Source organism: Erinaceus europaeus, chromosome 16 (genome assembly GCF_950295315.1).
Source record: "Erinaceus europaeus chromosome 16, mEriEur2.1, whole genome shotgun sequence".
In the NCBI taxonomy this organism is placed as follows: Eukaryota; Metazoa; Chordata; class Mammalia; order Eulipotyphla; family Erinaceidae; genus Erinaceus; species Erinaceus europaeus.
Window position 1 is genome coordinate 39,740,860 of NC_080177.1, and position 288,358 is coordinate 40,029,217.

Consider the following 288,358-nt stretch of genomic DNA (forward strand, 5'->3'; position numbering starts at 1 on the left):
GGTTAATGGTTTATAATACACCGTTGATGACACATGGGTTAAAAAAATCTTTTTTTAAATCTTTATTTAGTGGATAGAGACAGCCAGAAATCAAGATGGAAGGAGGGGATAGAGACAGAGAGATATTTGCAGCCTTGCTTTCACCACGTGTAAAGCTTTCCCCCTGCAGGTGGGGACTGGGGACTGGAACCTGGGTCCTTGAGCATTGTAATACACGCACTCAGCCACCACCCGGCCCCTGGTAAAAATTTCTCATCTCCCTAAGATAGGTGTCTGTAGATCAGTCTCACCCCTAGCTTAGGTACCCCTTCACCATCATGCACCAGGACATCAAAGACTCCTCCCACTAACCCACCCACCTGCCCCACCACTCCCCAGAATCCTTTGCTTTGGTGCAATACACCCAGTCCAATTTTTACTTTGTGTTTTCCCATTAAGGTCATTCAATTTCTTGTGTTGAGGGGATCTGACTATTAAACTTCTGGGAACAAAATGGAGGAAGTTATATAATCAGCAATTCAGAGGTTTTCAGGATCTCTGGCTAAGCAGAAAGGGGGATGGGGAGAGTGTGTCTAGAAAAAGAGGTCATTGTGTTCTGGAACTGCATCAAAGACTGGGCATTGGATTATGGCCACAGAATAGATGTTAAAAATTATGCCTGGGTCATCAGGAACAACAAAATAGACCCCTTTGTGGGCCCCATAGGACCTTGCCCTCAGCCTGGATCAATAATGGCAGAGAATAATAATGCTGCATTCTCCAAAGAGAGGCTGGACAACATACACTATGCTATACCTGAGGAAGATGGGTCGAAACTAGGGCAGCATGGAATGTTCCTACTCATGATCACAGAATGTGAGCTCAGCTCTAGAGGGATGCAAAGGTCACACAGGCTCCTAAGTTAATTATGGGCCCCAGATCACATCAAATCGATGGGGTTTACAGTCAACAATATTTATACCCCTTTCCTGTATATTGGGGAGCTACTCTCTCCCCTGATCCAGCTTTCTGGTCCTTTTCCCAGCCATGACATCATCTCCCCAGACAATAACTTGGATCCACCTGCATATCAGATTTCAGGCTCAGGCAAAAAACAACACCACCAACAACAAAAACACTAGTATAGCTGCAGTTCCTTTGAAATATAACTAAAATATGCCTACTAGCTATCTACAAAATGGAGGACCCCCCAACACTTCATCTGCACTATTCCAGCCTTAGGTCCATGATTGTTCAACAATTTGTTTGGCTTTGTATGTTAACTCTCTTTTCAGCCACCAGGTTCCAGATGCTAGCAGGATGCGACCAGACTTCCCTGGACAGACAATCCCACCAATGTGTCCTGGAGCTCTGCTTTCCCAGAGCCAGGCTGGGAGTATGGACCCACCTGTCAATGCCCATGTTCAGTGGGTAAGCAATTACAGAATGATCTTGGGTCCATACTCCCAGAGGGTTAATAGGAAAGCTGGGAGTCGGGTGGTAGCGCAGCAGGTTAAGCGCACGTGTCGCAAAGCGCAAGAACCGGCTTAAGGACCCCAGTTTGAGCCCCGGGATCCCCACCTGCAGGGGAGTTGCTTCACAGGCGGTGAAGCAGGTCTGCAGATATCTCTTTCTCTTCCCGTCTCTGTCTTGCCCTCCTCTCCATTTCTCTCTGTCCTATCCTACAACGATGACATCAATAACAAAAAGGAAAACAACAAGGGCAACAAAAGGGAATAAATAATAAAAAATAAAATTATGCCTGGGCATCGGGCAGTAGTGCAGCAGGCTAAGCTCAGGTGGCACTAAGCGCAAGGACAGCCTCAAGGATCCCGGTTCGAGCCCCCGGCTCCCCATCTGCAGGGGAGGTCGCTTCACCTGCGCTTAACCCGCTGCACTACCACCCAACTCCCTAATAAATATATATTTTTAATTATGCCTAAATATCTGTTACTTTTACTGAGTGGGAAGATCTTACATGATTTTCCTTCGAAATCTATTTACCTTACATTGTCTTACCAATTTTTAAATATTCAGCTCTTCTTGTAAAAAAAAAAAGAAGCAAAGCTATTTCTAATTTTTGAGGAATTGGAACAAAAGCAAAAATAATAAATGATATTAATTTTAATGAAAAGAGATGAAATCTGATTTACCTGTTTACTGATGGTTCTTTGCTGTGAGTCATCTGACAGGAAACAGCTATGAACTGTTTCTTCTGTGAGGATATGATGGGCACTGCCTGCCAGGAACCTCAACCATCTGTGGTCTAGAGGGACAGAATTTTCATGTTACATGTTCCATGGGCTCAGCCCACCCTGTAGGGTGAAACACCTCCACTCCTGCTGGAAACACCTCCACTGAAACACCTCCACTCCTGGAATGGCCACACAGGCTGACTCCCCACACAGGAAGAAGCACAGGATGTCTGGCTACTAAAGCCAGAGTGAGACTGGGCCTCTGCCACAGCCACATTTGCTATGTTGCATTTGGCGAAAATATATATATATAGTCCTTTTTCATTTTACAGGGAAAAAAATGATAAGAACAATGCAAGGGACTCGTTTATAACACTTGATCCATTTTTGTTTGCATTTTGCTTTGGTTGCTTATCACACTATTTCTCAAGGGCCAGGGAGATCCCAGATGTTAGAGCACAGGATTTGCATGTCTGATGCAGGTTCAATCTCCACTACCACGATAAGCCAGAGTTGAATGGTGGTCTGGTATCTTTTTCTGTGTCTCTTGCTATACATATATATGTTCAAATCTTTCTTTCTTTCTCCCAGACTGGGAGATGATGCAGTAGATAAAGCACTGGAACCATAAGTATGAGGTTCTGAATTCAGTCCTTAGGATTCCGTCTACCAGAGTAATACTCTTGTTTTTGTCTCCCTCTCAATAATAATTAGCTTTAAAATTTTTTTTACTCTTCCTCTTCTATAAGTTAGAGATGTGATGCCTTTTAAAATTTAATGTGACTTAATAGTTGATTTTTTAATTTTTGTTTTTGACAAAGGTGCCCAAACTATTAAATAGGGAATAGAAAAAATGGGTAGAAACATGCAGAAGAATGAAACTGAACCACTACATTTCACCAAACACAAAAGTAAATTCCAAATGGATCAAGGACTTGGACGCTAGACCAGAAACTATCAAATACTTAGAGGAAGATATTGGCAGAACTCTTTTCCATCTAAATTTTATACGCATCTTCAACAATATGAATCCAATTGCAAGGAAGACTAAAACAAAAACAAACCAACAGGACTACGTTAAATCAAAAAGGTTCGATGCACGGGTGCGCGGGTGTGCAGGCTCAGTTGCAGGACTATGGACCTCGTTTTTCCAAAATGGCGGCAGCGAGGGATGTGGATATCCAAACCAGCACCAACAGCGGTGTGGGGAAAGAAACGCTTTGAAGTGAAAAAGTGGAATACAGTAGCCCTGTGGGCCTGGGATATTGTGGTTGATAACTGTGCCATTTGCAGGAATCACATTATGAATTTTTGTATAGAATGTCAAGCTAACCAGGCATCTGCTACTTCTAAAGAGTGCACTGTTGCTTGGAGAGTCTGTAACCATGCTTTTCACTTCCACTGCATTTCTCGCAGGCTCAAAACACAAGTGTGTCCACTGGACAACAGAGAGTGGGAATTCCAAAAGTACGGCTATTAGAGTAACAGAACTCTGCCATCAAGGTTAACTATTTTGTAATTCATTTAACAACTTGCCCATCTGATACTTACTCATAAATTGGCTAGAACAATGTCTTTCCCACTTTGTTTTCAGTTTGCTCCTCCTGTAACCCATATTGTATTGTGCCAAATAAAGTCCAGTTGGATTCTAAAAAAAAAAAAAAAAAAGCTTCTGCACAGCGCAAAAGACATCACCACATCAGACAAGAGGTTAATAACTAAAGTATATAAAGAGCTCACCAAACTCAGCAACAAGAAAACAAATGACCCCATCCAAAAATGGGGAGAGGATATGAACAAAATATTCACCAGTGAAGAAATCCAAAAGGCCAACAAATATGAAAAAAATGCTGCAAGTCACTGATTGTCAGAGAAATGCAAATAAAGACAATGAGATATCACTTAACTCCTGTGAGAATGTCATACATCAGAAAAGGTAGCATCAGCAAATGCTGAAGAGGTTGTGAGGACAGAGAAACCCTCCTACACTGCTGCTAAGAATGTCAGTTGGTCCAACTCCTGTGAAGAGCAATCTGGAGAACTCTCAGAAGGCTAGAAATGGACCTACCTGTCTACAGCCATACCACCCTGAACATGCCCAATCTCGTAAGCTAAGCAGGGTCAGGCCTGGTTAGTACTTGGATGGGAGAAGTGGACCTACCCTGTGATGCTGCAGTTCTTCTCCTGGGGATATATCCTAAGGAACCAAATATACCCATCCAAAAAGATTTGTGTATACCTATGTTCATAGCAGCACAATTTGTAATAGCCAAAACCTGGAAGCAATCCAGGTGTCCAACAACAGATGAGTGGCTGCAGAAGTTGTGTTAAATATGCACAATGGAATTCTACTCAGCTATCAAAAATGGTGAATTCACCTTCTTCACCTCATCTTGGATGGAACGTGAAGGAATCATGTCAAGTGAGATAAGCCAGAAAGAGGATGAATACGGGGTGATCCCACTCAGAGACAGAAGTGGAAAAATAATAACAGAAGGAAAAATGCAAAGCAGATCTTAGATTGGAGTTGGTATATTACAACAAAGTAAAAGACTCGGGGAAGAGGGGGTGTTCAGGTCCTGAATCATGATGGCAGAGGAGTACCTAGAAGGGATTTGATTGTTATTTGGAGAACTGAGAAATGTTACACTTGTACAAACTACTGTACTTAATTCTTAACTGTAAACCATTAATTTCCCAATAAATAAAAAACATTTTTTTCTGAGAAATGCTCTGGAAAAACAAACCAAAAAGAAGTTTTAAGGACAGGGATAGATAGCACAATGGTTATGAAAAGAAACTCTCATGCCTGAGGCTCTAAAGTCTCAGGTTCAATCCCCTGCACCACCATAAACCAGAGTTGAGCAGTGCTCTAGTTAAAAGAAAAAAAGAAAGTTTTTTATTTTTAATTTCAACAATGACATTTTAGACATAGACGTAAAAAATAGTGGGGTTTTTTTTGTGTGTTGTTGTGGTGGTGGTGGTTTTTTTGCTTGATAGGATAAAATGAAATTGAGAGGGAAGGGGGGAAGTAGGGAGAGAGACAGCCACCTGCAGCACTGCTTCATGCCTCATGAAGCTTCCCCTCTTCATTTCAGGGGGGCTTGAGCTTGCTGAGTCTTTGCAACATTTCTCCACAATTCTTTGAGCACCTCCTTACTTTTCAAATAGCAAGATGTTGTTCCAAGTTTATCTTCTATTTTTCCCTGTTTCAGTCCTGGAATAAACCATTATTGAGGATCCCTAGGTCCTTGGAGAGGACTGGTTCAGTACTAAGCTCCCTTCTACTGGTGTGTCATGCCTCCGGAGCCTCATAGCACACAGAATCAGGTAACTATATACACAAATAGAATATATATGTATATCCAAATTAGATACCACATGTATGCATTTATATAAAGATCAGACATAGATATATTTTCTGATAAATCTAATATAGCAGTCATCTTTCTATATTTATAACTCCCCCCCAAAAATATTGAGAAATCTGGCTCCCATTCTGAGCTTCCAGCTCAAGAATAACAGCTCGTAGTTTCCAAATTGCTCATCTGTCGCATTGCAAAAAGTAAACCTAACAACAGCCTGATTGATTTGTAGTATTTTTGGAAAACTTTACATATGTTAACATGCACAAACCCCAAGTACCCCATTCAGTGACTGTTAATAAATTGATGTATCTATGGAGTCTGAACTGCTTTCAAGATACAAGACATTCAATCTGTATCTTCTCAGTGTCCCTTCCTGTTTCTTCCCAGTCAGTCCCTTGCCAGCAGAGGCAGTCACTGTTCCAATATTTGTGTGCATGTGTGTTCTTTTGATTCTGACTTTAGTTTCCCCTCTATATTTTTCATTTAACATTGATCTATAATATTATAAGTTTTGTTTGTTTGTTATTGCTGGGATGAAGACTTTCAGATAGAGAAATAGAAAGGGGGATTGGTGGAGCTCAAGGACCCAGGTTCAAGCCCCCAGTCCCTGCCTGCAGGGGGAAATCTTTGCAAGTAGTGAAGCCACTGCAGGTATCTCTCTATTTCTCTCCCTTGCTGCCTCTCCCTTCCTCTCAATTTCTGGCTATCTCGATCCCATAAATAAATAAAGACAATAAAAAAATAGAGAGAGAGGCAGAGAGAGAGGAAGGAAAGAAACCACAGCATCTAAACTTCCTCCATTGCGAAGGGAGCCAGGCTTGAACCTGGGTCACATGCATGGCAAAATAAATGAACTATTTTGCCAACTCATATTACAAGATTTTAGGAGTATAGTTTCACACCTATGTATTGAGTTGTTGGAAAAGTTACAAGGGGGCCAGGTGGTGGCACACCTGGTTAAGTGCTCACATTACAATGCACAGGGACCCAGGTTCAAGCTCCTGTAGGGGGAAAGCTTCACAAGTGTTGAAACAGTGCAGCAGGTGTCTCTCTATCTCCCCCTACACTCTCAATTTCTCTCTATGCAATAATAAATATATATACTTTTTTATATTTATTTTATTTATTTATTCCCTTTTGTAGCCCTTGTTGTTTTATTGTTGTAGTTATTATTGTTGTTGTCGTTGTTGGATAGGACAGAGAGAAATGGAGAGAGGGAGGGGAAGACAGAGAGGAGGAGAGAAAGATAGACACTTGCAGACCTGCTTCACCGCCTGTGAAGCGACTCCCCTGCAGGTGGGGAGCCGGGGTTCGAACTGGGATCCTTATGCTGGTCTTTGTGCTTTGTGCCACCTGCGCTTAACCCGCTGCACTACAGCCCGACTCCCATATATATACTTTTTAAAAAAGAAAAGTTATGACACATTTTTCTATGTTTTTCCTGTGCAAAAATGCATTGAGACTTTTCTGACAACCCAATATGTATCTCTGTTCCAGTGTTTTGTAAAGTCTATAGACATCTGTTAGTTCCTCCCAACTTTGAACCCCCATCTTTGGGCAGGGTAGATATCATGATGTTTATGCAAAAAAACCCTTTCATATCTGAGGCTCTGAAGTCCCAGGTTCAATCCCCAGAACCACAATAAGCCAGAAGTGAGCAGTGCTCTGGGTTCTTTCTCCCACCCCCACCCCCCACCTGGCTAAACAAAAAATTAAGGACTGGGGAAATAGCATAGTGATTATGCAAAAATCATTTTTGTGGTACCAGAGGTCCCAGGTTCAATCCCCAGCACTACCATAAGTCAGAGCTTAGTGGTGTTTGGGAAATTAATTAATTAATTAATTAATTAAAAATAAAAATAAATAAATGTAAAATAAAAAATTTCAAGAGCCCCAATCTTTGCTGTATACCCTACTCTGCGCTCACCCCTTTCTCCTTCCCACACACACTACTACCACCAACACCAAGCTCGTTTCACAGCAGTGCTAGGCCTTTGGATGTATCTGTCTGCTCTTTCTTGAGTTCCGGTTCAGCTTCCAGCCTTCCTCATCCGTGGTGTCAACTGGAGCCTGCCCTTCTGGTGGTTACTAGTCTACTGTCTTCACTTCTCTTGTGCTTTTGATTCACCTCAGCAGAACATTTGATATGAAATATGCTTCCAGGGCAACACAATTTCCCAGTGACAGCTTTATACAAAGGCACAGTGTTCCCTGAGATTTGGCAATCTCTCCTGTCTGTCCCCGCATGATGCCTAGTTTCTGAGCTGTGCTGACTCCACCACCCCACACTCCTGCTTCCTCTCTCTGGCTGATGACTGGCTCATTTCTCCCTTGCCAGTGACAGCTGAGTCACAGCCGGGGAGGCTCTCCTCACAAGGACACCTTGTGAGCATGTCGGTGGTAGACAGAAAGCACACACCTTGTGGACATCTAGAAAATGTGAAACTGCTCAATCCCACATCTCAAATATGGCCTATGGCCAGGACTGTGGGTGCAGGCAGAGAAGATGAGTGAGTCCCTGTATGGTCTCTAAAGGTTAACTGAATAGCTCCCTTTCAGCAGTGTCCGCCTAACCAGCAAGGCATGGTGTTGGGTAGAAACTAAGGTGAGGTCTCAGAACCAGGTAGTCACACCCATGTTCGTATTTTAAAAACAGCAGGGTTATAATAGCTTATTCCAGGCTCCTGAATGAAAAAGACTAGTGTGACTCAATGAGAGCATCTGAAAAGGCTCTTTGACACGAAGGCACTTAGCATCACTTCATGTTGGCTCTTGATTATATGAGTAGTTTAATAAACTGTTGCTTGTTCTGTATCTATTGTGTACTTGGTGTGTGCGCCTGCACCCCCCCCCCCAATCAGGCTAAAGGCTCTTTGAGGGAGATGACAGTGTTATGCATTTTTCTGGTTTTCTCCTATCTTGGCACTAGCTAGTTTCCTGTTAGGTGCCTGGAAATATCCAGTAGACATGTCTGAACTGAACCATGTATTTTTAATTTAATGATTATTTATTAACAAGAGGGAGAGCATCACCATGGCATATTCTCTACTAGAGATCAGACTTGGAATCTCTTACTTTCAAGTTAAATACTTTATTCACTGGGCCACCTCCTGGACCTCATGAAATGAGGACAGGTTTTTATTGTTGTTGTTTTATTTGTTTATACCTATCATGCCACAGATCCATTAGGAATGGATTCCAGTAGCCCAGATTTTTTTCTGTTGGGTTTCACAAAGTACACATCTGTCAATGACCAAATACCTTTCTCTTAGGTTTCCTTTTTTAAAAAATTAATTATTTATTTCCTTTTGTTGCCCTTGTTTTTTATAGTTGTAGTTATTATTGTTGATGTTGTTGTTGGGTAGGACAGAGAGAAATGGAAAGAGAAGAGGAAGACAGAGAGGGAGATAGACAGATACCTACAGACCTGCTTCACCACTTGTGAAGTGACTCCCCTGCTGGTGGGGAGCAGGGGGCTAGAACCAGGATCCCTACACTGGTCCTTGCGCTTTGCACCACCTGTGCTTAACTCGCTGCACTACCGCCTGACTCCTCCAGGCTTCCTTTAGTGACCATTTTCCTTCACAGATGTGAGCCTGCTCAAGGCTTTTACATGCTTAATATGCTCAATAGGAACATTAGTGCTCTAATTCATTCATTCATTCATTCATTAATTCTAAGCTTGTCCTTTGTTTATGACAATGTCAACAGTACACTGGGTAACACTATAGACTCTTCCTTTGTTGTCATGGTAACATTTGCAGTGCATTCCTTTTTAAAGGATGTCAACAGTATCATTTTTCATGCAGAGCCACATATATGTGGCCAAAAGAAACAACCCTATGTTTTCTGATTACTACAATATATTGTTTTTGTTTGGTTTCTGCTAAACCAGTAACCCAAATACTGAGAAGATAGAGCCTACATGTGAGGAATGAGCTGGGCTAAAGAAAAAAAACATGCAGGTCAAAAGTTTAGATTACAGAGGTTTGTTTACCCACTTATTCCAGTAGGCTGTAAATTGCTAACATCACTAGCCACTAGGTTTCTATGAATAAAGTCTCAAGTCCCATGAATCATGAGTTTTCAAAGTCAATAGAAGAAGGATTCTAACTTCTTTTTTAATACTTTATTTATTTATTCCCTTTTGTTGCCCTTGTTGTTTTTTATTGTTGTTGTAGTTATTATTGATGTCATTGTCGGATAGGACAGAGAGAAATGGAGAGAGGAGGGGAAGACAAGAGAGGGAGAAAGAAAGACAGACACCTGCAGACCTGCTTAACCGCCTGTGAAGTGACGCCCCCGCAGGTGGGGAGCCGGGGATCAGCTGGGGATCCTTACACCAGTCCTTGAGTCTCGCGCCACATGCACTTTACCGGCTGCGCTACCACCTGACTCCCCCTAACTTCTTATAAATGATTCACTAGAAGGAATTTTAAAATATCCACATTACCAAGTTTTGCTTCCCGAATCAAAAACACTGTTGATAGAAATTTTTCCTTTTTGTTTTGTTTTTTTTTTAACGAACACACAATTGTAGATAAAGATAAGAATTTTTGATAGGATTGCTTTAAATGGTTCATTTTAAATTGTTCACATTATACTTAAAAGTATCCAATTACAAAATTATTTTTTCATTTGGAAATTAAGGCTTCAGGAAACATTTCAATTTAATTAAAAGTGATTTACTTAGCTCAAAAACGATGGCTTATTCATGGCTGCAAAATGCTGTTTTGTCTGGTGAAATGCTTAAACAAAACCATTTACACATTAATTTTTTTTTTGTAAGCACACATGAACAAAGAGAGGGTCTTTAGGCATGTGAGTTAAACACAAATCCCAACTGAGTAATGTTGTCCCCAACATTCAGAGAAAGTAATATGCTATGGTATCAAATGTCCTTTTCTGATAAAAGAAGCAACTACAGAAAGTTTTTATTTGTTCAAAGTAACCAGTGCTATAGATGCAAAACAAACAAAATCCTCCCCATACTATTTTAAAACATTTAACTTGATTTTCACTAGAATGTTGTCACAATAAATCAAAAAACAACCCCCCAAAACTGAGACCCAGATTTTATACATATATGTGTGTGTGTGTGTGTGTGTGTGTGTGTGTATACATATATAGGCAAAGCATACAATTATTGAGTTTCCTCTTCTGGACAAGAATGCCAAGTTAGTCTTTCTTCATCAAAAGCAATTACAATTTGAGGGCACTTCATATTTGACTCTTTTGCCAACACCAAATCTGCCTCATCTCAATCCTTCTATTTCATGAGAAACATTAATTCTCTGCTGCTATTGGTGGCACCAATTATTCCTTCAGGATCAAGACCTCTGGCAAAGCCTCTTGGTTTATCTGCAGCATCGCTTTTCTTCTTTGATTTGCTATCATCAGATTCACTGTCACATAAAGATTTTCTTTTTGTACCATCTTTTTCTTTACCGGCCTTTTGAGAATTAAGAAATGCTTCAATCAACTCTGGACAATCTAAATTTTCTTCAGGTTCCCACGTATTATCTGCATCTGTAAATCCCTTCCACTTCAGGAAATATTCCACCTTCAGTAGTCAGCATAGAGGAGGCACTCATGTTGGCTGAGTGTTTTTTTTTTCCCTAAATTGTTGCTGAATTGAAGTCCTCTTTTCTTTCTTTCTTTCTTTCTTTCTTTCTTTTTTTTTTTTTTTAAGATTTTATTTATTTATTAATGAGAAAGATAGGAGAGAGAGGGAAAGAACCAGACATCACTCTGGTACATGTGCTGCCAGGGATTGAACTCAGGACCTCATGCTTGAGTCTAGTGCCTTAGCCATTGCGCCACCTCCTGGACCACTGAAGTCCTCTTTTGAAGAATCTGTGTTTTAGAAGGAACTGTGAGTAACACTTTAGTAATCCAAGAAATATGATCTTAATAGTGGAATCATAGGCCACAGGGAACCTAGATGAGAAGGCACAGGTCATCTGCCTAGGGTCCTTCTCTTAGAGCTTCCCATAGTTAGAAATGGCTTAAAGAGAATCAAAAAACAAGGGGCTGGGTGGTGGTGCATGTTACAATATGCAAGGACCCGGGTTCAAGGCCCTGGTTCCCACCTGGCTTATGGTGGTGTGGGGGATTGAACCTGGGACCTGGGAGCCTCAAGTATGAGAGTTGGTTTGCATTATATTCTTGACATAGGGTCATAATATACCTGTTATTTTCTTGTTTTTCTCTACAACTACAATACTACAACAAGATTCTATATGTGTTTGTATTATTTTTGGATTTGGGTATTGACACTATCAGAAAACTCCTGGTGTTGGATTATATCTGCAGGACTCATTCAGACTCAGGAAGATTATGACCCTGGCTGGGCCTCTGCTCCTACCCTATTGTCCTGCTGTGGTGATCACAGCTAATTTATATCCCAGACTTCAGAGCTCCAACAATTCCAGCATATCATGGGAAGGTACAAAAAGCAGAGCTACTATTTCTCTGACCATGGAGAGGAAAGAGGTCAACTCCCCCAAGTGTGATCCAGGTAGAAAGAGTGTGAGAAAGAGTTTATGTCAAAGTGGTTTTCAAGAATCCCACCATTCTCTGTCCCCTGGGGTAGATGGTAAAACAACAGAAAATCACTGACATAAGAGAATCAAAGTTTGTCAATGCTTCCTTTTAATAAATAAAAAATAAAATAATAATAATATTAATAAAGAGAGTCAAAGAGCTGAAGTGGTGGTAGAAATAGATTCAAGCAGCAGAGGGAGCAAGGAAGTGGTGTGTGTGTGTGTGTGTGTGTGTGTGTGTGTGTGTGTGTGTGTGTGTGTGTGAGTTTAGCCCAGCACCAGATGTCCTCGGTCAATGGACAGAGTTAGCTAACTCTTATTCTGATGTTTTGTTGTAGTTTGTTTTTTAGATGTCTCAAGCATCCTGGTCTTGCAAGAAGCAATAAAGGCTAATGAGAAGCAGGCTGTATTCTGGGAAACAGGACATCTGGTTTCATTTACAACTTCAGCAGGGTCTGTGGTGGAATTCTGAGCAGATTCAGTTTGTTGGTGTGCTTTAAGTGTCTCATGTCTAGAAAGACTTCTTTGGGTTAGGTTTGTTTTCCTGAAAAAGTGCCATTAGCTATTTTATTTATTTATTTATTTATTTTTATTTAATAGGACAGAGAGAAATGGAGAGAGGAGGGTAAAACAGAGGGGGAGAGAAAGACACCTGCAGACCTGCTTCACCACTTGTGAAGCGACCTCCCTGCAGGTGGGGAACCGGGGCCTCAAACCAGGATCCTTATGCCAGTCCTTGCGCTTGCACCACCTGCACTTAACCCACTGTGTTACAGCCCGACTCCCTGCCATTAGCTATTAAAAAAAAAAAAAAGAAAGAAAAAGAAAGGATGGAGGCCAGCAATAGTGCACCTTGATTGAGAGTACATATTACCATGTGCAAGGACCTGGATTCAAGCCCAGTCTTCACCTGCAGGTGGGAGACTTCATGAATGGTGAATTACAGCTGCAGGTATTTATTTCTCTCTCTCTCTCTCTCTCTCTCTCTCTATTTCCCTCTCTCTTCTTAATTTCTGTTCTGTCAAATAAAAAGAAAGGTTAAAAAAAAAAAAAGGCCACAGGGGGCCAAGTGGTAGCACACCTGGTTAAGTGCTCACATTAATGTGCACAAGGACCAGGTTCAAGCCCCTGGTCCCTACCTGCAGGGGGGAAGCTTCACAAGTGGTGAAACAGGGCTGCAGGTGTGTCTCTGTCTCTCTGCCTCTATCTCCCCCTTTCCTCTCAATTTCTGTCTCTATCCAATAATAAATAAGTAAAAATATTTAAAAGAGAGAGAAAGAGAAACAGGGAGCTTTGTCATTTGGGTATCTGCTGTGTTTGGCTACCTTATTGAGAAGTTTCCTTCTTTGCTTTCTAGAAACACAGAAAGAACATTGCGGGGGCTATAATACCTGTGTGGCAGCCTTCCTATGATGTTCACCTGCAAGGGCAGGTGTTGACCTGCTCTCTCAACCCTTCGGAAACTCTCTGAGGAATAGTGGTGTGGTCATTGTCAGAGAATAATGGTAAACAAACCTGCTTTAATCAGGAATGCATGAGATTTGAGCAGTTCAAAAGTTTGCTCATGGAAAAGCCATTTGTTTAGATAAATCAAGATTTTAAAAAGTTTTTTTTCCTGAAGCATCATATATCACAGAAAAGTGCATAAATCATGAATGCATTGATTGATGAATTCTTACACAAAGAACACATTTATGCTATTACTCAGCTATTAAAAATGGTTTCACCTTCTTCACCCTATCTTGGATGGAGCTTGGAGTAATCGCGTTAAGTGAGATAAGTCAGAGACAGAAGGATGAATATGGGATGATCTCACTCTCAGGCAGAAGTTGAAAAACAAGATCAGAAGGGAAAACAGTAAGCAGAACTTGGACTGGAGTTAGTGTACTGCACCAAAGTAAAAGACTCTGGGGGGGGGGGGTTTGGTTCAGATCTTGGAACATGATGGCAGAGGAGGACTTAGTGGGGCTTGGATTGTTATGTGGAAAACTGAGAAATGTTATGCATGTACAAACTATTGTATTTTACTGTCAACTATAAACCATCAATCCCCTAATAAATAAATTTTTAAAAAACCACATTTATGCTACTACTAAAGCAGCCACAACCTAGGTCAAGAAGTGCAACAGTGGCCTGGGAAGTGGCGTTATAGGTAGAGCAATGAACCTGGACTTGTAAGCATGAGGTCCTAAACTCAATCTCTGGTACCATATATGCCAGAGTGAAGCTCTGATATTCTCTCTCTCTCTCTCTCTCTCTCTTTCTCTCTCTCCATATATATATAAAAGCACAGTAGCAGTTAGTCTATTGTTAGGTTGCCTGTGATTTGTCTGTGATTTATCTTCCCTGTAGGCTATGTGAACCTGAGCCAATCAGAGGGCTTTTTAACTATAAGTAGATTTTTTTTTAAGCTTAATCACTCACTCATGATTAAGAGGATAGATAGCACAATGGTTATGCAAAAAGAATCTCATGCCCAAGGTTCCAAAGTCCCAGGCCCAATCCATTCCCCCACTCTACTGCCAGCCAGAGCTGAGCAGTGCTCTGGCAAAATTAACTACTTAATTAGATATAACAGAGATAAGGTAAGAGAAGAGAAGAGTAATAAAAGAGATAGTAGAAACAGAAGGATGAATATGGGATCATCTCAATCTCAGGCAGAAGTTGAAAACAAGATCAGAAGAGAAAACACAAGTAGAACCTGAAATGGAATTGGTGTATTGCACCAAAGTAAAAGACTCTGGGGTGAGTGGGGGGAGAATACAGGTCCAAAAAGGATGACAGAGGACCTAGTGGGGCTTGTATTGTTATATGGAAAACTGGGAAATGTTATGCATGTACAAACTATTGTATTTACTGTCGAATGTAAAACATTAATTTCCCAATACAGAAATTTAAAAAGAGAGAGAGAGATAATAGAAATAAGAAAATTGAGACTCAGAAAGGGAAATATTTTGGTTACACAAATTGGGGTTGGACCTCAAATTTCTCCCCTAAATTCTTTTCAGGAAATCTAGATTCTGCGAAGCATTCTTAACTTCCAAGAATCTCTTTATCACTTCTTTTTTACCCACTGGCCACATTCTGTACTCACCTGTGGCTTAGTGATTTTCTTTCTTTTTTTTTTAAAGGCTTGCAGTTCTTTTTTTGTTTAATATATTTATTTATTATTGGATAGAGACAGAGAGAAATGGAGGGAGGAGGAGGAGATAGAGAGGGAGAGAGACAGAGAGACACCTATAGCCCTGCTTCACTGTTTGTGAAGCTTTCCCCCTGCAGATGGGGACCAGGGGCTTGAACCTGGTTTCTTGTGCACTGTATTGTGAGTATTTAACCAGGTGTGCCACTGCCTGGTCCCGGATTAGTAAGTTTCTAAAGAAGTCCTAGTTGGGAGACAGGGGCACAAGGTGCAAGAACCGGCACAATGATCCTGGTTCAAGCCCCCGGCTCCCCACCTGCAGGGGAGTCACTTCACAGATGGTGAAGCAGGTCTGAAGGTGTCTATCTTTGTCTCCCCCTCTCTATCTTCCCCTCTTCTCTCCATTTCTCTCTGTCCTATCCAACAACAATGACAACAATAACTACAACAATAAAACAATAAGGGCAACAAAAGGGAATAAATAAATATTTTTTAAAAAGAAGTCCTAGTTATATTTTGTTGAGTTTTTAGGTGATCTTTTTGTTGTTTTTCCTAGTTTATCAGGAAAGCTATGTGAAAAGGCTCCTACTTCATAGCCAAACCTCCGGACCACCAGGAGGATAGATTTTATCCTGAGTTACTGGCCAGTTCTGTGCCCTAGATGTCATAGAGAGATTCCCTTCTGCTGTTCCAGCTTCTGATGGAGCATCAGTAATGGAGACACAAGAACCTATAGTTGTGGAGTTTAATAACCAACATATATAAAGAGCTTGCCAGACTCAACAACAAGACAACAAATAACCCCATCCAAAAATGGGGGGAGGACTTGGACAGAATATTCACCACAGAAGAGATCCAAAAGGCCGAGAAACACATGAAAAAATGCTCCAAGTCTCTGATTGTCAGAGAAATGCAAATCAAGACAACAATGAGATATCACTTCACTCCTGTGAGAATGTCATACATCAGAAAAGGTAACAGCAGCAAATGCTGGAGAGGGGTGGGGTCAAAGGAACCCTCCTGCACTGCTGGTGGGAATGTAAATTGGTCCAACCTCTGTGGAGAACAGTCTGGAGAACTCTCAGAAAGCTAGAAATGGACCTACCCTATGACCCTGCAATTCCCCTCCTGGGGATATATCCTAAGGAACCCAACACATCCATCCAAAAAGATCTGTGTACACATATGTTCTTGGCAGCACAATTTGTAATAGCCAAAACCTGGAAGCAACCCAGGTGTCCAACAACAGATGAGTGGCTGAGCAAGTTGTGGTATATATACACAATGGAATACTACTCAGCTGTAAAAAATGGTGACTTCACCGTTTTCAGCCGATCTTGGATGGACCTTGAAAAAATCATGTTGAGTGAAATAAGTCAGAAACTGAAGGATGAATATGGGATGATCTCACTCTCAGGCCAAAGTTAAAAAACAAGATTAGAAAAGAAAACACAAGTCGAACCTGAAATGGAATTGGAGTATTACACCAAAGTAAAAGACTCTGGGGTGGGTGGGTTGGTGGGGAAAATACAGGTCCATGAAAGATGATGAATGACGTAGTGGGGGTTGTATTGTTAAACGGGAATCTGGGGAATGTTATGCATGTACAAACTATTGTATTTACTGTTGAATGTAAAGCATTAATTCCCCAATAAAGAAATAAATTATATATATATAAAAGAACCTATAGTTGTGAACTGGTGAGTTTTAAAGTTATTTTCTTTTTCTTCTTTAATAGTCTTTTTGTTACTAAAAACTCAGACTTGGAAGTGTGTGTCTCAGCTGGCAACTCCCGGACTGGCACTCGCTGTTCCTGAGTACGGTCTTTAGTCCAAGGAATCTCTCCCGCAGCCCTTTTTCTTCCACGAGCCACACGTGTCTATACTCACCTGTGGTTTGATGAGTTTTTGAAAAGATCTTGGCTGTAATTTGTTGAGTTTTCAGGTGATTTTTGTTTACTTTCTTCTTAGTTAGCCCTAAAGTTTTTTTTTTTTTAAAGAAGTAGAAGGGGCCAGGTGGGGGTGCACCAGGTTAAGTACACACATCACAATACATTAGGACCCAGGTTCAAGCCCCTGGTCCCCACATTCAGAAGGAAAGCTTCACGAGTGGTGAAGCAGGACTGCAGGTGTCTCTCTCTTTCTTTCCCTCTCCCATCTCAATTTCTCTCTATCTCTCTCTAATAGTAAACAAAATAAATATAAATTAAATTAAAAATATTAAAATTTTCTAAAGTAGAATGCTAGTGGTACCCCCTAAAGATGCCCAGTATCTCTCTCTCAATTATTAGTCCCTTGGGGTTAGTCACTAAATTGATTTTTAACAGTTTGTATTAACTGATTTTTAACAGTTTGCATCTGTTTTTGAAATTGGCATGTGTTTATAATATTTATTTACACTGTGTTTTGATCTTGTTCATTTGTTCTCATTACTACTGTGTGATAGACATCGCAGAAACAGAGCAGAGATAACAAGGGCAACAAAAGGGAAAATAAATAAATAAATAAAATTTAAAAAAAGAAATAGAACAGAGTTTATCAGACTGTTCTGTTAAAGGGATTTTGTGTTGTCTTTAGTTTGGAACTGGGTTTTTTTGTTTGTTTGTTTTAATGTTTTTTATTTTTACTTATTTATTTTTTTGCCTCCAGAGTTATTGCTGAAGCTCAGTGCCTGCACTACGAATCCACTGCTTCTGGAGGCCATCTTTGTTGCCCTTGTTGTTTATCCTTATTGTTATTATTGTTGTTATTGATGTTGGATAGGACAGAGAGAAATAGAGAGAGGAGGGGAAGACAGAGGTAGAAAGAAAGATAGACACCTGCAGACGTGTTTTACAGCCTGTGAAGCAACCCCCCCTGCAGGTGGGGAGCGGGGGGGGGGGGGGGGCTCCAACTGGGATCCTTACGCCAGTACTTGCGCTTCACACCATGTGAGCTTAACCCGCTGCGCTACCACCCGGCCCCCAGTTTGGGACTGTTTAAAATTATGCAGCTGTGACCAATTTTGCATCTATCTTTTGGTGCTCTTGTGCACGTATTTCTTTTCCTTCCTTCATCCCTTCCTTCCTTCGACAGAGAAATTGAAAGGGGAGAGGGTAAAGAGAGGGAGAAAGAGTCACCTGTTGCACTGATTCACCATTTGTGAAGCTTCCCCCTGTAGGTGGCAACCTTAGACCTTGAACCCAGGTGCTTATCCATGGTAACATGTGCACTCTACAGGCTATGCCACTGCCCAGCTCCTGTGCATGCACTTCTGTTGCTGTTCTGTTCCTCTGAGTGGAATTGCTGGACCACCATATTTGATTACATTCAGCTTTAATGGATATGGAAAGCAGCAGTATGCAGGAGTTAGTAATGCATGTTTGATAGGAGATAGAGTGCAGAGCTAAGATCAGACCCTAGACTTCTTTTTTAAAAAATATTTATTTATTTGTTTTCCCTTTTGTTGCCCTTTTTTTTTTATTGTTGTAGTTATTGTTGTCATTGCTGTTGTTGTTGTTGGATAGGACAGAGAGAAATGGAGAGAGGAGGGGAAGACAGAGAGGGGAAGAGAAAGATAGATACCTACAGACCTGCCTCACCACCTGTGAAATGACTCCCCTGCAGGTGGAGAGCCGGGGGCTCAAACCGGGATTCTTATGCAGGTCCTTGAGCTTTACGCCACGTGCACTTAACCTGCTGCGCTACCACTGGATTCCCAGACCTTAGATTTCTAGCTCTACCCAGGCTTGGGTCTCAGGGGAGTCAAAGCAAACCACTTAGTCTCTATGCTTCCTTGGCTGCAAACTAGAAATAACTAATAGTTGCTTTGTTATTTGCTGTTGCTGGGGAAATTCCTCTGCAGTCTCAAGCTGCACTAATGTCAAGATGCCATTTAAAACTGAAGCAAAGAAGAAAACTCTTTAATTATCAACAAGAACTAAGAAATAACTATACTTACGTGAATTTCTATTTCCAATTAAACATCAGCAATGATCATTGCCACTATGAAAGACACAGTTGAACTGCCAAAGGGGCTGTTTATTATTGCCTCAAACCCAGACACCATGAACAATCTCCAACGTCTGTCCTCTGTATCTTACTAGAAGAATCCTAACGGTTCACCCCACTCCTGGATGCTCCCAGTTTGTTCCCCCTCAATCACCAAAAGCCCCAGCTCCTTCTTCCCCTGCATCACTCTGAGTTGATCTAGAAAAGTTCTGCTTGGTAGGTTCAGTCCTAACACACCAGGAAATCCAAAGAACACAACCATCCATCCCATATCTTCTTGCATTATCAAGTAGATAAGTGAAGTGTTGGGTCTTATGGTGAAACTGAAAGTACAAGGGTATTTATTTCACCACCAGAGGTTGTGCTAAAGCAAATCAGGAGCTGTAAAATATAATACTTAGTGAAAGCAGTGTTAAAATCTCCTCCATCCTATTAGTTCCCATGCAGATAGTTACACTAGTGGAAGACAGTGCCCTCTTCTGGTCAATGTCCCACTTGCACATTTGGCGGCTGGGGGATTGTGAACCCATGGGATTATTTCTCACTTGGGTGCCTTCTCATCTTGGGGGAAATCATGAGTATATCACATCTGGGAATCTAACTTCCCTTTCCTCTCCAAAAAGGAAGAATTAGATCCATGGTAGTTCACTTTAAGTGTCAACATGGATGGGCTATGTTGCCCAGTTGCTTGGTCAAGCACAAGTCTAGGTGTTCCTGAGACAATTTTGATGTTGTTTTATTTTGGGTAGAGACAGAGTAACTGAAAGGTAAAGTAGAGTTAGAGAGAGGTTCCCAACAAGTAGGTGGGGACCAGGGGCTTGAATGCAGGCTCTTGAACATTATAACCAGTTTTTTTTTTTTTTAGACACAACTGGAGAAAAAAATGGAGGTTTCCTAAAGAAGAAAAAAATTCAGCTTCCAAGACTGCAACAGAGAAGCCATGCCTATGTTTCCAGCTTGCAGATGTCAAGCACATGACAGCAATAGCAGCACTTCGAAGAATTTCCACCCTGCAGGCCTGCTCTGTGAATTCTAGTCTTTGGGCTGGGGAGGCTGCTTGGTGATTAAGTGGTAGAGCACTTACCAAGTCCTGGGTTCGATCCCTAGCAGCATGTTTCACAGAGATGCTCTTGTTTCCCTCTCATAAAAAAATTTTTTTTTCCAAATTCCAGATTTAATTTCCCCTACAACCATGTGAGCAATCCCCTAAAATAAATCTGTGAGGGTAGAGTGGAGGGGTCAGGGGGAGATAGCATAATGGTTGTGCAAGACTCGTGCCTGAGACACCAGAGGTCCCAGGTTCAATCCCCTGAACCACCATAAACCAGAGTTTAGCAGTGCTGTGGTAAAGAAGGTTTGCTGTATAACCCAGGACAATGAACCTACTAGTCAGGTTCCTTTACAAAAATACTTAATATTGATAATGTGCACCTGGCTTCATTCCTAGGGTCCTGAGTTTTGGTTATGGCTGGTTGCATAACATACTGATGTCGGTCCTGAGAGTTAAACTGGTTCACACTGACAAGGACATTGCACAAATATTCCCAGTTACTGACTAGAAAAATAGTAAGAACCCTTTTTTAAAAATTATTTTATTGTGGCCAGGTGGTGACACACCCGGTGAATGAACATGTTACAGTACACAAGGGCCAAGGTTCGAGCCCCTGCTCCCCATCTGCAGTGCTAAAGTTTGATGAGCAGTGAAGCAATTCTGCAGGTGTCTCTCTTTCTCTTTCTCTCTCTATCATCCCAATACCTCTTGATTTCTCTCTGCTTCTACCTAACAACATATAATATATATTTAAAAACTATTTTATTGGAGTTATCACCTCCCAGGTGATCCATTTTTCCAGGCCTGTTTCTGGGTTCTATATGGCAACCATCCATTTCCTAAAGCAATTGAGGGCTGGGTAAATGGCATGTTGGTTATGCAGAGAAACTCTCATGCCTGACACACTAACGATTCTGTTTAATCCTCAACACTACCATAAGCCCGAGCCAGAGCCAGGCAGCGCTCTAGTTTAAAAAAAGAAAGAGGGAGTTGGGCGGTATGTAGCGGGTTAAGCGCAGGTGGCGCAAAGCGCAAGGACCAAGTAAAGACCCAGGTTTGAGCCCCCAGATCCCCACCTGTAGGGGAGTCACTTGACAAGTGGTGAAGCAGGTCTGCAGGTGTCTTTCTCTCCCTCTCTGTCTTCCCCTCTTCTCTCAATTTCTCTCTGTCCTGCCCAACAACGACATCAATAACAACAATAACTACAACAATAAAACAACAAGGGCAATAAAATGGAATATTTAAAAATAGGGAGTCGGTTGGTAGCACAGCAGGTTAAGCGCACGTGGCGCGAAGTGCAAGATGTAGGGAACCCGGTTGGAGCCCTGGGCGCCCCACTTGTAGGGGAATCACTTCACAAGCGGTGAAGCAGGTCTGCAGGTGTCTTATCTTTCTTTCCCCCTCTCTGTCTTCCCCTCCTCTCTCCATTTCTCTCTGTCCTATGCAACAACGACGGCATCAATAATAACTACTACTACAACAAGGGCAACAAAAGGGAATAAATAAAATTTAAAAATATATATTTAAAAAATAGAAAGGGGAGTCCGGCAGTAGTGCAGCGGGTTAAGCACAGGCGGCGCAAAGGGCAAGGACTGGCGTAAGGATCCCGGTTTGAGCCCCAGGCTACCCACTTGTAGGGGAGTTACTTCAGAGGCGGTGAAGCAGGTCTGCAGGTGTTTATCTTTCTCTCCCCCTCTCTGTCTTCCCTTCCTCTCTCCATTTCTCTCTGTCCTATCCAACAACGACATCAATAACAACAACAACAACAACAACTACAACAATAAAACAACAAGTACAAAAAAAGGGAATAAATATTTTTTAAAAATAGGAAGGAAGGAAGAAGGAAAGAAAGAGAAAGAAAGAAAGAAAGAAAGAAAGAAAGAAAGAAAGAAAGAAAGAAAGAAAGAAAGAAAGAAAGACTTTGGGAGTCGGGTGGTAGTGCAGCGGGTTAAGCGCAGGTGGCACAAAGCACAAGGACAGAATAATCCCGGTTCGAGCCCCCGGCTCCCCACCTGCAGGGCAGTTGCTTCACAGGCAGTGAAGCAGGTCTGCAGGTGTCTATCTTTCTCTCCCCCTCTCTGTCTTCCCCTCCTCTCTCCATTTCTCTCTGTCCTGTCCAACAATGACGACATCAGTAACAACAACAACTACAATAACTACAATAATAAAACAAGGGCAACAGTGATCCGAGAGGTGGCACAGGATTCTCAACCATTAGGTCCTGAGTTCGATGTCTGGTTCTTTCTCTCCTCCTGTCTTTCTCATAATTAATTAATTAATTGATTGATTTTTAAAAAAGGAATAAATATTTAAAATTTTTTTTTAAATCCTAACAAAGTCCCAAAACCTAGATATAAACCAGGTCCTGTGAGATAGAGCATATGTTCACATGTATCCATAAACTAGGGCAAAATATATACCTGAAAGCAAAATTACACAGTAGTCTGCAGTGAGTATCCCCCAACACTTCATCTGCACTATTCCAGCCCTTAGGTCCATGATTGTTCAGCAATTTGTTTGGCTTTGTATGTTAACTCTCTTTTCAGCCACCGGGTTCCAGAGCTAGCATGATGCCGACCAGATTTCCCTGGACAGATGACCCCACCAATGTGTCCTGGAGCTCTAATTCACCAGAGCCCTGTCCCACTAGGGAAAGAGAGAGATAGGCTGGGAGTATAGATTGACCTGTCAACGCCCATGTTCAGTGGGGAAGCAATTATAGAAGCCAGACCTTCAACCTTCTGCATCCCACAATGACCTTGGGTCCATACTCCCAGAGGGATAAAGAATAGGAAAACTATCAGGGGAGGGGATGGGATATGGAGATCTGGTGGTGGGAATTGTGAGGAGTTGTATCACTCTTATTCTATGGTTTTGATAATATCTCCTTTTTAAAATTATTTTTTTAATTAAAAAAAGAAAGAAAATAAAAGTCAACCCCAAATTAATTGAGCTCTTCAGTTATTAGCACTGGGGTAATTTCTGGTGTGTCTCCCTCTCTGTATCTGAAATAAAAAGTATGAAAAAGTTGGCTCAGAAGCACTGAAATTGCATCTGCTCCCCCCCAAAACAAACAAACAAACAAAAAACAATTAAGCTGAGCAGGCACTGCAATGAAAGTAGGATTCATACTGAAGGAGGGAAAGGGAAGTTGACTATGGAAGCAGCAGGGAAGAAAAATTTCCTGCACCATATAAGAACTTTGCCCTGTAACTATGTGCAAAAACTTGGTGATAGCAATAGGCATTTTACTCAAACAACTTGATGAATGTCAGTGTGATAACTCCTGAACTACCTTACAGTACAACCACAAATTCTAGTGTTAATGAAATGTGCCTCATGGTCCGAGAGGTGGTGCAGTGGATAAAGTGTTGGACTCTCAAGCATGAGTCCTGTTGTCCAATCCCTGGCGTTGCATGCACCAGAGTGATAGTCTGCTTCTCTCTCTATCATAAATAAATAACTAAATATTTATAGGAACCAAAAAATTGAACTATTACTTCAGTCAACAGATATGTCTGAAATAGTTTAACAAGCTTTATCCACTGCCACTATGAAGTAACAATTTCACTGTCCTCTCCACCCACCATTTTTTGTAAATTGGAAACACTTGTGTCAGCTCAGGGCTGGAAGATATGAAATGCAATTCTACCACAGATGGGGTAATGTTTGGATAGTAATATCCTAAAATAATGGACACTGTTTTTAGTATTACTCAATTTGTCAGAGGATCTAGTTGGGGGGAAAATTGGAGCTTTAAGGAAAAATTGCTTTCAGAACTGGGGGGTGGTGTTGGGAACACAAGTGAGACTAGGGAAAACTTTTGGAGAGAAGCCTAGAAAAGCAAGTTGTATTGTTGTTGTCGTTGTTAGACAGGACAGAGAGAAATTGAGAGAAGAGGGGAAGACAGAGAGGGGGAGAGAAAGATAGACACTTGTGAAGTGACTCCCCTGCAGGTGGAAAGCCAGGGCTAGAGCTGGGATCATTATGCCGGTCCTTGAGCTATGTGCCACTTGCAAAGCTTTCCCTCTGCAGTTGGGAACTGGGGGCTCTAACCTGGGGCCTTGCACATTGTAACATGTGCGCCACCACCTGGCCCCACTTTTTAAAAATATAATTTATTTATTCATAAGATAGGATGAGAGAAAGAACCAGACATCACTCTAGTATATATGCTGCCGGGGATCAAACTCAGGACCTCATGGTTGAGAATCCAATGCTTTATCCACGGTGCCACCTCCAGGACCTTAATGTACCTCCCTACCACTAGTGACTACTAGTGTAGATGACCATTTAAAATATGTGAGGTCTAAAATAAAGCATAATTATAGTAAATAACAAAATGTCCCATTTCCTTTTTATGTGGTAGTAACACAGTAATCATGGCTTTGAATTCTAGATAGTTTGCAGTTCCATCATACTTGTGCATCATTGGTTTTTGTTTGTTTGTAGAGAGGGAGAAAGGGACCACAGCACCAAAGCTTCCTTTTTATTTATTTATTTTAAATTTATTTTTACCAGAGCTGCTCAGCTCTGGCTTATGGTGGTGTGGGGGATTGAACCTGGGACTCTGGAGTCTCAGGCATGTGAGTTTCTTTCCATAACCATTATGCTATCTACCCCCACCCAGTTTCCTTCAGTGCAGTGGGAACTAGGCTTAGACTTGAGTCAAGCACATGGCAAAAGTAGTATGCTATCCAAGTGAGCTACTTTGCTGACCCTGTTTGTTTTGGATGAGCCCTGGATAATTTTTTTCCATTTAGACAGGCAGAGACTGCACATGAAAGCTGTCCGTGTAGCTATGGCACTGGACCCTGAGCCATATGCATGACAAGGCATGTGCCCTACTTGCTGAGTTAACCTTCAGTCCCTACAATAGTTCTTTTTTTGGGGGGAGGTTTAAACCCGCTTTTTAAATTATTTTCATTTATAAAATGGAAACACTGACAAGACCATAGGATAAAAGGGGGACAACTCCACATAATTCCCACCACCAGAACTCTGTATCCCATCCCCTCCCTTGATAGCTTTCCCATTCTTTAACTTTCTGGGAGCATGGACCCAGGGCCATTATGGGGTGCAGAAGGTGGGAGGTCTGGCTTCTGTAATTGCTTCCCCACTGAATTTGGGATCCATACTCCCACCTACAATAGTTCTTAATGTATAAAGATAGCAAACCTTTTTATATCTCCCTCAGCCCCAACAATTTGAGTGCCATGAACCAAATTGTCATCCCCAAAATTTGTGTTAGAAGTCCTAACCCCCAATGTGATATTTGGAGGCTAAGCATTTGAGGGTCCTCTTAAATGAGACCATGAAACCAAAGGATCTTATAAGATTATTGCCCATTTTAAAATATATATTCCCTTTTGTTGGCCTTGTTTTTATTGTAGTAGCTATTATTGTTATTTGCTGCCTTTGTTGCTGGATAGGACAGAGAGAAATGGAGAGAGGAAGGGAAGACAGAGAGGGGGAGAGACAGATAAGACACCTGCAGACCTGCTTCACCACTTGAAGCTGGGTCCTTACACATGGCATCCATGTGCATTCTACTGGGTACACTACCAATCTCTGGAATTAAGTTTTAAATGGCAGTTAAAAAAAAAAAGTACTAGGTGGTATGGGAGACAGGATAGTAGTCATGCAAAAAAAAAAAAAAACCTCATGCCTGAGGCCCCAGTGAACCTGACACCACCAAAAAGCACACACATAGTGTGCTGGTAAAACAAATCAACTACCCTGGTTCAGTAAGGGAGAATGTCTATAAAAGCACTGCCCAACAAGGGCAACAAAAGGGAATAAATATATATTTTTTTAGAACTTTTTTTTTTTTAACCAGAGCACCGCTCGGCTCTGGCTTACGGTGGTGTGGGGGATTGAACCTGGGACTTTGGAGCCTCAGGCACAAGAGTCTCTTTGCATAACCATTGTGCTGTCTACCCTCCACCCAGGGAATAAATATTTTTTTAAAAAAAGCACTGTTGCGCAAAGTGCAAGGACCAGTGTAAGGATCCTGGTTTGAATCCTCAGCTCCCCACCTGCAGGGGACTCACTTCGCAAGCAGTGAAGCAGGTCTGCAGGTATCTTTCTTTCCCCATCTTCCCCTCCTCTCTCCATTTCTCTCTGTCCTATCCAACAACGATGACATCAATAACCACAACAATGTTAAACAAGGGCAACAAAAGGGAAAATAAATAAATATAAAAAAATTAAAAAAACAAAGCACTGTCATTTCAAGATACGAAAAACTGTCGCTGCTCCAGAATAATCTTTTATTTCACCAGTGACACAGCTTTCCTTTAGGTGGGGGTACTTTTTTTAAACATATTTTTATTTATTATTGGATACAGAGAGAAATTGAGAAGGAGACAGAGAGACACCTGCAGCCCTGCTTCACCGCTCATGAAGCTGTTTCTCTGCAGGTGGGGACCAGGTGCTTGTGCACTGTAATGTGAGTGCTTAACCAGGTGCGCCACCTCTTGGCCCCAGGGTGTGGGTACTTTTCACGGGGTATGAAGTAAGATATCATATATAATTCAAAGCATTGCAGCTGCATTTCTTTTTTGTCTAACTGTAAGGCACAAAGCAGACAGTCCTTCTAAAAATATACCAGCCATTACACTTTCACAGTCCTAATCACAGGGGGATTCCCAGAGGCTAGTAACCCCCTGTAGAATGGGTAAGGTATACTTGGCTTCATAATATGACCTTCATTATGAATAGTAGTGATGGCAAGAGTAGAAGTACCTTTCATAAAAGATGGGGTGGTAGCAGCAGGGGCTGCTTTACTTACTAGATACAGAGAAATTGAGAGAGATAGAGAGGGAGAACATGAGATACCTGCAGCACTGCTTCACCACTTGTGAGGCTTTCCCCATGCAGGCTTGAACCCAGGCCCTTGCACACTATACCCTGTGCTCCACTGCCCAGCCCCGAGGGTCACCTTTTTGTAGACAGATAATCTGATGATGAAAACTAACTTAACCCTGAAGGGAAAAGAAATCCTCACTGTGAACACCATGTTTCTGAAAGAGGGTTTGTGGAGGAGGGACTGTGTCCAGCTGGTCCACTTAAATGTCTCAAGTGAATGCAGGTTACACACACAGGGTGTCTCAAGCCCCCCACACCCTGATTTTCTTTATGACAACAAATTTGCAGTTAATTAAGTTCTGGACTTGCCCTGGGAAGCCTAGAATTTGCTCTAAAGAATAAAATACATGGGAAAAAAAAAGATGAAATCATGGAAATACATTTTTTAAAAAACAATTTCAGGTATAATACATGAAAACAAAAACAAATTTATCTTAAAAATATCAAGTATTATCATATCCATAGACTATTCCTACTTATAATTACTTCTTAAAGCAACATTTCTGTTTACAAATACAGCAGCAGGTGATAAAACCTAACATCTCACACAGATTGCTCTATTTCATAATACAAACAAAAGTGTATATCTCAAATCACATTGTAGGCAGTTTAACTTAAAATGCATAGACAGTTGCATACATTACACTTGTCATTAAGTCAATAGAAAACAATCACAAGATAAAAAAAAAAAGACACCTCTTTCTGAGAGCACTCGTTAAGTCAAGTTAATGGTGACAAATCAGTATCTCAATCGGTGACAGGCAGTGTAATTTATCCAAGGAAAAAGCAAAGGGGAAAAAAAAACATTACTTTGCATGCTGGTGTAATTGTGATGACAAGTATCACAATCTTAAAAAACAAAATATTAATTTAGGTATAGCATATTTTGCTCCTTAAAATGCTCAAAGGTTGTTTTTCTACCAGCAGCAACACTAAAATGTACTTACTTGGCAAAACTAATAGTGGGTGTACTAATAAATTCTATGACACCATCCCTAAACTTCAAGGCACAGGAAAGCAGGATGTTTTTTTTCATTTCTGGCATGTGGCAGAGCAACCTGGATCTGAATGAATACACACACACACGTGTGTGTGTGTGTGTGTGTGTGTGTGTGTGTTCAATGAGCACATCTATTAACAAAGTTTTTTTCCCCCCAGGAAGAAGCTTGTATGGCACTTTAATACTGCATTTTCTTTCTTTCTTTCTTTCTTTTTTTTTTTTAAGATTTATTAATGAGAAACATAGGAGAGAGAACCAGACATAACTCTGGTCAATGTGCTGCCACAATACTGCATTTTCTTTTTGGCAATATTTGTTCTACTTGGCAGAATTCTGAAACTAAACTGAACTGTGTCTGTCTTCAATACTAAATATTGCTTCATTATGATTGGGAGTCTTCTCTGAAGATTAACATTTGATGCCTAGTACAGTTTCAGTATGACTCATTGGAATTTGGTCTTAGGAATTTCAGAAAAATCTTAACACTTGACTATAGTTAGGATTATTTTTAACAAGTATCTTTTAACTTTATTTAATAAATATGATAGGACAGAAATTAAGAAGAGGGATACAGAGGAAGAGAGATACAGAGAGATTTGCAGAACTGCTTTGCCACTCATGAAGCTTTCCCCCTTCAGGTGAGGACTGGGGGCTTGAACCCAGGTCTTTGAGCATGGCAGCATGTGCACTTAACCAGGTGCACCATCACCTGGCCCCTGTACTTGCATTTTAAAAAGATTTTATCAAATTGTTTGTTTTTATTGGATAGAGAAATGGTTGGGGGTTAGATAAATACCTGCAGCCCTGCTTTACCACTCATGAAGCTTTCCCCCTGCAGGTGGGGACTAGGGGCTTGACCCCAGGTTCTTGTGTATTATTAACATGTGCACTCAACACGGTGTGACCCCAGCTGGTCCCTGTGCTTAGGTTTAATGTCCAGGATTTGTAACTGACATTTTATAAAGCCAGAATCAGACTAGTCAGGGAGGGAGAGGAAGACACTGGCTCTAGTCATTGAGTGTAGGCAGCTGGCTGATATGCAAATTAGACACAATATTTTAATTGAAACTGAGAATCATGCTTAAATACATAAGTTCCAAAAGCTGTACATCTGAGTACTATAGGCAGCACTATTTTTTAGGTGAAACATGATGGGCAAAATTGACTACTTTCCTAGAAAACATTCCATTGTTCCACTGTAATGATGTGACCAACTAAGGTGAAAAAAAATAAATAAAAATCACATTTTTTTCTCTGCCCTGTTATTCTATACCAAAAAAGAGTATATAATAAGATTAAAAAATAAAAATAAACTATCAGAAATGGAGGCCTTCAGGTAATTTAAAAAATGTTATTTGTCTACTACTGATCAACATTATTACTCTACACAGAGCAGAGCTACAGTCAGAAAACTACCAACTACCTTCTTCAAAAGCAAGTGCAGGTATCAGCTGAGACATAAACCAAAGTATTCTCAAGTACTCCTGTAAGGAGTTTTGATTCTTGATAGCTGTGTGTATGAATGAGGACCTATGGTGTATATTTAATTTTAATTTTTTGTGGTCATCTCAGGTTCAGCATTTCAAAATTCTTGCTGACAGTTCAAATGCTGACACATTCAATTCTGTGCTCCCTTAAGAACAAATGCTTTTGCTCAATCTCTTCCATAAACAATGACCTGCTTTGAAAGTAACAGTATTTCCTTGAAAAGAGAAAAAAAAAAATAGAAGCAACTGCTTTACTTAACTGGAATCTGAACTTAAAAATGTTTTTATATCAGAGTACCCACAATAACTGAGACAGACCCTCTTCAACTTTGAGACATAATGCTCTCAAGAGTTAATAAGATCATAAAAGTAAATCCTATCCTGTTTGATTTCTAGTGTCATATATCTCACAAATACTAGCCACAAAGGCAACAATGGCAGTCTTATATAAAGTGCAGTGAACAGTAAGGGTCATCATCAGAGTTAATATACTTATTGGGAGTGGAAATTCCTACTCTTGTGTTTATCATGTTTTTGGTTACACTGGTATTCACTGCTCTCAAGATTTTCTGAGAAAGAGGAAGGGGGGAGGAAGTAAAAGAGAGAGAGAGAATACTATAGCACCAAAGGTTTTCTCCATTGCAGCCAGGCTGGAACTAGCCTGTGGGTATGTCAAAGCAAGCGCACTATCCAGGTGACCTATCATGCCAAGCCTGTGATTAGAATTCTTTAGAAAAATAACTAACTCCACAATGACAGATTCCCAAATTTGCTAACTTTTCTTGTAGTAACTGTTCTTTGTTAAACACTGCAACAAAAGCCAGAATAGTCAGTTTTTCCCAGTACAGGAAAACCAAATCATCATCACGGTAGGTATTTTTGCTGCCATCTAATTTTCCCCATCACCTAAATCTTTAGTCAGCTGATAAGATGTTAACTCATAATTTAAGCTATGACACTATTTAAAAATATTTATTTTTTTTATATTTTTATTCCCTTTTGTTGTCCTTGTTTATTGTTATAGTTATTGATGTCATTGTTAGATAGGGCAGAGAGAAATGGAGAGAGGAGGGGAAGACAGAGAGGGGGAAAGATAGATAACTGCTTCACTGCTTGTGAAGCGACTCCCCTGCAGGTGGGGAGCCAGGGGCTCGAACCAGGATTCTTATGCCGGTCCTTGCACTTTGTGCCACCTGCGCTTAACCCGCTGCACTACCGCCAGACTCCCCCAAAATATTTATTTTTACTGAGACAGCTGAATCAATTCATTTTAATTTCAAAAGCTTGCATGTTATGTTAAAAAAAAGAGGCTTAAAAATAGAATGTTCCTCAAAGGTGACCATCTTGCTTTCTTATTTTCTATTTATTTATTTGATATGGTAGAGAGAAACTGAGAGGAAAGGAGACCTGCAGCACTGCTTGTGAGGCTTCCCCCTCAGAAGGTAGGGACTGGGGGCTAGAACCCAGGACCTCATGTACATGTGCATGGAATCAGTGTGCAACCACCCAAGCCCTGACTATCTTGCATTCTAAAAGGAGGTAGCTTTCAAACCATTACATTGGCAGCATTTGGCATTTTAACTGAATATTTAATCTTTTTTTTTCTTTTAAATTTTCTTTTCCCTTTTGTTGCCCTTGTTTTTTATTGTTGTTATTGATGTCATTGTTAGATAGGACAAAGAGAAATGGAGAGAGGAGGGGAATTCAGAGAGGGGGAGAGAAAGACAGACACCTGCAGATCTGTTTCACTGCCTGTAAAGTGTCCCCCACCCCCACGTGGGGAGCCGGGTGCTTGAATTGGGATCCTTATGCCGGTCCTTGTGCTTTGTGCCAAATGTGCTTAACCCACTTCGCTACTGCCCCACTCCCTGAATATTTCATTTCTAAGTAAAAACAAGAGTTCCAGCAAAAATCTCTTCTATACTGGTCAAGGAATCCACAATATACTTCGGTCACCCAATAAATACTTCCAAAGTTCCATAATGTAGCTGATCCCCCCCCCCAAAGCTAAGGATCTGATTTAAAGATGAGAGCAAAAAGCTTTGGGGGCTATTTTGGTGGTTACAAACAATACTTACTTAGTAATAGAGTCACTGCTTTAAATTCAATTGCAGAGATCTACACTTCATTATTTTTAGTACTATGGCTAGAGGATACATTTTAAGGATGGTACTTTATCTTACTTATTTACCTACCAACAAATACAGAACTTAACTGTAGCCATAAGCACTTCAAATATAGACCCAGGAAACAATGCAGGAGACCTTGATGACATAGCTGAACTAGACGGAGATCCATACTTTGATCACATTTGTACAGAGAGAAATGTATGACTCAGGTTCTCTCAACATAATTGTTGTTTGTATTTAGGATAGACTCTTCAAGTGTGCCAGTTTTCCAGGGAGGATATGGAAATTCTCCTTCTAGAGAACTCAGGGAGAGGTTACAGGGAAATTTCTAGGTAGAAATATTTTGTGGGAAGGCAAATTATTAATCACTGTGTAATAATTCCTAGTTTCTTCTACTTTAAGGCTCAAGACAAAGGTGAAAATTATTCCCTTCTGTGAGTTCTTCCCAAAGTAATATGGACATGTCATAACCTACTACAAAGTAATTCCCTAAGAACATAAATTTACATGCATGTGGGCCTATGTTAAAAAGCAACAAAACAAAAACCAAAGTCAGTTTCCACAGATGACTGATTTTAGACCTGTAGAACTCATCTGGGTAAACAGAAAACAAATCAGGCAGAACTCAAAATGAAGAAATGGCTTCTAGTACAAGCTCAAGGGTAAGAACAAACACCGCCTGGCTAATGAACTCAACATCTGACAATGATTACTAGAAATTTAAAATTACAAATACGTTATCAAAAATATAACCTTAAGCAGAACAGGTTTATTTACCCAGTAGAGCAGCTCTAGCTGTTGAGAGGCATTATTTGTTTAAATTATGACAATGTGGTTGTTGATAAGTGTTTATTTAGAAGGGTGGAAGTGATAATAGAAAAATACTTAAAATAATTTCCCACTAAAGTTGCAGATTCTGACAATAATTCACATCACCTTAGATTTCTTAGTGTGTCATTTCATAATTTAAACAAGTCAAAATTATTTGAGACAAATTGTATCAAAGCGCCACTCAATATTCTTTATCACTTTTGCTTTCCATAAAAACCACATTTGAATGATTTACATTTCTTATGATTGGTATCCATGTGACGATGTACTGTGCAACCAAGTGAAGAGGCAGATATCTTCTGAGAGGTGCAAGAGTTGTTCTTTCATGAATGCCCTCTAAGAATAGTGAAACCAGCAACTTTTATGTACATTCATGTGCATATAAGACACTTCAAAAAGCTAAGCGCCATCTCTTCATCCACCGTTAACTTAATGGTAAGACTGCAATAGAGAAGAGAAAAAGTAAATTTTTTCCTTTTTGCCTCCATGGTTATAGCTGGGGGCTTGGTGCCTGCATGACAAAGACCACTGCACCTGTGGCCATCTTTACATTTTTTTTTGGGGGGGATAGGACAGAGAGAAATTGAGAGGGGAGGGGAAGATAGAGAGGGAGAAAGATATGACACCTGCAGACCTGCTTCACCACTTGTGAAGCGACCCCCCTGCAGGTGGGGAGCTGAGGGCTCAAACTGAGATCCTTACACTTCGTACTATGTGCGCTTAACCCAGTGTGCACAGCCCAGTCCACAAAAAGTAAAGTTCTAGATGTTGTAAATGGAGTTCGTTAAACTCCTTGTTGTGGTTAAAAATACATGTATAAATTCAGACAGCAGGTCACGTTACTTTGACTTACAATTCGCAAAAATAGTACTTGAGAAAATATAGATACTAAGAAGTTAGACAAATGAAACTTTGAGGGGCACTTTAAGATTTTTTTTTTTTTCCCTTTATAGTTGAGGTAAACGTTTGATTCACTACATACTTTATGAAGGGTAAAAAAAATTTTTTTCCACGAGGAGAAATTTAACTTTGTGTTTGGTTTACTTCATGCAGGAAGTGAAATGTTTTTCTACTTGGTCACACGCCAAGACAAGCTCAACTCAAATGTCAACCTTATTCCAGCCTGGCTGACAGGAAGGCACAAAGCATCATCTGTAACTGGCAATGCAGAACATGGGAAAATCTTGATCTCAGTGCTGCTCAAGATCTAATAAAATCTTGGCTGAGAAACATTAGTGAGAATTACAAAAAAGTAGGAAATCTTACTTACTCCTGAAATCTCAGAAAATCTACCTTTATATCAAATCAGATAGGCAGACATTATTTCTATTGAAAGGTGCTTTGGTGTTAAGACATAAAACATTATTAGGACATTATAAAAAATAGTCTAATGAAATGCATTTACTTTAAGGATGACTGAGAACAGCACTTACTATATAAAAGTCTTTGGGGGATTTTTGGGAAATTTGTCTATTTCTTAGAACTGGGTAGACTTAACTTGTACTTTTATCTTTTTAAACTCTTTACCTGCAGTGTGAGATTTACTTTTATTTCACATACATGACACCTTCCTTTAAAGACGTTTAAGGGAGTAAGGCTGCAGTGGGTTAAGCGCATGTAAGCGCACGTGGCGCGAAGCGCAAGGACCGGCATAAGGATCCTGGTTCAAGCCCCTGGCTCCCCACCTGCAGAAGAGTCACTTCACAGGCGGTGAAGCAGGTCTGCAAGTGTCTATCTTTCTCTCCCCCTCTGTCTTCCCCATCTCTCTCCATTTCTCTCTGTCCTATCCAACAACAACAACTACAATAACAATAAAAACCAAGGGCAACTAAAGGGAAAATAAATGAATGTAAAAAAAAAAATTTAAATTTATAAAGACATTTTAAAAGCCCAAACTGGAGACAGTCAGTCAGTTGGGCTGCTGTAATTGTTACTGCATGCTAAATAAGGAATTAAACACTCACATGCGGGGCACCAGGCATCGGTGCACCAGAAGGTCCTGAAGGCACTTGGAAAGGATTATTTGGAGTGGGATAAAGTCCTGGTGTGGGATACGACCCTGCAGGGGCAGGGTACGGTGCTGGTGGTCCCCAGGCTCCTGGTGGCACAGTGCCCCATGGAACAGGTGGTGCTGCCCCTGGTGCTTGGGGAGGAGGAGCGGGATATGGCCCTGGAGATGGATATGGCATATTAGGGGCAGGATACTGCCCTCCCATTCCTGGTGCCCAAGGCCCAGAAGACATGGATCCCCATGGACCTAAAGGACCAGCTGCAGCTGGATCTGCGGGTGTACCGTATGATCTCGGAAGCTCCGGAAAGGGCATATTTGGTGAAGGATATGGCCCAGCAGGACCAGGGCCTGGCACAGTTGGGGCTGGATAAGGACCACCAGGTGGAGGGCATGATGGTCCAGAAGGAGGAAAGGGTGCAGGGGGTCCTGGAGGCAGTCCAGTGGGAGGCACAGAGGGATACATTCCTGTTGGTGCTGGTCCAAAAGGCACAGTGGTGGGGGTTGCACTTGGTGGGAGTCCAGATGGCACAGATGGTGGAGCACTTGGGTTGTTCCAAGGGTTGGAGGCGGGCCAGCCTTGAGGAGGTTGGCCAGGTTTTGTATTGCTCACAGCAGAGGTTTTGGATGGGGACTGGTCAGGTAGTGCATCTGCCAACTACAAAACAGGCGCATCTTATCAGTCTTATTCAGGAATATGTCATGCCAAAAAGGACAGTCAGCTATAGAGCTGGGAATTAGAAATCTCTATCTAAACACTGTCAGTTTAAAATAAATCATTAAAAGCCATTCTTTAAATACAAAACTTGAGGGGTGACTTTGAAGATCAAGTTTACAATAGTGTTTAAAGCTTAAATGAAAAAATTTAAGTAGTATACTTAGCACTGTGTCTGTTATAATTCTCAACAAGGATCAGTCTGTTAACACTATTAGAAAGAACATGAGCAATACAAGCAACACATTCATTATTTTTACTGAAGTATTCATGAAGGAATAAATATGTGGCCACTACATTTATTACAATGGACTGGAGGAAGCTTTGGTGCTCTCTCTCTCAAAAAAAGAAAAAGGTTGTTCAGAGTGGTGAAGACAAAGTGGAAACAATAGAGAGGAGGAGGAGGAAGGGGAGAAGGGTAGGGCGATAGTATAACAACTGTACAAAAGGCTGCCATGCCTGAGGCTCTGAAGTCCCAAATTTAATCCTCAGCACCACTGTAAACCAGAGATGGATGAAATGTTCTGATCTCTCTCATTAAATAAACAAATACAATTAAAGAAGGACAGAAAAGAAGGAAAAAACAAAGACCAACTTCAGGATACATTTTAAATAATGACTAAGTAAATGAAGGCAAACCATTTGTCATCACCTTCTTACATCCAAGAGTCACACAAAAAAATCTCTTATAAGAGGTGGCCAGGGAGGTAGAATAGTGGTAGAGCACAGGACCCACAAGTATGAGGTACAGAGTTCAATCCCCAACACCAAATGTGCAGGAGTGATATTGTGGATCATTCAGTCTCTCAATAAATAAATTTTCAAACAATGAAAAAAAAAATTAATGCATCAACTTACCGAAAATTCTTCAGACATTTTCCTAAAAAAAAAAAAAAAAAAAAAAAAAAGAGTAAAATCAGTATTTATGATATAAGAAACTTTTTGGTCACACATGAACTTTTCTTTTTCTTTTTACCACTGCTCAGCTCTAGTTTATGGCAGTGTGGGGGGATTTAATCTGGGACCTCAGAGGCTCAGGCATGAGCGTCTCCTTGCATGACCATTATGTTATACTCCTGCCCAACATAAGAAACTTTTAGTGAAGATTTTTACTTAAATTATGGTCACTCATAAAATGTGCTTTCTTGGAAAATTTCCCACAATAGTTTATATACAGTTCTATCACTTTCACCCCCTTTTTACTGATTATACATCAAGTTGTTTATAATGTTGTTACAGTTTCATTTTGGTGGTAGTTTTGGCTGTCTGTATGCTACATCGGGGGCCAGACAGTGGTGTACCTGGTTAAGTGCTCAAGGCCCTGGGTTCAAGCCCCTGGTCCCTACCTGCAAGGGGGAAACTTCACAAGTGGTGAAGCAGATCTGCTGGTCTCTGTCTCTCTCCCTATCTCCCCTATCCCTCTCAATTTCTCTCTGACTCTATCCAATAATAAATAAAGTTAAAAAAATTTTTAAATGGTGTATTGCACGAAAGGACAGGAGTTAGGTGGGGGGAGAAGAAAGGTGTCCTTTCAGGTTCTCTGGGGAATGAGGGTAGAGAATAAGGGTAGAGTTATTTATTTATTTATTTTTCCCTTTCTTTAATAGTTTACAGTCAAGAGTAAAATACAATAGTTTGTACCTGCATAACATTTCCACATAACAATACAACTCCCACTAGGTCCTCCTCTGCCATTATGTTTCAGGACCTGAACCCTCCCCCTACCCCCAGAGTCTTTTACTTTGGTGCAATACATCAACTTCAGTCCAAGTTCTGCTTAGGTTTCCCTTCTGATCTTGTTTTTCAACTTTTATTTTTTAATATTTATTTATTTTTGTTGCCCTTGTTGTTTTATTGTTGTTGTTACTGATATTGATGTTGTTGGATAGGACAGAGAGAAATGGAGAGAGGAGGGGAAGACAGAGATGGGGAGGGAAAGATAAGACACCTGCAGACCTGCTTCACTGCCTGTGAATCGATTCCCCTGCAGGTGGGGACCTGGGGGCTGAACCTGGGATCCTTACACCGGTCCTTGGGCTTTGTGCCACCTGTGCTCAACCCGCTGCACTAGCACCCCACTCCTGTTTTTCAACTTCTGAGTGAGATCATCCTATATTCATCCTTTTGTTTCTGACATATCTCACTTAAAATGATGTCTTTGAGCTCCATCTAAGATGGGGTAAATAAGGTGAATTCACCATGAACCCGAGACCTTGGAGCCTCAGGAATAAGAGTCTCTTTGCATAACTAGCATGCCATCTACCCCTGTTCACATTTCTGTTTTCCACATAATAAATCAACCTGGGGTGGAGTTTTAGAGTATTCTGCAAAAAATTGTGAAATTTTAACACATGTATGAACAGCTGTGTTTACTGCTGATGGTAAACTATTACTCCCCCCCCAATTAAAAAAAAAAGATACAATGGACATCATACATTACTTAGTTGTGAGTATATCTCTCTTCCCCCTTCTCCCCCAACACACACACACACACACACACACACACACACACACACACAACAATAAATGAAATTTAAAGATTTAATAAGTAAGGCTATCTAAACTTCACCTCAAAAGTCCATACCAGAGTCTGGTAGAGGGCACAGCAGACCTCAAGCATGAGGTCCTGTGTTCCATACCTGGCATCATGTGTGTCACAATAATGCTCTGGTTCTCTTTCTCTCCTTCATTAAGAAAAATAGATGTATCTTCTTTTTCGGGGCAGTGGTGCACTGTACGAAAACTTGGGTTCAAGCCCCAGCTCCCCACCTTCAAAGGCGATGCTTCACAGGTGTCTCTCTCTCACTATACCTCTCCCTTCCCTTTGTTTTTCTCTTTCCTATCAAATAATAAATATTAAAAACATTTTAAAAATCTTTTTAAGTCCATGCAAATTTATAAAGTGCCATGCCAATTAACATTCTTTTTCTGTTAACTCTACCACTGGATATCACAAAATTTACAAATTGTTTTCGATTATGACAGACTCAATATTGGAATCTTGTTTTAACTCTCACATTTTTTTTTAATTTTAAAAAATATATTTATTTTCCCTTTTGTTGCCCTTTTAAAATAGTTTTTGTAGTTATTATTGTGTTGTTATTGATGTCGTTGTTAGATAAGACAGAGAGAAATGGAGAGAGGAGGGGAAGACAAAGAGGGGGAGAGACAGAGAGACACCTGCAGACCTGCTTCACCGCGTGTGAAGTGACTCCCCTGCAGGTTGGGAGCTGAGGGCTCCAATCAGGATCCTTAGGCCAGGTGCCTGCGCTTCATGCCACCTGCGCTTAACCCGCTGTACTACCGCCCAACTCCCTTAACTCACATTTCTTTAAATGGAAAGTAAAAGCTCTTAATTTTAAAAAAATACTTATTTATTCCCTTTTGTTGCCCTTGTTGTAGTTATTATTGTTGTAGTTATTGATGCCATCGTTGTTGGCCAGGACAGAGAGAAAATGGAGAAAGGAGGGGAAGACAGAGGGGGGGAGAGAAAGTTAAGACACCTGCAGACCTGCTTCGCCACCTGTGAAGCGACTCCCCTATAGGTAGGGAGTCGAGGGCTCAAACTGGGATCCTTGCACTTTGCACCACCTGTGCTTAACTGGCTGCACTACCGCCTGACTCCCAAAAGCTCTTAATTTAATACTACAGTCAAGTTTTTTCTCCCCGTAGATTTACTCTTGCTCTTGGACCATTTTGATCATTTAAAACACACACACACACAGTCCAGGACAGTGTTGTGGTTGAACACAAGACTTTGATTTCTAATCTCATGTGCCAGATTCCCTTGCTCACTTGTCAATAAACAGATAAATCTTTTTTATAGTACTTTTAAAATATTTATTTATTCCCTTTTGTTGCCTGTTTTATTGTAGTTATTATTATTGTTGTTGTTGTTGGCATTGTTGGATAGGACAGAGAGAAATGGAGAGAGGAGGGGAAGACAGAGAGGAGGAGAGAAAGAGAGACACCTGCAGACCTGCTTCACTGCCTGTGAAGCGACTCCCCTGCAGGTGGGGAGCCGGGGGCTCCAACCGGGATCCTTAGGCTGGTCCTTGCGCTCTGCGCCACCTGTGCTTAGCCCGCTGCGCTTTTCTTCTAGCATTTGCCCTTCTTCCGTAGCCAGTCAACAGCGTCAGGTTGAGCCTGATGTAAAGTTTCGAGACCTCCTTTGAATCTGGAGAGGTGGCAGTCGTTGACTATGTGGGTCATAGTCTGTCTGGAGCCGCAGGGGCAGTTCGGGTCGTCTCTGGCTCCCCAGCGAATGAACACAGCGGTGCACCGGCCATGGCCTGTTCGATGGCGACTGAGGAGGGCCCAATCATAACATGCTAGGTCAAAGCCGGGTTGACGCTTGCAGGGGTCTGTGAGGAGGTGTTTCGCTTAAACTGCTGCACTGCGGACTGAACCCCTAAATCTTCTTTTTCCCTTTCTTGTAAACCTATAGTATAATTAGCCCTTAACAAAATGCAGTTTTCGGGTCAACAAACTGACAATTATATATGCTTCTGTTATCATCCAAGATAGAGAACATTTCCAATCGATACCCTCTGACACTCAGCAGTCACTTTTTTAGTTTTTGCTTGGTTTTGACATCACATAATTTTAAAAAAATGTACTTTTCCTCTCCCCCCCCCCATCATTTTAGTGCTTGGTATGACATCTTAAAGATCTCTTAAGTAAATTAGCGGGGGGGGGGGGGGAGGAGAGGGTTGGTGGTGGAGTACTCAGTAGAATGCACATGGGGAACGCTTCACAAGTGCTGCAGGCATCTTTGCTTCTCTCTCCCTTCCCTCTCAACTTCTCTGTCCTATCAAATAGAACAAATAACAAAAACCAAGGGAGAAAACCTAAAAATGGCCACCAGGAGCAGTGGATCTGTCATGCAGACACTAAGTAATAACAGCAACCCTGGTGACAGCAAGTAAAAATAAAAAATGTAAAGAAAGAAAAAGAGAAAGAAGGGAGTCGGGCAGTAGCGCAGCAGGTTAAGCATAGATGGCGGGAAGCGCAAGGACCAGCTTAAGGATCCCGGTTCTAGCGACCCCCCCCCCACTTGCAGGGGAGTCGCTTCACAGGTGGTGAAGCAGGTGTCTCTCTTCCCCTCCTCTCCATTTCAACAATAATAACTACAACAATAATAAAACAGGGCAACAAAAAATAAAATAATAAAAGAGAGAGAAAACCATAGGTACAAAACCACAGGATCACTCTTTGGGCACTACTATTTTTTTTTTTTTTTTTTTCCTAATGAGAGATGAGACCAGAGCACAACTTGGTCATATGCAAGGGACTGAATCTGAGTTCTCACTCAAGCACACCGAGTACTTTAACTGAGTCACTTTCTGAGGGCATGAGATAAAAAGTTTTACTTGGGGACTAGGAAAACATAACGGTTATGCAAAAGATTTTCACACCTGAGGCTCGAAATCCCAGGTTCACTCCCCAGCGCCACCTCAAGCCATACACAGTTGAGCAGTACTCTGATCGCCCTGTATCTCTCTCATTAAAATAAAGTAAAATAAAAATAAAACAATTTTTCTTTTCCAGGACCAGACAGTGGTGCACCTGGCTGAGCAGATATGTTACAATGTGCAAGGACAATGTTCAAGCTCTTGGTCTCCACCTGCAGAGAGGAAGCTTCATGAGCAGTGAAGCAATGCTGCATGTCTCTCTCTCCCTTTCCTCTCAATTTTTGTTTCTATCTAACAAAAATAGTATTTTAAAATATTAAATGTATATACACATATATGTATATATATTTTAAACGTTCTAAAACAAGACTTATTTAACAAGAGAGAATCAACGCATCACTTTGACATTTGTGATGCCCTAGATCAAACTCAGGGTTTCATGCAGGCAAGTCCTGCATTCTATCATGGAGCTAACTCCTTGGCTGCTAAAAAGCTTCCTTGTTTTTGGTGATGATAAATTTAACCAGTCTCCAGAGATGTGCCTTCTGTATTTTATGATATCATCAGGCATAAAAAAAATTATCTAAGCTTCCTTACAGTATTTCTGCTCTTAAAATTTTTTTAAATTTTATATATATATATATATATATATATATATGCCTCCAGGGTTATTGCTGGGGCTCAGTGCTTACACTGTGAAGCCACTGCTCCTGGAGGCTATTTTTTCCCTTTTGTTGTCCTTGTTGTTTACCGTTGCTGTTACTATTGTTATTGCTGTCATTGTTGGATAGGACAGAGAGAAATGGAGAGAGGAGGGGAAGACAGCCAGGAGGAAAGACACTCGCAGACCTGTTTCACCGCTTGTGAAGTAACTCCCCTGCAGGTGGGGAGCCAAGGGGTCGAACCGGGATCCTTAAGCCTATTCTTGTGCTTGGTGCTATGGCATTTAACCCACTATGATACTGCCCAGCCCAGTATTTTAAAAAATATTATTATTGTTACTCTTTTGAGCAAGTCACTGAATAATCTCCCCCCCCCAACTGATCTTACTACTGTCACGCTCAGCAGATACTTACTGCCTATTTACCATGGATTAGAAATCACACTAAATACCACATGCCTTGGGTATTTAGTAGCCTCAGAGCCTTTAAGATGAAAATTCTACTATTCTCCTCAGTATATAGCTGGAGAAAGGAAACAACTTAACCCAGAAAGAGTCTAACTCTAAAGGTAATACTCTTTATTTGGCTGTTGTCACTGGAGCTTCACTGTTCTGAGCTAACATTTTCAGACAGACTTCCGGAGGCATGGCTATGGAGTAGCTGCAGCCGCGTTGTGTTTTGCTCTTCATTCAACTATGAAAAGCAATAAAAATCACCTGAAAACTCCACAATATACAATCAGGATCTCTTAAAAAACTCAACAAGCCACAGGTAAGTACAAATAAGTGTGGCTCGTAGACAGAAAAGGGGGTGAAGGAGTAGCCTGGGACTAAAAGGCTGTGCTTAGGGACAGCTGGCGCCAGACCAGGAGTTTGGCAGCTGAGGTGCACCACTTCTAGATCTTAAAAAACAACATTTTCAGATAGAGAGACAGAGGAAAAGATACCACAGCACTGAAGTGTGTGGCAGGACCCACTGTGGCAGGTCCTTGGACATGATAAAGTGTGTGTTCTACTGGGTGAGCCATCTCTGGTTCCCCGTCTTATTTTTATAAAATGATCTGGAAGGAAGCAATTCATGTCAGTATTCAGGAAAATATGAAACAAACAAAACAAAAAAGAACAGTAATTTCTTTTGACATTAATTTTCTAGTTATTTATTTGAGAGGAAAAGAGACCAGAACACTGCTTGGCTCTGGCATATGACAATACTGAAGACTGAATATGTTGACATTAATTTCTAATGTCAGGTGGCTCAGTGGCTAAAAGACTGAACTTACAAGCATGAGGTCCCAAATTCATTCCCTTACATTGCATGTTTCAGGGGCTGATGCTCTGGTTCTCTCCCCACATTTTATGTCAATAAATGAATTCTATATATATATATATATATATACCAACAGTTTCAAAATATCAGTTCTACACACCTATTTTTGTGAAATAGATTCAATTTTTTGTTGTATTGCAATGTAGCATTCTCTCCATTGTATTTTTTTTTTTCCTCCTCCAGGGTTATTGCTGGGCTCGGTGCCTGCACCATGAATCCACTGCTCCTGGAGGCCATTTTTTCCCCCCTTTTGTTGCCCTTGCTGTAGCTTCGTTGTGGTTATTATTATTGCCCTTGTTGATGCAATTCGTTGTTGGATAGGACAGAGAGAAATGGAGAGAGGAGGGGAAGATAGAGAAGGGGAGAGAAAGATAGACACCTGCAGACCTGCTTCACCACCTGTGAAGCGACTCCCCTGCAGGTGGGGAGCCGGGGGCTCGAACCGGGATCCTTATGCCGGTCCCTGCACTTTGCGCCACATGCGCTTAACCCACTGCGCCACCGCCCGACCCCCTCCATTGTATTTTCTAACTCCTAACATCCTAACTTCTAACTGTATTTTCTAACTCCTAATAACTTCTAACTTCTAACATTGTATTTTCTAACTCTTAACATAATGGGTTTTTTATTTTAGCATATTATTTCTGTAGGTAGTTATATTGCTGAATTATTTCATCTGAAAGTTTCCTAGTTGGTTCTCTGGAAATGCCAGGTAACAAATTATGCCACTTGCAAAAAGTACTATGCTATGGTCCGGGAGATGGCACAGTGGATAAAACATCAGACTTTCAAGCATGAGGTCCTGAGTTCAATCCCCGGCAGCACATGTACCAGAGTGATATCTGGCTCTTTCTCTCTCCTCCTATGTTTCTCATTAACAAATAAAAAAAATCTTTAAAAAAATTAAAAAAAAAAAGAACTATGCCTTGTCTTTCTGATATTTACACTTTCTTTCATTACATCAGTGAGATAATCTCGTTCCCAAAGCTTCTAATACCAAAGTGTAGTTCTTTTTCCAGACAAGAACAGAAAGAAGACAGGAAAAGCACCATGGCTTAACATTTTTGAAGCTCCCTCCATTAAAGGCTCTCCATGTGGAGCCAGGGGCTTGAACCAGGTCCTTGCATGTGGTAAAATGAGCACTCTACCAGCTGAGGTATGTCCAAACTCCTTAAGTATAATCTGAAATTATTATTACTATTAGTATTATTATTAATAGAGTGAAGCTTCACACATGTCTCTGACTCCAATGCTCCTGGACTACTTTTTCTTTCCAATAGACAGAGGAAGAGATACCACAACAGAGCTTCCCCTGGTCCTGTGGTAACTCCCATTTGGTGAACCTGGACAAGGAAATGTGCTCTGCCTGGTGAACTATTTCTCTAGCCCTCAGTTTGATAGTATATTAAAAAAAAAAAAAATCACATTAAGCCTCTACTTATACTAATTTTGATAAACCAAATAAACACTATGTTATAAGGTTTTTTAAAAAAAAAAAAAAAAAAAGGCTGGGGGGGGAGTCGGGCAGTAGCGCAGTGGGTTAAGCGCAGGTGGTGCAAAGCGCAAGGACCAGCGGAAGGATCCCGGTTCGAGTCCCCGGCTCCCCACCTGCAGGGGAGTCGCTTCACAGGTGGTGGAGCAGATCTGCATGTGTCTGTCTTTATCTCCCCCTCTCTGTCTTCCCCTCCTCTCTCCATTTCTCTCAGTCCTATCCAACAACAACAACAATAAAACAACAAGGGCAACAAAAGGGAATAAATAAATAAATATTTAAGAAAAAAAAAAGGCTGACAAAATAGATTAGTATGCTGCTTTGCCATATGTGCAACCCAGGTTCAAGCCTGACTTTTTTTTTTTTTTTTTTTCCTCCAGGGTTATTGCTGGGCTCAGTGCCTGCACCATGAATCCACCGCTCCTGGAGGCCATTTTTCCCCCCTTTTTGTTGCCCTAGTTGTTGCAGCCTTGTTGTGGTTATTATTCCATTGTTGATGTTGCTTTGTTGTTGGGATAGGACAGAGAGAAATGGAGAGAGGAGGGGAAGACAGAGAGTGAGGGGGAGAGAAAGATAGACACCTGCAGACCGCTTCACTGCCTGTGAAGCGACTCCCCTGCAGGTGGGAAGCCGGGGGCTCGAACCGGGATCCTTACCCCGGTCCCTGCGCTTTGCGCCACGTGCGCTTAACCCACTGCGCCACCGCCCGACCCCCCAAGCCTGACTTCTATCAGTGCAGGAAGTTTTAGTGCTGTGCCCCTCGTCCCCACCTGATTTATCTGTCTTATTCTATCAGAAGAAAAAAGTCACCTTAGAGTGGTGAAACCCTGAAGATGACAGGAAACAAAAAAGGAGCTGAACATTGTTTCAATACAAGAGCTATAGAATGTAAAGCATCTAGATTTTCTGAAAAGTGACCCTGAAAACTTGAACAAACATAGTACAAAATTTCCTTCTGGACAAGGCGGTGGCATACATGATTGAGGGTACACATTACAAAATCTCTTCTTTTCCTTTAGTGGAATCACCAAAGTAATATGTAGTTTTATCACTTGGGGCCACATTTTTCATTCAGAGAGGCAGAGGAGATAGGAGAGCACCAAAGTTTCCATCATTGCCATGGGGTACAGGGGCTCAAACTATGTCTCCTGCTTGGCAATGCAAGCATCCTATCTGGTTTGCTATCTTCCAGTCCTATAATACAAAATGTCCTTTGAGATACCCTAGAAAAGTAAAACATGCCTGTAATTCTGTAGCCTTCACAGTAAAAACAGTAGTTCAATCAGGAAGTTTAAGAAAGTTGAATTCCATAAATTACTAACTAATGAATTCTGGACAAGGAATATTTCTGAAGATCATCAAACTGTAGTGAAGTGGTAAAAATTATGTGACTATATTGTTATAAAAACTGATTATCAATCCTTTTGACTTCAGTCTTTTGATCAAGGCAGGTTTCCTCTTAGTTCACAGACAATTTAAAGGCACATATTTAATAATCCATAAAATGTTACAGACATGTTATATGTTTATTAAGAGAAACCAAGGGACAGGAATTTTGCACTGATTTTGTTTAGTACTGGGGGAAGGGTGGTAATGGACTAAAATATAAAATTATAGAAAATATAAATTCTGAACTAGAACATAAAGTCATATAAACTAGAACATAAAGTCATATAAATTCTGAACTAGAACATAAAGTATTGGCTCATTTTACCAAATACGATGTTTTACATTTGGAAACTCAAGATAATGGGAATTTCAAAGTTCTGTGCTGTTTAATTTTAAAATATGTAAAATCAGTAATGTAATTTTAAACAACCTCATGTTAGTTATACAGTCTACATTTATTCAGTATGTACTGGGATATAGTGCTGGGTTTTGGGGCAATGAGTCCTAAGGCAAGGAATAATTGCTTAAGGAGTTCACAATCTGGGGTAGAACCATTTAAACAGCAACCACCTACCTGGGTTAAAAGCAGGGCACTACTGGCCCAAGAGGTGGCACAATGGATAAAGCACTGCATGAGGTCCCAAGTTCAAACCCTAGCATCACCAGAGTGGCATTCTGGTTTCTCTCGCATCCAGGAAATCCAAAAGGAATCAAGTAACCTGGCATTAGGGGGAGGAATGCTGAGAACAGCAGCCTTTGTAGTGTAGAGAAACAATAAGAAAAGCTGTGAGTAGGGGCCAGTGGTCAGGGCCTTAAAAAGGACCACTGTTTGTGCAAAGGCTGAAAGGGTAGAAAGACAGCAAGAGAGAAACTGGGCAAGTATAAGCAGGTGGGACTGGTGGAATACAGAAAGGAAAGGAGCATGAGAGACTAAGCCTTTCCATCAAGGCTCGAAACATTTCAACCAGTCTGTTCACCCCAACAAAGGAAGCTGTTTCTTCAACTATAAAGAATGGTGTAAAATGAAACAGCACTCCTACATAATGTGCCTTTAAGCATTCATTAAAAAGCACAATTGCCTAGATAAAATTATAACTCTGGGCAAGCCAAATTCTAAATCTCAGTGGTTAAAAGAGACAGGAACAGTATCCACCCCAAAGACTTGCTATGAAAAACACAAAAGCAAATCTCTTAGTCACTGCCAGTAAAAAATTAATGTTAAGTCGTCACAGTCTACATTATAGCACCACATACTTTCTCAACTCAGAAACTTTTCTGAGTTTGGCATAAAACGTATTTGGTGGCAAAACACCACGTGAAGCAACTTATAATTTCCATTAATAGACATTTATCGATACACAAATACTCATGGTGCTACAGGGTTGTGTCGAGACGCTACTTCTGACCTATACTGAGTTTTTTAAAAAATCGAAAAGCCAAAACAATCTTTGAATTCCAAAACACATTGGCTCTCTCGGTTCAGTGATGGTCTCTGTTCCTCTTACAGAGAGAAAATGAACAGTCCAAACACACGCAACTCAAGTGTCTCAGGCAAACTAGTTTTGACCAGGAGGTTAGGAGTTAGGAGTAAGAAAAATCTCTGTCCTTTCTGCTGGGAGCACGTAGCACCGAGCACTGCCCAACAAAGGACCTCAGATTCCCTTTGCCTGAAAGGGGGGTTGCTACACGACAGCGCTTTCAGTCCACCAGGGGTATGAACACACACACACACACGCACACGCACACGCACACGCACACACACCCTCTTTCCACCCCGACAGTTGTTTGGTTGGATGCTTCCACTTTGAGAATCTATTAAAAGTACTTCTCTTGGTTTCCGAAATAAACAGAACGGCTCAGCTATTTCTGTGCTTCCCAGCACAACTACGAGCTCCCCGCCCCTACAGAGCCGGAGCCGCGGTCCTGCTCGAGTCTCCTCTGTCTGCAGCTCCTCTAGCAATGGCCCCAATGTGGCTACACTGCAGAGTCTCGCACTACTGTCAAAATGTCCTTCAAGAAGCGACTCGGGCCGCTCTCTGAACGGGACGAAGGTGGAGCGGGGACCCAAGGAACAAACGGAGCCTGGGATCAGCCGGAGCGAACCGGCCTCCGGCCTCCCGGTCGCCCGCCCGGGCAGGGTGGGGGAGGGGCCAAGCCCTCCGCCGCCCCGCCCCCCAGGGGCCTGACGTCACGCGCGGAGAAACCCGTCGGCCCCAGTCACCACCCTCCTCTCCCGGGAGCTGTCGGGGGCAGGCCGCGGCCCAGAGCAGGGTGAACCCGAGGGGCCCCGAGCCCGGGCCCCCAGACGGGCGAGTCGAGGCACCTCCGTTACTACACCCGCTTCCTGTCTGGACGCACTCTCTCTCCCCACTCCTCGGCCCCCGCCAGCAGCCTCACCCGGCAAAGTCCGAGCCCGCAGCGAGGCCTAGAAGCGGCGATGGGTCTGCAGGAAGACGGCACTGAAGACCGGAGTACAGCTGGACGGGCCGAGAGGAGGAAGTAGGAGCACCAGCACCAACAGTGCGCGGCTCCACTAGGCGCCGGAACAGGAAGCGCCCGCGCTCCGCCCGCCCCTGGGGGCCTGCTCGCGGGCGCTCTCGCCAGGCCGCTGGAGGCACTGCAGCCCTCCCGGCCCGAGCCGCGTCGGCTCTGCGCTGGCCGGGCGGGTTTGCTCCTAGTGGGCGGGATAAGCTCCGCGTTTTCCCGAGCTCTGAGCGCTGGCAGGGGAAACCTGTTCTGTGACGCCCTGAGCAGCACAACGGAAGTTGCCGGTCTGTTGCCTTGAGTGGTTTGAGGACAAACTCTGGGTTCCTTGTCCTCGCGGCTTTTATAGTCGGGCAACGAAACTGGATGGGTGTGGATGCTGCCCAACCCAGGGACTTTGGGCTCTCAGACCAAAACCTTCCTTTTTCTCCCTCTTTCACATTTTATTTGCTTATTGGATAGAGGTAGAAATTGAGTGGAAGAGGTAGAGAACAAAAGAGACACCTGACGCAGCACTGCTCGACCTCTCGTAAAGTTCCTTCCCCACACACCCCGCAGGTAGGGGCAGGGGCTTTGAACCCGGGTCCTTCTGTCCTGTAACGTGTTCACTCAATGGGTTGCGCCATCGGCTGGCTGACAGACCAAAACTTTTCTTTACAGATTTTTCCTGACCAAGGCCTCTTTTCATGTTCATCTAAAAAAAATTTTGTAGTATTTATTTACTTATTTTCCCTTTTGTTGCCCTTGTTTTTTATTGTTGTTGTAGTTATAATTGTTGTTGTTATTGATGTCGTTGTTGTTGGCTAGGACAGAGAGAAATGGAGAGAGGAGGGGAAGACAGAGAGGGGGAGAGAAAGACAGACACCTGCAGACCTGCTTCACCGCCTGTGAAGCGACTCCCCTGCAGGTGGGGAGCGGGGGCTCGAACTGGGATCCTTACCCTGGTCCTTGCGCTTCATGCCACCTGCACTTAACCAGCTTCGCTACCCCCGGCTCCCTTCACGTTCATGTTTAAAGTAGATCTGCTGAGTCAGATCTTAAAGGCATGGCCACTCCCCACGAAAGCTATTATGAAAATGTCACAATCATATGGTGTATGTACACACAGCATCTATACTAGCCATAAATACAAAAGGCTGATGAGATGGCCCAATGGTTATGCAAAATGGATTTCATGCCTAAGGCACTGAAGTCCCAGGTTCAGTCCCCAGTATATACTATATAATATATATACATATATATAATTACTTTTTTTAAATACCTTTCCTCAATCAGCAAGCGGATATTAAACCCCAGATTTTCTGGGGGCTGGACGGTGGTGCACCTGGCTAAGCTCACATAGTACTGTGTGCTAGGACCCAGGTTGCAGTCCCCGATCCCCACCTGGGACGCTTCACATGTTAAGTAGGTCTGCAGGTGTCTAAATTTCTCTTAAAAAATATTATTATTATTATTAATTTCCCTTTTGTTGCCCTTGTTGTTGAAGATGTCATTGTTGGATAGGACAGAGAAATGGAGAGAGGAAGGGAAGGTGGGGGGGGGGAGAGAAAGACAGACACCTGTAGACCTGCTTCACCACCTCTGAAGCGACTCCACTGCAGGTGGGGAGCCGGGGCTCGAGCCGGGATCGTTATGCCGATCCTTGAGCTTTGTGCCACCTGTGCTTAACCCGCTGCCCTACCGCCCGATCCCCAATTTCTCTATCTCCTCTTCTTCCCTTCTCAATTTCTCTGTACTATTGAATAAAGTGAAAAAAAAAAAAAAAAAAGGCCACCAGGAGCCGTGGTAGCTCTGGCACTAAGCCCCAGTAATAACCCTGGAGACAAAAAAATTTTTTTTTCCTGGGTATGTTTCACATAAGCACTACAGCAATTTAGAGAAATTCCTGGAACCCGGAGAGGGAAGAGGAAAAAAGGAGGAACATTTGGATGTAGTAATAGGTGTATGCGTGACTTAGAAAATGGGACCATTAGGGGCTGGGTGGTAGCGCAGCAGGTTAAGTGCACATGGCTTAAAGTGCAAGGACCAGCTTAAGGATCCCAGTTGGAGCCCCCAGCTCTCCACCGGCGGGGGGTGGGGGGGGAGGTGTCGCTGAAGCAGGTCTGCAGGTGTCTATCTTTCTCTCCTCCTGTCTTCCCCATCTCTCGATCCTATCCAACATCTACCCAACATCCTATCCAACATCATCTCTCTGTCCTATCCAACAGCAACAACGTCTATAACAACAATAACAACCACAACAAGGGCAATAAAATGGGAAAAATAGCCTCCAGGAACAGTGGATTCATAGTGTTGGCACTGAGCCCCAGGGATAATCCTGAAGGCAAAAAAAAAAGGGGGGGACCTTTAAAAAATGGGCAATTATATATAGACAATTAGTTGTAGAAAGAACAGTTAACCCATATCTGTAACCTTATGTAGCTTACAATGAAGGGATTGGTGATTCAGAACTCTGGTGGTGGGAACAGTGTGGAGTTGTACCCATTATCTCATAATTTTGTAACTCATTATTAAATCACTAATAAAAAATAGAGAAATCTCTGGGAAAGGCATGCCTATGGAAAATGACTAGCGTTAACCAGTTACCCTGCCCTGAGAAGGCTGTGAACAGAAAGCAGTTATCTGCTAGTGTCCTAAGCTCATTTATTAAATTTTTTTGCTTATTTTTTGCATCATTGCTTAGTTTAAATGTTATCCTCAGTTATTATTTTCAGTACTGGGCTTTGTGTGTGTGTATGTGTTTCTTGTGTGGAAAAAAAAAAATCGTGCCAGTGCCTTATTCAACTTAGGCTGATCTTGTCTTTGACAGCCTACAACTTTTCACTGTTACTGCAAGTGCTGGCAGTGATTATGCAGGTGAGTTCTAGAGCTGGGCCATTACTGTCCAGTATGGGCCTCTATACAGGTAACCTTTGCTTGGCGGAACTTCCTCTCTAGTTCTTTTTCTGATTTCCACTGCATTGTGAAGCCCACTCTACCAATACTTACATTTTTACATAGATGCCAGATTTGCAGTGTGTAATGACTTCCTCCTCCTATTCCACTCTACTTTATACTTGGTTAAATGTTCCCCCTTAAATAACTATTTTGTATATATTATCACTTTCTTGTATGTGCTTCATGAGATTCAACTGACAGTACTATAAAAGGTATGCGAGGACACTGATGAATTTTCTTTTCAGATTCTAAGTTAAATTTTTAAAATTTCTATTTATTCCCTTTTTTATTGTCGTAGTTATTATTGTCCTTGTTGGATAGGACAGAGAGAAATGGAAAGAGGAGGGGAAGACAGAGGGGGCCGAGAGACAGACACCTGCAGACCTGCTTCACCGCCTGTCAAGCGACTCCCCTGCAGGTGGGGAGCCCGGGGCTCGAACCAGGATCTTTATGCTGGTCCTTGCACTTTGCACCACCTGCGCTTAACCCGCTGCGCTACCACCCAACTCCCTCAAACGGGGATTCTTAGGCCCACCCTTGCCCTTTGCCTCACGTGTGCTTAACCCTCCACGTGACTGCTCCACTCCCCTTGTTTTATTGTTGTTATTGACGTCGTTGTTAGATAGGACAGAGAGAAATGGAGAGAAGACAGAGGAGAGAAAGGCAGAAACCTGCAGACCTGCTTCACCGCCTGTGAAGCGACTCCTCTGCAGGTGAGGAGCTGGGGGCTCGAACCGATCCTTAAGCCGGTCCATGTGCTTTGTGCCACCTGCACTTAACCTGCTGCACTACCGTCCTACTCCCCTCTAAGTTAAATTTGCATGTGAGGATAAACAATTTTAAAAAGAGGTGCAAGGTGGCACACCTGGTTGAGTGCACACATTACAGAGCAGAAGGACCCAGGTTCAAGCCCCTGGCCCCCACCTACAGAGGGTAAGTTTCACAAGGGGTGAAACAGGGCTGCAGGTGTCTCTCTGTCTCTCCTACCTCCCCTTGCCCTGCCAGTTTCTATCTCTATCTGATAATATTTATGTTGTATTGCACAAAAGTAAAAGACTCTGGGGTGGGTGGGGGAGAGGGTTCAGGTCCTGGAACATGATGGCAGAGGACCTAGTGTGGGTTGTATTGTTATATGGAAAACTGAAAAATGTTATGCATGTACAAACTACTGTTTTTACTGTCACTATAAAACATTAATCCCCCAATAAAGAAATAAAAATATTAAAAAAATTTTTAAATCAAAATACATAGCCTTTGGGTTTTATAAAATAAGTTTTAATTAAGAAGAAATGAAGCTTTAGAACAATTTATTTAAACTCCCATCCAAGAAAAACATTCAACTCTAGGATTAGAAATAAAAAGAGACAGTTTACTTTTTGGGTAAGTGGTGGATCATACAGCAAGAAATTAATAGCTTTGTGTAGTTACTACTTAACCTTTCGGTATTCAAGTATATATCAAGTTCATACTTGGCTTATTCAGAATTTATTCAACTCAAGCAAAGTCAGCGTAATTTAAGTAAATCTCCATGAGTTTTACAATCTCAAGTCTGAAAGCTGAAATTTGGTTATAGCAAAAGTGATTATCTTTACTTCCTGCAAATGTAATCAACTTTTAAAATAACTTAGGGAAACATCAATTTTACACAGACCTTATTAAGGGTAGGAAATTGCAACTGTTCATCTAATTGCAGAGTCTAAACCATAAATTCAAATTGAACAGTTATCTCTATTGTCAAATTAAGCCAAGAAAGCTTATTACAGACTAAGGGAAGTGAATGTGGATCTGCAGAGTTCACTAAGGGGGTGCTTTAAAGACATATCATTACATTAGTGCTTCACAACTATACAGCCATTATTTTCAAGTCTGCTCCAAGGGTCACCTATTCACTGAAGAACTAACCTCCAGGAAGTCAAGTGACAAGTATTATTATCTATATTTTATATGTTAGGAAGGAAGGCAAAGAAAGATTTAGGGTTATTCAAAAACTGAAAGTAAATAAAATGTAGACTTGTTTATCATACACTTCACATCCCTTAAATCCCTTTCCATCTAATTATAGCCAACAGGTTACATCTTTTTAGAAGTCAATGTATTTTAAGGTTATTTCTATTGTGTCCAATATCTGAATATATTATAGAATCAACTCTTGTGTTGTTCTATATCATTAAAAGTAAAAAAAAAAAAAACCAAACAAAACTTTGTGCTTTCAGTTCATTCTTTAGAAATAATTTTAAAAAAAGAATGTAAAGCTAGTTATAGTAAAACCGAAACTATAAAGATTATTTTTTCCAAAGTAGGAACTTTTAAAGCCTTTTATTTATTTGGGCATTAGATTACCTAACACATAGGCTATTTTTACATTTAAACACTGTTTTGCTTGTGTTGTATGCAGGAATGTCTTTTAATTAGGTTTGTATTTCTGTGAAATCTGCTCTACCAAAATGAATACGCAACCTATCTGACTCTGTTTATAGTTAAAAGTGATAAGATTTTTAGTGAAGGGAGTCGGCTGTAGCGCAGCGGGTCAAGCGCAGGTGGCGCAAAGCACAAGGACCGGCATAAGGATCCCGGTTCGAACCTCGGCTCCCCACCTGCAGGGGAGTCGCTTCACAGGTGGTGAAGCAGGTCTGCAGATGTCTATCTTTCTCTCCTCCTCTCTGTCTTCCCCTCCTCTCTCCATTTTTCTCTGTCCTATCCAACAACGACAACAACAATAATAACTACAACAATAAAACAACAAGGGCAACAAAAGGGAATAAAAAAAAAAGAAAAAAAAAGATTTTTAGTGAAAACTTATTAAAGAGTATATTCATTGTGGTCCGGGAGGTGGCACAGTGGATAAAGCACTGGACTCTCAAGCAGGAGGTCCCGAGTTCAATCTCCGGCAGCACGTGTACCAGAGTGATGTCTGGTTCTTTCTCTCTCTCTCCTCCTGTCTTCCTCATGAATAAATAAAATCTTTTAAAAAAAAAGAGTATATTCATAAGAGAGTTTGGTCTCAAGGTTTTTCATAGGAAGGAAGCTCTCTATTAGGTGGATCTATAAAATGATCCAAACTTCACAGAAACAGGAAGCTGATAACCTGATTTATCTTAATGGCTTTGGCTCATGAATAAATTATGACTTTTTCTTTAACAAAAAATGGACTTTGCATAATGATACAAATCTTATTTGCTACATCTATTCTACTTTTTAAAGAGTTTCTAATCACTAATATATTCTTTATATTATTTATGATAAGCAGAAACTTTAACTGAAAGTCATTCTTTGACCACAGTTTGCTGTTAGCTGAAATTCAGGAAAAGAACACAGGTCTGATCGCCAAATCAACAAATCTCGCCACAGCCTGACTAACAGCTTCCTTTAATCTATTAGGTCTTCCTTTGAATTAAACCATCCCCTCTATGAATTATTTAAGTAAATGGTATGATTATATAAAAGATCACATATGACTCTTCATATAAAAATGCTCACAGAGAAAATCCATTCAGCATATTGTAGTATGAATCAGGATGCTGTAGCTAAAAAAAAAATAAAAAAAAGAAAAAAGAAAAAAAGAAGGGGTATGTACTGAAAAGCATCAAAGAGAAATAAAAGTCAAGTTTATCTCTAGTGTTGGATGACTCCCAAAGCGCAGTTAAGTGTCTGGTCCAGACTAGCTATTAGCAATTATGTAGTTTCCTTTCACTGTCAAGGCTTTTCCCTGAGGTAATGCCTAACTTCTTAATTTAAATATTTTATCTTGTTTCTTCTAGAACCATCATCTCCCCCTCCCCCACCAATAAGGCTTAAGCATTTCCACCATGCTGACTGCTTTCTGAACTCTGAAGTTCACACTTTTCATATGCCCAGTGTCAAACTGTTACATCTTCCCATGTTATCAGAATTTATTCATTTTATTTATACATTCCAATAGACATTTTCAATATTTCTTAATGAGTTCGTTCCTGATTACTGAATGTTTTCCTAAATGTGTCCTCACAAAGTCACTGAGAAAGGGGTCAACCTTTCTAAATTCTAGCCCCTTAATATTCAATACTTTCAGAAAGTATTGAACACTTCTTTTCTTTCCTGGTACACAATTCTCTTCTCCAGTCTTTATATTTTTACTTTCCAGATTTCTTTTCACTGTAGGAAATACCAAAGGAAAAATATAAAACACTTCAGGTAAACGAGTCTATTCCCTGCTTTTATGTATTAGATCTCTACTTCAAGGATATATATGGCAGTATTTTGAAAATGTTAACAGCTACTAAATACCTTGAAGTTGAAAAAAATATGAAAACCAGAGAAAATATATCACAAGCAACCAGTTTGAATATATGAAAGGCTACTTAGATCTTGATTTTCATAGAAACACTAACTTTAACTATTACAAAAAGACACGATTATATTTTTTCTTTATAAAATTACACTTTAACAGAATAGTTAGCTAGTTATCCCTTAGGTTTTTTCTGTTCTAATAAAAAGTTATTTTTAAAAGAAAATATTTAAAATAATTGTTTCACAGAAACAAAAAAAATCCCATTATCAAATTCTGATAAAAACTATAATGACGGGTAGACTCTTACCATATTATTTCCTCTCATGAAAGGTGGACTATTTAGGAAGTGTTATACTGGTAGATAAGATAGGCTTCTCAGTGATCTACAAAAGCGCCACAATAAAGATGAGGTAGTATGAGACTTTCCTACATTTGTTAAGACGGAAATCTCATCTTTAGAAGAGATTATTTACCTGGACACTGGTGGGTGTGACAGTTTAAGCCTCATCACTGTTAAAAAGAGGTGCCACTTTGTAGCCACCCCTCATCAAGTTGAGATCACTGAGAAAAAAAAGCTAGAAGATAACTGTAACAAATTTTATTAATTTTTTAATTTTATAATTGATAGCTATTTGAAAAATGTCATTTTATGTTAACTGTGTATCTGCAGAAAAGAGAAACTTTATCTCAGTATAAAAACAGTAATACTTAAGAAACATCAGTTTTAACTTGGAAATTAAGAGTAAAAGTTCTTTCAATACAGAGAGAGGTGGCTCCCTACTAAAGCTAAACTAGCATCAAGAAATCAATGACTATGATATTTAAAATGCCAATTAATACAAAGGGGTAGACAGCATACCTGAAGAAACTGCCTCAAGAATTATTCTTTGAAAAAAAGGGAGTTGGATAACACTCCATTAATCTTTAGGATATTAGGTTAATGATGCTTCTAAAAATGTTTCCCTGTTCTTGGAATAGTAAATTTAAAATATTACCCCAGGGAATGGGTGGTGGCACACCTGGTTAAATGCACAAGTTACTATGTGCAAGGACCTGGGTTTAAGCCCCTACCCCCCACCTACAGGGAGAAAGCTTCACAAGCAGTAAAGCAATGCTTCAGGTGTCTCTGTCTCTCATCCTCTACCCTGCTTCCCCCTCATTTTCTCTCTGTCCTATCAAACTAAACAAATAAAAAAGTTTAAAAATAAAATAAGATACTATCCCAGGTGCCCACTATTCAGTATATACTTCTTAGATTTCAGATTTTCCTTTTTTTTTTTTGAAGCCACAATAAAATATGCTAACTTGGAAAATAAAAATAATTTAAAACTTGAAGATCTCAAACACTGAGATTACTAAAGACTGAGATTCAGGTTTACTTTTTGAATTTTTTGATTACTTACTAAAGGGAATATGTGGCTATTTATAAAGTATGGCATTTCCCAAAGTAACAAATTCAGTTTCTATAAAAGCTAATTAGAAGTAAAATTCATTCATAAATGAAGAAAAGTCCCCATTTGTTTTAGTACTTTTAATAAGTACTAGTTATTAATGTCACCATTATTTTTTAAGTTTCCAGTGAGAGAGCAATGTATTTATATTCTGAAAAATGCTAATTTTTCCTGACTAATTGATTCAAGGAATAATTACCTTGATGACACATTTTGTACTAGAATAAATTCACCTTCAAAATTTCATGTTCTCATTTGATTCTTACTAAACTGATTGATCAAATTTAGTAATGCTACATTATAGTTAATGTCTTAAAAAAAAACATCAAGTTTGATTTTAAGTCATTTTGTTTAACTTTAACACCCCTATTAGTAAATTACAAATGTCAATTACATTAATATGAATTGTGAGTTACAACAGACTTAGCTTCGCTAAGGAACTTTAAAACAAAGGGGGATGGGAAAACTATATTATCTATGTAGGAATGCTAAAAGCATGAATTAACATAGCAACAACAAAACAAAACAAAAAAAGGGAACAGTTTTATTTAGCTATGTTTGCAAAACCTACCAAACTATTGTAAACTATAATTAAGAAAATTTTTAAAAAAGCAACTGTAAAATATACATGGTAAAAACAAAAACTAAACACCTGTTAGAAATGTCCACTAACTCAGTGTATATAACCTTAAATAATTAGTGTATCCAAACAAACAAAAAAACTATTCTGGGAATAAAGTTTAGGGCAGAAGTTTATTTCAGATTCCCACTACCCTTGTAGGAAAATCCAAAGTGCTATACTAAGAAAAATAAAGTTCTAAATGAAAATTAATCATTTCAACATTCCTGCCCTTTCCTGGCACTGTTCTGGTGCATCAATCCTGAGTACTCTAACTTTTGATTTATAATGATATTCCTTCAGATATAATTTCATAGAAGGAGGAACTGGAAGGGCATCAATGCCATCATAAGTTGTACAGTTACAAATAACTGTTCTGCATATATGCTGCAGAGAAAAGGGAAAAGTCCGAATTAAAGGAGTAGATAAAAGTGGCTCAAAGAACATACAGGCACTTGGATCCTTATAATGTTCTAGGAGCCCAGTAATGTCAGGAGAATGGAAGACACAAGGATCATGTGCATCAAAACTAAAGTTGTGATTCCATTGTTCAATTCTAGCATGAAGAGAACGACTATAGCGTCTAAAACTGACAGAGAATAAATAGTCTTCCTGTGCTGAGTCTCGAAGTAAAAAGGTACCCTCTGGTTTTCCTTCTAGTAGAGCTTCAGCTGCATATTTATCCATAACTCCCCAGTAACATGGATTATTATTGATTTGAAGGAGGTCTGGCACAAGACAATGAACATAATCAATCTGGGTATGGTACTTAGGAGGTGTTTCCAACTGCAGGATTTCTTCATCCATTTCCCACTTGAGTTTGTTTCTCTTCCTGGAACTTGTGCAAAGTGTTATAATTTCATCATCTGAATCCGTATCACTGTCTTCCATGCTGTTACTTGAAACCAGGTTCATCACAGAATTAGCCACAGAACCACCTCTACACGAAGCACTGTTGGTGTTTATGACACAGGGCTGAGCATTGGCATGTGAGAAACAGCTTACATCTTCTTCCATATTCTCTCTTTGCTGTAGTTGACCATCTCTCAAGTCACTCTGAGATAAGTCTGTGCTTCCCCAGTCATCTGATCTGGGACTTATAGGAGCAGTGTGTTGTTTAATAAAATGCCACCTAAATGCTAAATCCGATCGAGGTGGGAAAGGACACTTATCTAACATGAGTTCACTGATATGGATTTTTCTTTTAGATGGAAGCCCTGAAGAATGCCGACTACTGCAATTCTTTATTGGGAAACATTGCCCCACTGCATCTTGCAGCTTCTGTTTGAGAGATCGGCCTAAAAATCTATGCCCACAGGAATGATCTAGATCCAACTCAATGGATGAACAGCTGTGCTTTCTTTCTTGACTCCTTAATGAGACTTCAGTTTTGTCTATAGCATTCACTGCTTCAGCATCTGAACAACTCTCACTCTTCTTCGACCATGATAACTTCTTTCCACTCCACACATAACCATCCTTTCTGTCAGCACTTCTACTCCGACTAGTTTTAGGTCTTACATCTACATTTTCACTATTACTTTCTGCCATTTTAACAAATTATCCACAAATTCCAGTATTATAAATGCTGCTTTTTCAGTTTTTCCGGCAGGCAGTTTCTTCTGGGCACTTTCTGGATATATCTAAGGGGGGGGGGGGGAAAGCATTAATCATTGGTTGCTCACATCGTAGTGTTTATATTAAGCCCCAAACCAGATACAAGATGAAAAAGCATACTTAGCAAAGGAAGAGTACTAGATAACTTGAAAGACAGTTCTAGAATACTCTGTTCTCCCTTAAACTGCTTTAGCAAAGACTAATCATTTCTTAATGCCATGTAGTTCCTTTTCGGTAACTAATTAATTTCCTTCCTCAACGTAATGTTAGGAAATGAACCCAGGGCCCTGTGCTTGTAAGCTCTGTCATCTTACACTGTATCAGCTTCCAGAGCATAAAAATTTCTTAAACAACCACCACCAAATATTAGGAATGCCAGCATTCATTCTCAATGCAATCCAGTTAACTCACTTAAATAACTGGTCAATTTTATTTTCAGTTAAGGAGTATTTTATTTATTTATTTTTTGCCTCCAGGGTTATCACTGAGGCTCAGTGCCTGCACTATAACTCCACTGCTCCTGGAGGCTGTCCCCCCCATTTTTGTTACCTATATTGCCATTATTATTGTTATTGGTGATGTTGGATAGGACAGAGAAATCGAGAGGGGAGGGGAAGCCAGATGAGGGGAGAGAAAGACAGACACCTGTAGACCTGCTTTACTGCCTGTGAAGTGACCCCTCTGCAGGTGGGGAACCGGAGGCTTGAACCCAGATCCTTAACGCTGGTTCTTGCGCTTTGTGCCATGTGTGCTTAACCCATTGCACTGTCTGAACCCCAGGAGTACTTTTTAGAAAAAAAAAAGGGGGGGGGAGGAGACTGGATAAACACTTGGTATCTTACTCATACATATTTCCTTATGACTTTTAAAAAGCAGATAAATTTCTTTTTTAAATATTTATTCCCTGCCCTTGCTATTTTATTGTTATAGTTATTATTGTTGTTATTGATGCTGTTGTTGGATAGGACAGAGAGAAATGGAGAGAGGAGGGGAAGACAGAGAGGGGGAGAGAAAGAAAGATACCTGCAGACCTACTTCATCACTTCTGAAGTGACCCCTCTGCAGGTGGGGAGCTGGGGGCTCGAACCAGGATCCTTATGCTGGTCCTTATGCTTTTCGCCACCTGCACTTAACCTGCTGTGCTACTGGCCAGGCTCCCAAGAACAAGCAGATAAATTTCTATTGGGTAATGTCTTCTCTATGACAAGAATTCACAATGCAAAATAACTAAGTTTTATGAAGGAAAAAAGTAATGATCAGCAGTCATATATGGAATTTTCCTAAAAATTCTTAAGACTAAGATTTAAATTCAAAACAGGAGGAGAGGTTCTATAATCTCAGGTTTTACAAATTAATTTACATTATGTGACCAAAAAAGCAGTTACATTGAACATTCTGATTACATTAGAGATTTAGTAACAATTCCAATAGTCAAAGTTCATGTCTAGAGATATTTGAGTCAGTTTTCAAAGCAGTAGGATTTTTGCAGTGGCAAATATGATTGATTGGCAGGTAAACACCAAAGTGTAAGCTTGTGGTCCGGGAGGTGGCGCAGTGGATAAGGCATTGGACTCTCAAGCATGAGGTCCTGAGTTCAATCCCCGGTAGCACATGTGCCAGAGTGATGTCTGGTTCTTTCTCCCTCTTCTATCATTTCTCATGAATCAATAAATAAAATTAAAAAAATGTTAAAAAAAAAGTATAAGCTAATGATGCAAACTTGCTATATAAAACACTCATTTCTAAAGAGTTTATCACATCTATTGATTATACTTATTTTGACGAAATGAACATGCTGATATATAATCATCTGAAATTCATAGGATAAAATATCTTTTAATCTAATTTTGAAACAGACATTACTTAGAACCCTCATTTTAAAAAATTTACCAAATCACTGCTCAGCTAGCTCTAGCTTATGATGGTGCTGGGGGTTGAACTTAGGACTTTTGGTGCCCAATAAATGAATTTTTTTTAAATATAGTTTTTTAAATATTTATTTATTTACTTACTTACTTATTCCCTTTTGGTGCCCTTGTTGTAGTTATTATTGTTGTTACTGATGTCGTCGTCGTTGTTGGATAGGGCAGAAAGAAATGGAAAGAGGAGGGGAAGACAGAGGGGGGAGAGAAAAATAGACACCTGCAGACCTGCTTCATCACTTGTGAAACGACTCCCCTGTAGGTGGGGAGCCAGGGGCTCAAATCGGGATCCTTAGGATGGTCCTTGCGCTTCGCACCACGTGCGCTTAACCCGCTGCGCTACTGCCTCACTCCCAGAAATGAAATTCTTTTTACACAGTATCGTGCTAGTTCCTCAGCCCACTACCCTTATATTATATTCAAAAATAGACTTTGGCTGTGGGATGACTATATCACTAGCAAAAACCAAACAGACTGCAGAGTATGACAACCATTGAATAGAAGAGACATTTATTTGTTACTAAGAGTTTGTATTTTAATTTTTCCAAGACAAAATACAGAAAACCCAAGCAGATAATTTTATAGTGGTATTAAGTTGTTCTTTAAATTCTGCACAACAGGGAGTCAGGCGGTAGTGCAGCGGGTTAAGCACACGTGGTGCAAAGTGCAAGGACCGGTGTTAGGATCCCAGTTTGAGCGGCCCCTCCCCACCTGCAGGGGGTCACTCCACAAGCTGTGAAGCATATCTGCAGGTGTCTATCTTTCTCTCCATTTCTCTCTGTCCTATCCAACAACGACCACAACAATAAAACAACAAGGGCAACAAAAGGGAATAAATAAGTATTAAAAAAATAAATAAAACAAGGACAACAAAAGGGAATAAATAAAATAAACATTAAAAAAAATTCTTGGGAGTCGGGCGGTATCGCAGCAGGTTAAGGACATGTGGCACAAAACACAAGGACCAGTGTAAGGATCCCAGTTCGAGTCCCAGGTTCCCCATCTTCATGGGAGTCGCTTCACAGGTGGTGAAGCAGGTCTGCAGGTGTCTATCTTTCTCTTCCCCTCTCTGTCTTACCCTCCTCTCTCCATTTCTCTGTCCTATCTAACAACGACGACATCAATAACAACAATAATAACTACAACAATAATAAAAAGATAACAAGGGCAACTAAAGGGAAAATAAGTAAGTAAAAATTTTTTTAAAATTCTGCACAATAGGGTGGAAAACATACCCTTTAAGGTTTGAAATGTCTGGTTCTTGTATTTATTAAAAATAAATAAAAAAATAGTAATTAGCTGTATGACCAACTTTATCTATTCATTTTGCCTTTTTGCTACCTCTAAATTGCATCACTTCTGTATTCTTTCTAAATCTGAATTAAGCTCTCTATGTAGGGCCCAAGGAGTATCTCACTGGGTAGGGCACCTGCCTTGCAATGCATGTAGCCCAGGTTTCAGTCTCTGTACCACATGGGAGTGTTATGACACTGAGAGTAGTTTTGGTGCTGTGGTGTTTCTCCCTCTATTTCACTCTCTATCTCTAAGTGTGGGTGAAGAAAGTGGCCTGGGAATGGTGAAATTATGCACATATGAGATCCTGGCTTGAAAAACAAAATAACAAAAAAGGTTTTAATTAATTTATCTATTTTATGAGGTAGAGACCAGAACACCTCTCCACTCTACCACATATGGTGCCTAGGATCAAAGTCAAGGTTTCCTGCATACAAAGAATGTACTCTAGCTACTAAGCTATCTGCCCAGCTATTCTTTAATTTTGAAGCGCCATGACTTACCCTAGAGCCCTGTGCATATAATCGGACATCAATCTGCCTCCCTGGCCCAATTTTTTTATAACTTTATGAGAGTGACACACACACACCCAAGGCAGTGCTCTATCATCTATGGAGTTCTACTACTTCTACCAGTACCTGTTCTATTTGCTGTCCTGTGCTGCTAGGGATCAAACACAGGGTCTCACGCAAGTAAGGAATAGGCTTTACCCACTGAACCACTCAACCACCTCCCCTGCCCTTCTACCTCTTTGATGACATTCCCATTTTTACCACAGGGCCTGCTTCAATTTCTCTCTCAAGTTCTGTCTTCAAAAATAATTAAGTTTCCTATAAATCTTTTGGTGATTCTAGTGCTTTCTTTAATTGTAGCTGCTGCTTTCCATGACTGAATTTCTTTTTTTAAATGTATTATTTATTTTCCCCTTGTTGCTTTATTGTTGGTTATTATTGTTGTTATAATTGATGTCGTTGTCATTGTTAGATAGGACAGAGAGAAATGGAGAGAGTAGGGGAAGACAGAGGGGGAGTGAAAGACAGACATCTGCAGACCTACTTCGCCACCTGTGAAGTGACACCCCTGCAGGTGGGGAGCCGGGGGCTCAAACCGGGATCCTTACGCCGGTTCTTGCGCTTTGTGCAATGTACGCTTAACCCGCTGCACAACCGCCCGACACCCATGACTAAATTTCTTAATGAGTAGTGTAACTTTATCTCCCCTTGACAGCTTGTTTGGAGGTTCTAGCAGGGAAGCGGAGCTACTCGTATACCCTTGACTGAAGACCGGTCGTCCGTCTCTATTCGGGGAAGACCGTCGACTGAACACGCAGCTTCGGGAGGGATGCACATGGAGTGGTGAGGGAGAAAGGGGACACCCGCCTAGCCAGCCAGATCAGCTGAATCAACCCTGGCGATCAATGGGGTGACAGATGTCGCAGCCAGATCACCTTCACATGCCATCTCCTCTTGAAATGAAGCTTTTTGTCCTGATGTAACTAAAGAAATAATTATTTGGTTTGAAAATAAGTGAAAAATCTTTCTGCTTTATCCTACCCTCAGAGATCAACCCAAACAAAAAAAAAAAAAAGAGAGAGAGAGAGAGACAGACAGACATGAAAACACAAACCAGGAACTCAATGCACACATCATGCTTGAGGAGTTTGAGTGTGTGTAGGCTTTATAATCAGTGAAGTAGTGCTGCAGGCATCTCTCCTCTCTCTCTCTTTCCCCTATAAATAAAACAACAAAGACCCCACAAATCTTGGGTTCAAATAACTCAGCTGGTAGGGCATGTACCTTGCCATAAACTTGGCTGAAGGTTGAGCCTATGCACTACATGGCAAGTGCTATATCCACCCAGGGAAACTAGGATACCAAGGCACTTCTCTTTCTCTGTCTCTCTCTCTCTGAAGGAAAAAGTGGCTGGAACAGTGAACTATGCACATGGGAGGCCCCCACCGCTAGGGGGGAAAAGAACCTTCAGTACCTTATAGCTTGAATCATAAAACATGAGGACAAATTACAAATGGTGAAATGTCAGCTAGGGGGCCGGGCGGTGGCACACTGAGTTAAGTGCACATAGTATGAAGCACAAGGACCCTCGCCTCGCAAGAATCCTGGTTCGAGCTTCCAGCTCCCCACCTGCAAGGAGGTCACCTCACAAGCAGTGACAGGTCTATCTTTCTTTCACCCTCTCTATTTCTCAATTTTTCTCTGTCCTATCCAAAAAGAAAAAATGGCCACAGGGGCAGTGGATTCATAGTGCAGGCACCGACACCGAGCCCCAGCAATAACCCTGGAGGCAAAAAAAAAAAAAAAGTGATACTGACTCAGCTGTCAATTACAGATGACACTAGCTAGGCACAGAGGCAACATAGATAAGAAGGAAGCCAATAGAGCAGGCAAAGTCCAAAACCCAGAGTCACTAAGGTACTACAGAACGTGTGTGTGTGTGTGGGGGGGGGGGGCAGTGTACTTGGTTGAGTGCACGTTACAATGCGCAAAGACCTAGGTTTGAGCCCCTGGTCCCCACCTGTAAGAGGAAAGCTTTGCAAGTGGTGATGCAGTGCTGTAGCTCTCCCTCCCTCTCCCTCTCTCTCTCCTTCTCTGTCTTCCCCCATCCTCTCAATTTCTGGCTGTCTCTATCCAATAAATAAAGATTTAAAAAAAAGAGCAAGAATATATAGGTGTAGAACAGGGTTAAAAATATATAGTCAGGCAGTTCCAAGATTTGCATAAAAGCTGTTAGTTATTTCCAGTTCTTAGTCTCACACCTCAAGGAGAGGGGATAGTTATTATTTGGAGAAAATGAACTGAGAGATCTGGATCTTGGAATAGTAAACACAGCCAAGGGCAGATGAAGAAAACTTAGGACTAAATTTAAGTTCCCAGCTGCTTCATTTTCCCATCCAGCTCCTAGAACTTCAGCAGCTAGACTTATACTCCCAGTAGGGGAAGGAAAAACACTGCTGTAGAAACAGAATGGCTAAGGAGAAAAAAAACCGAGATGTTCATATGTGGGAATCCTCTGACAAAAAGCTGGGGCCACCCCTGTATGCAGAGAAGCTCCTCAGCCCTTGCCTGGCAGCTTCCAGCTTCCAGAAGGCACTGCATTTCATTCACTCTACAATAGAAATGAGGACACGGAGACAGCTTGACTTGTTAAGAGTATAGGTTGTATACCAATTTCTGGTACCATGACAAGTCAGAGCTAAGCAGGGCCCTCTTTTCTCTCATAAAAGTAAAATAAATGGGTGCCGGGCGGTGGCACAGCGGGTTAAGCGCACATGGCATAAAGCGCAAGGACCAGCTTAAGGATCCCGGTTTGAGCCCTAGGCTCCCCACCTGCAGAGGGTTCGCTTCACAGGCAGTGAAGCAGGTCTGCAGGTGTCTATTTATCTTTCTCTTCCCCTCTCTGATTTCCCTTCCTCTCTCTATTTCTGTCTTATCCTACAATGGCGACAGCAACAACGACAACAACAACAAAGACAACAATGATAAGCAACAAGGGCAACAAAAGGGAAAAAATAAAATTAAATTTTTAAAAAATTGGAAAAAAAAGTAAAATAAATAACCTTATAAAACAGAGAAAGATATTTAAGGATCTGTGTGTCCCCCTCCCTGCAGGTGAGGATAGAGGGTTTGAACCCAAGTCTATGCACAGTGTAACATGTGCAAATCTTACTGGGTATGCCACCACCCTTGCCCCTGGCATGTTGGGGTTTTTTTTTTACATTTTATTTATTTATTGATTTTATATGCTGAGATACAGGAAAAGACCAGAACGCCACTCAGCTCTAGTTTATGTTGCTTCTGGAGAGTGAACTTGGGACCTCAAGGCCTCGGGCAGGAAAGTCTTTTGCACAACTATGATGTTCTCTCCAGAACTATGTTTTTTTTTGTCTCCAGGGCTATTGCTGCGGCTCGGTGCCAGCACTGCAAATGCACTGCTCCCGGAGGCCACTTTTCCCCATTTTACTGTATAGGGCAAAGAACTGAGAGAGGAAGGGGAGACAGAGACAGATACCTGCAGACCTGCTTCACCACTAGTGAAGCTGAAGCGACCACGCTGTAGGTGGGGAGCGGGAAGGGGGGGGCGCTTGAACCGGTATCCTTGCGCAGGTCCTTGCGCTTTGTACTATGTGCTGCTAACCAGGTAGGCTACCGCCAGGGCCTCACCCCACCCCCAAGTTGTTTTTATGGGAAGAGTGAGAGTTCCAAAAAGCAACCCTCTCCATTCTTTGTTTACTGTCAGTATAATTTAACTAATATGTTGCTGGCATAGGTTTCTGGGTTTTATTATCTTAAATAAGTGAGAATTTTATTTTACAGCACTTTGTAAACAGACACAGTTAAGGAGGTTTCATCACACACCAGGGCTTGTCAATTCACAGCAAAATACTAAAGTTGCTGGTTATTTGAGATGAATTACATACTTTGACAAAAATTTCATCTAAATGAGATGACCTTTGCTGGGATAACAAGTGGCTCTTAGAAGCTACTGAATAGATATATTAAGACAAAATATTTAATTGATAACTTCATGGTAATAGGTAACACCTTAACAAATGTTTTATCTTTTTTTTAAAAGTATGTATTTATTTAAGAGACAGAGACCAGAACACTGCTCAGCTCTGGCGTATGGTGGTGCTAAAGACAGATATGGGATCTCTGGGGCTTCAAATGTACAAATCAGGTATATTCCATTGTACATCTCCCTCATCTAAAGTAAAATTCATAAAAAAGCCAGACATGTGACTCTCAACAAAATTAACAAACGTTATGTGTGAACAAAAAAACCCTTTTGCTTTTTAAAGAAGAAGTTATTTATTTATATGAGAGACAGGTAAGTATCTCAGAGTAGTATGTGTTATCAGAGACTGAGTAAAGGCCTTATGCATTCCTGCATTCTACCCGCTGAATCATCTTCCCAGCTGTCCAAATTATTTCTGCTATATTTTTAAAAACTAACGTTAAGGGGGTGGGCAGTAGTGCGAAGCACAAGGACCAGCATAAGGATCCCAGTTCGAGCCCCTGGCTTCCCATCCACAGGTGGTTCACTTCACAGGTGGTGAACTCTTTTCTCTCCCCTATCTCTCTCCATTTCTCTCTGCCCTATCCAATAACAACAACATCATCAACAACAATAAAACAAGGGCAACAAATAATAAAAAAAAAACTAAAGTTTAAAAATATGATTTAGTGTCTCGCCTTTACTAGGACATGTGACTGTAAAACATGTAGGTTTGTAAATCCTTTCAAATAGCCTTAATGCTTAGAACCGTATACAAATGAGATAGACATAAATGATAAGAGGTGGGGAGAGGGAGTCGGGCTATAGCCCAGCGGGTTAAGCACAGGTGGCGCAAAGCACAAGGACCGGCATTAGGATCCCGGTTCGAGCTCCCGGCTCCCCACCTGCAGGGGAGTCGCTTCACAGGCGGTGAAGCAGGTCTGCAGGTGTCTATCTTTCTCTCCTCCTCTCTGTCTTCCCCTCCTCTCTCCATTTCTCTCTGTCCTATCCAACAACGACAACAACAATAACTACAACAATAAAACAACAAGGGCAACAAAAGGGAATAAATAAATAAAATAAATATTAAAAAATAAAATAAAAAAATGAAAAGGATACTTAAAAAAAAGAGGTAGGGAGATAGCACAGGTTCTAGTCCTAGGTTCAATTCCTGGATAAAAAAAGATAAGTTATTTAACTATCATTTTTTATCTTGTACAAAAATCAAAGATGACACTTCGAAAAGGTGCTGACAAATCAAAGAGCTTTGTTGACAGCTGAAAAAGATTCTTTTCCCCTTTTAGATAGAAAGGCAGATAGGGAGGGAGGGAGAGATAGAGACTCAGCACCAAAGCTTCCTTTAATGCAGTAGGGGCTTAAACCTGGGTCACACACCTGGCAAAGCAGCACACTATCCAAGTGAGCTGTCAATATTTCATCAATTCTGAAAAGCTAAAAAGAAGTATGAAAGAATCACTTGGGAAAAGACTGTTATGCTCTTGACTCAGTATTAATTTTTTATGAAGGCATACTGCCCCAGGGAGTACACAATGACAGTTATTGTTTATATAAAAGCCCTTTTCAAGAAAGCAAGTTGCCAGACTCAGTAGCCATTTGGTCTCATGTTCTACCACCAATCACAGTTAACAGTAATAACTGAACACCCAGGCAGAGGGCAGACTGCATAATGGTTATGCAAAGAGACTCTCATGCCTGAGGCTCCAGAGTCCTAGGCTCAACCCCCTATCTCCCCCCTATCCCCCACAAGCCAGAGCTGAGCAGTGAGTGCTCTGGTAAACAAACAAAAAATTGAACACCCAATGCAGTCACTGTACACTAATGAAAGATTTAAATAACATTTAGTTGGTCTTGTTAAATGAGGCCAGGAAGGTAACTTTTAATTGAGGATTTCTACATAGATCTGTTAAGCCAATGTAATTAGAAATAAACTTTGTCTATGGCCATACCACCCTGAACACGCCCCATCTCGTCTGATCTTGGATCAGACCCTAACCCTAACCCTAAGCTGTGTTGGGCCTGGTTAGTACTTGGATGGGAGAAATAAACTTTATTTATCTGGAAAACTCATTTACATTCTCTGTAATACTGGATAACAGAATATTACTGTATACACACATACACACACACACTGTTCCTTGGACAACTACTATAGCTACAAAGCTGATGCTAGAATTCATGGAAAAACCAAAATTAAAATCAGTTTGATTCTATACTAATAATTAACTGTACAAACAAGTCACAAATACATTACTTATTTTGAGAATTTCCTTAGTAAGTTCATTATCCCAAAGTTTACCTGCCATCATGTTGGGGCCAACAGACTTTGAAAGCATTCTGACCATGAAATGTGGTATTTGAATTGGATTTTGTGAGTTACAGTTCTTGAGATTTGATCATGGTCTGATATTTGAGTTGGATAGTGTGGAAATATTTAGGTTCTACAAATGAAATATTAATATACTGGACTGTAGAGGATAAAGGAATTTATTAAAATGTTAAGAGGAAAAAACAGATGATTTTTTTGTGGGAGAAAAATTCACAAACTACTCTTTTTTAAGCAATAAGGATTTATTTTCTGGTAAATAAATATTTTAAATTATTATTTTTTAAAAAATATTTTCTTTATTTTCCTTTTTGTTGCTCTTGCTTTTATCATTGTTGTGGTTATTATTATTGTTACTGATGTTGCTGGATAGGACAGAGAGAAATGGAGAGGGGAAGACAGGGGGAATGACAGACACCTGCAGACATGCTTTACCACCTATGAAGCGACCCCCTGTAGGTGGGGAGCTGGGGCTCAAACCGGGATCCTTGCACTTTGCACCATGTGTGCTTAATCCGCTGCGCTACCCCCAAATTATTATTTTTTCCATTCCAACCAACCAGGGCTCAAGGTACTTCACAAAAAATTTTTAAGTGCTTTTATTTATTTATTATTGGACAGAGACAGAGCTTGAGAGAGGATGGGGAGACAGAGAGGAAGAGAGACAGAGACACCTGCAGCCCTGCTTACCACTCATTAAGCTTTCCCCCTGTAGGTGGGGATCAGGCACTTGAACCTGGGTCCTTGTACACTATAATGTGAGTGCTTAACAAGGTGTGCCACTGCCTGGCCCCTTCAATAGGTTTTTTTAAAATAATTTTTTTATATTTATTTTCCCTTTTGTTGCCCTTGTTTTTTAATTGTTGTTGTAGTTATTACTATTGTTGTTATTGATGTCATTTTTGGATAGGACACAGAGAAATGGAGAGAGGAGGGGAAGACAGAGAGGGGGAGAGAAAGATAGACACCTGCAGACCTGCTTCACCGTCTGTGAAGCAACTCCCCTGCAGGTGGGGAGCCAGGGGCTCGAACTGGGATCCTTAGGCCAGTCCTTGCACTTTAATGCCATGTGTGCTTAACCTGCTGCACTACTGCCTGACTCCCTCACTAGAGTTTTTAAAAGAACTCACTGATCGGTACTGGCAGACCCTCATTTCTTCTCCCCACTTTTCCCACTTATTTTCCTAAATATAGTTGCTTATGCTAGTGTTATTCATTCTATACTGCTGTAGACATAAATTCTAAAAGATGTTAACAGATATTCTAAAGAAATAAGTTATTTTCTTTTCTTTAAAATTTAATTATCAATGAGAGAGGAAGGGGGAGGGGGAGAGAAGGGGAAGAGGGAGTAGGAGAATGAACAAACCAGAGCATCATGCTGACACATGCACTACTGGAGACTGAACTCTGGACCTTAATACTTGAGGGTCCAACACTTATACACTGTGCCACCTTCCAGGATGTGAAATGAGTATTTTCTTGTCAAGTAAGTTTGGGAACTGCTTTTCTTCTAAAAGATTGTAATATATATTTACCAAAAAATTCCATGAGGTCTTTCAGTTAAGAAACCTGCTTAATTAAGGACTGGGGAGACAAGACTTGCTTGTGAAAGGATCCGAGTGCAATCCCTGGCACCATCAACAGCTAGAGCTGAGTTTAAAGGGTGGTGGGGAGACAAAAAAAAAGAAAAAAGAAAAAAAAAACTAAATAAAAAATGAGACTTGAGCCAGCAAAATACTGGGCTGATGTTATTTTTTGTTGTTGTTGTAGTTATTATTGTTGTTCTCATTGTTAGGACAGAGAGAAATGGAGAGAAGAGAGGAAGACAGACAGGGGGAGAGAAAGACAGACACCTGCAGACCTACTTCACTGCCCGTGAAGTGACTCCCCTGCAGGTGAGAAGCCGGGGGCTTGAACCCGGATCATTGTGCTGGTCCTTGTGCTTTGCACCATGTGCGCTTAACCTGCTGTACTACCGCCCGACTACCTTTTTTTTTTTTTGATGTTATTTTTTAATGCAAAAATGTGCCATGACTGTTGGATAGTGTGGTGTTTTGATGTGTGCAAGGACTGAGCTGGTGCCATGATGTCTTCGTTTCTCTCTCTGCCTTGTCTCTAAATAAAACGAAAAAAGAAATCTGTGTCAGTTTTATATAACTCACACTTTTTAGTTTTCTGTATTTACAATATTCTATTATTTATATTATTTATTTACTTTGGATAGAGACCTATAAATTGAGAGCAGAGGGAGGCAGAGGAGAGACAGATGCCTACGGCACTGTTTCACCTCTTCTGAAGGTTCCTGACTGCAGGTGGAGACCAGGGACTTGAACCTGGTTGAGTCTTTGTACAAGGTGATATATACGCTCAACTGGGTGTGCCACCACTGGGTTCCTCCATAGTTATTATTAATATATATGCTTTTATTTATTATTTTATTATTGTTGTAGTTATTGATGTCATTGTTGTTAGATAGGGCAGAGAGAAATGGAGAGAGGAGGGGAAGACCGAGAGGGGGAGAGAAAGATAGACACCTGCAGACCTGCTTCACCGCCTGTGAAGCGACTCCCCTGCAGGTGGGGAGCTGGGGGATCGGGGGGCTTGAACCAGGATCCTTATGCCAGTCCTTGCACTTTGTGCCATGTGTACTTAACCCGCTGAGCTACCGCCCGACTCCCTATGCTTTTTTTTTTAATAGCACAGCTGAGCTCTGGCCAATGGTGGTATAGGGCATTGAACTTGGGACCTTAGAGCCTCAAATTCCAAGTTTATTGGCATAATCATTATGCTATCTCTCTTGTTCCATAATTGTTTTTAGTGGAACAAATTTGGGAAAAAATTAACTTGGGTTAATATGAAAATGACTGCATATTCCCTAAGTTTTTTTTTTTTTTAAGCTAAAATAAAGGTCCAGGAACTAATCACTGAAAAAGTTAATTTAGGGACCACGCGGTGACACACCTCATTAAGCGCACATGCTACAGTGTGCAATGACCCAGTTTCAAGCCCCTTGTCCCTACCTGTAGGGGGAAAGCTTCTGAAGTGGTGGAGAAGGGCTGCAGGTGTCTCTCTGTCTCTCTCCCTATTGCTCCCTCCCCTCTCGATTTCTGTCTCTATCCAATAATAAATAAAATTTATTATTATTATTATTTTGCCTCCAGGGTTATCACTGGGGCTTGGTGCCTGCACTACGAATCCACTGCTCCTGGAGGCTAGTTTTTCCCTTTTTGTTTATCATTATTGTTATTACTGCTGTCATTGTTGTTGGATAGGAGAGGAGGGAAAGATAGAGAGTGGGGAGAGAAAGATAGATACCTACAGACCTGCTTCACCACTTGTGAAGCGAACCCCCTGCAGGTGGGGAGCCAGGGGCTGGAACCAGGCTCCTTAACATAAGGACTAGAGTAAGGATCCTGGTTCCAGTCCCTGGCTCCCCACTTCACAAGCGATGAAGCAGGTCTACAGGTATTTATCTTTCTTTCTCCCCACTCTGTCTTCCCTTCTTCTCTGCATTTCTCTCTGTCCTATCCAACAACAATAGCAAGGGCAACAAAATGGAAAAAATGGCTTCCAGGAGCAGTGGATTCATAGTGCAGTCACTGAGCCTCAGTGATAATCCTGGAAGCTTAAAAAAAAAAAAATACGGGAGTCGGGTGGTAGCGCAGGGAGTCGGGTGGTAGCGCAGCGGGTTAAGCTCAAGTGGTTCAAAGTTCAAGGACCAGCATAATGATCCCAGTTCGAGCCCTCAGCTCCCCACCTGTAGGGGAGTTGCTTCACAGGTGGTGAAGCAGGTTTGCAGGTGTCTTTCTCTCCCCGTCTTTCTCTCTGTCCTATCCAACAACGACAACATCAATAAGAACAACAATAATAAATACAACAACAATGAAAAACAAGGGCAACAAAATGGAAAATAAATATAAAAAATTTTAAAAATTCATATATATAGTGGAAGGACTTTATATAATCTTAGAAATGAGAATGTTTCTGATAAATCATTCTATCTCTTTAGGAAATAAAGACTTGACAGTTGTATTTTTTCTTCCAATTTGTATTATTTTTACTATAAGAATATTTTTTCATGGTAAGATGTATGAAATAGAAAAGTTTAAAAAGAAGGAAAAAAAATACCCCTAATTCAGTCACCCAGGGATAATCAAATTAGACATTTTGGCATATAGCCCTGCAATCCTTTTATTCTTATTAGAGCAATGTAGCCTGAAAGAGAACTCAAAAAACTGTTAAAGGCCCATGAATCTAGTGAAGTAGCTTACTTGGACAGTGTGTTACTTTGCCATGTGCATGCACCAGGTTTGAGGCAGGCTCCCACTGTGTGTTAGACTACACTGGATCAGAAAGTAAGGACCCAGTTTCTGTTTCTAGCTCTGAAATTGGTAAAGGTGTGACCTTGAACAAAATCACAACTCTTATGGGTCTTGGATTTTTCACTGATAAGAGTGACTTTTTAGATCTGTCTTGTAAGGATTCCCTACAAGACAAGACAAAAATTAATACTGGCAGTATGAAGCCAGGGGAACTGTTAGGATTTTTACTATATCCCTTGTCACATCTTAGAAAGTTTTTCTATGTGAAAGTTATTATTTACCCTAGAAATAAACAGACTGGTAAATTCAAGATAATTCCAGGGATATAACAATCTTCGTATTTCTAAACTGCCTTCAATATTATTTTTTCATTATTTTGCTGCTAATTTTACACTCCCTTTTATTCCTTGTTGCCCTTATACTCTCTTCCAACCTTTTACAGGATTAATGATTTTTACATTTAAGTATATATTCTATTCTATTATATAGGCATTTTAAGAAATCTTTCCACAAAACAATACTGACCTGCCTCTTGGATAAACTGGCTCTCTTGAAATTACGTATACATATATTATTATTTTTTTATATATACTATTATTTATATAGCTAATAATCACTAGAATTAATAAAATAATAACATTCTCACCCTATTTGTGACCAAGAATATATGTGAATGACTATAACAAAGTAAAGCTCATCTGCAACCTTGGCTTCATTTTTAGTGAGTTCAATCAATTATCCACTCCTATAAGACATCCACTGTTAATAATAAATAAATCCTTTTGGATATTCTGACAGCTACATCAGTGATTTAAATTTTTTAAAAAATATTTGCCCTTTTATTGCCCTTGTTATTATTATTGTACTTATTATTGTTATTGATATTGTTGTTGTTGGATAGGACAGAGAGAAATGGAAAGAGGAGGGGAAGATAGAGAGGGGGAGAGAAAGATAGACACTTGCAGATCTTCTTCACCTCCTGTGAAGCGACTCCCCTGCAGGTGGGGAGCCAAGGGCTCGAACCAGGATCCTTACTCTGGTCCTTGCACTTCTCGCCACGTTGTGCACTTAACCCACTGCGCTACCGCCAGACTCCCAGTGATTTTCTTTTTAAGAGCTACATTATCTTATACAACCTAACAATTTTGCTAACATGTTATACTCATTTCATTACTGCACTATCATTTTGTACATATTATTTGAATATCTGCTTTCCTCAAAAGACTATGAATGAAGACACTGCATTTTGCAAATAGTGAACCAAAACAAATGAAACTGTGAAAACATACTAACAAAAGCAAAAAATACATATTTTAATATTTGAAGAAATGTACTGATTCAAACTAATTTCACTTTAAATGAAACCATTAAAAGCCTACTTGAAATATCTCCTTGCTAACATGAGACGCTAATACCAATTAGTTTCATAGCTCCATTAACTATCTCCTATATATTGGATGGAGATAGGCATCATCTCCATTTCAGTGATGAGAAATATGACATTCAGAGAAAAATAAAGCAGCACATTCAAGGTCACATAATGAATACATGGCAATCAAAATCAAGACCTAGGGCTGCTCAATGATAAGGTCCAAGCTTTCTCTAAAGATGTGGAATCCTTAAGGGAAGATTTTCCTTGACCTATGAATCAAATGTCTTGATTACTGAGACAGTGAAATGATAGAAAGTGGCTATCCACTCATGATTTTGAAGTCAATGGTATTATAATTATAGTTATAGTAATTTATAGCTATAACCCTTTTTCAGTTTGTAGGTTCTTCTTATGCTGAGTTCTGAAGAGCACTGCACTGAAATTGCATCATGTTTTGTGCAATATAGATGAATGTTATCCATCTCGATCCCGTTTATTCAATTATATTTACTTGAATTAAAAAATTATAATGCCGGGTGGGTGGGTGGGGAGAATACATGAAGGATGATAAATGACATAGTGGGGGTTGTATTGTTAAATGGGAAACTGGGGAATGTTATGCATGTACAAACTGTTGTATTTACTGTTGAATGTAAAACATTAATTCCCCAATAAAGAAGTTAATTAAAAAAAAAATTATAATGCCAGAGCAGTGCTCTGGTCTGTCAGCCTTTCATGATGTAAATCAGTAAGTAAATCTTTTAAAAAATTAGAACTCATTCCATGTTAAAAAAAAAAAAAAAAGAATGAATGAATGATCTCCAAATAAAATTGTCAAGGAATTCTCTCGGGTAACTTCTACTCTTCTAGGAAATAATTAAATAACTCGGTTATTTATTCCACAGATTCTAAGCTCTTTTCAATCATTCACGCTTCCTTTTAATTCTTACACCAGACAGTAATTTCTAGTAAGCCTATCTGGAGTCCTTATACTCAAACAGCCCCTTTCACAATGACACCACAATAAGAACAATACCAGTTTGTCTATTCACTTGCAATTTTTCGCTATGAAAAAAAAAGGGGGGGGGATTCTTACAACGGAAAAACATCTCACTTTTGTCATAAGCTAGGTCTGACTGAGGCTGGGAGGTGGGTACCACAGTATCACTGAAAGATTTTCATTAGAAACCCGTCTATCAATATGGAGAACCTGAAGACACAAGAGCAACATAAACTTAATGGTCTAGCTCTTCACACAGATTGCAAAGACTAAAGAAAATATTCAAGAAAACACTTTAGTACCAACTCTTCTTTCAGATCTAAATACGTACTTCGGTGAACTTTAGGTGGGGTTGTGAACAGGTTAATTCAAGTTCTTCTTAAAAGATTTATGAAATGCCTCCCTAATAAGCATTAATGTACAAGTCATAGCTCCAGGAATCGTGAGTGCCTACAGAAATGACAAGCGGAGAGCCCTGCGGATGGCAAGATTAAAGACTAGAGAAGGACCTCTCCTCCCCATCTCACTCCCCAACCTGACCCTGAAGGCTCGGACCCATTCAAGGAACCGGATATGTCTGCACCTGCGAAGACCCTGGAAGGTAAGAACAGACCCCTAATTACGAGGCCAAGCAGCAACCACCCTTCCCCCACTCACCTCCCCGAGCGCAGTTTAACTGGGGCTGTCCAAGGAACTGCCGCCATCCCTAGCGCCATCACTAGCGCCATCACTTTGATGTTCGCAGGGGAAAAAAGAGGTCCAGCCACTCCTGCACTTCATGTAGGTCGCATAAAGCGGACGTCTACCCGTATGCCCCCACCCCTCAAAGCGGGGTTCCAGTCTCAGACGTCCGAGTCGCCGCCTCCACCTGCGCCCCAGACGCCACCACTTCCGTGTTAGATTCTTTCCCTTTCTTCCTGACTCCCCGAGCAACCGGCTTTCCTCTTTACAGCGGGCGCGCCGCTGCTGACGCCACCACCCGGCGACCTCGCTGCGGACCTGCGTCGGGTGTGGGCGGGCCGACGCAGGCGCAGTGTGGCGGGCAGGACTGGGCGCGGGAACCTGCGCGGTGAGCCGACGCCGAGTGGTACTCTCCAAGCCGACTTGGTTTCTGTTGTGGGCGCTTTGGAACTTTGGTGAGTTTTCGTTCCAGCTTCCCTTGTTCATACTGCCCACTAAGAAGCAAGTGCTATTCCGAGCTCATTGAGAGAGACCACCGCTCTCGTCTCGTTCATTCGCATGAGGTGGGCCGGAGGGTGGAGAAGGGGATTTTGAAAATATATACAGTAGAATACTGACCTACCTTCTTTTTCAACCCGGGCTCATCTCTTCTTTAAGTTAATACTAGCTTTTACAACACTTTTTCAGGTAGGTGAAGGTGAAGGAAAAGATGCCTGCCACACAAAAGCCGATAAGATATGGGCATACAGAGGGACACACAGATGTCTGCTTTGATGAATCTGGAAGGTAGGATATTTTGAGACACGGAAATAAATTGTAAATATTGGAACATTTTCCCCCCCCGTCTAAAATGATCCATCCAGATAGAAATGTCATCGAAATCTAAAGTAACACACGCACACCCTTACGCTTATTGTTCGATTCTGATTGCCATGATAGCTTGACAGTAACAGAACTAGCGAGTGTAAAATCTTTCAGAGTGTGAAACCCCTTTCTCTTTGTTCACTCCTGTCTGCTTCTCATTTCTTTTTTCTTTTTTTAAATTATTTATTTATTTATTATTGGATAGAGACAGTGAGAAATTGAGAGGGAAGGTGGATATAGGGAGAGAGACAGACACCTGCAGCCCTGCTTCACCACTTGTGAAGCTTTCCTCCTGCAGGTGGGGACCAGGGGCTTGAACCTGGGCCCTTGTGCACTGATATGAGCACTTAACCAGGTGTGCTACCACCTGGCCCTTGCTTCTCATTATTAAAGTGTGATCAGGTCACCAGCTGCCGACTTGCCAAGTTCAGCAACTGGTTCCCTCTTGTATTTTATCTTTGCTTAACTTTTCTAATACTTTATCATTGCTGTTTTTAACTGTCTGATGAGTTTTTTCAAACTTCCTTTCCTCTGCTTGATTCCTAAGTAGTAATGTTTTCTAGAGTTATTCTAATGCTTTTTATCTTTCTAAGGTCTAGTTCTATGTAGTACTCTCCAATGCCCACTGTCACTTTTACTGTTGATTCATTCATTGAAAACTATTTGCATGTCTCTTAGAGTAGAGATACACTGTGCACAACAAAGAACAGTCTTTCTGTGAATAACCATAAGAGCTTTTTAGATGGCAGGCTTTGAGTACACACACACACACACACACACACACACACAGAGTACATTTAGAAATTCTGTGAAGGGGTTGGGAAATAGCTCACTTGGTATAGTGCACACTCACCTTGAGCCAAAACCCAGAGCTTTTTAACTACCATTGTGGGAACCATGCAAAGGGGAAAGCTTACTGTTAGTGGAGTGGTGCTATGGTGTGTCTTTCCTTCTTTCTTTCTCTCTCTTTCTTTGCCTTTCAACTTCTGTGGGTTTGGAGGGAGAGGAGAAAGTAAAAGAATCAGGGCACCTGATTAAGTGCACATATTACTATACTCAAGCATCTGGCTTTGAGCCCCCACCCCTTACCTGCAGGAAGAATGCTTCACAAGTGGTGAAGTAGTTATACAGGTGTCTTATCTTTCTCCCTCTCTATGTCTCCTCCCTTCTCAATGTCTGTCCTATTGAAAAGAAAAACCCATAAAATAAAAGCAAAAGCAAAAAATTAAATATATATATATATATATATGCTTTATGTACTTTTTTCTTAACTCACTGTTAAAAGGGCTTTTGTTTGCAGTTTTTAAAAAATTATTTTATTTGATAGAACAGAGAAATTGAGAGGAAAGGGGGAGCTAGAGAAGGAGAGAGAGAGAGAGAGAGAGAGACACCTACAGTACTTCTTCACTGCTTACTGTGAAGCTTATCCCCCGGCAGGTGGAGACTGGTGGCTTGAACCCTGGTCCTTGTGCAGCTAATGTGTGTGCTCTATTGGGTGTGCCACTGTTCTAGTCCGTACTAATGACATATAATGTGGGTAAAGAGACTGTTTTACATTATTCTTTGTGCTCTCCCCCCATTGTGAACAGGTTGTTTTCAATAATTCCTCATATTTATTATTTCTTAATAAAAATTTTAATTGTATTTTATTTATTTCTGAATAAAAGTAGCCAGAAATTGAGAGGGGAGGGGTGATGGAGAGGGAGAGAGAGACAAAGAGACTCCTGTAACACTGTTTCACCACTGGCAAAATTTTCCCCCCTGCAGATGGGGACAGAAGGCTCAAACCTGGGTCTTTGCACATTGTAACATGCACTCAACCAGGTGTGCCACCACCTGCCCCCACAAAAATTTTTAAATGCCAAAAATAAGCGGCCAGGTGATGACACACCTGGTTAATGCACATATTGCAGTGTGCAAGGACCCAGCTTCAATCCCCTGGTCCCTACCTGCAGTGGGAAAGCTTCACAAGGGGTGAAGCAGGGCTGCAGGTAGTTTTCTCTGTTTCTCTCTCAGTCTCCCCTTCCTTCTAAATTCTCTCTTTATTAAATAAATAAGATGAAATGCCAATAATAAAGTTATTGTGGGGGCCAGGTGGTGGCACACCTAGTTGAATGCACGTTATAATGCACAAGGACCCAGGTTCAACCCCCTAGTCCCCATCTGCAGGGAAAAAATTTTTGAGTGGTGAAACAATGCTGCAGGTGTCTCTCTGGCTCTCTCCTTTTCTATTTCCCCCTTCCCTCATGATTTCTGACCATCTCTATTGGGCTGTAGTGCAGCAGGTTAAGTGCACGTGGTGCAAAGTGCAAGGACCTGCGTAAGGATCCTGGTTCCAGCCCCCAGCTCCCCACCTGCGGGGGAGTTTCTTCATAGGTGGTGAAGCAGGTCTGCAGGTGTCTGTCTTTCTCTCTTCCCCCTCTCTGTATTCCCCTCCTTTTCCATTTCTCTCTGTCCCATCCAACAATGATGACATCATCAACAACAACAATAACTACAACAATAAAAGAACAAGGGCAACAAAAGGGAATGAATAAATAAATAAATGTTAAATAAATAAATAAAACTATTTTGTAGTTACCTTATTCCTGTGGTAAGTGACAAAAGCCAAGGCTGTTTAAATTGCTGTAAGGTCTTCAAAGGATTGTTTACTTCTATTTTTTTGTTTTTGTTTTGTTTTTACCAGAACACTGTTAAGTTCTGGCTTATGGTGGTGCAGGGATTAAACCTGGGATGTTGGAACCTCAGGCAAGAGAGTCTGTTTGCATAACCATTATGCTATCTACCCTCCGCCCTGCTTACTTCTAGCTCTTATTCTCTTATTAGTTCTACTTTATTTCACTAATTTTCTGCTGACACCACCAACTGACAGCTGCAATTTTGTATATCTCCCTCAGTGCACTTGCTTGATACACCTTATAGTAGCATTATGAAATACTTCCCCCATCACTATTGGAGTCTGGAGTAGCTCTGTCTAGGGCCCTGTGTCTGACTTCACTTTGGTTTTTATCAGTTAACTTTTGTTGTCTTTGAAAGGCAGTGTATTGCATCTAGCTAGGGTTAGAAAAAGGAAGGGGGACAGGCGGTGGTGTACCCTGTTAAGTGCACATAGTACCAAGCACAAGGACTCGTGCAAGTATCTGGGTTTGAGCCCCTATCCCTACCTGCAGCAGGAGTGCTTCATGAATGGTGAAGCAGGTCTTCAGGTGTCTGTCTTTCTCTTCCCCTCTCTATCTTCCCCTCCCTTCTCAATTTCTCTGTCTTGTCCAATAAAATGGAAGAATGGTGTCCGGGAGGTGGCACAGTGGATAAAGCATCAGACTCTCAAGCATGAGGTCCTGAGTTCAACCCCTGGCAGCACATGTACCAGAGTGATGTCTGGCTGTTTCTGTCTCCTATGTTTCTCAATTGTTTTTGATTTACTCACATAAGAGAATTCTATTTATTGTTTGTATTGCACTGTTAAATAAGACCTTGGCAGAAGCTGGAATTGTGAAGATCTGCCAACTAATTTTGATGCAATTAACGCTAACATGCTTTAAAGTGAAAAATCCAAGATAAGTGCCAAACTGACTAGATACATAAGTCAGGCGTATCCTCAGAAACTGAGATTTAAGTCCTATTTATTTCCTAGGTAAGGGAGTCCCAGTTTGTCAAACTGATATTAAGCTTATTTTAAATAAGACAATCCCAATCTGCATTTTCTTTCTCCGTTTTCAGTGCTGTCTGCTCCATTGGAAACATTTTCTCATACTTTTCTAACTTCTTGTTTTCAGTCTTCTATGTTCATTTGTTGGAACTGCCCTTTTCACCACTCTCAGCTCAGCTAATTTACATTTTGTCCATCCCAGTGTAAATGCAGACTTCTGATTTTCCACATGGCAATTAATCTTTATCTTCTGAAAATCCACAGTTCTTTTTGTAGTTTCTCTCTGCTATTTTACTATGTTGTTATTGTATTTTCCTTACTTTTGAATATGTCAAGGCAACACATACAGCAAATCAGTGCTTCTACGTATCAGAGATTCTTTTTGCTAAAAACACAACAGTGAGCAAGGTAGAAAGTAGATCTGAGATTGCAAACTTACCTTTCTTCCATTATTGTAAATTAAGAATCTCAACCACAGAGACACTGGAGAATATTGAAATCACTTTTCATTCTATAGGAGTTTAATAGTCCTTGTTATTGGCATTTGTGTATGCAAAATGACAGAGTATTAAATAATACATTTTATTTTTTCAATTTTTTTTCTTTTTTTTTAAAGAATTTTAAATTTTTTTTAAAGATTTTTATTTCTTTATTTATTCCCTTTTGTTGCCCTTGTTGTTTTATTGTTGTAGTTATTGTTGTCGTTGTTGTTGGATAGGACAGAGAGAAATGGAGAGAGGAGGGAAAGACAGAGAGAAAGACAGACACCTGCAGACCTGCTTCACCTGCTTCGCCTGTGAAGCGACTTCCCTGCAGGTGGGGAGCCGGGGGCTCCAACCAGGGTCCTTGAGCCGGTCCTTGGCGCTTTGCGCCACATGCGCTTAACCTGCTGCGCTACCGCCCGACTCCCTGTTTTTTCAAAATTTTGGATATATTTTATTTGTTTTATTTTAATGGGAGAAAGAGAGAGAGATACACAGAATTCCTTAGCTCAGATTTATGGTAGTTCAGGGGATTGAATTTGGGAATTTGAAGGCTCAGGCATAAAAATCTTTTTTGTATAGCGCTTATACTATCTCCCCTGCCCAATACCTTGATTTGTGAAAGGATGGAAGGAAAGAAGAAAGGAAGGAAAGAGACATAGATGGTGAAATACCTCTGAGCGTAGTCTAGATTCAGTTCCCAACATGACATTGGAGCACTAAAGGAACTTGGATGTGAGAGCATCCTTGCGTATCAGAGTTTTGGTCTCTCTCTCTTCTTCTCTCTCTGACTTTACAAAATATGTCACATCAACGAGTGGGGAAGCTGCTTGTTGGTATTATGCATGCTTGAGGCCCTGGCTTCAGTCTCAGGTACCACATTTAAGAAAAAACTAGGGGACTGTGGTCCGGGAGGTGGCACTGTGGTTAAAGCATTAGACTCTCAAGCATGAGGTCCTGAGTTCAGTCCCCGGCAGCATATGTACCAGAGTGATGTCTGGTTCTTTCTCTCCTCCTATCTTTCTCATTAATAATAAATAAAATATTTAAAAACAAGACAAAACAAAAAAGAAAACAACTAGGGGACTATGCAGTGGTGATCTCGGTTAAGCACACATATAACCATGGACAAGGATCCAGATTCTAAGCCTGGCTCCCCACCTTCAGGAAGGGTAGTTCACAAGCAGTGAAGCTGGTCTTCAGGTATCTCTTTCTCTCTCCCTCTTTGTCTCCCCTTGCCTCTCAACTTCTCTCTGTCCTGCCAAATAAAAGTTAAATAGAGAGAAAAGTGGAAAAAATGGCCATCAGGATCACTAGATTCATAGTGCTGGCACCAAGCCTCAGCAGTAATCCTGGTGCCAATAAAATAAATAACTAAAAAGAAAAGGAATAAATAGTATTCCAAAAATAAGAAAAACTGAATAGGCTTGAAATTGGATGACTTTCTAATGCATGTGTTTCCTTCACAGTTGTATTGTGACTTGTGGAAGTGATGGTGATGTGAGGATTTGGGAAGATTTAGATGATGATGATCCTAAGTCCATTAATGTTGGAGAAAAGGCATATTCATGTGCTTTGAAGGTATATAACCAATTATATCAACTGACATGAAATTAATTTTTTTTTATTTTTTCGCTTTTTTATTAGAGCACTGCTCAGCTCTGATTTATAGTGGTGTGGGGGATTGAACCTGGGACTTTGGAGCCTCAGGCACGAGAGTCTCTTTGTATAACCATTAAGCTATCTACCCTTGTCCCATGAAATGAAATTGTGATGTGATTTACACTTGGGTGAAAAATATTTTTGCAGAGATTTCTCTGAATTTACATCCTATGTTTTTAATCAGAGCACTGCTTAGCTCTGGTTTATGGCCTGTGGTGATGTGGAGATTGAACTTGGGACTTTGGTGACTCAGGCATGAAAGTCTTTTGCATAACTACTTTAACATCTCCCCTTCCCTGAAATAATAATATAAAAAGACATAAAATAATGTCATAACTTTAGCCAAATTCCTATACCATGCACAGAAATTAACACTTGGGATTTCTGCAGTTCTGCCAAAGAATTCTCAGCATTATCAGTGTTGTCCTGAGTTGATTATATTGATAGTTTTGTTGGTTCTCTTTTTGATTTTACATTTAAATTATCATTTACTTACCTTCAATATTATAAATGCTTTATTGTAGCTTACGTGTTTGCTGTCTTTACAACATAGGAAATAAACACTTTCTCACTCATTTTCAGTAACTGAAAATATGAGCATATTACAGTTCAAATTAGAATAATTTATACTTCCTGACTAACAGATATATACATCTTTACAAATTTTGCTATCTGATAACATTTCATTGTTATTACCAATTTTTTTTTCACTGCAGGAGTATTATAGCTAGGCTGAGGCCTTATGTGTACAGATATGACTAAAGCTTGTCGTTTTTGTCTTTTTGTAAGTTGATATTTAATATTAATTAGTAGATTGACTATATGACTTATGAAAAATTGTATGAATTTGGTAGACTGTGGCCTAACTCCCTGGGGCTTTAATCTCTTCTGCTAGGGCAGACTTGTGACCTTTCCTAGCTATAAAGTAAAAGCTCTGCTAAGAAGTGGTATCTGCTGACCACTTTCTGGGTTTTTTTGTGTTTTTCAAAGAGAGTTATCCATTTTTAATTTAGATTTTATTCTACTCTAAAAGACATCTAGTGATATTTATGGTAGAAGTGTAGGGTTGTGCCCTACCACTATGTGATTTTCTCATTGAGACCAGGTATGTTTTTTCCATTTTTTTGGTGACACTTGGGTATCCATAAAAATGCTATTTGATTAATTTTCTTACCAGAAGTAAAAATTGAACACTAAAAGTTTGGTGAAGTGAATGAAATTTTCTTTTTATCTTATTTATGTATTTATTCCCTTTTGTTGTCCTTGTTGTATTGGATCCTGCAAATATATTTTTCCTGCTAGTACACTTTTCAGGAAAGTTGTGCATTGATAACATTCATAATTGAACTACATTTATAAAGTGTTTTATTTATTTATTTGCCTCCAGGGTTATTGCTAGGGTTTAGTGCCTACACTACAAATCCACTGCTCCCTAGAGGCCATTTTTTTCTCTCTCTTTTTTTTTTAAATTTCTTTATTGGGGAATTAATGTTTTACATTCAACAGTAAATACAATAGTTTGTTCATGCATAACATTCCCCAGTTTCCCATTTAACAGTACAACCCCCACTATGTCATTTATCATCCTTCATGGACCTGTATTCTCCCCACCCACCCACCCCAGAGTCTTTTACTTTGCTGCAATATGCCAATTACATTTCAGGTTCTACTTATGTTTTCTTTTCTGATCTTCTGCCTGAGAGTGAGATCATCCCATATTCATCCTTCTGTTTCTGACTTATTTCACTCAACATGATTTTTTCAAGGTCCATCCAAGATCGGCTGAAAATGGTGAAATCACCATTTTTTACAGCTGAGTAGTATCCCATTGTGTATATATACCACAACTTGCTCAGCCACTCATCTGTTGTTGGACACCAGGGTTGCTTCCAGGTTTTGGCTATTACAAATTGTGCTGCCAAGAACATATGTGTACACAGATCTTTTTGGATGGATGTGTTGGGTTCCTTAGGATCTATCCCCAGGAGAGGAATTGCAGGGTCATAGGGTAGGTCCATTTCTAGCCTTCTGAGAGTTCTCCAGACTGTTCTCCACAGAGGCTGGACCAATTGACATTCCCACCAGCAGTGCAGGAGGGTTACTTTGACCCCACACCCTTTCCAGCATTTGCTGCTGTTACCTTTTCTGATGTATGACATTCTTACAGGAGTGAAGTGATATCTCATTGTTGTCTTTATTTGCATTTCTCTGACAATCAGAGACTTGGAACATTTTTTCATGTGTTTCTCGGCCTTTTGGATCTCTTCTGTGGTGAATATTCTGTCCAAGTCCTCCCCCCATTTTTTTTTTTAATAATTTATTTCTTTATTGGGGAATTAATGTTTTACATTCAACAGTAAATACAATAGTTTGTACATGCATAACATTCCCTAGATTCCCATTTAACAATACAACCCCCACTATGTCATTCATCATCTTTCATGGACCTGTATTCTCCCCCACCCACCCACCCACCCCAGAGTCTTTTACTTTGGTGTAATACTCCAATTCCATTTCAGGTTCGACTTGTCTTTTCTTTTCTAATCTTGTTTTTCAACTTCTACCTAAGAGTGAGATCATCCCATATTCATCCTTCTGCTTCTGACTTATTTCACTCAACATGAGTTTTTCAAGGTCCATTCCAAGATCGGCTGAAAATGGTGAAGTCACCACTTTTTACAGCTGAGTAGTATTCCATTGTGTATATATACCACAACTTGCTCAGCCACTCATCTGTTGTTGGACACCTGGGTTGCTTCCAGGTTTTGGCTATTACAAATTGTGCTGCCAAGAACATATGTGTACACAGATCTTTTTGGATGGATGTGTTGGGTTCCTTAGGATATATCCCCAGGAGGGGAATTGCAGGGTCATAGGGTAGGTCCATTTCTAGCCTTCTGAGAGTTCTCCAGACTGTTCTCCACAGAGGTTGGACCAATTTACATTCCCACCAGCAGTGCAGGAGGGTTCCTTTAACCCCACACCCTTTCCAGCATTTGCTGCTGTTACCTTTTCTGATGTATGACATTCTCACAGGAGTGAAGTGATATCTCATTGTTGTCTTGATTTGCATTTCTCTGACAATCAGAGACTTGGAGCATTTTTTCATGTGTTTCTCGGCCTTTTGGATCTCTTCTGTGGTGAATATTCTGTCCAAGTCCTCCCCCCATTTTTGGATGGGGTTATTTGTTGTCTTGTTGTTGAGTCTGGCAAGCTCTTTATATATGTTGGTTATTAAACTTTTGTCTGATGTATGGCATGTAAAGATCTTCTCCCATTCTGTGAGGGGTCTCTTGGTTTGGGTAGTGGTTTCTTTTGCTGTGAAGAAGCTTTTTAATTTGATGTAGTTCCATAGGTTTATACTTGCCTTAGTCTTCTTTGTAATTGGATTCGTTTCATTGAAAATGTCTTTAAAGTTTATGCGGAAAAGAGTTCTGCCAGTGTTTTCCTCTAAGTATCTGATAGTTTGTGGTCTAACATCCAAGTCCTTGATCCACTTGGAATTTACTTTTGTATTTGGTGAAATACAGTGATTCAGTTTCATTCTTCTGCATGTTTTAACCCATTTTTTCCAACACCATTTGTTGAAGAGACTCTGGTTTCCCCATTTAATAGTCTGGGCCCCTTTGTCAAAGATTAGATGTCCATAGGTGTGGGGCCTCATTTCTGGGCTCTCAATTCTATTCCACTGGTCAGTGTGTCTATTCATGTTCTAGTACCAAGCAGTTTTGATGACAATGGCCCTATAATACAGTTTGAAATCTGGGAGTGTGATGCCTCCGGTTCTTTTCTTTTTTCTCAAGATTGTTTTGGCAATTCTAGGTCTTTTCTGGTTCCAGATAAACATTTGTAGCATTTTTTCCTATTCTCCTAAAAAATGTGCTTGGGATCTTGATGGGGATAGCATTAAATTTGTAGATGGCTCTGGGTAATATATTCATTTTGGTGATGTTAATTCTTCCAACCCATGAACATGGAATATCTTTCTACTTCTTTGTGTCTTTTTCAGTTTCTTTGAGTAGTGACTCATAATTTTCAGTATACAAGTCTTTCACTTCTTTGGTTAGACTTACTTGTAGATATTTTATTGTTTTTGTTGCTATAGTAAAAGGAATTGATTTCTGGATCTCAATTTCTTCTAACTGAGTGTTTGCATAGAGGAATGCCACTGACTTTTGAATGTTAATTTTATAGCCTGACACCTTACTGTATTGCCTGATGATTTCCAAAAGCTTCCTGCAGGATTCCTTAGGTTTTTCCATGTATACTATCATGTCATCTGCAAATAGGGAGAGTTTGACTTCTTCTCTTCCGATCTGTATCCCTTTAATTCCTTGCTCCTGCCTGATTGCTATGGCAAGAGCTTCCAACACTATGTTGAATAGTAATGGTGACAGTGGGCAGCCCTGTCTAGTACCTGATCTGAGTGGAAATGCTTCCAGTTTTTCACCATTGAGTATGATGTTGGCTGTAGCTTTGCTATATATAGACTCCACTATCTTCAGGAATTTTCCATCTATTTCCATTTTTTGTAGTGTTTTGATCATAAAGGGATGTTGTATTTTGTCAAAGGCTTTCTCTGCATCTATTGATATGACCATGTGGTTTTTGGTCTTGCTTTTGTTGATGTGGTGGATCACATTGATTGATTTACGTATATTAAACCAACCTTGCATGCCTGGGATAAACCCCACTTGGTCATGATGAACAATCTTTTTGATATACTGCTGTCTCCAGTTGGCTAGAATTTTGTTCAGTATTTTCGCATCTATGTTCATCAGAGATATTGGTCTGTAGTTTTCTTTTTTGGTTGTGTCCCTGTCTGCTTTTGGTATCAGGGTGATGTTGGCTTCATAGAAGCTGGCAGGGAGAATTCCAGTGTCTTCAATCTTCTGGAAGACTTTTAAAAGTAGAGGTATTAGTTCTTCTTTGAAGGTTTTGTAGAATTCATTTGTAAAACCATCTGGTCTGGGACTTTTATTTTTGGGGAGATTTTTGATAACTGTTTCAATTTTATGAGCTGTGATGGGCCTGTTCATGTTATCCACTTCCTCTTGACTTAGTTTTGGAAGTTGGTAGTATCTAGGAAATCGTCCATTTCTTCCAGGTTCTCTAGCTTGGTGGCATATAGTTGTTCATAGAAGCCTCACATGATATGTTGAATTTCTGCCGTGTCTGTTGTGATATCTCCTCTTTCATTTAGTATCCGATTTATTTGGGTCTTCTCCCTTTTTTGTTTTGTGAGTCTGGCTAAAGGTTTGTGGATTTTGTTCACTCTTTCAAAGAACCAACATTTAATTTCGTTGATCTTTTGTATGGTTTTCTTATTCTCAATGTTATTTATTTCTGCCCTAACTTTAGTGATTTCTGTCCTTCTGGTTGCTTTTGGGTTCCTTTGTTCTTCTTCTTCTAGGTCTTTAAGATGTGCAATCAGGCTGTTTATTTGTGCTTTTTCTTGTTTCCTAATGTGTGCTTGTATAACTATGAACTTCCCTCTTAGGACTGCTTTAGCTGTGTCCCAAATATTTTGATAGCTTGTGTCTTCATTTTCATTGAACTCTCGAAACATTTTGATTTCTTCCTTTACTTCCTCTTTGACCCAGAAGTTGTTAAGAAGTGTACTGTTGAGCTTCCACATTTTGGGACTGTTACTAATCTCTTGTTGATTGTTAAGTGTTAGTTTAATTCCACTGTGGTCTGAGAAGATGCTTGGGATGAATTCAGTGCTCTTGAATTGGCTGATGCTGTCTTTGTGGCCTAATACATGGTCTATCCTTGAGAATGACCCATGTGGATTTAAGCAAAATGTGTATTCCAGTTTCTTGGGATGAATGACTCTGAAAATGTCCAGTAGTTCTAGTTTATCTATGTCTTCATTTAGCTCCCTTATGTCTTTATTGATTTTCTGCCTGGATGATCTGTCAAGTTGAGAGAGTGGGGTGTTGAAGTCTCCTACTATGATTGTGTTACTGTTAATATATTGCTGTAGCTCTTTCAGTAGAAGTTTGGTGTATTTAGATGGCTTCTCATTGGGTGCATAGATGTTAATCATTGTTAAGTCCTCTTGATTGACTGATCCTCTGAGCATTAAGTAGTGTCCATTCCTATCTTTTTTAATCTTATCTATTTTAAAGTCTATCATGTCAGATATGAGAATAGCTGCTCCTGCCCTTTTTTGTGGGCCATTGTCTTGTATGATAGTTTTCCATCCTTTCACTTTAAGTCTGTGTTTGTCTTGTTGAGTTAGGTGGGTTTCCTGTAGACAGCATATTGTTGTGTTGTGTTTTCTGATCCATCTTCCTACTCTGTGTCTTTTAATAGGTGAATTTAGGCCATTGAAATTTATTGATATCAAAGATTGAAGATATTTTTACGCCATTCTTGTAGAGTTTTAGAGTGTTTTGAATATGTCCTATTTGTGGTGGTCTGGTTGTTTATAGGAGACCTTTCAGAACTTCTTTCAGGGCAGGATTGGTGATAAGTGATTCCTTCAACTGTTGCTTGTCTGAGAAGGTTTTGATGCCTCCATCTAGTCTGAATGACAGTCTAGCAGAATATAGTATTCTTGGTTGAAAGCCTTTCTCATTGAGCACTCGATAGATATCTTGCCATTCTCTTCTGGCCTGTAGTGTTTGTATGGAGAAGTCTGCTGCTAATCTTATGGGTTTTCCTTTGTAGATGACTCTTTGTTTTTCTCTTGCAGCCGTCAGGATCCTTTCTTTATCCTTATTCCTTTCCATTCTAAGTATGATATGTCTTGGTTTCTTTAGGTCTGGGTTAATTCTGTTTGGAACCCTCTGGGCTTCTTGAATCTTTATGTCTTTGATGTTGTCTAGACTAGAGAAATTTTCAGCTATTATGGCCTGGAAAATGCTTTCTTCCTCTCCTTCTCTTTCTTCCTCTGGTATGCCAATAATGCGTATATTGTTTCTTTTGAAGTCATCCCATAGGTCTCTGTTGTTGTTTTCAGCATCTATTAATCTCTTTTTGAGATCTCTTACTTTTTTTCAGTTGTCTCTAATTCATCCTCAATCTTGCTAATTCTGTCTTCAGCCTCATTGATTCTATTCTCTCTGCCCTCTACTGTTTTCTGGAGTTCATCTATTTTGTTGCCCTGTTCTGATACTGTTTTAGCTTGTTCAGCTAGTTGTGTTCTTAGCTCAACTATTTCAGCTTTAAGCTCTCTAATAACCATGAGATAATTAGTATTTTCTTCCATAGTCTCATTTGTTGTTCCTGTATTTCTGATTACAATTTTTTCAAATTCTTTACTCACTCCTGTTATTATTTCCTTAGCTAATGTTTGGATGTTGAACTCGTTGTTTTGTGCTTCACCCTCTGGAGGACTTTTAGCTGGACTCTTGTCTTGGTTCGAGTCTCCAATATTTCTTCTTGTTGTTTTAACCATTTTATATATTATGTTATGAGTTCCCTTTATCAGTACTTTTCAAATTATTGATCACTGTTGCCTGGATTGACTTGTGTCTAGGTAAATTAATTAAAGGGTTCACAGTGGTGGAAGTTAACAGTTGTTTCAATAGTATTTCAATCCCTGAGTTGGAACTCAGTGTTTTAAAAGCTTCTTTTTTTTTCTTAGCTGTAGGCTATGGGAGCCTGAGGGCTTTTAACCTATCAATAGGCTTCAGCTTAATCACTGACTCCTGACCAAGAGATAAAGCAGGGTGTGGCAGAGATCCAGTGGTTATGCAAAGAGACTTTCACAGCCCCACAGCTATGCCACTGAGGCATAGGGTCTTCTATTGAGTTTCCTGGTTAGATCTCTGTCCCCTGGTGTCTCTCCCTGTTGCTGCTCCAGATTCTGAGGGCAGTAGCAATGGAGACTCAGAGTGGCACTTGGTGAGTCTCTGGGGAGTCCTCTCCTCCCTTCAGCTGTCCCCTTGTTGGTAGAGCAGACTGGAGGTGGTGTCTCAACTGATAAACTGCTGGACTGTTAGTAGTCACTTAATCTCTCCTTAGGCTCCTCTCTCCTCTCTTTCACCAGCCACACATGTTTGTACTCACCGGTGATTTAGTGGGCTCCTGTGGTCATTCTAGTCCTGTCTTGTTTCGGTCCCGGGTGGTCTCCTTTGGTATTCCTAGTTGATCCGGTAGGGGAGGAGAGAGGAGGGGAGGGGAGGGAAGGGGAGAGGAGAGGAGAGAAGAGAAAGTGATCTGCTGCTGCTCGTAGCTCCGCCTCTGGAAGTCTTTTTCTCATTTTTGTTTCCTTTGTTTTTACTATTGTTATTGTTGTTGGATAGGACAGAGAGAAATCAAGAGAGGATGGGAAGACAGAGAAAGGGAGAGAAAGACAGACACCTGCAAACCTGTTTCACTGCTTGTGAAGCAACCCCCCTGCAGGTGGGGAGCCAGGGGCTTGAACAGGGATCCTTACACCTGTCCTTGAGCTTTGCACCATGTGCACTTAACCTGGTGCACTGCCGCCCAGCCTTTTGTTTTATTTTTTAACTAAGGAGAAACTCTCACTTTATTGGATTTGTTTTGCTAATGTTTCTCATCTTTTTTTGTAGAATGGAAAATTGGTCACTGCCGTATCCAACAACACTATTCAAGTTCACACATTTCCTGATGGAGTTCCAGATGGCATACTGACTCGCTTCACCACAAATGCAAACCATGTGATCTTTAATGAGGATGGTACAAAAATTGCTGCTGGATCCAGGTACAGCTCTTGCTTATTAAAAACAGGAAAGACTTTTATCTTTTAATTTTATTAGTGACTTAATGCTGATTTACAAAATTATAAGATAACAGGTCTAATTCTGCACTATTCCCACCACCAGAGTTCTAGATCCCCATTTCTTCCATTGGAAATTATAGCCTTTCTCCCAGGGTTACAGATAGGAGTTAACCATTATTTCTACAGCTATCTATCTATATTTGTATATATTTGACCTTTTTTTTTTCCCATGGTCCCATCTTCTTTTTGTTTCCAAGTCAAACCTACATCTATTACTAATTCCATGTGTCCTTCCTTTTTTTAAAAAAAAATATTTTGTTAATATTTATTCCCTTTTGTTAACCCTTGCTGTTTTTTATTTTTATTGTAGTTATTATTGTTGTTATTGATGTTGTCATTGTTGGATAGGACAGAGAACTGGAGAGAGGAGGGAAGATAGAAAGGGGGAGAGAAAGATAGACAGACACCTGTAGACCTGCGTCACTGCCTGTGAAGTGACTCCCCTGCAGGTGGGGAGCCGGGTGCTTGAACAGGGATCCTTACGGCGGTCCTTGGACTTCGCTACCGCCCAACTTCCGTGTCCTTCCTTTTTTTCCTCTTCTCTCTCCGGGTCCTGATGGAGTTGGAGTTCAGAACCCTCTGGTCATCTTGCCTCTATTACTCCTCCCTCTCTGGAAGTGAAAATTCTTTTTGGGGATGCAGAAAGTGGGAATTCTGGCTTCTGTAATTGCTTCTCCACTGGACATAGGAGTTGGCAGGTTGATCCATACCCCCAGCCTGTTAAAAAAAGAAAGATCACTTGAGAAGAATGGTCTCCTTCATTGCTCTCAGAGCAACATGTTCAGGACTTGTCCCATTTGTTTTGTCTCTTAATGAAAAAAATTATTTATTTATTATTGGATAGAGGCAGAAATTGAGAGGGGAAGAGAATACATATATGAGGGGGGAGAAATAGAGACAGAGGGACACCTGCAGTACTGCTTTACCACTTGTGAAGCTTTCCTGCAGATAGGGACCAGGATCCTTGTGCACTGTAATGTGTGTGTTTAACCAGGTACACCATTACCTGGCCCTGTGTTTTTTCTGTTTGTTTGTTTTTTTCCTAGTGAAGGATTTTGTGGATAAATGTGTTGTCCTTTATGAGATATTTGCTTTGAAGACAGCTTGATTAATGCTGAAAAAGATTGCTGAAAATGATAGATATGATTTTAAAAAATTATTTTGTAATCTAAATTATGCATTCATAATTTTTATTCTTTTCCTTGAGTTGATGCCTATTGTAATATATATATGTGTGTGTGTGTGTGTGTGTATATATATATATATATTTGATGAGTTGTTGGGTAGAGTAAAAGGTATAGTATTTGTAAAAATGGTTGTGGTTGTGGGGCCAGGCAGTGACACACCTAATTGAGCATACACATTACCATGCATAAGGATCTGTGTTTAAACCCCCATTCCCCACCTGCAGGGGGAAGCTTCATGTGTGGTGAAGAAGTACTTATGTTTGTCTCTCTTTTTGTCTTTCTTTCTCTAATTACCCCCTTCCTTCTCAACTTCTCTCTTTCTCCATCCAAAAAAATGAATACATAAAATATTTTAATTTATGATGATTAAAAAAATCATCATAGCTGTAATTATTTTTTAAAATTTATTGGGTGGTAAATAGTTTACAGTCAACAGTAAAATACAATAGTTTGAACATGCTATTGTAAACATTTCTCAATTTTCCACATAACAATTCAATCCCCACTAGGCCCTTCTCTGCCATTATGTTCCAGAACCTGAATGCTCCTTCCCACCCCAGAGTCTTAACTTTGGTGCAGTACATCAACGTGACTGTAATTATATTAGTAAATGAGCTTAAGATTTAACAAAGGAGGTGAGGGGACCATAACTAATTCACTCACTAGAGCACACATTTTACTATTTATGAGGAGCCAGGCTTGAGCCCCCAATGCCACATGGAAAAACTATGGTGTCTCACCTGTTTCTCTCTTTGCCTGTCTTTAAAGAAAAGAAGAATTTAAAAAAGGAAAAAGTCTTCTGGGAGTGGTGGTATTGTGCTAGTGTGTGTGACGCTATAGTGCATCAGAAAAACACAAGGTAGATATTTCCACCTATTATAGCATCCTATGACCTCTGAGGCCACAGGTTCAATCCCCAGCTGAATCACCTTATACCAGAGCAGAGCAATGCTTTGTATCTCTACCTCTTACCTGTCTCATAGATAATTTAAGTGTTTTTTAAAAAGAGATTTTAACAATAGGGGCCATGTAAGAAGTGCTAGTATTTTGACATGATGGGAAGTCTTTTTTCCTTCTCTTCCCCCTCCCCATTTATGGGGGGGGTGTCTAATGGCTTATAGTTGACTTGTACATGTGCAATATTTCTCAGTTTTACACATAACAGTCTAACCCTCCCACCTAGGTCCTCTTCCACCATCATGTTCCAGGACCTGAACACTCCCCCCTACCCCATAGTCTTTTACTTTGGTGCAATACACCTTTTCTTTTCTTTTCTTTTCTTTTCTTTTCTTTTCTTTTCTTTTCTTTTCTTTTCTTTTCCTTTCTCTTCTCTTCTCTTCTCTTCTCTTCTCTTCTCTTCTCTTCTCTTCTCTTCTCTTCTCTTCTCTTCTTTTGTTTTCTTTTCTTTCCTCCCTTGGTGGCATTCTAAATGTTCCCATGTAGTGTCGGGACTTGAATCCTGTGCTGTGGGCACGGTAAAGTGTGATGAGTAAGCTATCTCCCGGCCCCATGATGGGAAAACCTGACTTGTGTTTCAGCATCTCTACATAACATAACTGTAGAGTGGATGTTGCATATTACAAGATGCTATAAAGAAATATGGCACTGAGTCAATATTTAATCAATAATAAAATAAATAAAATTTAAAAAGGAAAAGAAATATGGTATTGGCTGTTGTGATTTTGAAGTATTGGTGTCATAGATTTTCAGGGGCCCTTTTGTATTAATATTTATTCATGTATGTTACTCTTACTTATAGTGATTTTCTTTTTTTTTAATAGTGATTTTCTAGTTAAAGTTGTAGATGTGATGAATTGCAGCCAACAAAAAACATTTCGAGGACATGATGCACCTGTTCTAAGTCTTTCCTTTGATCCCAAGGACATCTTTCTGGTAAACATTTCCTGCCCTTTGCCTTACACTTTTCCTGAATGTGTTCAAATAGTATAAGGAAATTTCACATATTTGATAAAAGACTGTTTTCTTGACTGAACCAGTTTTTGTATGGTATTATGATTGTAACTATTGAGAAGTTCTTTGCTTATTCTTAACAGGCTTCAGCTAGTTGTGATGGATCTGTCCGAGTGTGGCAAATTTCCCATCAGGTAAACTTACCAGTTTGAATTTAAAATCTGTTTAGTAGGGATGGGCAGTGGCATACCTGGTTGTGTGTGTATGTTTTCCTGCACAAGGATCCAAGTTCAAGCCCTGACTTCTTTGTAGAATTTTTTGACTAACACTACAATTTTTGTGACCAACTTTCATAGTAATCAAATGCAAGAGCAAATACATTGAATACATATTGCTTTTGTATCCTGTCATAAGGGGAATAATACGTTTTGGTTTCATTTTTAAGTTTTATAAACCATCATGGAAAATTCCTGTATTATGTATTTACAAACTACTGAGCCCTAAATTTGAGGGATATAAAAATGAAATAAGACATGGACCATACTTGATTTGGAAAATCATAGAGAATTAATATCAACATAGCCTGATAAAAATTTTAAAGGGAGTCAGGTGGTAGTGCAGTGGGTTAAGCGCAGCTGGCGCAAAGCACAGGGACAGGCGTAAGGATCCCGATTCCAGCCCCTGGCTCCCCACCTGCAGGGGAGTCACTTCACAAGTGGTGAAGCAGGTCTGCAGGTATCTATCTTTCTCTCCCCCTCTCTGTCTTCCCCTCCTCTCTCCATTTCTCTCTGTCCTATCCAACAATGATGACGACATCAATAGCAACAACAACAATAACTACAACAATAAAACAAGGGCAACAAAATGGAATAAATAAATAGATACATAAATATTAAAAAAAAAACTTCATCTTTAAAAAATTCAAGGAATTGTCAGGAGAGTTATCTTTGTATTGAGAGAGGCAACATTTAATTCTTTCTAGAGCCTTGACATTTTTTTTTTTTTGCCTCCAAGGTTATTTCTGGGGCTTGGTGTCTGCACCATGAATCCACTGCTCCTAGAGGTCATTTTTTTTTAATAATTTTTTTAAATTTTAATTTCTTTTATATATATATATATTCATTTATTTACTTATTTTCCCTTTTGTAGCCCTTGTTTAACATTGTTGGGGATATTGATGGCATTGTTGTTGAATAGGACAGAGATAAATGGAGAGAGGAGGGGAAGACAGAGGGGGAGAGAAATATAGACACCTGCAGACCTGCTTCACCACCTGTGAAGCAACTCCCCTGCAGGTGGGGAGCTGGGGGCTCGAACCTGGATCCTTACGCTGGTCCTTGTGCCACATGTGCTTAACCCGCTGCGCCACCACCGGACTCCTGAGCCTTGACATTTCTTTTTTTTTCTTTTTTTTTCTTTTCTTTTCTTTCTTTCATTCTTTATTTATTTTAAATTTTTTATTTAAGAAAGGATTAGTGAACAAAAGCATAAGGTAGGAGGGGTACAACTCCACACAATTCCCAACACCCAATCCCCATAACCCACCCCCTCCCATGGTAGCCCTCCCATTCTCCATCCCTCTGGGAGCATGGACCCAGGGTCGTTGAGGGTTGCAGAAGGTAGAAGGTCCGGCTTCTGCAATTGCTTCCCCGCTGAACATGGGCGTTGACTGGTCGGTCCATACCCCCAGTCTGCCTCTCTCCCTCCCTAGTAGGGTGTGACTCTGGGGAAGCTGAGCTCCAGGACACACTGGTGGGGTCCTCAATCCAGGGAAGCCTAGCCAGCATCCTGGTGGCATCTGGAACCTGGTGATTGAAAAGAGAGTCAACATATGAAGCCAAACAATTTGTTGAGCAGCCTTGACATTTCTATACATGATTCTAGTATAGCATAATGATGATGCAAAGATTACACTATACTGAATTTTGTACATATACAAATGGAACTGTTTTATTTATGAAGGAATACCCTTATTTAGTTGAATTATTTAAGACATGTTCTTTGTAACTCTGAAGGATTTAAAGTAACTTATACAGCTCAGACATGAAAATTATATGTATTCAGGTGGGGGACTGGTGATGGGGAACCTGATTGAGCACACATGTTAACAGTGCACAAGCCCCCAGTCCCCACCTGCAAGGGGGAATGCTTTACAAGTGGTGAAACAGTGCTACAGGTGTCTCTCCCTCTCTGTCTTCCCTTACCCTCTCAATTTATGGCTATCTCTATCCAATAAATAAAGATAATTATTTTTAAATAGTTGAATTCCTTCCTCTCTATCTCTCATTAAAATAAAATATTTTTAAAAATTATATTCAAGTGAATTAAGGTGCTGTTTTTCTGAGCTCTTTTTAAAATTTATTTTTATATTTATTCCCTTTTGTTGTTTTTATTGTTGTTGTAGTTATTGTTGTTGTTACTGATGTCATCATTGTTAGGACAGAGAGAAATGGAGAGAGTAGGGGTAGACAGAGAGGGGGAGAGAAAGATAGACACCTGCAGACCTGCTTTACTGCCTGTGAAGCGACTCCCCTGCAGGTGAGGAGCCGGGGGCTCAAACTGGGATTCTTATGCCGGTCCTTATGCTTCGTGCCATGTGTGCTTAACCCGCTGCACTACTGCTTGACTCCCTATTTTTATTTTTATTTCTTTTTGGGGGGATTAATGTTTTACAGTCTACAGTAAATACAATAATTTGTACATGCATAACATTTCTCAGTTTTCCATTTCTGAGCCCTTTAAAATACGTCCAGTTATATGTATGTATCTTTGGTGAGAATTTTTATAAAAGGAAGTAATTTTTCTTTTCTTTCTTTGCAAAATCAGACATGTTCTATTAGTTGGCCACTGTTGCAAAAGTGCAATGATGTGATAAATGCAAAGTCAATTTGCAGGCTTGCTTGGCAGCCAAGAAGTGGGAAGGTAAGTGATTCATTTCTCAGCTTATTTTATTATGTTACACTTTTTGTTAATTTTGAATATGAAAATATTTTTAAATTCATTTTTAAATCTTATTTTTATTTACTTCACATGATATAAAGTTTTACATGAGAGTGAGATTGAAGCTCAAACCCATTCTAATACATGTGAAATTGGAGATCCAAGTAGATTTGGAACTGGGGAAACAGCTTAACAGTTATGCAAATGACTTCCATAAAATTATTTATTTATTTATTTATCTATTTATTGCCACCAGGGTTATCACTGGTGCCTGCATGATGAATCCAACTCCCAGGAGCTATCTTTTTTCTTTCTGTCTTTTATTTGATAGAGACAGAGAAATGTTGAAGGAAGGAGCTAGAGAGGGAGAAGACAGAGGCAGAGAAACACCTATAACACTGTTTCACAAACAACAAGGGCAACAAAAAGGGAAAAAAATGGCCTCCAGGAGCAGTGGATTCATCTGAGCCCCAGCAATAACACTGGAGGGGGAAAAAATTACAAAAAAAACCCAGAAAACAAAAAATACTGTTTCACCAAGCCTATAAAGTTTTCCTCTGTATGTGGAAAACAGAGTCTCAAGCCCAGGTCTTTGAGCATGGTAACGTGTGCTCCACTGAATGTGCCACTGCCCAGGCTGCAAGTGATTTTCATATCTGAAGCTCAGAGCTCTCAGGTTCATTCTTCAGCAGTACCATAAGCCACCAGAGCTGAGCAGTGCTCTAGTAAAAAAAAAAAAAGGGGGGGGGGGTCAGGTGGTAGCACAGGTGCTGCAAAGCACAAGGACCAGCATAAAGATCCCGGTTCAAGGCCCTGGCTCCCCCTACCTGCAGAGGAGTCGCATCACAAGTGGTGAAGCAGGTCTGCAGGTGTCTTTTTCTCTCTCTCTATCTCCCCCTCCTCTCTCCATTTCTCTCTGTCCTATCCAACAACGACAATAACATTAATAACAACAATAATAACTACAACAGTAAAAAAAGGGCAACAAAAAGATAACAACAATAATAAACTACAACAATAAAAAAAGGGCAACAAAAGGGAATGAGTAAATAAATATTAAAAATATATATATATACACACAATGATAATAATAGGAAGAACAACAAAGAGAAGAGGAAGGAGAAGCAGGGGGGAAACTGGAAGACTCAAACATTTAAGCTCTTTACTAGTTGAACTGTTTCTCTGGCCAAGCATAGATTTTTGTTTTTAATTTTGAGAGATACAGAAAGTGTGTCTATGATATATATCATATATATATGTGTGTGTGTGTGTGTGTATGTATGTGTGTGTATATATATATGAGAGAGAGAGAAACTGACTAGAGCATTGCATATGGTGGTACTGGAGATTGAACCTTGGACCTTGGAGTCTTAGGCATGAAAGTCTTTTTGTCTAACCATTATGCTGTCCCCTGCCTCTCAGATGATTTTTTAATTGAAACTTTACTTGAATTATAAATCTTAGAACCCCAAACTACACTAATTAACAATGAAATAAATATTTCCACTTAAAAAATTTATAGTTTTTTATTATCTTTATTTTGTTTGATAGAAACAGCCAGAAATCAGGAGAGAACGAGGTGATAGAGAAGGAGAGAGGCAGAGAGACACCTGCAACGCTACTTCACCACTTGCAAAGCTTTCCCCCTGCAGGTGGGGACTAGGGACTTGAACCCAGGTCCTTGTGCACTTCAGTGCATATGCTCAACCAGGTGCGCCACCACCTGGCCCCATATTCCCACTTTTTAAACTTTTTTTGAAGAGTTTTTTTCTTAAATAAGTTAATTTTATATTTTTACATTCATTAGTGGACCAACTCTGGAATCATTGTTTATGTCTTTACCATTAGTTCATAATATTTTGAAGGTATCAGCTTATATAGTTGGGCAACAGAAAAATAAGAGCTTTGAAAGAAAGAATCCTTATTTGTAAATGAAATGCTTATGTATAAGGAAACACCAAGAAAATCAGCTAGGGGAAACTGTTATGAATAGTGTGAAAATTTAGTGCGAAATTTAATTTACAAAGCCAGAACCAATCATAGGTACAAACAATAGCTGTTTAGAAATTATGAAGGACAGGGGCAGAACAGATAGCATAACAGTTATGCAAAGAGACTCTTGTGTTTGAGGCTTCAAAGTCCCAGGTTCAGTTCCCCACACAGCCATAAGCCAGAGCTAAGCAGTTCTCTGGTAAAAAGAAATAGAGCTGATTTAAAAATCCATATGGAGAATTAAGTTTTGAAAAAGAAAAAATGTTGTATAATCCATCTACAGAGTGAAGCCATGGGACTTAAAAATTTCACTGTCTTATCAATAGACATTTTTCAAACAGCAATAGGCACAGTACTTACTAGAATTTGGTATATGGTAAAGGTGAAATAAAGGAGATTTGGTAAATGTATTGGCAAAGGAGGTGAGAATCATCTCAGAGGTTTCCTGCAACATAATGAATATATTTAGGTATTTGCTGTTTTATTTTAATTTTGTGTATGAAAACATTTTTTAAATATTTATTTTAATGTGCAAAATACAGAGAGAAAGATACAGAGAGACCAGAACACTACTCAGCTCTGATTTATAGTACTACTGGGGACTGAATCTGGGACTTTAGTGCCTCAGGCATGAAAATCTTTTTATATAACCATTATGCTATCTCCCCAGCCCTATGTGTTGAGAAAAAAAAAAAATTTTACAGGGGGCAAGGTGAGGGGTCCAGGAAGATGAATAAACTTGACAATGTAAGTCAGTATTTTTGTATGATAAATATATTCAGATTCAAAAAGCAAATAATATGAAAATACATGCAACTTTTCATACTAAGAGAAATATAATTTTAAACTATAGTGCTAGTCTTTGTTTCATTTATAAGGTGATAAAAGACCAAAAGTTTGATGCTTATATACTGTAGAATATGGATTATATACAATGGAATATGGATTATAAACTATAGAAGAGGACTTGACCTTTTTTTTTTTCCTTCAGAATAAATGAACAACTAATAAATGATAAACTACTACTAGGCATATATCCTATAAGCATGTTCATATATGTATATATACACACAGTGTATGTATATTCCATTGTAATAGCAAAACATTGGAAACACCCTAAACTGGTAGATTTTCTTTCCTCCCCAACAGGTAAGATGAGTTTTTAGGTCCAGAGGACTGAGATTTCCCAAGAAGTAGTATTAAAAATTAGTAACTTCAAATGTTTCTGTTTCAGAAGCTTATTTGAAAGCATTATCTGCTCTTTTTTCTCTTAAAATTTAATTTAATGTAAACTTCTATTTAAATTGTTTACCTTTCCTAATAGTTACTGGCAATTCCTGTGGAAAAATCTGTTAAGTTATATAGAAGAGAAACTTGGAGTAATCAGTTTGATCTTTCAGATAATTTCATTTCTCAGGTAAGTTTTGGGACACTTTAGTAGACTTAAGGCAATATTTAATTCACTACTCACTTTACCTCAATACAGTTGCAGTTAAATGGGAGTTGGGCGGTAGCGCAATGGGTTAAGCGAATGTGGTGGGAAGCACAAGGACCAGCATAAGGATCCTGGTTCGCTCCCCCACCCCACCTGCAGGGGAGTGCTTCACAGGTGATGAAGCAGATCTGCAGGTGTCTTTCTCTCCCCCTTTCTGTTCCCCCCCCCCCCGTTTCTCTTTGTCCTATCTAACAACGATGACATCAGTTGCAGTTAAATACTGAATTGGGAAAATAATTCTAGGCTGCAGAACACAGTTCCTATCTCAATAGCCTTTCTTTAATTTAGTCTAGAATAGGATGGGATATAGGTCTTTGTTCTTTCTGACTTCTTTCCTTTGAAAAAAAAAATCTGCTAATTTATAGGAAGTCACAGCTTAACATTAGTATCAGAATACATTGTTCTCAGTACTAGTAATTTATTGTTAAATGATATTCATTGAGACTTGTCATTATAAACTCTGCGTTTTACTTTGGTGGTGGGATTGGTGTTGATTGCCCCTATTATCTTATAATCTTATAAATCACTAATAAAAATATATTTAAAAATATATTTAACAAATTAAAATAAACTCTGGGTTTTTAGAACAGGAAAGGTTGTTGGTCTATATATTTTTTTGTTCTTGATTTCCTTTTTCCTTCACACACATTTTACTATTAAGAAAACACTAAGGGAGTCGGGTGGTAGCGCACCAGGTTAAGCGCACGTGTCGTGAAGCGCAAGGACTGGCATAAGGATACCAGTTCCAACCCCTGCTTCACAGGCGGTGAAGCAGATCTATAGGTATTTGTCTTTCTCTTCCCCTCTGTCTTCCTTTCCTATCTCCATTTCTCTCTGTTCCTATCCCACAATGACTACAACAACAAAACAACAAGGGCAACAAAAAGGGAAAATAAATAAATAAATATTTTAAAAACAACAACAAAATACTAATTAAAATCTAAGTGTCTTAAAAGATTCACTTCACTTACAAGTTCTCTTCACCATGCTGGTGACTTAAGGGTTTATCTTGTATAATGTGCTCCCAAGATAATAACATTTTTTATATTTTGCTTTTAAAATTATAGTTTTCTTTGGGACAAGTAATAGCTGAATATTATTCGAAAAGAAAGTTAAAAAGTATGCCAATTTTGTCTTGCTATTTGCTTATTAGCTCTAATTATGTTATATATAGTAAGGACTCATGAATTTAATCATGAAAGAAGTGCTTATTTCAAATTATACAAAACTGTTTGTTAATTGTTTTTCTTTGTAGGCCCTGAATGTAGTAACCTGGTCTCCTTGTGGGCAATATTTAGCTGCAGGAAGTATTAATGGTTTAATTATGGTTTGGAATGTTGAAACCAAAGATTGTATAGAAAGGTATGAGTACATTCTTTTTGCAATATTTTGGAGGGGGTATTTTTATTAGATTCTTGTTTGTTTTATTATGAAATATAACAGCTACTAGATTATGAAAATATATATATGTAACTTCATTGGTTAAGTCATCTAGTCTGTTATACCTAAAATTTACCTAAGGAAATACTATTTTATATCTTCCTTGATGGTGTTTTAAGAACTCACCTTTTGACTTTTAGGGTGAAACATGAAAAAGGTTATGCAATTTGTGGCCTGGCATGGCATCCTACTTGTGGCCAAATAGCTTATACTGATGCAGAAGGAAATCTAGGACTTTTGGAGAATGTTTGTGACTCCAATGGGAAGATGTCAAGTAGTAAGGTAATAATTTAGTAGAAGAGTTTTTGCATAGTCTTCCTGTTATACAGAAATATATGTATTTGGATGATACCACAAACTATGGTTTGGGAAGCTACAGATCATGTTACTGTATTATATGCTCGGCAGTGATCTGTAGTAAAGAAAAAATTTTCAAGAAACTTTTCCCCCTTCTACTACTATTCCTTAATATGCCAAGGAATACTTTTATGAAATACCATTTTTAGTTTCTGGTGTTTGGGGGATTACTAGTTAAATAAGTGTTTTATAACACTTATAATTAATAATGGTAGCTTCATTTATTTAGCCTATAGCCCCCCCCCCCCACACACACACACACACAGACTTTTACTTTGGTGCCATACTCCAAACGCAGTCAGATTCTGCTTTGAGTTTCCCTGACTTATCTCACTTAACATAATTCCTTCTAACTCCATCCAAGATGGGTCAGAGAAGGTGAGTTCATTGTTCTTAATAACTGTGTAGTGTTTTATTGTGTAAATATAACACAGCTTTCTCGGCCTTTCATCTATTGTTAGGCACCTGGTTTGCTTCCAGGTTTTAGCTATTATGAATTGTGCTGCTCTGAACATAGGTGTACACATATCTTTTTGGTTGGGTGTTATGGAGTCCTATGAGAGAAATTACTACCCAGTAATTACTACCCAGTAATAGAGGAAGTCTGTTTCTAGCCTTGTGAGGGTTCTCCAGACTGCTCTCCACAGAGGTTGTACCAATTTACATTCCCACCAGCAGTGTAGGATGATTCCTTTGTCCCCATAACCTCTCTAGCATTTGTTGCTGCTGTCATTTTTGATGTATGACATTCTCATACGGGTGAGGTAGTATCTCAGTGCTGTTTTTATTTGCATTTCTCGGACAGTCAGTGACCTGGAGCAATTTTTCATATGTTTTTTAGCCTTTGGATCTCTTCTGTAGTGAATATTCTGTTCATGTCCTCTGTCCATTTTTGGATGGGATCATTTGCTTTTTTTGTTAACTTTGGTGAGCTCTTTATATATTTTGGTTATTAGTCTCTTGTCTGATGTATGGCATCATGTGAAGATCTTCTCCCATTCTGTGAGGGGTCTCTTTGTTTGGGTGATGGTTTCTTTTGCTGTCCAAAAGCTTTTCAATTTGATGTAGTCCCACTGATTTGTTTTTGTTTTAGTCTTCCTTGCAATTGGATTTGTATCATTGAAGATGTCCTTGAAGTTTGGGTGGGAAAGTGTTCCTCCAATGTTTTCCTCTAAGTATTTGATAGTTTCTGATCTAACATCCAGGTCCTTGATCCAGTTTACTTTTGTTCCTGGTGAGATAAAGTGGTTCAGTTTCATTCTTCTGCATGTTTCAACTCAGTTTTCCCAGCACCATTTATTGAAGAGAGCCTCCTTCCTCCATTTAATAATTTGGGGCCCTTTTATAAAAAACAATTAGATGTCCATAGGTATGGGGGTTTATTTCTGGGCTTTCAATTCTGTTTCACTGGTCTCTGTGCCTATTTTTGTTCCAGTTGGCTGTTTTGATGATGATGGCCTTATAATATAGTTTGAGATCAGGGAGTGTGATGCCTCCATTTCTGTTTCTTTTCCTCAAGATTGTTTTGGCACTTATAGGTGTTTTCTGGTTCCAGATAAATTATTGTAATTTTTTTCTGTTATCTTAAAGAAACTGGGTGGGACTTTCATGGATATTGCATCATATTTGTATATGGCTCTGAGTATGATATTCATTTTGATGATATTAATTCTTCCAACCCGTGAGCATGGGATATCTTTCTATTTCTTTGTGTCATTTTATATTTCTTTGAATAGTGACTCATAGTTTTCAGTATATAAGCCTTTCACTTCTTTGGTAAGGTTTATTCCTAAATATTTTATTGATTTTGCTTCAACAGTGAATGAGAGTGATTTCTGGATATCCTCTTCTTTGGACTTAATGTTTGCATAAAGGAATACCTCTGATTTTTGTACACTGATTTTGTAGACTGACACCTTGCTTTATTGCCTAATGATTTCTATTAGCTTTCTGATGGATTCTTTAGGTTTTACTATCCATACTATCATATCATCTGCAAAGATTGAATTTGACTTCCCTTCCAATCTGTATTACTTTGATTTCTTTCCCTTGCCTGATTGCTATGGTGAGAACTTCTAATACTATGTTGAAGAGTAATGGTGATAATGGACAGCCCTGTCTAGTCCCCAATCTGAGGGGGAATGCTTTCAGCTTCTGTCCATTGAGTATGATGTTGACTCCAGGTTTGCTATATATAAACTCTACTATCTTGAGGAATTTTTCATCTATTGCCATTTTTTGTAGCGTTTTGAGCATGAGTGGCTGTTGGATTTTGTCAAAGGCTTTCTCTGCATCTATTGAGATAATCATGTGGTTTTTGGTTTTGCTTTTGTTGATGTGGTGAATGACACTGATTAACTTGTGTATTTTGAGCCAGCCTTGCGTTCCTGGGATAAATCCCACTTGGTTGTGATGAACAATCTTTTTGATATACTGCTGTATCCATTTGGCTAGGATATTGTTCAATATTTTAGCATCTATGTTCATCACAGATATTGGTCTGTAGTTTTCCTTTTTTGTTGTGTCCCTGTCTGCTTTTGGTATTTGGATGTTGGCTTCATAGAAGGTGGAAGGGAGTGTTCCTGTTTCTTTGATCTTTTGGAAGAGCATTAGAAGTATAGGTATTAACTGTTTCCTGGAGGTTTTGTAGAATTCATTTGTAAAGCCGTCTGGTCCTGGACTTTTGTTGTTGGGAAGAGTCTTGATAACTGTTTCGATTTCTTTTTCTGTGATTGGTGCATTTTGGTTTTATAGCTCTTTCTGGTTCAGTTTTGGAAGGGTATATATTTCTAGGAATTCTAGGAATTCCTTGATTTCTTCCAGAATCTCTAGCTTGGTGGCATATAGTTGTTCGTAGAAGCTTCACATGATTATTTGGATTTCTGTGGTGTCTGCTGTGGTATCTCCTCTATTATTTACAATTCTATTAATTTGAGTCTCCACCCCCACCCCTTTTTTTAGTGAGTCTGGCTAAGAGTTTGTCCATTTTTTTAAATTTTTCAAAGAACCAACATTTGCCTTCATTGATCTTATGTATGGTTCTCTTATTTTCAATGTTGTTTATTTCCATTCTAATTTTAGTGATTTCTGTCCTTCTGGTTGCTTACTAATTGTTCTTATCAGGGTGTTTGCATACTTGGTAGAGGTTTTTTTTTTCTTTTTTTGGTATGTGTTTGTTTTGGGCATAACCACTATGCTATTTTCCCAGCCCCTAAAGATATGTTTATTAACACAAGAGAGCAAACCACAGAGTATCTGTCATTCTGACACATGATGCTGGGGATCAACTTTAAGGTCCCATGTTTTTAAATTCAATGTTCTAGCCACTACATCGTCTCACAGACTGACAAAATACTTTTAAAAATATTTATTTATTATTAGATAGGTACAGAGAGAAATTGAGAGAGGAGGGGAGATAGAAAGAGAAGGACAAAGAGATACCTGCAGCCCTGTTTCATCACTCATGAAGTCTTCCCCTTTAGTCGGGGCAGGGGCTTGAACCTGCATCCTTTCACACTGTAATGTGTGCACTTAACCAGGTGTGTCACCACCTGCCCCCCTGACAAAATACTTTTTACCAGAGCACTACTCAGCTCTGGGTTTATGGTGGTGCCAGAGATTGAACATGAGACATAAATTCCATCAAACCTTAGGCATGAAAGTTGTCTGCATAACCATTATGCTATCTCTCTGGCCTGATCCCCACCCCCTTTTTTAAAGATTTAATTTAATTTAATTTATTTATTACTGGATGAAGACAAAGAGAAATTGAGAGGGGTGGGGAGGTAAAGAAGGAGAGAGACAAAGAGACACCTGCATCTCAGTTTCATCACTCGTGAAGCTTTCCTCCTTCAGGTAGGGACTAGGGGCTTGATTTTGGGTCCTTGGGCACTGTAAAGTGAACACAACTGGATGCGCCACCAAATGGCCCCAAGATTTTATTTATTAACGGAAAAGAGAGAGAGAGAACCAGAGCATCCCTCTAGTGCATATGCTACCAAGGATTGAATTTGCTTGAGTGTCAATTGCTTTGTGTACTGAACCACCTCCTAGATTGAGTAGAGTTTATAAATACCTATTAAATGATTGCCTTTAGAGTATTTGAGTTTATCCAAATAATTCACCGATACTTTCTAATTTGTATTGTTCAAGGTTTCTAGCAAAGTGGAAAATGATTACAATGATCTTTTTGATGGAGATGATACAAGTAATCCCGGTGATTTTCTAAGTGACAGTGCAGTTGAGACCCCTTCATTTTCAAAAGTGGTTATAAATGATGAAGAGGATGATGATGACCTCATGATGGCTACAGGTCATCCTAGACAGCGAAGCCACATCCTGGAAGATGATGAGAACTCAGTTGGTATGAACTGACTTTGTGGGTGTGATAATTCATCCTAATCAATATTTTTAATTTTTCAATTAAAGTATAAGATAATTATTTTAAGATAATTATTGAACATGTAGAATACAAGTAGTGTATAGTGGGGAATTTACTGCATTAAATACTTATTTTAGAAATTTCAAAATTGATCATCTAAATTCATACTTTATCAGACTTAGAAAGTGAAGAAACCAGATCCCAAGAAAGCAGAGGGAAAAAAATAATAAAGACAATAAGGGACCAGGCAGTGGTGCACTGGGTTAAGTACATAAGGACCCAGGTTCAAACTTTTGGTCCCCATCTGCAGAAGGAAAGCTTCAGAAGAAGTGAAGCAGGGCTGCAGGTGTCTTATCTTTCTCTCCCCTCCTCTGCCCTTTCTCTCTCCATTTCTCTCTGTCCTGTCTAACAATGACGACATCAATAACAACAACAATAATAACTACAAAAACAATAAAAAACAAGGGCAGCAAAATGGAAAATAAATTAAAAAAAATTTTTTTAAAAAGTTAGTCTGACTAAAATCTGCTTCTTGATAGGCCAGGTTGTGGCGCACCTGGTTGAGTGCACATATTACAGTGTGCAAGGATCCCAGTTCAAGCCCCCACCCCCCACCTGTAGGGAAGAAGTTTCATGAGTGGTGAAGCAGTGCTATAGATGTCTTTCTCTATATCCCTGTCTTATCTCCCCCTTCCCTCTCAATTTCTGTCTCTATCCAAAATAAATAAATAAGTAAATAGTCAATGAAATTAGTAAATCTCTGTCCCTATTGACAAAGAAAGAAGAGACAAATGACTAATATAAATAATGAAAGAGCCATCACCTCTACTATCTAATATGAGAGCCACTAGCCTATGGCTATAGAGCACTTAAAGTATGACTAATTGATGTAAAAATAAATGTGAGTTAAGTATAAAATGAACCATTTTGAAGATACCATAAACAAAAATTATAAATATCTTGGTCACTTTTTATCTCAGGTACATGATGAAATTTTATGATACTAAAGCCATTGTTTTATTAATATTTTTTAAAAAGATTCATTTATTTTTGTGAGATGGACTAGAACACTGCTGAGCTCTGGCTTCAGGTACTGATCAGGGTTGAATCTGGGCCTCTCTGCCTTCAGGCATGCAACACTGGTGTTCTAACCCTGAGATACCCCTCCAGCTCTGTTTTATTAAATTTGTTTTCCTCCAGGGTTATTGCTGGGGCTTGGTGCCAACACTATGAATCCACTGCTCCTGGCAGCCATTTTTTCCCCCATTTTTTTAGATAGGACAGAGAGAAATTGAGAGGGGAGAGGAATATAGAGAGGGAGAGAAAGATAAGACACCTGAAGACCTACTTTACTGCTTGTGAAGCAACTCCCTACAGGTGGGGAGCAGGGGCTTGAACTGGGATCCTTGTGTGGGTCCTTGCACTTCGTACTATGAGCGCTTAGTGCGGTGCTCTACTGCACAGCACCATTTTATTAAAAATTGTCACACCTACTTACATTTTTAAAAATACAGCTACAAGAAATTTGTAATTACATGTATAACTCAAGTTAATTTGTATAAGAGAGGGGATGGGTGGTGCTGCGCCTAGTTGAGTGTATAGGTTACCATATATAAGGACCTGGGTTTAAGCCTTGAGGCCCCACCTGCAGGGGGGGAAGCTTTATGAGTGGTGAAGCAGTGCTGCAGGTGTCTCTCTTTATTCCTATCTCCCACTTCCACATCACTTCCTCTTTGCTTCTATCCAATAATGTATGTATGGATATATATATATATATAGCCTCCAGGGTTTTGCTGGGGCTTGGTGCCTGTACCATGAATCCACTGCTCCTAGAGCTTTTCCCCTTTTGTTGCCCTTGTTTTATTGTTGTTGTGGTTATTATTGTTATTGATGTCATTGTTGTTAGATAGGACAGAGAGAAATGGAGAGAGAGGGGGAAAACAGAGAGGGAGAGAGAAAGATAGACATCTGTAGACCTGTTTCACCACCTGTGAAGTGACCCCTCTGCAGGTGGGGGAGCCAAGGGCTCGAACCGGGATCCTTATGCTGGTCGTTGCACTTTGCACCACCTGCGCCCTTGTTGTTTTATAGTTGTAGTTATTATTGTTGTTGTTATTGATGTCGTTGTTGGATAGGACAGAGAGAAATGGAGATACAAGAGGAAGACAGAGGGAGAGAAAGACCTCCTTCACCGCTTGTGAAGCGAGCGACTCCCCTGCAGGTGGGGAGCTGGGGGCTCGAACCAGGATCCTTATGCCGGTCCTTGCACTTAATTCACTGTGCTACTACCCAACTCTCCATAAAATATATATTTTTAAAAATTATGTAAGGGAGCCGGGTGGTGGCATACCTGGTTGAGCACACATGCGAAAGGACCCGAGTTTGAGCTCTTGGTCCCCACCTTCAGGGGGAAAGCTTCATCAGTGGTGAAGCAGGGCTGCAAGTATCTCTGTCTCTTTCCTTCAATTTCTCTCTGTCTCTATACAATAATAAAAATAAAGGATTAATGGGGGTCAGGTGGTAGCCAGCAGGTTAAGCGTACATGGCGCGAAGCGCAAGAACCAGCGTGAGGGTCCCCTTTCGAGCCCCTGGCTCCCCACCTGCAGGGGAGTCACTTCACGAACAGTGAAGCAGGTCTGCAAGTGTCTGTTTTTCTCTCCCCTTCTCTGTCTTCCCCTCCTTTCTCGATTTCTCTCTGTCCTATCCAACATCATCAGTAACAAAAACAATAGTAATAACCACAACAACATTAAACAACAAGGGGGGGGAAGGCTCCAGGAGCAGTGGATACTTGGTGCAGGCACCGAGCCCCAGCAATAAACCTGGAGGAAAAATAAAAGATTAAGAAGAGAGAGACACCACCGCAGCGACACTTCCTTCAATGTAGTGGGGGCCAGGCTTGAACCTGGTCCATGCCCACGACAAAGTAAACATGCTGTCCAAGTGGTAGCCCATTATATTTTGAAAAGTTTTTGAGGATCCTACATGGTATATGGCCTAATAATTATTTACCATGTTATAAATTCAAACTGAGAATTTAATTTTTTCCAGAGCACTGCTCAGGTCTGGCTTATGGTGGTGCTGGGATTGAACCTGGGACCTGGGAGCCTCAGGCATATATGTTTTTGCATAAACATTTTAAAATGTATACAAGTATCCAAGGACATTTTTTTAAATATATGCAAGTATTATGGAAAACTGGGAAGTGTTATGCATGTACAAACTATTGTATTTACTGTTGAATGTAAAACATTAATTCCCCAATAAAGAAATTTAAAAAAAAGAAAAGGAAAAAATTCTTTTAATTGAAAAAACTATATATGCAAGTATCAACATAAAAAATTAAACTTGGTGCTGGGGAGACAGCATAATGATTATGCAGAAAACTTTCCCACTTTCAGTTCCCAGCACCACTATAAGGCGGAGCTGAAAGTGCTCTGGGAAAAATAATAAATAAATATAATGATAATATTGTTGCTGAGATGGGGATAGTTACCATAATGGTTACACAAAGAGGCTCTCATGCCTGAGGCTCTAAAGTTCCAGGTTCAGTCCTCTGCACTACCATAAGCCAGAGTTGAGCAGTGCTCTGGTAAAAAGAAAGAAAAAGAATAATGTTGTTGCAATTCAGTCATGTTTGTCATTGCGTTAATTACTATACAGATTGGTGACATCAGAGATCACAGTTTTACCCTCTGTTGCTTTTGCTACCATCACTGTTAACATTAATAAATGGAAAGAGAACCTATTAGTATTAGTAAGTATGAATGAAAAGGTTTTAGTTTTTGTGATGTTTTCCTTTTTTCTGATCATTGATATTTATGGCTCTCTAAAATGCTTTGTATTCTAGATGTTACAATGCTAAAAACTGGGTCAGGTCTTCTCAGAGAAGATGAGGAAGATGAGCAGACAGGAAACATTCGAAGCCTACCTCTTCTAACATCTCAGAGGCCACTATATGATGGCCCTATGCCAACTCCCCGGCAAAAACCATTCCAGTCGGGTTCTACACCTTCACATCTCACTCACAGATTCATGGTAAACCTTGTTTCACAGTTAACTTTTTAATTGTGTAAACTCACTTTTAAGCATTTTGTCTTTTAATTTTGTTTGATGGAAAATATCTTGGAGCTAGGGAATCGCTTGGCAGTGGAGCTCATGCTTTGCATACATGAGGCCTTCAGTTCCAGCTTCAGCACTGTTTAAAGGCAGACATGCTCTGTTTTCATTCTCTCTGTGTGTGTGAGCATGTGTGCACCTCTAGGAACATTTAAAAATTTAAGTTTTATTTATTTTGTGTAAAGACAGAGAAGTTGAGAAAGAAGGGTAGATGGAGAAGGACAGAGAGAAAACGAGACACCTGCTGCATTGCTTCACTGCTTATGAAGCTTCATCCCTGTAAGCAGGGACCAGGGACTTGAACCTGGGTCCTTGCACACTCTATAACATAAAAACTCTACTGGGTATTGCCTCATTCCCTCTTAACTAAAAATTTTTTTTTAATTTTTATTTATAAAATGCAAATATTAACAAGACTATAGGATAGGAGGGGTACAATTTCTACCACCAGAAATCCATATCCCATCCCATCCCCTTATAGCTTCCCTATTCTTTATACTTCTGGAAGTATGGATCCAGGGTCATTATGGGGTGCAGAATGTTGAAGGTCTGGCTTCTGTGATTGCTTCCCCGCTGAACATAGGTGTTGACAGGTCGATCCATACTCCCAGCCTGTCTCTCTCTTTTCCTAGTTGGGCAGAGCTCTGGGGAAGCAGGGCTCCAGGACACATTGGTGGGGTTGTCTGCCCAGGGAAGTCAGTGTGGCATCATTGTTTCGTCTGGAATCAGAGTAATGAAGCTAAAAGGTTGACATTCCATCCCTGATGTATTTGGACACAGTCCAAAGTGTAACATGCTGAGGTGGTACTGGCTGCATTGATTAAGTTGGGATCAGCAGATGCAGTATCATTTGGTATGAATTGAGAGAAGCATGCAGGAAAGTGAGCCCCACCCTAGATGTTCCAGGACTGGGAGAAATAAGGGCTTTATAGAGGGAGGGGAAGGTTCCTGCTGTCTTAGGGTTTAAGAAGGCAATAGATAGTTATTGCTATCACCAAATTATTTGATAATTGGAATAACTTTGAAAATCCCTTTGTTAACATTTGTTGTATCATACAAGACCTTGCCGTAATTTATATCCTTTTATGCTATGTACATATAGCTATATGTTCCAATATCAGATGAGATCAGGCGTGTTCAGGGTGGTATGGCCTTAGACCATATAGCTGTATCTTATAAAGCAATGCCACCAGTTGTTTCTGTTCTCCCTGGTATAAGCTTTTAGAAGATTTAATATTTCAAAGAACATGTCATTATTAGAAATGTATTAACAATTTGAGCCCACTGTTAAAATTCGATCTTATTACCAATTTGAAGGTCTAAGTGCTTAGATTGAAGGAACATATATATATATATATATAGCCTCCAGGGTTATTGCTGGGGCTCGGTGCCTGCACCACGAATCCACTGCTCCTGGAGGCCCCCTTTTCCCTTTTGTTGCCCTTGTTGTCTATCGTTGTTGTTGTTAATATTATTATTGTCATTGGATAGGACAGAGAGAAATTGAGAGAGGAGGGAAAGACAGATGGGGAGAGAAAGATAGACACCTGCAGACCTGCTTCACTGCCTGTGAAGCAACTCTCCTGCAGGTGGAGAGCCGGGGGCTTGAACCAGGGTCCTTACGCTGGTCCTTTCACTTTGTGCCACCTGCACTAACCTACTGCACTACCATCCAACTCCCTGTTTGCTTTTTTTTTTTTAATGATACTAGTATAATTCTAAAATTTATTAAGTGAAATTCTCCATCTGCTGACAGATAAGTATATATATGCCTACTTCTCATGAAGGTGAAGATAATTGTAACTCTGATGTTCCTACTATTCCCTAAAACTATTTAGATGTAGACTATCTGTGGTTGCTCATAGAAACAGGTGTATCTTTGGTACAGACCACATTGTATTTGTTCATTTGTATTACTTCAGCCTACTGATTCCTGACGATTCTAGAGGCTTCAATTTTTTTCTCAGACTTGCATTGAACTTTATGTGTTTGTAGGTGTGGAACTCTATTGGAATTATTCGCTGCTATAATGATGAACAAGACAATGCCATAGATGTGGAGTTCCATGATACCTCCATACACCATGCAACACACCTATCAAACACCATGAATTACACAGTAGCTGATCTTTCCCATGAAGCTATTTTGTTAGGATGTGAAAGTACTGATGAACTAACAAGGTAATTTCAAGGTTACTAGAAGTTGTTGAATTGTCAGATACAGTTGTTGACATTCCAGACAAAAAGTTAAATAGGGCGCGCGTGTGTACACACACACACACACACACACTGTCATGTGAAAGGACCCAGGTTCAAGCCCTGACTACCACCTGTAAGCCTCAACTACCACATGTTTGGAAGAAGCTTCACAGATGGTGAAGTAATGCTGCAGATCCTTTTCCCTCCCCCCTCTACCTCCCCCTCCCCCTCACTTCCTCCCTCTCCCTTATCCTTCCCCCTTCCTCTCTGTCTCCTTGTTCTCTCTCAATTTCTCTCTGTCTCTACCTAAAAATTATTAAAATAAGATTATGTATTTCATAGTATGGAACTTCAGAAAGAAGAGTTTTGTATGAATACCAGTCACCCATAAGATCTCCAAGCATATCTTTTTTCCTGATTATGACAGGTACCTTCTCTAACTGCATGTCAAAGTGAAAAGATTTTGGAATTCTTTTTATGTTTTATTAGTAGTTGTAAGAAAAACTGAGTTTCTCTCTGTGTCTTTCTCTGCATCTCTCTCAAGAATAAAAGAAATTTTAAAAAAGGAAAAACTTAGTAGTAAACAAATGCAGAATTTTTAAAAAGGAACCCCGCCCCCAGAATTCTACTTTCATATATACATACTGTTAGCAATTTAATACATATTTTTCTTTTTGTATGAAGCCCCTTGAAAAAAATTTACTTACTGAAGTATGCATCATATTTTTTAAATGAGCCTTTTATAAACATATAATTTGATGAGTTTGACAGTGTTATATACTCTGGTATCCACTGTCACAATTTTTTTGTTTGTTTTTGCCATAGTTGTTTCTGGGTCTAGATGCCTACATGATGCCACTCTCTGTGGCCTTCCCTCACCTCCCCTCTTTAGTTTTTCTTTTTGATAAAGAAAAAGAGAGATTAAAGTTAGGGAGATAGAGAGGGAGAGAAAGACACCTACAGCATTGCTTCATTGTTGATGAAGTATCCTCCCCACGGGGGGGGGGGATTGGGGGCTTGAACCCAGGTCCTTGAACATACAGTAATGTGTGTATTTTACTGGGTGTACCACCACCGAACCCCTCAAAATACTTTTTATTATTGAAAAATGCTTCCTTGAACTCCATTGTTTTTTGTTTTTTAATTTTTTTTAAATTTATTTCTTTATTGGGAAATTAATGTTTTACATTCAACAGTAAATACAATAGTTTGTACATGCATAACATTCCCCAGTTTGCCATTTAACAATACAACTCCCACTATGTCATTTATCATCCTTCATAGACCTGTATTCTCCCCACCCACCCACCCCAAAGTCTTTTACTTTGCTGCGATATGCCAATTACATTTCAGGTTCTACTTGTGTTTTCTTTTCTGATCTTGTTTTTCAACTTCTGCCTGAGAGTGAGATCATCCCATATTCATCTTTCTGTTTCTGACTTATTTCACTCAACATGAGTTTTTCAAGGTCCATCCAAGATCGGCTGAAAACAGTGAAGTCACCACTTTTTACAGCTGAGTAGTATCCCATTGTGTATATATACCACAACTTGCTCAGCCACTCATCTGTTGTTGGACACCTGGGTTGCTTCCAGGTTTTGGCTATACAAATTGTGCTGCCAAGAACATATGTGTACACAGATCTTTTTGGATGGATGTGTTGGGTTCCTTAGGATATATCCCCAGGAGGGGAATTGCAGGGTCATAGGGTAGGTCCATTTCTAGCCTTCTGAGAGTTCTCCAGACTGTTCTCCACAGAGGTTGGACCAATTGACATTCCCACCAGCAGTGCAGGAGGGTTCCTTTAACCCCACACCCTCTCCAGCATTTGCTGCTGTTACCTTTTCTGATGTATGACATTCTCAGAGGAGTGAAGTGATATCTCATTGTTGTCTTGATTTGCATGTCTGACAATCAGAGACTTGGAGCATTTTTTCATGTGTATCTCGGCCTATTGGATCTCTTCTGTGGTGAATATTCTGTCCAAGTCCTCCCCCCATTTTTGGATGGGGTTATTTGTTGTCTTGTTGTTGAGTCTGGCAAGCTCTTTATATATGTTGGTTATTAAACTCTTATCTGATGTATGACATGTAAAGATCTCCCATTCTGTGAGGGGTCTCTTGGTTTGGGTAGTGGTTTCTTTAGCTGTGCAGAAGATTTTTAATTTGATGTAGTCCTATAGGTTTATACTTGCCTTAGTCGTCTTTGTAATTGGAAATGTCTTTAAAGTTTATGCGGAAAAGAGTTCTGCCAGTGTTTTCCTCTAAGTATCTGATAGTTTGTGGTCTAACATCCAAGCCCTTGATCCACTTGGAATTTACTTTTGTATTTGGTGAAATACAGTGATTCAGATTCAGTTTCATTCTTCTGCATGTTTCAACCCATTGTTTCCAACACCATTTGTTGAAGAGACTCTGGTTTCCCCATTTAATAGTCTGGGCCCCTTTGTCAAAGATTAGATGTCCATAGGTGTGGGGCCTCATTTCTGGGCTCTCAATTCTATTCCACTGGTCAGTGTGTCTATTCATGTTCCAGTACCAAGCAGTTTTGATGACAATGGCCCTATAATACAGTTTGAAATCTGGGAGTGTGATGCCTCCGGTTCTTTTCTTTTTTCTCAAGATTGTTTTGGCAATTCTAGGTCTTTTCTGGTTCCAGATAAACATTTGTAGCATTTTTTCCTATTCTCCTAAAAAATGTGCTTGGGATCTTGATGGGGATAGCATTAAATTTGTAGATGGCTCTGGGTAATATATTCATTTTGATGATGTTAATTCTTCCAACCCATGAACATGGAATATCTTTCCACTTCTTTGTGTCTTTTTCAGTTTCTTTGAGTAGTGACTCATAATTTTCAGTATACAAGTCTTTCATTTCTTTGGTTAGACTTACTTGTAGATATTTTATTGTTTTTGTTGCTATAGTAAAAGGAATTGATTTCTGGATCTCAATTTCTTCTAACTGAGTGTTTGCATAGAGGAATGCCACTGACTTTTGAACGTTAATTTTATAGCCTGACACCTTACTGTATTGCCTGATGATTTCCAAAAGCTTCCTGCAGGATTCCTTAGGTTTTTCCATGTATACTATCATGTCATCTGCAAATAGGGAGAGTTTGACTTCTTCTCTTCCGATCTGTATCCCTTTAATTCCTTGCTCCTGCCTGATTGCTATGGCAAGAGCTTCCAACACTATGTTGAATAGTAATGGTGACAGTGGGCAGCCCTGTCTAGTACCTGATCTGAGTGGAAATGCTTCCAGTTTTTCACCATTGAGTATGATGTTGGCTGTAGCTTTGCTATATATAGACTCCACTATCTTCAGGAATTTTCCATCTATTCCCATTTTTTGTAGTGTTTTGATCATAAAGGGATGTTGTATTTTGTCAAAGGCTTTCTCTGCATCTATTGATATGACCATGTGGTTTTTGGTCTTGCTTTTGTTGATGTGGTGGATCACATTGATTGATTTACGTATATTAAACCAACCTTGCATGCCTGGGATAAACCCCACTTGGTCATGATGAACAATCTTTTTGATATACTGCTGTCTCCGGTTGGCTAGAATTTTGTTCAGTATTTTCGCATCTATGTTCATCAGAGATATTGGTCTGTAGTTTTCTTTTTTGGTTGTGTCCCTGTCTGCTTTTGGTATCAGGGTGATGTTGGCTTCATAGAAGCTGGCAGGGAGTATTCCAGTGTCTTCAATCTTCTGGAAGACTTTTAAAAGTAGAGGTATTAGTTCTTCTTTGAAGGTTTTGTAGAATTCATTTGTAAAACCATCTGGTCTGGGACTTTTATTTTTGGGGAGATTTTTGATAACTGTTTCAATTTCATTAGCTGTGATGGGCCTGTTCATGTTATCCACTTCCTCTTTACTTAGTTTTGGAAGTTGGTAGTATCTAGGAAATCGTCCATTTCTTCCAGGTTCTCTAGCTTGGTGGCATATAGTTGTTCATAGAAGCCTCACATGATATGTTGAATTTCTGCCGTGTCTGTTGTGATATCTCCTCTTTCATTTACTATCTGATTTATTTGGGTCTTCTCCCTTTTTTGTTTTGTGAGTCTGGCTAAAGGTTTGTGGATTTTGTTCACTCTTTCAAAGAACCAACATTTAATTTCGTTGATCTTTTGTATGGTTTTCTTATTCTCAATGTTATTTATTTCTGCCCTAACTTTAGTGATTTCTGTCCTTCTGGTTGCTTTTGGGTTCCTTTGTTCTTCTTCTAGGTCTTTAAGATGTGCAATCAGGCTGTTTATTTGTGCTTTTTCTTGTTTCCTAATGTGTGCTTGTATAACTATGAACTTCCCTCTTAGGACTGCTTTAGCTGTGTCCCAAATATTTTGATAGCTTGTGTCTTCATTTTCATTGAACTCTCGAAACATTTTGATTTCTTCCTTTACTTCCTCTTTGACCCAGAAGTTGTTAAGAAGTGTACTGTTGAGCTTCCACATTTTGGGTCTGTTACTAATCTCTTGTTGATTGTTAAGTGTTAGTTTAATTCCACTGTGGTCTGAGAAGATGCTTGGGATGAATTCAGTGCTCTTGAATTGGCTGATGCTGTCTTTGTGGCCTAATACATGGTCTATCCTTGAGAATGACCCATGTGGATTTAAGTAAAATGTGTATTCCAGTTTCTTGGGATGAATGACTCTGAAAATGTCCAGTAGTTCTAGTTTATCTATGTCTTCATTTAGCTCCCTTATGTCTTTATTGATTTTCTGCCTGGATGATCTGTCAAGTTGAGAGAGTGGGGTGTTGAAGTCTCCTACTATGATTGAGTTACTGTTAATATATTGCTGTAGCTCTTTCAGTAGAAGTTTGATGTATTTGAATGATTTCTCATTGGGTGCATAGATGTTAGTCATTGTTAAGTCCTCTTGATTGACTGATCCTCTGAGCATTAAGTAGTATCCATTCCTATCTTTTTTAATCTTATCTGTTTTAAAGTCTATCATGTCAGATATGAGAATAGCTGCTCCTGCCCTTTTTTGTGGGCCATTGTCTTGTATGATAGTTTTCCATCCTTTCACTTTAAGTCTGTGTTTGTCTTGTTGAGTTAGGTGGGTTTCCTGTAGACAGCATATTGTTGCGTTGTGTTTTCTGATCCATCTTCCTACTCTGTGTCTTTTAATAGGTGAATTCAGGCCATTGACATTTATTGATATCAAAGATTGAAGATATTTTAACGCCATTCTTGTAGAGTTTTAGAGTGTTTTGAATATGTCCTATTTGTGGTGGTCTGGTTGCTTATAGAAGACCATTCAGAACTTCTTTCAGGGCAGGCTTGGTGATAGTTGATTCCTTCAACTGTTGCTTGTCTGAGAAGGTTTTGATGCCTCCATCTAGTCTGAATGACAGTCTAACAGGATATAGTATTCTTGGCTGAAAGCCTTTCTCATTGAGCACTCGATAGATATCTTGCCATTCTCTTCTGGCCTGTAGTGTTTGTATGGAGAAGTCTGCTGCTAATCTTATGGGTTTTCCTTTGTAGGTGACTCTTTGTTTTTCTCTTGCAGCCTTGAGGATCCTTTCTTTATCCTTATTCCTTTCCAATCTAAGTATGGCATGTCTTGGTGTCTTTAGGTCTGGGTTAATTCTGTTTGGGACCCTCTGGGCTTCTTGAATCTTTATGTCTTTGATGTTGTCTAGACTAGAGAAGTTTTCAGCTACTATGGCCTGGAAAATGCTTTCTTCCTCTCCTTCTCTTTCTTCCTCTGGTATGCCAATAATGCGTATATTGTTTCTTTTGAAGTCATCCCATAGGACTCTGTTGTTGTTTTCAGCATCTATTAATCTCTTTTTGAGATCTCTTACTTCTTTTTCAGTTGTCTCTAATTCATCCTCAATCTTGCTAATTCTGTCTTCAGCCTCATTGATTCTATTCTTTCTGCCCTCTACTGTTTTCTGGAGTTCATCTATTTTGTTGCCCTGTTCTGATACTGTTTTAGCTTGTTCAGCTAGTTGTGTTCTTAGCTCAACTATTTCAGCTTTCAGCTCTCTAATAACCATGAGATAATTAGTATTTTCTTCCATAGTCTCATTTGTTGTTCCTGTATTTCTGATTACAATTTTTTCAAATTCTTTACTCACTCCTGTTATTATTTCCTTAGCTAATGTTTGGATGTTGAACTCATTATTTTGTGCTTCACCCTCTGGAGGACTTTTAGCTGGACTCTTGTCCTGGTTCAAGTCTCCAATATTTTTTCTTGTTGTTTTAACCATTTTATATATTATCTTATGAGTTCCCTTTATCAGTACTTTTCAAATTATTGATCACTGTTGCCTGGATTGACTTGTGTCTAAGTAAGTTAATTAAAGGGTTCACAGTTGGTGGAAGTTAACAGTTATTTCAATCCCTGAGTTGGAGCTCAGTGGTTTAAAAGCCTCTTTCTTTTTTTTTTTTTTTCCTTCCCTGTAGGCTATGGGAGCCTGAGGGCTTTTAAACTATCAGTAGGCTTCTTATCTTAATCACTGACTCCTGACCAAGAGATAAAGCAGGGTGTGGCAGAGATAATCCAGTGGTTATGCAAAGAGACTTTCACAGCCCCACAGCTATGCCACTGAGGCATAGGTCTTCTATTGAGTTTCCTGGTTAGATCTCTGTCCCCTGGTGTCTCTCCCTGTTGCTGCTCCAGATTCTGAGGGCAGTAGCAATGGAGACTCAGAGTGGCACTTGGTGAGTCTCTGGGGAGTCCTCTCCTCCCTTCAGCTGTCCCCTTGTTGGTAGAGCAGACTGGAGGTGGTGTCTCAACTGATAAACTGCTGGACTGTTAGTAGTCACTTAATCTCTCCTTAGGCTCCTCTCTCCTCTCTTTCACCAGCCACACATGTTTGTACTCACCGGTGATTTAGTGGGCTCCTGTGGTCATTCTAGTCCTGTCTTGTTTCGGTCCCGGGTGGTCTCCTTTGGTATTCCTAGTTGATCCGGGAGAGGAGAGGAGAGGAGAGAAAGCGATCTGCTGCTAAATTTTTTTATATTTATTTATTTATCTTCCCTTTTGTTGCCCTTGCTGTTTTTCATTATTGTTGTAGTTACTGTTGTTATTGATGTTGTCATTGTTGGATAGGACAGAGAGACATGGTAAAGGAGGGGAAGACAGGGGGAAAGACAGACACCTGCAGACCTGCTTCACCACTTGTGAAGCCACTCCCCTGCAGGTGGGGAGCCAGGGGCTCGAACCGGGATCCTTATGCTGGTCCTTGTGCTTTGCGCCACATGTGCTTAACCTGCTGTGCTACCACCCAACTCCCAAACTTCATTGTTTTTAATCCAATCTTATCTTGGACAATTACTAATCTGTCATGGTCTCTATAGATTAGTATAATGGAAAAATAAACTCTTTAGTTTTATTAGTAGTTATCATGGTTAGCTTTGTAGATACGTATAATGTGTACAGATATAGATATGTCGTATTGAATGTGAAAGTCTGATTGTCTTATTTTAATTTTCAGCAAACTTCACTGCCTGCATTTTAGTTCTTGGGATTCCAGCAAAGAGTGGATAGTAGACATGCCTCAGGATGAGGATATTGTAGCCATCTGCCTTGGTCATGGATGGGCTGCTGCTGCCACTAGTGTCTTGCTCCTTCGCCTGTTTACCATTGGAGGGGCTCAGAAAGAGATCTTCAGCCTACCTGGGCCTGTGGTGTCAATGGCCGGACATGGAGAGCAGCTTTTCATTGTTTATCACAGAGGTAGATAATGTCTCACTTTTAATTTTACTTATTTATTTACTGATCTTTTTTTAAAAAAATTTCTTTATTGGGGAATTAATGTTTTACTTTCGACAGTAAATACAATAATTTGTACATGCATAACATTTCACTTTTTCCATATAACAATACAATATTTACTGATCTTATTGGTACCAGGGTTGTTTCTGGGGCAGGCTGCCTATACTACAAATTGACCACTTCCCGTGGCCATTTTTCCTTCTTTTTTTCCCCTCTAATTTTCTTTTTATTTAGATAAGACCAAGAGAAGTTAGTGAAACTTCCCCCTGCAGGTGGGGAGTGAGAGCACAAACCCAGGTCCTTGCACATGGTAATGTGCGCGTTCAAGAGGGTGCAGCACCACCTAGCCCCCATGCCTCATCATTTAAGCCCTCCCACCACATCTTGGTTTAGTATCTTCGTTGGCACCTACGTTATCAGAAAAGTCATGATGTGATTTTGCATAGAAAGATTTAGGAAAACATTTCATGATTTCTATGACAATCCAGTACTTTAGCATTTGTATCAGTGTAATGAGTGACCAGAATTCACTAATAGCAGTAAAAATGAAGACATTTTATTTATAAAACTGCATGATAGAAAGAATCCTGAGGTAAAGTTTGATCAACTATTTCTGTCTGTCTCTTGTAAACAAGCATTTTCAGAGTTTAAATACCCTAAAAAAGACATTTCCTCCTAGAGTGAAGGACCAAAATGACTTTTAAAAATATATTTAATTGGGAGCTGGGTAGTGGCGCAATGGGTTAAGCACCATGTGGTGCGAAGCACAAGGGCCAGCATAAGGATCCCAGTTCTAGCCCTCGGCTCCCCACCTGCAGGGCATTCGCTTCACAGGTGGTGAGTCAGGTCTGTAGGTGTCTTTCTCTCCCCCTCTCTGTCTTCCCCTCCTCTCTTGATTTCTCTCTATCCTATCCAACAACAATGACAGCAATAACAGCAACAATAAGAACAATAGCAAGGACGATAAACAACAAAGGGCAACAATGGGGGGAAAATAAACATTTTAAAATATATATATTTAATTATTTTTATTATTATTATTTTTTGCTTCCAGGGTTTTCGCTGGGGCTCCAGTGCCTGCACTACAAATTCACTACTGCTAGAGGCCATTTTTTCCCATTTTTGTTGCCCCTGTGTTCCTTGTTATTGCTGTTGTTTTTGTTGGATAGGACAGAGAAAAATCGAGAGAGGAGGGGAAAACAGAGAGGGAGAGAAAGATAGACACCTACAGACCTGCCTCACCACCTGTGAAGTGACCCCCCCCCCCCGTAGGTGGGAGTCTGGGGGCTCAAACTGGGATCCTTGTGCTTCACTCCATGTTCACTTAACCCACTGCACTGCCGCCCAACCCCCCTATATTTAATTGTTTATAGAGACAACCAGAGCATCACTCTGGCACATTCAGTGCTGGGGACTTCATGATGAAATCCAACATTCTAGCCATTGTGCCACCTCCCTAGACACCCAAAACAGCTTTGAAAGTGACTTTTTAAAAAGTTGTTGCCTTAGGCTTGCAAAACAACTCACTTGAATAGTGTACTGCTTTGCCATGTGTACAACCCAGGTTCAAGCCACATACACATTGAAGGAAACTTTGCTGCTGTGACATCTCTGTGTCTATCTAAAAATAGCTGCTTCCTCTACTTGCTCTCTTTATATTGTTTTCCATTTGTTTTGCTTCTGTAATATCACTGTCTTTATGTTTTTCCTTACTGGTAATCCTTTCTTGGTGGCTTCTGTATCTACGCTGATATCCCAGCTGGATTGTTCCTCACATTCCCTCTTTTCTAGAATTCTTTCTAGGCCAAAACCTTTTATCTTTTGGCTGCTGAATCATAGTAAAATATGTATTCTACATTGAGTTTCTGCACATATCTGCAAATGCAACTGAAAATTTCAAAGAATAAATAATTTATTCTTTGATTTTTTTTTTGTAATGGCAGTTGCAACTCTAATTTCATGACTCATAGATCAAGAAATGCAATTTGAGAAATCACCATGAGGAATCTCATAAAGGCTTATTATAGCTTTAGATACTTATGCACTAATGACTTCTAAAGTTACCATCACTAGCTCCACTTTCCCTTTTCTCTTCAGATTTATATCAATATTTATTCTGTTGATCACTTGAGATCTCTGATCAACATCTCAAACTTGGTCACAATAAACACTTAACCTTTTTCCTTTTCGAAACTTAGTTTCCCCATCTCAGTAATTGGCATACTGCTGATGTAACTGCCCAAGGTAAAAACGTAATAGTTAACCTTGAGTCTTCTCTTTCCCTCATTACCCCCACTCTCCACCACCACATCAGCTCTGACAGTAAAATCATGCCATCATGTCAAGTCTGTGGAATAACACATTCCAAATCTGTCTCTTTTTAGCTCCACAAAAACCTCAGTCCAGTGCAGATGTCATCTTTGGACTCTTATAATACTAGTTTCAGCCTCGTTTCTCATTTTCCACAGTCTATTTTATCTACATAGCCACCCAGGTAATCTTTTAGAAACAGACATCTTCTCAGATTCCTCTGGCAACTTCCTAATGCTTTAGAATAAAATTTTTGTCACAGCTCACAAAGATCTGGCCTTTGCCTGCTTCTTCAACCTCATCTCTTGCAGTTTTTTCTTGTTATGCTTCTTGGCCATACTGACTCCTTGATGTTCTTCAAATATATCGAGCTTTTTTCTATCTTAGGACCTTTTCAGTAGGCGTTTCTTCTGTCTACTATGATGCTCTTCTCCAACTGCTGCATGGATGACTCCACCTTGCAATTTGTGTCTCAGATTAAATGTCATTTTTCTCAGAGGCCACCTCTTACTGTTTTTTTTTTTTTTTTTTGCTTTAAGTATTTTATCTATTCATTAACACACAGTAATGATAAAGAGTGAGAGAGGGGGCCAAGTGGTGGTGCATCTGGTTGAGTACACATGCTACAATGCACAAGGACCCAGGTTCAAGTACCTGGTCCTTACCTGCATAGGGAAAGCTTCACAAGTGGTGAAGCCAGCCTGCAGTTGTCTCTCTGTCTCTCTCCCACTCTGTCTATCCCTCCCCTCTCAATCTCTGTCTTTATCCAATAATAAATAAATATTTAAAAGAAACAAACAAAAAAAGAGTGAGAGGGAGGGAGCCAGGTAGTTACGCACCTGCTTGAGTATGTATATTACAGTGCAAAAGGACCTGTGTTCAGGCCCCCCACCCCTACCTGCAGGGGTAAGCTTCATGAATGGTGAAGCAGTGTTGGAGGTGGTTTTCTCTCTCTTCCTCTGTCTACCCCTTTCCTCTATTTCTTCTGTGTTTATCCATAAATAAAAACTTAAAGAAGAGAAAAGGAGAGGGAGGTAGAGGACCAGGTTACTCGGACACATGGAATGCTACAAATTAAAGTATGAATCTCATTGTTCCAAATTCAGCAACCTTTTCACTGTACCACCCCCCAGGCTCTATACACATTGTTATTATCACTCTTTGATGATAGTGTATTTTATTCTGTTTCTTAATTATTTTTTTCCTGCCTGGATATGAATGTGATGACAGTGAGTTTGTCTTACTTGCCATTATAGCTCCACTGCCTGGCACATAGTAAGCCCTTATAAATATTTCTTGAGTGAGTGAGTTAGCATTTATAAAAATAGTTCATAGAACATAGATTATACACAACAAATAATGCTAAAAATTTATCACAAAATTAATTCAGTTCATAGAAAATAATTTAGACTGCCTTGTGGCTAATAACCTTTAGTGACTGATTTATATTTACATTTTCTTGCTAGGTACAGGATTTGATGGTGATCAGTGCCTAGGAGTTCAACTGCTTGAGCTGGGAAAGAAGAAAAAACAAATTTTGCATGGTGACCCTCTTCCTCTTACAAGGAAGTCTTACCTTGTATGGGTTGGATTTTCAGCTGAAGGTAAGATGAAGTCATTTATTTACATTAAAGACTTCTTTTTTTAATAAGAATCACAATCACGATACTTTTTTAAAGATCCATTTATCACATTTGAGAAAACCGGAATTTCCGATGATATAGAGAGAAAGCCAAAGCACCACTGTGGTACATACCAAACTGGGCATCAAACCGGAAACCTCAGACATGCAAGTTGAGTTACTTCCTCAGCTGCTGTTTCATTATTTAATCCCTAATTAATTTATTTAAAGATAAATTGTCTATATTTTCTTTTTTATATATATTAATTTATTTTCCCTTTTGTTGCCTTTGATTTTTATCGTTGTTTGTAGTTATTGTTGTTGTTACTGATGTTGTTGTTGTTAGATAGGATGGAGAGAAGAGGGGAAGACAGAGAGGGGGAGAGAAAGATAGACACCTGCAGACCTGCTTCATCACCTGTGAAGTGACTCCCTTGAAGGTGAGGAGCCAGGGGCTTGAACTGCGATCCTTACACACAGGTCCTTGCGCTTTACGCCACATGTGCTTAACCTGCTGTGCTACTGCCCGACTCCCTATATTTTCTTTTTATTTTGTAAAATTTTAGTAGAAAATTTAGTAGAAATTCTAAAACTAGAAACCACAATTAAGACATGGTAATTATCGTTTTTTGTTTGGCTTATGACAGAAATTGAGAAAGGAGGAGGAGAAGAGAGAGAGAGGGAGGGAGAGACCTGCAGCACTGCTTTACCAATTGTGAAGCTTCCCACCTTTCTGGAGGTTGGGGGGACATGGGAGGGGTACACATCACCCAATAACCTTTTTTTTTTAAATTTATTATTAGATAGAGACAGAGAAATTGAGAGGGGACAGGAGATAGAGAGGTAGAGTGACACCTGCAGCCCTGTTTCACCACTTGTGATGCTTTTCCCTTCCAGTTGGGGACCAGGGCCTTGAACCTGGTCTTTGTGCACTTTTTTTCTTTTAAATATTTATTTATTTTCCCCTTTGTTGCCCTTGTTGTTTTGTTGTTGTTGTTGATGATGTTGTTGTTGGATAGGACAGAGAGAAATGGAGAGAGGAGGGGAAGACGGGGAGAGAAAGATAGACACCTGCAGACCTGCTTCACCACATGTGAAGTGACTCTGATGGGGAGCTGAGGGCTCGAACTTTGTGCCACGTGCACTTAACCCGCTACGCTACTGCCTGACCCCGTGGTAGCCATTATTTTATGTACTATTTTATCTCTTCATGACAATTCTGATTAGGAAAGCTATGTAAGAGGTAATGTATTTTTTTTTAAGTTTGATATAGCATAGAGGAAAACAGGAAAATGGGGCAGAAGAGATAGCATAGTGGTTATATAAACAGACTCTCAATCCCTTGAACCAGAGTTGAACAGTGCTCTGGCTAAAAAGGGGGCCGGGAGCATACCTTTCTAGAGATTCAGGAATTTCCTATTGTTACTCTGTCCACAGCTACTATACCCAGTAACCGCATATGACTACAGCAAGTACTGGAAGTGTGGCTGCTATGAATTGAAATGTGTTCTCAGTGCAGATAATCTGAGCTTTTAGTACTTAGTATTGTTGAGCTGCGCTGTGGAGAAGAGAGAGAGGAGATACGGAGCGAAGAGGGAACACAAATCTTATTTGCGCTGGCACCTCAGAGTTGGGTGAGAGAGAAGCAGGTTGGGCCACGTGGAGGTAGCAAAAATGGCTGCCTCACGCAGCAACCTTTCCTGCGTCTAAACACCGAAGTGAAGGGCCGGCAAGAGAGAGAGGTGCAGAAGAAGAAGGGCTTTTATGGGAGTAGCTCTCACGAGAATGGGAAGGGGGAGGAGTAACCATAGCACTTCAGGGTAGGATAATAACTCTCATGAGAATGGGAAGGAGGAGGAGTAACCATAGCACTGCAACTATTGTGGGGAATAGACAATGCCCTGAGGGCACAACATGATGAAACAGGCACTCCGAGAACGCGGGAACTAGCAATAGCCTGAGGGGACAACATGGCAGATGTGACTGCATCTGCACAATTTCCCAGCATAGTATAAAAAAAAAAAAAAAAGAAAGAAAAAGTCCTAATTCTTTTTCATTGTTTTCTTATGAAAAGAAAACATATCTGTGTATGTTAGACTTAAATATACTATTAATGTTAGCATTACTTTTTCCCTGTTACACTGTACTAGGAAGTTAAAAAATTGATTTGTGGTTCACTTCATTTTCCTATTGGCTAGTGCTGTTGTAGATGAACTTATTAATGTCTTATGATCAGTGCTTTCAAGAATACTAATGGGTACCTTATTTGAAGGTACCTGTTAATCCTATTTCCTCACTTAAATATTTCAGTTGGGTGGTGGGACTAGGGAGACAGCATAATGGTTGTGCAAAAAACTTATGCCTGAGGATCTGAGGTACCAGGTTCAATCCCCAGCACCACCATAAGCCAAAGTTGAGCAATGCTCTGGTCTTTCTCTCTCTCTACCTCTCATTAAAAGGAAATATATATGTATATTTTTTAAATTTCAGTTTTGGAGCTCCATATACTTTAGCTACATAGAGGTTCTACTTTGTGTTTTAAAAATCAACCATTTTTCAATATGTTTTTTTTTTTTTCCTTTTGGCCAGAACACTGATCAACTTTGGTGGTGCTGGGAATTAACCTCTGGGCCTCAGGCATAAAAGTCTAGCATAAACTACTATGCTGTTTCGGGTGCTGGGCATACCAGCTTAAGCACACATAGTACACAGTGCAAGGACCTCCTCAAGGATCCCTGTAGCAGCCTCCAGCTGCTCAACCTGTAGAGAGGCCGCTTCACAAGCATTGAAACAGGTCTGCAGCTGTCTATCTTCCTCTCTCCCTCTCTATCTCCCCTTCTCTCTCAATTTTTCTCTGTCCTATCTAATTAAAAAAAAATGGGGAAAAAATGGCCTCTGGGAGCAGTGGATTCGTAGTGCAGGCACCAATCCCCAATGATAATACCAGAGGGAAAAAATAATAATAATAAATAGTATGCTGTCTCCCAACCCCTTGAATGTATTCTCTTTTACGATTTTGTTTGCCATTTATGGGTTAATAATACAACCATTAATAAGTTTCCACTCATAGCTTTTTGAAATATTTTACTTGTTTTCTTTTACTGAGCAAGAGATACAGAAAGACCAGAGCACTGCTCAGCTCTGGTTTATGGTGATGTGGGAGATTCAACCTAGGATCTCAGAGCCTCAGGCATGAAAGTTTTTTTTGCTTTACCATTCTGCTCTCATTCCCTGCCCCTTAGCTTTCTTTTTCTTTCTTGTTTTCCTTCTCCTTCTTCATTTTTTTTTCAATTGTCAGTCAGATGTAGATTCTGATGGAACTGCTGTTTGCAGAGTAAGGTGGTTGAAGTCAGAGGAAAGGCACAATTGGGGTCATATGTCCTACATTTCCTAACTAAGGACAAAGTAGATGGGAAAATGGGAATGCTTTATATATCTCCTAGGTGAGAACTATTTACAAGGAGATGGGGGAAGAGTACTGAAGACAAGATTTCTCTTTTATCATCTATTTGTATCAGGATCTGGTCATTTCTTCAAAGTCCTTTCTTTTTATATTTATATATTTAGACATAGTTAGACTGCAGATTTTTTAAATCCAAATTGACTTTCAACAGTACTGCTCCATTCCAGCAGGTGGCATAGTTTTCACAGAAACTATCACTACTCTGAACAGTTTTCCTTTTCATTTGGGTAAATTTTTACTCATGCCAACATGCAACTATCTCTTTGTTTTAGTCTTGCTTTTCTTTTTAATTAGTTCTTTTTGTGCTTAATGTAAGTTTGTGGGGAATAATCTTTAAATTGCCTTTTCAGATATTTTTTTTTCCTTTACAAATTTTATCTACACCCCCCCCCCCCCCGTTGGGGGGGAGTGTGTGGTTAATTGTTTACAGTACAGTTATGGACACATAGGTAAAATTTCTCATCTCACCATGATAGGTGTCTGCAAAACATTCTCACCCCTAACTAAGTTCCTCCATTATCATGCACCAACACCCCAAAGCCTACCACCTCCTAACTCCCTCCTTCTAACCCTTCCCCAGAATCCTTTGCTTGGTACATTACACCAAACCAAGTCTACGTTTTACTTTGCAGTTCCTCTTTCTGTTCTTGTTTCTTAAGTTCTACCTACGAGTAAAATCGTCCCATATCCCATATTCATTCTTCCCTTTCTGGCTTATATCAGTTGAATCATTAGGCATGTGGTTTTTTTTAAGTTGAATTTATTTAACCAGTTTGAAGCTACATCAAGTAATTCCTTTTCTGTTGGTGTATAGGTACCCCCTGTTATGTGGACTCAGAAGGCATCGTTCGAATGTTGAACAGAGGGTTTGGTAATACCTGGACTCCTGTGTGTAATACAAGAGAACACTGCAAAGGAAAGTCTGATCACTACTGGGTAGTTGGTATCCGTGAAAATCCCCAGCAACTGAGGTGGGCTACTAGAAAATGCTTAAAATTTGCTTTTTTAAAAAAGTGCTTTGAATTTGTTTTATCTTATACTCCTCTAAGTGTAGGGTTTTTTTTGGGGGGGTTGTTTGTTTGTTTTTGTTGTTTGTTTTATCTTTAACTTAGTTCATTTACTTCCCATATTCACTGAATTATGACTTTATTATTATCACTTTGAAGTTTCTAACCACTGGCTTCACGTAGAGCTTACTGAACAAAGTAGAAACGAAGTTGTTGGTATGGCCAGATCATTATTTCAGCTAGATAAAGAAGGAAATTCTGATTCAATGTACAAATCATCTTTATTGCAATCTCTTATTTTAAGCTGTAGTTTAGAATTGAATACATACATAGTTTGACTGTGTTTTGAGATTTAAAAATTTTTTTATATTTATTTTTCCCTTTTGTTGCCTCCTTTTTTATTGTTGTAGTTGTTGTAGTTGATGTCGTCACTGTTAGATAGGACAGAGAGAAATGGAGAGAAGAGGTAAAGACAGAGAGGGGGAGAGAAAGACACCTGCACACCTGCTTCACCACCTGTGAAGCAACTCCCCTGCAGGTGGGGAGCTGGGGGCTCGAACCGTGATCCTTACACTTGTCCTTGCGCTTTGTGCCACATGCGCTTAACCCGCTGCACAACTGTCCGACTTTAGTGTTTTGAAATTTTTAGCTTAATTATTATAATAGGGAAGAGAGGGCTAGTAGAAATTTAGTATTTGAGTAGCCCAGGAGCTAGCACAATGGGTAAAGTGTTGGAATTGAAAGCTTATATGCCAGAGTGATACTCTGGGTCTCTCTCCCTCTCTCTTTCCTTAATAAATAAATAAATCTTTAGTAAAGCATTGTAAACAAATCTAATAGTTTACTGCAAGTCTATAAAAATTCTCAGCTTGTATAATCTTCATAGTCAATAATATCATGTTGCACACTTCCTTCTTTTTGATACCTGTTTTTTTTTGGCCTAAAAGATTGTTGGTGTTTTCACAAGCTTATAGTCTAATTGGAAGGACAGATAGGAAACAGTTAAATATTAATTACTTCTAGCTGTAAAGAGTATTAATAATTTTTAATTAATGTATATGAGAGAGAGAAATAGGAGAACCAGAGCATCAGTCTGGCATATGCAGTGCTGGGGTTCAAACTCGGGACCTCATGCTTGAGGGTCCAATACTCAATCCACTGCACCAACTCCTACTAACCATCTTAAACAGATCCATGGTGGAGAATGACAGGACTCTTGCAGAGACAGAAGTGTTACAGGGATAAAGGAATGGGAGCCACCAGTTTCTTTGGTTCAAGTTATTATACTCTCTCCCACACTCCCAATGATGCTTCCTGATTTTTTAAAAAAGATTTTATTTATTTATTAATGATAAAGATAGGAGGAAAGAGAGAAAGAACCAGACAGCACTCTGGTACATGTGTTGCCAGGGATCGAACTCAGGACCTCATGCTTGGGAGCCCTGTGCTTATCCACTGTGCCACCTCCTGTACCACTCTCTTTGTCTCTTTCCTTCTCTATCTCCCTCATCCCTCTCAATTTCTGTCTCTATCCACTCAATAAGATTTAAAAAAAAGAAAGAAAGAATATTGAGGGAATTAAGTTATACTCCCAACGATCCTCCTACTTTTATTAGTGTACATAGATCTTTTGTAACATGTTCTGTCCTCTGAGTTCTGTATGACTAGTAAACCAATGGTTTTTGTGAATAGATACATGTAGTATGGTTACAAAAGAGGAAAGTGTAATTAAATATTGAGAAGGGCATCTACGTTGTTTGAAAAAAGCATTATGACTTATGAATACTGCAACTTGTTTATTTTTCTAATAGTCATTTGATAATGATAATATGAAAAATGCAAATTCAAACTCTTAATTTCAAAAAGGGTTTCTGTCATGAGTGACACACATAAGGCAGCTCATTTGCTCTACATGCAGAATCAACATCAAACCCTTAATTTCTATTTCCCTGCAGAATAGTGTGATGTAAAGCCCCCACTAAGAGGGTGTACTATAAATTAAGTAACTAGCTATTGTACTAAATAAAGTATGGTATTATCATTGTTATTAATATTGTCATCTTTATTTTAGATAGAGTCAGAGAGAGCGAGTAAAAGAGACCACAGAGCTGGGAGAGATAGTCTAATGGTTACGCAAAAGACTCGTTCCTGAAGCTCTGAGGTCCCAGGTTCAATCACCCGCACCAGTATAAGCCAGGACTGAGCAGTGCTGTGAGGGGAAAAGAGAGACACCAGATTGCCAAATTTCCTTTAGTGAGATAGGGGCCAGGCTCAAACTTTGGTCTCACTCATACAAGGCAAAGCAACACTCTATCCAAGTGAGTAATTTCATTAGCCCCAAAGTATGTTGTTTTTAAATAACACTGTGAAATCGCTATTCTCCAGTAGTTTCCTTATAGATAGTTTGTAGTTTATAATTTTAAAAAACATTTCTTTTATTTATTTCATTATATAGGGAGGAAAAAGACCAGAACAACACTCTAACATCATTGCTGGAAATTGAATTTAAGATTTCATACTTGTGTGGTCCAGGAGGTGGCACAGTGATAAAGCTTTGGACTCTCAAGCATGCGGTCCTGAGTTAGATCCCCGGTAGCACATGTGCCAGAGTGATGTCTGGTTCTTTCTCTCTCCTCCTGTCTTTCTCATTAATAAATAAATAATAAAAAGTAAAAAGATACCATACTTGCATGTTCAAAGCTCTGCCACTTCCCCCCCTCCAGCCTCCAGCCACTGTAGTTTAGAAATATATATGGTTTGGTTAATGAATGTTTTTCCATTAATAAATTGGTTTGGTACTCCTCTTGAGCATCTTTGAATGCCTTCCATATATTAGACAGAAAAAAAAAATCAATCAAAATTCTTACCCACTGGGCCTTTTCCATGTAAGATAACTAACTGTTGATTTAGCAGAGCCGATAGACATAAAATCCTTTGTAATAATGCTGGATTTTTCTGCTCCATTCTCACTAGTATCTAATAATAAGCACTTATCTATATTGATCATTTCACCATCTTTTTCTCTTATTTGGCCATTTCTTCCTAACAATACCAGATATTTACAAACAAATGCAGGGATGTGACTATGTTTTATCAACTTCTTATCTTAGGATGATCTGTTTTACACCGTAGATACTGTGACAAGTGTTTTGTTACATTTTCTCAATTTTAAAAATGGGCAGGTTGCTAAAGAATATTTTAAGACATGTTTTCACTTTTAGTGATTGTGATTTAATAAAAGCTGATTGAGAAGAGACTCTTAAGTATATATATATATATATATATATATATATATATATATATATATATATATATATGTATGTATGTATCTGTGTATATCCCCCCTCCCCTCACTGCTGCTTAGCCCTGGCTCTCTGGCTTACGGTGGGGTGGGGGGGAGGCTGGAGAGGAGGGATTGAATCTGGGACTTCTCAGCCTCAAGGATAAGAATCTCTCTGTATAACCACCATTATACTATCTCTCCTGCCCTGATTCTTAAGATTCTTAAAATATACAAAGGAGGGAGTCGGGTGGTAGCGCAGCAGGTTAAGCGCAGGTGGCGCAAAGCACAAGGACCGGTGAAAGAATCCCGGTTCAAGCCCCCAGCTCCCCACCTGTAGGGAAGTCGCTTCACGAGCGGTGAAGCAGGTCTGCAGGTGTCTATCTTTCTCTCCCCATTTCTGTCTGTCCTATCCAACAACGACGACATTAATAACTACAACAATAAAACAAGAGCAACAAGCAAATAAATATTTTTAAAAATTAAAAAATATATATACAAAGGAATAGTTTTTATACCTAATCTGGCATTTTAGACTTTATGTTGTTTTTCATTGAGACACCATTGATTTATACGGCTGGGGTTAGGGGGAGAGATAGCATAATGGTTACAAAAAAACTTTCATGCCTGAGGCTCCAAAGTTCCAGGTTCAACCCCCACTCCATCATAAGCCAGAGCTAAGCAGTGCTGTGGTCCTCTGTCTCTCATTAAATAAATAAATAGGCTGTGTGTGGTAAGGAACCCCTCCAGAGTATATGCTACCACATCATACTCTCCACCACAGTCCACAGGAACCCCTCAACCTTTGAACACATACCTTTGGGAATCTCACTTCTGTGGGTAGAGTTTAAGGGTTTTGTTTTTTTTTTTTTTTACTGAATTCATGATAGGTTATTGTGTCAATGTTTGGAATTTTATTATTCCAAGTTTCTTAACTTTTGGAGTGTTTATATCCTAGCAGTTTTTATAACACTTTGAAAGCTTTTGTAGTTGAGACTTTTAACTTTACTGACAGGTGCATCCCATGTAAAGGTTCTCGATTTCCTCCCACCCTCCCACGCCCTGCTGTAGCTGTATTGTCCTTCAAGCTTCCTTATTGTCAGACTGCAACTGAGAAAGGACAGATGGAGGTATGTGGAAATTTTACCTGAACACTCTGAATTTGATGACATTCTGCCTACAAATTAGCCTTGAAGAGTTGTCCTGGTAACCAGTGCTGAATAATCATTACTTTGCAGTTGAGTAAATAGTAATTAAAGGGAAGAAAGTGACTTCTTATGATCACAGAGGGTACCATACTTCATTGCTACTTCAGGGACTTTATGAGGTAAATGATATGATTGACTGGTGGGGCCACACTAGGCTAAGGCGATTACTTTCACATCAGGTAAGAGCATCTGTATACTTGTACCACAGACACTTGGCTTGCCTCACCCTAGTGTTAGCCTAGGTCAAAGTGATTTGATGGACCAGTGCAAAGATCCCAGTTTGAGCCCCTGGCTCCCCACCTGCAGGGGAATCACTTTATAAGTGGTGAAGCAGGTCTGCAGGTGTCTATCTTTCTCTCCCCCTCTGTCTTCCCCTCCTCTCTTGATCTTTCTGTCCTATTCAGCAACAACAATAACAGCAACTACAATAACAATATGGGCAGCAAAAAGGGAAAAAAGGCCTCCAGGAGCAATGGATTCCTAGTGCAGGCACCAGGCCCCAGCAAAAAAAAAAAAAAAAAAGATAGTAATTTAATGTCTTACAACTAGTTATTCTAAATAAGAAGCAAATTGTCTTCTGAAAACTAGCTCACCTAGTTCTCTGAAATTCACTGATAACTCTGAATCTTTAAAACCTTTTTTTCTTTTTGCTTTAAGAATAAACGATAAGTGGTCCGGGAGGTGGCGCAGTGGATAAAACATTGGACTCTCAAGCATGAGATCCTAAGTTCAATCCCCAGCAGCACATGTACCAGAGTGATGTCTGGCTCTTTCTCTCTCCTCCTATGTTTCTCATTAATAAATAAGTAAAATCTTTAAAAAAAAAAAAAAAAAAGAATAAAAGATAAAGCTGAGCCATAATTTGCTATTCAAATTAGAATTTTTAAAAAATATTTATTTATTCATGATTGGATAGAGACAGAAATTGAGTGGTTATGGGGGAGATGGAGAGGAAAAGAGACAGAGACACCTGCAGCCCTGTTTCAACACTCATAAAGCTTTTATTGCAGGGGATTGAATCTGGGTCTTTGTGCATGGTAATGTGTGTACTTAACCAGGTGCACCACCACCTGTCTCCTCAAATTAGAATTATAAAGTAAGGAAAGTATTTGTATTTCAGGAAATATTTTATTATTAAGAAACAGATGTTTAAAGATAAATATTTCGCATTTGCCTAGCATTAAGTTGATAGTTGATCCTCAGCATTTTAATTTTATTTGTAGGAGCAATTTTGGCGTTCAGTTATGTTTCACAACTACCTTGATTATTTCGCTAAAAATGGTTATGAATATGATGAAAACATGAAAAATCAGGCAATGAAAGAACAACAGGAACTCTTAATGAAAATGTTTGCGGTAAGTAAAATATTGATAAATTGAAAAAATTAAAGTGACATGCTTTTCTACAAGTTGAATTTTTTTAAATATGTGAATTAGCACAGAATTTATGTTCTTTACTACATTTTAGCCCTCTTAAATTTTTTTTATTTTTTTTTATTTTTACCAGAGTACTGCTCAGCTCTGACTTATGGTGGTGCTGGGGGTTGAACTTAGGACCTTTGACACTTAAGACATGAATGTCTTTTTACATAACCATTATGCTGTCTCCCTTGCCCTCCAATTAAAATATTTAAAACATTACCTTGTTTATAAAGTCTTAGGAAGAAATTAGCTTTCTTGGTGTTATTTCCCTCTTTAATTTTGCTCATTCGTCTATGAATTTTTTCCCCTACAATTTATTTATCTGTTTATTAATATGAGAGAAAACTGGAGTATCACTCTGGTACATGTGATGCCAGGAATAAAGCTTGAGACCTTGTGTTTGCAAGTCTTGCTATACCACCTCCTAGTTTACTCAAACTGTAGAGTCCAGTGCCTTACCCAGGACACTACATCCTTAGCCACTACTCTTCTGTGTTATGACAGTCCCTTCAGGTTCTAATGCTTGAAAAACAGTAGTCAGAGCACCCACTTTTTTTTTTTTTTTTTTTTGGGTAGGAGGGGTACAACTCCACACAATTCCCACCGCCCAATCTCCATATCCCACCCCCTCCCCCGATAGCTTTCCCATTCTCTATCCCTCTGGGAGCATGGACCCAGGGTCATTGTGGGTTGCAGAAGGTAGAAGGTCTGGCTTCTGTAATTGCTTCCCGCTGAACATGGGCGTTGACTGGTCGGTCCATACTCCCAGTCTGCCTCTCTCTTTCCCTAGTAGGGTGGGTCTCTGGGGAAGCTGAGCTCCAGGACATATTGGTGGTGTCTTCAATCCAGGGAAGTCTGGCCGGCATCCTGATGACACCTGGAACCTGGTGACTGAAAAGAGAGTTAACATACAAAGCCAAACAAATTGTTGAGCAATCATGGACCCAAAGCTTGGAAAAGTGGAGAGGAAGTATTAGCGAGGTACTCACTGCAAACTCTAGTATACTTCTGCTTTCTTACTTTGGTGCCATACTCCAGACTCAGTCAATTTCTGCTTTGCGTTTCTACTTCTTTTTTTTTTTTTTTTTTTACATGCATAACATTCCCCAGATTCCCATTTAACAATACAACCCCCACTATTTCATTCATCATTTTTCATGGACCTGTATTCTCCCCACCCACCCACCCACCCCAGAGTCTTTTACTTTGGTGTAATACTCCAATTCCATTTCAGGTTCGACTTGTGTTTTCTTTTCTAATCTTGTTTTTCAACTTCGGCCTGAGAGTGACATCATCCCATATTCATCCTTCTGTTTCTGACTTATTTCACTCAACATGATTTTTTCAAGGTCCATCCAAGATCGGCTGAAAACGGTGAAGTCACCATTTTTTACAGCTGAGTAGTATTCCATTGTGTATATATACCACAACTTGCTCAGCCACTCATCTGTTGTTGGACACCTGGGTTGCTTCCAGGTTTCGGCTATTACAAATTGTGCTGCCAAGAACATATGTGTACACAGATCTTTTTGGATGGATGTGTTGGGTTCCTTAGAATATATCCCCAGGAGGGGAATTGCAGGGTCATAGGGTAGGTCCATTTCTAGCCTTCTGAGAGTTCTCCAGACTGTTCTCCACAGAGGTTGGACCAATTGACATTCCCACCAGCAGTGCAGGAGGGTTCCTTTGACCCCACACACTCTCCAGCATTTGCTGCTGTTACCTTTTCTGATGTGTGACATTCTCACAGGAGTGAAGTGATATCTCATTGTTGTCTTGATTTGCATTTCTCTGACAATCAGAGACTTGGAGCATTTTTTCATGTGTTTCTCGGCCTTTTGGATCTCTTCTGTGGTGAATATTCTGTCCAAGTCCTCCCCCCATTTTTGGATGGGGTTATTTGTTGTCTTGTTGTTGAGTCTGGCAAGCTCTTTATATATGTTGGTTATTAAACTCTTATCTGATGTATGGCATGTAAAGATCTTCTCCCATTCTGTGAGGGGTCTCTTGATTTGGGTAGTGGTTTCTTTTGCTGTGAAGAAGCTTTTTAATTTGATGTAGTCCCATAGGTTTATACTTGCCTTAGTCTTCCTTGTAATTGGATTCGTTTCATTGAAAATGTCTTTAAAATTTATGCGGAAAAAAGTTCTTCCAATTTTCCTCTAAGTATCTGATAGTTTCTGGTCTAACATCCAAGCCCTTGATCCACTTGGAATTTACTTTTGTATTTGGTGAAATACAGTGATTCAGTCTCATTCTTCTGCATGTTTCAACCCATTGTTTCCAACACCATTTGTTGAAGAGACTCTGCTTCCCCCATATAATAGTCTGGGCCCCTTTGTCAAAGATTAGATGTCCATAGGTGTGGGGCCTCATTTCTGGGCTCTCAATTCTATTCCACTGGTCAGTGTGTCTGTTCATGTTCCAGTACCAAGCAGTTTTGATGACAATGGCCTTTTAATACAGTTTGAGATCTGGGAGTGTGATGCCTAGAGTTCTGTTCTTTTTTCTCAAGATTGTTTTGGCAATTCTAGGTCTTTTCTGGTTCCAGATAAACATTTGTAGCATTTTTTCTATTCTCCTAAAAAATGTGCTTGGGATCTTGATGGGGATAGCATTAAATTTGTAGATGGCTCTGGGTAATATATTCATTTTGATGATGTTAATTCTTCCAACCCATGAACATGGAATATCTTTCCATTTCGTTGTGTCTTTTTCAATTTCTTTGAGTAGTGACTCATAATTTTCAGTATACAAGTCTTTCACTTCTTTTCACACATTCATCCAAAAAGATCTGTGTACACATATGTTCTTGGCAGCACAATTTGTAATAGCCAAAACCTGGAAGCAACCCAGGTGTCCAACAACAGATGAGTGGCTGAGCAAGTTGTGGTATATATACACAATGGAATACTACTCAGCTGTAAAAAATGGTGACTTCACCGTTTTCAGCCGATCTTGGATGGACCTTGAAAAAATCATGTTGAGTGAAATAAGTCAGAAACAGAAGGATGAATATGGGATGATGTCACTCTCAGGCCGAAGTTGAAAAACAAGATTAGAAAAGAAAACACAAGTCGAACCTGAAATGGAATTGGAGTATTACACCAAAGTAAAAGACTCTGGGGTGGGTGGGTGGGTGGGGAGAATACAGGTCCATGAAAAATGATGAATGAAATAGTGGGGGTTGTATTGCTAAATGGGAATCTGGGGAATGTTATGCATGTAAAAAAAAAAAAAAAGAAGTAGAAACGCAAAGCAGAAATTGACTGAGTTTGGAGTATGGCACCAAAGTAAGAAAGCAGAAGTATACTAGAGTTTGCAGTGAGTACCTCGCTAATACTTCCTCTCCACTTTTCCAAGCTTTGGGTCCATGATTGCTCAACAATTTGTTTGGCTTTGTATGTTAACTCTCTTTTCAGTCACCAGGTTCCAGGTGTCATCAGGATGCCGGCCAGACTTCCCTGGATTGAAGACACCACCAATGTGTCCTGGAGCTCAGCTTCCCCAGAGACCCATCCTACTAGGGAAAGAGAGAGGCAGACTGGGAGTATGGACCGACCAGTCAACGCCCATGTTCAGCGAGGAAGCAATTACAGAAGCCAGACCTTCTACCTTCTGCAACCCTCAGTGACCCTGGGTTCATGCTCCCAGAGGGATAGAGAATGGGAAAGCTATCGGGGGAGGGGGTGGGATATGGAGATTGGGCGGGGGAAAAAAAATAAATAAATAAAGAGAATTCATGTCAAAAAAAAAAAACAAAAACAAGTCTTTCACTTCTTTGGTTAGGTTTATTCCTAGATATTTTATTGTTTTTGTTGCTATAGAAAAAGGAACTGATTTCTGGATTTCAATTTCTTCTAACTTAGTATTTGCATAGAGGAATGCCACTGACTTTTGAATGTTAATTTTATAGCCTGACACATTACTGTATTGCCTGATGATTTCCAAAAGCTTCTTGCTGGATTCCTTAGGTTTTTCCATGTATACTATCATGTCATCTGCAAATAAGGAGAGTTTGACTTCTTCTCTTCCAATCTGTATGCCTTTAATTCCTTGCTCCAGCCTGATTGCTATGGCAAGAACTTCCAACACTATGTTGAATAGTAATGGTGTTAGTGGGCAGCCCTGTCTAGTACCTGATCTGAGGGGAAATGCTTCCAGTTTTTCACCATTGAGTATGATGTTGGCTGTAGGTTTGCTATATATAGACTCCACTATCTTCAGGAATTTTCCATCTATTCCTATTTTTTGTAGTGTTTTGATCATAAAGGGATGTTGTATTTTGTCAAAGGCTTTCTCTGCATCTATTGATATGACCATGTGGTTTTTGGTCTTGCTTTTGTTGATGTGGTGGATCACATTGATTGATTTACGTATATTAAACCAACCTTGCATGCCTGGGATAAACCCCACTTGGTCATGATGAACAATCTTTTTGATATACTGCTGTATCCGGTTGGCTAGAATTTTGTTCAATATTTTCGCATCTATGTTCATCAGAGATACTGGTCTGTAGTTTTCTTTTTTGGTTGTGTCCCTGTCTGCTTTTGGTATCAGGGTGATGTTGGCTTCATAGAAGCTGGCAGGGAGTATTCCAGTGTCTTCAATCTTCTGGAAGACTTTTAAAAGTAGAGGTATTAGTTCTTCTTTGAAAGTTTTGTAGAATTCATTTGTAAAACCATCTGGTCCAGGACTTTTATTTTTGGGAAGATTTTTGATAACTGTTTCAATTTCATTAGCTGTGATGGGCCTGTTCATGTTATCCACTTCCTCTTGACTTAGTTTTGGAAGTTGGTAGGTATCTAGGAAATCATCCATTTCTTCCAGGTTCTCTAGCTTGGTGGCATATAGTTGTTCATAGAAGCCTCACATGATATGTTCAATTTCTGCAGTGTCTGTTGTGATTTCTCCTCTTTCATTTACTATCCGATTTATTTGGGTCTTCTCCCTTTTTTGTTTTGTGAGTCTGGCTAAAGGTTTGTGGATTTTGTTTACTCTTTCGAAGAACCAACATTTACTTTCATTGATCTTTTGTATGGTTTTCCTATTCTCAATGTTATTTATTTCTGCCCTAACTTTAGTAATTTCTGTCCTTCTGGTTGCTTTAGGATTCCTTTGTTGTTCTTCTTCTAGGTCTTTAAGATGTGCAATCAGGCTGTTTATTTGTGCCTTTTCTTGTTTCCTAATGTGTGCTTGTATAGCTATGAACTTCCCTCTTATGACTGCTTTAGCTGTGTCCCAAATATTTTGATAGCTTGTGTCTTCATTTTCATTGAACTCTCGAAACATTTTGATTTCTTCCTTGATTTCCTCTTTGACCCAGAAGTTGTTAAGAAGTGTACTGTTGAGCTTCCACATTTTGGCACTGTTACTGATCTTTTGTTGATTGTTAAGTGTTAGTTTAATTCCACTGTGGTCTGAGAAGATGCTTGGGATGATTTCAGTGCTCTTGAATAGGCTGATGCTCTCTTTGTGGCCTAACATATGGTCTATCCTTGAGAATGATCCATGTGGATTTGAGTAAAATGTGTATTCCTCTTGATTGACTGATCCTCTGAGCATTAAGTAGTGTCCATTCCTATCTTTTTTAATCTTATCTATTTTAAAGTCTATCATGTCAGATATGAGAATAGCTGTTCCTGCCCTTTTTTGTGGGCCATTGGCTTGAATGATAGTTTTCCATCCTTTCACTTTAAGTCTGTGTTTGTCTTGTTGCGTTAGGTGAGTTTCCTGTAGACAACATATTGTTGGGTTGTGTTTTCTGATCCATCTTCCTACTCTGTGTCTTTTTAATAGGTGAATTCAGGCCATTGACATTTATTGATATCAAAGATTGAAGATATTTTAACGCCATTCTTGTAGAGTTTAGAGTGTTTTGATATATGTCCTATTTGTGGTGGTCTGGTTGTTCATAGGAGACCTTTCAGAACTTCTTTCAGGGCAGGCTTGGTGATGGTTGCTTCCTTCAACTGTTGCTTGTCTGAGAAGGTTTTGATGCTTCCATCTAGTCTGAATGACAATCTAGCAGGATATAGTATTCTTGGCTGAAAGCCTTTCTCATTGAGCACTCGATAGATATCTTGCCATTCTCTTCTGGCCTGTAGTGTTTGTATGGAGAAGTCTGCTGCTAATCTTATGGGTTTTCCTTTGTAGGTGACTCTTTGTTTTTCTCTTGCAGCCTTGAGGATCCTTTCTTTATCCTTATTCCTTTCCAATCTAAGTATGGCATGTCTTGGTGTCTTTAGGTCTGGGTTAATTCTGTTTGGGACCCTCTGGGCTTCTTGAATCTTTATGTCTTTGGTGTTGTCTAGACTAGAGAAATTTTCAGCTATTATGGCTTGGAGAACGCTTTCTTCCTCCCCTTCTCTTTCTTCCTCTGGTAAGCCAATAATGCGTATATTGTTTCTTTTGAAGTCATCCCATAGGACTCTGTTGTTGTTTTCAGCATCTCTTAATCTCTTTTTGAGATCTCTTACTTCTTTTTTAGTTGTCTCTAATTCATCCTCAATCTTGCTAATTCTGTCTTCAGCCTCATTGATTCTATTCTCTCTGCCCTCTACTACTTTCTGGAGTTCATCTATTTTGTTGCCCTGCTCTGATACTGTTTTAGCTTGTTCAGCTAGTTGCCTTCTTAGCTCAGCGATTTCAGCTTTCAGCTCTCTAATAACCATGAGATAATTAGAATTTTCTTCCATATTCTCATTTGTTGTTCCTGCATTTCTGATTACAATTTTTTCAAATTCTTTACTCACTCCTGTTATTATTTCCTTGGCTAATGTTTGGATGTTGAACTCGTTGTTTTGTGCTTCACCCTCTGGAGGACTTTTAGCTGGACTCTTGTCCTGGTTCAAGTCTCCAATATTTTTTCTTGTTGTTGTAACCATTTTATATAAGTTAACAGTTTTTTCAATCCCTGAGTTGGAGCTCAGTGGTGTAAAAGCCTCTTTTTTTTCTTCCCTGTAGGCTATGGGAGCCTGAGGGCTTTTAAACTATCAGTAGGCTTCTTAGCTTAATCACTGACTCCTGACCAAGAGATGAAGCAGGGTGTGGCAGAGATAATCCAGTGGTTATGCAAAGAGACTTTCATAGCCCCTCAGCTATGCCACCGAGGTATAGGTCTTCTCCTGAGTTTCCCGGTTAGATCTCTGTACCCTGGTGTCCCTCCCTGTTGCTGCTCCAGATTCTGAGGGTAGTAGCAATAGAGACTCTGAGTTGCACTTGGTGAGTCTCTGGGGAGTCCTTTCCTCCCTTCAGCTGTCCCCTTGTTGGTGGAGCAGACTGGAGGTGGTGTCTCCACTGACAAACTGTTGAACTGTTAGCAGTCACTTAATCTCTCCTTAGGCCCCTCTCCCCTCTCTGTCACCAGCCACGCGTGTTTGTACTCACGGGTGATTTACTGGGTTTCTGTGGTCATTCTAGTCCTGTCTTGTTTTGGTCCGGGTGGTCTCCTCTGGTATTCCTAGTTGATCCGGGAGAGGAGAGGAGAGGAGAGAAAGCGATCTGCTGCTCGTAGTTCCGCCTCCGGAAGTCGAATCTCAGAGCTCCCACTTTTATCATAAACAAGAAATAAGACTTGAGTGTGAGCTTGTTTTTTTTTTTAGATATTTATTCCCTTTTATTGCCCTTTTTTTTTTAATTGTTGTAGTTATTTTTGTTGTTGTTGATGTCGTTGTTGTTGGATAAGACAGAGAGAAATGGAGAGAGAAGGGGAGAGAAAAACAGACACCGGCAGACCTGCTTCACCGCCTGTGAAGCGACTCCCCTGCAGGTGGGGAGCCAGGGACCCAAACCGGGATCCTTACGCTGGTCCTTGCACTTTGAGCCACATGCACTTAACCTGCTGCACTACCGCCCGACTTCCTGAGTGTGAGTTTTTTTAGACCTCCAAGACTAGGCAGTTGTAAGAATTTTGTTAAGTCATATATTTATTTACTTATTTCTCAGAGCACTGCTTATCTCTGACTGATGATAGTTCTGAGAATTGAACCTGGGACTTTGGAGTCTCAAGCATGAAAGTCTTCTTGTGTAACCATTAGGATATCTCCCTAGCCCTTCAATAAGACTGGACTTTTGTCATCCTTTTAGGCAGCTGTGCTTTGTGAAACTATGTAACCAGTGAATGGGTTTCGTGGCTTAGATATTTAAATGAATTTATCTTTGGAGATTAATGATCAATGTTTATATTTACATATTTATATCTTTATTACATATTTACATGTTTATATCTTCATTCTAAATGGATTTGTGTAAAAAGTGCAGTAGGGGGAGTCGGGCGGTAGTGCAGCGTTAAGCGCACAGGCACAAAGCGCAAAGACCAGTATAAGGATCCCAATTCGAGCCCCGGGCTCCCCACCTGCAGGGGAGTCGCTTCACAGGCGGTGAAGCAGGTCTGCAGGTGTCTGTCTTTCTCTCCCCCTCTCTGTCTTCCCTGTCCTCTCTTGGTTTCTCTCTGTCCTATCCAACAACGACAACATCAATAACAACAGCAACAATGAAAAAAAAGGGGCAACAAAAGGGAAAATAAATACAATAAAAAAAATTAAAAAACAGAAAATGCTGTAGTCCGGGAGGTGGTGCAGTGGCTAAGGCTTTGGACTCTCAAGCATGAGGTCCCAAGTTTGATCCCCGGCAACACATGCACCAGAGTGATGGCTGGTTCTTTCTCTCTTCTTCTCTCATGAATAAATAAATAAATTCTTTAAAAAAAAAAACAAAGTGCAGTAGGGCTTCTCTGTTCTCCTTGCACTAGACTAGACTGTAGTCCCTTAAGGAAAGTGACCAGGCCTTTGTGTAGTATCCAATACATAGTAGACCTCAGTGTTTCTTAAGAGTAAATGATCTAAACTTGCATTTCAAAATTAAGGAAAAATGATTCTGAGAGAAAGTAGTATCTGTGCTTGGGTGGTGGTGCATCGGGTTAGGTGCACACTTTATGGTGCACAAGGACCCCAGGTTCAAGCCTCTGGTTCAGTAACATAATATTTACAACCATAGTACTAATTTTAACTCTGCTTTCCACATCTGATAGTCACTACTGTCATCTTTATGCAACTTCATGTCTTAAGCCTAGCATTAATTTTTAATTACTTCTTTGTAGGGTAAGTTTCAGCCATTTGATGAAGGGTCATTTTCTGTATAGAGACTCATAACCTTCCCATGATAAGTGTAAGGAAAGGTGTTTGACTTGTTTACAACCTAACCTTAAAGGAACTTTTCCTCTGGAGCAGAGTTTCTCTGCAGGGTGCTCCACAACTTTTTGAACTGGTTAATCCTTTAGCAAGTCTGACCCCCGCCAGGTGCCCTCTAGTCAGTCTACCAGCTGTGAGAAGTATGCCTCCTTATAAATGCCTCCTGTGAGAGGAACTGGGCAACAGGAAAGTGAATGTAGCTGTTACATCGATGGGTATCTAAGTTATAAAATAGTTGCTTTATCTTAAGAATTTTGAGACCCTTCTTAACCTTGGAAATAATAATTTTGCCCAATTGTGTACTTAGTCGTCACACTTTGAGTTGCCAAAGTTTTGTAGGAAGAGGAAAATAGTTGATGTTTTCTAAGAGGTATTAATTAAGCCTTGTATTTTTACATTGCAAATATAAAGCAAGAAAAAAGAAGTTGTATTAACTTAGGAGTTGTAGAGCTCTCTGTAACAGTTGGAAATCATAGAAAACCACACTTAAAAATTAATGGATAAATCTATACTTGCCCCCACCCAAATTTATTTAGTAGTAAAAAAATTAGTTCTGGTCAAAGTAAAACAACAATATATAAAAAAATCCTTTACAATTTATTCCTTTGAATTTGCTACCTTATTGGCACAGGTGTGATGGGGGTGAATTTAAGAAAACCACATCTGGGAGTCGGGCGGTAGTGCAGCGGGTTAAGCGCACATGGCGCGAAGCGTAAGGACAGGCTTAAGGATCCTGGTTCAAGCCCCTGGCTCCCCACCTGCAGGGGAGTCGCTTCATAGGTGGTGAAGCAGGTTGCAGGTGTCTATCTTTCTCTCCCCCTCTCTGTCTTCCCCTACTCTTTCCATTTCTCTCTGTGCTATCCAACAATGACAACATCAATAACTACAACAATAAAACAAGGGCAACAAAAGGAAATAAATAAAAGAAAACCACATTTGATTTTTTAGACAAATCCCTTATAAGTCTTGCAGTTAGTAGCTTGCCGTGGGTTTGTTGAGCCATAGCTACTACTGATTGTAACAATGCACCCTAATTTTATTTATTTAAAGCCACTAAGGGGGAAAAATGTTGTCAATCTGAGCCTGTCATCGGTTGTAAGATACTTCTCAGTTATAGAGATGTGAAATTGTGCATCTTAGAATCAATGAGATGGGAGTCGGGCAGTAGTAGTGCAGCGGGTTAAGCACACATGGAGCAAAGTGGATCTCAGCATAAGGATTTCGGTTCCAGCCCCTGGCTCCCCACCTGCAGGGGAGTCACTTCACAGGCAGTGAAGCAGGTCTACAGGTGTCTATCTTTCTCTCCCCCTCTCTGTCTTCCCTTCCTCCATTTCTCTCTGTCCTGCCCAACAACGACAACATCAATAACAATAGCAATAACTGCAACAAAAAATAACAAGGGCAACAAAAGAGAAAATAAGTATTTTTAAAAAATTTAAAAAAAGAATTAGTGAGATGCAGTATCTAGAAGTATGTTTTTTCAGTTTTACTAGTTGTCATCATTTTGAATATGACACAAGGGAGTGAACTCAGGCCCGCATTTGTATGATTCTGCTGAGCAGTCCCCAGGCCTAGTCCCTTCTTTTCATCTAGAGAGAGAAAGGAGGGAGGGGAAGAAAAAGAGGAGAGATGCATACCACCACTCTACCTCCATGGAGCCTCCCTGTTGCTCCCATGTGGTGCTAGAACTTAAACCTGGCAAAGCATAATCTCTACCAGGTGAGCTTTCACCTAGCCCTGATATTTCATTATTTCTTGGAGGCTTTGCTTAGTATGGTTTGATTTTCTTCTTCTTTTTGTGTTAGCTTTCTTGTAAACTGGAACGGGAATTTCGTTGTGTGGAACTTGCTGATCTAATGACTCAACATGCTGTGAATCTAGCAATTAAATATGCATCCCGTTCTCGGAGATTAATATTGGCTCAAAAACTCAGTGAGCTGGCTGTTGAGAAGGCAACAGAATTGGCAGTAATCCAAGCAGAAGAGGAGGAAGAGGAAGAAGAGGACTTTAGAAAAAGGTTGAATGCTGGGTAAGAAATGCATTTGAACTTGTTTAAGATCTCTCTTTTCCACATCCTAACTATTAATTGATCTTTACATCACACTTTAATGAATAATACTATCTTTCAGTTATAGCAATACCACTACAGAGTGGAGCCAGGCAAGACATAAAAATCAAGTTGAAGTTGATGCAGAAGATACCAGAGAAACTGATGATATGGAAGAAAAAACAGAAAGATATAAGCATGGTAAGAGAAATTTTCAAAGCAAATTAAAAAAGGATAAAAGTCATTTGTGTAACTTTTCCCATTTTATTTGGCTGAGAGAAATTGAATATTTATACCTTTTCAGCATCTCTAGGATGATTTTTATCTTCTTTATTTACACTGTATCTTATAGGACAAAGCCCATTTCCCAAACGTACAGATTCCTGTGACGTGCCAGCTGCTAAGTCAGGTAAGTATTTGTAACTTTGTCTTTGTGGTGATGCTTGTGCCTTAAGTACATCCTATTCCTTCACTCTCAGACCAACATTTTCCATTATTTTGTTTAAGAGGGTGGGAGAGAAACCATAGCACAGCTCCGTTATCCAAGGGGCTTCCCTGATGCTGTCCATGGTGCTCCTTGGTGATTACGGGGCTTAAACCCAGGTCCTCATGCTTGGGAAAGTATGTGCTCTACTGGATGAGCTACCCGCCCCCCCATTATTATAATTTTGTAACATTTTAAAAAGTTAGGCTTGGTGTAGGAACATAGCATAACATAGTAAATAGCCTCTCATTCCTGAGACTCTGACAGGTCCCAGGTTCAATCCTTTGTATCCCATAAGCCAAAGCTAACTAGTGCTCTGGTAAGAAAGAAAGAAAGAACCAGAGAAGAATGGAAGAAAATTATACATGTATATATTTTTTTAATTTTTTTAAATTTATTTCTTTATTGGGGAATTAATGTTTTACATTCAACAGTAAATACAATAGTTTGTACATGCATAACATTCCCCAGTTTCCCATTTAACAATACAACCCCCACTATGTCATTTTATACATGTATTTTTAAGTGTTACATCTCAGAGCCTGGGCAGTGTTGCAACAGGTTTGAGTACAGAAGGAAGCTTCAGAAGAAGTGAAGCAGGTCTGCAGACGTCTCCCCCCCCTTTGTTTTTTGTTTTTTGGTTGTTTTTTTGTTTGTTTGTTTGTTTTTTGCCTGTAGGGGGGTATTGCTGGGGCTTGGTGCCAGATTCAGTAAGACAGAGAAATTGAGAGGGGGAGGGGATATAGAGAGGGAGAGAGAAAGATAGACATCTGCAGACCCACTTCACCACTTGTGAAGTGTCCCTGCAGGTGGGGAGCAGGGAGTTGAACCTGGATCCTTGCACAGGCTCTTGCATAGTACAATGTGCATTTAACCTGGTGCACCACTGCCAGGTCCCTTTTAGATGTGTCTCTCTCCCTCTCTCTCTCTACCTCCACTATAAATCCACTGCTCCTGGAGGCCATTTTTCTCATTTTGTTGCCCTGTGGTTATTGTTGCCATTGCTGTTATTATTGTTGGATAGGACAGAGAGAAATCGAGAGAGGAGGGGAAGACAGAGAGGGGAAGAGAAAGATAGACACCTGCAGACCTGCTTCACCACTTGTGAAGCTGTTTGGGGGCTCAAACTAGGATCCCTATGCCAGTTCCTGTACTTCACACCATGTGCATTACCACCAGGCCCCTGGATGTTTTTTCCTATCCCCACCCCTGTCCTCAAATTCTCTATCCTGTCCAAAATAAGGTGGGGAGAGGATAACTGCTGGGAGCTATGGATTCATCACTGAGCCTCAGCAATAACCCTACTGGCAATAAAATAAACAAACAAATAAGCATTACAGCTCAAATATACCTTACCCTGGTCTGGTTTTGTTTTGTTTATTTAATTACCACCAGGGTTGAAAGTCGAGCGGTAGCACAGCGGGTTAAGCGCACGTGGTGCAAAGCACAAGGACCACATAAGGATTCCAGTTTGAGCCCCGGCTCTCCACCTGCAGGGGAGTTGCTTCACAGGCGGTGAAGCAAGTCTGCAGGTGTCTATCTTTCTCTCTTCCTCTCTGTCTTCCCCTCCTCTCTCCATTTCTCTCTGTTCTATCTAACAACAATGACATTAATAACAACAATAATAACTACAACAACAATGAAAAACAACAAAGGCAACATAAGGGAAAATAAATTTTAAAAAAAATTTTATTTACCCCTAGGGTTATCACTGGGGCTTGGTGCCTGCATGATGAATTTGCTCCTAGTACACTATATATATATTTTTTTTAGACAGAGAGAGACAAATTTAAAGGGGAGAAAATACATACATACATACGTACACCTGCAGCACTGCTTCACCACTCGTGAAGTTTTCCTCCTACAGATGGGGACTAGAGGCTTGAACCCAGGTCCTTGTGGATGGTAATGTATGCTCTCTACTGGATGTACTACCACCTGGACCCTGTTTTGTTTTTATCAGAGGAATTTGTGAAACTATGGTGTCAGTAAAGAAACATACAGGGAGCTGGCTAGAAAGCTAATAGAAGTTGAAGGCAGTTGTCTTTGGTGAGAAGGTTAGAGTAGGGGACTTTTTTTTTTTAGCATAAACCTTGTTGACTTAACAAAAAGAGACATGTGTTTATTTATTATTCATTTTATGAGCAAGACCAGAAGTGTTCCCTTTTCCCCACATTCTCTCCAACATTTGTTGTTACCGTCCTTTCTAATATATAACATTCTTACAGGTGTAAAGTGGCATCTCATTGTTGTCTTTATTTGCATTTCTCTGATGATCAGTGACTTTGAGCACCTTTTCATGTTTGTTGCCCCTCTTGCATCTCTTCTGTTTCTGTCCATGCCTCACTTTTGAATGGGATTTTTTTGTTTTTAGTGTTAAGTTTACTGAGCTTTTTATGTGTTTTGGGTTTTAGTCCTTTACCTGAGGTATGTTGTATAAAGATCCTCTCCCACACTGTAAGTTATCTTTCTGTTAAGGTGTGGGTATCCTTTGTTGCGCAGAAGCTTTTCAGTCTGATATAGTCCCGTTGATTTATTTTTGTTTTTGTCTTCTTTGCTCTTGGATTTGAGTCTTTAAAGACCTTTTTGAAGCATAAACCATGAAGTATTCTATCAGTGTTTCCTCTATGTATTTGATAGTTTCTGGTATAATGTCCATGTCTTTGATCCACTTAGAGTTTATTTTTGTGCATGGTGATATGGGGTGGTTTAATTGCATTTGTTTGCATGGTTCAGTCCAGTTTTCCCAATACCACTTGTTGAAGAGATTCTTCTTCCTCCATTTAGTGATTTGAGCCCTTTGTCAAAAATTAGTTGTCCAAAGATTTGGAGGCTTATTTTGGGCTTTCAATTCTGTTCCACTGATCTATGTGTCTATTTTGTTTTCATTATCAGTCAGTTTTGATTACCATAGCTTTGTAGTATAGTTTGAGGTCAGGACGTCTGATGCTCCAGTCTTGTTCTTTTTGCTCAAGATTGCTTTGGCAATCTTGGGGACTTGTTGGTTCCAGATAAATGTTTATAACTTTTGTTCTTTTCCTTTAAAGAAATTTGGAGGTACCTTAATAGGAATGGCATTAAATATGTATATGACTCTGTGTATGATAGTCAGTTTGATGATGTGTTAATTCTTCCTATCCGAAAGCATGTGATATCTATCCATTTCTTTGTGTCTTTTTCTATTTCATTGAAGAGTAGCATATAGCTTTGATGTACAAGTCCTTCACTTCCTTTGTTAACTTTATTCCTAAGTGTCTTGTTTTTGGTGCTACAGTAAAGGGGATTGATTTCTTGATGTCTTCTTCTAGTTTAGTGTTTGCATAAAGGAATGCTACTGATTTTTGTATGTTGATTTTGTAGCCTGCCACTTTACTATATAGATCAATAATTTCCAGAAGTTCTCTACTGGATTGTTTGGGATTTTCTTTATATACAATCATATTATCTGCAATAGTGACAACTTAACTTTTGCCTTTCCAGTCTGAATCCCCCTAATTCTTTTCTTTTGCCTAATTGCTATGGTGGGATTTTTTCAATTCTCTATTGAATATAAATGGTGATAGTGGGCAGCCCTGTCTTGTACCTGACTGGAGAGGGAAAGCTTTCAGTTTCTCATCATTAAGTATGATGTTGGAGGTAGGTTTTGCTAGCTTGAGGAATTTCCCATCTCCCCATTCTTTTTAAAGTGGTGGCGCACCTGATTAGCCGCATATGTTACAATGCGCAAGGACCCAGGTTCAAGCCCCTGGTCCCCACCTGCAGGGAGATAGCTTCACGAGTGGTGAAGCAGATCTGCAGGTGTCTGTCTCTCGCTCTCTATCCTTTCCCCTCTCAATTTCTGGCTGTCTGTTCAATAAATAAAGATAATGAAAATTTTAAAAAAAGAACCTTTTTTTAAAAAATGGGAAAGAAGATATGTGTAAATACTTTGGAATTTGCAAAATTTATTTTTATGTAGTATAGATTAAACTTTTTTTTTGTAATATGGAACGTGTCATCCTTGCACAGGGGCCATGATAATCTCTGTATCATTCCATTTTTAGTATATGTGCTGCCAAAGATGAGCACGAGTAAACTATTCTGTCTACTTTAGAAATAGTTTTGGATGGCTGGGTGGTTGTGCAAGGATAGGTGCAAGGACTTGGGTTCGAGCCCTCATTCCCCACCTACAGGGGGAGCATTTCACATGTGGTGAAGCAAGTATGCAAGTGTCTATGTTTCTCTCCCTCTCTTTATCTCCCATCTCTTCTCTCAGTTTCTCTGTCCTATCAAATAAGAAGGAAAGAAAAAAAAAAAAGGTCACGAGAAGTGGTGGATTCTTAGTGCTGATGCTAATCCCCAGCAACTGGAGGCAAAAAAAAAAAAAAAAAAGAAAGAAAGAAAGAAAGAAATAGTTTTGTAAATTTTTTTTCACTGTTAAACAAAAGTTTTCTTCCTATGAAAGGTGCAGTTACCTCTAGCAACCAAGGACGAGTAAACCCCTTCAAGGTAAGCCCTTTCTATTAATATTTTCTTTTATTTAAATATAATTTCATACAAAGAAATATTTCTAAACTAGATGACCTTCCCTAGACCTAGAGGTATTAAAGACTGAAAGAGTTCTTTTTGGAAACAAAGACAAAAACACCACTAGTTCACACTTAAGCTAAGAGTTATAATCTACTTATCATCTAAGTTCTTGTGGATTTGAAAGATGCTCCATTTTTGGTCTTGGAGTTATAGTATATTAATCCTTTTATCTTTTTTGGTTTTTTAAATAAAATCTTTATTTTTTTAATTAGATAGAGACAGCCAGAAATCTAGAGGGAAGGGGGTGAAAGAGAGGGAGAGACAGAGAGACACTTGCAGCCCTGCTTCATCACTTGCAAAACAGGTGGAAACCTGAGGCTCAAACTTGGGTCCTTGTGCACTATGACATGTGCGCTCAACCAGGTGCGCCACCACCCTGTCCCTTCATTTTTTTTTTTTTTTCCCTCCAGGGTTATTGCTGGGCTGGGTGCCTGCACCATGAATCCACCGCTCCTGGAGGCCATTTTTCCCCTTTTTTGTTGCCCTAGTTGTTGCAGCCTCGTTGCGGTTATTATTGCCATTGTTGACGTTGCTTTGTTGTTGGATAGGACAGAGAGAAATGGAGAGAGGACTGGAAGACAGAGAGAGAGGGGAAGACAGAGAGAGAGGGGGAGAGAAAGATAGACACCTGCAGACCTGCTTCACCGCCCGTGAAGCGACTCCCCTGCAGGTGGGGAGCCGGGGGCTCGAACCGGGATCCTTACGCCGGTCCCTGTGGTTTGCGCCACGTGCGCTTAACCCACTGCGCCACCGCCCGACCCCCTTCATTTTTTTTTTTTAAATTGATTTAATATTGGTTTACAGTTTAGTTCCTCACTGATATATATATGTGCATGAGTTACCATATCCACTAAAGTTTCATTCTTGTATTTGTCTTAATTGGTGTTTGGTTCCAAAGAAGAAATTATGGTTACAGACACTACAGAAATTTAAAGGAAAAAATAAGCTCTTGGGATTTTTTTTTTTCCTTCTTTTAAAACAAATGCTAGGTGCAGGATGGTAGTGTATCCAGTAGTTTGTTGTTTGTTTGTTTGTTTCGCCCAGAGCACTGCTCAACTCTGGCTTATGATGCTTCAGGGGATTGATGGGACTTTGGCTTATGGTGGTGCAGGGGATTGAACCTGAGACTTTGGAGCCTCAAGCATGAGATTCTCTTTGCATAAACATTAAGCTATGTACCCCTGCCCCCTGGTGTACCCAGTAGAGAGCACACATTTTCATGAGCAAAGACCTGGCTTCAAGCCCTTGGTCCCCATCTATAGGGGAGACGTTTCCCAAACTGTGAAGCAGTGTTACAGGTGTCCTCTCTCTCTCCATCTCTCTCTCTCTCTCTCTCTCTATCTATCTATATATATATATGTGTATATATATATATATATATATATATATATATATACCTTCCTTCTCAATTTCTCTGTCTTATCAAATTAAAATAAAACAAATATTTTTAAAAAACAACACACTAATACTATTTTGCTTTTCAGGTATTAGCCAGCTCCAAAGAGCCAGCCACTTCGATGAATTCAGGGCGTTCAACTAATATTTTAGACAATATGAACAAATCATCCAAGAAGTCTACTGCACTTCATCGAGCTACAAATAATGAGAATTCTCCAGTTATAAAACCTCTTATTCCAAAGCCAAAGTCTAAGCAGGTACTTTTTCAGCCTTAGTCATCTGCAATAAATAGCATGTGTGTGATCTGTTGTTCTTAGCTGGATTTATTCACTGTTTCAGGCATAGGACAGAAGTCTCCAGTTGTTTCTACTTGATTGTTTAGCAAAAGCAGTAGTGCTTGATTGTGTGGTTTTGTTTCAATATCTTCTCTCTCTCCTTCCTTCCTTTCTCTTTCTTTCTCTCTTCTTTCTTTCTTAATATGGCATCAGGAAATAAACTCAGGGCTTCATGCTTGTTTAACACCATTCAATAGCCTCCTTGGCCTAATTTTCTGTCCTTTATTTCTTTGAGGACATAGACAAACAGAGAGGAGAGACACCATGGCGCCATTCCCTTCTCCATGGAGCTGTAATGGTACTGCCCACAGGGCTACCATGTCATATTAGGGCTTTTTTTAAACTTTGTCATGAACTTTATTATTTTTTTATCTTTATTTATTTGATAGAGATACCCAGAAATTGAGAGGAAGGGAGGTAGAGGGAGAGAGACAGAGAGACACCTGCAGACCTGCTTCATCGCTTGTGAAGTTCTCCCTCCTGCAGCTGGGGACTGGGGCTTGAACCCAGGTCCTTGTGCACTGTAGCATATGCACTCAACCAAGTGTGCCACCACCAGGCCTCCCATATTAGAATTTAATCCAGAACCTTTTACATAGCAAGACATGTCTTCTATTTCCTAACCCTTTAGAATAACTTAAAATAAATATATAATTAATCTAACGAATTATGTACTATAAACAAATATATATCTAGGCTTCTAATTAATTATTAATTACATTAATTATGTATCTAATACAGACATCTCTCTGTTTGGTTTTTGTTTTTCAGTTTCCCAAAAGGTTTTAACTCCCCTTTTAATGATAGCTAAGATAGTACCTTGTTCTGACCTTTTTTTTTTTTTTTTGTCCTATATTCTAATTTTTTCTATTCAGGTAATTTTTATCTTAGATTTGTCATCAGGAGAATAATGTTCTGGACTGGGTGGTGGGACACCTGGTTGAACACATTACCATGTGCAAGGACCTGGGTTCAAGCCCCTGTTCTCCACCTGCAATGAGGAAGCTTCAAGCAGTGAGGTAGTGCTACAGATCCCTCCCTCTCCCCCTCCCCCTCTAATGCTCCCTCTACCCTCTTAACTTCTCTCCTATCACATAAAGGAAAAGAAAAAAGAAGGGGGGGGTCAGGCGGTAGCTCATCGCATTAAGCGCGTGTGTCGCAAAGTGCAAGGACCAGCTTTAGGATCCCAGTTTGAGCCCCCGGCTCCCCACCTGCAGGGGAGTCGCTTCACAGGCGGTGAATCAGGTCTGCAAGTGTCTATCTTTCTCTCCCCCTCTCTGTCTTCCCCCTCTCCATTTCTTTCTGTCCTATCAAACAATGAACAACATCAACAACAATAATAACCACAAGGCTAAAACAAGGGCAACAAAAGGGGAAAAATGGCCTCCAGGAGCAGTGGATTCATGGTGCCGTCACTGAGCCCGAGCAATAACCCTGGAGGTGAGGCAAAAAAAAATGAAGAAAGAAAAGGAAGGAATCGATAGATTCCCGCCAGCGGGAATAGTGAATTTATCATATAGGCACTCAAGCCCCAACTGTTAACCTGGTAGCAATAAAAATAATTCAAAAGGGAGCCGGAGGGCCAAGAGGTGGTGCACCTGGTTAAGTGCTCACATTACAGTGCTCAAGGACCTGGGTTTAAGCCCTTGGTCCCCACCTGCAGGGAGAAAACTTTACAAGTGGTGAAACAGGGCTGCAGGTGTCTCTCTGTCTCTGTCCCTCTCTATCTCCCTTTCCCCCTCTAAAGTTCTTTCAGTCTCTATCCATTAATAAAGAAATAAAAATATTCTGGGTGGCTGGGTGGTGGTGCAGCAGGTTAAACACATATGGAGTAAAGCGCAAGGAACCGTGTAAGGATCCCGGTTTGAGACCCCCAGCTCCCCACCTGCAGGGGGGTCGCTTCACAAGCAGTGAAGCAGGTCTGCTGGTGTCTGTTTTTCTCTCCTCTGTCTTCCCCTTCTCTCTCAGTTTCTTTCTGTCCTATCTAACAATAGTAGCAGTAATAACAACAATAAACAACAAGTGCAACAAAAGGGAAAAAAGAGCCTCCAGGAGCAGTGGATTAGTAGTGCAGGCACCGAGTCCCAGCGATAACCCTGGAGGCATATATATATTACGATTTAAAAGGGGGGAGGGGACTAGATGGGGGCATACCAGGTTAAATGCACATAGTAAGAAGTACAAGGACCTATAGTAAGATCCCGGTTCAAACCCCCGGCTCCCCAACTGCGGGGAGGGGGGGGGGTTGTTTCACAAGCAGTGAAGCAGGTCTGCAGGTGTCTGTCTTCCTCTCCCCCTCTTCCTCTCTCATTTTCTCTCTGTCCTGTCTTATAAAATGGGAAAAAAAAATGGGCTCCAGAAGCACCGATTCATAGTGCCAGCACTGAGCCCCAGCAGTAACCTTGGAGGCAAAATAAATAAATAAAATTTTAAAAAATGAGGATAGGTGCATTCTTTGTGTTTTCATCTCATATAATTTTATTCCTTTGGAAACATGGAATTTGAAGTATAGGATCTTCTTTTACACGTGTTTCAATACATATTTATTTTCTGCTGAGAACTTCATGCTGATATAAGAAGTCAAAATTAAGTTGGAGTGATAGATAGCTCAAAGTAGGACTTTGCCAAGCACATGATCCAATCCAGGGTTGAACCCTTGCACCCCATGGTAGATACAATGGGACAGGTGAATGCTTCAGTACTGTGGTGTCTCTCTGGAAAAAAAAAAAAAGCTGCCTACTCCACAAAAAAACAAAAGAATATGTTTTCACATTTCTCAAAACTTGCTTGTAACATATAAAACCATACTAGATGTTTTGGGTAGTGTTCATAATATTAATTTTTCCAGACATCTGCAGCATCCTATTTCCAAAAAAGAAGTTCCCAAACTGATAAGACTGAGGAAATAAAAGAAGACGATTCTAAAAATTTGTCATCTGAAACACCTGCTTTGAGTCCTCAAAACACTGAAAATCAAAGGTCAGTACAGAGGGACAACTTAGTATCTTGGGAGGCTGTGTCCCAAAAGCAGCAACACAAAATTCTGCAACTCTGCAATTCATTACACATAATGCATAGACACTGAACATCTGTAGGCATACTGAACATGTGCGACTTTAAGGAAGTCACAAATAATGATTTATATGAAACTACTAATATTTATGTTTATAACTATCTTACATTTCTGTTTCTATTTCTAAAGTGTGTTGTGGATGGGGCTGCAGTGTGTGTCCTAGCTCTACCTCTCTATCTGAAAAAAAAAAGTCAGTCTGGGGCAGTGAGTTGGGCTGTAGCACAGCGGGTTAAGCACACGTGGCACAAAGCACAAGGACCAGAGTAAGGATCCCAGTTCGAGCCCCCAGCTCCCCACCTGCAGGGGAGTCGCTTCACAAGCGGTGAAGCAGGTCTGCAGGTATCTTTCTTTCTCTCCCCCTCTGTCTTCCCCTCCTCTCTCCATTTCTCTCTGTCCTATCTAACAATGACGACATCAGTAACAACAACAATAAAAACAACAAGGGCAACAAAAGGGAAAATAAATAAATATTAAAAAATAACAAATTGTAGCACACATGAAATCTAATGAGCTTTGTCCATATATTACATAATAATGACACAATAAATAGTTTGCATTCTCTGGTCCTTTGTTAGGGCAAAGAAGAGAAAGATGAAAGGAAAAATTAGGAAGATTTAGGGTTACTTTATTGGGACATAGAGAAAGTGTGTTTCAAGTAAATTTTACTGAACCAGAGGGGTTAAGTGAGGTTGGAGACCTTGAGCCTGTCAACATTCTAAGAAGAGTTCAAAGTGCATAGTTAAAGACTGCTGGGCTTTAAAAAATACCAACATGAGTAATCATTTTGAATTGACCTTACAAAAGGATTTTCAGTTTATTAGTCCTGCAGTCTCTGAGCAGTTTTAAATAATATATAATAAGAATATTAGTAAGTATAATTTATTGTGTCTTTTACTATGTGTTGGTATGCAAAGAACAATGGTTAATTACTAATCTGAAAAAAATGATGAAGTATTTGAAACTGCATCTTAAGTTTACATGTTTTTTTGTTTGTTTTCTTACATTATTGCTATTTTAGGCCAAAGACTGGGTTCCAAATGTGGCTAGAAGAAAACAGAAGTAATATTTTGTCTGACAATCCCGACATTTCAGATGAAGCAGACATAATAAAGGAAGGAATGATTCGATTTAGAGTATTACCTATTGAAGAAAGAAAGGTAAGTGATTGAAATCTTAATGGTTTTCCAGGTTTGAAACACACTATTAGAAATGCCATTTTCTGCATTTGAAAAAATTAGATGCATTTCAGTAAACTCTTGGCGCAGAAAAAATAAAATTAACTTGTCAACTTTGAACATGTGTAGTAATTATATTTAGTGCTGATGGTTATTTATTTATTGTAGATAGTCTATTTAGCTTTGTATATATAATACCTCTATATTGTAATGGGTATGCCCAAGAAGAGTACATTGTTTATAAATCAAAAGCAAGTAAAATTCATAATTAAAAATAAAATTAATTCACAGTTTATGGCTATGAACTTAAAGTCCTCTTAAGCAGAATTTTTTAAAAAAATTTTTTAATGTACTTAAGCATTGAATACTAAGTTAGAATACTTCCTTGGGAGGAAATAAGAGCTGGTGTTCTGTTCCAGCCTTTCACATGGAAATTAGGACAGGTAGCTTGTAGCTGTTTGCTTATCATATGAGTTTTTTCCTTGTGAAGAAAAGCAACTAGTAGTTTTCAGTTTCATGGGGGAAGGAATGTGCACTAAAGCTTTGTACTTTACTTTCACAAGAATGGCAGTGTGCAGTAGTATGAGCACCTAGTGACATAGATACTTTGCTTGATAAACTGAGTTATATGGATAAAGGTATTGCAAAATGAGGAAGCTATTATAGAAACTGGCCTAGCTACCTCTAACCTCATTTAGAATTTCATTTCCAAATCTGTGCTTCTCATCTTTATAAATATTTGAAGAAAGATAAAGATTCTTAGGAATTAAGACCCCACCAATGTGTCCTGGAGCTCAGCTTCCCCAGAGACACACCTTACTAGGGAAAGAGAGAGGCAGACTGGGAGTATGGACCGACCAGTCAACGCCCATGTTCAGCGGGGAAGCAATTACAGAAGCCAGACCTTCTACCTTCTGCAACCCTCAGCGATCCTGGGTCCATGCTCCCAGAGGGCTAGAGAATGGGAAAGCTATCATGGGAGGGGGTGGGTTATGGGGATTGGGTGGTGGGAATTGTGTGGAGTTGTACCCCTCCTACCTTATGTTTTTGTTCATTAATCCTTTCTTAAATAAAAAAATTTTTTTTAAAAAGATAAAGATTCTTAGGAATTAAATAAGTTGACATCTGAGTAACATCTTGCATTGCAAATGAAGAGACGTGGCAATGTTATTATAGTTTTAAATGCCAAAAAGTATAGTCACTATTTTTACTGCTAAAAAAAACACAAGATGCTTTTATCTGGATGAGTAGGATCATTCTTGTTGCCTGAGAAAATGGCTAATCATCAGTGAAGAAAGAAGTTTGTTAGATAGAATTTAACAAAACATATTATTTTCAAGTGTACTTCTTTCTTCCATTTACCAAATTTCTCTGTAACTTGAGTGATGTAGAAAAAGAAATAGGAGAAATATTCTTAATTTATTAGAGCTTTCAACATATAAACAGTGATGATTTTATCTTCTTTGACTTGGAGTGCCATAAAATATTGCCTATACATTCATTTTATGTGTGGCAGTTAACTAGGAATGTCATTTGCCATAATTGGGTATTGCATATGATATTACCCAAATATGCATAGCATGATTATTTTATTTTCCCCCTTTGTTGCCCTTGTTTATCATTGTTGTTATTATTACTGTTGTTATTATTGTTGGATAGGACAGAGAGAAATGGAGAGAGGAGGGGAAGACTGGGAGAAAAAGCTAGACACCTGTAGACCTGCTTCACCGCTTGTAAAGCAACCCCTTTGCTGGTGGGGAGCCAGGGTGCTTGAACCAGGATCCTTACGCCGGTCCTGCTTTGCACCATGTGCACTTAACCTGCTGCGCTACCACCTGGCCCCCTTATTTTTAATTTTTTAAGATAAACCTTAAATGCTACTTAGATCTGGTCTCTGTGTGAGAAATTATACAGCTTGAAGTGTCTAAACTTTCATTATAATAGTGAAAAGGGAAATAAATTAGGAACAGTAGGAAGAAGTACTATAGATTAAAAGAGATTAAATCAATAAAGTGAGTGTACCTGTGTTTTCTGAGTGAATAGAAGCCAACCCAAAAAGAAAACAGCAGTTCTGAAATGACAAAGTGACAGATGAAGAACAGGGTCCTGGTTACTAGGAATTAGGGCTTGGATGAGGCCCGTCAGGGACTGGGATGGCAGCATGAGAGGTACTTGTTGGAATGGAATTGTGTTGAAAGTGTAGATTATGCACACACATAAATGAGTAGAAATAAAGCAAGGGGGGCGGGCGGTAGTGCAGCGGGTTAAGCGCACATGGTGCAAAGCAGGACCGGCGTAAGGATCCTGGTTCAAGCACCCTGGCTCCCCACCAGCACATGGCACAAAGTGCAAGGACTGGCGCAGGGATCCCGGTTCGAGCCCCCTGGCTCCCCATCTGCAGGGGAGTCGCTTCACAGGTGGTGAAGCAGGTCTGCAGGTATCTGTCTTTCTCTCACCTTGTCTTCCCCTCCTCTCTCCATTTCTGTCTGTCTTATCCAACAATGAACGACATCGACGATAACAATAATAACCACAAAAAGGCTACAACAAGGGCAACAAAAGGAGGAAAAAATGGCCTCCAGGAGCAGTGGTTTAATGATACAGGCACTGATCCCCAGTAATAAACCTAGAGGCAAAAAAAGAAAGAAAGAAAGAAAGAAAGAAAGAAAGAAAGAAAGAAAGAAAGAAGAAAGAAAGAAAGGAGGGAATTGTTTTGATGTTACTGTTTTTTTCAGTTTGGGATAAGATGCTACAACTGGGGGTAAAAGGTGTAGAATCTTTATAATTTCCTACAATTTATTGTGAATCTACAATAATCTGAAATTTTAAAGTTTGATATTTTTTAAATGCAGTATTTTTCACTTTATGTAGTTAAATATAAGCAGAGTTTACTCTGAAATACTGTAGAGTACCAAAATTTGGACTGATGAAATAGCTCGCTTAAGTAGTGTGCTACTTTGCCATGTGTGCAGTCCAGGTTCAAACCTGGGCCCCATCACATTGAAAGATGCTTTGGTATTATTGTCTTTTCCATTCTCATTCTCTCTCTCTCTCTCTCTCCCTCTGTCTCTTATCTAAATGTATAACTATTTTTAATCTGCTCTGCAGTTAAGTAATAAGACCCTTACAAGTAATGGGAACAATTAATTAATAAGTTAACAATTCACATGCTAATTTTGGAACTTTATATATGGGAATGTTGCTACCAACAACATAGAATTGTATTCTAGAAGGGCAAATACCAGATGATCTCACTTATATGTAGGATGTAGAGAAAGCAAGGGAACAAAGTCAGAGGGAAACTACTCTTCAAACTCTGCAGAACTGAGGTTACAGAGTTGACAGGGAATGGTAGATGCTAAGGGTAAAGGGGGATTAATGGCTTACAGTCAATAGTAAGTACAGTTGTTAGTACATGTGTAAAATCTCTTAGTTTTCTGCAAAACACACACACACATGTGCATGCACCTACGTCCTCCTCCATGTACCCGGACCTGAAAGCCATCCCACCCCACCCCACCCCAGCCTTTTACTTTGATATGGTACACCAAATCCAGGCCAAGTTCTGCTTTGTGTTTCCCTTTCTGTTCTAATTTCTCAACTTCTGTCTATAAGTGAGATCATGCCATATTCATCCTTCTTTTTCTGGGTTATCTCATGTAACATGATTTGGGTTAAGGGAATTTAATAGACTTTAATGGAGACTTACTAGTATTTTTGATGGGGTATAGTAACTTACATTAGGAAGAGCTGTGGAATTCTACTCCTAAAACATACAACTTTGTAAATGAACATTACCACAATAAAAGTTAAAGTTGGAAGGAGAGCAAAATCAGCAGTTTGTGTGTGTATGCGTGTGTGTTTAAGTACACATAGCGCAAAAGCCATAGGGTGTGTGTGTGTGTGTGTGTGTGTGTGTTTAAGTACACATAGCACAAAAGCCATAGGGTGTGTGTGTGTATGTGTGTGTGTGTGTGTGTGTAAGTACACATAGCGCAAAAGCCATAGGGTGTGTGTGTGTGTGTGTGTGTGTGTGTGTGTGTGTGTGTGTGTGTGTGTGTGTTTAAGTACACATAGTGCAAAAGCCATGGGGTGTGTGTGTGTGTGTTTTAAGTGCACATAGCACAAAGCGACCGGTGTATAGATCCAGGTTCGAGCTCCCGGCTCCCCACCTGCAGGAGGGGTCACTTCACAGGTGGTGAATCATATCTACAGGTGTCTGTCTTTCTTTCCTCCTCTCTGTCTTATCCTCTCTTGATTTCTCTCTGCCCTATACAACAACAAAGGCAGCAATAACAATAATAATAGCAGCAATCAACAGAAAGGGCATCGAAAGGGAAAAAATGACCTCCAGGAGAAGTAGACTCGTAGTACAGGCACTGAGCCCCAGCGATAACCCTGGAGGCAAAAAGAAAGAAAGGGAAGGGGGAGGGGAGGGAAGTTAAAACCAGAGGCTAGGCAGTGGAGTACCTGGTTAACCACACATTACCCAGGTTCAAGACCCTGGTCCCCTCCTTCACAAGTGGTAAAGCAGGTCTGCAGGTGTCTCTCTGTCTCTTCCCCTATCTCCCCTCCCCTCTCAATTTCTCTGTCTCTATCCAATAATAAAAAATTTTAAAGGTTTAAAAAGAAGGAAAATTAAAACCAGAAACATGGGGAATGCAGTGACAAACCTGGTTAAATGAATACACTGCCATGCACAGGGATCCAGGTTCAAGCCCCCACTCTCCACCTGAACTGAGGATACTTCACGAGCAGTGAAGCAGAGCTGCAGATATCTCTTTCTCTGTCCCTATCTCTTAATCTCTCTCTGTTCTTCAGAGAGAGAGAATAGCTATTGTGAGGGGGTATTTGTCATGCAGACACTGAGCCCCAATGATAACCCTCGTGGCAATAAAATAAACAAGAAGCATGAAAGATGAGACTGATTATTCTCAGAATAAAGGAACAGTTTTTTTCTGTATCTCTCATCCCTGTTACTGCCTGAAGTTCACTTTTCCTCTAATATTTTTACATAGGCATGGACCACCAAGGCCAAAGGAGGAACTGAAAGTGATGGAACTGAAGCAAAGAAGCGTAAACGTGTGATAGATGAAAGTCATGAATCTGAAGACCAAAATGAAAAAGCAAAGGAGAATCTGAATTTGCCTAAAAAGCAGAAACCTTCAAATCTAGCTATGAGTCAGAAACTGTCCGCTTTTGCATTTAAACAGGAGTAGATGAAAACCATGACCTTTAAGAAGTGGTTTTTTGTTTTGCTTTGTTTTGTTTTTACTTTAATGAAACTGGACTTAAAAAAAAATAATCTTTAGGAAGCTCGTATTTGTAAAAGTTTAAGGACAGCTGTTTGTCTTTACAAGATAACATCGCAATTATATTAGTATAAGGAGCAGGAAATGTGCAAAAAAATACCATTTCTGCAGATTGTTCTGCTTTCAAAGGAGGATCATTCACAATATTGTTGTGGTCACTAACTTGGAATCACTGACCTGTCCTAATGGAAGTTAGATTTTGTTTCTTACTGTCAGTTCGAAGAGCCAAGGGCTTAAAATCTTGAAGCACTGAGTTACCTTCTAGGAGTTTCCTTGTTTAGTATATGTTATGTACTGAAAAGTACTATCATCTTCCTCTTCCCAAGTGTGTTATAGACTGATCTCTCTATGTCTATACTGACTGCCAGGGACTGTGTTTTTCAATATGGACCCTAAATATTAATTTTATTATAAAACTTACATATGACTTTCAATTGTCTGTTCATATAGTCTTTTTTTTTTAAATAAAACATATAGATTCCCATACAAGTTTGATATAATCTCAACATTGTACTTCCATGTAATGGGAATGTCTAGAGAAAATATCATTATTACCTTAATTTCCACCACTGTCCCCATCTTGCTATCTATTCCACACACAGAAGAATTGAAAATATTATTGTGACAGAATTGTAGTTGGTAAGATGCTCTGGTTATCAGCTTCAGCAGCATTTTTCTAAGCAAGTCTTTGAAATATTGATAAGAAAACGGAGAGTTGGGAGTCAAGTGGTGGTAGCACAGCAGGTTAAGCGCACTCAGTGCTGCGCCACCCCGTCACGATCGCCAGGGAGCCTGACAGGGTCATCTTCTCTGGACCTGCATTCAGGCTTCAAGGAAGCTGGGCAGGAGGACGAGAATGGGTCGACGCATTCTCCCCCATTATTGCTACAAATAATTATACTGTCACAATTGATTAATAATGCTTTGGCAGTGCCTGGTGGGAATGGAGAGTCAGAAGCACCCCCTCTCCCTTACACAGGGCCATATTTGAAAGTTACATTATGAAAGTGGGGAAGGTGGGTCAACATAGATGGACAAAACAAGTCATGTTATGACCTGACCCTCAAAGAAAGAATGCAGAGATTGAGGCCTCCCTGGTACAAGTTGACGTATTAAAACAAAGAAATATTAATAGTTAAACTGTACCAGACCTAGATGAGCAGTGGTCCACGACTAGGCAAAGATCCGTATGCCCCCCATAGAAGATTAATGATAGAAATAGCCCTCAGCAAAAGTCAAAAACAATTCTGGGTATGACCTCCCCTGAGAACAGGGCGATACTAAGTATTGTACCATTCTTTACAGTTATAGGGGAGTAACATGTAGCCTGCCAAAGCCACAAGACTAAGCTGGTTGTTTAGGCAACCTAAATGTAACCTGAAAAAAGTATAAAAGCTAATGCAGTTTATTAAAATGAGTCCAGATCCACCCTCCAATAAGAGTGTGGTGTCTATCTGTTCTCCCTCGCGCTGACTCCTGACCCACTGGGGAGGTTGCCTTCAAGACCCCTGACCCTCCTGCTGCTCATCCACTGTGGTGGTCCGCGGCACAGTGCGAAGCGCAAAGACCAGCATAAGGATCCCGGTTCAAGCCCCCAACTCCCCACCTGCAGGGGAGTTGCTTCACAGGTGGTGAAGCAGGTCTGCAGGTGTCTTTCTCTCCCCCCTCTGTCTTCTCCTCCTCCATTTCTCTCTGCCCTATCCAACAATGTCGACGTCAATATCAACAACAACTACTACAACAATAAAACAAGGACAACAAAAGGGAATAAATATTTTTAAAAATGGAGTTAGGTAAAATTAAATAATTTTGAAATATTGCATTGTTGGAAAAGTCATGATGCATTTTTGCATAGAAGAACATAAAAAAGAATATGTCATGACTTTTCCAACAACCCAGTAACTCCTATTTTGAACAAGCAACATTTAATTCATACTTTTTTTTCATCACTGTTCTAAGGAGAACACAGTATAAATGCAACCACATAAGGGAAAAGTTTGAGGGAGATAGCAGTAAAATAAAAACAGCTGAATCAAAATTAAGGATAGTTTTTTTTTTTTAATATTTTTATTCATTAGAGAGAGAACCAGAGCGACTCTGTTATATGCAATGCTGGAGATGGAACTCAGGACCTCATGTTTGATAGTCCAATGCCTTATTCATTGTACCACTCAATTTCCAGCCTACAGGGGATAACTTTATAGGTTGGAAAGAACAAAATATGTTGACAGTTTACACATACAGAAGCAAGAAAATATTCCTTATTGCAGGATGAGTCAGAAGAAAAAAAATTGTAATAAAAAAAATTTTTTTTGCCTCCAGGGTTATTGCTGGGGCTCAGTGCCTGCACTATGAATTCACTGCTCCTGGAGGCCTTTTTTTTTTTTTTTTTAATATCTTTGGGAGTCAGGCAGTAGTGCAGCGGGTTAAGCGCACATGGCGCAAAGTGCAACGACCGGCATCAGGATCTGGGTTCGAGCCCCTGGCTCCCCACCTGCAGAAGAGTCGCTTCACAGGCGGTGAAGCAGGTCTGCAGGTGTCTATCTCTCCCCCTCTGTCTTCCCCTCCTCTCCATTTCTCTCTGTCCTGTTCAACAACAACGACATCAATAACAACAACAATGATAACTACAACAATAAAACAAGGGGAACAAAAAAAGGGAATAAATAAGTAAATTTAAAATATATATATATATTTTTTTATATGTTGTATTTTCCCTTTTGTTGTCCTTTTTCTTTTTTTAATTGTTGTTGATGTCATTGTTAGATAGGACAGAGAGAAATGGAGAGAGGAGGGGAAGACAGGGAGAGAGAAAGATAGACACCTGCCAACCTGCTTCACCACCTGTGAAGCAACTCCCCTGCAGGTGGGGAGTGGGTGCTCGAACTGGGATCCTTACGCTGATCCTTGCACTTCGCGCCACGTGTGCTTAACCCGCTGCGCTACTGCCCGACCCCCAAAAAATAATTTTTTAAACAACCCTGGAGGGGTGGAGTAGTGGATAAGGCATTCAACAATCAAGGGTCTGGGGTCCCAAGTTCTTTCCCCAACATAGTATGTGCCAGGTTCTTTTTTACTCTCTTCTCTTCTTTTTCACCCCTTCTTCCCATAAGTAATATTTTATTTTATTTATAAAAAGGAAACACTGACAAAACCATAGGATAAGAGGGGTACAACACCACACAATTCCCACCACCAGAACTCTGTATCCTATCCCCTCCTTTGATAGCTCTCCTATTCTTTAACCCTCTGGGAGTATGAACCCAAGGTCATTGTGGGATGCAGAAGGTGGAAGGTCTGGCTTCTGTAATTGCTTCCCTGCTGAACATGGGCATTGACAGCTTCTGTAATTGCTTCCCTGCTGAACATGGGCATTGACAGGTTGATCCATACTCCCAGCCTGCCTCTCTCTACCTAGTTGGGGCAGGGTTCTGGTGAATCAGAGCTCCAGGACACATTGGTGGGGTTGCTTGTCCAGGGAAGTCTGGCTGGCATCATGATGCTAGCATCTGGAACCTGGTGGCTGAGAAAAGAGTTAATACACAAAGCCAAACAAGCCGTTGACTAATCATGAACCTAAAGGCTGGGATAGTGCAGATAAAGAGTTGGGGGGGGGGTATCCATTTTGTAGATAGCTAGTAGGCATATTTTAGTTATATTCCAAAGGGCCTGTGGCTACACTAGTTTTTTTTTTTTTTTTCCCTGAGCCTAAAATCTGTTATGCAGGTAGATCCAAGTTATTGTCTGGGGAGATGATGTCATGGCTGGAAAAAGGACCAGAAAGCTGGATCAGGAAAGAGAGTAGCTCCCAAATATGGGAAAGGGGTATAAATATTGTTAACTGTAAACCCCATAGATTTGATCTGATCTGGGGCCCATATTCAGCTTAGGAGCCTATGTGCCCTCTGCATCCCTGTAGATCTGACCTCACATTCTGTGGTCATGAGTAGGAACATTCCAAGCTGCCCCAATATCAGGACCCATCTTCCTCAGATGTAGCATAGAGTATGTTGTCCATCCTCCCTTCAGAGGATGGAACATTCTCTGCCATTGTTGATCCACGTTGAGGGCAAGGTCCTATGGGAGCCCACAAAGGGGTGTATTGTGTTGTTCCTGATAGATATGACCGGTACCAATGGAGAGGGACTTAATGCTGATTACAGAACAAAATTATAGGGTTCATACAGGAAAGCATGCAGCTTGTTCAACAGAATTCATGCTATTCTCTTTTTTCCTGTCACTTTATGGAATTTATTTATTTTGGATAGAGACAGAAAATGAGAGAAAAGCAGGATGGAGAGAGGAAGACAGATATCTGCAACCCTGCTTCACTACTCTTGAAGCTTCCACTGCAGGTAGGGGCCGGGAATTTGAACTCACTTCCTTGCACACTGTAATGTGTGTGCTCAACCAGGTGCACCGCCACCTCACCCTATGGGATTAACTTTGTATGTCACTGGACCATATTACCGAAGGTCTCAAAAGCACTGAGGAGAATAATAATAACACTAACAAAAATTTAAAATAGCAATACTTCCCCCTTCCCTGCTGGTAACCACTGATTGGCCATACAGTCTAAAAGTATATTTTTGTTTTATTTAGTTGATCTGTCTAGTTTCTCTTTATGCCACATATGATATTTATGTACTTACTTAGGATAGAGACAAATTGAGAGTGACGTAGAGACCCTACAGCACTTGTAAAGATTTTCCCCCTGCATGTAGGGGCCGGGGAGCTTGAACCCCAAGTCCTTGTGTACTATAGTATATGTGTGCATTCAACCAGGTGCGCCACCACCTGGTCCCTTACGCTATATATGAATGAAATCAAATGGCACTTGTCTTCATCTGATGAACTCATTAAGAGTATACCCTCAAGGGTGTTGGCCGTAGCACAGCAGGTTAAGTGCAGGTGGCACAAAGCACAAGGATGGAGTAAGGATCCGTGTTCAAGCCTTTGGCTCCCCACCTGTAGAGGAGCCGCTTCACAAATGGTGAAGCAAGTCTGCAGGTGTCTATCTTTCTCTTCCCCTCTCAGTCTTCCCCTGCTCTCTCCATTTCTCTTTGTCCTATCCAACAACGACATCAGTAACAACAACAATCACTACAACAATAAAAACAACAAGGGCAACAAAAAGGGGATAAATAAATAAATAAATATTTTTAAAAAAATTAAAAACTATACCCTCAAACTGGGCCGTAGACACCGGCTCTCCACCTGCAGGGGGGTCGCTTCACAGATGGTGAAGCAGGTCTGCAGGTGACTACCTTTCTCTCTCCCTTTCTGTCTCCCTTCCTCTCTCCATTTCTCTCTGTCCTATCCAACAACAATGACATCAACAACAGCAATAATAACTGCAACAATAAAACAAGGGCAACAAAAGGGAAAATAAATAAATATTTTAAAAGAGACAAAAAGAATATACCGTCTAGTGGATGTGAGGGTGATCTGGCTGCGACATCTGTCACCCCATTGATCACCAGGGTTGATTTGACTGATCTGGATGGCTAGGTGGGTGTCCCCTTCTTCCCTCACCACTTCATGTGCGTTCCTCCAGAAGCTGTGTGTTCCTCCAGAGTCTGTGCGCTCCATCAAAGAGGTTGGCCTTCCCAAAAAACAGATAGGTGGGTCTTAGGTTGAGGGTATATGAATAGCTGCGCCCCCCTGCTAGAACCTCCAAACAAGCTCTCAAGAATATACCCTCTAGGTTCATCCATGTTGCAAATGGCAGGATTTCATCTTTTAAAAAAATTTTTGAGTAGCTGAGTAGTAGTATTCCATTGAGTATATATCACATCATTTTTCTTTTTTTATATTTATTTATTTCCTTTTTGTTGCCCTTGTTTTTATTGTTGATGTCGTCATTGGATAGGACAGAGAGAAATGGAGAGAGGAGGGGAAAACTAAGACAGGGAGAGAAAGATAGACACCTGCAGACCTCCGTCATCGCCTGTGAAGTTACTCCCCTGCAGGTGGGGAGCGGGGGCTCCAACCTGGATCCTTATGCCAGTCCTTGCGCTTTGTGCCACTTGCGCTTAACCTGCTGAGCTACCCCCTGACTCCCATCACATAATTTTTTATAGCTCCCTTTCTTTTTATTTACTTATTATTGAGGGAATATGTTTATAATACTATTAAAAGGGTACAACTTCATATCTCCTGCAAAACAGATGCTAGTCAAAAACTTTGGAACTTAACAGACTTAAATTTTATATCCCAGCTCTACCACTGGAGCTTTGTGGCTCTGGGGGCCAATTAATCCACTTTAGTTTCATTTTCTGAAAGTCTTTGTTAAAAAAAAAAAAAAAGTAGTGTGGAATGACAACCCTTCAGCTTCATTACTCGGGTGAGACCTTTCCTTTAATAGTACACTCTAATTTCATCTCAGGTAGTTCACTTTCTAACAAAGTCCCATAACCTAGATATACACCAGTTTCTGTGAGAGAGAGCTTATGTGCACACGTATCCATAAACTACTGCAAAATATATACCTGAAAGCAGGATTACACTAGAGTTTGCAGTGAGTACCTCCCTAACACTTCCTCTCCACTATTCCAAGCTTGGGATCCATGATTGCTCAACAAATTGTTTGGCTTCATATGTTAACTCTCTTTTCAATCACCAGGTTCCAGATGCCACCAGGATGCTGGCTAGGCTTCCCTGGATTGAAGACCCCACCAATGTGTCCTGGAGCTCAGCTTCCCCAGAGACACACCCTACTAGGGAAAGAGAGAGGCAGATTGGGGGTATGGACCGACCAGTCAACGCCCATGTTCAGCGGGGAAGCAATTACAGAAGCCAGACCTTCTACCTTCTGCAACCCTCAACGACCCTGGGTCCATGCTCCCAGAGGGATAGAGAATGGGAAAGCTACCATGGGAGGGGGTGGGTTATGGGGATTGGGTGGTGGGAATTGTGTGGAGTTGTACCCCTCCTACCTTTCACTAATCCTTTTTTAAATTAAAAATTTTTTAAAAAAAGTAACAATACAGTTAAGCGCACATGGCGCAAAGCACAAGGGCCGGCGTAAGGATCCCGGTTCGAGCCCCAGCTCCCCATCTGCAGGGGAGTCACTTCACAGGCAGTGAAGCAGGTCTGCATGTGTCTGTCTTTCTTTTCCCCTCTGTGTCTTCCCCTCCTCTCTCCACTTCTTTCTGTCCTATCCAACAACGATGACATCAATAACAACAACAATAATAACTACAACAATAAAACAACAAGGGCAACAAAAAGGTAATAAAATATTTTTTTTAAAAAAAAGGTAACTAATTTTCTGTCCAGAATTCCTTGAAGTCTTCAGAGACCATACTTCCATAGATCATATGCCATCACTTCTCAAGCCACAGCTGCACTGAAAGTGCACAACTGAATTCAATAGTCGGACTTATTTATTACCCAAGGAATTTGGAAATTGAACTCAGAAGTAGAATTGGTTAATCTGAGGACCTGAGCTGCAGAGTCAGTAGAGACAAGTGCTGAAGGCATTGCAGAGGAAGCTAACACTTTGAGGAAACAAGGGCTGTGAGGGAGCAGAGAAAACCAATCTCGTCCAAATGGAAAATCAGAGGCAAGGTAAAAAAAAAACCAAAAAAAAACTGTCTAACATAAATTCCTGTTAACAAAGACTCTAGAGAAAGAAGAAAGTGCTGCTACTTTTTATTCTTAACAATATAAAGCAGAGTAATAGTACATAAAATGTTTTTGCCCAGACTTGGAACTTGACCCTCACAGAGTATTCCACAGCTGGACTGAAATTGATACTGATGGGTTTTCTAGAGTGGGAGGGGCATGTGCATGGTTCAGTGAGATAGGGACTCCTCATGAGATCATTCCTCCTTCAAATTAAGGGTTGTAGCAGCTGATTAAAAAAATAGTAGCTGAGAATGTTTATGATGTGTAAAGAATTCTTAGTCTCTGTTTCAAAACAAAAAATATGTTAATCCAATTTGAAATTAAATGCCAAATATTTCACTAAGAATTGCAGGTGACACACAAACACAAGAAAAAGAGTTCTGAGTTATTACCTATTATACAAATGCATGTTAAAATTACATGAGGAGAGGGGAGATAGCTTAATGGTTATACAAAAGACTCATCCCTGAAGCACCAGGTTTAGTTCCCCCACACCATCAGAATCCAGGGCTGAGGAGCAGTGCTCTGATTAACAACAACAACTGAAAAAGCGAGGGGCTGGATGGTGGCTCAGCAGGTTGAGTGCACATGTTGCCATGTGCTAGGACCCAGGTTCAAGCCCCTGGCCCCATGTGCAGGAGGGAAGCTTCAGAAGTGGTGAAGCAGGTCTGCAGGTGTTTCTCTTTCTCCCCCTCCATCTCCTCACTCCCTCTCTCAATTTCTCTCTGTCTCTATCCACTAGATAAAAATAAAAAGTAAAAAAAAAGAAAGAAAATGCAATGCACAAGGCAACCTGGGAGGTAACACAGTAGCTAAAGTTCTAGACTTAAAACATAAAGTCCCTTGGGAGTCAGGTGGTAGCGGTAGCGGGTTAAGCGCACCTGTCGCAAAGTGCAAGGACCGACTAAGGATCCTGGTTTGAGCCACCGACTCCCCACCTGTAAGGTAATCCCTTCACAGGCGGTGAGGCAGGTCTGCAGGTGTCTATCTTACTCTCCCCCTCTTTGTCTTCCCCTCCTCTCTACATTTCTCTCTGTCCTGTACAATAACAACAACAATAATAACTACAACAACAATGAAAAACAAGGGCAACAAAAGGAAAAAAAAGAAAAACATAAAGTCCCAAGTTCAATCTCTGGTACTCCTGTGCTAGTGTGATGTTCTAGTTCTCTTCTCTCCCTCACTAGTAAATCTTAAAAATAAAATAAAACTAGATGAAAACCAGTGAAGACACCAAAGAGTGCAGAGTAACTGTATAATTTAAATTACTGCTGGGGACATTAAAATGGTATAGCCACTCTCAAAGAGTAGTTTGGCAGTCTCAAGACTAAATTAACCTTACTGCTGATATGTAACAGCAATTCCCCCCTTAGGAACTTATCCCTGAGAAATTAAAATTTATTTTCACACAAGAACTTGTATAGGGTGGTCCAGGAAGTGGCGCAGTAGATAAAGCATCGGACTCAAGCATGAGGTCCTGAGTTCAATCACTGGCAGCACATGTACCAGAGTGATGTCTGGTTCTTTCTTTCTCTCCTCCTATCTTTCTCATTAACAAATAAATATAATATTTAAAAAAAGAACTTGTACAGGAATGTTAATAACTTTATTATTAATAGGCCCAAAATGGAAAGTATTCAAATACCCCTCACTGATTGGATAGTTTAACAAATGATGTTACATTCATACTATGGTACATGATTCAGTGGTTAAAAGGAAGTGTTGACACATGCAAGAGTTTGAATTAATGTCAAGAAAATTCTTTCAAGTTAAAATGTCAAAACCGCAGGTGGTGCAAAGTGCAAGGACTGGAGAAAGGATTCCAGTTTGAGGCCCAGCTCCCCACCTGCAGGGGAGTCGCTTCATAAGCAGTGAAGCAGGTCTGCAGGTGTCTTTCTCTTCCTCCTCTCTGTCTTCTCTTCCTTTCTCCATTTCTTTTTGTTCTATCCAACAACGACGACATCAATAACCACAACAAAACAAGGGCAACAAAAAGGGAATAAATATTTTAAAAAAGTAAAACCTCAAAGTGATATATATACTCTGTGATTTAATCTGTATAATATTCATGAAATAATATAGAGATTAACAACAGGTCAGTGATTCTTAACTATGGGGAGGGATGGAAAAAGTATGAAGGTTTAGTTGAATATCTTGATTTACAATGGTGGCTTCATGGAGGCTTTACATGTGATAAAATTGCATAGAGCTTTGCACACACACACTAACAGACCTATCTCTGTTAAATCTGAATCAACTGTGTGAATTATTTTCATGTAACTTTCTTGGTTTGAGTATTCCAGAATTATGTAAAATGTTAATATTGGTGGAAAATGGAAGGAAAATAGCTCAGGATATCTTACAACATAGCAAATGAAAACTCCTAATGTTGGTGTTTGTAGCTAATGGGAGAGGGTTTATATTCCTGACTCCCAACAATGTTATAAGCATTTCAAGAGCAGATGTGATTTAAGAAAAATCTTCAGAGACAGGCACAATGTTTCTCCTAAACAAGGTAATCAATACATTTCTCTGGTTGACACTAGTAAAGGATTCTGAGTCCACAACTGGGTAATCTGAAAGATCTTTGTCAGTATGCTGAGGGAAAAAAAACAAAAACAGTCCCTCTTTTAAAGCCATTTTATGAATAATTTTCAGGAGAATAAAAAGTAATTAAGAAAAGGAAAAGCTGGGCGCCGGGCAGTGGCTCAGCAGGTTAAGCGCACATGGCTCAAAGCACAAGGACCGGCATAAGGATCTGGGTTCCAGCCCCTGGCTCCCCACCTGCAAGGGGGTCACTTTACAGGCGGTGAAGCAGGTTTGCAGGTGTCCATCTTCCTCTCCCCCTCTCTGTCTTCCTCTCCTCTCTCCATTTCTCTCTGTCTTATTAAACAACAATGCCAGCAATAAAAATAATACTAAACAAAATAATAAGAACAGCAACTATAAACAGCAAGGGCAACAAAGTGGGAAAACATAGCCTTCAGGAGCAGTGGATTCATGGTGCAGGCACTGAGCCCCAATGATAACCCTGGAGACAAAAAGAAAGAAAGAAAGAAAGAAAGAAAGAAAGAAAGAAAGAAAGAAAGAAAGAAAAGAAGAAAAAAAGAGAAAAGAAATGGCTTTATTTAGAAACATTACTGAGGGGGCTATGCAGTTAAGTGGCACTTATTACAGTGTGCAAGGACCCAGGTTTAAGCCCCCTACTCCCCACCTGCAGGGATACCCTTCATGAGTGGTGAAGCAAGTCTGCAAGAGTGTCTTTCTCTCTCCCTATCTCCCCACTCCTTTCAAGTTCTCTCTGCCCTATCAAGTGTAATATAAAGAAAAATTTTTTTAAAAAGGAAAAAATGGCCACTGAGAGTAGTGCTGGCAAAGAGCCCCAGTGATAACCCTGGTGGCAAAAATAAAATAAGATAAACATAATAAGATAAAATAAAATAAAATAAATAACAATAGCATAGCTTTCAGGTCCTGGTGCTTAATGATGGAAGAAGACCAGGCTGGGGTGAGAGTGTTTTGCAGAAAATTGATACAATTTACACATGTATCAACTACTATATTTACTGTAAACCATTAATTACCCCAATTAAAAAAAAAAAGGAAAGTCTGATGTGCTCCCTAACACTGGTACTGTCTCTCCAGCCCTCAATGCAGGTTCTTTTTTTTTTTTCTTTATTAATTACTGAGTGGAGACAGAGATAGAGAGGGAGAGACAACTGCAGCAAGCTTCACTGCTTGTGAAGCTTCTCCCCACATGTGGGGACCAGGGGCTAGAATTTTAACGTGCACTCAATGAGGTGTGCCACCGCCAGGCCCTTCAATCCAGGTTCATATCACAAAATAGCTCATGGAAAATAAAGCACTTTCTGGCAAATAGCTTGCTGGAAGAAGCTATTGCATATCCTTTTTGTCTTAAGAAATAAACAGGTTGGGACTCGGGCGGTAGCGCAGCGGGTTAAGCGCACGTGGTGCAAAGTGCAGCGACCGGCGTACCGATCCGGGTTCGAGCCCCCGTCTCCCCACCTGCAGGGGAGTCGCTTCACAAGCGGTGAAGCAGGTCTGCAGGTGTCTGTCTTTCTCTCTCCCCTCTCTGTTTTCCCCTCCTCTCTCCATTTCTCTCTGTCCTATCCAACAGCAACGACATCAATAATAACTACAATAATAAAAAACAATAGGGGCAACAAAAGGGAATAAATAAATAAATACTAAAAAAAAAAGAAATAGTTTACTTACTGATGTTGAGTTTGAGGAAACTGATAATATATACCATCGTCTGGAAATTCACGAACCACAATTTCACTTGTATGATCAATTCTAACATCATTATTAGAATCTAGGGTGCTATTCATCTTGCATCTATTTTCTAATTCATCTAGTAATTTTTCCCATTTTTTTAACCTTTACTTTCTATTGTTTACCAGTTTACCAGAGCACTGCTCAGCTCTGGCTTATAATGGTGGGAAGGATTGAACCTGGGACTATGGAGCCTCAGGCAGGAGAGTCTCTTTGCATAACCATTATGCTATCTCCGCCCAATTCATCTAATAATTTTAAACACTTTCACTTGTCAATTTTTTTTTTTAAGGAAGGTGCTTAGGTTTTATTTTTTATTTATTTTTAAATTTTTATTTATTAATTTTCCCTTTTGTTGCCCTTGTCTTTTATTGTTGTTGTTATTGATGTTGGCATTGTTGGATAGAACAGAGAGAAAGTAAGAGAGGAGGGAGAGACAGAGGGGGAGAGAAAGATAGACACCTGCAGACCTGCTTCACCACTTGTGAAGCGACTCCCCTGCAGGTGGGGAGCCAGGGACTGGAACTGGGATACTTATGCCAGTCCTTGCACTTCGGGCCACTGTGCTACCACCAACTCCCCACTTGTCAATTTCCTTCTCTTTGTAAATAGAGATATAAAATGAGGTTAAGTCAGAAACAGAAGGATGAATATGGGATGATCTCACTCACAGGCAAAAGTTGAAAAACAAGATCAGAAGAGAAAACACTAAACAGAACTTGGATTGGAGTTGGTGTATTGCACCAAAGTAAAAGCCTCCGGTTTTGAGGTGGGGAGAGCTCAGATCCTGGAACATGAAGGCAGAGGACCTAGTGGGGGTTGTATTGTTATGTGGAAAACTGGGAAATGTTACGCAGTTACTAACTATTGTATTTACTGTCGACTGTAAAACATCAATCCCTTAATAAATTAAATAAATAAATAAATAAATAAATAAATAAATAAATAAATAAATAAGAAAGAAAATGAGGGCAGGGGAGATAGCAGTTGCTATGCAAAGAGATTTTTATGCCTGAGGCTCCAAAGTCCCAGGTTCAATCCCCTGCACCACCATAAACTAAAGCTGAGCAGTGCTCTGATAAAGAAAAACAGGAAATGGTAGCTCAGCGGGTTAAGCACACTTGACACAAAGCGCAAGGACCAGTGTAAGGACCCCTGGCTCCCCACCTGCAGGGCCCACCTGCAGAGGAGTCATTTCACAGGAGGTGAAGCAGGTCTGCAGGTGTGTATCTTTCTCTCCCCCTCTCTGTCTTCCCCTCCTCTCTCCATTTCTCTTTGTCCTATCCAACAATGACAACATAAATAACAACAACAATAAAACAACAAGGGCAACAGAAGGGAATAAATAAATATTTTTTAAAAATTGAAAAAGAAAACAGGAAAAATAATAATAAAGAGATAGCAAATGACAAATTCTGAATTCTCAACTTGTGAAAATTTAAACTGTAATGATAATTCCTACAGCCTTTTAAAAATCCATTTTGAAACTAATATAATTTATGCAATGCTATAAGAAAACTAAATTATAGTAATTTTTACCATTACACTCTCCTTTAAATTTTTTAAATTAATTATTCATTTATTTGCCTCTAGGTTTATCGCTGGAGCTTCATGCCTGCACTACGAATCCACTGCTCCTGGTGGTCATTTTTCTTCCTTTTTTTTTTTTGTTGTTGTTGCTGTTATTGTTGCTGTTGTTGCTGCTATTGTTGGATAGGACAGAGAGAAATTGAGAGAGGAGGGGAAGATTGGGGGGGGAGACAGACACGTACAGACTTGCTTCATCACTTGTGAAGTGACCCCCATGGAGGCAGGGCCTCCAACCAGGATCCTTGAGCAGTTCCTTGTGCTTCACACTGTGTGTGCTTAACCTGGTGCACTACCACCTGGTCCCCTACGCCCTCCTTTTATACTTTTAACTTTAAAAAAAAAAAAGATTTTTAAAAATATTTTTCCTGTCTTGGAAAAAGTGGTTTTATTTATTTTACATGTAATGGTTTCATGAAGGAGAGAGACAGCATAGTGCCACTCCATCACATGTGGTACTGGAAATAAAGGTGGCAAGTTCAGTCATGCAAGTCTCGCATTCTGCCAGTTTAGCTATTCCCCACTGCTTGTATCAGCCTTTCAGATGACCCGTCATTTTTTCATTTTTGTGTAAATTAATTATCAAAACATGTCAAGCAACAGTTGCCATGTATGATGAAATAATTCCTTCAATGACAAAATAGCAGAATGTAAAGTAGGAAGATACTATAATTTACCTTGGATTTATAAAAGTATCAGTGAACTTACATGTTAGCCATAATTTTTTAAGTTAATTATCTCTGTACTTTGGAAATCTCTAAAAATAAATTTAAGTCACAAAATATTACTCTTTTCAAATAGTTTAATAACTATTTCTTTTTTTATATAACAAATTTACAGAGACAGAAACCCCACCCCAAAATCACCCTCCTTTCTTAGTTTAGTGCTACTCTTGGACTATTTGTAACTGATATAGTTTCTTTTTCTCTTTGCCAGCAATTGGGCTAGTAGTGATGGCCATCGTCTACTCAATCAAATAAGAAGGAATCTACTAGGGACCAGTGGTGGCATGTTGGGAAATTGTACAGATGTGGTCACATCTACCATGTTGTCCCCTCAGGGTATTGTCAATTCCCACAAGAGTTGAAACTCTATTCCTGGAGTGCCTTGTTCTACCATGTTGTCCCCTCAGGGTATTGTCAGTTCCCACAAGAGTTGAAACTCTATTCCCGGAGTGCCTTGTTCTACCATGTTGTCCCCTCAGGGTATTGTCAATTCCCATGAGAGTTGAAACTCTATTCCCCAGAGTTCCTTGTTTCCTAGCCAATCCTGTCCCGACTTGCCACTTCCGGAATTTCTCCCATAAAAGCCCTTCTGCTTCTGCCCCTCCCTTTCTTACCCCTTCTTCACCTTGGCGACCTGACACAGAGAAGGGTTGCTGCGCATAGCGGGAGGCTGCTGTTTTGCCAGCTCCATGAGGTCCGAACCACTGTGCTATCTCCCAACTCTGAGTTGCCTGCGTGAATAAAGATTTGTGTTTCCTCTCTGCTTCGGTCCCTTCTCTCTCCCCCGCGACAGTGGCACACCTGGTTGAGCACACATGTTACAATGCTCAAGGATCTGGGTCTGAGCCCTCAGTCCACACCTGCAGGGGGAAAGCTTTTGCAAGTGGTGAAACAGTCTCTCTGTTTCTGTCTCTCCCTATCACTGCCATCCCCTTTGATTTCTGGCTGTCTCTATCCAATAAATAAAGGTAATTAATTTTTTTTTTTAAAAAGAAAGAATCTACAGTGGTCTGTTAAGAAAGTATTCTTCAGGGAGTCGGGCGGTAGCGCAGCAGATTAAGCACACATGGCGCAAAGCGCAAGGACTAACAGAAGGATTCCAGTTGAGCCCCCGGCTCCCCACCTGTAGGGGAGTCACTTCACAGGTGGTGAAACAGATCTGCAGGTGTCTCTTTTTCTCTCCCCCTTTCTGTCTTCCCCTCCTCTCTTCATTTCTCTCTATCCTATCCAACAAAGATGACATCAAGAACAACAGCAACAATAATAACTACAATAACAAAACAACAAGGGCGATAAAAGGGAATAAATAAATAATAAAAATATGAAAAAAAAAAAAAAAAGTACTCTTTGTTGATGAAGAAAGACAAGTGAACGGAGATGGTTTGGAGTTCCTTCCTAGATGTGAGCCCTTTCTGTATGGAACTAGAGCAACCTGACAATGGAGGCAATGACAACATGTGGAAAATGACTAAGAAGAAAGTTGGAAAGAACATGGGCCCTTGGTGTCATTACCAAGTCTTTCACCACCCCATCCCCCACCTCCCCCATGACCATCTAAGTCTTCAGTGCCACTCCAGACTGGTGTTTTTGTGTTTGCATTGTTGAAGTCAATTGTTCTCTGTGGTAGATGTGGCTGTTAGGGTCCAGTTTCCAATGTAACCCAGGATTGAGTAATAACCTCAAAACACCCTTGGTGGTGAAGGAGGAGTCCAAAAGTGGCCAACACCAGTTATATTCTGAAATGTGATTACACCAAATGTGGCACCCACTACAACTGCGTGCGTATGGCATTTATTGACAATGTATACACTACATTAAAGAGGAATGAGGAACATCAAAGTGTTTTCCAAGAATACATACATCAGGAAAGTAAATGTCAGGATACATTCATCAGGGGGAAATGTCAGGGGACATGAATAAGGGCAAGTTAATATTTGACTATCCAGGCCATTGATCTGGATGTCATATATCACATAGATTTTTTGTTGATGCAATGTGAATATTGAGTCCAGTCTCAAGTCGCCTTTTTATTTCCAGATTCCAAGAAGGGTGCTGGTTTCAGTCATCAGTATTCAAATCCAGACTTGTGGTCTGTGAGGATCTGTCATTTCACGAACATCTCATAAAAACTGCAGCAAAGGTGGGCGCGAGGAATAACATCATTGCAAGACTGGCCAGCTCCTCATGGGGCTCGAGCGCTTCCACACTATGATCATCATCTCTGGCATTATGCTATTCCACTGCAGAATACTGTGCCCCAGTATGGTTCCGTAGCCCCCATGTCCACTTGGTCTATTCCAAATTATATTCCTCCATGAGGATAATTTCTGGAACCATCCGTTCCACCCTGGTTCCATGGCTGCCAGTTCTTAGCAACATCGCCCCGCCAGATATTCGTCAGGATGCGGCATCATCTAAGTTCATTTCCCACATCTACGCTCAATCGGACCTGCCAATATACGCGGATATCTTCGCCCACCCTGTCCAACACTTGACGTCTCATCACCCAATCTGGTCCCCTACGCCTACACTGAACTTCTCTGTTCCAGACTCTTGGAAACAGAGCTGGCAGTCAGCTGAGGTAAAGAACAAACACCTCATCACAGACCCCTGTAAGCGTCAACCCGGCTTTGACCTAGCACGTTATGTTGGGCCCTCCTCAATCGCTATCGAACAGGCCATGGCCGGTGCGCCGCTATGTTCCATCGCTGGGGAGCCAGAGACGACCCGAACTGCCCCTGCGGCTACAGACAGACTATGACCCACATAGTCAACGACTGCCACCTCTCCAGATTCAAAGGAGGTCTCGAAACTTTATATCAGGCTCAACCTGATGCTGTTGACTGGCTACGGAAGAAGGGCAAACGCTAGAAGAAGAAGAAGACGAAGAAGAAGAAGAAGACGAAGAAGAAGAAGAAGAAGAAGAAGAAGAAGAAGAAGAAGAAGAAGAAGAAGAAGGATCTGTTGGCCATATTATTCATTAATTTATAACCTCCACCAGACCCCTTACATAAGAGAGTGGGAACTTATGACAAAGGAGAGCATGAGGTACTGCATGTAAGCTTTTAAACAAAGGTAGTGTAACAACAGGAAGAATAGCAGTGCAGTGCATGTACAAATAACAGACAATAAGAAATCGGGGTCTATGGTCCTGGAGGTGGCACAGTAGTAAAGCTTTGGACTCTCAAACATGAGGTTCTGAGTTCAATCCCTAGCAGCACATGTGCCAGAGTGATGTCTGGTTCTTTCTCTCTCCTATCTTTCTCATAAATAAATAAAAAATCTTAAAAAAAAAAAAGTGGGGGGGGTCGTCTCCAATAACAAGTAACAGGCAGCATAAAATCAGAGAGTCTCCGACAATTCTCAACCTTAGCTGCATGTGAGAAACACTCTCAATACTTCAGCCACACCCCAAACTAATGAAATCAAATCTCACCAGGTGAGAACTAAGCTACCTATAGGATTCCAATGTAACACTTGAAGTGAGAGGTTTAAGCTAGTTGAGTTTGTCCAGGAGGTGGCACAGTGGATAAAACAATGCACTCTCAAGGAGGAAGTCCTGAGTTCAGTCTCCTGGCAGCCCATGTGCCAGGCTCTAGTTCTCTCTCCTTTCATATACACACAAATGGCTTGTGAGGGTGCAGGACTGAATCTGGGACTTAGGAGCTTCAAGCATGAATGTCTCTTTGCATAACCACTACGGTATCTACCCCAAGCCAAATAAATGTATATTAAATTTTACTTTATTTTATTTGATTTTATTTGATAGGATAGAGAGAAATTGAAAGGGGAAGGGGAGATAGAGAAACAGAAATACCTGCAGCACTGCTTCACCACTTCATGAAGCTTCCCCCTGCAAGTGGGGATCGGGGACTTGAACCCAGGTCCTTATGCACTACAATGTGTATACTCATCCAAGTGTGCCACCACCCAGCCCCCCCCATATATATATATATATATTTTTTTTTTAATTTGTATTTGCTTAAAATTTTTTTTCTTAATCTTTATTTATTTATTGGATAGAGACAGCCAGAAATAGAGAGGGAAGGAGGCGATAGAGAAGGTGAGAGACAGAGAGACACCTACAGCCCTGCTTCACCACTTGTGAAGTGCCAGGCTAGCATGGGGGTGCCTCTTCTCGGGTGCATACTCTCTGGACTGGAGAGACCGTGACCAGAGCCAGCCTGGACTGCTACTCAGCAACTCGAGAGAGATGGCTCAGGAACAGAGCTTGTGGTGGCAAGGCAATTCAATTCTTTATTGATCAGAGAGCCAAGGCTTTTAACAGTCAGACCCGGAAGTGGCAGGTCAGAAACAGAAATGGTTAGGAAAGGGGCTGAGAAAGACAAAAGGGCCTGGGAAAAGTAGGAACTTCCTTAGCAACTCTTGTGAGGGTTTTAACTGGTAGGATTAATAATACTCTGCGGGCAGTGAGGGTCTTGAGGGTAGAAAGAAAATAGATCAAAGGAATGGAATGGGTCGGATTTTTCAGACAAAACAATGATTATGGAGATGATAAGGGAGCCGGCCATAGTATCAGGAATGTAGGGTGCTTTGTGAGACAGGGAGTCTGATAAGATGAGGCAAACCTTGGGGGGTTTTATCCCTCCTTGCTGGACCTCACAGTAGAGAGAGACTGACAGGATGTGAAGCCTTGCCAAGCTCAACCACATCCTCACAATTTCCTGACAGTGAAGCTTTCCCCATGCAGGTGGGGACCAGGGGCTTGAACCTGGCTCCTTGCGCATTACAACATGTGAGCTGAACCAGGTGTACCACTGCCCAGCCCATATATATATAGTTTTAAAGTTTTTATTTTTATATTTATTTACTTATTTTCCCTTTAGTTATCCTTGTTGTTTTTCATTGTTGTTGTAGTTATTATTATTGTTGTTATTGATGTCATCGTTAGATAGGACAGAAAGAAATGGAGAGAGGAGGGAAAGGCAGAGAGGGAGGGAAAGATAGACACCTGCAGACCTGCTTCACTGCCCATGAAGCGACGCCCATGCAGGTGGGAAGCCAGGGGCTCGAACCGGGATCCTTGCACCAGTCCTTGCACTTTGCGCCACGTGTGCTTAACCCACTGCGCTACCGCCTGACTCCCTACAAATATATATTTTTAAATAAAATAAATTAGCTGAGTTTTCAGTTTCTGGCAGAAAAAAAAAAGGCAAACCCTTACATGGTATGTTTCTAATTGAAAGCATTTATTTTCAACTAGATAAAATTCAGAACCTCCAAATGATGAAAAGTTCAGAACCAGTTTGTTTTCTCATCAGCTTTGGTTCATCCATCTGTGAAACACTCATAACATTTCAGTGATTTCCACAAATGTTTGGATGACTGACTAGGACAAATGTACAGTAACAGTTGTGATGCTAAAAATAAAAATACATCGGAACAACAAAGAAACACGACTTCACATGTCTCTGCTAGAGTGTTTAATTACTTTCATCTATTATTAATCTTCAGTTTGCTTTGTGATGCTAGTGTTCCTGGTGAAATGGTGGCCACCATTCTTATAGACAACAGCAGTATTTAATTGTTCAGGTAGACAGTATGCAACCAACAGGCATTAGGAGATTCCCACACGAGGAACTGTTTCCTCAAGATCATAAACATCTGTCATTCTTTCTCACATCTGTGCTCTTACTGAGAGGATAGTAGCAAAACCCAGACAAAAAACCAAAGTAAAACAAAGACAGGACATGGCAAAATTTCCTGTTACTCTAGTGTGTGACAGCTGTCTGAAAACTGTCAAATCACTAGCTGAATCACTGACCATTTTGTTTGCCTTTGCATCCCATTAAGTAGTAGGAAAGAAATGAAAATTAAAAGCAAATAAATTCCCAGGACCAATGATGAAGTAAAAGAGGTGGGGGAGGGTGGGGGACATAGCATAGTGGTTATGCAAAGAGACTTTCCTGCCTGAGGCTCCAAAGTCCCAGGTGTAATCCCCCACACCACCATAAGCCAGGGATAAGCAGTGCTCTGGTAAAGAAAACAAAAATATGGGGCCAGGTGATGGTGCACCTGGTTAAACACACATGTTACAGTGCACAAGGACCCAGGTTCGAGCCCCCTGCAGGGGGGAAGCTTTGTAAGTGGTGAAGCAATGCTGCAGGTGTCTCTTTATCGCTCTCCCTATCACCCCCTTCTCTCTCAATTTCTGGCTGTCCCTATCAAATAAGTAAAGATAACAAAAAAAAGAAATTAAATATATATATATATATATATATATATATATATATATATATATATATATAAAAGAAAACAAAAACAAACAAAAAAGAGGTGAGGAAAGTTGGGAGGCAGCATAGTGGGTTGAGTGCACATGGCACAAAAAAGAGGTGAGGGATATTTGTGCAAATGAGAATTCAATAAATTCAGGGACATTGGCACACACACCACACACACACGGCATATTCAGTTCAGCAAGGCAGAGAAAACTATTGTCTAGACTTGGTGCTTCTGTTAGACCTGCCTACAAAACACATAGGGATCTTATTAAACTGAAGATTATGATTTACTGGGTCTAGGTTAGGGGCCTAGAGTAGAGCATGACAACCTTCATTTCTTGGAAGCTCCCAAGTGATGCCACTGAAGCTGTTCTGGTTCATGGGACACATGGTGAGTGGACAGGCAAGGGTACAAGGGAGAATGCATAGGAGGAACTACAGTCCAGAAGAAGCACAGTCTGTCAGTATAATCCGAGAGGAGCTATGGATACAGATAAGAGTGAGACATGGGGCTGGAGTCAGAATAATTAAGTGCAAGTCTATATTTTATTTTATTTTATTTTATTTTATTTTATTTTATTTTATTTTATTTTATTTTATTTTGTTTTGTTTTGTTTGCCTCCAGGGTTATTGCTGGGGCTCAGTGACTGCACCATGAATTCACTGCTCCTGGAGGCTATTTTTTCCCTTTTGTTGCCCTTGTTGTTTTATCATTGTTGTGGTTATTACTATTGTTGTTATTGATGTCATTGTTGTTGGATAGGATAGAGAGAAATGGAGAGAGGAGGGGAAGACAGAGAGGGGGAGAGAAAGAGAGACACCTGTAGTCCTGCTTCACAGCCTGTGAAGCGACTCCCCTGCAGGTGGGGAGCCGGGCACTCAAACTGGGATCCTTATGCCAATCCTAGTCCTCTGTACCATGTGCACTTAACCCACTGTGCTACCGCCCAGCCCCCTCAAGCCTATATTTTAAAGGTTGAAAAACCATCACCACAAGGTCCAGACAAGGAAAGGGAAGAGAGCTGATGCTATTGCACCATAGTGCACTGCTATAAATTTACAATTCAATGTGGGTAGGCAAAAATAAAGATTTTATGTGAAATCTCCTAGTTTTTTTTCTTTCTTGGCAATTAGTTAAAATGGATAGTAGTCCATAAAAACAAAAAAACAAAACAACAACAAAATGGCAATTTTTTTTTAGGGAAAACTAGAGTTGCATACCCTGGCATTTCAAGGGGTTCTGGTTTGCTCACAAAGTCTGGGATGGAGGAACTAGCTAAAAATATAAAACAAGGATGTTAGTGCAAATGATGACCTAACAGGTAGCAGCAAAAAAAGGTGGGAAAGACCTGGCAAAATAGCTCACTAGATAGTGTGTGTGGTGCTTTTGTCTCTCTCTCTCTCTCTCTCTCTGTTTCTCAAAAAGTAATGCATCTTTTTATTTTTTACGAAAACGTATTGAACTCATACACAGTACTGAGGTATGTAAAATGAGAGAGAATAGTGATGCCATCTTTATAACATGTTAACGTTTATGGATTCTTGTGGTCTGGGAGGTGGTGCTGTGGGAAAGCTTTGGATTCTCAAGCATGAGGTCTCAAGTTCGATCCCTGACAGCCATGTGCCTGAGTGATGTCTGGTCCTTTCTCTCTCCTCTTATCTTTCTCATAAATAAATAAAAATCTTAAAAAAAAAAATTACGGATTCTCATTGAGGAAGTGTCGGAATTGTCTATCCTATTTCTTTCTTTTGCAGATTTTCTTTGGAATTATATCAGAATGAAATGTCATAAGAAAACAAACATTAAAAAACATAACAGTTTATCTTCCTCTTCCACACAAGGCATTTCAGCATTTTCAGAAAATGGCTTCCAGTAAATTCCAAATGTAGGTTTTATTATAAAATTTTGTTTGGAATAACATCTAGACATTTGAAAGCTAAAGAAAAATAGCACATCCTGCTTTTTGCAGGGGAAAGCATCTGGTGTTGCCTGACAGCTCTTCAAGATCTGGTATACAGTTAAGAGGAGCAGGCCAGCTAGGTTTGCCTGGAGGCAGAGAGGGCAAGATCAGGGAGTCACTGCTGTGTCCTTGTGGTTTGTGACTGTCAGAGGGTGAGAGCCTGACAGACCCAACAAAAGCAAACTTGGTCCTGTTAGATCAGAAGATAACATTTTCTTTGATTAAGATGGTTTACATTTTTTTCTTTTTTCCCTTTTTAACAGTGTTATTGCTAGGACTCTCAAATCTGCTTGAATTGGTTTCTATCTCCATTTTACAGATAAAGAGACTGAGTTTAGAAGCTAACTTATACAAGGTCACAACACTTGTAAAATCCTTGTACTCTAGGCATTTACATCTAGAGTAAGGAAAAATACCTTTAAAACAAAGTAAATTATGTATCAATATCTGGCATAAAATCAAGATCTTTGTGAAGCTCACATGAAAGTGATTTTTTTAGATGAATTTCCTATCTTTTTTTTTTTTTTTTAATGAGAGAACTGTGTAACTGTGGCTTATGGTGGTGTGAGGGATTGAATCTCTGGCCTTGGAGTCTCAGACATGGGGTCTTTTGCATAACCATTATGCTTTCTCTCCTGCCTGAAAGTGATTTTTTGTGAGTGACAGTCAAAGATAAAGCACTTGGGGGCTGGGCGGTGGTGCACCAGGTTAAGTGCACATAGTACAAAGCGCAAGGATTGTAGTTCCAGCCCCCAGCTTCCCACCAGTCCACGGGGGAAAGGGTTGGTGAGGGTGTGTGTCACTTTACAGGCAGTGAAGCAGGTCTGTAGTTGTCTCTTGCTCCCTCCCCTCTTTCTCCCTTTCAATTTCTCTCTGTCGTATCAAAAAGAAAAAAAAGATAAAGCATTATTATTAGAAGATCTTATGAAAATAACTGGATAGTAAGCCTTATTTTTAAATAGCTACTAACAGTTTTTGTGACATGTAAAAACTCATATAGTGTAATAATAACAGAAAAAAGCAGTATTTCAGTGGAATACAACACTATGTATTTAGGAAAACAGATTAAAAAGAAATAGTACAAACTGGTAACATTGTGATGAGATAATGGAAGATTTAAATCCTATTAAAATAATTATTATTTCCCAAATAGAAGTGTGTATCATTATTTAAAAAATGTGGCTACAGGCGCTTAGTAATCACAAAACCCCACTTTGAGAATACCAAAGTAAATGTCTCGCCTGCAAAAATTCAGACAACATAAAATCATCTTTCAAATTATATTTGGAAGGGTAAAGGGATAGGAAGTGTAGAATATTTACACTTAGCACATGGAAAATCCATATACTATTTGCTAAATGGTTTGGCAGTAACTTAGCTGTTGTTTTACCTTAAAGGTGCTTGCCAGCCTGCTCCCTGTGGAAAGAGAAAATGTCAGGGTAGACCCTCATGTATGAAAATTGGATTATGTCCTAGATCACATCAACAGTAGTCATTGAAGATTCACTAATGGGCTACTCTGATTCTTTGGGATCAGAAAACCCTGAGGATAAAACTGTTCTGCTCTGTATGCATGCTGTAGAAATAGATCCCTATGAGCCTAAAAATTTGGGCTGATGGCTCTTAGCTCAGTATTACAAAACCTCAAGAGCGAAATGGTGTATAAACATAACATTTAATTATTTCCCTTAAGCAGGCACAATCCTAATATTTATAGAAGGCTGCAAAAAGCTACTTGATGCAGGAGCCAGGTGACCATAAATGACAGAGGAAATTCACCTGAATTGGTTCAAGATGTGTGTTGCTGGGAAACTATGTCCAGGGGCAAATAATTATATTGATTTCTCAGGAAATGATGACTCTAAGTGAACAGACAGGTGCTGTCACACAATCACCACTTAGACCCTTTTTTCTTTATCAGTAAAATAAAAGGTTTACTCTCATACTAAAGTTAATGGAAGACTGTGAGGAAAAAGAAGAATAAGGAATGGATATTTACTGGAATCATCATGACAATCACTGATTATGATGCATTTACAAGGTTCTTTGACTATGTTATTGTTATTTCTATAACCAAATTCACTCTATTTTTAAGAGAAGAATTGCAGCCCAGAGAGACATTAAGCATGTCTCCCAAGATCACACAGTAAATGAGAGGGTTAGGATTTAGGAGTCAGATCTGTCAGACTTCAGCCTAGATTTTATTTTTAAAGATTTAATTGGGCAGGGGAGACAGCATAATGGTTATGCAAACAGACTCTCATGCCTGAGGCTCCTAAGTCCCAGGTTCAATCCCCTGCACCACCATAAGCCAGAGCTGAGCAGTGCTCTGGTGTTTCTCTGTGTGTGTCTCTCTCTACATCTCTCTCAAAAATAAAATTAATTAAAAAAAAAAAAGATTTAATTAATTAATTAATTAACTTATGAGAAAGAAAGGAGGAGAGAGAGAATGAGCCAGCTATGACTCTGGTACGTATGCTGCCAGGGACTGAACTTGGGACCTCATACTTGAGAGTCCAGTACTTTATCCAATGTGCCACCTCCCGGACCACACTTGGATTCCTTTTGTCTTATTACTAAATGATTTCCTTCGTATTTTATTTATTTCCTTTTTGTTGCCCTTTTTATTGTTGTTGTAGTTATTATTGTTGTTATTGATGTCGTCGTTGTTAGATAGGACAGAGAGAAATGGAGAGAGGAGGAAAAGACAGAGAGGGGTAGAGAAAGAGAGACACCTGCAGACCTGCTTCATACCCTGTGCAGCGACTCCCCTGCGGGTGGGGAGCCCGGGTCTCCAACCGGATTTTCACGCGGGTCCTTGCGCTTTGCGCCAAGTGCGCTTAACCCGCTGCGCTACTGCCCGACTGCCAAATGATGATTTGCTTATGGCCAGAATAAAATACTAAAATAATATGAACATAAACAACAAGAAGAAACTTCGTGGACCCAGAAGGGTGTTGAACATTACTTTAGATTCTGTTTGTAGGATGTAAGTGGGGAGATAGCATAATGGTTATACAAAGAGAGACTCCAAAGTCGCACCACCATAAGCCAGAGCTGAGCAGTGCTCTGGTAAAAAAAAAAAAAAAAAAGACTGTAGAATATATATTTGCCAGTGAAATTTCTCTCTGGTATACCAGAGAAAAACATGATGGCTTCCAATTACATGTCAAGTGTGTAGAGGGCAGGACCTCATTTCTGTTGTGTCCATGGTACTTATTGCAAAAATGGGAGCAAATGGAAATGGACAGAGAGGGGCAGAGAAAGACAGACACCTGGCAGACCTGATTCACAGCTTGTGAAGCGCCTCCCCTGCAGGTGGGGAGCCAGGGGCTCGAACCGGGATACTTAAGCTGGTCCTTGCGTTTCATGCCACGTGAGCTTAACCCGCTGCGCTACAGCCCATTCCCTTTTATTTAAAAAAATATTTCATTAGTGATTTAATAGTGATTGACTAGATTATAAAATAGTAGAGGCATGCTTCTTTAAAATTTTTTTTTATATTTCATTTTCCCTTTTGTTGCCCTTGTTTTTTATTGTTGTAGTTATTGTTGTTATTGATGTCTTCTTTGTTAGATAGAACAGAGAGAAATGGAGAGAGGAGGGGAAGACAGAGAGGGGGAGAGAAAGATAGACACCTGCAGACCAGCTTCACTGCATGTGAAGCGACACCCCTGCAGGTGGGGAACCAGGGTGCTCAAACCTGGATCTTTACGCCGGTCCATGCGCTTTGTGCTACGTGAGCTTAACTCGCTGTGCTACCGCTGGACTCCCTTTTATTTCTTATTTTTTAAAATATTTTTATTAGGAAGTCGGGCGGTAGCACAGCGAGTTAAGCTCACGTGGCACAAAGCGCAAGGACCAGCTTAAGTATCCGGGTTCGAGTCCCCTGCTCCCCACCTGCAGGGTATTCGCTTCACAAGCGGTGAAGCAGGTCTGCCAGGTATCTTTCTCTCCCCCTCTCTGTCTTCCCCTCCTCTCTCCATTTCTCTCTGTCCTATCTAACAATGACGACATCAATGACAAGAACAATAATAACTACAACAACAATGAAAAACAAGTGCAACAAAAGGGAAAATAAATATTTAAAAATATTTTTATTAGTGATTTGTGATTGACAAGATTATAGAATAGTAGAGGCATACTTCTTTTTAAAATTTTTTTTCTTTATTTTCCCTTTTGTTGGCCTTGTTTTTATTGTTGTAGTTATTATTATTGTTGTTATTGATGTCGTCGTTAGATAGGACAGAGAGAAATGGAGAGAGGAGGGGAAGGCACAGAGGGGGAGAGAAAGATAGGCACCTGCAGACTTGATTCACCGCATGTCAAGCAACACCCCTGCAGATGCTGGAACCGGATCCTTAGCCGGTCCTTGCGCTTTGAGCCACGTGCGCTTAAACCCACTGTGCTACTGCCCGACTCCCGAGGCATACATCTATACTACTCCCACCGTGCTCTCAACCCCCTCCAACAGTAACTCCCATAGTTCTCTCAAGGTATTGGATATGGGTTAACTATATATATATATATATATACACATACATATATATTTCTTTTTTAAATGTGTTGTCACATTATTCTTAATTCAAATTTAACCTGACATCTCTACTTGTAAAAGTGAGGCACCCTTTCTTTTGAGGTCTATCTCAGAGCAGACAGGGAGGTGGAGTACCTTTTATGGACCTTTCAAATACCCACATGACACCGAGTGCATTAACTATCAGTGTGTTGAGAGAAAATTTAGTAAGAAATCAGGGGCTAGGGAGACAACATAATGGTTATACAAAAGATTTTCACAGTTGTTTCTGTAGTGTAGTTGTTTCTGTAGTGTATCACTGTTCGCCTCACACAAAAGACTTTCAAGCCTGGGGCTCCAAGGTCCCAGTTTCAATCCTCAGCACCAACATAAGCCAGAGCTAAGCAATGCTCTGGTCTTTCTCTCAGTATCTCTCTCTCTCTCTCATTAAAATAAATTTAATCACACACACCACCACCACCACATTAAAGTGAAAAGAAAGCTCATTTATAAAAAAGAAAGAGCCCCCAGCTCCCCACTTGCAGAGGAGTCACTTCACAAGCGGTGAAGCAGGTCTGAGGTTTCTATCTTTCTCTCCCCCTCTTTGTCTTCCCCCCTCTCTCCATTTTTCTCTGTCCTATCCAACAACTACATCAATAATAACTACAATAATAAAACAAGGACAACAAAAGGGAATAAATAAATAAATATTAAATATTAAAAAAAGAATAGAAAGGGAAAGGGAGAGAGCAAAAGAGAGAGAGAGAAAAACAAAGAGAGAATGGGAAGAAAAATGGCAAAGGTTGGGGCCAGGTGGTGGTGCACCTGGTTAAACACTCATACTACAGTGCACAAGGACCTGGGTTCAAGTCCCTGATCCCCACCCCACCTTCAGGGGTAAAGCTTCACAAGTGGTGAAGTATGGCTACAGGTGTATCTCTGTTTCTCTCCCTCTTTATCTCCCCCACCTCTCAATTTATCTGTGTCTCTATCAAATTTAAAAAAGAAAAAGAAAAACGACAAAGGCAAATCTATTGGGTATTCCCTACCCTGTTTTATGGAATTGCCAACACCCAGGGAGACACAGGCACAATCAATAAAAGCCTACATATGTGGTCCAGGAGGTAGCGCAGTGGTAAAGCTTTGGACTCTCGAGCATGAGGTCCCGAATTCGATCCCCTGAAGCACATGTGCCAGAGTGATGTCTGGTCTGGTTCTTTCTCTCTCATCCTGTCTTTCTCATAAATAAATTAAAAAAATCTTAAATAAAAAAAGTCTGCACCAAAACTGATTGGAAAGTTGGGACAATGAGTAAAAGTGAAGATTTCATTTAAAATGTCTTTCCCTGTGGGCTGCAAGAAACAGGACTACTAATCAGGGTTTTAATTAGATCCACAGAGCTTTGTTTTCCCCAGATTTTCAATGGAAATTTTTGGTATCTTTTTATTATTATTATTGGAAACTTAATTTTAATTTAAAATGAACACATGCAGACCTAAATGGTAGATGGATCGCAGACTAAAGAGGAAGATTTCAGACCATCTCTAACAGAAATAGGAACTAGGGAGTTGGGCGGTAGCTCAGCAGGTTAAGCGCAGGTGGCGTAAAGCCCAAGGACTGGTTTGAGGATCCGGGTTCGAGCTCCCAGTTCCCGACCTGCGGGGGCGTCACTTCACAAGTGGTGAAGCAGGTCTGCAGGTGTCTCTCTTTCTCTCCCCCTCTCTGTCTTCCCCTCCTCTCTCCATTTCTCTCTGTCCTATCCAACAAAGACAACATCAATAACAACAACAATAATAACTACAACAACAATTAAACAACAAGGGCAACAAAAGGGAATAAATATTTTTAAAAAATTTTAAAAATAATAAAAAAAGGAAATAGGAACTAGAAGAAGCATATGCAAAGGTAAGAATGGTCCTCTTCTAAATACAATTAGTTATGCTTTATACAATGTATGTATGGTTTTTTAAAAGTTTTTTAAATTAATTTATTTTCCCTTTTGTTGCCCTTGTTCTTTTTCATTGTTGTAGTTGTTATTGTTGTTATTGATGTTGTCATTGTTGGATAGGACAGAGAGAAATGTAGAGAGGAGGGGAAGACAGAGAGGTGGAGAGATAGACACCTACAGACCTGCTTCACTGCCTGTGAAGCGACTCCCCTACAGGTGGGGAGGTGGAGACTGGAACCGGGATCCTTACACCGGTTCTTGCGCTTTGCGCTACATGCGCTTAACCCGCTGCGCTACCACAGGACTCCATGTATGTATGTATGTATGTATGTATGTATGTATGTGTGTGTGTGTGTATGTATGTATGTATGTATGTATGTATGTATGTATGTATGTGCTGGGAAGAGTGAGAACAGAGGACTGCTTTAGTCCACATATGCAGTATAGGGAAACTGAACCCAGGACTCCTTAGATTCTGTCTGCTAAAAGCCATTTTCACAGTGCCCGATATGATTTTACACACCTTCCAGTTACTTCCTTCTCTGATATTAAAAATGGCGTTTCTTCAACATGGACTATAGCATGTTGAAGAAGCATAAACTATTACATTTTTTTTTTTAATGAGCTTTAAAGACATCTTAGTAGAGAAAGCAAGTGGTTGGCATAACCAGGGCTCTGGATACAATCCTGCAGCACCATATAGCTGAGCTTTCTCATAAAACAAAAGCTTTTAAAAAATAAATGTAAGGGGCTAGGCAGTGGCACACCCAGTTAAGCAAACAAGTTACCATGTGCGAGAACCCAGGTTCTAGCTCCCAGTCCCCACCTGCAGGGGAGGAGTTTCATGAGCAGTGAAGCAGTGCTACAGGCATCTATCTCCTCCTTCTCTCTCAGTTTTTCTTTGTCATATCCAAAATAAGTAAAAAAAAAATAAAATAAAATAAAAGAAAGAGTGAGGAGATAGCATAATGCTGATGTGAAATACATTCATGCCAGAGGTCCTAGATTCAGTCCCTGGCACCACCATAAGCCAGAGCTGAGTAGTGCTCTGGGAAAAATAATAAATAAATAAATAAAAATTTAAAAGGTTCATTCTTGTTGACTTCTCAGTTATACATTTTTTCAACTTTATTTTTTAAAATTTTTTTAAAAAAAGATTTATTTATGAGGGGCTGGGGACACAGCATAATGATTATACAAAACCACTTGTATGCTCACCACCATAATCTCTCTCTCTTTCTCTTTTTCTCTCTCTCTTTCTTTTTCTTTCTCTCTTTTGACTCCAAGGTTATCGCTGGGGCTTGGTGCCTGCACTTCAAACCCACTGCTCCTGGCGGCCATTTTTTTTATAATTATTTATTTACTCCCTTTTGTTGCCCTTGTTGTTTTTTATTGTTGCAGTTACTATTTTTGTCCTCGTTGTTGGGTAGGACAGAGAGAAATGGGGAGATGAGAGGAAGACAGAGGGGGAAAGAAGCGACTTGTGAAGCGACTCCTCTGCAGGTGGGGAGCCCAGGCTCGAACTGGTATCCTTATGCGGTCCTTGCGCTTGGCGCCATGTGCGCTTAACCTGCTGTGCTACCGCCCAACTCCCAGTGGTGGCCATTTTTTTTTTTACTTTTTTTTTTTTTGATAGGACTGAGAGAAATTGAGAGGGAAGGAGGTGGCACAGTGGATAAAGTGTTGGACGCTCAAGCATGAGGTTCTGAGTTCAGTCCCCGGCAGCATATGTGCCAGGATGATATCTAGTTCTTTTTCTCTCTCCTCTTATACTTCTCAATAATAAATAAATAAAATATTTAAAGAGAGAGAGAGAAGGGAGGGGAAGAGAAAAATAGATACCTGTAGACCTGTTTCACTGCTTGTGAAGTAACTCCCCCCTACTCACCCACTTGGAGGTAAGAAGCCAGGGCCTGGAACCAGAATCCTTGCGTGGGTCCTTGTGCTTTGTACTATGTGTGCTTAACCCAGTGCTCCGCCCCCAAAGCACCATAATTTCTTGGGGAAAAGAGAGAAAGATAAAAATAGAGAGGAAGGGGCCAGGTGGTGGAGCACCTGGTTAAGCGCACACACTTCAGTGAACAAGGAACAGGGTTCAAGCCCCTGGTCCCCATATGCAGGGGGAAAGCTTCACAAGTGGTGAAGCAGGGCTGCAGGTGTCTCTGTCTCTCTCCATCTCTAGCTCCCCTTCTCCTCAATTTCTCTCTGTCTCTATCTAATAAAAAATAAATGAATAAAGTTTAAAAAAATAGAGAGGGAGAGGGAGAGACCTACTTGTGGGGACAGCTTTGTCCACTGTAATGTGTGTGCTTAAGCAAGTGCTAAACCACCTGCCCTCCTCAAACAAAATCTTAAACATAAAATATGCTCATCATATACTTTAACAGTATAAACTTAGCCCATATATTTTTCTTGTCACAAGTTTCCTCTGTGGACCCAACTTTATTAAATGTTAGAGAATTTCAAAACACAAATGAAAGTTTTTTGAAGAAGCTTTGGGACTCTGAGATAACATATACAGTAGTAGGGAAATATTGGTTTGAATTAATGCAGAATTATTCTTATGGGCAAATCATTGCCTGTTATAAGTAAAATAACCTTTGGAAGTAGAAATACATGAACATCAGCACCGAGGTAGGCTGAGATCTGGAACAATAACCTAAGACTCATGAAAGATGGCAAGAACATGAAGGTTTCAGTAGTGAGAAAATAGAGCTAATTTTTCAAGGAGAGAAGAAAGATAGGAGAAGGGCCCAACACCTGGTAGCTGATGAGAGTCGATGTGGGGATGAAGAAAAATGTAGCCTAAGGTTTTTTGATCTTTAATTATCTACAATGATTATCTGTATACTTTGTCCTATGTCAGACAATTCTTTTTTTTTATTTCTTTATTGGGTAATTAATGTTTTACATTCAACAATAAATACAATAGTTTGTACATGCATAACATTCCCCAGTTTCCCATTTAACAATACACCCCCCACTATGTCATTTATTATCCTTCATGGACTTGTATCCTCCCCACCCACCCACTCTCACCCCAGAGTCTTTTACTTTGGTGTGATATGCCAATTACACTTCAATTACACTTACTTGTGTTTTCGTTTCTGATCTTGTTTTTCAACTTCTGCCTGAGAGTGAGATCATCCCATACTCATCCTTCTGTTTCATCCTTCTGTTTCATCCTTCTGTATACTTTGTCCTATGTCAGACAATTCTTAAACTGCTATACAGTTGTGTCATCTGAAGTGAAAGGGCTCAGTGAAAGATAGACAAGAGTTTATTAGCTAATTAAAGTGAGGACTCAAGCCCAAAACTGACAGATTTTACTCTGCTGCTTTACCAGTTACAGGTTAGAAAGAGATTAAATAACTAACTGAAGAGGAGAATAAGCATTCACTTATTCTCTGAACAGTAGAGTGATCAGAAACAGTGCACTGTAAATTATAGCAGGATTCTGCTTTTTGTTTGCAGGGATGTGATGTGTTAAACTTTCCCGATTGTTCTGACTCAGAGTATTGTTGCTATTTTCTCTAGGCCAAGGGAAGCAAAATATCAGTGTAGTTAAACTTTATCCTAACTCAGTTGATGAGATTCTTAGTTGGGTAGTGACTATTTAATCTTCCTGTAACTGTTTTCTGGTAACCAACTGAGGTAGAAAAGGTGCTGACTTTCTCATAGACCAAATAGTTTTTTTTTTTTGGCATGCATTTTTCATAGAACTATGTGAGCCTAATTCTGACTCTAGTATCTGTAAGTTTTAAGCCTGTCACTCCAGAGACGTCTCAAAATAAGCTTCTTAGCTACAAGGGTATATAACTGTTACACAGGTGTATTTTTTTAAAAAAATTATTCATTCCCTTTTGTTGCCCTTGTTGTTTTATTACTATAGTCATCATTATTATTGATGTCATCATTGTTGTTGGATAGGACAGAGAGAAATAAAGAGAGGAGGAGAAGACAGAGAGGGGGAGAGAAAGACAGACACCTGCAGACCTGTTTCACCACTTGTGAAGAAACTCCCCTGCAGGTGGGGAGCCAGGGGCTCGAACCAGGATCCTCATGCCAGTCCTTGTGCTTTGCACCACGTGTGCTTAACTTGCTACCGCCCGACTCCCACACAGGTGTATTAAAAAAAAAAAAATCTTTATGGGTTACAGAAGGTGGGACGTCTGGAATTGCTTCTTCACTGAATATGGGCATTGAGAGGTTGATCCATACCCCCAGCCTGTTTCTCTTTCCCTAGTGGGGTAGGGCTCTGGAGAGTTGAGATTTTTTGGGACACACTGATGAGATTGTCTGCCCATGGAAGTCAGGATGGCTTTATAGTAGTACCTGCAATCTGGTGGCTGAAAGGCAATAAGATACAAAGCAGGACAAATTGCTTAGTTAATAGGAATCCAAAGGTATAAACAGAGCAGATGAAATTAGGCATCTCCATGTGGGAAGAAGCTAGGAAGTCTATCTTAGGTATGTTCCAAAAGGCCCATAGCTTTAATAATTTTTGCTTGAGCCTGATAGTTAACATGTAGATGGATTAAAAATATTGTCTGTAAAAATATTATCAGAGTTTAGGATAGAACTAAAAGGCTGGATTAGGGCAGAGAGTAGATCCCAAACATGAGGAAAATATATAAATACCATTAACTGTTTCTACCATTTATTTGAGCTAGGATATATATATTCCTATTTATAACAGGAGTTTGTGTGACCTCTGAGTTCCTGTCAGTCTGAGATTGCAGTCCATGGTCACAGCTAGGAAAGTTCTAGGCTGCACTCATTTCAGGGCCAGTCTTCCTTGAGTGGCAGAGTAGGCTGACTCAACCTCCCTTAAGAGTGGGGCAGTTGGACTGGGGAGACAGAATAATGATTATGCAAAAGACTTTCAAGCCTGAGGCTCCAAAGTCCCAGGTTCAGTCCCCAGCTCCACCATAAACCAGAGCTGAGCAGTGCTCTGGTAGCTCTCTCTGTGTATCTTTCTCTCGGTATCCCTCTTTCACTAAAAATAAATAAATAAAATATTTAAAAAAAAAAGAGTGGGACAGTTTCTACCATTACCACTCTACAGTGAGGGCAAGGTCCTGAAGAGGCCCACAAAAGGGTTTATGGTGATGTTCCTAATGGAAGTGACCAATGATGGTGGAGAGAGGGATCTAATAGAGATCTAGACCCATCATATTTATGTGGGAATCCAAGGATTCCCTGAGTAGAGCCCCAGATGATGGGATGGTCTTATATTGACCAAAAAGGTCAACATTAAAGTGAACCAGTCTCTTGCCCTTATCTAGCTTTTGTAATCTCTTCTGTATTTTATTTTATTTTGTAATCTCTTTTTTATTTGAAAAGGTTAGACTTTCTCCCAGTTGCTAAATCACTGAGTGTCATTTGTTGTATCCAAATCAGTTTTGGGTTTATGGTATCTGGCCTCAAGCTGGGGAGGAAATAGACCTAGAGTTTAAGTGGGATCTTGTTGGTCTGCTTCTAATTCTGCTTCTAAGACCCCTTCTGTTTTGATCATCACGTCAGATTCACTTGCATTGCTTAATGTTGTGGTCTATTTACATAATCATTGTTTTATTTGAGACCTGCACTGGTTTAATCCCCATTGGTTTAATCCCACTGGTTCGCACTCTCTTTTTACTCCACCCCCTCTCCGAGTCACACCCTGTTTTCCACCTTTAATCCCACTGGTTCACACTCTCTTTTCACTCCGCCCCCTATCCTAGTCACATCCTGTTTTCCACTGCTTAATCCCCACTAGTCCGTGCTTTTTTTCCTTCTCCCCACCCCCTATCCTACGTACTTCCTCTTCCTGATGCTTGTGTTTCAGGAGATATAAAGGACAGGATTTTCTAATGAATAGAGATTGATTTGATTGCACTGCATCCCCACTCATCAATAAAGATTGAACTGCATCCCAGCTCAGCCATGAGTCCCTGGTCATCTGTCTCCTGCCCACGAAGCTAGCCTGGCATATTGGCGTCTGAACAGGGACCCACAGGATCTAAGTTAACCTTAAGTTTCACTACATGTTAGTTGTTTGAAGATTATAATAGAAGTTTTCATAGGGCACGATAATTGTCCGTTAGTTGATATATATACTTTTACCAGTATTTCTCTAGGCCAATTGTATATAGTATTTCTTCTAAAGATTATGGGGGAGTGTGACATTAATGCTATTGCTGTCAGGAGAGATTAGAGAATATATCTTACTTTTTTGTGTGTAGTTAAGTGGGGCCTCATTTCTGGGCTCTCAATTCTATTCCACTGGTCAGTGTGTTTGTTCATGTTCCAGTACCAAGCAGTTTTGATGACAATGGCCCTATAATACAGTTTGAAATCTGGGAGTGTGATGCCTCTGGTTCTGTTCTTTTTTCTCAAGATTGTTTTGGCATTTCTAGGTCTTTTCTGGTTCCAGATAAACCTTTATAGCATTTGTTCTATTCTCCTAAAAAATATGCTTGGGATCTTGATGGGGATAGCATTAAATTTGTGGATGGTGGGAGTCAGGCTGTAGCGCAGCGGGTTAAGCGCAGGAGGCGCAAAGCACAAGGACCAGCATAAGGATCCCCGTTCGAACCCCGGCTCCCCACCTGCAGGGGAGTCACATCACAGGCGGTGAAGCAGGTCTGCTGGTGTCTATCTTTCTCTCCTCCTCTCTGTCTTCCCCTCCTCTCTCCATTTCTCTCTGTCCTATCCAACAACGACAACAACAATAATAACTACAACAATAAAACAACAAGGGCAACAAAAAGGGAATAAATAAATAAAATAAATATTTTAAAAAAATTTGTAGATGGCTCTGGGTAATATATTCATTTTGATGATGTTCATTCTTCCAACCCATGAACATGGAATATCTTTCCACATCTTTGTGTCTTTTTCAATTTCTTTGAGTAGTGACTCATAATTTTCAGTATACAAGTCTTTCACTTCTTTGGTTAGATTTACTCGTAGATATTTTATTGTTTTTGTTGCTATAGTAAAAGGAATTGATTTCTGGATCTCAATTTCTTCTAACTTAGTGTTTGCATAGAGGAATGCCACTGACTTTTGAATGTTAATTTTATAGCCTGATACCTTCCTGTATTGTCTGATACTTTACTGTGTTGCCTGATGATTTTCCATCTATTCCCATTTTTTGTAGTGTTTTGATCATAAAGGGATGTTGTATTTTGTCAAAGGCTTTCTCTGCATCTATTGATATGACCATGTGGTTTTTGGTCTTGCTTTTGTTGATGTGGTGGATCACATTGATTGATTTACGTATATTAAACCAACCTTGCATGCCTGGGATAAACCCCACTTGGTCATGATGAACAATCTTTTTGATATACTGCTGTATCCGGTTGGCTAGAATTTTGTTCAGTATTTTCGCATCTATGTTCATCAGAGATATTGGTCTGTAGTTTTCTTTTATGGTTGTGTCCCTGTCTGCTTTTGGTATCAGGGTGATGTTGGCTTCATAGAAGCTGGCAGGGAGAATTCCAGTGTCTTCAATCTTCTGAAAGACTTTTAAAAGTAGAGGTATTAGTTCTTCTTTGAAAGTTTTGTAGAATTCATTTGTAAAACCATCTGGTCCAGGACTTTTATTTTTGGGAAGATTTTTGATAACTGTTTCAATTTCATTAGCTGTGATGGGCCTGTTCATGTTATCCACTTCCTCTTTACTTAGTTTTGGAAGTTGGTAGGTATCTAGGAAATCATCCATTTCTTCCAGGTTCTCTAGCTTGGTGGCATATAGTTGTTCATAGAAGCCTCACATGATATGTTGAATTTCTGCAGTGTCTGTTGTGATATCTCCTCTTTCATTTACTATCCGATTTATTTGGGTCTTCTCCTTTTTTTTGTTTTGTGAGTCTGGCTAAAGGATTGTTGATTTTGTTTACTCTTTCAAAGAACCAACATTTACTTTCATTGATCTTTTGTATGGTTTTCCTATTCTCAATGTTATTTATTTCTGCCCTAACTTTAGTGATTTCTGTCCTTCTGGTTGCTTTAGGATTCCTTTGTTGTTGTTCTTCTAGGTCTTTAAGATGTGCAATCAGGCTGTTTATTTGTGCCTTTTCTTGTTTCCTAATGTGTGCTTGTATAGCTATGAACTTCCCTCTTAGAACTGCTTTAGCTGTGTCCCAAATATTTTGATAGCTTGTGTCTTCATTTTCATTGAACTCTCGAAACATTTTGATTTCTTCCTTGATTTCCTCTTTGACCCAGAAGTTGTTAAGAAGTGTACTGTTGAGCTTCCACATTTTGGGACTGTTACTAATCTTTTGTTGATTGTTAAGTGTTAGTTTAACTCCACTGTGGTCTGAGAAGGTGCTTGGGATAATTTCAGTGCTCTTGAATTGGCTGATGCTGTCTTTGTGGCCTAACATATGGTCTATCCTTGAGAATGATCCATGTGGATTTGAGTAAAATGTGTATTCCAGTTTCTTGGGATGAATGACTCTGAAAATGTCCAATAGTTCTAGTTTATCTATCTCTTCATCATTTAGCTCCCTTATGTCTTTATTCATTTTCTGCCTGGATGATCTGTCAAGTTGAGAGAGTGGGGTGTTGAAATCCCCTTCTATGACTGTGTTGCTGTTAATATATTGCTGTAGCTCTTTCAGTAGACATTTGATGTATTTAGATGGCTTCTCATTGATTGCATAGATGTTAATAATTGTTAAGTCCTCTTGATTGACTGATCCTCTGAGCATTAAGTAGTGTCTATTCCTATCTTTTTTAATCTTATCTATTTTAAAGACTATTGTGTGAGATATGAGAATAGCTGTTCCTGCCCTTTTTTGTGGGCCATTGGCTTGTATCATAGTTTTCCATCCTTTCACTTTAAGTCTGTGTTTGTCTTGTTGAGTTAGGTGGGTTTCCTATAGACAACATATTGTTGGGTTGTGTTTTCTGATCCATCTTCCTACTCTGTGTCTTTTAATAGGTGAATTCAGGCCATTGACATTTATTGATATCAAAGATTGAAGATATTTTAACACCATTCTTGTAGAGTTTTAGAGTGTTCTGATATATGCCCTATTTATGATGGTTTGATTTTTTATAGGAGACCTTTCAGAACTTCTTTCAGGGCAGGCTTGGTGATAGTTGATTCCTTCAACTGTTGCTTGTCTGAGAAGGTTTTGTTGCCTCCATCTAGTCTGAATGACAGTCTATCAGGATATAGTATTCTTGGTTGAAAGTCTTTCTCATTGAGCACTCGATAGATATCTTTCCATTCTCTTCTGGCCTGTAGTGTTTGTATGGAGAAGTCTGCTGCTAATCTTATGGGTTTTCCTTTGTAGGTGACTCTTTGTTTTTCTCTTGCAGCCTTGAGGATCCTTTCTTTATCCTTATTCCTTTCCATTCTAAGTATGACATGTCTTGGTGTCTTTAGGTCTGGGTTAATTCTATTTGGGACCCTCTGGGCTTCTTGAATCTTTATGTCTTTGATATTGTCTAGACTAGAGAAGTTTTCAGCTATTATGGCCTGGAAAATGCTTTTTCCTCTCCCTCTCTTTCTTCCTTTGGTATGCCTATAATGCGTATATTGTTTCTTTTGAAGTCATCCCATAGGACTCTGTTGTTGTTTTCAGCATCTCTTAATCTCTTTTTGAGATCTCTTATTTCTTTTTTAGTTGTCTCTAATTCATCCTCTATCTTGTTAATTCTGTCTTCAGCCTCATTGATTCTATTCTCTCTGGCCTCTACTGTTTTCTGGAGTTCATCTATTTTGTTACCCTATTCTGATACTGTTTTAGCTTGTTCAGCTAGTTGCCTTCTTAGCTCAGTGATTTCATCTTTCAGCTCTCTAATAACCATTTAGTTAGCTCTCTAATAACCATTTAGCTCTCTAATAACCAATTAGTATTTCCTTCCAGAGTCTCATTTGTTGTTCCTGTATTTCTGATTACAATTTTTTTCGAATTCTTTACTCACTCCTGTGATTATTTCCTTAGCTAGTGTTTGGATGTTGAACTCATTATTTTGTGCTTTACCCTCTGGGGAACTTTTAGCTGGACCTTGTCCTGGTTCGTTTCTCCAATATTTTTTCTTGTTGTTTTAACCATTTTATATATTATGTTATGGGTTCCCTCTCTCAGTACTTTTCAAGTTAGTGATCACTATTTCCTGGATTAACTTGTGTCTAAGTAAGTTAAATAAAGGGTTCACAGTGGTGGAATTTAACAGTTGTTTCACTAGTTTTTAATCCCTGAGTTGGAGCTCAGTGGTGTAAAAGCCTCTTTTTTTTCTTCCCTGTAGGCTATGGGAGCCTGAGGGCTTTTAAACTGTAAGTAGGCTTCTTAGCTTAGTCACTGACTCTTGACCAAGAGAGAAAGCAGGGTGTGGCAGAGATAGTCCAGTGGTTATGCAAAGAGACTTTCACAGCCCCACAGCTATGCCACTGAGGTATAGGTCTTCTCCTTAGTTTCCTGGTTATATCTCTGTCCCCTGGTGTCCCTCCCTGTTGCTGCTCCATATTCTGAGAGCAGTAGCAATGGAGACTCAGAGTTGCACTTGGTGAGTCTCTGGGGAGTCCTCTCCTCCCTTCAGCTATCCCCTTGTTGGTGGAGCAGACTGGAGGTGGTGTCTCAACTGATAAACTGCTGGACTGTTACCAGTCACTTAATCTCTGTTGGGTCTCTCTGGCGGGGTGATCTCCAGGGTAAAGGTAACGGATTGGTTCTTTCTCACTCACGACAGGGGTGTCACAAAGTAAAAGACACCAGGGAGCTCTCCAGCGTGTTAACTCAGAACTCAGAACTCGTTTATTAGCAAGGTGGACATGAGTTAAATAGAAAAACAAACGAAGGGAATTATTACTGAAATATGTCAGAAATTACAGGTTTCTTAACGGTCGGCATGCCCCTAAGGTAGGGGGCTGGTATGACAGGAATTGATGAGATACAAGACAGCTATTCTCCATGACGCAAGCAACTTAATTATCCAAAGGTATTTGAGAGAAGCATAGGGGTTAAACCCGTAGGGTGAGACAGAGAGAAGATGGATATCAAAAGGCCATATAGTTTGGAATTTCTCTTGTCTGGGGTCTGAGGGTTGTGATGAAGTGTGTGATAAGGTTGTTCTTCTGTGATCAGAAGGTGACTTTGAATAAGTGAATCTGTGGCCATGTGGCCTGCAGTTAATGGAAGGAAGTACTGGGGTTTCTGTGGGCCTGAGAGTCAAGAAGGAAAGAACCAAGTCTGAGTTTCCCCCCTTATACTCACCTCAGTTGAGAGAGACTTACCAAGAGGTTATCTTCTCAGACCTCCATCCAAGGACAGGGGTGGTTCTCCCTAAGCTCTATCAGGCTTACACACAGTCCCAACAAATCTCCCTCTAGTCTCCTCTCTGTCACCAGCCACATGTGATTTACTCACCAGTGATTTAGTGGGTTCCTGTGGTCATTCTAGTTCTGTCTTGTTTTGGTCCTGTGTGGTCTCCTTTGGTATTCCTAGTTGATCTGGGAGAGGAGAAATTACATTTCTTTATTACCAAATACTTCACATCAAACTCTTCAATTGCATTTATTATATGGTACTGGACTAAGATGTACACATCTGTCCACTTCAGTAGGTGGTAAGGTCCTTATCTTATCACTTTTTATACATCTTTACCAACAAACATTACACTTAGCACATAATGGGAAAGCTATAAGTATCAGTTGAAAATAAAAGACAGTAGAAAGGATAGTTGTTGATAAAACTGAGCTCTGAGAAAAGTAAAAAAAGATGACATTTTTAAAAAGATTTAATTTATTTATTAATGAGATAGAACTAGATATCACTCTGGTACACGTGCTGCCCAGGATTAAACTCAGACCTCATACCTGATAGCTAGTCCAATGCCTTATCCCATGTGCCACCTCCCTGACCACAAGATGACATATTTTAAATGTAATTAGTTTGGTCATTTTTGCTCAAGATTGAGGGGCTTTGTGATTCTTGGCTTTCAGTACTACAACTAGAAGATCCCAGACAAACTGGGATAGTTTTGACCTTATATTAATTCCTGATTGCATGTCAGTTTAGAGGTTCAGATAGCAAGTCAAACTAGAAAAACTGGAAAGTCAAAATGAATGGCAATTTTACTTTCTGATAGTGATAGAAGGAGTAATCTGCAGTTGACCTCTATAGAAAAGAGTCTGGAGGAAAGCTTGGTTGATGGCACACCTGGTTGAGTGCACATGTTTCAATGTTCAAAGACCCGGCTTTGAGTCCCCAGTCCCCAACTACAGAGGGAAAGCTTTGCAAGTGGTGAAGCAGTGTTGCAGGTATCTCTCTGTCTCTCTTACTCTCTATCTTTACCTACCCTCTCTATTTCTGGCTGCCTCTATCCAATAAATAAATAAAAATAATTTAAAAAGAAAGAAAAGAATCTGAAGGCTTTGGGACCAGAAGTCACGAGGGAGGGGGTCTGATTCCAAGAAATATTTAGGGTTGTCATTATTAAAATTTGTGTTTTACTCATAGTCAATCCACAGTTATATAATAATGATTGGTGTTAGAGAGGCAAGAGTCATGTCATTCATACAGGATACCAACATGATACAATGATACAACTACATTGTCATTTGTTGAAGAGGCATGGCTTGTAGTCTAAATTGTATATCTCAGCTTCCTTGGGATATCCTTGGGATAGACTCTTGCTAATAATAAAGATCCAAAGTACCAGTGGCTTATATAATGGAGTTAGTTTCTCCCTCAAGTATAAAACCAAACTAAAATGGTGGTTTTTCTCTCTACTGTCATAAAGCTTCTAGGATATGTCTATATGGTTGTTGCACTATCTCTAGGAGATTGCTTTGCTCACATGACCCTCTGGACTTCCATGTTCCCTCATTCCAGAATCTTTTCTGATGCAACCTAAAAGTCACACATCCATTGACCAGAATTCCATAATCTCAAGAAAGTGTTTGGGTTAGCCTGAAAATGTCACTAGTGAGGGGGTCAGCAAAATAGCTCATTGGATAGTGTGCTGCTTTGACATGAGCACAACTCAGGTTCAAGTGTGGTCCCCACCACATTGAAGGAAATTCTGGTGCTGTTGTCTCTTTGATTCTTTATCTCACCCTCTCTGCCTCTCTCTTACAAAAAAAGAAAGAAAGATAGATAGAAAGAAAGACAGAAAGACAGAAAGAAAGAAAAGGGCTGGGGAAATAGCATGTTGGTTCTGCAAAAGACTTTGAAGCCTGAGGCTTTAAGGTCCCAGGTTCAATCCTCAGCATCACCATAAGCCAGAATTGAGTAGTGTTCTGGCTTCTTTTTCTCTTGATAACTTTCCCTCTGTGTCTACTCTTTCTCATTAAAATAAAATAAGTAAGTGGTCCAGGAGGTGGCACAGTGGCTAAGGCACTAGACTCTCAAACATGAGGTCCTGAGTTCAATCCCTGGCAGCACATGTACCAGAGTGATGTTTGGTTCTTTCTCTCTCTTTCCTCCTCTCTTTCTCATTAATAAATAAAATATTTTAAAAATAAAATAAAATAAGTAAAAATATAATTTTTTTTTTTTTAAAAAGAAGAGTCAGTTGTTAGGATGGCCATTCAGCTTAATACTAAGGTTCTACTGTTTTAGAAGAATTAAAGAATGGAGATAATCTGTAATTTTCTGCCACACTAATCAGTAACCAACAAATGTACATATAAAATCATCTGGTCCTGGGATTTTGTTTTGGGGGATATTTTGAATTACTGTTTCAATATCCTGACTTGCTATTTGACCTTCTGATTCAGTCTAGGAAGATTTTATGAGTTTAAAATTTTGTCTCATTCATTCATTCATTCATTCATTCTCAGACTACTGCTCAGCTCTGGATGATAATTGAATTTGGGAATTGAACTTGGAAACTTGGAGCTTCACACATAAAACTCCTTTTTTAAAATGAATTATTACTTTCTTTCTTTATTGGGGGGAATAATAGTTTACCAGTGATAATAAAATACAGTAGTTAGTACATGGGTGACATTTCTTAGTTTTTCACATAACAATCTAACCCCCCCACCTACATATAAAAGTCTTTTTGCATAACCTTTATAGTACCATCCAGGCAAATTTGTTTCTTCTACAATCTCCAGTTTAGCAGCAAAGGGCTGGGGAGATAATATAGTGATTATGTAAATGACTTCCACACCTGGGGCTCTGAGCTTCCAGGTTCAATTCTGTTGGGACTATGTGTAAGCCTGATAGAGCTTAGGGAGAACCACCCCTGTCCTTGGATGGAGGTCTGAGAAGATAACCTCTTGGTAAGTCTCTCTCAACTGAGGTGAGTATAAGGGGGGAAACTCAGACTTGGTTCTTTCCTTCTTGACTCTCAGGCCCACAGAAACCCCAGTACTTCCTTCCATTAACTGTGACCACATGGCCGCAGATTCACTTATTCAAAGTCACCTTCTGATCACAGAAGAACACACCTTATCACACACTTCATCACAACCCTAAGACCCCAGACAAGAGAAATTCCAAACTATATGGCCTTTTGATATCCATCTTCTCTCTGTCTCACCCTACGGGTTTAACCCCTATGCTTCTCTCAAATACCTTTGGATAATAAGTTGCTTGCGTCATGGAGAATAGCTGTCTTGTATCTCATCAATTCCTGTCATACCAGCCTCCTACCTTAGGGGCATGCCGACCGTTAAGAAACCTGTAATTTCTGACATATTTCAGTAATAATTCCCTTCGTTTGTTTTTCTATTTAACTCATGTCCACCTTGCTAATAAACGAGTTCTGAGTTCTGAGTTAACACACGAGAGCTCCCTGGTGTCTTTTACTTTGTGTCACCCATGTTGTGAGCGAGAAAGAACCAGTCCGTTACCTTTTCCCTGGAGATCATCCCGCCAGAGAGACCCCAACATCTGGCGCCCAGAGGATGGAGCAGAATTTCCTGGCCTCAAGAGAAAAAATCAGCCCATCAGGCATCGTGTGCTTTACCTGGTTGAAAAATGCTGGCCCAACCAGAGGATCGGTATCGTGGCTCCAGGGAATCAAGAAGTACCAAAGTACGTCGGAAAATAACCCCAAGGCTCTCATTTGAGTCCCTGTGATCTTTCTCTCCATCTCCCTATCCTTCATGCTCCAGGGAAGCTCATGGAGTGGACGCAGAGAAGGAACCTCAGCAGATCAGAAACCTGGCCAGGCTCTGAGAAACTGAGTGTCCTTCCCCTGTTTAATCTTAATGAGTCTGACCTAATTTTTCCTCTCCCACTTTGTGGTGTTTGTTCTATACCCTCACCTAATTTCTGAGTCCAACAGACATTAAATTGGACCTAGGCATGGTCTTAAAACTGCTATTTACTGCCTAAAAGGAAAACACAAAAGATAAAGCTTTTTTTGTGGCAGCCAGAGCTCTCAGAAAGTGTTAAACGAATTCTGAGTGAGATCTTATCTGGCTAGCAAGCTATTATTTAAAGAAAGAAAGAAATCAATCAAACAAGATGTTCTCTCTAACTTAAAAGCTACTAATCAGAGAACCAGCACACACTTTTGATAGAAATTTAATGATTTGTTTCTTTAAAAATCGAAAATGTACCTTAGCCCAGAAAAGAACTTCCAAAGATTTTTCTCCACGTGCAGCGGTAAATTAAGCCCACCTGTTCTGTCCGCGCAGCCAATCACGTCATAGAGCTACTGCTCTACAGATTGGCAAAGACTTCAGTCAATAATTCCCCTAGCCACACCCACCCCTACTGGGGGCGGGGTGGGGAAGAGCTGCTGTGAGCTAGAAATCCAAAAACCGCTTTTCAAAGGGAAAAACTTATTTTTACCAAGAATGTCTGTTTTAAGTCTGTGTGCTAACTTTGTTTTCACTAATGAGTTTTAACCCTCTAAAATAACTAGAGTTTGTTTTAAGTTTTAAATAATATTTAGTTAATCTGAATGTGATTTTAAAGATCCCGACTCATAGAGTTGGCACACCTTTACCAGACTAAAATATAAGACAGTTTCGTCCTTCTGATAGCTAATATCAGCATCAATTCATTAGTTAGAGATTTTTTGAGATCTCTAGGCATGGTAAAATGCCTCTGCAGTCTCTCTCACTCTTTTGAGAATTCTAAATCTTACCAGCACCCCAATACCAACTGCCACTGTTTGTAACAAATTCCATGCTTAGACTGCCTTTCTAATGACCCAGTCAGGGTATAGCAGTGGCCTTGCGAGGAAAGAAGGGTTAAACATGATATTCCTGGCCTGATAAAAAATTTTTATTCAGGCCATGGCTCACTATTGAGAGCACAGGTTACAGTGCACAATGACCTAGGTTCAAGCCCCCCATTCTCCACCTGCAGGGGGACTGCCTTGCAAGTGGTGAAGCAGGGCTGCAGGTGTCCCTCTGTCTCTCTTCCTCTCTCTTTTTTTAAAATAATTTATTTCTTTATTGGGGAATTAATGCTTTACATTCAACAGTAAATACAATAGTTTGTACATGCATAACATTCCCCAGATTCCCATTTAACAGTACAACCCCCACTATGTCATTCATCATCTTTCATGGACCTGTATTCTACCCACCCCAGAGTCTTTTACTTTGGTGCAATATGCCAACTCCAGTTCAGGTTCTAATTGTGTTTTCTTTTCTAATCTTGTTTTTCAACTTCTGCCTGAGAGTGAGATCATGGCCTGGCCCCTGGCTAAAAAATTTTTTAAAAAATTTTTTAAGTTTAAAAAAAAAAAAGAAAAAAGAAACTACTACCCAGGGAGTCGGGCTGTAGCACAGCGGGTTAAGTGCAGGTGGCTCAAAGCACAAGGACCGGCATAAGGATCCTGGTTCAAACCCTGGCTCCCCATCTGCAGGGGAGTCGCTTCACAGGCGGTGAAGCAGGTCTGCAGGTGTCTATCTTTCTCTCCTCCTCTCTGTCTTCCCCTCCTCTCTCCATTTCTCTCTGTCCTATCCAACAATGACAACAACAATAATTACAACAATAAAGCAACAAGGGCAACAAAAGGGAATAAATAAATAAAATAAATATTTAAAAAAAAATTTTTATTCAGAAGATGTGATGCAGCAAAATTATTTAGTGTAAAATTGTCATCTAAAAGAAATGTAACAGTAAAAAGTTATTTTTGAACATTCAAGCTATGAGGTTTATCTTAAGCTTTTTAAGTGAAAGATCAATTAAGTTGTGTACCCCCCCCTTGTTCATAGCTGCCCTAATGGTGTGATAAGTTTTGTGATAAGCAAAGATCCTAACAAACTAAGTTTAAAATTGTTTAAGTGATTAAAAATATATAGTAAACATTTTATCATGTCAACATTAAGTATTGACTTTCTATAACATACTGGTATATTTTAATAAAGAGCCTTCTAAAATCATATGAAGGAACTCAAGCCAATTCTAACTATTAAACTTCTAACTTGGTACATGTTATTTTCTCTCTTAAGTAAATAATTATAGGTAAAACCTGCACATGAAGAACAGACTGCTCATATAGTAAGATTTAAAACTAAACATTTTTCCTTTTTTATTTATGGGTGTGTGATGACTCCTAAAGTCACTCATATCCTAAAATTTTTTCTCTCACTTTTTTACAAGCATCTTAAAATTTTAACGCTTGACCTGCCATAGTGAAAGCACTTTACTGGCTCCTGCTGTGTTTAATTAAGATTCTGCTATTCAGACTTTTAAGATTAATCCCCATTGATAAAAGCCAGTGCTCTCTGGCAGATTGATGTAACTCACCTGCCTATGTTTGGTAAACAAAAACATTTTTTTTTCTCAATTGGCACTTTTTCTAAATTTATGTGGGCTACAGCTCAAACAGAAAAAAGCTCAAAAGCGTTATGAGCCATATACTCTCCTGTTTTGCTTCAATAGATATATCCATGTTACAGTATTCCCAAAACTATAACCCTTAAGCTCAATTAATAAAAAAAAGAAGGGGAATGCACCCCCCAATATTCAGTTGGCTAAGGTGTCAATGAAGTAACTATACTAAACCTTTTTAATATTTACAAAAATTCAAAATGTCCATTTATATCTCATTGACATAGCCACCCACTTTTCTAGTCATATAGACATATTTTTTTTCTTTTTTCAACACTGGATGTCCATGTTTGTTTTCCTTTTATTATGGTGGATGCCATTATTGCTCTTGCAAAATCCACAGAGTCCCTGTTGACAAGTCCTTACCATAAAGGACACCATGCCAGTATATACTCCAGCTAACCTCACCAGCCTATCCAAGTCTTCTCTCTCTGCTGAGCTCCCACCTCTGACTTCAATTCCTCTTTATACAGAATCCAATGAATCTGACTTCATCCTTACATGTTTATTGACCTCATCTTTTCTCCCAAATGTTCCTCGATCTATGTTCAAGGAACCTCACCTTGACTTCTAATGTGTATGCACCTCCTCTGTTTGTGTTTTGGTGCAACACCACCCTATATTTTCGTGTCAATTCTTCTCTACCTGGTCCTTGCCTCCTAGTTTCGCTTATTCCACAGCTGACCCTCTATGAAGAAGAAGAATTTCATCAGTTGGCGCTGACGACCACCAGAGGACCAGACATGCTGTTTCTTCCCCTGGACATCACATTGACTGACTGCTCCCCTTAGACTTGCTGGTGGACTTTGGGACAATCTCGCTATGCTGCTGGACGCACTGAAAATCAGCTTCAACAGTCCATTGACTTTACCTCTGACAGCTTGGAGTCTCTCCAGAGACAGATAAACTCCCTTGCTAAGGTGGTACTCCAGAACTGCCTTGGTTTGGACTTGATTTATGCTAAACAGTGTGATCTTTGTCTAGAAAAATGTTATTTCTTTTGTAAATGAAATTAGATTTGTAAAACTGAAATGTTAATATCTTGCACAAACTTAGCCGTGATATTAAGAATTCCTTTTCCCCTTTCAATACTACTGCTGGTTCTCTTCTCCTTTAACTGCTTGGCTTCTGCCTCTCCTAGGCCCTTTGCTAGCTATTGCAGTCCTATTGCAATTCCTCAAGAAACATATACATGACATTACACATGTTACAGTGCAGAGGGTCTCTGTTCACCCTTACACTCTTATTCCTTTAGAGGAAAGAAATGCTCTAACTGACATTGATCCATAAACACTGTTCATTAATTAAAGAAATAAGGAGGAGATGTTGGGACTATGTGTAAGCCTGATAGAGCTTAGGGAGAACCACCCCTGTCCTTGGATGGAGGTCTGAGAAGATAACCTCTTGGTAAGTCTCTCTCAACTGAGGTGAGTATAAGGGGGGAAACTCAGACTTGGTTCTTTCCTTCTTGACTCTCAGGCCCACAGAAACCCCAGTACTTCCTTCCATTAACTGTGACCACATGGCCGCAGATTCACTTATTCAAAGTCACCTTCTGATCACAGAAGAACACACCTTATCACACACTTCATCACAACCCTAAGACCCCAGACAAGAGAAATTCCAAACTATATGGCCTTTTGATATCCATCTTCTCTCTGTCTCACCCTACGGGTTTAACCCCTATGCTTCTCTCAAATACCTTTGGATAATAAGTTGCTTGCGTCATGGAGAATAGCTGTCTTGTATCTCATCAATTCCTGTCATACCAGCCTCCTACCTTAGGGGCATGCCGACCGTTAAGAAACCTGTAATTTCTGACATATTTCAGTAATAATTCCCTTCGTTTGTTTTTCTATTTAACTCATGTCCACCTTGCTAATAAACGAGTTCTGAGTTCTGAGTTAACACACGAGAGCTCCCTGGTGTCTTTTACTTTGTGTCACCCATGTTGTGAGCGAGAAAGAACCAGTCCGTTACCTTTTCCCTGGAGATCACCCCACCAGAGAGACCCCAACACAATTGCCAAAGCCATCACGTACCAGAGCTGAGCTGTACTCTGGTGGGAAAAAAATCTAATTTAGTGGCATAAACTGGTTCGTAATAGCCTTTGTATATCTGTGATATCTGTTGTAATTTCTCCCTTTTTTGTGTTGAATTCTATTTATTGGAGTTTATTTTCTCACCAAGGGTTTGCCAATTTTTGTTTTCCTGTCAAAAAACCAATTTTTGGTTTCACTGATACTTGGTATAGTCTTTTTGGTTTCTAGTTAATAACACACACAATGTATATGCAATATATTACATGTAATATAATTACAGCATAGTAATCTTTACTCTGAATGCATACTATATTTAACTGTGTATAGCATAATCTATCACACACACTACTGTAATGATGAAAAGTTACTATTTTTTAAAGCTTTAAGTGTAAATCATTTTGGGGCCAGGTGGTGGCACACTCAGTTGAGCACAAAACTTTGGTGGTGGGAGTGATGTGGAACTATATTCCTACTATCTTTTTTATTTTTCTTAATGAGTTAGGAGTTTTTTCTTTGTTTTACTTATATGTTTTAAATATTTTATTTGTTTACTTTCTTCCAGGCATCATATATGCCCTTGGAATTCTACTCCTCTTCCTCTTCTTCTTCCTTCACCTCCTCCTCCTCTTCCTTTTTCTTGTGCCTTATTAGAATGTATTCTAAGGACAAAGCAGTGGCGCACCTAGTTGAGTGAGCATGTTACCATACACAAGGACCTGGATTCTAGTCCTTTGTTCCTCACCTGCTAGAGGGATGTTTCCCAGAAGTGAAAAGGATATTCAGATGTCTATCTTTCTCTTTTCCACTATCTCCCTCATCCCTCTCAATTTCTCTTGGTCCTATCAAAATGTAAAGAAAAGAAGAAAAAGAAGAAGAAGAAGAAGAAGAAGAAGAAGAAGAAGAAGAAGAAGAAGAAGAAGAAGAAGGAGAAGAAGAAGAATGTCCCCTGGGAGTGGTGGATTCATACTGCCAATACAGATCCCCAGTGATAACCTGATAACCTGGTCAAGAGAGATTCAGCAGTACTTAATGGACCAGGATCTTCCTGTTATTGTGCTTTGTCATCCGGAGCATGTGCTTGTGGCCTCCTGGGTACAAGATGGTTGATGCACTGCTAACAAAGCTGTACTCCTGGCAAGAGATGTGAAGTAAAGGAATGGAAACGTCTATGCGCCAGATTATTTCACTTTCCTTTAGAGAATGGAAAAGATGAATGCAGAGGCCCAGAGGTAGTGCACTGAGTTAAATTTGCATAGTACGAAGGGCAAGGACATGTGCAAGGATCCAGGTTGGAGACCCCAGCTCCCCACCTGCAGGGGTGTCACTTCAGAAGCAGTGAAACAGATCTGCAGGTGTCTGTCTTTCTATCTCTCCTACCCCCTCGATTTCTCTCTGTCGTCTCCCATTAAGAAAAAAAAAAAAAAAAGGAAAATGGCTGGGGTAGGAGTAGATAGCATAATGGTTATGAAAAGAGACTCTCATGCCTGAGGCTCCACAGTCCCAAGTTCAATATCCCACACCACCATGAGGCATAGCTGAGCAGTGTTCTGGTAAAAAAAAAGAAAGAAAGAAAGAAAAAAAAGAAAAAGAAAAAAAAAGAAAAATGAAAAAGAAAAAGAAAAAGAAAGAAATAAAGAAAGAAGGGGCAAAAAGTGGCCAGGAATCGCCCCAGCGATAACCCTAGAGACAAAAAAAAAAAAAAAGAAAAGATGAATGCAGACCAGAAAAATCATACAATGATCACTTAAGACTTTATTTCTATGGTAGGTTGAAACTGCAGTTAGGTTAGGTAATAATTGCTTAACACAAGCAATTCTATTTTAAATCTATTGTTCTCTCTCTTTTTTACATAGCTGACCACATATCTGCTTATTCTTTATTTTTTCATTATTGATATAACACTGGTTTATACAAGTGTTATATATTAAGACTACAGGGATATATAGAGTATCATACCTATATGTGTAGGTGTATAACTCACCACACCCATTACTATTGCTCCTGTGCATTCTTTCCCTCTGCTAAAAACACCAGTTTTTACCAAGTCTAAGAGTTTGAGTTTCTGTGTGTATATATTTTTTAAATTCATTGCTTTAGTTATTATACTCCACATATGAGTGAAATAATCTGTTAGTGTTCTTTTGTCTCTTACTTCATTTATCACAGTCACATCCATTTCCATTCATTTTGTCCCAAACAATACAATACCACTTTTTTTATTTATTAAACTTTATTGTTTTTTTAAATTTTTTTTTTAATCTTTTTTTTCATTTTTTAACCAGAGCTCTGTTCAACTCTGGCTTATGGTGGTGCGGGGATTGAACCTGGGACTTTGGAGCCTCAAGCATGAGAGTCTGTTTGCATAACCATTATGCTACCTACCCTCCGCCCTTAAACTTTTTAAAAAAATTTATTTATTCCTTTTTGTTGCCCTTGTTGTTTTATTGTTGTAGTTATTATTGTTGTTATTGATGTCATTGTTGTTAGATAGGACAGAGAGAAATGGAGAGAGGAGGGGAAGACAGAGATGGGGAGAGAAAGATAAACACCTGCAGACCTGCTTCACTGCTTTTGAAGCAACTAGCCTGCAGGTGGGGACCCAGGGGCTTGACGGGTATCCTTATGCTGGTCCTTGTGCTCTGCGCCACCTGCGCTTAACCCCCTGCGCTACCGCCAGACTCCCAATACCGTCCTTTTAAACCGAAGAGTAATATTACATTAAATATCTATCCCAGTCATCTGTATTTTGGCTGTCGTGAATAGTGCCAAACACTTGTTCCATTCTATTTATTTACTTATTTATTTATTATTATTTATTTAATTTTTGCTATCAGGTTTATCGGGGGCTAGGTGCTGGCATTATGAATCCACTGTTCTGGTGGCCATCTTCCCCCGTTATATTGTATAGTACAAGAAATTGAGAGGGGAGGGAAAGATAGAGAAGGGGAGAGAAAGACACCTGCAGACCTGCTTTACTACTTGTGAAGCGTCCCCCCTGCAGATGGGTAGCTGGGAGCTGCAAATGGGATCCTTCTGCGGATCCTGGAGCGGGTCCCTGCGCTTCCTACTATGTCCGTTTAACTCTGTGAGCCACTGCTTGACCCCCTTATTATTTTTTAAAATTTATTTATTTATTTATTTCAACAGGACAAAGAGAAACAGAGGAAAAGGGAGTGGAGAAGAGCGAGACAGAGAGACACCTCCAGTACTGCTTCACCACTCATGAAGTGTCCCCCCTGCAGTTGGGAATCAGGCTTGAACCAACCTGGCCCTCGGCCTGGTAATATGTGCACTTAACCAGATGCACCATAACACTATTCTCCCTATTCTTCTTTTTTTTTAGTTTTAGTTTTTGCTAGCAGGGTGATTGTTCGGACTCAGTGCCTGCATAATTCCACTGTTCCCAGCAGCCATTTTTTTGAGAGAGGTTGAGAGTCTCAGAGAAATAGGAAGGAGGGAAACACCTGCACCACTGCTTGTGAAGTTTCCCTCATGTAGGTGGCAACCTGAGCACCTACTTAAAGGACATTCCCTGAAGTGTGCCCTTATAAAGATATTTTCTGGAAGTGCCATCACCTAGTAACTAGGTAGAACTATCATAAGACCATTGTCACTCTAAAAATCTTGAGAAATGTGTTTTCAGCCAAGACTAGGCACATCGCCCTTCTGAACTAAATTTTACAGCTTTTAGTTTTAGTTTTTTTTTAAAGGGGAGGGTAAAGGGGGTGGTGGATTGGGGATATGACAAGATAGCTCACCTGGATAGTGTGCTTTGTTGTGTACAAGATCCAGGTTCAAGTCTGGCTGTCACAGTACTGAAGGAAGCTTTGGTGCTTTCTCTCTGTCTCTGTCTTTCTACCTGAGAAAGTTAACCTGGAGCAGTGAAGTTGCAATGACAACAACAACAAAAAACTAGAAAGTGGGAAGGAATACCGGGTAAAAGACTGGATGGTGATGCACCCAGATGGGGTGCACCCACTTGTTACTATTCGAAAGGACCAGGGCTCAAGCCCCCAGGCCCCACCCTCAGGGGAGAAACTTCAGGTGCTACAGGGGACTCTCTCTCTCCCTAGCTCACCTTTCCCTCTCGATTTTTCTGTCTCTATCAAATAAACAAACAAACACATAAATAAATGAAATTTATTTTTAAAAAAGAACACTGTGTGGGAATTGGGCAGTAGCGCAGCGGGTTAAGCGCACACGTACAAAGCGCAAGGACCAAAGTAAGGATCCCGGTTCTAGCCCCTGGCTCCCCCCCTGCAGGGGAGTCGCTTCACAGGCGATTAAGCAGGTCTGCAGGTGTCTATCTCTCCTCCTCTCTATCTCCCCCTTCTCTCTCCATTTCTCTCTGTCCTATCCAACAACGATGATATCAATATCAACAACAAAAATAACTATAACAATAAAACAACAAAGGCAACAAAAGGGAATAAATAAATAAATATTTAAAAAAACGAATACTGTGTAGACAGGAAAGCACCAGTGACTGTGGGAAACCAGAGGTTCTTCTGGCACACGGCTGCATCTCACCATATGGCAACCCCCTGATGAGAAATCATGACTGGCCTCTGGGATGCCATCCTGCAAAAACAAAACAAACAAAAAAACCACCAGTCACAGTTATGAAAACATCAGATCATCACAAACTCATGTATATCTCCCTCCATACCTCTTCTGGTAACAAAGATATTTTCACTTTGTATAGGATTCTTTCTCTAGTTATTGAACACACTAGTGAGATTTTAAAGTATATTAAAATTGCTTTGGATCTATCACTGTCATGAATGATTTCAGAAATATCTGCCAGAAGCCAAACATTTGAACAGCTTTAACCGTGGCATCAGAAAAACTACAATTACACTCAGGAAAGAAATGCTTGATGTGTGACATTAAAATGCAGTTCCTCAGGCAACTGAGAGGGAGATAATTTTCAATAACAACAGAGCTTCTATGAATTGCTAAGATCTTACAGAATTTGCAACACCTTTTATTTGTTTTTCACTGACAGTTAAATTACCACTTGAAAGCATCTGCTGACTAGAAAACAAATCCTCTACTCCCAGAAAACTAGGCATCCTCCAGAAATAACTACCATACTAATTGATAAAAGAAATGCTGTGGACAGTGGGAATGTGTAGCTTGAATAAGTAATCTTTTTTGAAAAATAATTTATTTAATGAGAGAAATGAGAAAGAAAGGGAGGAAGAGAGGGAGAGAGAGAGAGAGAAGGAAGGTGAGGGAGGGAGAGGGAGATACTAACTTGTCAGCTCTAGTTTGTGGTCTTTCAGGAAATTGAACCTGGAACCTCAGAACCTATGGCATGAAAGTCTTTTGCATAACCATTATGCTGTCTCCTCAGCCCCTTGAATGCACTTTGCCCTTGATGGTAGAAGCACAGAATATTTCAGATAATGCATTTTGCCAAAATTTCCTAGTATATGACCATATGTTGAATACTCAACTAGGCACTGTGAAATAACCATGTCTGAAGCACAGAGATTACAGGTTCGATCATCAGCAACACCACAGAACAGAGCTGAACAGTGCTCTTTGGTCTTTCTCTATATCTTTCTGTAGCCCTTTCATTAAGATAAAATAATAAAATATAAAAACAAAAAGTACATTCAAATAAGGCAAGCTCACAGCATTTACATGTTTACCTTACTCAATATAATATCTTACTGAAAAACCCAAAGCAAATTATATCCTTATTTGCACATTTTAAAATATTTAATTTCAATTTTTTTAGTTAATGATAAGAGATAGCATTTCCAGTTTCTATGAACTATACTTAGACTCCCTTAAATAAACCAGCACTAAAATAGTAATTTCCAAGGGCTCTTTCTAGAATAAAAAGACTTTTTTTCCCACTACAAACATATTTACTACTAAGAATGACTAAAAGTTTTTGCTTAATTGCTGTGTCTAGTACTGTGCTAAACTATCTATGTAGATTATCTCAAATGTAGACAACAAACCCTTGGGGGAAATTCTATCCCAATACTGTGGAGCCTGCTTTTAGTCAAATAAATTCAATGTTATCTTTACGTTTCCATGCTGAGGTGAAAGATAAAACAGCCTGATTCAGTTATTTGGGGACTACAGAAATTTACATAAAAGATCATTTGCTGATGGTGACAGTGACTTTGACACTGAAGGACAACCCCACCCCCCAGCATTGCTCAGCTCTGGTTTATGATGGATCTCTAGGGATTGAATCTGAGTCCACCTGTGAAGCAACTTTCCTGCAGGTGGGGAGCTGAGGACTCGAACCGGGATCTTTATGCTGGTCCTTGTGCTTCGAGCCATGTGTGCTACCACCCAACTCCCCAAAAGGCCATTATTAAGTGAGCCAATCTCTTGCCCTTATCCAGCTTTTGTAGTTCTTTTCTTTCTTTTTTTTATTCCAGTTTTTTTTAAAATCTATATTCCCTTTTGTTGCCCTTGTTGTTTTATTGTTGTTATTATTGATGTCATTGTTGTTGGATAGGACAGAGAGAAATGGAGAGAGGAGGGGAAGACAGAGAGAGAAGGGGAGAGAAAGATAGACACCTGCAGACCTGCTTCACCACTTGTGAAGCGACTCCCCTGCAGGTGGAGAGCCAGGGGCTCAAACCAGGATCTTTTCTTTCGTCCTTGTGCTTTGCGTCATGTGCGCTTAATCCGCTGCGCTACTGCCAACTCCCTGTAGTCCTTTTCTTTATCTGACAAGCTCAGACTTTCTCCCAGTTGTTAAAGCCTTGAGTGTCATTTGTTATGGTCATCTGATTTTTATAATAGCCAGTCAGGAAATAGGAACTGAAATTTCTCTCTCTCTGACTAATTTAACTATTTCCTCTGGCCACGTTAAAAAAATCATTAAAAAAAAATCCACCAGGAGCAGTGGAACTATCATCATGCAGGCACTAAGCCCCAGTAATAGCCCTGGTGGCAAAATAAAACAGAATACCCTACAGGTGGCATTTACTCTGAGCCTCAGGATCCAGTCTTCAGTTGGGTTTCACATGATTTATTCCATACTTGGGACTTTAGTGGGATTTATAATTGAGCCAACCCTATATGTAAAATGTGGACTAGATACAGTTTATTGAATACCATACAGTGAATGGCATTCTGCCATTAATTTTCAGTAATTCACTAAAAACTGGCTTTTTGCCAAATGGTGTCCTACCAGAAATGCTATGTTTGGTAGAAGTACATTTGTTTTACTTTAATTTTATAGAGGCAAAAGGCTCTAGAGTCAATTTAAAAGAATATGTTTTGAAAAATCTGTATTAGTTGGGGTTTTTCCAAAGAAACAGAATGAACAAGCCACATAAAATGATATACAGAAGGACATATGTAATAGGGATTGGTTCGTGAAGCTATGGAGGCTGAAGACCCCTAAAAATTCATTGTCTGCTATGTGGAGGCCCTGGAATGTCAGTGGCTTTAATTTAGACTAAATGTAAAGGCATGGGCTGGAGAGATAGCATAATGGTTATGCAAAAGACTTTCATGCCTGAGGTTCCAAGGTCTCAGGTTGAAGTCCCAGCACAATCATAAGTTAGAGTTGATGAGTGCTCTGGTTTTCCTCTCTGTATCTCTCACTCATTAAAAATGAATAAATATTTTTAAATAAAAATAATTTTTTAATGTAAAGGCCTAAGAACACCAGTTGGTGTTATAAATCCCAAATGAGTTGGAAAACCCAAGAGCGAGGAGCACTGACAGCTTACAATGTACACAGGTGCCCAATGCCTGAGGCTAGGGGGTAGGAGAGAGTGGATGACTAAGCGCACATACACACATAGAGCCCGCCCTTTTCTCCTTTTTTTTTTTTTTCCCAGGGTTGCTGATGGGGCTCCCCCCATGTCCACTTGGTTGATTCCAAATTATATTCCTCCATGAGGATAATTTCTGGAACCATCCGTTCCACCCCGGTTCCATGGCTGCCAGTTCTTAGCAACATCGCCCCGCCAGATATTCGTCGGGATGTGGCATCATCTAAGTTCATTTCCCACGTCTACGCTCGATCGGACCTGCCAATATACACGGATATCTTCGCCCACCCTGTCCAACGCTTGATGTCTCATCACCCAATCTGGTTTCCTATGCCTACACTGAACTTCTCTGTTCCAGACTCTTGGAAACAGAGTTGGCAGTCAGCTGAGGTAAAGAACAAACACCTCATCACAGACCCCTGTAAGCGTCAACCCGGCTTTGACCTAGCACGTTATGATTGGGCCCTCCTCAATCGCCATCGAACAGGCCATGGCCGGTGCGCTGCTATGTTCCATCGCTGGGGAGCCAGAGACGACCCGAACTGCCCCTGCGGCTACAGACAGACTATGACCCACATAGTCAACGACTGCCACCTCTCCAGATTTAAGGGAGGTCTCGAAACTTTACATCAGGCTCAACCTGATGGTGTTGACTGGCTGCGGAAGAAGGGCAAACGCTAGAAGAAGAAGAAGAAGAAGAAGAAGAAGAAGAAGAAGAAGAAGAAGAAGAAGAAGAAGAAGAAGAAGAAGAAGAAGAAGAAGAAGAAGAAGAAGAAGAGGAAGAAGAAGAAGTAGAAGAAGAAGAAGAAGAAGTAGAAGAAGTGCCTGCACTATTAATCCATCATCCTGGGTGTCCCTCCACTTTTTTCCTTTCTATTTTTTTTGGATAGGACAGAGAGAAGTAATTGAGAGGGGAAGGGGAAATAGAGAGAGAAAGATAGATAACTACAGACCTGCAGATGTGAGCATGCTAACAGGTACACTCAACTAGGTGGGCCCCTCTCTAAGTTTTTGTTTTGTTCAGATCCTCAATAGATTGGATGATTTCCAGTCACACTGGAGAGAGCAATTTTCTTCTTCTTCTTCCTCCTCCTCCTCCTCCCCCTCTTTTTCTTCTTTCTTTACCAGAACACTGCTCAGCTCTAGTTTATGGTGGTGCAAGGGACTGAACCTGGGACTTCAGAGTCTCAGGCATAACAATCTTTTTGCAGAACCATTGTACTATCTACCCCTGCCCCCAAGAGCAATCTTCTTTAACTCAGTTCCCCAGCTTAAATGTTCATCTCACAGACACCTAGCCTCTTCTCCCATATACCAGATAATGGATGATACTGGTGCTGTGAGAGGACACAGGGGCCTGGGAGTGGCTAATTACCATGCATTCCACGAAGGCTCTGACACTGGATTGCTGGGCTAGGGTTGAGACAGAGCTTCAGTGCTCTGAGGACTAGGAGTGAATCTTGCTCACCAACCTGGGCTACTTGGTCAAGGACATAAAGTACAAATCCTTGCAGGAGATTTACCTTTTTATCTTGTCCATCAAATAATCTGAAAATACTGTATTTTTCATAGGGCTGTCACTCAAGGATGAAGTTCTGAAGATCATGCCTGTACAGAAGCAGGCTGCACTAGGCAGCGGACCAGGTTTGTGGCCATAGGGGATTACAATGAGCATGTTCACCTGGGTGTTAAGTGGTCCAGGGAGGTGAGCGTCACTCCCTCACAACAAGGGACCATTGTACTAGCCAAGGACTCCATTGTCCCCCGTGCAGCGGGTACTGGGGGAACAAGCAAGTCTCACGCAGTGACTTGTAGGGTGACTGGACGCTCTGGCTTCATGCTGGTGCACCTCACGAGACCCAGGGCACTGGTACTGTGTGGGCCCTGTGCCCAGAACTTGCTGATGATGACTGATGCATCTCAGCCAGGGGCTGCACTGCCACTCTGGGAGACCATTTCTGACACTATCTACAAATCCTACAGCCATTTCACTCCAGACCTCTGGAAAGAAACCATGTTCATTAAGTCTCCCCACTTAAAGTTCATGACCACTTTCTGACGACCCACACCAGCATCTCCCAGCAGAGGACTCTGGCTCCACCACATAGTTTTAATACAGAAAAAATAAAAATAATTCCTGATTTAAAAAAGAAAAACACCCAGAAATAAATGCTTTGTGAGTTACCCAGCATCCCTTAACCCAAGTTTATCATCATAGTAAGTATTTGTGATTTCACCACCATTATAGTCCCTCTAAATTGGAAGTGGGGGGTGGAGGAAGAGATAAGGAATTATAAAAACTACAAGAGGACCTAGGATATACTACTTAGCATGCTTGAGATCCCATGTTCTAGCTCTCCACGGATAGTGGAGCAACGCTGTGGTCTTTCTCCCACTCAGTCTGCTTCCCTCTCACTTTTTATATATTTGGAATGGACAAGTTAGTTGAACTTAGTTGGGAGTGGTTGAACTGTACATGTGTGAAGCCTTGGTGTCACAAAACACAAGCGTACACATACACGTACTCACAGGTTTGAGTCATTTTTTTTTTTACTATGTTTCAGTTTAAGTAATATTATTGACTTAGTTTTTGGAGTTTGCTTTTACATTTATTAATAGAGATTTTAGTCTGTCAGTTTATCTTTTTTATTAGTAACTTAATATTGGTTTGCAAAATTATAAGATAACGGGTACAATTTTACACCATTTCTACCACCAGAGTTCTGTGTCTTTATTCCTTCCATTGGAAACTGTAGTCGTTCTCTCAAGGGCACAGATATGGGTTGACTATTATTTCTATAACTATCTGTCTATTTATTTATCTATTTTCCCATTTAATATTTTATATTTATTTTATTTTTGAGAGATGCAGAGACAGAGAAACACAGGAGTACTGCTCAGCTCTGGGTTATGGTGGTGCAGGGGATTAAACCTGGGACTTTGGAGCCTCAGGCATGAGATTCTCTTTGCATAACCATTATGCTATATACCCTTGCCCTATTTTCCCCATTTTAAAAAATCTTTATATATATATATATTTATTTTTTTTTGTTGCCCTTGTTATTATTGTAGTTGTAGTTATTATTGTTGTTGTTATTGATGTCGTTGTTGTTAGATAGAACAGAGAGAAATGGAGAGAGGAGGGGAAGACAGAGAGGGGGAGAGAAAGATAGACACCTGCTTACCTACTTCACCACTTGTGAAACAACTCCCCTGCAGGTGGGGAGCGAGGGGCTCAAACTGGGATCCTCACACAGGTCCTTGCGCTTTGTGCCAGGTGCGCTTAACCTGCTGCCTACTGCCCAAATCCCTACCTCCCCCATTTTTTCCTGTGGTCCTGCCTTCTCTTCCTTTTTTAAGTTACACCTATGCCTATTACTGCTTCTGAATGTCTTCCCTTTTTTTTCCCCTTTTCTGTCTCTGGGATATTGACTCATTTTTACAATCAATATTGTGTCCATCTCTCCCCAATTTTTGGTTTTGACTACTATCATTCTTTATTAAAAATTTAAAAACATTTTTATTATCTTTATTTATTTATTGGATAGAGACAGCCAGAAATTGAGAGGAAGAGGATGATAAAGAGATAGAGAGACACCTGCAATGCTGCTTCACCACTGAAGTTTTCCTTCTGTAGGTGGGTCCTGGGGGCTTGAACCTGGGTCCTTGCACATTATAACGTGCACATAACCAGTGCCACCATGCAGACCCTAGTCTCATTTTTAAATTGGTTGGATATGTTGGGTTCCTTAGGATATATCCCCAGGAGGGGAATTGCAGGGTCATAGGGTAGGTCCATTTAGCCTTCTGAGAGTTCTCCAGACTGTTCTCCACAGAGGTTGGACCAATTGACATTCCCACCAGCAGTGCAGGAGGGTTCCTTTGACACCACACCCTCTCCAGCATTTGCTGCTGTTACCTTTTCTGATGTATGACATTCTCACAGGAGTGAAGTGGTATCTCATTGTTGTCTTGATTTGCATTTCTCTGACAATCAGAGACTTGGAGCATTTTTTCATGTGTTTCTCGGCCTTTTGGATCTCTTCTGTGGTGAATATTCTGTCCATGTCCTTCCCCCCATTTTTGGATGGGGTTATTTGTTGTCTTGTTGTTGAGTTTGGCAAGCTCTTTATATATGTTGGTTATTAAACTCTTATCTGATGTATGGCATGTAAAGATCTTCTCCCATTCTGTGAGGGGTCTCTTGGTTTGGGCAGTGGTTTCTTTTGCTGTGAAGAAGCTTTTTAATTTGATGTAGCCCCATAGGTTTATACTTCTTCTTTGTAATTGGACTCGTTTCATTGAAGATGTCTTTAAAATTTATTTGGAAAAGAGTTCTGCCAATATTTTCTTCTAAGTATCTGATAGTTTGTGGTCTAACATCCAAATCCTTGATCCACTTGGAATTTACTTTTGTATTTGGTGAAATACAGTGGTTCCATTTCATTCTTCTGCATGTTTCAACCCATTGTTTCCAACACCATTTGTTGAAGAGACTCTGTTTTCCCCAAAGATTAGATGTCCATAGGTGTGGGGGCTTGGACTGACACTTCTATTGGACTTACTGGTACACCTCTTGGACACTTTACACAACTTTACAGCAGCTTCCCTTTACGCTGCTGGGTTTCTCAAAGACTGACCACAGCAGTCCATGAACTTTGCAGCCAGCAGCCTTGGGGACTCTATAGGCCATGCCCCCTCACCTGCAGGCCCTGTCCCCAGAGACAGGAAATCCCCCCTTACTAGGTCCTGCCCACAGAGGCAGAAAAAAACTGAGAGGCAAGAGATGCCCACAGAGGCAGGAAATGCCCTTTGAGGTAAGAGATCCCCCCAGAGGCAAAAAACACCCTTTCACCTGATAGGCCTTGCTCTTTGAGGCAGGAAACGCCCCCCTCAGGCCTCCCCTTGGCATCACACTGGTTCTTGCTGCTCTCTTACTTGTTCCTCCATGTCTTCTGGCAGTTCTTTTGAAAATGCCTGTATGATATAGGTTTCTGTTCACCCCACACTCCTGATACTATGGCCATTAGTTAAAAAGAAAGGGGGAAATACTGGTATGTTTCTAAATTCTGTTTATAAGACCTTCTGTTTTGATCATCACATTAGGTTCACTTGTATTACTTACGATGTGGTCTATTTACATAATCACTGTTTTACCTGGGTCCCGCCCTACCTGCAGGGTATTGGTTTAATCCCCACTGGTTAGATGGAAGCTTTCTATGTTCTGTTCACACTCTTTATCTGCTCCACCTCCTCTCCTAGTAATTTCCTTTCCCTTGCCACTTCCAGTGAAGAGATGCATAAAAGGTGATGTATCTGATTAATAAACAAGATACTGCTTCCTAGCTCAGCCATGAGTCCCTGATCGTCTCTCTACCGCCCGTGAAGCTAGCCTGGCCCGGCAAATGGTTAAAATGAGATACTGCTTCCCAGCTCAGCTATGAGTCCCTGGTCATCTCTCTACCGCCCATGAAGCTAGCCCAGCCCAGCGTACCAGAGCACTGCTCAGTTCTGGTTCTTATAGTGGTGCTACGGGTTGAACCTGGGATCTCAGAGGCACAGGCATGAAAGTCTTTTGCATAATCATTATGCTGTCTCTCCAGCCCTTCACACACTTTTCTGGTGAGTAGCTTTTTTTTTTTAATATTTATTTATTTTCCCTTTTGTTGCCATTGTTGCTTTTTCATTGTTGTTGTAGTTATTGATGTCATCATAGTTGGATAGGACAGAGAGAAATGGAGAGAGGAGGGGAAGACAGAGGGGGAGAGAAAGACAGACACCTGCAGACCTGCTTCACCGCCTGTGAAGTGACTCCCCTACAGGTGGGGAGTCAGGGGCTCCAACCAGAATCCTCATGCTGGTCCTTGCGCTTTGCGCCATGTGCGCTTAACCCACTGCGCTACCACCTGACTCTCTCTGATGAGTAGTTTTAAAAGGTCTGTGTTTGGAGCAGATAAGCCAGAAATACTAATTGTAATTACTGGGTTATTTTGTTACTATAGAATCATTCCAGGGAGCTTCTCTCTGTTTTGCCTAAGTCTATGCCTATTAGTAAGTGATGATATGTCAGAGAATCACCAGAAACTGTTATCACACAGTATTAATTCTATTTATTCTTTTTCTTAAATTTATTTATTTATTTATTTATTCATGAGAAAGATAGTAGGAGAGAACCAGACATCACTCTGGTACATGTGCTGCTGGGGATCGAACTCCGGACCTTATGGTTGAGAATCCAATGATTTATCCACTGTGCCACCTCCCGGACCACAATTCTATTTATTCTTTTTTTAAAAAAAAATTGTTATGGTTATTATTGTTGTTATTGATGTCATTGTTGTTGGATAGGACAGAGAGAAATGGAGAGAGGAGGGGAAGACAGAGGGAGAGAGAAAGATAGACACAGATCTGCTTCACCGCTTGTGAAGCGACTCCCCTGCAGGTGGGGAGCCAGGGGTTCAAACCGGGATTCTTATACGGGCCCATCACTTTGTGCCACCTGCGCTTAACGTGCTGCGCTACCGCCCAACCCCCCAATTCCATTTATTCTTAAACCTCACCTTTAGCATTATGAAATACTCCATCAAGTGAAGAAATGCTTTCTAGTGCTAAAGAAGACAGCCAAAATAGATGTCATCAGTTAAAAGTCCAGCTGATCAACAATATTTCGCAATTTGTACCAATATCTGGGGAATGGAGCTGAGTACAAACGTCACTCTAATAGGACTGACCACCAAATTTTCACAAGGACACAACTGGAATTTAAATGAAAGTTTTATTTATTTATTTATTTATTTATTTATTTATTTACTGCCTCCAGGGTTATTGCTGGGGCTCAGTGCCTGCACCATGAATCCATTGCTCCTGGAGGCCATTTTTTCCCTTTTTGTTGCCCTTGTTGTGGTTGTTATTGTTATTATTGATGTCGTTCGTTGTTGCATAGGACAGAGAGAAATGGAGAGAGGAGGGGAAGACAGAAAAAGGGAGAGAAAGACACCTCCAGACCTGCTTCACTGCCTGTGAAGCGACTCCCCTGCAGGTGCGGAGCCGGGTCCTTGTGCTTTGCACCACGTGCGCTTAACCTGCTGTGCCACCGCCCGACCCCCTAAATGAAAGTTTTAACTTTTATTTAACTTGCAAATAAATTTTCCCTGGGTCCAAGTTCTGACCATTACAACTACCATCCTCCTATAAAGTCTCACATAGAACTAACCCACCTTGTTAGTGGCCAGAAGGTTCTAGTAGGTGGCAAATGCGTTGGGCATATTTTGAAGCAACAAATGACAAGACTAAAAGACCTGGCTTCCTTAGCCTAGCCTCTTCCTCAGCGAGGCCACCTGTTTGCTCACTTCTCACAGTGCTAGGACACCAGAGCTTTGCTCTTAGAGACAGGACTAACCTGGCGCCCAGACTCCAGTCCCAGATACTTGCCTCTTTTCGGACTCAGTGAATCCTGCAACAGTTTTAACAGCTCCAGCCTGCCCTTGGGCCAGGCTCTGCAGGAACTTGGAAGTGGGTGGGCGACACCTCCCTAAGTTGGGCTGCCATTCACTAGAAGCCTGGCGGACCCGGGCGCCGCCCACTCTGCGCGTTTCGCAGAGGGCAGAACCAGGGGGCGGGACTAAGGTCGTGACGTAAAGAGACCCCGGCCAATGGGAAGGTCCCGCGACGCCGGCCTTGCTGCAGGGTTACAAATACGAGACGCTGAGGCGCTCTTCTACAGCTGCCAGTGACAGAGGGTTGTGGGCTTGGTCGCTTACCTTCCTTAGGTGACTCCGGCCATAGCTTGTAACCCGCGGCTGCCGGCCAAGTTTAGTTGCAGCTCCTGAAACGTCTCCAGGGTCGCTCCTGAGAGGCAGCAGTGGTCCATGGAGAAGGGCCCAGTGTCGGTGCGGGCGAAGCCGCGGAGCGCCAGGTGCAGCAATGGGGTCCTGGAGGGAGAGGCGCCCAGCCGGGCCGCCGAGAAGCAGCCGAGGCCGGAGACCAAGAGCCCGCAGCAGGCTGGCGGCTGGGAGGTGGAGAAACCCCGCGGCCAGGAGGTCCATAAACTGAACCTCCCCAACCTGGCAGCCGCCTATTCGTCCATCCTGCTTTCTCTGGGCGAGGACCCCCAGCGGCAGGGGCTGCTCAAGACGCCGTGGAGGGCGGCCACGGCCATGCAGTTCTTCACCAAGGGCTACCAGGAGACCATCAAAGGTCAGCGCGGAGTCCGTGTGGGGCTCGGGGAGGTGACCCTGGGAAGTTTTCAGAGTTGCTTCACTTGAGGGAGAGAGAGAGGGAGCGCTGCCACCTCCCGAACGTGTCCTCGGCCCCTGGCCCGCTGCACAGTCGGGCGAGGCGCCCCCACCCCCTCGTGGGTGTATCTCTCCACCCGGGGACCCACGGCCGCCGCGCTAGCGGGGGCTGCCCGATCCCTGCACGCAGCCCTCTCCTAGAGCCTCGGGCATGGGGGGTCGTTCACGATAAATGTCGCCCCCCCCCACATAAACAGCAGGGGCCGGGGGAGCTGGAGCGCCTCTGCCAGATGCTGGAGTTGCATGCGGGTCGCAGACGTGACCATCATTAGATCCCCTCCCCCCCCACCCCCCCACCCCCCACCCCCCACCCCGGCTCCCGCCGAAGCGACCGAAGGCTTCCAAAGTCATTCTCTCAAGAGCTAGGGTGACTCTTGGCTTCTAGAGCTCGGGGTGAGCCTTCGTTGCCAACTTGGGGGGGGGGGCTCACCATCGCAAACTTGCCTGGGAATTTGCTTCTGTTCGCGTTAGTTCTCTCCAGTTCAAATCTTTTCCTCACTCCTTCCCGCAGCCCCACCCTACACCCAAACACCAAGATTTGCGCCTCTCTACTGTGCCTGCCCGGGCCCCCTCCACTTGCCCTCTAAACCGCCTCGGCTTGGTGCTCTGGCTCCTGTGACCCTGCAGGCTTTCATCCAGGAACCTGGGGAGCAACCCCTGGGTTGGGAGTAGGGGGCGTGGGTAGAGGGGAGTGGAAAATGAAGAAGTTGTTTCCAGTTTGCTGGATGGGTGATGTGGTCTTTAATGTAGGAAAAAGGAAAGTTCTGGTTTCTACAGCTGAAACTAAGGCTGTTGTTTCCCAACTTACATCTTCTCTGACTCTTAGTGACATTTAATGCTTTGACTCAAGCCATCTGCTGTCATCATTTCCTAAAGAATAACAGTGCTGCTTAGCTAGGTAACCGCCCTGTTATTTCCCCCGATCCTGAGTATCTGGCAACTTCCTGAATAAAATCTTGGAAGAACAGTTATTTTTGCCCAGTTTGCTACACTCCAAAGAGTAGGAAACCAAAAGGGAAAGGTGTGGGGCCCAAATAGGAAATACTACATCCTATCTAAGAACTGAAACTACTTTTGTGCCTAAATTCAGCATTTTAACCCTTGATGGGCAGCACAAGCAGAGTTTGAAAATAGACTGAAGAATAAGCACCCTATAATTGATAAACAGCCTATCACTTGATGACAATTCACAATGTAATGAAGACACAACTTTGTAGCCCCTTATTCATTTTCCCTCTTGTGGGCACAGAGTGGTCCTTTCTGCAGCACTAATTGAGAATCTTGGCTTAATCAGAATTCATACGAAGGTGGGATATTTGACCTCTGGACAGGTCACAGAATTACCTAAAGTGACTCACAAGATTTACTAAAATAGTGATTAGTTTGTCTCATGAGCCATAAAAGTAATGACCTTAGAAAACTATTGTCAGTAGATAGGGTTGAGGAGATAGCGTAATGGTTATTCAAAAAGCCTTTCATGCTTGAGGCACCAGAGGTCCCACGTTCATTCCTTAGCAGCACTCTGGTAAATAATAATAATAATGGTAATAATTTAAATTAAAAAGAACTGCTCTAGTTAAATGTCAACTTATTATCTAATAAATTTATCTAGAGACAAAAATAAAAGTAGATTATGGTTGTCAGGGTCTAAGGAAGAGAAGAGAATGCTTCTTTCTTTCTTTCTTTTTTTGCCTCCAGGGTTATTTCTGGGGCTCAGTGCCTGCACCATGAATCCATTGCTCCTGGAGTCCATCCCCCCCTTTTGTTGCCCTTGTTATTGTAGCCTTGTTGTGGTTATTATTGTTGGTGTTGATGTCATTCGTTGTTGGATAGGACAGAGAAATGGAGAGAGGAGGGGAAGACAAAGAGGGAGAGAGAAAGATAGAAACCTGCAGACCTGCTTCACCGCCTGTGAAGCGACTCCACTGCAGGTGGGGAGCCTGGGACTGGAACCAGGATCCTTAGGCCGGTCCTTTTGCGCCACATGCACTTAACCTGCTGTGCTACCACCCGACTTCCTTTCTTCCTTCCTTCTTTCCTTTCTTCCTCTTTCTTTCTTTCTTTCTTTCTTTCTTTCTTTCTTTCTTTCTTTCTTTCTTTCTTTCTTTCTTACCAGAGCACTGCTTAGTTTTTGCTTATGGTGGTGCGGGGATTGAACCTGGGACTTCGGAGCCTCAAGCACAAGAAGCTCTTTTGCATAACCATTATGTTATCTACCCCTCACCCATTTCTAAAGATCTGTTTATTTACTTATTAGAAACAGAGAGAAGGAGAAGGAGAACTAGAAAACTAGAATATCACTCTGACCTGTGCACTGCCAGAGACTGAATGCAGGATACCATAATAGAGAGTTCCAACTCTCTACACCTCACTACACCTCTTCTTGGAGCTGCTGTTTTTTAGGTTTTTTTTTTTTTTTTTTCTTTTTTAGTGCATTTAAAATGGCCATTCACTATAGACTGTTTTTTAAAACTAATCAGCTAATTTATTTGATAAGACAGAGAGAAATTGAGAAGGGAGGGGAGATAGGGAGCACTGAAGTACTGCTTCCCTACTCCTGAAGCTTCCTCTTCTGCAGGTGGGGACCTGGGGTGTTAACCCATGTCTTTGTGTGTGGGGGAACATGTTTGATTCAACCAGTCCTCTACAGATGTTTTTTTAAAGATTTTATTTATTTGTTAATGAGAAATATAGGAGGAGGAGAGAGAAAGAACCAGACATCACTATGGTACATGTGCTGCTAGAGATTGAACTCAGGACCTCATGCTTGAGAGTCCAATACCTTATCCACTGTGCCATCTCCCAGACTACCAGATTTTTTTAAACATAGAAACAGATTTCTTTGATTTGGCTCAGTGTTTTTCTCAAATGCTTCTCAGTGGTTTTTGTTTATATTTTATTTATGTATTTATTTATTTTACCAGAGTACTCTTCAGCCCTGGTTTATGATGGTATAGCAGATTGAACCTGGGACTTCAGGCAAGAATATCTTTTGTGTAACTATTACTCTATCCTTCCTGACCCTAGAAACAGATTTCTTTGAAACTGTTCATCTTCTAGGCTTGTGAACAAGATACTACCATATTTTTTTATTCATTACTTCCTAATTGACACTGTTGATTCAGTTGTTGTAAAGTATAAAATAAGTTATGTGCCCCAAATTCATTTTTCCAGTTGATGCTGACTCCTGGTATTTCTAGGACACTTCCCACTTCTTCATGTACTGCAGCTTTTTCTCCATGAACTTTACCTAGCACACTTTTCCCCCACTTTCCACTGTGTACTTAGCATGGGAACATCTATGGTTATCTGAGGCAGGGCCTGTGTCAGCATTGTGCAAATCTTTTATAGTTACAGTTCACCTCTGGATTGTAGTTTGTGGGCTGGGAGGACAGATTGGAGAAACTGGCTGTCCCTTTAATCTAGCATCACAGAGTGATCCTTGGACCAGCTCATCTTTATATATTACTGTCCCATTTCAGTTTAGCCACATCCTAGTTCACTTATATATTCCAGGATTTACCTTGGTGAGGTCTCCTTCCTGTATAAGAAACCTTTTCTTGCTTTGTTTCTTAATTGTATTTCCACTACTCTTTTAATCAGAAGCCACATCTAGTTAAATTCCAGAGATTCTTCATTTTCCACATACCTGTGTCTCTTTCTGGTCCTCTCGAGATGGGAATAGACATTTAAAGATAGTTTACCTACCAATACTAAGTAATTTTAGCATGTATCGTTAACTGTCCTTCATATGATTTGGGGGAAATACTCATGAGTCTTGATTCTGTCACATTTCCAGTTGAAGTAAAGTTTAGCTTTTTTTTTTTTTTTTTATTATTAACCAGAGCATTAATCAGCTCTTATTTACGGTGGTGCAGGGGATTGAACCTGGGACTTCGAAGCCTCAGTCATGACAGTCTGTTTGCGTAACCATTATGCTATTTACCCTCTCCGGATGTTTAGCTTTTCTTTAGAGGTTTATTTATTACTGATAGAGTGAGAGAAAGCGAAAGCATCACTCTGGCATATGTGATACCAGGGATTAAATTCTGGGATCTCATGTTTTATTTTATGTATTTATTTATTTTTTTATTATCTTTATTTGTTGGACAGAGATAGCCAGAAACCAAGAGGGTAAGGGAAGATAGAAAGGGAGACACCTTCAGACCTGCTTCACCTCTCACAAAGCTTTCCCCCTGCAGGTGGGGACTCGGGGCTTGAACCTGGGTCCTTACGCACTGTAACATGTGCGCTCGACCAGGTGTGCCACCACCCAGCCCTGGACCTCATGCTTTTTAGTTCAGTGCTATAGTCACTCTTCTACCTCTTGGGCTACAGAATTTAGCTTATCTTTTTCAGGCTTCCAAGACAATGTTCATAAATCACATTGACAGTTTTCTAAATTTGGGAGAGGTTTGTGAACATGTATAAGGAAGCATGAGGGGATAGTGCCATGGGTGATTTTTTTTTTTTCTGCTATTTCAAAGTAGCATTGACTTATAATATGTAGGTGCCTCATCTTAATTTAGCTAATTAAATGGCTAATTGTAAGTTACTTAGAAACCACATCTGGTTTTGTTCATCCTGTGTTCCCAGGATATAGTGCAGTGCCTGATACCCAGTGAATTTGTTCAATATTATGATAAAATTCCCAGTCTTAATGAATGAAGCCCCTTCCCCACAAAACGTGTTTAAGTCTTAGACCTCAGTACTTCAGAATGTAATCTTATCTGTAATGACATTTATTTTTTTATAACACAGTACTGCTCAACTCTGGTTTAGGACTGAACCTGGGATTTTGGAGCCTGAGACATGAGTCTTTTTGCATAACCATTATTATTTCCCCAACCTTGCAATGGCTATTTCCAAATATGGTTATGCCCTGAAGTACTAAGGTTTAAGACTTAAACATGTCTTTGCAGGGAAAAGGCTTCATTCAGTTTATACCAGTGCGAAATTCTATTATTTGAGAACAGGAAATTTATCATTTTATTGACCAGATTCATTGAGTGTCAGATACTGCACTTAATCCTGGAACACAGGATGAGGAAAACTAGATATGGTTACTACCCTCAAGTAGCTTATAATTGAGTGAAGAAAACCATATTCATTAGAATCACATGAATAATTATGTAATTATAGATTACCAGGTGTCATGAGGAAAAAGACGCAACTCAGAACATTTAGCACAAGGACTTGATTTATGTTGGCATTGGGGAGCAGGGATGTTTGGGCTGACATCTTAGTATTAAAGGACACTATTGCTTAATTACTTTTAATATTTATTTATTTATTTTCCCTTTTGTTGCCATTGTTGTTTTTTAATTGTTATTGATGTTGTCGTTGTTAGATAGGACAGAGAGAAATGGAGAGAGGAGGGGAAGACAGGGGGAGAGAAAGATAGACACCTGCAGACCTGCTTCACCGCCTGTGAAGTGACTCCCCTGCAGGTGGGGAGCCAGGGGGCTCGAACTGGGATCTTTAAGCCGGCTCTTGTGCTTTGCGCCACGTGCGCTTAACCAACTGCACTATCGCCTGACTCCCAGATTAAGTACTTTTTATGTGCTGCTCTTTACCTATGCCACCTTATTTGATTCTGACAACTCTATAGGCTAATATTATCTGCATTTTCCTTTTTTAAATTTTGCTCTTTTAAAAAATTTATAAAATGGAAATATTGACAAGACTATACGATAAAAGGGGTACATTTCCATACAGTACCCACCCCCATAGCTCCATATCCAATCCCCTCCCTTGATAGCTTCCCTATTCTTTATCCCTCTGGGAGTATGGACCCAGGGTCATTGTGTAGAAGGTCTGGTCTCTGTAATTGCTTCCCCACTGAACATGGGTGTTGACAGGTTGATCCATACTCCTAGCCTGTGTCTCTCTTTCCCTAGTGTTGTAGGGATCTGGGGAGGCAGGGCTCCCAGACACATGGTGGGGTCCTCTGCCCAAGGAAGTCAGGTTGGTGTCATGGTAGCATCTGGAACCTAATGACTGAAAAAAAAATAAGATATAATGCAGAACAACTTGTTGACTAATCATGAACCTAAAGGCATTGCAGGTGAAGATTTAAGGTCTGTTTTGGAAAAAGCTAGTAGGTCTGTTTTAGGTTATTCCAGAGGGCCCATGACTTTACTAGTTTTTGCCTGAGTCTGACAGCTAATATGCAGGTGGACCCAGGTTATTGTCTGGGGAGATGGTGTCATAGTTGGAAAAAGGACTAGAAAGCTGGATTAGGGAAGAGCTCCCAAATATGGGGAAAGTGCATAAATATTGTTAACTGTAAACCCCACCGGTTTGATCTGGGGCCCATTCAGCACAGATGCCTGTGTGACCTCTGCATCCCTGCAGGTCTGAGCTCACTCACATTCTGTTGTTACAGATAGGAACATTCCAGGCTGCACTAATTTCAGAACTCATCATTTATTTATTTATTTATTTTCCTTTTTGTTGCCCCCTCTTTTATATTGTTGTTGTTATTATTGTTGTTATTGATATCCTTAGGTAGGACAGAGAGAAATGGAGAGAGGAGGGGAAGACAGAGAGGGGGAGAGAAAGATACCTGCAGATCTGCTTCATCACCTGGGAAGCGACTCCCCTGCAGGTGGGGAGCTGGGGGCTCAACTGGGATCATTATGCCAGTCCTTGCGTTTTGCGCCAAGTGCGCTTAACCTGCTGTCGCTACTGCCTGAAGCCCTCAGATCCCATCTTCCTCAGGTAGTAGATAGAGTATGTTGTTCAACCTCCCTTTGGAGAATGGAACATTCCTTACCATTGCTGATCTACATTGAGGGCAAGGACCTATAGGGACCCACAAAGGGGTTGTTGTTGTTCCTGATGGAGATGACCAGTGACGGTGGAGAGAGGGATCTTTTAGAGGTCTAGTCTTATCATGTCTGTGAGCACTGCTCAGCTCTGGTTTATGGTGGTGTGGAGAATTGAATATGGGACTTTGGAGCTTCAGGCTTGAGAGTCTCTTTGCATACCAATATGCTATCTATCTTCTACCCTATTATCTGAATTTTCTAGAGAAGGAAGAAGAGGCATCTCATACACACAGAGACACACAAAGTTGCTCAAAGTTATATTTTGAAAGTCTTGGCACTGAGAGTCTAGAGTATGAGATGCATCATAATATCTAACATTCTATTCACTTCAAATAATAGTATTTTATTGATTTATTTGAATACTTTTTTTCCTTTCTCTTCTCCCTTTTTGTTTTTTCTTTGTTGTTTCCGTTTTCTGCTAGAAACTCTTCCATGCCTTAGAATTCCTCTGCTGAATTATTTGCAGCATATGGATTGTTAGAAAATTATGATGCATTTTTACATAGAAAAATGTCATGACTTTTTTTTTTTTTTTTTTACCAGAGCACTGCTTACTCTGTCTTATGGTGGTGCAGGGGACTGAACCTGGGACTTTGGATCCTCAGGCATGAGAGTCTCTTTGCATAACCGTTATGCTATCTACCCCTACCCTGTCATGACTTTTCTGACAACCCAATGTTTTTGTAGTTTTGAGTTCAGTTATTTGTCAAACCAGGCTGCAGTATTAAAATTTACCAGGAGAGGGCAACTATCTTATCTTTAAATCCTAGATTACATGACTGATTCCTAATTTTAGTTGTAGATGAATGTTTCCTGTGGTTCTACATTCTGTATTAAATTTATTTATTTATTTTTTAAAACTTAAAAAAATTATTTATTTATTTATTCCCTTTTGTTGCCCTTGTTGTTTTATTGTTGTAGTTATTATTATTGTCATTGTTGTTGGATAGGAGAGAGACATGGAGAGAGAAGGGGAAGACAGAAAGGGGGAGAGAAAGATAGATACCTGCAGACCTGCTGCACTGCTAATGAAATGACTCTCCTGCAGGTGGGGAGCTGGGGCTCGAACCAGGATCTTTAAGCCGGTCCTTGCGCTTTGTGCCACCTGCGCTTAACCTGCTGCGCTACTGCCCTACTCCCTCTGTATTAAACTTGTATCAGTTAGAATTGGCAATAATCTGTTTACACAAAGGGTACGTGAACTGAAGTAAATTTGTTATAGTAAGGCTAAGAGGACATTCACTGAATTTTGTCTTTTTGTAATTGGAGAAATAGCTTTTTAGCCCATTGTGGAGAATAGGGACTGTCTATACTCATCTTTGAATCTGTAATATAGTCACCAACAATTTGATTAAATTTTGAAAATTCTGATGAATGGTTGAATTGATTTCTGAAAGACAAAGAACCTCTTCCTGGCTTATCTATTTTCACCACAGTGCTCTGTACACAGGTGCTCAATAAATACTAGTCATCTTATGCAGTAGCCAAAAGTTATTCCCGCTGAGTCCTTCTAGGCCAGAGATCACCCATTAGACATCTTTGTGCCCTTCTTCAAGTGCTGCACCTGTAGAAACTCACATATTTAGACAGAGGGTTCTGTCTATATCCAGCCAGCAGAGGATTCTAAGGTATCAATAGAAGGAACCATCCCACTTTGCTGACACACCAATATGTTTATGGTAAATAATCTTTAGCAGGCGGAGGGTAGATAGCATAATGGTTATATGCAAAGAGACTCTCATGCCTGAGGCTCCAAAGTCCCAGGTTCAGTTCCCCGCACCACCATAAGCCAGAGCTCAGCAATGCTCTGGTAAAAAAAAAAAAAAAAAAAAAAAGTAGAAAGTAAATTATCTTTAGCAAAAATTTTCACGGTTACAGTAAGTTTTTAAACTATTAGAAAATTTCAAGTAGAGACCAGGTGGTGGTGCACCTGATTGAACACATTGGTTACAATGCGTAAGGAACCAGATTCGAGCCCCTGGTCCCCACCTGCAGGAGGAAAGCTTTTGCAAGTGGTGAAGCAGTGTTCTAGGTGTCTCTCTCTCTCCCTCTCTATCACCCCCTATCCTCTCGATTTCTGGCTGTCTCTATCCAATAAATAAATAAATATAATTAAATAAAAAAATAAGATTTCAAGTATATGCAGATTAGAATTGTATACTGAGCTTATGTGCTTGTTATCTGGTTTCAGTAGTTAACATAAGCATAGATGTGTGCTGCTTCATCTCTATAGCTCACACATTTCTCCCAACTAAACTCTTCTTTTAAATTTTTAAAAAATTATTTATTTATTTATTATTCCATAGAGACAGAGAGAAATTGAGAGGGAAGGAAGAGATAGGGAGAAAGACAAAGAGACACTTGCAGCTGTACTTCACCTCTTGTGAAGCTTTCCACCTGCAGGTGGGGACCAGGGACTTGAGCTGGGGTCCTTGCAAACACAGTATGTGCACTTCACCAGGTGTATCACATCTGGCCCCCTGAATTCTTCTAAAACAAATTCCAGGTATGTCATTTCTTTGATACTTTGTTATATCTCTGAAATATAAATGCGTATTTATATTTTGGACATAATTATCTAAAACAGCGTATTTTAGATATATTATAAAAATATATAAAATGCAGAGACTTGAAAATTAATTCATCACACTTGAAATTAACACTAGCTCCTTAATATCAAGTATTTAGCCAGTGTTTACATTCCTTGCTTTTTCTCACAGGTGTTTCTTGACAAATGGTTTGTTTGAATCAGGATTCAAATAAGGTTTACACAGTATCTTCAATAAATGTCTATAATTTATTTTAATTTGTTACAGTTTGTTCTTTTGTCATCTAACAATTTGCTAAAGGAGTAAGGTTTTGGAGCCAGGCAGTGAAAAACATGGTTGAATGCACACATTATGATGCACAAGGACTTGGGTTTGAGCCCCCAATGTGAAGGGGGGTGGATTTCATGAGCCATGAAGCAGGTCTGCAGGTGTCTCTCTTCCCTCTCTATCTTCCCCTCCCCTCTCAATTTCTCTTAAAAAAAAAGAGGAAAGGAAAAAGAAAAATGGCCAGCAGGAGTGATGGACTCATTGTGCAGGCACCAAACCCCAGTGAAAATCTTGGTGGCAATAAAATAAATGAATAAGTAAAAATTTTTAAAAGGGAAAAAAGAAGGAAAAGAAACGGTGTGTGTGTGTAAAATATATCCTATTTTGAAGATAATAAGGTATATCTTTATAGGATATGTGACCGTGGGTTTTGCTTGTTTTTTCATTATTAAATTAAATTAATTAAATTTAATCTCTTGCTTAACTCCTAGTATAAGTGGGCCATCCATGTCCTCTGTCAAAAAAAAAAAAAGTCCTCTTAAATTCAGTCCAGAGTAATTTGTGGTGTTTGGCACATACTTCCAAAACTAGCAAAATAATCTTGTTGTCTTTACAACACTAAGGTAGTTCTTCTTCTTCTTTTTTTAAGAATTTAATTATTCATGAGAAAGATAGGAGGAGAGAGAGAAAGAACCAGATATCACTCTGGTATATGTACTGCCAGGGATTGAACTTGGGACCTCATGGTTGAGAATCTAGTGCTTTATCCACTGCACCACCTCTTGGACCACAGGTAGTTCTTTTCTTTCCTTTGTCAGCGCTGGCTTATGGTGCTTCAGGGGGCTTGAATTTGAGGGGCTTTGGATATTCAGGCATGAAAGTCTCTTTGCATAACTATTATGCTATTTCCTCCACTCTTAGTACACCTGCTCTCAGTGCAACTTAACCTTTACAGAGTTCCCCACTGTGCACTGGGCAGTTAGAATAATGGCTATGCAATAGACTTTCATGTCTGAGGCTCCATGATCCCAGATTCAATTCCCAATACCACCATAAAGTCAGAGCTGACCAGTGCTTTAGTCTGGAAGGAAGGGAGGGAGGGAGGAAGGAAGGGAGGGAACAAACCAGGAGATAACTTTCCTGGTAGAATACACACTTACCTTGTGCAAGTACTTTGGCTTGAGCTCCTGACCACCACATTGGCAGAGGTGCTGGAGATAACTCACCTGGTAGAGTGCATATTTTACTATGTAGGTTTGAGCCCCTGACACCAAAGGGGAAGCTTTACAAGCAGCGGAGCAGTGTTGTGGTGTCTCTCCTTTGTCTCTTTCCATTTATTTTTCTCTCTGTCTCTCTCTGCCTGAGATGGAAAGAAAAATTAAATGTTCTCTAGAAGCTGTGGAATTGTATATGATTAATTTTGTACAATTAGGCAAACATAATACAACTTAAGATGTACTATCTAGTAGCTGGGGAAGTAGTTCAACTGGAGAGTGCTGGACCTGCTTATCTGCAGTAGGACTTAGGTGCCCGAGTCTCCTGGTGTGATCCCTCGTACTGCATATATCAGAGTGGTTAAAGTGGTTAGTTCGATTCCTTTCTTTCTTTCTTTCTTTCTTTCTTTCTTTCTTTCTTTCTTTCTTTCTTTCTTCTTTATTTCTTTCTTTCTTCCTTTCTTTCTTTCATTATAAACTTATTTTTCATAAGAATCTGAAAGTTATTTAAAGCAGTCTCATTTAAATTTTTTTTATTTATTAATAGATAGAAACAGAGAAAAAAAAAGAGAGAGGGAAGGGGGAAATAGAGAAGGAAAAAGAGTGGTCCAGGAGGTGGCACAGTGATAAAGCTTTGGATTCTCAAGCATGAGGTCCAGAGTTCGATCCCTGGCAGCACATGTGCCAGAGTGATGTCTGGTTCTTTCTCTCTCCCCCTGTATTTCTCATAAATAAAATCTTTAAAAAGAGAGAGAGAGAGAAGGAAAAAGACAGACACCTGCAATTCTGCTTCACTACGAATGAAGCTTTCCCCTTGCAGGTGGGAACCAGGGGCTTGATTCTGTAATGTGAGCACTTAACCAGGTGCACCACAGCCTGGCCTCAGCACCATCATCATCATTTAAAAAAATATATAAAATAGAGATATTGACAAGACCATAGGATAAGAGGGGTACAGTTCCACACACTTTCCACCACCAGAACCCATACCCCCCCCCCAAAAGCTTTCCTACTTATCCCTCTGGGAGTATGGACCCAGGATCATTATGGGGTACAGAAGGTGGAAGGTCTGACCTCTTTAATTGCTTCCCCACTGAACATGGGTGTTGACAGGTTGATCTATACTCCCAGCCTGCCTCTCTCTTTCCCTAGTGGGGCAGGGCTCTGGGAAGGTGGGGTTCCAGGACACATTGGTGGGGTCATCTGCCCAGGGAAGTCAGGCTGGCATCATGGTGGCATCTGGAACCTGATGGCTGAAAACGAGTTAAGATATAAAGCAGAACAAATTATTCACTAATCATGAAACTAAAGGCAAGAATATTGCAGATGAAGATTTGGGGGTCTCCATTTTGAAAATAGCTGGTAGCTCTATTTTAGGTATATTCCAAGGGGACTCTGGATTTACTAGCTTTTGCCTGAGTCTGACAGCTAACATGCAGGTGAACCCAAGGAATTGTCTGGGGGAGATTTTGTCAGAGTTTGATTCCTTTCACTCTTTTCCTTTCTCATGTGAAACTGTACCTCATCTGAAGTAAATAAAATGAAACAAACCAACAAAAAAACCCACTTGTTTTTATCTGTATTAACATATCCATCTTGTGTTCCTTATTATATATTTACAGCTGTTATCTATATGCATATCCTTTAATATTGCAAATGCTTCATTTGTTTGCTTTTTACTGTGGTAAGATACACATAATTTGCTGTCTTGGCACTTTTTCAGCTTTTTCTTCATCTCTCATTTGAAGCATAGTAAGATCTTCTCTGATTGTCCTGCCTCCTAACTTGTCTTGCTCTGGTTCATTAGTACCAATGTGATTTCACTTAATGGGTTTCTTCCTTCTGAAAACACTTGACCGATTTTCTCTTGTTTTTCCTCATTGTGACTGTGAGTCAATGTGATCTGGCTTGCTCCCTCCTCCCCTTTTAGATTTATTTATTAGTGTGAAAGAGAGGGAGCCAGAGCATCCTTCTGGCATATGTGGTACTGGGGATGGAACTCAGGAGTCATATAATTTTCCTTTCCTTTTTTTCTTTTTAATATATTTATTTATTTATTTATTTTTAAAGATTTTATTTTATTTATTTATTTATTTTATTTTTTATTATTTTTTTTAAAGATTTTATTTATTTGTTAATGAAGAAGATAGGAAGAGAGAGAGAAAGAACCAGACATCACTCTGGTACATGTGCTGCTAGGGATTGAACTCAGGACCTCACGCTTGAGAGCCCATTGCTTTATCCACTGTGCCACCTCTCAGACCACTGATATTTTATTTTCATGAGGGGAGAGAGAAAGAGAGATATGGGAATAAGTACCAGAGAGTACAGCTCAGCTCTGGCAATGGTGGTGCTGAGCACTGAGCCTACGACTTTGAAGCCTCAGACATAAAAGTCTTTTTCATAAGCACTGTGATATATCCCCTTTTTTCTTACTACCATTTTACCTTATCACCATCTCACAAGGGACAATTTAGCTTTTTTTCTAGTTTAGTGCATAGTTAATTTGAAAACAAAAAAGAAAAAAAATGCTCTGTCTCATACCCACATTGGAACTTGAGATTTGAGCTGAAATTCTTCATGAAACTTGTCCTTTTACCATTTTTGATCTTATTACATACTCTTCCTCTCAATTTTTTCCCATTGTCTTTTTATTTTCAGTTACTTGCTAGCCATAATGCTCTCTTCCCTAGACCTCTCCTCCACCCTACTCCACCCACATTTTATCAACAATTGCCAGTTTAGAGTTTTGTGAATAAGCAGCCAAGTGTATGCGAGGAAATTTGCTGTTTTCTAAGTTCTGGAATTTTTGAGCTGTAGTTCATCAAAATGCTATTTTAGTGAAGTTCTTGTTGTGAAGTGTCTGTAAGGAATTGCAGCCCTGTTCAATGGAGGCTTTTGACTAATGTCCCAAAGAATTTTTCACTAAAACAACTTTAAAATACATTCATGGTAATATGTTCATAAGCAGTGAAGAAGAGACTGTTAACTCAGTGAGGACTTTGCTAGGTTACTTTAAGGATCAAACATTATAGATCATAATTGATCAACCATGTTTCAACATGTATTTCTCTCTTTTTTAAATTTAAAAAAATTTTAAAAATATTTATTCCCTTTTGTTGCCCTTGTTTTATTGTTGTAGTTATTATTATTGTTGTCATCATTGTTGGATAGGACAGAGAGAAATGGAGAAAGGAGGGGAAGACAGAGGGGGAGCAAAAGATAGACATCTGCAGACCTGCTTCACCGCCTGTGAAGCGACTCCCCTGCAGGTGGGGAGCCAGGGCTTGAACCGGGATCCTTACTCCGGTCCTTGCGCTTTGCGCCACCTGCGCTTAACCCACTGCACTACAGCCTGACTTCCTCAACATGTATTTCTTTTAGTACACAGGCAGCCATGGATGTGTGCCATTCTGATTACCTACCCATCAGAAACAATTTTCCGGGTTCAATCTCCAGATGACCATATGCCCAAGATAAGCAGTGCTCTGGTAGAAAACAGAAACAAAACAAGCAAAACAACATGTCTTTTAGCAGCAAAGTACTCAGTATCTTGGGTCCATGCTTAGCCCATGCTATTGAGTATTTTGTCTTTCACTTTAATGTAATCTCTTTCTCCTTGCCTATTCTCTCCACTGCTATAAAATGAAGGGTTTGTTTATTTTAGGTCAAGGCTGTTTACGTGGGAAATAGTTTATAAGTTAAAGCTGGAAGACTTTCACTTTCATATTTAGTATGTTAGAAGTTCTGTTCATTCAGGAAATCCTAAAATCCATACATTCTGGTTTATGGTGGTTAGGGGGATTGAACCTTAGACTTTAGAGCCTCAGGCATGAGAGTCTGTTTATATAACTATTAGGCGATCTACTCCCACCCTCCATTTGCTTTTTATTGAGTGTGTAAACAAAAAAAGTCATTCTGTTACAATAGAGAACAGCTGATCTGCTAGTCACAGTACCCCCCCGCTAGCTAGTTATGACTCCAGACAAATCACTGGGCTATTCTGAGTGTGCTTGGCTGGGAGGGCAGTTGGACCAGGGTGTGAGTGCCATGCTGAGGTCTCTGTAGCAATGGATATGCTTGTCAGTATTGTCTCACTGCCCACTCTGCTTGCTTCTGGCATCTAGATGAGAGGTGAGGTCCCAGCAAGAACCTCAGGCTTCTTTCCATGCTATTTTCCTTTGAAATGTTCATGCCATGTGGGTAGTTTCTATGGTAACAGGTCTCTCTTTTTCCTTGTGATGCAGATTTTTGAAAAGGTTCTTTATCTGTATGTTCTTTAGGTTCTTGGTTTTCTAACCTACAAACCTTTGTTTCAACCAAGTCTTTTTTTAAAGACTTTCCCATTGGGGGTATTTTGACAGTCCTACCAGGATAACCAGTGGCTAGGCGTACAAACATTTGGGGTTTTAGCCTAGTAATAAAGCCTCATATCAATCAGAAGAGGAATTAGTAGATTTACTGATAAAGTAAGAATACTAAGAAAATGAGTACTCTGATTAGGATCATGATGTTTTAGTTTAACTAATATGTAAAATTGTCAAACATAGAAGACAAATTATATGATAAACAACTATGTACTTACTGCCTCCTCCATTCAAAATTAATATTTCTTGTTTGTTGCCATCAGGGTGATCACTGGGCTTAGTGTCTGCATGACTCCACCATTCCTACCCCCTCCCCCTTTTTTTTTCCTATAGAGGGGGAGGAGAGAGAGAGAGAAAGAGAGAGAGAGAGAGAGAGAGAGAGAGAATGAGAAACAGATACTGTAGCATAACTTCATCCCTCATAAAGCTTCCACTTCTACAGACACTCCTATGTAGTGGACCAAGACTTGAACCTAAGTCCTCATACATGGTTATATGTGTGCTCTACCAGATGGGCCAGCTGCTGGTCCCTTTAAAACTAATGTTTTGCCATATTGACATTGGTCTGTTGTTTACTGAGAGCAAATAAAAGACATGTATTGAGAGTTGAAATATTGCTCCAAGGAGTATTTTTTTGTTTCTTTTTTAAAAATTTTAAAATATATATATATTTATTTATTTTTCCTTTTGTTGCCCTTGTTGTTTTTAATTGTTTTTGTAGTTATTATTGTTGTTATTGATGTCATCATTGTTAGATAGGACAGAGAGAAATGGAGAGAGGAGGGGAAGACAGAGAGGGGGAGAGAAAAAGACACCTGCAGACCTGCTTCGCTGCCTGGGAAGCAACTCCCTTGCAGGTGGGGAGCCGGAATCCTTATTGAGGTCCTTGTGCTTCACACCACGTGTGCTACCACTGGCCCCTGTATTTTCTTCTTAACCGTTAATGCTGTCGTTGGTAAAATTATGAGTTCCATCATGTATTACTTAATATTTCATCAATATTCAAAATTCCTCAGTAGTAGTCTCAAAAGTATTTTACTCCTGAATTGTTCAAACCAGGACTCATTCAAAAGCCATACTTCTGTATTTGAGTATTAGGTTTTAATCTAGAAGAGCTCCTGCTACTTCCCCCCACCCATGACACTGATTTATCAGAGATTATCAGTTGTTTTGTAAGATACTTCATCTTTGCGATTTGTCTGATTATTTTCTTTTATTTTTATCTGACTTGCTTCTCTCTTCTTCATGATCCTAGAAACTCAAAGTCAGGTCTAAAGACTTGATTAAATTCAAGGAAAACGTTTTATAGCAGAGAAGCTGTTTTTATTCATGTAGTAACACAACCAGAGACACAAATGTTTGTATCTTGATTTGGAGACATCTAGTTGATTGAAAGGTGATTTTTTTTTTTTTTACTGGTTTCTGAGAATAAACTTCTATAGAGAAGTGTCCCCTCCCCCCGCAAAAGGAGTTCATTTTATTAGTTTGAAGATTTAATAGGATTCTCTTTCCTCCTGAAACTGTTTCAGTTTGATTTCAAAAAGTAAAGGTCAAAGTAGCATTAAATTGCTAAATCTTCTCTCATATAAACCAAATAAATAGTTGGCAAAACAGTGTTTTGTGACTAGAGTGCTCCAGCTCTGTACTCTTGACAGGCTCCATGGTGTCCGGCTGCTCTTTCTTGTCTGTTCTTTGTGGCTGGCAGTTAGCTTGATCCCCTCCTCTTCTGCACACCCCCTGTTATAACTGATTTTACTTTTCTTTTTTAAAAACCAGGTTTGCTTACTGCATTGCATTCTATCACTGGCAAGTAGATGTTGCAGCAGCTCTTGTGTATTTTGTTTTTTTCTTTCTTGTGGGTTATCTACTTGTAGTAGAAAGTAGTCCATTCCAGTATGCCTGGTTCAAACTTCTGGCCACTGGTGATCAGAGCTCTTCATCTAGGAGCCAGAGGACAGGAGTCAAAATTCAGCTCCTCCGTGAACTATTAGTTGGCTCTTCTCTGTGGACACTCACTATTCCCAAATGCAGTATCAGTTTCTTCGTCTGTAAAATACACATGGTGTGGAATTAGAGAATAATGTAAGACCCCACCAATGTGTCCTGGAGCTCCACATCCCCAGAGACCCACCTTAATAGGGAAAGAGAGAGGCAGACTGGGAGTATGGACCGACCAGTCAACGCCCATGTTCAGCGGGGAAGCAATTACAGAAACCAGGCCTTCCACCTTCTGCAACCCACAGTGATCCTGGGTCCATGCTCCCAGAGGGATAGAGAGTGGGAAAGCTATCAGGGGAGGGGGTGGGATATATGGAGATTGGGTGGTGGGAATTGTGTGGAGTTGTACCCCTCCTACCCTATGGTTTTGTTAATTTATCCTTTCTTAAATAAAAAAAAAAAATACACATGGTGATAACAGTTTGACTACAGCAGTGTGGAAGGGGCTGAATGAGGTCCTGAACTAAATGTAAAATTTATTTTGGAGAAATGTTCTAAGATAGAAGGGAACCTGGTTTCTGCCCAGTGCACTTCTACTTTACCTGTTGTTTCCCATGCCTGTACTTCATCTCATATTAGTACCTCCCTCTCCTACTTCCTCTTTCTTTCTTCCTATTCACCCTTAAGTCCTGGCCAAACCTTGATCTTAATATAGCTATTTTCCCAACTCCCAACTCATATATTTTTCTTTTATGTAAGCATTTACTTTTTAAATATATAAAGCCTGAGCTCTCTGCTGACACACCTTTCCTGCAGCCTTTCTAGTTTAGTTTAGTTACATGTCATTCTTTCTCTCAGATCTTAAGTTTTTTTAACTCATGATTTGCTGTTTTGTGTGTGTGTGTGTGTGTGTGTGTGTGTGTGTGTGTGTCTGGCTTAGAAACTTGCAGGACCACCCAGGAAAACTTGATCATGTTATCATTGAAAGTTTTGAAGCAACTGTAGAACTCAAACTGGTTTCTTTCTTTCTTTCTTTCTTTATTTTTAGTTTTTATTTATTGGATAAGGACAGCCAGAAATCAATAGGGAAGGGAGTGATAGAAAGGGAGAGAAACAGAGAGACACCTGCAGCACTGCTTCACCACTCTCAAATCTTTCCCCCTGCAGGTGGGGAGCGGGGCTCGAGCCCGCAAACTCGCACATTGTAATACATGCGCTCAACCAGGTGCGCCACCACTCGGCCCCTTCAAACTGGTTTCTTAAATGATTAAAACTTTTACAGGGTTAGGGTTAGGAAATGGATCTTATTTTTTCTATTTAATGTTATTGACTTATCATTGGTTTGTAGTACTATATAAACCTCAGGAATGCAGCCTTACACCTCTATATTATGCAACATTTTTTTCCTATGTTTTACTTTTTTTTTTTTTTTTGCCTCCAGGGTTATAGCTGGGGCTTGGTGCCTGGAGGCTATTTCCCCCTTTAGTTGTCATTATTGCCATGGTTGTTGTTGGATAGGAAGAGAAATTGAAAGAGGAGGGGCAAACAGGGGGAAGAGAAAGACACCTGCAGACCTGAGTCACCACTTGTAAGGTGACCACCACTTGTAAGGTGACCGCCCCCTGAAGGTGAGGAGTCGGGCCTCGAACCGGGATTCTCGAACCGGGATCCTTGAACCTGGATCTTTAACGCAGATCCTTGCGCTTTAGGCCACGTGCGCTTAGCCCGCTGCGCTATCGCCTGGCCCCGCAATTATGTGACTTTCTTTGGTCCTTCTGTTATTTTTCACTGGAGCAGGTGGGTCCTTTCTGCCACCAGGTCTGATCTGCTAGATCAGTAAGATAAAGTTGACTGCAGTTTCCCTTGCTCTACCTCCCCCACCCCCACTCTGCAAATCTCTATCTCTGTTCCATATCTTTTTCCCAGCTGGTATGCCTATCCCACAGTGTTTCACAGTAATAGTTAGCCTCTGACTTGCTGTGATTATAGTGAGTTATGGTAAGGACTTCTGTTACTCACTGTTTATTCTTGCTAAGCAGCAGGCTAGGGCCAGGGAGAGATCTCTTTTCTTTATTTTTAAAAATTTTTTTTATATTTATATATTTATTTTCCCTTTTTGTTGCCCTTGTTTTTTTATTGTTGTTGCAGTTATGATTGTTGTTGATGATGATGTTTTTAGATAGGACAGAGAGAAATGGAGAGGGGGAGGGAAGACAGGGGGAGAGAAAGACACCTGCAGACCTGCTTCACCACCTGTGAAGCGACTCCCCTGCAGATGGGAAACCAGGATCCTTATGGCGGTCCTTGCGCTTCAAGCCACGTACGTTTACCCCCTACACTACCTCCCGATTCCCTGTTTGTTTTTTAATTTTTTATTAGTGACTTAATTTTGATATACAAAATTAAAAGATAAGAGGTACAAATCCGCACCATTCCCACTACCAGGGCTCTGTGTCTCCCGTTCCTCTATTGGAAACTGCTGTGATTCTTAATTTTTTTTTTTTAGTTATATTTATTTATTTATTGGATAGAGACAGTTGGAAATCGAGAGGAAGGTGTGAAAGAGAGACAGAGAGACACTGCAACACTACCTAACCACTCGCAAAGCTTTCCCCCGTGAGGATCAGGGGCTCAAACGCGGGTCCTCCGGGTCCTTGCGTTGTGACATGTGCACTCAACCAGGTGTGCCACCACCCAGCCCCAGAAACTGCTGTGGTTCTATCAAGGTACAGGTATGGGTTGGCTATTATTTCTATAACTATTTGTCTTTGTGTAATTTTTTTTTTGCTCGTTTTTTTCTATGGTCCTGCTCTTCCTTTCCAAGTCATACACCTATTACTACTTCCAAGTGTCCTTCCTTTTTTCCTTTTCCTTCTCAGGGTCCTGATGGAATTGGGGTTCAGAGCCCTCATGTCATCTACCCCTAGCATTTTTCCACCTCTAGGAGCATGGACCAAAATTCTTTTTGGAGTACAGGAGGTAGGAGTTCTAGCTTCTGTAATTGCTTTTCCACTGGACATGAACATTGGCAAGTCAGTCCACACCCCCACCCTGTTTCTATCTTTCCCTAGTTGGGTAGGGCTCTGCAGAGGTGAGGTTATAGGAATGTTTCAACCCTCATGCTTTTGTACTCCTCATAAGCCTGAGCTTAGAGTCACTTGAGTTTTTTAAAAGATAATGATCTCAGGCTAACCTCCACAACTTATAAATAAGATTTTCTCTAGGTGGTTGGAAAGCTGAAGCACCCCCCACCCAAATTCCTGTGATTGCCTATAAATGGCAGCTATATAATTCTGAAAAAATAAAAATAATTCTTATTGCTCTAATTATATTTGTCACTAATTATGATAGCTTGCATATCCTTCTGGTACTTGTTAGAAAGGGTTACAGTTGGCTCCATAACATTGATCTTTATGAAATTTCATGGCATGAGTGATTATTGAGTGATAAGAGATGAGCTTACTAAAAGCTTTTGAAACAAGCAGATAGCTTATCAGATTGGTGTGTGCTTTCTTTAGAACTCCTGTGAACCAGACCTTGATACCACCATCTGTTTTATAAATTCCACTTTCAGTTTAACAGCTGGATTCTGAAAGATACATAGAACTAACCAATTGCAAAACCTAAATTTGGCAAATGTACAAATTTAAAGAAATATGTGCAATGACTCTGTGTACACTTTGTTCTCCCCTTAGGTAAACTGAACATGTCAGAATAGTAAACTGAGACCGAAATTAGAGGATGCTTGTTTGGTTGGTGGCTGGGATAATTTGAGGATTTACATATATTCCCATCAATCTTCAGTTTCTTTCTTTCTTTCTTTCTTTTTTTTTTTGTAAATTAATTTTTTTTATTATTGGGGAATTAATGTTTTACATTCAACAGTAAGTACAATAGTCTGTGCATGCATAACATTCCCCAGTTTCCCATATAACAATACAATCCCCACTAGGTCCTCTGAATCCTTCTTGGACCTGTATTCTCCCCACCCATCTACCCCAGAGTCTTTTACTTTAGTGTGATGGCAATTCCATTTCAGGTTCTACTTCTGATTTCTTTTCTGATCTAGTTTTTCAGCTTCTGCCTGAGAGTGAGATCATCCCATATTCATCCTTCTGTTTCTGACTTATTTCACTCAACAAGATTTTTTCAAGGTCCATCCAAGATCGGCTGAAAACGGTGAAGTCACCATTTTTTACAGCTGAGTAGTATTCCATTGTGTATATATACCACAACTTGCTCAGCCACTCATCTGTTGTTGGACACCTGGATTGCTTCCAGGTTTTGGCTATTACAAATTGTGCTGCCAAGAACATATGTGTACACAGATCTTTTTGGATGGATATATATTGGGTTCCTTAGGATATATCCCCAGGGGAGGAATTGCAGGATCATAGGGTAGGTCCATTTCTAGCCTTCTGAGAGTTCTCCAGACTGTTCTCCACAGAGGTTGGACCAATTTACAATCCCACCAGCAGTGCAGGAGGGTTCCTTTGACCCCACACCCTCTCCAGCATTTGCTGCTGTTACCTTTTCTGATGTATGACATTCTCACAGGAGTGAAGCGGTATCTTGTTGTTGTCTTTATTTGCATTTCTCTGACAGTCAGAGACTTGGAGCATTTTTTTCATGTATTTCTCGGCCTTTTGGATCTCTTCTGTGGTGAATATTCTGTCCATGTTCTCCCCCCATTTTTGGATGGGGATATTTGTTGTCTTGTTGTTGAGTTTGGCAAGCTCTTTATATATGTTGGTTATTAAACTCTTATCTGATGTATGACATGTAAAGATCTTCTCCCATTCTGTGAGGGGTCTCTTGGTTTGGGTAGTGGTTTCTTTTGCTGTGAAGAAGCTTTTTAATTTGATGTAGTCCCATAGGTTTATACTTGGCTTAGTCTTCTTTGTAATTGGACTCGTTTCATTGATGATGTCTTTAAAATTGATGTGGAAAAGAGTTCTGCCAATATTTTCTTCTAAGTATCTGATAGTTTGTGGTCTAACATCCAAGTCCTTGATCCACTTGGAATTTACTTTTGTATTTGGTGAAATACAGTGATTCAGTTTCATTCTTCTGCATGTTTCAACCCATTGTTTCCAACACCATTTGTTGAAGAGACTCTGGTTTCCCCATTTAATAGTCTGAGCCCCTTTGTCAAAGATTAGATGTCCATAGGTGTGGGGCTCACTTCTGGGCTTTCAGTTCTATTCCACTGGTCAGTGTGTCTATTCATGTTCCAGTACCAAGCAGTTTTGATGACAATGGCCCTATAATACAATTTGAGATCTAGAAGTGTGATGCCTCCAGTTCTGTTCTTTTTTCTCAAGATTGTTTTGTCAATTCTAGGTCTTTTCTGGTTCCAGATAAACATTGGTAGCATTTGTTCTATTCTCCTAAAAATTGTGCTTGGGATCTTGATGGGGATAGCATTAAATTTGTAGATGGCTCTGGGTAGTATATTCATTTTGATGATGTTAATTCTACCAACTCATGAACATGGAATATCTTTCCACTTCTTTGTGTCTTTTTTAATTTCTTTGAGTAGTAACTCATAATTTTCAGTATACAAGTCTTTCACTTCTTTGGTTAGGTTTACTCCTAGATATTTTATTGTTTTAGTTGCTATAGTAAAAGGAATTGATTTCTGGATTTCAATTTCTTCTAGCTTAGTGTTTGCATAGAGGAATGCTACTGACTTTTGAATGTTAATTTTATAGCCTGATACCTTACTGCATTGCCTGATGATTTTCAAAAGCTTCTTGCTGGATTCCTTAGGTTTTTCTGTGTATACTATCATTTCATCTGCAAATAAGGAGAGTTTGACTTCTCCTCTTCCAATCTGTATCCCTTTAATTCCTTGCTCCTGCCTGATTGCTATGGCAAGAACTTCCAACACCATGTTGAATAGTAATGGTGAGAGTGGGCAGCCCTGATTTGAGTGGAAATGATTCCAGTTTTTCACCATTGAGTATGATGTTGGCTGTAGCTTTGCTATATATAGACTCCACTATCTTCAGGAATTTTCCATCTATTCCCATTTTTTGTAGTGCTTTGATCATAAAGGGATGTTGTATTTTGTCAAAGGCTTTCTCTGCATCTATTGATATGACCATGTGATTTTTGGTCTTGCTTTTGTTGATGTGGTGGATCACATTGATTGATTTACGTATATTAAACCAACCTTGCATGCCTGGGATAAACCCCACTTGGTCATGATGAACAATCTTTTTAATATACTGCTGTATCTGGTTGGCTAGAATTTTAGCATCTATGTTCATCAGAGATATTGGTTTGTAGTTTTCTTTTTTGGTTGTGTCCCTGTCTGCTTTTGGTATCAGGGTGATGTTGGCCTCATAGAAGCTGGCAGGCAGTATTCCAGTGTCTTCAATTTTCTGGAAGACTTTTAAAAGTAGAGGTATTAGTTCTTCTTTGAAGGTTTTGTAGAATTCATTTGTAAAACCATCTGGTCCAAGACTTTTATTTTGGGGGAGATTTTTGATAACTGATTCAATTTCATTAGCTGTGATGGGCCTGTTCATGTTATGAAGTTCCTCTTGACTTAGTTTTGGAAGTTGGTAGGTATCTAGGAAATCATCCATTTCTTCCAGGTTCTCTAGCTTGGTGGCATATAGTTGTTCATAGAAGCCTCGCATGATATGTTGAATTTCTGCAGTGTCTGTTGTGATATCTCCTCTTTCATTTAGTATCCGATTTATTTGGGTCTTCTCCCTTTTTTGTTTTGTGAGTCTGGCTAAAGGTTTGTGGATTTTGTTCACTCTTTCGAAGAACCAACATTTACTTTTGTTGATCTTTTGTATGGTTTTCTTATTCTCAATGTTATTTATTTCTGCCCTTAACTTTAGTGATTTCCGTCCTTCTGGTTGCTTTAGGGTTCCTTTGTTCTTCTTCTTCTAGGTCTTTAAGATTTGCAATCAGGCTGTTTATTTGTGCTTTTTCTTGTTTCTTAATGTGTGCCTGTATAGCTATGAATTTCCCTCTTAGCTGTGTCCCAAATATTTTGATAGCTTATGTCTTCATTTTCATTGAAGTCTCAATTTCTTCCTTGATTTCCTCTTTGACCCAGAGGTTGTTAAGAAGTACACTGTTGAGCTTCCACATTTTGGGACTGTTACTAATCTTTTGTTGATTGTTAAGTGTTAGTTTAATTCCACTGTGGTCTGAGAAGATGCTTGGGATGATTTCAATGCTCTTGAATTGGCTGATGCTGTCTTTGTGGCCTAACATATGGTCTATCCTTGAGAATGACCCATGTGGATTTGAGTAAAATGTGTATTCCAGTTTCTTGGGATGAATGACTCTGAAAATGTCCAATAGTTCTAGTTTATCTATCTCTTCATTTAGCTCCCTTATGTCTTTATTGATTTTCTGCCTGGATGATCTGTCAAGTTGAGAGAATGGGGTGTTGAAATCCCCTTCTATGACTGTGTTGCTGTTAATATATTGCTGTAGCTCTTTCAGTAGACATTTGATGTATTTTGATGGCTTCTCATTGGTTGCATAGATGTTAATTATTGTTAAGTCCTCTTGATTGACTGATCCTCTGAGCATTAAGTAGTGTCCATTCCTGTCTTTTTTAATCTTATCTATTTTAAAGTCTATTGTGTGAGATATGAGAATAGCTGTTCCTGCCCTTTTTTGTGGGCCATTGGCTTGTATCATAATTTTCCATTCTTTCACCTTAAGTCTGTGTTTGTCTTGTTGAGTTAGGTTGGTTTCCTGTAGACAGCATAGGGAAAAGTGGTCTCAGAGTTAGGATATTTCTCGGGGAAAAAAAAAACCATGTATAATAAAATCTTAATTTAATTTTTAATCAATTAATGTCTGAAATATGCAAGGAAAATCATAAGGAACTAAGTTTCACCAATGTTCACCCAGTTTCAGCAAATCTTAATATTTTGTTATAACTACTTTAATATGTATCAGCAAAATTAAGTGAATCATAACTACTACTGCTTCTGATATTTACTTTTTTCAGGGGATATTGTTTCAGGAATTTTACAATTTTCACTTTCATTGGCAGGTCATAGTTTATTGTTTGACTTTACCTAAACTGTGTAATTGTTCTTCTGGTGTGTATTTAAATTCCTAATATTTGCTATTACCATTAGTGCTACAAGGAGAATTTTTATGTTCCCTTGGCTACATGAGCTTCTTTGGAGTCCCTTTTTTAAAGTCTATTTTAAGAAGGTAAATCACTGTGTAAAGATTGACATATTAATTGGAGAAAATGGAAGGTCTGAGTTTTAACTCTAGCTGTCTGCATGGCAAACAGGGCTCTTAGTGTGGAACTTCCAGACCTTTAAGCTGTAATGCTTACCTCCAGGATTGGAAGAAACTAGCATACAGACCAAAGGTAGCACTGTGAAACACAATGAAGTGCCTTATGATGGCAGATGCAGTTATGCTGGAGGATTTGGGCCAGTTATTCACATCCCACCTAGGCATATCTTTCTTAACACCTTGAGATGATTTAATTCCACCCCAGAGTTTAGAGTCTTGATGTCTTTTTAGGTGTTGCTGTCCCTTAATCATAAAACCAGTAGACCATTATATTCTTTCTTTCTTGTTCCTTCAGAAATTCCGTGTTCAATATTCTTCCACTGTCTTTTAATGCTCTTCTCAGGGAACATGCACCAGTTGTGAAATTCTGACCTTCTTGGGGATCTCTGTTTTGTTGATGCTGATGGGCAAACATTCTAGATAACATCAATTCTTGTTAACGAGTTTAAAAGTAACTCCATTCAGACAGAATTTCCCTTTTTCTGTTAATCTCTTTCAGCAGTTTCATTTTGCCTTTTATCCCAGCAAAAACAGATCAATATTTTCCCTTACATGTATTATGGTGGAGTAGGAGCAGTTTGAAGATGTCTGGAGTAGCACAAAACATGGAATTCTTAAACCATCTGAAAGCATGATTTGCAGGCAAGGAATATTAACACCTTCTGAGAACTAATCAGAAGGTAAAGTTTCAAGCCCATGCAGATCTACTAAATCAGAAGTTCTGGAGTTGGGAATCTAAGGCATTGTTTTTTTTTTTTTTTTCCCTAAAGATTTTAAGTATTTATTAATGAGAAAGCTAGGAGAGAGATATAGAAACAGACATCACTCTTGTACATGTGCTGCTGGGGATTGAATTCAGGACCTCATGCTTGAGAGTCTAATACTTTATCCACTGTGCCACCTCCCAGACTACCAAGGAACTTTGTTTTAATAAACTTACTAAAAAGTCAGAGAGCCCCTCTTTGTTAGTGTGTTTAAGGATGTAATTAGGGTTATAGTGTCGACTTGCCTTATTGAATTTCCTAGAAGGGACTAGAAGCTTGAAACATTTGCTGCCTGACTGCCTTGTTTGTTGTCATTGCTTATTCATTAATTATGTGAGAAAGGTATAGTATAGAAGTGGCAGTATGTGGTGTTGTTATAGACAGACCTTTAACTTTTGGAGGCAGTATTGGTTTCCTTTGTTGGGTATGACCAACACAAACAGTAGGAAATAGAATGCTGTAAATTCTTGTTTCCAGGGTTACCTTCTTGCTGCTGATAACAGGCAGGAAATTAAAACAGTCTGTGATAGTGTTTTGTTCTTATTAGCCCACAGATGATAGTTTTCAGATATGTTAGAGCAGAACATAAATAAATGTAGCAAGGAAACTTCATTATTGCAGAAAAATGATTTGGCTAGATCAAGTTTATAGTCTGGGCTCATTTTAATAAAATGGGATATGGGCAACATTAATGTTCTATTACCACACAAAACATTAAGTACTAGGAGAGTCAATTGACTTTTTTCCTTTCTGGCTTATTTTTGAATATGTAAAATATTTACATTTCAGTCAAAACTATAATGAGTTTATGAGTGTGAAACTATGACCCTGAAAACATAATTTTGGAAAGCATTATGAAATCCCTAAAGGAAAAAACAACATGTTTCACTACTATCCATATTGTTTTCTTTGGAGGTGTGCCTGTTTTATCAATGAAAAAGAGTGCAAAATGTCTTTAAACTCTGGCAAATATTGATGCTGGAGTTTGAGCCTGGGGCCTTTGAGATCTCAAATACATGTGTAAGTTGGGTTATTATAATTATTTTTAAATTTTATTTATTTATCAATGAGAGGGATAGGTAGAGAGAGAGAGAAAGAACCAGACATCAATCACTCTGGTACATGTGCTGCCGGGGATTGAACTCAGGACCTCATGCTTGAGAGTCCAATGCTTTATCCACTGTGCCACCTCCTGGACCACAAACTTATTATTTTTTTAATTAATTTATTTATTTAAGAAAGGAAACATTAACAAAATCATAGGATGGGGGGGGGGTACAACTCCACACAATTCCCATCACCCAATCTCCATATCCCATCCCCTCCCCAATAGCTTTCCCATTCTCTATCCCTCTGGGAGCATGGACCCAGGGTCGTTGTGGGTTGCAGAAAGTAGGAGGTCTGGCTTCTGTAAATGTTCCCCACTGAACATTTTTTTTTACCAGAGCACTGTTCAACTCTGGCTTATGCTGGAGTGGGGGATTAAACCTGGGACTTGACTGAGCCTCAGGCATGAGAGTCTGTTTGCATAGCCATATGCTGTCTACCCCCACGCAAGTTGGGTTATTGCCTCATTCCTCTATATCCCTCTATTTCCTGTTCTCTCAATTCTTCATTCATAATCCTTTTTAAAAGCTTTTTAATATATTTCTTTAGTGCTTTTTAAAAAATCAAGCATATATATTCAGACTGTTCTCTTCCCACAAGAGATTGCATACTATAGTTTAAGTAAGCTCTACTAAACTACAACTTAAACAAAATTCACCACATATACACAGTGAGTTTTGACAAATGCACATCATGGCCTAGGAGGTGGCATAGTGGCTAGATCCTTAAACTTAGGAGCATGAGCTCCTGATTTCCCCCAGTGTTGCATGTGCCAGAGTGATGCTCTGGTTTGTTTTTGTTTGTGCTCTCTCTCTCTCTCTCTCTCTCCCCCCCCCCATAAATAAATGTTAAAAAATGCATATAGCTTTAGGGTTGCCAGTATAGTCATCACATCATCTGCAAATAGTGAGAGCTTGACTTTTTCCCTTCCAATCTGTGTTCCTTTGATTTCTTTCTCTTGCCTCATTGCTATGGCAAGAATTTCCAATACTATATTGAAGAGTAATGGTGATCATGGACAGCCCTGTCTAGTCCCCGATCTAAGGGGGAATGCTTTCAGCTTCTGTCCATTGAGTATGATGTTGGCTGTATGTTTGCTATATATGGACTCCACTATCTTGAGGAATTTCCCATCTATTCCCATTTTTTTGTAGCGTTTTGAGCATGAATGAGTGTTGGGTTTTGTCAAAGGATTTCTCTGCATCTATTGAGATAGTCATGTGATTTCTGGTTTTGCTTTTATTGATGTGGTGAATGACATTGATTTGACTTACGGATGTTGAACCAGCCTTGCATTCCTGGGATAAATCCCTCTTGGTTGTGAACAATCTTTTTGATATCTACTGTATCCGATTGGCCAGGATCTTGTTTAATATTTTGGCATCTATGTTTATCAGAGACATTGGTCTGTAGTTTTCCTTTTTTGTTGTGTCCCTGTCTGCTTTTGGTATCAGGGTGATGCTGGCTTCATAGAAGGTAGAAGGGAGTGTTCCTGTTTCTTCGATCTTGTGGAAGAGCTTTAGAAGTATAGGTAGTAACTGTTTCCTGAAGGTTTTGTAGAATTCATTTGTAAAGCCATCTGGTCCAAGACTTTTTTTTAAAGAATTTATTCATGAGAAAGATAAGAGAAAGAACCAGACATCACTCTGGTACATGTGCTGCTGGGGAGTGAACTCAGGACCTCACGCTTGAGAGTCCAGTCCTTTATCCACTGCACCATCTCTCAGACCATGGTCCAGGACTTTTGTTGTTGGGAAAACTCTTAATAACTGTTGAAATTTCTTTGTCTGTTATTGATGCATTTAGGTTTTGTAATCGTTCTTGGTTCATAGGATAGTCATCACTCCACAAAATCCCTTTCTACTTTTTTTAAAAAAATTATCTTTATTTATTGGATAGAGACAGCCAAAATTGAGAGATGGAGAGTGAGAGTGAGAGTGAGAGTGAGAGGGAGAGAGAGAGAGAGAGAGAGAGAAAGGGACCTGCAGCACTGCTTCACTACTCATGAAGCTTTCCCTGTGCAGGTGGGAATTGGGGGCTCAAACCTGGATCCTTGTGCATTGTAACATGTGCACTGAACCTGGTGTGCTACCACCTGCCCCCCTTTCTCCTTTTTTTTTTAAAAATGTTTTTTTAATATTTTTTCCCTTTTGTTGCCCTTTTATTATTGTTTTTGATGATGTCATTGTTGGATAGGACAGAGAGAAATGGAGAGAGGAGGTGAAGGCAGAGATGTCCTTTTCATCATTATATCATATTGCACCTGAAGCAGCAATGGCATCAATGTGTGTATTGGTTTGTCAGAAAAGTCATGAAGTATTTTTCTGTTTTTTCAAAGGAAAAATGTGTCATGTCTCCCAGCAACCCAACAATATATTTCATTACTAGCAAGGTTAATCTTTTGATCACCTAGCATCTGCTGAACTTCTCCATTGCAAACTTACTGGTTTTCCTTTTGTTTTATTTTGTTTCAAATAAGTGGGGGTGGAGCTGGGCAGTAGCGCAGTGGGTTAAGCACTTACGGCTCAAAGTGCAAGGACTGGAGTAACCATCCTGGTGGGAGCCCCTGGCTCCCCACCTGCAGGGTAGTTGCTTCACAGGTGGTGAAGCAGGTCTGCAGGTGTTACCTTTCTCTCCCCTTCTCTATCTTCCCCCTCCTCTCTCCATTTCTCTCTATGAAAAAAAAAGGAAAAAAAGAAAAAGAAAAAGTCCTATGAAAAAAAGTAAAGAAAAAGAAAATTGTCAGTTTAAAATTTTAGAGCAGGTTTGGATAGTGTGCTACTGTGCTATGTGTATGGCTCAGGTTTGAGCCTGACCTCTGGAAGTTTCAGTGCTGTGATCCCTTTTACTTTTTTACTGCCTATCTGTCTCTCTTTCTCTACTAAAAAGCAAACAAACAAACAAAAAAGCATGAGTGGGAGGAGATTGCAATGGGAGCATACAGGACTTGCATCCAGGTGGTCCTGTTTTTGATCTCTGGTACCACCAATAAGCAGAGCTGATCAATGTTCTGATCAAAATGTGAAATAAGTAAATAAATAAAATAAAATTCTAGTGTGCAGGGTCACATAACTTAGTAACTCAATCATATCATATATATGTGTTATTTTTTTAATGTGATATAAGGGTCTGTGTGATACCACTGCTGAGCAGTTGCCCTGAGTTAACCTTTTTATTTTATTTATTTTAGAGATATAGAAAGGGGAAGGAACACCTCAGCCCCTTACTACCACCCATGATCTTCTCAGGTGCCATCCTTGGTGCTGCCAGGTGGTGTGGGGCTTTGTACACTGCAAGGCAAGTACTCTACAGGGTGAACTATTCCCAGCTTTCTCCCCCAATCTTAGCTGTGATAATAGTAGTGGTAACAACGAATACCACTTGTTCACCTTGCTGAGTTTTATATACATGTGAATTCTCGTCTAATCTTCTGGATATCCCTTTGACATTTCATATGAAATGAGTAAGTAGACACTTTATATTCATTTTACAGGAGAGAATATTGAGGTTTTGTTTTGTTTTTGTTTAAAGTCCAGCAACTAGTAAGTAATGGAGACCCTAATTTAGGCTAAGGCAAGGCCCAGTTTTTATTTTATTATTTTTATTTTTGAAAATATTGATTTCTTTGAGCCAGGAAATAGCTTACTTGGTAGAACACATACCTTATTTGTGCATCAGGATAAGGATTCAAATCCTGGCTCTACAAAGGAGGACTATGAATGGTACCCAGGATCAAATCTGTGGCCTCAAGCTTGCAAGTTATGGGTTCTACTGCTGAGCTATCTCCTTGCTCCTGAAGATTTATTCATCTTTTTGTTAAAGAGAAAACCAGTTCATCATCTACGATGTGTAGTGCTAGCGACTGAATCTGAGAATTTACACATACAAGCCCTGTGCTGTACCACTGTGACACCTCTTTGCCTGCCAGCTTTTATTTTAGCATATGTGGTCGTCAGAGCTTCGAGTAGGAATGCTCTTATTCTTTGCCAGAGAGAACACATGAATGCTCCCTACATTTGACAACTCTCTCTTGTTCTTTCCTTAAAAAAAATAGAAAGGAGAGATTGTTGTGACTAAAAATTTGAGATATATCTATATAGTCAACATCTTGGGGACAGTCAGGAATCTTGAGGGGGGACCCCCAGGATGTATTTATTTTAAGGATGACTTTTTTTTTTGGGAAATATGCCTGTAGTTTTGAATGGAGGATTCAGAATAATCTCTGTCCTATCCAACAACAACAACAATAACTACAATAATAAAACAAGGCCAACAAAAGAGAATAAATATAAAAAAAAAATCTGCTTTTGTAGAGTTTTGACTTAATAGCACTGAGCCTCCCCCTCCCTTTCATCAGCCATTCCTACCAGCAGTGATGTGTTTGTGTGTCTAAATCCCACACACATTCACTTTTGTTGATCACATTAATGACATATATATATAAATATTTAAATATTTATTTATTTATTCCCTTTTGTTGCCCTTATTGTTTTATTGTTGTAGTTATGATTGGTGTCGTTGTTGGATAGGACAGAGAGAAATGGAGAGAGGAGGGGAAGACAGAGAGGGGGAGAGAAAGGTCCTTAGGCTAGTCCTTGTGCCACCTGTGCTTAACCCACTGCACTACCGCCCGACTCCCATCAATGACTTTTCTTTTTTTTTAAATATTAATTTATTTTCCCTTTTGTTGCCCTTGCTATTTAACATTGTTGTGGTTATTGATATCGTTGGATAGGACAGAGAGAAATGTAGAGAAGAGGGGAGAGAGAAAGACAGACACCTGTAAACCTGCTTCACTGCTTGTGAAGCGACGCCCCTGCAGTTGGGAGCCGGGGGCTGGAACCGGGATCCTTAATGCCAGTCCTTGCACTTTGTGCCACATGCGCTTAACCCGCTGTGCCACTGCCCGACTCCCCATTAATGACTTTTCTACTACACAGTCAAATCTGCCTTTGAATAGCCTGACTCAGAGAACGCTAACTGTAGTTAAATGATGACTCATTATCTTCAAGCCCTTATTCAAGTAGCAGTGGAGTCACTGAAGGTCAATCTGTGTGGGTGGACATTTGTACATCTTCCTGTGACTCATTTGGCAGCCTGCCCTTCTGAAGGGGAGTAGCTGTAGGTGGCTGCAAAGCACTGGGCATCCCTTCCCATCCTTGTCTCATACTGTGTACACTGGGTTTTCCCAAATCCTAGAAATAACAAGGCTAATGTCTTGCATATATCTAATCTGCCACTGTTTAGATAGCAATGCAATTAGAAAGAAATACAGCTTGTGTTTGGTCAAATTGCTCATCTAGTAAACCACAGGACTTCCCTGTGTGAGATGCCTTGTTTGATCCCTGTATACCACTTTAAAAAGCCTTGTTTTTGTTGTTATGCTTTCTTTCTCAGTGTCTTGACCAACATGCAGCAGAATTTACAGGTTAAGCAAGACAATATACCCAGCAACCAAAGTCTACATAGACAGGCTTACTCTTAAAAACTGTAGGCCCGAGGAGTTGGGCGGTAACTCAGTGGGTTAAGCACACGTGGCGCAAAGTTCAAGGACCCAGGCTTGATAATCCAGGTTCAAGCCCCTGGCTCCCCATCTGCAGGGGAGTTGCTTCACAGGTGGTGAAGCAGGTCTGCAGGTGTCTTTCTCTCCCCCTATCTGTCTTCCACTCCTCTCTCCATTTCTCTGTCCTATCCAACAACAACGACAGCAGCAACAACAATAATAACCACAACAATAAAACAAGGGCAACAGGAGTGGGGGAGGGAGGGATAATGCAGCAGGTTAAGCGCATGTGGTGCAAAGCGCAAGGACCTGCAAAAAGATCCTGGTTCCAGCTGGGCTCCCCACCTGCACTGGGGTCGCTTCACAGGCAGTGAAGCAGGTCTGTAGGTGTCTATCTTTCTCTCCCCATCTCTGCCTACCCCTCCTCTTTCCAGTTCTCTCTGTCCTATCTAACAACAAGGACACCAATCATAACTACAACAATAAAACAAGGGCAACAAAAGGGAATACATAATAAATAAATATTTTTAAAAAGGGTAACTGTTGGTATGCATGAGACCCCTTCTATTTCATTTGGTTTAAATCCCCCCTGCTTAACACGATTCTATTTACATAACCACTTCATTCTATTTACATAACCGCTGTTAACTGCGAAGATTATAGCGGTTTTGAAACCAAAGAAAGACCCAACACTGGCCGCCAGCTATAGACCAATTTCTCTCCTCTCCATGTGTTACAAACTCCTTGAGAGGCTGCTTCTGTCACGTATTTCTCATCTTATAGAGAAATTCCTATCACCCGCCCAAGCTGGTTTCTGCCCAGGAAGATCTACCTGCGAACAAGCCCTGGCCCTCTCAACTTACATTGAAAATGGATTCCAGAAGAATTTAAAGACGGGTGCTGTCTTTGTTGATCTCACAGCAGCCTATGACACAGTCTGGCACCGTGGTCTCCTAGTCAAGATCTCAAGATGTCTGCCTCCATGGGTGGCCAACACTATATCGTTTCTTCTCCAAAACAGAAGATTCCGGGTGCATCTGGGTGACAAGTCTAGCAGATGGAGACTTGTCTCAAGTGGCCTCCCCCAGGGCTCTGTTCTGGCTCCTATGCTATTTAATATTTACATCAATGACCTCCCAGAATCTTCTTCAAGGAAGTTCATCTATGCTGATGACATCTGCTGTGCAACTCAGGCATCCAAGTTCAACATCCTTGAGGAAACACTCACGAAAGACATGTCTCTGATATCTGACTACTGTAAAAAATGGCGACTAATCCCTAGCACTGCAAAAACGGTATCATCTGTTTTCCATCTACACCATGCCTCGGCCTCGAGTGAGCTTAATGTGCAGCTTGGCGATACGAGAATCCGGCATGAAGCCCAGCCAGTCTGTCTTGGCGTTACTCTCGATCGCACTCTGTCATTTCACAAACATCTCATAAAAACTGCAGCAAAGGTGGGCGCGAGGAATAACATCATTGCAAGACTGGCCAGCTCCTCTTGGGGCGCGAGTGCTTCCACACTACGATCATCATCTCTGGCATTATGCTATTCCACTGCAGAATACTGTGCCCCAGTATGGTTCCGTAGCCCCCATGTCCACTTGGTCAATTCCAAATTATATTCCTCCATGAGGATAATTTCTGGAACCATCCGTTCCACCCCGGTTCCATGGCTGCCAGTTCTTAGCCACGTCGCCCCGCCAGATATTCGTCGGGATGCGGCATCATCTAAGTTCATTTCCCACATCTACGCTTGACCGGACCGGCCAATATACGCGGATATCTTCGCCCACCCTGTCCAACGCTTGACGTCTCGTCACCCAATCTGGTCCCCTATGCCTACACTGAACTTCTCTGTTCCAGTCTCTTGGAAACAGAGTTGGCAGTCAGCTGAGGTAAAGAACAAACACCTCATCACAGACCCCTGCAAGCGTCAACCCGGCTTTGACCTAGCACGTTATGATTGGGCCCTCCTCAATCGCTATCGAACAGGCCATGGCTGGTGCGCCGCTATGTTCCATCGCTGGGGAGCCAGAGATGACCCGAACTGCCCCTGCAGCTCCAGACAGTCTATGACCCACATAGTCAACAACTGCCACCTCTCCAGATTCAAAGGAGGTCTCGAAACTTTACATCAGGCTCAACCTGACGCTGTTGACTGGCTACAGAAGAAGGAAGAAGGGCAAACGCTAGAAGAAGAAACCACTGTTAACAAGCACCACCCTCCCTCCAGGGCATTAGTGGCTCAGTGATAGAATTCTCGCCTGCTCCACCCCCTCTCCTTGTCACACCCTGATTTTCACCAGTCACTTTTCTCTCCACCCTCTCTATGTCACATCCTGTTTCCACCCTACTTGGCAATTATATATAAAGACAGCATTGTGAGTTTTAGGGTACTTTAGTTGAGTTTAGCTTAGCTCGGCTTAGATTGTGCTGCGTCCTGCATGAATAAAGAGATACTGCCTACAGCTCAACCATGAGTCCCTGGTTGTCTGTTACCCGCCCGTGAAGCCAGCCTGGCGAAAACAACGCAACCCGTCGAAAACAACAGGTAACACACACACAAAAAAAAAATTAAAAAAAAACCTGTAGGCCCGGGAGTCAGGCAGTAGTGCAGCAGGTTACGCGCGCATGGTGCTAAGTGCAACGACTGGCACAAGGATGCCAGTTTCAGCCCCGGCTCCCCACCTGCAGGAGAGTCACTTCACGGGCAGTGAAGCAGGTCTGCAGGTGTCTATCTTTGTCTTCCCCTCCCCTCTCCATTTCTCTATGTCCTAACAACAATGACATCAACAACAATAACTATAACAATAAAAACAACAAGGGCAACAAATGGAACTAACTAAATAAATACTTAAAAAAAAACTGTAGGCCTAGAGAATGAGCTCACTGCTAGGGCATATGCCTTGCCAGGTGTGTGACCCAGGTCCCAGTGGGGCACCACATGGAAGCTTTGAGCTGTCCCTCTTTTTAAAAATTTTTTATGCTTATTTATTTTCCCTTTTATTGCCTTTTTAAAAAATTGTTGTTGTTATTGCTGTTGTCATTGTTAGATAGGACAGAGAGAAATGGAGAGAGGAGGGGAAGACCGAGGGGAGAGAAAGACACCTGCAGACCTGCTTCACCGTGTGTGAATCGATTCCCCTGCAGGTGGGAAGCTGGGGCCTTGAACCGAGATTCTTATGCCAGTTCTTGTGCTTTGCTCCACCTGCGCTTAACCTGTTGCGCTACCGCGTGACTCCCGTGTAATTTACTTTTGACGTTGAGAGTTCATTTGTTGCCCTTGTCGTTTTATTGTTGTAGTTATTGTTGTTGTCATCATTGTTGGATAGGACAGAGAGAAATGAAGAGATGAGGGGAAGACAGAGACTGGGAGGGATGGATAGACACACCTGTAGACCTGCTTCAACACTTGTGAAGTGACTCCCCTGAAGGTGGGGAACCGGGGCTCCAACTGGGGTTCTCACGCAAGTCCTTGCGCTTGCCCAACGTGCGCTTAACCCGCTGCACTACCGCTGGACTCCCCCTCTTTTTTTGCCTCCAGGGTTATTGCTGGAGCTCAGTGCCTGAACTACGAATCCACTGATCCTAGAGGCCATCTTTCCTTTTTTTGTTGCCTTTGTTATTGTTGTTATTGCTGTTGTTATTGCTGGATAGGACAGAGAGAAGTCGAGAGAGGAGGAGAAGACAGAAGGGGAGAGAAAGATAGACACCTGTAGACCTGTTTCACCACTAGTGAAGTGACCCCCCCCCTACAGGTGGCAAGCGGGGGGGGGGGGGGGGCTGGAACTGGGATCCTCACACTGGTCCTTTTACTTTGCACCATGTGTACTTAACCCACTGTGCCACTGCCCAGCCCCTGCTGTCCCTCTTGCTTTCAGTCTCTTTCTCTCTTCATCTTTTCTTTTGTTTTTCTTTCTGTCTGAATGCAAAAGAAGCCCAGAGCAGTGAAACTGTGTAGGTATGAGGCTCCACCTCCTTAAAAATAAATAAATAAATAAATAAATAAATAAATAAATAAATAAAATACTGCAGAATTAATTTTCTTGAGAGGATGGGGAAGAAGCAATTGTTGAGAAAGCTGATGCTTACAATGCACTCACTGGAAAGATGAGACTATTTTGGAGACTGATAACTGAGGTCAGTATCTGGAACTGGAGGAGTAGTCTGAAGACAATTTAAAAAAATTCATTTATAAAAAGCAAACACTGACAAAAGCCATAGGATAAGAAGGGTACAACTCCACACAATCCCCACCACCAGAACTCCATATCCCATCCCCTCCCCTGATAACTTTCCTATTCTTTATCCCTCTGGGAGTATGGACCTATGGTCATTATGGGGTGCAGAAGGTGGAAGGTCTGGCTTCTGTAATTGCTTCCCCGCTGAACATGGGCATTGGCAGATTGATCCATACTTCCAGCCTGCCTCTCTGTTTTCCTGGTAGTTGGTGGGGTCGTCTGCCCAGGGAAGTCTGATTGGTATCATGTTAGCATCTGGAACCTTGTGGCTGAAAAAAGTTAACATATAGAGCCAAACAAATTGTTGACTAATCATGAACCTCAAGGCTGGAATAGTACAGATGAAGATTTTGGGGTCTCCATTTTATTGATAGTTAATAGTCCTGTTTTAGTTATATTCCAAAGAGTCCATGGCTATACTTTTTTTATTTTCTTTTTTTCCTGAGCCAGACTTCTGATGTGGAGGTGGATCCGTTATTGTCTGGGGAGATGATGGCTGCAAAAAGGACCAGAAAGCTGAATCAGGGAGGAGAGTAGCTCCCAAATATGGGAAAGGTGTATAAATAGTGTTGACTGTAAACCCCATCATTCTGATGTGATCTGGAACCCATATTCAGCTTAGGAGCCTATGTGACCTCTGCATCCCTGTAGATCTGAGCTCACTTTCTGCAGTCATGAGTATGAACGTTCCAAGCTGCCCCAGTATCAGGATCCATCTTCCTCACGTGGAACATAGCATATGTTGTCCACCCTCCCTTCAGAGGATTGAACATTCTCTACCATTGTTGATCCAAGTTGAGGGCAAGATCCTATGGGGCCCCACAAAGGGGTCTATTGTCTTGTTCCTGATAGAGATGACCAGTGTTTTTCCCTTCAGATATGGCTTTCTGCATACCTTTAAGTAGGAAAATGTTAAGTATAAGAAAATATGAAGAAGAAAGCTAAGGCTGTCCATTTCTACCACCAGATTTAACCACTAATTATTGTGACATAGTTTTTCCCTTTCTTGCAAAGAACTTGTAATCCTGCATTTTCTATAGTATATCACAGGCTCCCCCCCCCCCAGCACTTAAAGGAACAGGATTACTTATTTAATGGGAATAAAATAACCAGTTTTAATTTGCATTTTCTTAATATTTCTGTTAAGATTAGCATTCTTATACTACCAAGTTGTATTTACCTATATAGATTGTTAACTTTTCTTTCTTTTAAAAAAAGTTTTATTTATTATTGAGAGAAGTCGCGGTGGGGGGGAGAGAAAGAGAAAGAGAACATGACATCACTCTGGCACATGCATTGGCAGGGACTGAACTAAGGGTCTCATGCTTGAGAATTCAATAGTTTATCTACAGTGGCACCTCCCAGACTGCCATGGTTAGCTTTTCTATTCTGATTTTCTATAAAATTGGAAATGTTACTAAAACAAGTCTCTGGTTTCAGATGTCCTAAATGATGCTATATTTGATGAGGACCATGATGAAATGGTGATTGTGAAGGACATAGATATGTTCTCCATGTGTGAACATCACCTAGTTCCATTTGTTGGAAAGGTAAGATTTCTCTCAATTTGATTAACTCTAAAGCTTGAAATTCTAAATGGCTACCACATGTTCAGAAAATCTGTATCAGACTTGGATACTGAGCTGCTTTGCCATGTGTGTGACCCAGGTTTGAACCCAGCCTCTTCTACCACATTGAAGGGAGCGTTGATGTTGTCTCTGTCTCTTTCTCTCACTCCTTCTCTATTTTTATCTCAAAAAGGGTTTTTAAGAATTATTTATTATTTTGTTATATTTTTATTTATTATTAGAGACAGAGAGAAATTGGGTACAAACAACAAATTATAATCAGGTGGTATATGGAAGACCTCAATTATGGGAATGTCATAATTTTTTTTGGTGGAACACCCAATGTTCAGGTACCATTTTATTGTCTCCTGCTGATCAAGAAGGCAATGAGGTAGAATTCCCAAAGCATAGGTGAAAAATCACTAATTGCTACTAAATCAATTATGCATAGTTAATGTTCAGTCAACACATAGAACAAATGCTGATAATGATACAAATCTATAATTTTATAGTAGGTGGATTGATTGCCACAAAAGAATGTCTACAGTTTGCTTAGAAAAAAGGTTACATTTATATATTAGACATCTTTTTAAAATTTCTTTATTGGGGAATTAATGTTTTACAGTCAACAGTTTGTACATGCATAACATAAAACCCCCACTAGGTCCTCTGCCATCATGTTCCAGTACCTGAACCTCCTCGCTCCTCCACACACCCCAGAATCTTACTTTGGTGCAATAAACCAATGCCAGTCCAAGTTCTGCTTAGTGTTTTCTCTTCTTACATTGTTTTTCAACTTCTGCCTAGGAGTGAGATCATCCTATATTCATCCTTCTGTTTCTGACTTATCTCACTTAACATGATTCCTTCAAGCTCCATCCAAGATGGGCTGAAAATGGTGAAATCACCATTTTTAATAGCTGAGCAGGGAACTGGGCAGTAGCGCAGTGGGTTAAGTGCATGTGGCACAAAGCGCAAGGACCGGCATAAGGATCCCGGTTCGAGCCCCCGGCACCCCACCTGCAGGGGAGTCGCTTCACAGGCAGTGAAACAGGTCTGTAAGTATCTGTCTTTCTCTCCCCCTGTTTTCCCCATCTCTCTCCATTTCTCTCTGTCCTATCTAACAATGACAACATTAATAACAACAACAATAAAAAAACAAGGGCAACAAAAGGGAAAATAAATATATTCAAAAAATAGCAGAGTAGTATTCTGTTGTGTATATATATATACCACAACTTGCTCAGCCACTCATCTGTTGTTGGAAACCTGGCTTGCTTCCAGGTTTTGGCTACTACAAATTGTGGTGCTCTGAACGTGGGTATACACAGATCTTTTTGGTGGGTATGTTTGGTCCCTTAGGATATATCCCCAGGAGAGGAATTACAGGGTCATAGAGTAGGTCCACTTCTAGCCTTCTGAGAGTTCTCCAGACAGCTCTTCACAGGTGTTGGACCAATTTCCATTTCCACCAGCAGTGCAGGAGGGTATATATTAAATATTAATCAGTGCTGTTAAATAGTAAAGATGTAACTTTGCCTTATAGCAGGCCCTATATAAATTTAAGTCTTGGGATACAGGTTCTTTCTGAGTCATAATTATTGCTGTATCCTTTTTTTTTTTTTTTTTTTCCTGTCAAGGAGATGGCAAACTGCAACACATTAAATAAATGGGGCAACCAAGCACAAAAGAGACCATAGAGACCCTCTCTCAGTGTAACAGAATGGGATTTTAAGGCCACTGTGATGTGCAGAATGTCTATTTTAGTCTTTTTTTTTTTTTTTCCCTTAGCAGAGCACTGCTCAGCTCTGATTCCATAAGTGTGGGGAACTGAACCTGGAACTTCTGAACCTCAGGCATGAGAATCTCTTTATTTGCATAACTTGCATATTATATACTATCCCCCCTGCCCAGTGTTTCAGTTCTTCCTTCTCTTTACTCTCTCTCTCTCTTTCCTTATCACTAAAGCACTGCTCAGCTCTGGCTCATGGTGGAACAGAGAATTGAAACTGAGACTGGAGAGTCTCAGGTATGAGAGTCTCCATGCATAATCATTATGATATCTCCCTTGCCCTTGTTTTAGTCATTTAAAGCAGACTTGTGGGCTGGAGAGATAATATAATGTAGCATACCAAACTTGCATTCTCTGTAATTAATGTAATTTTTAAAGTAATTAAAGTATTTTTTCAAAAAATAAAAAGAGGATTTGTGTGAATATATTTTAATGTTATAACTGAATATTAGAGAATATTTCTTCTCAGTAGAGAAAAGAATTTAAGAACTGTATTAAGAGTTTAGCTTCACCAGGAAATACCAGACAATTATTTCATTTTCTTAATATAATATCTTTATATTTTCTTCATTTACTGCATTAATGATAATTTTAAATGGTTATATAACTGCTTCATTTTTTTTTTTTTTGTTTTATTTCTTGTAAGTGCCTCAGTTTTTAAGTCTAGAAGCTCCTGGGTGTTTTAAAAACACAAATTGATTGTGATGAGTTACATAGTAAGTATTTCTTTCCTTCCTTCTTTTCATCATAAACTGCTTCTGTATTTTAACTTAACTCATAGTTTCTTGCCTTTTCTCCAAAGGTTCATATTGGTTATCTACCTAACAAGCAAGTCCTGGGCCTCAGCAAACTTGCAAGGTAAGTATTACTATGGTAAATAGGCAAATTGTTTTATAGACCTTGCTCCTATATGGTGAGAATCTAATCACACTTCTTCTGTGTTTCAGTGTAGATCTAACCTTGGAGTCACATTGCAACTTAAAATTTATAGTTGCAGAGGAAAGTGACATAGTGGGCCTGAAAAATATTCACTTTTTTTTCTCACTTTTCCATTATTTTCCCTCCTCTTGCACTTTCTGCCTGTATCTCCACCAGTACATGTAGTTTTATTTCATACCTTTCACATAAATCTTCTTCGACTGAAGAAGACAGATGAAGCACTCAAGCCAGCCCCATCTTGTCTTCTGCCAGTGACCTGGTTTCATGGTAGTGCCAATGACTGGCTGAGAAAGGGTAGTGGCAGTGAATGGGGGCAGTTGACCTTACCATTTCTATTAGCAATACCCTTCTATGTGACTTGTTCCCAAATAATATGGTCCTGAAAACTGTAAATGAAAGTGCCTTTACTAAAATTGGTTATTTATTTTTACTGATTTGTAATATACACCTGAGTAAAATCAGTGTTCTTGCTATGCAGATCCCCTGGTGCTCTCTCTTTCTGGCAAGATTGGCAACCCTACACCTTTCCCATATGGAAATTCTGGTACTACCACTGATTGCAATAGACCATTCATATGGAAAGATAGATGTATAGTGCATAATTTTAATTTAATGATATATATATTTAAAAGCTTGGTGAGGCTGGTAGAATAGCTCACTTGAATAGTATACTGCTTTGCATGTACACAACTGAGGTTCAAATCCAGCCCACCACACTGGAGGAATCTTGAGTGCTGTGGTCTCAGTCTCTCTCTTGCTCTCTTTCTCTCTCCCTCCTTCTTTATCACCAAAACAAACAAATAAACAAACTTGGTCTCAACATTTGTAGCCTTCTCTAGAAGACCACACTGTGTAGACCATGTATAATACTTAGAGAAATGCATTCTAGTGTGATCAAGTGGAGTTTTGGAATAAATGAAGGGAAAAAGGGCATAATCTTTGGTTATTGCCTTTCCTACTGAAAAGATCTCAAATAATTAAGTTTTTAGGAAACAACAGATGGAACTAATTACTAGCAAGGAATCATATTGCTTTTTATATATTTTGTTAAAAAATTCTTTTTGAATAAGGGTCCATTACATAGAAAAGATTAGGACTTCTTTCAACTGTTTATTTCTTTTTTCGTTTGCTGGGGCTTGGTGCCTGCACCATGAATCCACTGCTCCTGGAGGCTTCCCCCCCCCCGCTGTTGTTTTCTTTATCATTGTTATGGCTATTATTAATTGTTGTTATTGGATAGGACAGAATCGACCTTCTCGTGGTGCATCCCGTGAGTACCCATTTATTGGGGAAACTGACGATCCTTCCTAGCCGACTGAATCCACATGGATCCCAGTCACTTTCAAAGCCAGCAACAAGCAGACATCAGTCTCAACCTGACGCTGTTGACTGGCTACGGAAGAAGGGCAAACGCTAGAAGAAGAAGAAGGACAGAGAGAAATGGAGAGGGGGGGAAGACAGAGGGGGAGAGAAAGATAGACACCAGACCTGCTTCACCACTTATGAAGTGATTCCCCTGCAGGTGGGGAGCTGGGGGCTCGAACAGGGGAAAGTCCTTGCCTGTCCTTGCACTTTGCACCACGTGCGCTTAACCTGTTGCACTACTTTCCAACCCCCTCAACTGTTTATTTCTTTTAAGAAGTAAGGAAGCTGAGTGGCTTAGCAAAAATTCAAGATTCATTTTAATCTTGTATGTGAAGTTTGTTGTATGCTTGCCTTTAAACGAATGACCTTTCAGTGCCTGGGAAGTCAAATATCAAATAGCAAAGCCCTAAGTAACAAGAAAATGCCAGGAGTGAGTTGATCTGGTTTAACTCTAGTAGAAATCTAGAGTAAACTTAGTTTGAATGGAAATTCTTTTTGTTGCTGAAAATCCATGGAACATGTATTGATTTTCTTGTCTCAGAATAATTGGGTGAAATAGTTCAATCTTTTAGAATTGTAGCACCTGGGGGAAGTCGTGGTAAGTTTGTTTATTGAGCACCTACTGTGAAAGGGCACTGTGCCCTGTGACTAGGGCTTCTTGACAGAAATAGAACATAGTCACAGCTCTCAAGAAGGGCACACCTAGTGAGGGCTAGACCTTCTTAGTCTTCCATATCTGTTAAATTCTCATTCATATTTTCCACCTGTCTGTGTTATAGTCTAGAAATTTGTGTCAAATTTGAATTTCTATTCTTAACAAATACTCCTCAAATAGTCTTCCAGAGTAAAGCTTAAAATAATATCTAGTTTTTCAGTTCACAGAAGCTGTGTGATTTATTTTGAATGCTGAGAAGACATGTATTCAACATCTACTCCTTACTTGGGAAAGAAAAGTGAATTGGGCAGGGGACTTATCTCAGTGCTAGACCACCAGATTGGTAAGCCTGAGGTGTCAGAGGACCCCAGGTTCTAATCCTGACACAAACACATACTAGAGACTATTAGTACTCTGACCTCATAAAAATAAGGGCAGAAAGGCACACCAAAAATTGGCCTGGGAGATTGCATAGCAGGTAGAATATATGATCTAAGAGCATGAGATCACAAGTTCATCATATATGCCAGAAGAATGCTCTTGTTCTAGTTTAATCAATTTCCAAAGACACTAAAAAAAAAAGTGGACAAATTAGGAATATGAGGACATAAACAGATAAGTCTCTGTTCATTATACACTCATCTACACAGCAAATACTCAGAAGTAGTCTGTATGAATAACATTTTAAAAAAATATTTTGACTTCCCTGGGAAGACAACCTCACCAGTGTGTCCTGGAACCTCATCTCTACAGATCCCTATTCCACTAGGGAAAGATAGAAACAGGCTGGGAGTGTGGATCAACCTACCAGCATCCATGTCCAGAGGAGGAGCCAGACCTTCCACCTTCTGCACCCCATAATGATCCTGGGTCCATATTCCCAGAGGGATAAAGAATAGGAAAGCTTCTAAGGGAGGGGATGGAATGTGGAACTTTGGTGGTGGGAATTGTGTGGAATTGTATCCCTCTTATTCAGTGGACTTGTTGACCATTTTTAAAATAATAAAAATATATTTTAATGATAAAGGATAGGGGTGGTGTGGAGACTCAAAACACTGCTTATCTCTGGCTTATGGTGATGCAAGGGATTGAATCTGGGTCCTCAGAGCTTCAGACATGAGAGTCTTTTGCATAACCACGATGCTTTCTCCCCATCCCTGAATAACCCTTCTGTGGCATAAGAGTAACTACCAGAGGGAGTTGGGCGGTAGCACAGAGGGTTAAGCGCAGATGGCGCAAAGCTTAAGGACAAGTGTAAGGATCCCAGTTCGAGCCCCCGGCTCTCCACCTGCAGGGGGGTTGCTTCACAAGCAGTGAAGCAGGTTTGCAGGTGTCTATCTTTCTCTCCTCCTCTCTGTCTTCCCCTCCTCTCTCCATTTCTTTCTGTCCTATCCAACAGTGACACCAATAACAACAACAATAATAACTACAACAACAATGAAAAAACAAGAGCAACAAAAAGGGAAAATAAGAATAACTATCAGAAACATCATAGGCTGGCATCATAGGTGATAATAAAAATGTTTGGGGCGTTGCTATTAAAGTATGGGAGTAAAATAAGGATGCCTGCTATTACCACTGTTGTCTAATGTTGAACCTGAAATTCTTGAGAGAAAAATAAGTGTTGATTATGAGAGAAAAGGGATTAATTTTTACATCAGTGGTATTTCCTACTTTAAAAAAGTAGAAAGAAAAAGGAGACGGGGGAGGGAGGGAGAGAGGGAGAGAGGGAGAGAGAGAGAGAGAGATATCAACTCAGGTCTGGCATATGGTAGTTCTGGGGATCAAACCTGAATTTTCAGGCATGCAAGTCTTATGTTCCAGTGTGGAGCTGTTGCCCTAACCTGGCATCTTTTGTTTATATAACAGAAACTAATCTCCTAGGAAATTATCAGAAAAAAATAAATACAGGAATTTGGCTTAGCAAGATACATTTCCTACTTACAATCTTGAAAGCACCACCTTTCAGGTATTATTATTAGTATTAGCCATCACGATTATTGATGGGACTTAGTGCCTGCATGATTCCACCATTCCTGGAGGCCATTTTTGAAAAAAATATTTTAGTTATTTTAATCAGATTGACACAGAAAGAGAGAAGAGAAGGAAAGAGAAAAGAGACCAGAGCACTGCTTAGCTCTGACTTATGGTGGTACTAGGAATTGAATCTGGGACCTAAGAGCCTCAGGTCTGTAAATCATTTATATAATCATCATGCTATTTCCACAACCCTGCTGGAGGCATCTTTCTTTCTTTGTTTTTTTGGTAGATAGGAGAACCAGAGAGATACAGGCAGCACTGTTCTGTTGCTCCTGAAGCTTATCCCTTATAGATGGGACTGGGGGCTTGAACATAATGTGTGCTCCTTACCAAGTATACCAACACCCAGCCCTTGTTCAAAAAATTAAAATACAATCATATTCTTTTGATAGTTTTAATAATATTTATTTATTTATTATTGGATAGATACAGAGAGAAATTGAGAGGGGAGGGGGAGATAGAGAGGGAGAAAAGGACAGAGACATCTGCAGCTCTACTACATCACTCATGAAGCTTTCCCCCTGTGGGTGGGGACCAGGGACTTGAACCTGAGTCCTTACGCACTGTAATGTGTGTGCTTAACCAGGTGTGCCACAGCCTGACCCCTCTTTTGATATTTTAAGAATCTACTGGGAACACAAAAGAAAAGAATCAGGGAGGCTCCTGGCTACCATCAGACTGAGTGGCAACTAGTAGTGTATCTGTTACTAACTTTATCAAGCAGAGCAAGTATAAAGGAGCCAGTTGTCAGTACTCTCTGAGCAGCAGTGGGAGAAGAGTCCTAAAATGCCTCATAAGCAAGGCGATCCTTATCATGGCATTCATAAACACGAATGAAAGGCATAATTTGAAAGAAAAGAATTTTAACCTGAATCATACTTACACAAGTAATTAATATGGCCATCTTTACATTTCACAACTAGAGCGAGAGTTGTCATCAAAGAAAAATTCATCACTTGATAGATTGTGTTATAAGCTGGAGTCAGGAGACTTATGGTGGAGGGTGTATTTAATCATAGTGAATGCTTACTTTGACCTCTCTTATAAAGAGCTATCTGAAGAAGTCTAATCAGCTCTAATCTGATTATCATAATAGGTTTAGTTGGTGCAGTAGTTGACAATGGCCTGCTTTTAATTAACAAATAGTCTTCTTGAAAATTTGAACTTTAAGCTGTTAATTAAGCAGTTTGATTAATGATCACACTTGAGGCTTGCCTAAAATTGACGATCTGTGAACTATAAAATGACTTGTGTGAATTTTGTGCTTAATTTACCTGTCTTTGGGGCATAAGGAAACACACTCTGTGGTTGGTTGTAATATTTACCCATCCCATCCCCCTTTATTTCCCTGAAATTTTTATCTTTCTGTTCTCCTATAAGTATCAATGCCTTGCTCAGATCCAATTCTTACTTCAAAGTTCTTATGGACTTAAGAGAAACCATACCAATTTCACTTCAAACAATTCACAACTAACTGAGGCAATTTTTTCTTCTCTAGGATTGTAGAAATCTATAGTCGAAGATTACAAGGTAAAACTTTAATCTATTTGTGGGGAAAAGAATTTAAGAAAGATACTTTTTGCTCATATTACAAGGTTAATACATACGATTTATGAAAATTAAAACTTCATGAGAACATAAAATATTCTTCTGCATCTGAAGTTGTCAGAATAAATCACTGCAGTATCTGCACATTCCTTCACATTTGTATGCATCAGTCAACAATGTAACATCAATTTATTTTGAATGTATCTAAAGAAAAGTGGGCTTTCACTTGACAGCTCAAATGTTTTTTCCACATACATGTAACTATATCATTTGTTCTAGCTGCTTAGTCTTCCACTGTATTGATTTACTCAAACCTGGGGTAGATAGACATCTGAGGTCTCTGCTAGTTTTCAAATAGATACAGTACTGCAGTGAACACTTCCTTATGTATTCAAAGATGCGTTGTCTAGTCAGCACAGGAACTGAGTTATGGAAGATAAATAATGAATGTTTTCAACATTGCTCAAAGTGCAGTTCAATAATTGTATGGCAGCCCCTTTGTTAGTCCTATGTGAGCTATTTCTTCGCTCTGCTCTAGCTCCATGAAGGTGCTTGTACCAATATCCTACAGGTCTCACTGCACACAAAAGAGACAGGTGCCATTCTCACCCCCTGTCTCAGTGGTGCTGGGGGGCATCTGGGGTTCCTTAGCTCTCTCTTCTTGTGACCCAAGATCTTCCAGCTGGACCTGTGGCCAGACAATACAGACAGATAAAGATCTGGTGTGTCCCCACTAACTGAGGCACCTCAGAGAAGCTTGATTTTTTTTTTTTTTTTTAAAGATTTTAAATATTCTCAAGACAGGAGATTGCCTGTTTGTGCCAGACTCTTAAACTGAACTCCCTTGCCATACCCACAGTTCAGGAGCGTCTTACCAAACAAATTGCCATAGCAATCACAGAAGCCCTGCGTCCTGCTGGAGTCGGAGTAGTGGTTGAAGCAACGTAAGTCCATATTTGCCTTGTGTCATAATGTTGCATGAAAATAAGATTTACTGCTGCTTGATTTGGGTAATTTAGGGTGAGAGGTTGTGAAGGTGCAGGAAACACAAGCTTAAGTGATTTGGGCAACCAGTAGCATTTTGTGTCTTGAGTCATTCTTTAGCTGTTTCTCCAGGGCTTTTATAGTATTTTGTCATACATTAAGAAAAAAATAGAACCAAAAGTGGTGACAGATGACAAATGAAGACACTTCAGGTACAGGGAACATTAAGGGCTTCACACAGCTTGTGAGCAATGTTTTTCCACAGAAGGAGCCACTAGGCCAGCCAGATCTCGCGTGAGCAATGTTTTTCATCCATTCAGTCTAGCTTCTATAGGGGGCTTAGCCACACTGTGGTCATTGCTCACTGGGTTCTGCCTGGTGAGACCAGCAGACTTTAGTGTATCTCAGAATGTTCATCCTAATGATGCAAGATTCTGAGTTTCTGAAGCTGTGTATTTCTGGAGACCTATTTTATTTTATTTTACGTTATCTTAATCTTATTTTTTGCATAGTTGGGACCTCGTCTGTGTAATTTCACCATTTCAGGCTGACCTTTTTCATTCAAATACAGAGAGACAGACATAGAGTGATAGGGGTAGGGGAAAGAGGGTAAATAGCATAATGGTTATGCAAACAGACTTACATGCCAGAGGTTCAGTCCCCTATACCACCTGAAACTGGAACTGCGCAGTGCTCTGGAAAAAAACTAAAAGAGAGAGGGATAGACAGGGCCAGAAAAATAACTCACATGGATAGTGAACTGTTTTGCACTGTGGTATTGAAAGAAGCTTCGGTGCTGTGGTGTCTGAACTCTCTCTCAGCCTCTGTTTCTCTCTCAAATCAAATTTCTCTAATAAGTGGTATTTGGACACACTTGGTGACTATGAACTCAGACCTCTTAACCTTCTTTTTGTTAAATATTTCTTTTCAAGAGTAAGACTGACCAAAGCTCTGCTCAGCTCTGGCCTCTGGTGCCAGGAATTGAACTGGGGTCCTCTGAGCTGCAAGCATCAAAGTCTGGTGTTCTCCCACTGTACGCATATCCTTAACCACCTGGCCTGATGTTTATTTTTAAAACCAAATCATCAACTGTCTATTCCTTTAAGCCACCTTTGTTATCTTGTTTTGTAGACACATGTGTATGGTAATGCGAGGGGTACAGAAAATGAACAGCAAAACTGTGACCAGCACGATGTTGGGCGTGTTCCGGGAAGATCCAAAGACTCGGGAGGAATTTCTGACTCTCATTAGGAGCTGAACTTCAGAGTGTGTTGTGGGTTTGCAGGTCTTGTCACTAGGCATTGCTTGTCAAATCTTAATTGTACATTCCATTCTCAGTTTGTTACAAAGAATTTATTTCTTGTCACTGTGTTTAATAATTATTTATAGCAAATAAATTAAAGTGATTAATAAAGGGGTGAGTCCCCTACTTTCTTCTTGCCGCCTTTTAGTGGCAGCATTCAAACAAACTGCTGATAGTGTGAGTTGTATATACAAAACCACTGTCATTCAGATAACATGAAGGTGAGTTTGGTTATTTGATTCTAAGCATAGGCTTCTTAGGGATGGGAGGAAACTATGACCAATACACTGTTTTTTTTTTTTTTTCCCCTACACTACAAAATGGTGTACTACTTAACAAGATTATGTTCACTCTACAGCCTCACTCTGCAAACTTAAAGCCCAACAGGATTCACTTAATCTTGTTAATTAAACTACCGGTAGGGGTTGGATGGTGGCACACCTGGTAGAGCAAACTTGTCACAGCTCTCAAGGACCCAGGACCAAGTCCCTAGTCCCCACCTGCAGAGGGAAAGCTTCACCAGTGGTGAAGTGGTGCTGCTGATACATCTTTCTCCCTTGCTCTCTTCCCTTCCCTCTCAATTTCTCTATCTCTATCGGATTAAAAACAACAAACAAATAACAACAAAGACACAACCACTTGGGTTTTTTTTCTATTTATATTTTAACTGTCTACTTGTAATATTAGTCACCAAGGGAAGGTGGTGCACTGTTTGCTTTTTTTTTTTAATGAGTTAAAAAAAAGGATACATTTCTACCTTCTATTCTTTTTAAAATTCAAGTACAGGGAATTAGTTCCTGGAGTTGTTTACAAGTATATTCTCATGTCAACCTACAGGGATTTAGACAGTTAACTCTCTGTGCCTTGATGAGGATATCATACAATTTAGGGTACAGATACTTTTACCTTTTTTTTAAAGCTATTATTTGATAAGACCTAGTAACGACACTGCAAAAAACTAGTCCTCACACTTAGACATTTTTGGAACCTTACTTTGTGTTCCTTGTAGATGCCTCAAAACTTTTCTTTTTAGGCTTATCAAATATTTTTCTAAGTATTTCTGGAAACACTTGAGAGTGCCCTTCATAATTAGGTCTGCAGAATCTTAGTTTCCACAAGCACGAAAGAATTAACTAATTGTGAACTGTGTTATGAGCTCTGTCTGGTGTTTAATGAAAGTTGTATTACTAGTGTCTGTGAAAATGCACTGTGATTTTTCTGGAATTACTTGAAAATTCCAGATCCCCTCATCCTGATTTCTCTTGGGCTTATATGGATCTTTTCTTCAATGTAACTGGCCCATTGGCACAAGACTTTTAGTTCAGGAAACTTTGCCTTATTGATGATTATCTTAAGATTCCCCTACCTCCACCATCCCCAGCCCCACCACCCAACTGTGTGGGTCAAATCAAAATGATCAATGAAAACAAAACCCAATTCCCTTGCAAAAACAAAACGAAAAGCACAGGTACAATTTTTATTTCATGGAAAGCCATTCCATGGAGAAGTTTCTTATTTGGCTGATCTATAAACATTTTATTACCTTAACAAGAACCATGGGAGTCAACGGTAGCTCAGCGGGTTAAGTGCACGTGGCGCAAAGCGCAAGGACCTACTTAAGGATCCCAGTTCCAGCCCCCAGCTCCCCACCTGCAGGGAAGTCGCTTCACAGGCAGTGAAGCAGGTCTGCAGGTGTCTTTCTCTCCCCTCTCTGTCTTCCTCTCCTCTCTCCATTTCTCTCTGTCCTATCTAACAATGACATCAACAACAATAATAACTACGACAACAATAGAAAACAACAAGGGCAACAAAAAGGGAAAAATAAATACATATATAAAAAGAAAAAATGCCCCACCTGCAGGGGGACAGCTTTGCAAGTGGTGAAGCAGGGTTGCAGGTGTCTTTCTGTCTCTTTCACTCTGTCTACCCCTTCCTCTTGATTTCTGACTGTCTCTGTCCAATAAATAAAGATAATAAAAATTTTTTTAAAAAAGAAAAAACGTTAAAAAAATAAAGAATTAACCACAGTGCTTACTCCAACTTTGATGATCCTGTTTGAATTGTGATGGGGGAAAGATGGCAGAGATGATTCTCCCCTACTTTCCCCTCTTAGTTTTCCTTAGTTTGGAATTTCTAAAGTATGGTAGTGGTTGATATTAAGTTTCTTTTAAAATATAACCTGATATAAACCATATTCAGGTTAATATTCAGACATTTAAATGTAGAGAGGGTGGGGATATACCAACAATCCTCTCCCACACTAGGAGAGAGGCAGTAGAAGTATTTGTGGCCGTTCACTCCGGGCCAGACACTTGATAAACAGCTGAATACTGCCATCTCGGAAGAGTCCAGTGAAGGATGAGTCATGACACTCATAGTCCATATGGGGAAGTGAGACCAGAGAATCCTGGTCATCTGCCAAGTTTACATGGCCCAGGAGGGTGCAGAGCCATGATCTTAAGCTAGCAAACAAACTCATGCCTGAGACTCCCAGGTCCCAGTTCAATTCCCCCACACTACTATAAGCCAGAGCAAAGCAATGCTCTGGTAGTAATAATAATAAAACAATAATAATAATAAAAAGATATTTAAATGTAGAATCAAGCACTCAATTCATGCCTGGTATTTTAAAGTAAAAACAGGTATGAATTAGAGGACCAAAGAAATTATTAGTTATAAATTCATCTTTCTGATATCAAGTATATTCTTTTTTTTTTTTTTAATGATTTGTGGCTCTGACATTTCCCTAGCAGTGTTATTATAAAGGTATAATATATGCACAGTCTGTTGTCTCATTGGTAATTATCTTGTTTGTCTTACTGTGGTCTGTAATACTTCAAAAATCACCATTTAATACCCATGGGCTTTAGTCCATTTGGGATTTTTAAGAATGTGAGGTTCACTTAAATATACTGCTCAATTAAATTGAATTTGAATTTCATGTTTGTTTGAATTTTATGTATGTGTGCTTTCTTGAAGTTGGCTCTATTGAAATTATTAAAGTGCTATGACTTTGTTTTTGTGAAAATTGTTTTTATTTGTCCTGGGCAGTGGGGTGGGAATAGCACAGTGAGTCAACCACCTGCTTTGCTATGTGTTTGCTCAGCACAACATGGGAGTATCTTGGCACTGAGGACAGCTCTGATGTCCCCTCTCTATCTCCTCTCTACCTCCTAATCTGAATGAAAGAAGGTGATACAGAACTGTAAAATATGTGGCATGAGGGCTTTTTTTTTTTTTAAAGGTAGTTCCTTTTGAATATTTAGTATAGTTATATCAATATATTTGACCATTTTCATTGCAATCTGTTTCACTAAAGAACCAATCAGGGCAGGGGTAGATAGCATAACGGTTATGCAAACAGACTGTCATGCCTGAGGCTTTGAAGTCCCAGGTTCAATCCCCTGCACCACCGTAAACCAGAGCTGATCAGTGCTCTGGTAAACAAAACAAAACAAAAACACCAATTGTAAAGGCTTCTCAGCCATCAAGCTACTAGGATACATATCCTAGTAGAGAGGTTATAGGACTGGGAGTAGTGAATTCCACAAGACTTTGAAGTCCTATCCCTAGGGAACTCCAAAGTTTGTATGTTGGAAGTCCTGGGGTGTCTCATTTCTTCAGTTACATTTCATGGCATGTTGAGTAAAAATGCCAGACTCTGTTTGGCCTGAGTAGACAGAGATATAACATATAAGGTCTTGTGTTTAAAGCAGCGTCTTTTAGTCTCACCCTAAGGGTGGGTTTAAGAAGACTTCCTTATAAGTCCTACTGGGGTGACTCCTAGAACATGTATTACACTGCCCTAATACCAAAACCTCTGCTTTTCCCATCTACATCCTCCTGTTTGGTTTGAGTAATGTGTCTACAACTCTGATATTTTGAGACATCCTTTAATTTCTAACTTTGTACTGCTTAGAGAGAAAGATTTGTCTGTTGGTCAGCACCTAGAGTCTGTGATGAAATGCTTCGTATGTGAAATTTCCTGAATGAAAACTTCCTTTGAGACTATCACCCTTAAGCTTTGATTTCCTCCTGATTTTAAGATGAATTTCTTCTGCCCTTTTTTAAAAAAAATTATTGGGAGATTAATGGTTTACAGACAACAGTAAAATACAATAGTTTGCACATAGGTAACATTTCTCAGTTTTCCACATAACAATTCAAGCCCCATGAGGTCTTCCTCTGCCATCATGTTCCAGCACCTGAACCCTCCCAGTCAAATCTCAGTCTTTTACTTTGGTGCAATACACCAAACCCAGTCCAAGTTCTGTTTAGAGTTTTCCTTTTTGTTCTTATTTTTCAACTTCTATGAGTGAGATCATCCCATATTCATCCTTCTCTTCCTGGCTGATCTCACTTAACATGATTCCTTCAAGCAACATCCAAGAGAAGGTGAAGAAGATGAACTTGCCATTTTAAATAGCTGAGTAGTATTCCATTGTGTATATATACCACAACTTACACAGCCACTCATCTGGTGTTGGACACCTGGGTTGCTTCCAGGTTTTGTCTGACTTTTTCTTTACATATTTGGAAATATCCTGTGTGAACAAGAAAACAATATTTTTGATTTGTAACATTTTGTGGTGTTTCCCATTATATCTGTGTGATACTAATTATGGCAGTCACATTCTATCATAACTTGTCTAGTTCTTTGTGGAGGATTTTCTCTCTGGGAGTCATTTCACTTCCAACATTGAGAGATAAACTAAATAAGAAATAGAAAAGCAAGTAAATAAATGTCAGTTTAAAATGACAAGTAGGGTCTACAGACATTTCATATTTATTTCGAAAGTAGCTTTCAAAAAAAGGCAACTTCAGAATAAGAGCTCACTTCTCATTTCGAGATAGTTCTTAAAGTTGAGTGACTAGTGAGCAGGTCATTCTTGCTCGAGTCCTTAGACAAATCTTGTCTGACCTTTTTTTTTTTCTTTTTTTTTTTTTTTTAAATATTTATTTAAGAAAGGAGACATTAACAAAATCATAGGATGGGGGGGTACAACTCCACACAATTCCCACCACCCAATCTCCATATCCCATCCCCTCCCCTGATAGCTTTCCCATTCTCTATCCCTCTGAGAGCATGGACCCAGGGTCGTTGTGGGTTGCAGAAGGTGGGAGGTCTGGCTTCTGTAACTGCTTCCCCGCTTAACATGGGCATTGACTGGTCGATCCATACTCCCAGTCTGTCTCTCTTTTTTCCCTAGTAGGGTGAGTCTCTGGGGAAGCGGAGCACATTGATGGGGTCTTCAGTCCAGGGAAGCCTGGCCGGCATCCTGATGGCATCTGGAACCTGGTGGCTGAAAAGAGAGTTAACATACAAAGCCAAACAAATTGTTGAAGAATCATGGACCCAAAGGTTGGAATAGTGAAGATGAAATGTTGGGGGGTACTTGCTGCAAACTCTAGTGTACTACTGCTTTCAGGTATATATTTGCCCTAGTTTATGGATGCATGTGAACATATGCTCTCTCTCCCAGAAACTGGTGTATATCTAGGTTTTGGGACTTTGTTAGGAAGTGAACCACCTAGGATGGAATTAGAGAATACTACGAAAGGAAAGGTCTCACCCGAGTGATGAAGCTGAAGGGTTGTCATTCCACACCTGAAGTCTCTGGACACCGTCTGAAGTGAAGCATGCTGGGGTGGCACTCGTTGAGTTGATTAGGTTGCGATCAGCAGATGCAATATTATTTGATAAGAATTGGGAGAAGCATGCGGGAAAGTGGGCCCTACCTTAGGGTCCCAGGACTGGGGGAAGTTTAGGCTCAATAGTGGAAATGTGAGGTTCCTGCTGTCTTAGGGTTCAAGAAGACAATGGATAGTCACATTATTTGGTAATTGGGTTAACTTTGAAAAGTCCCTTTGTTAGACATACAATCAGTTTTCCCCCTCTCATATTAGTGATTTATATGACTATAATTTAATAGGTGTATAATCTGACCTTCTTTTAACAGCTGTCAAAACCATCTCTTAATAAAGGAGTGGAAAAAGAATGGCTTGTTATATCAGTGCTTGGAAGTCAGCATACTGGTTATGCAAAAAGGCTTTCAAACCTGAGGCTTTGAGCTCCCCAGCTTCAATCCCCAGTACCACTTTAGCCAGAGTTGGAGTCTGATGTCTCTGCCTTTCTCTGTATCTTTCTCCTTGCGTCTCCTCTTTATTTAAATAAATAAATGAGGGAGTCGGGTGGTAGCGCAGCGGGTTAAGCACATGTGCAAAGCACAAGGACTGGCATAAGGATCCCGGTTTGAGCCTCTGACTCCCCACCTGAAGGGGAGTCGCTTCACAGGCGGTGAAGCAGGTCTGCAGGTGTCTATCTTTCTCTCCCCCTCTCTGTCTTCCCCTCCTCTCTCTATTTCTGTCCTATCCAACAATGACACATCAACAATAATAACTACAATAACAATAAAAACAACAAGAGCAACAAAAAGGAAAAAATATTTAAAAATTAAAATTAAATAAAAATATTTTGTTGCCAAATAAATTTAATATAAATATAATATATTATATTTATATCCCATATAAATTTAATATTTAAAAGTAATTACATAAATAAAAAAGCTTGCATGCACTTGAATTATAGCTCAGTCAGGATGGAATCATGGTAGTGTCTGCAACTTGGTGTCTGGAAGGTGGCAGGACATAAAATGGGACAAAATGGTTAATGAACAGGAACTAAAAAGTAGGAACAGAACAGATGAGATTACGGATCTTAGGGTAGAAGAAAGCTAGGAAGTCCATTTTAGGCATGTTTTTAGGGGCCCACAACTATGGTAGTTTTGCTTGAGTTTGATAGCTAGCATGAAGTTGGATAAAATATATATTGTCTAAGAAAATGGTGTCAGAGTAGAGAAAAAGGCTAGAAAGTTGGATTAGGGCAGTGAGTAGCTCCCAGTCTTGAAAAAATTCTGTGGGTAAAATTAATTATTTACTGCCATCTACCTGCCCCAGAGCCTACATATATATATGGTGCCAGAGGCTGTGTAGCCTCTGAGTCCCCATTGGTCTGAGCTCGCAGCTCATGGTCACAGCTGGGAACATTGCAGGCTGCACTCATTTCAGGACCAGTCTTCTCAAGTGGCAAAGCTGACCAGTGCACTAGTTAGAAACCCCCACCCCACACACACACTTAAAAACCCCTCTCTGTCTCCAACCACCTCATTTCCAAAGTTAGTATTTTTGCCATATTCTTACATATACTTCCTACAACATTTAAGGCATGTGTAAGCAGTTTCAGACATACAAAACCATTTGTGTATTATATGTGGTATATGTTTGCTTTTTGCTTTAAAAAAAAACCAAAACTCCCTGATTTAAGGCCATATATATCCTCCCTGTTAAGGCCATATATATCCTCCATATATAACTCCCTGTTTTGGCCATATATATCCTTTAGAATTACTTAGGGAACCTTTACATGTGCCTCAGGAAAAGCCTACTCAGGAAAGCCTACTCAGTACTTGTCATCATATTTTGGAAACAAATGCTCTGTTGCTCTGGTGGGTTCCTCCAAGTGAGAGTCACTAACCTAAGAGGCAGACATGTGCAACTTATCAGAAGCCACTGAGCCCGAACCCAAGGAATTAAGACAGGACAACAGCTGTGTGAATCACTTGATTAAACAATAAATCTCACCATGCATTGTTACCAGCATCTACAACCCACACAGTTGATAAGCCTAATGGTAGATTATCTCTTAGAAGGGACTGTCTCCAGATTAATGTAATCAGTATTGTAATTTCCATGTTTAAATAATTTACTTCTCTGATTCCTTATATAGTTGCTCATCTTATAAAATATGCTTAAGATATAAAGGGGAAACAGATGTACCCACAATTATACAGCCCAGAGGCAACTACATTTATTTAGTATTTGTTTATAGATAAGGTATAAAAATAGCATATGAACAATTCTGGAGTATTTAAAGGAAGTTCACCCACCCATTATATCATCTCATCTGTGCTTATTCAGCATGTAACACTAACAAAAGAAGAATAAGGAAGAATTTAAACCAATGCACACACATTATTCTTCCCAACAAAAATTTACAATTATTACTTAGTTTGTATCATGCCCATTCTGTATTGACCCCCCCCCCCAATTGTCTCTTTTCTCTTTTGGAGGGCATTATTAACACTTAGACTTATGTGTCAGACTTTTCCTACTCCTTCTTCCTGTGTAATTGGCTACAAGACTTTAGTTACTATAAAGTGCATGTAGCCTTTCCCAGAGCTTCATGCATGCATGAGGCACTTCAAGTTCTCCTCTTCACATTTAAAAGAAAATCTTTGAATGGGTGTGTTTGTTTCTGTAGGATATATATCACCAGGAAAATAATTGCCTGGTCATAGAGTAGGTACATTTCTAGCATTCTGAGAGTTCTCCAGACTGATCTTCACAGGGGTTGGACGAATTTACATTCCCACCAGCAGTGTAGAATTCATCCTACCCCCAAACCTCACCAACATTTGTTGTTACTGTCCTTTCTGATGTATGACATTCTCACAGGACTGAAGTGGTATCTCATTGTTGGCTTTATTTTCATTTCTCTGATAATAAGTGACTGAGCATTTTTCATCCCTCTGTTAGCCCTTTGGATCTCTTCTTCTCTTTCTCCTCCTCCTGCTTCTTCTCCTTTATCTTCTTTATTATTATTGTTGCTGGGTCTTGGTACTTGCATATGAATCCACATCTCCCAGCAGCCATTCCTCCCCCTTTTTGCCTCTATTTTATTTGACAGGAAAGAGAAAAATTGAGAGGGAAAGGGGCTGGGCAGTGGCACACCTGGTTAAATGCACGTATTACAGTGCACAAGGGCCTAGGTTCAAGTCCCTGGTTCCCACCTGCAGGGGAAAAGCTTCATAAGCAGTGTCTCTCTGTCTCTTTCCCTTTTTGTCCCCCCCCTCTGTCTCATCAAATAAAATAAAGTAAAAAATATTAATAAAGAGGGAGTCGGGTGGTAGCGCAGCAGCTTAAGCACACCTGGTGCAAAACACAAGGACCGGCTCAAGGATACCGGTTCGATCCCCTAGCTCCCCACCTGCAGGGGAGTCACTTCACAATCGATGATGTAGGTCTGCAGGTGTCTATCTTTCTCTCCTCTCTGTCTTCCCCTCCTCTCTCCATTTCTCTCTGTCCTACCCAACAATGACAACAATAATAATTACAACAGTAAAGCAACAAGAACAACAAGAGGGAATAAATAAATAAATTAATTAATTAATAGAAATATATTAATAGGGAGTCAGGCAGTAATGCAGCGGGTTAAGCGCATGTGGCACAAAGCGCAAGGACTGGCATAAGGATCCTGGTTCGAGTCCCCGGCTCCCCACCTGCAGGGGAGTCGCTTCACAGGTGGTGAAGCAGGACTATGTGTCTTTCTCTCCCCCTCTGTCTTCCCCTCCTCTCTCCATTTCTCTCTGTCCTATCTAACAACAACAAACGACATCAATAACAATAATAACTACAACAACAATGAAAAACAATAAGGGCAATAAAAGGGAAAGGAAAGAAAGAAAGAAAGAAAGAAAGAAAGAAAGAAAGAAAGGAAGAAAGAAAGGCTCCTGAAGACCTGCTTCATCACTCATGAAGTGTCTCTCCCCAATTTTGGATGGAGTCTTTTTTTTGTTGTTGAGTTTGGTAAGTCCTTTGTATATTTTGATTATTAACCTTTTCCCTAATGTATGGCATGTAAAGATCTTCTCCCATTCCATAAGAAGTAAAATATTGGGGAGAGAATATGGACAGAATATTCACCAAAGAAGAGAGCAAAGCGCAGGATCTGGCGTGAGGATCCCGGTTCGATCCCCTGGCTCCCCACCTGTAAGGGGGTCGATTCACTGGCGGTGAAGCAGGTCTGCAGGTGTCTATCTTTCTCTTCCCCTCTCTGTCTTCCCCTCCTCTCTCTATTTTTTCTGTCCTATCCAACAACAATGACAGCAATAATAACAACAACAATGATAATAACAACAACAAGGGCAATAAAAGGGAAAAAATGGCCTCCAGGAGCAGTGGATTCGTATTGTAGGCACATCCGAGACCCAGCAATAAGACCCTGGAGGCAAAAAAATTTTTTTTAATTAAAAGAGTACTAAAAAAGCGCAGTGAAACTTTACTGTCTACTTGCAATGTAATATATTACATTTAAAACATAGCAGCGGAAGGTAGATAGCATAATGGTTATACAGACTCTCATGCCTGAAGCTACAAAGTCCTAGGTTCAGTCCCCGCACCACCATAAGCCAGGGCTGAACAGTACTCTGGTTAAAAAAATAAATAAAAATAAAACACATAGCATGTAATATATTACATTTAAAAAACAAAACTTGAGGTGGGAGCATTCAAAACTTGAGGACCTGGAACATAATGGCAGAGAAGGACCTAGTGGGGGTTGTATTATTATGTGGAAAACTGGGAAATGTTGTGCATGTACAAGCTATTGTATTTTACTGTCAACTGTAAACCATTAATCCCCAACTAGAGAAAGATAGACACCTGCAGACCTGCTTCACCACTTGTGAAGCGACCCCTCTGCAGGTGGGGAGCCAGGGGCTCAAACCGGATCCTTACTGCAGTCCTTGAGCTTCATGGTATGTGCGCTTAGCCTGCTCACTATCTCCTGGCTCCTTAAATTTATTGTTATTAGTGATTAAATATTTATTTACAAAATTAAAAGATAACAGGGGTACAACTCCTCACCATTCCTATGACCAGAGTTCTGGATCCCCAATCCCTCCATTGTAAGCTACAGTACTTCTCCCAAGGTTGTAGATACGGGTCAACTAATATTTCTACAATTATCTGTCTATATTTGTATAATTACAGAAGGTGAGAGTTC

At 40.2% G+C, this 288,358-nt stretch overlaps 4 protein-coding genes, 1 long non-coding RNA gene, 1 other non-coding gene and 2 pseudogenes across 8 annotated transcripts; 5 read left to right on the forward strand and 3 right to left on the reverse strand.

The window, feature by feature from the left end:
- The first annotated feature begins 3,329 nt into the window (after positions 1-3,329).
- LOC103117344 (E3 ubiquitin-protein ligase RBX1-like) lies at positions 3,330-3,990 on the forward strand (annotated as a pseudogene).
- A 15,973-nt stretch (positions 3,991-19,963) lies between these two features.
- Positions 19,964-23,360, forward strand: LOC132533339 (uncharacterized). Its single transcript, XR_009545214.1, has 3 exons — positions 19,964-20,240; positions 20,663-20,781; positions 22,813-23,360. It is a non-coding gene; the product is annotated as an uncharacterized LOC132533339 (long non-coding RNA).
- Positions 23,361-31,619: 8,259 nt separating this feature from the next.
- On the reverse strand, positions 31,620-48,322 carry MAPK1IP1L (mitogen-activated protein kinase 1 interacting protein 1 like). Of its 2 annotated transcripts, XM_016190106.2 has the most exons (5): positions 47,987-48,322; positions 36,165-36,186; positions 34,877-35,249; positions 34,548-34,753; positions 31,620-33,024 (listed from the first exon to the last, which is right to left on the reverse strand). In XM_016190106.2, exons 2-5 carry the CDS (start codon positions 36,180-36,182, stop codon positions 33,013-33,015), a joined length of 609 nt encoding a protein of 202 aa, XP_016045592.2. In that variant the 5' UTR covers positions 36,183-36,186; positions 47,987-48,322; the 3' UTR covers positions 31,620-33,012. The 2 variants fall into 2 exon arrangements, with proteins under 2 accessions (XP_016045592.2, XP_016045591.2); XM_016190105.2 differs by having other exon boundaries at positions 34,548-35,249; positions 47,987-48,321.
- A 3,941-nt stretch (positions 48,323-52,263) lies between these two features.
- On the reverse strand, positions 52,264-76,691 carry SOCS4 (suppressor of cytokine signaling 4). Its single transcript, XM_007527377.3, has 2 exons — positions 76,387-76,691; positions 52,264-58,990 (listed from the first exon to the last, which is right to left on the reverse strand). Exon 2 carries the CDS (start codon positions 58,896-58,898, stop codon positions 57,561-57,563), a length of 1,338 nt encoding a protein of 445 aa, XP_007527439.1. The 5' UTR covers positions 58,899-58,990; positions 76,387-76,691; the 3' UTR covers positions 52,264-57,560.
- A 40-nt stretch (positions 76,692-76,731) lies between these two features.
- Positions 76,732-163,935, forward strand: WDHD1 (WD repeat and HMG-box DNA binding protein 1). Its single transcript, XM_007527376.3, has 26 exons — positions 76,732-76,865; positions 77,098-77,196; positions 82,875-82,986; positions 91,596-91,747; positions 94,794-94,905; positions 95,067-95,117; positions 97,750-97,845; positions 101,180-101,272; positions 102,606-102,712; positions 102,931-103,072; positions 107,300-107,510; positions 111,379-111,566; positions 113,643-113,827; positions 121,301-121,542; positions 125,358-125,495; positions 129,790-129,946; positions 134,278-134,392; positions 135,694-135,825; positions 146,888-147,111; positions 147,212-147,330; positions 147,482-147,538; positions 152,058-152,101; positions 153,667-153,837; positions 156,764-156,894; positions 158,007-158,145; positions 163,182-163,935. Exons 2-26 carry the CDS (start codon positions 77,120-77,122, stop codon positions 163,380-163,382), a joined length of 3,396 nt encoding a protein of 1,131 aa, XP_007527438.2. The 5' UTR covers positions 76,732-76,865; positions 77,098-77,119; the 3' UTR covers positions 163,383-163,935.
- Positions 151,577-151,681, reverse strand: LOC132533597 (U6 spliceosomal RNA). The gene has a single exon (XR_009545460.1). It is a non-coding gene; the product is annotated as a U6 spliceosomal RNA (small nuclear RNA).
- Positions 163,936-221,319: 57,384 nt separating the features above from the next.
- LOC132533379 (small ribosomal subunit protein uS5-like) lies at positions 221,320-222,164 on the forward strand (annotated as a pseudogene).
- Positions 222,165-227,638: 5,474 nt separating this feature from the next.
- GCH1 (GTP cyclohydrolase 1) lies at positions 227,639-280,531 on the forward strand. Of its 2 annotated transcripts, XM_007527374.3 has the most exons (6): positions 227,639-228,139; positions 266,762-266,871; positions 269,484-269,539; positions 275,179-275,210; positions 276,088-276,172; positions 277,344-280,531. In XM_007527374.3, exons 1-6 carry the CDS (start codon positions 227,812-227,814, stop codon positions 277,468-277,470), a joined length of 738 nt encoding a protein of 245 aa, XP_007527436.1. In that variant the 5' UTR covers positions 227,639-227,811; the 3' UTR covers positions 277,471-280,531. The 2 variants fall into 2 exon arrangements, with proteins under 2 accessions (XP_007527436.1, XP_060030924.1); XM_060174941.1 differs by lacking the exon at positions 275,179-275,210 and having other exon boundaries at positions 277,344-277,470.
- Positions 280,532-288,358: the final 7,827 nt, after the last annotated feature.

What these genes read in the sequence shown, in the direction of transcription:
- SOCS4 (XM_007527377.3), bottom strand. Translation starts at nt 58,898, where the DNA reads ATGGCAGAAAGTAATAGTGAAAATGTAGATGTAAGACCTAAAACTAGT.
- WDHD1 (XM_007527376.3), top strand. Translation starts at nt 77,120, where the DNA reads ATGCCTGCCACACAAAAGCCGATAAGATATGGGCATACAGAGGGACAC. An exon ending in TGCTTTGATGAATCTGGAAG is followed by an intron (nt 77,197 to 82,874) that starts GTAGGATATTTT and finishes TTTCCTTCACAG; the next exon opens with TTGTATTGTGACTTGTGGAA. An exon ending in AGTACTGATGAACTAACAAG is followed by an intron (nt 113,828 to 121,300) that starts GTAATTTCAAGG and finishes TTTAATTTTCAG; the next exon opens with CAAACTTCACTGCCTGCATT.
- GCH1 (XM_007527374.3), top strand. Translation starts at nt 227,812, where the DNA reads ATGGAGAAGGGCCCAGTGTCGGTGCGGGCGAAGCCGCGGAGCGCCAGG. An exon ending in CTACCAGGAGACCATCAAAG is followed by an intron (nt 228,140 to 266,761) that starts GTCAGCGCGGAG and finishes CTCTGGTTTCAG; the next exon opens with ATGTCCTAAATGATGCTATA. An exon ending in GGAGTAGTGGTTGAAGCAAC is followed by an intron (nt 276,173 to 277,343) that starts GTAAGTCCATAT and finishes CTTGTTTTGTAG; the next exon opens with ACACATGTGTATGGTAATGC.